General features: G+C 39.5%; 22 protein-coding genes and 1 long non-coding RNA gene across 35 annotated transcripts; 15 read left to right on the forward strand and 8 right to left on the reverse strand.

Annotated features, from left to right (window-relative positions):
- Positions 1-8401: 8401 nt before the first annotated feature.
- Positions 8402-9683, forward strand: LOC115754989 (peptidyl-prolyl cis-trans isomerase FKBP13, chloroplastic-like). Its single transcript, XM_030694206.2, has 5 exons — positions 8402-8835; positions 8933-9025; positions 9133-9193; positions 9265-9333; positions 9413-9683. Exons 1-5 carry the CDS (start codon positions 8488-8490, stop codon positions 9475-9477), a joined length of 636 nt encoding a protein of 211 aa, XP_030550066.2. The 5' UTR covers positions 8402-8487; the 3' UTR covers positions 9478-9683.
- Positions 9684-10398: 715 nt separating this feature from the next.
- LOC115754990 lies at positions 10399-11983 on the forward strand. The gene is made up of 2 exons (XM_030694207.2): positions 10399-10727; positions 11836-11983. Exons 1-2 carry the CDS (start codon positions 10520-10522, stop codon positions 11976-11978), a joined length of 351 nt encoding a protein of 116 aa, XP_030550067.1. The 5' UTR covers positions 10399-10519; the 3' UTR covers positions 11979-11983.
- A 12410-nt stretch (positions 11984-24393) lies between these two features.
- Positions 24394-28977, forward strand: LOC115754986 (vacuolar-sorting receptor 6). The gene is made up of 13 exons (XM_030694202.2): positions 24394-24885; positions 25136-25828; positions 25909-25997; positions 26137-26206; positions 26422-26505; positions 26611-26687; positions 26774-26855; positions 27277-27359; positions 27442-27505; positions 27602-27730; positions 28081-28184; positions 28277-28394; positions 28489-28977. The coding sequence occupies exons 1-12, from the start codon at positions 24594-24596 to the stop codon at positions 28391-28393; spliced, it is 1884 nt and encodes a 627-aa protein (XP_030550062.2). The 5' UTR covers positions 24394-24593; the 3' UTR covers position 28394; positions 28489-28977.
- Positions 28978-29393: 416 nt separating this feature from the next.
- Positions 29394-32855, reverse strand: LOC115754987 (C-type lectin receptor-like tyrosine-protein kinase At1g52310). The gene is made up of 5 exons (XM_030694203.2): positions 32432-32855; positions 32283-32343; positions 31245-31667; positions 30585-31155; positions 29394-30195 (listed from the first exon to the last, which is right to left on the reverse strand). Exons 1-5 carry the CDS (start codon positions 32519-32521, stop codon positions 29670-29672), a joined length of 1671 nt encoding a protein of 556 aa, XP_030550063.1. The 5' UTR covers positions 32522-32855; the 3' UTR covers positions 29394-29669.
- A 3833-nt stretch (positions 32856-36688) lies between these two features.
- LOC115754991 (uncharacterized protein At4g14342) lies at positions 36689-38973 on the forward strand. The gene is made up of 4 exons (XM_030694208.2): positions 36689-36834; positions 37005-37090; positions 37206-37329; positions 38633-38973. Exons 1-4 carry the CDS (start codon positions 36829-36831, stop codon positions 38678-38680), a joined length of 264 nt encoding a protein of 87 aa, XP_030550068.1. The 5' UTR covers positions 36689-36828; the 3' UTR covers positions 38681-38973.
- A 1138-nt stretch (positions 38974-40111) lies between these two features.
- LOC115754988 (mitochondrial amidoxime reducing component 2) lies at positions 40112-43613 on the forward strand. The gene is made up of 8 exons (XM_030694205.2): positions 40112-40275; positions 40704-40853; positions 41001-41177; positions 41330-41418; positions 41503-41567; positions 41712-41814; positions 43131-43241; positions 43324-43613. Exons 1-8 carry the CDS (start codon positions 40179-40181, stop codon positions 43447-43449), a joined length of 918 nt encoding a protein of 305 aa, XP_030550065.1. The 5' UTR covers positions 40112-40178; the 3' UTR covers positions 43450-43613.
- Positions 43614-47586: 3973 nt separating this feature from the next.
- On the forward strand, positions 47587-66659 carry LOC115754984. The gene is made up of 27 exons (XM_030694199.2): positions 47587-47869; positions 47984-48226; positions 51168-51227; positions 51321-51413; positions 51831-52059; positions 52725-52831; positions 54124-54186; positions 54402-54502; positions 56909-57003; positions 57137-57157; positions 57607-57702; positions 57789-57909; positions 58042-58227; positions 58391-58584; positions 58814-59085; positions 59678-59779; positions 60188-60364; positions 60480-60668; positions 61658-61899; positions 61979-62125; positions 63379-63595; positions 64431-64559; positions 64666-64806; positions 65184-65258; positions 65376-65555; positions 65880-65939; positions 66204-66659. Exons 1-27 carry the CDS (start codon positions 47864-47866, stop codon positions 66276-66278), a joined length of 3621 nt encoding a protein of 1206 aa, XP_030550059.1. The 5' UTR covers positions 47587-47863; the 3' UTR covers positions 66279-66659.
- A 287-nt stretch (positions 66660-66946) lies between these two features.
- Positions 66947-76776, reverse strand: LOC115755006 (UDP-glycosyltransferase 43-like). 2 transcript variants are annotated; one of them, XM_048275756.1, is made up of 2 exons: positions 75371-76776; positions 66947-67113 (listed from the first exon to the last, which is right to left on the reverse strand). In XM_048275756.1, exons 1-2 carry the CDS (start codon positions 76754-76756, stop codon positions 66973-66975), a joined length of 1527 nt encoding a protein of 508 aa, XP_048131713.1. In that variant the 5' UTR covers positions 76757-76776; the 3' UTR covers positions 66947-66972. The 2 variants fall into 2 exon arrangements, with proteins under 2 accessions (XP_048131713.1, XP_030550095.2); XM_030694235.2 differs by having other exon boundaries at positions 66947-67109; positions 75367-76775.
- An 8320-nt stretch (positions 76777-85096) lies between these two features.
- On the forward strand, positions 85097-86939 carry LOC115728897 (protein UNUSUAL FLORAL ORGANS). The gene has a single exon (XM_030659312.2). It carries the CDS (start codon positions 85444-85446, stop codon positions 86773-86775), a length of 1332 nt encoding a protein of 443 aa, XP_030515172.2. The 5' UTR covers positions 85097-85443; the 3' UTR covers positions 86776-86939.
- Positions 86940-91605: 4666 nt separating this feature from the next.
- On the reverse strand, positions 91606-98230 carry LOC115728896 (protein SUPPRESSOR OF FRI 4). 2 transcript variants are annotated; one of them, XR_007197792.1, is made up of 7 exons: positions 97861-98230; positions 96451-96551; positions 95113-95239; positions 94319-94698; positions 92906-93060; positions 92213-92809; positions 91606-92099 (listed from the first exon to the last, which is right to left on the reverse strand). XR_007197792.1 is itself a non-coding variant. In XM_030659310.2 (7 exons), exons 1-7 carry the CDS (start codon positions 98052-98054, stop codon positions 92028-92030), a joined length of 1083 nt encoding a protein of 360 aa, XP_030515170.1. In that variant the 5' UTR covers positions 98055-98230; the 3' UTR covers positions 91606-92027. The 2 variants fall into 2 exon arrangements, 1 of the variants encoding a protein (XP_030515170.1); XM_030659310.2 differs by having other exon boundaries at positions 92756-92809.
- On the forward strand, positions 93068-93520 carry LOC125314229. Its single transcript, XR_007197793.1, has 2 exons — positions 93068-93285; positions 93333-93520. It is a non-coding gene; the product is annotated as an uncharacterized LOC125314229 (long non-coding RNA).
- Positions 98231-123523: 25293 nt separating the features above from the next.
- Positions 123524-125493, forward strand: LOC115728898 (polygalacturonase QRT3). The gene is made up of 3 exons (XM_030659313.2): positions 123524-123860; positions 123951-124187; positions 124327-125493. The coding sequence occupies exons 1-3, from the start codon at positions 123633-123635 to the stop codon at positions 125344-125346; spliced, it is 1485 nt and encodes a 494-aa protein (XP_030515173.2). The 5' UTR covers positions 123524-123632; the 3' UTR covers positions 125347-125493.
- A 17155-nt stretch (positions 125494-142648) lies between these two features.
- On the reverse strand, positions 142649-145983 carry LOC115755007 (protein RGF1 INDUCIBLE TRANSCRIPTION FACTOR 1). The gene is made up of 4 exons (XM_030694237.2): positions 145609-145983; positions 143868-143942; positions 143338-143478; positions 142649-143235 (listed from the first exon to the last, which is right to left on the reverse strand). Exons 1-4 carry the CDS (start codon positions 145810-145812, stop codon positions 142918-142920), a joined length of 738 nt encoding a protein of 245 aa, XP_030550097.2. The 5' UTR covers positions 145813-145983; the 3' UTR covers positions 142649-142917.
- Positions 145984-153746: 7763 nt separating this feature from the next.
- Positions 153747-161024, forward strand: LOC115754972 (UDP-N-acetylglucosamine diphosphorylase 1). The gene is made up of 15 exons (XM_030694176.2): positions 153747-154057; positions 154283-154337; positions 154409-154560; positions 155778-155817; positions 156195-156287; positions 156358-156470; positions 156571-156645; positions 157258-157297; positions 157414-157496; positions 157599-157676; positions 158534-158677; positions 159023-159090; positions 159745-159859; positions 159943-160099; positions 160662-161024. The coding sequence occupies exons 1-15, from the start codon at positions 153920-153922 to the stop codon at positions 160757-160759; spliced, it is 1449 nt and encodes a 482-aa protein (XP_030550036.2). The 5' UTR covers positions 153747-153919; the 3' UTR covers positions 160760-161024.
- A 2752-nt stretch (positions 161025-163776) lies between these two features.
- On the forward strand, positions 163777-168526 carry LOC115754973 (ribonuclease H2 subunit B). Its single transcript, XM_030694178.2, has 11 exons — positions 163777-163812; positions 163919-164028; positions 164446-164495; positions 164675-164776; positions 164868-164944; positions 165269-165392; positions 166259-166323; positions 166396-166465; positions 167279-167354; positions 167717-167810; positions 168176-168526. The coding sequence occupies exons 1-11, from the start codon at positions 163777-163779 to the stop codon at positions 168296-168298; spliced, it is 927 nt and encodes a 308-aa protein (XP_030550038.2). The 3' UTR covers positions 168299-168526.
- A 1385-nt stretch (positions 168527-169911) lies between these two features.
- On the forward strand, positions 169912-171245 carry LOC115754974 (50S ribosomal protein L7/L12). The gene has a single exon (XM_030694179.2). It carries the CDS (start codon positions 170332-170334, stop codon positions 170980-170982), a length of 651 nt encoding a protein of 216 aa, XP_030550039.2. The 5' UTR covers positions 169912-170331; the 3' UTR covers positions 170983-171245.
- A 9599-nt stretch (positions 171246-180844) lies between these two features.
- Positions 180845-181603, forward strand: LOC115755001. Its single transcript, XM_030694226.2, has one exon. The coding sequence runs from the start codon at positions 181004-181006 to the stop codon at positions 181424-181426; it is 423 nt and encodes a 140-aa protein (XP_030550086.1). The 5' UTR covers positions 180845-181003; the 3' UTR covers positions 181427-181603.
- Positions 181604-181978: 375 nt separating this feature from the next.
- On the reverse strand, positions 181979-194475 carry LOC115754998 (protein CHROMATIN REMODELING 4). 3 transcript variants are annotated; one of them, XM_030694215.2, is made up of 12 exons: positions 193755-194475; positions 192299-192550; positions 191920-192021; positions 190979-191797; positions 190476-190583; positions 190353-190383; positions 187636-190274; positions 186893-187050; positions 185955-186069; positions 185134-185219; positions 184410-184980; positions 181979-184248 (listed from the first exon to the last, which is right to left on the reverse strand). In XM_030694215.2, the coding sequence occupies exons 2-12, from the start codon at positions 192509-192511 to the stop codon at positions 182212-182214; spliced, it is 6879 nt and encodes a 2292-aa protein (XP_030550075.2). In that variant the 5' UTR covers positions 192512-192550; positions 193755-194475; the 3' UTR covers positions 181979-182211. The 3 variants fall into 3 exon arrangements, with proteins under 3 accessions (XP_030550075.2, XP_030550077.2, XP_048131674.1); XM_030694217.2 differs by having other exon boundaries at positions 193803-194474; XM_048275717.1 differs by having other exon boundaries at positions 185134-185216; positions 193803-194473.
- Positions 194476-195890: 1415 nt separating this feature from the next.
- Positions 195891-201550, reverse strand: LOC115754999 (potassium transporter 10-like). Of its 6 annotated transcripts, none has more exons than XM_048275797.1 (9): positions 200831-201550; positions 200046-200246; positions 199883-199962; positions 199193-199438; positions 198603-198653; positions 198229-198489; positions 197931-198098; positions 197327-197581; positions 195891-197094 (listed from the first exon to the last, which is right to left on the reverse strand). In XM_048275797.1, exons 2-9 carry the CDS (start codon positions 200144-200146, stop codon positions 196031-196033), a joined length of 2226 nt encoding a protein of 741 aa, XP_048131754.1. In that variant the 5' UTR covers positions 200147-200246; positions 200831-201550; the 3' UTR covers positions 195891-196030. The 6 variants fall into 6 exon arrangements, with proteins under 6 accessions (XP_048131754.1, XP_048131755.1, XP_048131753.1 ...); XM_048275798.1 differs by having other exon boundaries at positions 200046-200252; XM_048275796.1 differs by having other exon boundaries at positions 200046-200176; positions 200208-201550.
- Positions 201551-203478: 1928 nt separating this feature from the next.
- On the reverse strand, positions 203479-208472 carry LOC115728038 (potassium transporter 10-like). The gene is made up of 8 exons (XM_030658356.2): positions 207514-208472; positions 206930-207155; positions 206560-206805; positions 206148-206198; positions 205802-206062; positions 205520-205687; positions 204708-204962; positions 203479-204621 (listed from the first exon to the last, which is right to left on the reverse strand). Exons 1-8 carry the CDS (start codon positions 207637-207639, stop codon positions 203588-203590), a joined length of 2367 nt encoding a protein of 788 aa, XP_030514216.2. The 5' UTR covers positions 207640-208472; the 3' UTR covers positions 203479-203587.
- A 21003-nt stretch (positions 208473-229475) lies between these two features.
- LOC115728039 (DExH-box ATP-dependent RNA helicase DExH18, mitochondrial) lies at positions 229476-234007 on the forward strand. Of its 4 annotated transcripts, XM_048276006.1 has the most exons (4): positions 229477-229653; positions 229771-232276; positions 233287-233351; positions 233567-234007. In XM_048276006.1, the coding sequence occupies exons 2-3, from the start codon at positions 229815-229817 to the stop codon at positions 233339-233341; spliced, it is 2517 nt and encodes an 838-aa protein (XP_048131963.1). In that variant the 5' UTR covers positions 229477-229653; positions 229771-229814; the 3' UTR covers positions 233342-233351; positions 233567-234007. The 4 variants fall into 4 exon arrangements, with proteins under 4 accessions (XP_030514219.1, XP_048131963.1, XP_030514217.1 ...); XM_030658359.2 differs by having other exon boundaries at positions 229476-232276; positions 233533-234007; XM_030658357.2 differs by having other exon boundaries at positions 229477-232276.
- Positions 234008-236504: 2497 nt separating this feature from the next.
- LOC115728041 lies at positions 236505-237978 on the reverse strand. Its single transcript, XM_030658363.2, has one exon. The coding sequence runs from the start codon at positions 237749-237751 to the stop codon at positions 236795-236797; it is 957 nt and encodes a 318-aa protein (XP_030514223.1). The 5' UTR covers positions 237752-237978; the 3' UTR covers positions 236505-236794.
- Positions 237979-246853: 8875 nt separating this feature from the next.
- On the forward strand, positions 246854-250312 carry LOC115728043 (MADS-box protein FBP24-like). The gene is made up of 8 exons (XM_030658364.2): positions 246854-246901; positions 247179-247431; positions 248447-248513; positions 248614-248778; positions 249182-249223; positions 249340-249381; positions 249750-249969; positions 250082-250312. The coding sequence occupies exons 2-8, from the start codon at positions 247244-247246 to the stop codon at positions 250084-250086; spliced, it is 729 nt and encodes a 242-aa protein (XP_030514224.1). The 5' UTR covers positions 246854-246901; positions 247179-247243; the 3' UTR covers positions 250087-250312.
- Positions 250313-251058: the final 746 nt, after the last annotated feature.

Below are 251058 nucleotides of genomic sequence, written 5' to 3' on the forward strand. Positions count from 1 at the left end.
AGATTATAATTTGGGGGAAGACCTAATCTTGATATGAAGAAAGGTCCCATCATTTTGCTGCCTGCCTCCAAATTTGACAGACAGAAAAGGAGCATCTATCCCAAGCCCCTCTCTGTCTCTGTCTCTGTCTCTGCACCTTACACAAGTATTTGCATTAAACAATAAGAATTAATGAGGAATTAGCAAACAGATCCATACTTAGTTTACTCAACCGTTGCTTCATGTGTCATTTTCTTGGTGTGGAAGAAGATTGAGATGATTGGGTTAATCCGCTTTCCAATGATCTTGCCCCCCCTTTCTCTTTTCCTTTCCTTCCTTCTTTGCTGTGGGAGAGGTACTTATCATATAGAATTCCACTCCGGAGGAAATCACGTAGAAAAGCAACCACCCTATTAATAAATCTCGATTTTGACTTCCCTTGTCAGATATCATTACTCTCATTTTTTTGACCCTTCTCCTCCCTCCCTGACGTGTTCTATTTGGTTCACACGTGTCAAATGTTGCTGACTTGTCTCTCTGCTGTCTTTTTTTATATCCCTCGTTGCATTATAAGGACAGGCTGAATTGAAATATGCATGGCCGAACATGCTTTCACCCAAACAAGGAAATCATGCATTGAAGCGTGATATGTCTCTTCAGGGGGCAATATTAATAGGTGAAAATAAATATTCGGGTCATTAAAATTGATTTGCCAAATGACGTGATAGATTCTTAGTGGAGGATGAATACGTGGATCATCGCCAAACAATTGTCGCCTTTGGACAGACTTAAAGGGAACAGAGAATATAACGATTTTGATTCTAAATTATGGATTTAAATTCAATTTTAAACCTTTTAATTGAATCAATGTTATCCTAAACCTTGAAGTGAAAGTGCAACCTAATCCTCCTCGCCAAGTGTCACATGAAATTGCTAATGTGGTAGTCTAATCATCGCCCACCATCCTACATGCCATGACCGGTGATCTAACGTGAACAACTTTACTCAAAACAATGCCATATTGCTTATTTTGGCTGCTAATGAGCCGAGGGGTTGATTGAGACACATTTCACTACTTCAGGGTGTCAATGAAGTATTTACCAAAATACTAGGCGAGCGAGTGAAGTATCTCATAAAAGTGTATCTAGAGATGAGCTTTGCAAGAATGAGCTAACATGTTGATTTAGAATATATCCAAACATAATATCTTCAATTCTTGTTGCTAATTCAAGGGTGAGTCCAATTATAGAATTTAACAACTTATGGGAAAAGTACCAAAAAAGTTATAAATCTATTGCATTTGTGTCAATTCAATATAAACCTTTCAATTATGCCATTTGAATTTTAAACCCTTTGACAATTTACCAATGTAGTTCGTCTAGCCAATTTTGATTGAAAATCACTAACATGAATACCATTCTTCCTACATGGTATGCCGGCTCTAACGTAGACATTTTTTTATTTTTATTTTTTGAATTTTTATTACTTTTGAATTTTTTTTTTCTTTTCTTTCCATTCTTTTTTTTTCCCAACTGTGGGTCGGCGAGGTGGCCGTCCAACCATATCCAACCATAGGCAAGGTAGCAGTTTTTGGCCAAAATTGGCCGGATAAATTATGTTAGCAAATCATCAAAATGTTTAGAAATCAATTGGTACAATTAAAATGTTCAGAATTTAATTGGCACAAGTATAGGTTTAGCACATTTATGGTACTTTTCTGAACAACATAATATTTATAGTGAAAAGGACCAATCGATATAATTAATTAGATGGCTTATAAGTGAGTTACTTGATGCTGTTTGGTCCACTTAGGTAAGTGAACCAGTTGGACTTTGGGCTCTTTCCTAGAAACTTCGCTATTCGACTTTTGGGGCACATCCCAACGAAACTAAAGGTCGAAAACGAATTGCGATGAGATCAATGCTTCATACCCTTGAAATGTCTGAGCCTCAATATAACGAGGACATATTCACTAGCAAACCCTCTACGGTATGTACCACAAGGTAAAGAAGCGAAAGATAGTTGATTGTAGGTCATCAATGGTTGCGCTTCACGATGAGTGAAGATTGACTAAGGTGATAAAATGGCGAGAACGATTCCCCAATATCTTATAGATTCGGATTGTTCTCTTTCTGCCTTGCCGACAGTGGCATGATCATACCTTCAAACCCTTTTTCATGGTTGAAAAGCGGAAAAACCACATCGATTGTGCATTCCCCACTTGAGAAGCTATGCACCGTGAATCACTCATTCATTCCCCTCTCCCATTTTGCTTCCTCTCTCCCTTGGGCTCAACCCTGAAAAGAAGATGTTAAGATTAGACGCACAAATATAACAAAATAGAAAATAAAGGCGAAAAAAAAATAAATCAAAGTATAAGTTTTATCTTGATTCCCTTAAATTAGGCCACATGCAGCAGTAAATTTCACTATAATTAGGACAACGTACTTTTCTATATAGACGACACAAGAAAATCCTAAGAGCCGAGAAAGCCCTAGATCACCCAATAGTTATTCACAGATGTAAACCCAAACTAGCAATAATAGACAGACTCAAACTATAAAACCATGTGATGGCCTGGGGGCGTTGCCCCCTACAATCCCCCGCAAGGTCGGCGTGATCCTGGTGTTGAAGTTTGTTTGTAGAACAAACAAAAAGTGTTCTTTTCCAATCTCACATAAGATGAAAAGAAGAGTGCAAGTCTCTTTATTAGTTAGAAGGCTACTATAATCTTTCCAAATGAATAAATGGGCAAGTGCGCTATATCTCATTATACCCACATGCGGTTGTACGAATAATTGCGCGGTTTTGGCACTAATCAACAATCGTTTGATTTTTTATTTTTTTAAATTAAACTAAAAATAAACTATTGATTCCTAATGAAACAGTGCAATTGTTCACGTAGGAGTTACAGTTATTTTTATTAATTTTTTTCAATTATAATTAATTATTTACGCCAAGACGAAGTTTTTGGACAATGAAGAGTTGTGTCTAAATAAAAAAAATTTCGGACAACGGAAAGTTGTATCCGAATTAATCGTTCTTTAGACACAAAGAGGTGTGTCCGAAATTAACTATTCTTTGGACACGAATAGTTGTGTTGGAATGACAATTTTTGGGACATGAAAAGTTGTCTTCTTTCAATTATTATATATTGAGTGACTCTGTTCATTTTTAGAATTTTTTTAACTTCTATTTTCGTTTTTTCAAAATGATACACAACTATTGTTTTCAATTGTTTCCCTTGAAAAATCCTGAAGAATTATCAAAATTAATATTTGCTATTCTCACTAAGACTTTGTTATATCCTAGAGGATATTTGCCTGAAATTATTAACAACTTTGTGGGGCAAATAAATTCTTAAAGAAAGTGTTATCACGGCTCAATATCCTATTCCATTTCATCTCATTCCTGACGTTATTATCCAACACCTTGTGCTTACCTATCAATAGGGAGTATGAACCACACCCCAATAGAAGAAAAGAAGCTTCTCCTCTCTACGGTTCGATCTTGATAGAAAAAGGGAAATTATTCTCTAGGGTTATCGAGTCTAGGGTTTTCATAAAATATAGAGATATGCTTTTCGTACGTGATGGCGTTACTTGTTTTACCACAAAGATAACTTTGTCGCCTTAGAGCGGGTTTGGGTTACTCACTCGGTGCAGCCAAAGGAAAATGGAGCAGCAAGAAAGACCTACAAAACTGTATTATATGAGCCTGTCTCTTTCGTTGATGACTAATGTATGATGATTTTTCGTGGCTATTGACATTTCCATGTTTCACGTTTCCATCCAAATAGACATCTGATTCACAAAGGTCATGCTTAATATTCTGGTGAACTAACTAATCTCGGTGCAATAAGATAATGATAATGATACAAAGGCATGCTCAGTAGGGTTCGTAGAAAGGGATTGGAAGGCTCTTGTTAATGACCGGTTTGATAAGTTAACTTCACAATTCCAATTTCGTATAAGAACGAAAAGTTTGGCCGGTATTCGAAGGTGAAAAGCATACCGAGTAGTCGTTTTTTTTTTTTAAACAAACGCCGGGTTTACTAAACATTGATCAACGGCATTAATTTGCCGAGGAAGTGTCAGATTGTTATCGACTGTTGAAGATGACCCACTTCAAGTCCGACCCACCACTTAATTAGTCGACTGTTTGCATAACAAGTCTTTAGTAAACGTACCATCGCTCTTTTTCTAATTTCGTAACAAGACTCGTCCACATAATCGGTTCGCTGTTCGACTAAAAAAAAACCGGATCGATCATTGATATTATTTATTATGTTATTAAAATAAATCAAGTGGACCTATTCTAGTACCCAACGAGTGTACATCACTTGGTAGATAAACCTTGTATACGGGTCTTCATAAATCTGGCATTATTTTTAACCATTTATGTGAAGAAAGATTTTCTCTTCTATGACGAGAAAGTCCGCCTTATGTAGCTAAGTACGGGAAAAGTATAAGAAAAGTGCTAAATCTATTGCTTTTGCGTTAATTTAATGCTCAATCTTTTAATGATATTAATTTAATCCTAAACCTTTTGACATATAGCCAATTTAGTCCTTCCGGCTAATTTTGACTAGATATTGCTAACGATGGGGTGAGCATGAGCCGGGTGGGTAGGTTATGGACCTAAACCCTAAATCGACCCCATTATAAGCGGTTCTAAATTTTTGGAACTTGGAACCTACATGTTTGTTCTAGAGCCTGTTTTGAATCTATCCCTTTTATCCGTCCTGTTCCAAGGTCTATCCAAGAATCTATTTTCCTTTTATTTATTTCATTTTTTCTAGCAAAATTATATGAGTAGCAATGAAACGATTCAAAATAAAATATGAATAATAAAACTCACTATTCACTAAAAGCAATAATCCCTATTATGAGCAATAAAAATTACAATCCACCAAAACAAAGGATGTGAGGCAAGCGAGATTAGGTTTTTTTTCAACAATTGTTAAAAATCGGTTCCAAAATCAGTCCGGCTCATAAGTACTTGAAATTGAGAATCGGCCCTGTTCCAACCGACTCCCAAAATTTAGAACCGGTTCCCGAACCTATTTTTCGGGTGGTCCGATCCAAGTTCCGGGTGAACTCGGTCCAGTTGCACACCCCTAAGCGACGTATACAATAGATGACCTACGTGGCACAATCGACACCGACGTGGAGCATTTTGATAAATATTTTAATCCTTTTGGATTATTTATTTATTTATTTATTTATTTTTTCAAGTTCCTCTGGTGCCCGGCGAGGCGTTGCCCAAAGTGACGGTGGCCCTCGTCGGCATGTGGCGAACGTTGGCCGGACCGGCTCTCACCCAAGCCAGGGCGGTCTCGCCCGGCGTCGATTGGGCCCGGCAAGGCAAACCCTCACCCAATCCAGGGTGGCCTCGTCCAGCATTGCACTAGCCCGGGCGACACCCTACGAGGTCACTTTGACTTTGGCAACACCGGCAAGGCCAACCTTCGCCGACCACCGGAGGAACCCGAAAAGAAAGAAATAATAAAAAGTAATAATAAAATAAAAATTATTAAAATATTATTGAAAAATGTCAATATATGTGTCGACCAGTGCCACGTAGACCTTCTAGCGTCCAAGTCAGCAATATCTAGCCAAAATTGATCGAAAGAACTAAATTGGCTTTAGGCAAAGGTTTAGAATTAAATTGACGCCAATACAATAGGTTTAGTACTCTCTAGCCTATTATTATAAACCCTTTTAGTTCTAACCACATAATCTAAGTTCAAAAAATGAACCAAAGCTTGGCCTAAAGATGATATTGTTTGAATTACAACCTGTTTGCTACCTATTATAGTGTTTGCTTGCAATAATAGCTATTGCACGCATCCCCCATCGTAGTACCCAACTATCTATCATAGTCTTCTTGTTATTGCTTTTTTTAAAAATGCCGATGTCATTGCCCGGTTGTAATAGCTATTCCCGAAATAACTAAAGTTTTATTATAATTATTTTGACTCAATCACCTATTCTAGGATTAATGAATAAACCATCAAATAATAGGTAAATAATTGACGTAATAATAACTATGTTACCTTCATAAATACATAGTTATTTATTTCACTAGACGTTACTCACAATGTAATAATTAGCATAGTATTATTTGCTCTCTATTAAGTACAATTATCAATAATTTAATAACTTGATATTATATTATTCATAATAAGATGATTGTCGTGATTAGTGATTATATTAATTTATGTCGAAGTGTGATTCAATTATTTTTTCAATCATACTGATAATTATGTGGTAAATAGTTTTTTTAAACATAACCATAAATTATGCGATTAACATGTAACCATAAAATTATTTAAAAGAATAATAGATAGAATACCAAGGATATTGCACTCATGATTGGCTATGAAATTGATGATTACTATAAATATAAAATTTGATGTGATCACATGTTATGTGCGAAATGTTATCTCCACTTGGACCAAGACATAGCTTTTACTTGTTCGAATAAAAATTAAGGTAAAGTCTTATTTACATACTTCATATAACAAATTGTAAAAAACCAATTTGCAAACGGCATTAAACTCATGGATCATGGTTAACTATTAGAATAATAATCATCATAGTCCCTTTTAATAATATTTGGGCTTTGCTTGCATGACAGTTTTTGGGTCACTATTAGATAAACAAGCGGTTGCAAGCCACAAATTCTTAAAGGAATGGATCTCATAATAATTTATAATTATTTCTTATTTATTTTTTTGGAGCCCAAAACAAACCCCGTTATTTTCACCATAGATTAAAGACAGTTGCTTAATCCTTTCTCTTAATAATTCATAAAATTCTGATGCTGGCTTCCCTGGTTTCTTCCTCTTGCGTGATCGTCGCCAAAGTCGTGCCACGACTGCCTATCGACGGAGACCCGAAGGGGACGAGAGAACAGAGAAAACCTCTAGAAGCAGAGAGCCCTCCAAGTTTCGTAACGCAGCCGCAGCCGCCACTCTAAGATTAGTAGGAAGACGACTTATCAACTGGGTTGAAACTTGAGGACCATCCATCCATCAATGGCGTACGATCAAAGGCGACGGGCCAGTGGAGACGACGCTCGGTCAAAGTATTATATAACAAAGGGAAAACCCTAGTCTGTATTCTTTGCATACTGAATGAAAAAGAAAACCGAAAATCCAGATAATCATGACTTCATGAGTCATGAGCCCGTCTCTCTGTATATATAAATCTTGAAGTGTGGATCTGCTTAATAACTTGTGCACTCCATCGTCGAATCTTTTCTATCAAATGGGTTCGAAGCGCAAGAAACAACCATCCATTCGTTTGGCATCCCCCCGTCGTCACCGAGAAGCTAACCGTCGCCGCAGAGGCGAGGTCGGGTTTCTGCACTTGCGGCAAGATTGGTTTCTGGGGAGAAAAATATTGCGGACGCGTGATAGAGACGAGCTACTCTTATCTTTGGCTTCGGGTTCACTCCTTCCGGGGATCATCATCCCATTCGATCCGGAAGCTTGTCGAAGCAGCCAGGAAAATGGATGATATCCGAAACGTTGTTGAATTTTCAATAAGAGGGCGAATGCAAGAAAGTCTCTTTGCATGCCTTCTACTTCAAAGAAGTCCCAGCTGGCCTGAACAGAGACAAATATATATTCTTTGATCACTTTGGCAGCGATGGCTTCTCAGTCACGCGATCAAAACCCTTGGAAAACTTGACCGCTAATGGACCATGTCCACATCCAGCTTTTGATGTCGAAATCTACACATTGAGGCTGCCCGTCTTTTTTTTTTTTTTCCCGTCCGGTTACAATGATACAAGGACGTAAACATTAAACTCGATAAACGCAATGGATATTCGCAAGCCGTCTCGGCCGTGTGCATCGAATAAGGCTTCACTCATAAGGGGCCCCCGCATGGCCTTCTTGAATGTTATTTTTGAATGGGAAGATGGGTTTACCATGGAACTTTGGTTTTGTGAATGGTTTGACCACTCAATCGATTCCTTAGGACTAACTCAATTTTTGTTTTAGAGAGATTCGATTTTCACCATAAGTTACAAGTAGGGATAATCATATAAATGATTCATGAACTTTGATTTAATGTACAATGTGGTCCCTGAACTTTAGCTCAATACACAATATGGTATCTCAACTTTTAATTTGAGCAATATAGTATTAAAGTTCAGGGATTATTAGTGTCATTTTCCCTTGACAAGTATTAATCAATCATGAGCTTGTCGATCTAGACTTGGCCCAACAGAAAAGCCCAATCCAAGAGCTGATCCATTGGGTTGAGCATGATTTGGTGATTGATGGGTGGGTGATAGATGGCCAAGGGATGGGCCTTGTAAATCTTGGGCTGAAGGAGGCGTATGATCCTGTGTGTTGGATCCAGTTACTAGTTTTGGTCGAATGAAGTGAAGGAAGATTGATTATTGTCCACAGAAACCAGAAAGAATTATCGAAGCCTATCCATACACTTCCAGTTCGAGCTCCGGTTCCGGTCCTTCTTGCTCGGCGGGTTAATGGCAATAAGCAGCTGTTCCTGTTCGCTGCCATTGTGGCCGGGGCATTTCGATCCTGGGAACGTCGCGAAGGCTAGAACTGATTTATCATTCGTCGTCAGAAACAATGCGGATAAACCCAGGAACTGCACGGTCGAGCCTAGGCCGGACTTGTTGAGCACCACGACCGGACGAAGAGGAGCTATCGGGATGGGGTTAGGCCTCGTAAAGCTCGTTGCCTGGCAATCCTGGGTTTCAGGAGCAGCGGAGACGGCGCCGTGCGAGCTGACAGTGGCGCCTTCGGGGCTCGCCTACTGCGACAAAGTGGTGGGCACCGGGCCTGAGGCTGTCAAAGGACAGCTCATTAAGGTTACGACTCTCAAGACTTAGATTTCACTCTTTCCTTTGGCTTTCTCATTTCCTTTGGAGTAAAGAACATGTGTAGAAACAAGGAAAGCATTTGCAGGCGCATTATGTCGGGAAATTGGAGAACGGGAAGGTGTTCGACAGCAGCTACAATCGCGGCAAGCCTCTCACTTTCAAAGTCGGGGTCGGCGAGGTACTCCCTTTATCCCTTTCCGGCCTCTCTCGAGTTCGGTGAGGGACCGATTCTCAATTCAGAATCACCTAAACTAGCTTGTACTATTGTGTGGGAACTTGGTGTAGGTGATCAAAGGGTGGGATGAAGGCATTTTAGGTGGGGATGGAGTGCCGCCAATGCTTGCTGGTATGAAACTCCATTTGATCTGATGATCAAACACGTTCCTCCACATCTGTCTAAACACCGCCTAATCACAGGGGGAAAACGGATTTTGAAGCTGCCTCCGGAGCTCGGCTACGGCATGAGAGGAGCCGGCTGCAAAGGAGGTAACCTCCATTGATCCATGACAAACCCCATCATCATCAGAAATGAGCTATGTGCTTAGCTAAATTCCTGGTGGCGCAGGATCATGTGTCATTCCGCCGCAGTCTGTGCTCTTGTTCGACGTCGAGTTCATCGGCAAGGCTTGATGAGGCGCATGCATCACCGGAAGTTATCACAAACACAGAGGGGTGTGGAGATTTTTTCTTGACATGTAAATTGGGATCTAGGAGTGATGCCATGCCAGTTTCTGTAAAGGCTCTTCTATGGTCTTGCTTCACTTCATGTTCATACACCCGAACTCTTCATGTCTTACATCTGCAGACTCGAGAACATAAGTAATTGTCATTGGCATTATTTGATGCTTGCACAATACAGTACACTTCACTGAACAACAAGATGGTGCAAATGAAAACCAGGACTGCCCAGATGCACTCATAGCGTGTAAAACGCCCCGAAAAGGCCGAAATACCCGAAGAACAAAAGCAAAACTATACCGCTCAGAGGGGGACGATCGAAACGAAATGGAGAAACCGGTCCACATTTGCAAGTCACTCCGTTAGTCCGGAGTTCAAGACCCGATAGTATCGAAATGGGAAATCTCAACGTACTGTCATTATGATGTTAAAGTCGTTGAATCTTTGCTTAATGTGCAATGACATTGGGGCAGGGTACAAACATCACATTTACCCTGCCACAGAAAAATCAGAATTAGAATTCAAATTACTTATTCCCAACGCGCTCGTTTGTACGTGCTTGAATGTTCGAAACTGTCCTAATAAGTTTGTACAAATGATAAGATAAAAAAGTGGCATAATGACAATGAAGCCCTTCTCATAAATTGTAAAAGACCAGATTGGAAAGAGAAAGGTTGGGTATCAAATAAACAACGGTCTTCCCACCTAAAATATGTGGTATAAATATGCGATTTTGGCGAATTCCTGAGGTAATTTGCAAAAAAAGGAAAAGTACATGGTGTCAAATAGAATTATATTGTAATTGTGGAGGCGAAAATGTAATTTTGTCAAAGTAGTCAGCTGCAAGATGAAAACTCATAAAGCCGCCTCGCTTCCTGTTCGGTGCCTCCTTCCTCGGACGCAGAACAAAACCCTAGCTCTCCAGTGCCTCTCGTCTTCGTGGAGGTTCTTGTCGCAGAGAGAGAGAGAGAGAGAGAGAGAGAGAGAGAGAGATATGGCGAAGTCTATGAGATCGAAGAAATTGAAGAGGTTGAGAGCTATCCGGAGGGAGATCGTCGAGCCCTTCTACGACAAGAAGGACGCCGCGAAGCTCGCCGCTCAGGAAGCTGCTCTCGCCGCTCCGAAGGTCCCCGTCCCCGCTCTCCCCAGCTCCAGTTCCAATTCCATGGAGGTCGCCGCCGCCGCCTTCAACGGTTCCATGGGTATATGCTCTCTGCTTCTCCTTTTGTTTCATCTTTTGTCATTGTTGGATTCTGAGCGCAGCTACGTTGTCGTTCGGTGGTAACTGTTACCTTGTCATGTGTCGTTATGTCCATGAGTTCAAGTGGTTAGTTTAAGATCTTTCAGATGTTTGGTTTGGTGGTTTTTGGAGGTTGTGACTTCAATACTTGTAGCTTGTATAGTGAATATTGGAGAAACAAGTTCGAAGTAGCTTCCAATTCGTCTGCTGAATCACACATTGTTATATGTTGTGATGGAATTTGATTGCAAAATGGGTGATTGAATTCGCGATGAAGACGTCAATGCTGAATCATACTGATGCAGCTGCGAGATCATCTCCTAGACTTGAATAACATGTGAATTGGGATGTGTCACTTGCCTAAGGGATTATGCAGAGATTTCAGTAATTCGGTCACAGCTTGCCACCCCTGCTTTACTCATATCAAGCTTTAGGAAAGTAGAATAGCCCGATGCTACTGTAGTGTGCAACCGTGAATACACATGATGATTGAGGAGGGGAGTTCGCTCGTGCTGAAAGAGCCTTGCAGTGTTTTCCATTTCTCACAGCACGCACTTCTGCTTTACTTCCTCCTCCTATGCATGCCAATGACCTGTTCTGACTGACTCTGTTACTAGGAAATGAAGGAAAGCTATCAGATTTTAGCTGGACAAATCTGTTCTTGTTTCTTATTAGAAAGTCGGTGACTAAAAGATCGGTGGAGCAAGTCAATCTTATTAAGCTACTTCCTGCGTTGTGAATTACTGTGTTCTGCTTTTCACAAATAATTTCTTTCGACTTCTAGCTAAATTGCTCCAGGTTTTGATTAGAACTTCTGCGTGCAACGTAACAATTTTTGTTTTTGCATGCAATTGGCCTGATTTGCCAGCTCAAACATACTTAGGAATTGACAAATGATAGGATCCTCAAAGAATGGAAATAAGTCTTAAGCTCTGAGACTGGAAGAATTAATTTTGTTTTCACCTGGTTGGAACGAGATAATAAGTTGCCTTTGCCGTTTTAGTATCAACTCTCTGCTGTAGCTTTTTCCGTGGTGGTTAGATTGTCTGAATGATTTGGTGCTTGAACAGATATAGAAATGGCTGATGGCAATCAAAGCAAGAGTTCCTTGAAGCCAGCTGGTGGTGTAGGGAAGAAATCCAAGAGGAAATTCAAGGTGGGTAAAAACAAGCGCCACGGTAAGGGAAAGTTCAGGAGAAAGCGCAACATTTGAGCACCCTTTGGAGTAATAAAATGTCCCTACTCAAAATCTTTCTTGGCTGACTGGACCTGGGATAAGCTTCTACATCCAAGGATGAGGTTTACTTAATGCTTAGTTCGTATGTTTTTAACAATCTAGTAATAGTGTGCAAGAAGTTTGGTGGGGCAAGTGTCACGGTTCATGTTATTCAACCAGAATGCGATTTTGTTCCTAGTACTTGCAGAGTTTTTAGTTGGAATGATGAATCCCGAAGGAGAAATTCCGTCTGTTGCAATTGCTGTGGGTTGGTATTCTTCTAAAGAAACTGGCATACGATCCCTTGTACATATAATTGCAGTGTCACCATCTAAGTAGCACGGACACCCGACATGACATTTCGATACGTCACTTCTCAAAATGTAAAGAATTTTGACACATTGGGGCACGTTGTATATTAAATGTAGATTTTTATATAAAAATGATAAATTATCATGTGTATAAAAAATATCAAGCATTGAGTTTTTTTTTCCTTCTATTAAGAATTCGCAATTAGGTTTTTTTGGGACTGATGGGTATATTAATTTTGTGATGGTTGGATATAGTAGATTTATTATTGATTGGGTATATTAATTTTGGGGTGGTTGGATATATAACTTAAGAATGAGTTAAGCGATGATATAATAAGTTTTGTCCTACTCTGTATTTGGCAGCTGTCTAGGATAGGATAAAAGGTGAATATAGAGGGATATAATTAGGATAAAAAAATTCCAGAGAAGTGGGTGGGATAGATCAGAATAGGATTTCTCAATAGAGTAAACACGAGAAGAATTGGTTTTTTCTCACATCACCGCCTCTCCTTCGCGTTGGGCCACTGTGTTCGGTGGGGGTGTCAAAGTCGAATCGAAATGCCGAACCAAATCGCTAATTGAATCGAATCGAAAATTTTGTACATTTCGGTTACGTTCGATTTTCGATTCGCGTAATGAAAAATAACCATTCTTTCTTTTTCAATTTGGATTATTTTGGTTTGGTTCGGTTAATCGAATCGCGATCAGAAACATCTTCTTTCTACTTAATATTAGCCATTTGGAAAAAAATAATAATTTTTTTTACTTTTCCTTCTTTTTTTTTTTTTTTTGCCCTATTTTGGTGCAAAGGGCTAGGGGCCGCCGACCACACTGAATGAGGTCCGGTGGCCGGCGACCCTCGCCAGCCATGGGTGAGGGGTCGCAGCCCCTCGCTAAAGTTGAGATGATTAGAGATAAGACTAAACCAGAAACAAGGAATGCTCGTGAGAGACAGAGAGCGAAGGAGTGGCCTTCTTCTTCTTTTGAGCAACAAGAGAGCTCGACAGGTCTTCTTTCACAGAGAACAGAGAGCCCACAAAAGGAGGGGGCTCATTCTTCAGTCCATCCTTCGTCCAGTCTAGAGAGAGCAAAAATAGTCGAGAGAAAAAGAGGGAGCAGCGTGAGCAGGGGATGTGGTCATGGGATCTGCTTCTTTTTAAAAGAACGTGGGTTTAAATGGACAAAAAAAGGAAAAGGAGTTGAGAAGAGAGAACCAAAAGAAGAAAAAACAATGAGAAGTAGAACTGAGATTTCACAGGGGGAGAGCTCGAGAGGGAATAAAGAAGGACGTCAAAATAGAACTGTGATTCGGACAAAATAGAGATGGCTCTGGCTCGTGGATGATTGATCAATCGGTGGGAGATTGAAGAAATCACGATCTTGCTTTGGGATGTGTGAAGATGAATTAAAATTGGAGGCGACAAAGGGCTTTTCAAAGTGCATTTAGCAGATGCAACAGTAACAACGCTTGAAACAAAAAAGAAAAAAATGGAAAGAAAAACCGAAAAATCGAATTGATCCGAACCAAACTGAATTTTCGGTTCGGTTCATATTCAAATTGGTTTGCAATTCGGTTCGGCTTAGCTAGTTATTCTAACGTTCGATTCGGTTCGATTTTTTTGAAAAATCGAACCGAACCGTTGACACCCCTAGTTTTCGGGCACCTCTCTAGAGGGGGAGGCCTCTCCTTCGGCGACGGCGGCGACGGTCAAGTGTGGCAACTTCTCTCGCGACGCTAAGCTGGGGTCTCTAGATGCAAAATTGGGTATCTCCATAGCCTTATTGTTTAATTGATTGTTTGGAATGATATATGATCACGGCCCTCGTTCTTTAACTGCTTGAATGTTTTCAATATTCGAAAGGAATTTCTACATATTATAAAGAATTCATGATTGATCATTGACTTTCAAAATGGGTCTCAACATTCGAGAGGGCTCTCTTGGACAACCTGCATGAGTGCATCTTCGACATGCGAAAATAGGCCGAATAATTAGATTGTTCAGCACTTATTTACTCAATCAATAAGATAATGAGCAAGGCCATTGGTTATTTTCAAAGGATTTGACTCCAAATCAAGATCACCAATTCTATGGAGCCCGCTCCGTAGAAATTTTGTCCGAATTCAAATGACACATACCTTTGCTTAACAATAACTCACTCGTAAGAACTCGTTATTGAATAATTTTTAAAGCATATTAATGTTTCAGCAAAATAGGGTCGCATCTTGTCTCTACTTATCCAAGGTATCTTAATAGCATGTTAAGATGCGGGACTCGCGTGTCGCTGGTCACGTGTTGGGCTTTTGACACTTGTTGACCGCGTGTCGGAAAGTATTACGTGTAGGATCTGTTAATAGGTATATCGCATGTCGTGTGTAGGGGACCTACAAATCTCTAGGGCTCATGGTGAATGTAATTTCTGACGAGAAGACTGCTGTCAAGATTTGACTGAGCATTGTTTGGGCCACTGTGATAAAGAACATCGAACGTCCCCCACTTTTCACTAGGACTAGGAGGGAGGCCCATCAGCATATAGAATTTGCCTCTAGTGGGGCTGTCTCCTGTGACTTCAGCAGACAGTGTTTCGTGGGCCTAAAATCCATGACGGGTACGAACTTGAAGTTTCGATTGGGGCATCCATTTGACCAATCCGGCCTCATCAATGGGATATCATTTTGGATTTTGAATCCCTCGCCGATGGCTTGTGGCAGCAAGCAAAGGCAAATATCAGCCCGCCATGGGAAGACCATTTACATTAGCAAGGAGCTTTTTATGTCTTCATGCTGTTTCAAAATCATATGAATCCGATCCAACGCGGCCTATGTAAAGATTCGGTGCACAATCACAATGAAAGAAATCGTGAAAGCGAGAAAAAGAAATCGAGAAACAAAGTTTTATCCTGATTCGCTATAATTGGCCTTCTCTGTAGCTATTTATGAACCCAAACCTAAACTACCAATGGAAAAAATATGAGCTCAAACTATAAAAGTCATTAATGTTCAAGAGTGATGCCCCATGAACCCACGTGCTTTCCTGTTGATGGGGAGTATGAACTATGCCCTAACAAGCTACGGATCATGCTTAGATTTAACCCATCTACACGTAATTCGAACCATCAAGAAGATTATGTCAAGATAATGAGTCCTTTGTTCCACATCGAAAGCTACGGATCATGCTTAGATTTAACTCATCTACACGTAATTCGAACTATCAAGAAGACTATGTCAAGACAATGAGTCCTTTGTTCCACATCGAACCGTGTCGTCCGTCTTACGCTCTTACTCTTCTCACAAATCTTCTAACTATCAAGAAGACTATGTCAAGACAATGAGTTCTTTGTTCCACATCGAACCGCGTCGTCCTTCTTACGCTCTTACTCTTCTCACAAATCTCCACGCACGAACGATCGCTAACTTTGATCGAGAAAGGTCATCCAAAAAGTCTTGATTGACCAAGTAAAACTTGGCAAAGACTGGTTGACGTCAACTTGTCATGAAGCACCGTGTGGTTCAGAACCCTTCCCACACGCCCTGAGTCTTTGCCGCCCCCAACACGCACGACGAAGACCGACTCCTTTGGAGTCTCGCCTTTGTACAGCATTTCCAAGTCAACTCAATAAATGACTTAAACCCTACCTTGAAAGAGAGGGTTGACTTGACTTCTAGCTGCCCTGCAATGGCCTGCCCAAATCAGATTCCAAGTGGGTGCGATCTGTTTGCTCTGAAAGTGCACTCTCAACCTGAAAATATCCCCTCCATATCATGCTGCTATTTTGGTTCACCCTTTCTCAATCTCACGTGTAATTTGGGTTAGAAAGTGTAAATTGATTAGGTTTGAAGAGGTGGACGGAGCGGGAAAAGTATAAAAAAAAAAAATCAATTAATAAAAGGCTTGATGAGGTGCATGATTTAGCATAGAATTCATATATCACATGCAAGAAAATCCAGTAATAGTGTGCAAGAAGTTTGGTGGGGCAAGTGTTCCTGTTATGTAACCAGAATGAAATTTTGTTCCTAGTACTTGCAGAGTTTTTGTTAGAATGATGAATCCTGAAGGAGAAATGAGAATTTCTACGTCTGTTCCAATTGCTGTTGGTTGGTATTCTTCTAAAGAAACTGGCATACGATCCCCTGTACATATAATTGCAGTTTCACCATCTGTTACTAGGGCCTCGTTTGGTTCAGCATTGCAAATGAGCAATGGGACTCTAAAGTCCCTTGGCCAAATGCAAATGATGTTTGGTTCATTTTTTGGCTCACTTTGGGGAGATGCAATTACATTTCAAATGCTCTCCAAAGTCATTTAGCCCAAAATACCTTTAGAGGTACTTTAGACTAAAGGATTTTTGCAAAATGCAACTAATTTTTTTTTAATTTTAATTTTGTCACCGCCGCCGCCCACCGCCATCGCCTATCGGCCGCCATCATCGGTGGCCGCCGCCGATCGCTGCCGTTGGTCGCCGCCGCGCCGCCCATTGCCGCCGGTCGCCGGCCACCACCACTAGTCGCCGATCGCCGGTTGTCACCGCCGCCACCGATTGCCGATCGCCGCCGGTGTCGGCCGCTTCGGGTTGCCGCCACCGCCGGCCAACAATCGCCACTGTCTTTTTTTCAAAAAGAAAAAATATTTTACAAAATTCATTTTTCACCAAACAACATTTACGTCAAAGTTGCTTTCCAAATATGTTTTTTAAATATATTTTACCAAACACTACTTGAATTTTGAAAAAGACTTTTAGCCCAAAGATATTTGCATTTTCTCAACGTCCATTGGCCAAATGCTGAATCAAACAGGGCCTGGGTATATAGCATTTCGTGTTTAGGGGACCCATAAATCTCTAGGGCTCTTGATGGAATACTGCTTATCAAAATTTGACTGAGCATTGTTTGGGCCACTGTGATAAAAGAACATCGTACGACTCCTGCTTTTCATTAGGGGTGTTAAAATCAAACTGAAAAACTGAACCGCGAACCGAACTAAGTTAAAAATTTGTGCATTTGAGTTCAGTTCAGTAAGTTAAAAAAATTAAAAGAAAGTTTTTATCCCTTCAGGTAATTAAACAATAATCATTCTTTTGTTTTTGTTCGGTTTGATTCGATTCGGTTGATCAAATGTAGGGGTGATCGGTTCCCGGTCCGGTCTAATTCTCCTCAAGAACCGAGAACCGGACCGATGGTCCCGGTTCTCAATTTTTTGGAATCGGGAATCGGACCACGGGTCCGGTTCGGTTCTCGGGCGGTTCCATTGGACCGGAGACATGCAAAAAAAAAAAAAAATGCACCATTCCCGCATGCAGCACACGAGCTTTGCCGGCTATTTGGACGAGTACACTTTGTATGAATGGTTTAGTTCCTGCTGGACTCTTTGTAAGTATTATTTGCAGGATAAGTTGATGTTCTCTATCCTTTACAGCAGCTTCATTAAGTGGGTCGTCTGAAGCTTTTGATTGACAAATGGAAGCATCCATCATGCTTTACCATGACTGATTGTGGAGAGATGAGTTACTTCATTGTTGGCGTACACAGAGATTTGTTTGAATTAGATTTTGTTCATGTGTGATACGAGAATCCCTTGCTACTCCATAGGATTATTCTTTCAGTTGTCTTAGTGCCTCAAACATAGCACAAGGTTGTGAAATCTGCTGCAGACCATCTTCATTATGTTTGCTTTGCGTTTTATTGGTTTGTTTATTTCCCAAACCTTCTTTGTCTGGGGTCCAAAGGTCAGCTTCAAGTTTTCCCTTGATGATATACACCGAACTTAAACTAAAAAAATTCAATCGGTCCGGTCCGGTCCTAGAGGATCCTAGAACCGGGAACTGGACCGCTCCCTCTAGAACCGGGAACCGGACCACCGGTCGCGGTCCGATTCGGGCGGTCCCGATCCGATTTGGGCAATCCTGGTCCGGGTGGTCCGATTTGCTCACCCCTAATCAAATGCATTAAAAATTCTCAAAATAACCATCTTTTTATTTTATTTATTTTTTCTTTTTTAGGGCAAACTGGCAAAGGGCCCAACCCTCAGCCAATGTCGGCTCCACCGGATTTGAACCAAAAAAGAAAAAAAAAAGAGAAAGAAAAAATCAAAATCAAATTGAACCGTGGTTCAATTTGAGTTTATCTCTTAATATTTTAGGTTGGTTTAATTTTAAAAAAATCAAATTGAACTGAACCATTAACACTCTTTCTTTTCACCATGACTAGGAGGCGGCCCATCAGCATATAGGATTTCACTCTATTGGGGCTGTCTTCTGTGACTTCAGCAGACAGTGTTTCGTGGGCCTAAAATCCATGAAGGGTACGAACTTGAAGCTTTGATTGGGGCAGCCATTTGACCAATCCAGCCTCGTCAATGGATATCATTTTGGGTGTTGAATCCTACACCGATGGCTTGTGATAGCAAGCAATGGCAAATATAAGCCCGCCATGGGAAGACCATTTACATTAGCAAGGAGCTTTATGTCTTCATGCTGTTTCAAAATCATATGAATCCAATCCAAACGCGGCCTATGCAAGGACTCGACGCACAATCACAACAAAAGAAATCGTGAAAGCGAGAAACAAAGTTTTATCCTGATTTGCCTTAAACTAAGGCTACCTCCAATGGAGGATTACATTATAATTAGACTTCTTTGTAGCTATTTATGAACCCAAACCCAAGCTACCAATGAAAAAAATATGGGCTCAAACTATAAAAGTCATTGATGTTCAAGGGCGCTGCCCGATGAACCCATGTGCTTTCCCGTCGATGGGGAGTATGAACTATGCCCTAACAAGCTACCAATCATGCTTAGATTTAACCCATCTACACGTAATTTGAATTATCAAGAAGACTATGTCAAGACAATGAGTCCTTTGTTCCACATCGAACCGTGTCATCCGTCTTACGCTCTATGTCAAGACAATGAGTCCTTTGTTCCACATCGAACCGCGTCGTCCGTCTTACGCTCTTACTCTTCTCACAAATCTCCACGCACGAACGATCGCTAACTTTGATCGAGAAAGGTCGTCCAAAAAGTCTTGATTGACCGAGTAAAACTTGGCAAAGACTGGTCGACGTCAACTTGTCATGAAGCACCGTGTGGTTCAGAACCCTTCCCACACGCCCTGAGTCTTTGCCGCCGCCAACACGCACGGCGAAGACCGACTCCTTTGGAGTCTCGCCTTTGTACAGCATTTCCAAGTCAACTCAATAAATGACTTAAACCCTACCTTGAAAGAGAGGGTTGACTTGACTTCTAGCTGCCCTGCAATGGCCTTCCCAAATCAGATTCCAAGTGGGTGCGATCTGTTTGCACTGAAAGTGCACTCTCAACCTGAAAATATCCCCTCCATATCATGCTGCTATTTTGGTTCACCCTTTCTCAATCTCACGTGTAATTTGGGTTAGGAAGTGTAAATTGATTAGGTTTGAAGAGGTGGGCGGAGCGGGAAAAGTATAAAAAAAAAAAATGAAGTCATAAATCTATTTCATTGGTGTCAATTCGGTCCTAAACCTTTCAACCGAACCGATTTAGTCTACCCAACAAATTTAGGCAGGAAATCGCTGACGAAAATGCCGGTTGTCTCTCGTGGCACGGCCGGCATTGACGTGTATAATTTTTAAAATATTTTTTTTTCTTTTCAATGAAATAAGTTTAGGATTTTTTTTTTTTTTTGTGGGTGGAGCAATGTGAGCGGTCCATGGGGGTTGGAGTTGTCATGAGCGCGCCCTTTCACTTTGCTTTCAACCAAGTGGGAGTCGTCTTCGAAACTTCCGTGACGCGATGTTGAACGATAAGGCGTGAATCCATCCCCCTGGTGCTACTGCTACGAACTTGCTTCGCTTGGACTAATCTTTCCCCCGGGCAGGATCGGAGAAAACTGGGGAAGAGGGAAGGACCAACGTCAGCCTTAGCCTTAGCCTTTGATTGATCAGCAATTCTAGATGGGGCTGGCGTGAATCTTATGAACCGGGGAAAAGGGAGGGCGGGATAAAGCAAGGCGAAAGCCAAGTGGGACGACTTCGTGACCGAAAATCCTAAAATTTATTACGGAATTGCAACCGAGTTTCGAAAATTTTCAATAAGTGCAATCAAAATCCTAAAATTCGTCAAGTTGATGTCTTGTTAGCATTTTCCGTTTGTTAAATTTGGATGAAGTTAATGGAATGACTTTGATTGTAATTTCATGATAATTTTTAGGACTTAATTGTGTTTTTCAAAAGTTTTAGGGCTCAATTATAATTTCGTGATAAGTTTTAGTATTTTCGGTTCAGTTACGGTTAGTTTTAATATGTAAAGATAAGCCAAAATGAAAAGGTAGTTTGGTCTTTCTTTTTACAAAGAATACAAGCCCAGCGATTTTTTTACCACGTAAACTCTAACTCTCTCTCTCTCTCTCTTCTTGAAGAATCTAGTGTTTTTTTTTTTTAAGTGTTGTCAACATTCTACCATGCATGGAATCCACCCCCCGTTTTCCTTCTTGGATGAAGTTTTTCCTATCGGAAATATTTTCAAAAAATCTTAAACTTATCGCATTTTTTGACAAAATAGTTTGGTAAATTTGTCTCTAAACATTTTATTTTTTGCAAAAATTAATTTATAGTAAATCTTTGGATACTTTGCTTTTCAATTGAATCCATTTAGAATCTAGATTTTTTTTCTTTTTTTCTACCATGCATGAATCCACAGCGTTTTCCTTCTTACAAATTTTCCTATGGAAATTTTTTCAAAAATTTAACCCTTGCTATGGACATTTTAATTTTGTCAATTGAACTTTAAATTTCTAGATACTTTGCCAATTGAATCCATTCGGATAATTTTTTTCGAAAATAGTCGACGTGAACGTGGATGTCGGATGTCCCACAACCGGCGGTAATGTAGACAATTTTTATAATTTTTTTTTTAAATTCAAGTTTTTCTTCTTCTTTTTACTTTTTTTTTTCTTTCGGGGTGATTGGCCGACCCTCGTTCAGTGGCCGAGATCTGCGAAGGGGGATCTTCGAAGTACCAAATTACGAAGAAAACTCAATAAAATGGAAGGGGGGATCTTCGAATTGCCGAGAGGGGTTTATCGTTCAATCCAAAAGCAGTAAATCCTATCGCGGATCCCACGCTAATTGCAAGATTGATTTCATTTTTTTTTTTAACGTTTTCCGTAATATGAAGGAACTCCATTTATGTTACGACACTTTATGCTACCGGCAGAATAACCCAAAGTAGCAGTCAGAGATAGGGAATAGGTTGATTTTTCTTTTTTATAAATAAAGCAGAGACTAATTTTTGTAGGATAAATTAATATTTCCACGCGTAAAATGGGCTAGCAATAAAGGGCACGATGACAACACCTTATATAATTTCTTTCTCGGAGCAGAAATCTGTTTGGTTACGCAACTTCATTTTTCTACTTCTAGGGCATTTCTTTATAGCCACTTGACCAGAAATAGCGACAACCCCCAAGATCTTAGTGAGGCAACCAATGGAAACGAGATTCATCGAGGTTTGGCTTGATTATGCCTGCTCCTCTCTTCCGGCTCTAGCCGCCCAGATCATGCATAGTTCCTCCAGTTAAGCAGCGAGAGCGAGTGCCGCCTTATCACCAGTGCCGAAATCTCTATAACTAATCACGCTCTATATTGAGTAGTTCTTACCTCCAAATGGCCATTTTCATGCCTTGTACACACACAAAGCACAATAGATCCTCCCTCCAAAACTAGAAGCCGCACCTCTAGGTGTTTACAAATAGCGCCCCTTAGCACACTTTGTCTCTTTACCTAAACAAATGCCTTTCCTTTCCAAGGACAACCACTTCTCTCTCGTGTGTTTACGAATTGGTATTACAAGCTTCCGAAATAGATAGACTCGAGAAGCTCCAGGAAAAAAAAAAAAAAATACTCGATTTCTCTTTCTTTTTTTCCGTCCGACTCTATTTCTTTTGGTCGACTTTTCTCCAATTTATAGAGCTCCGAATTCGTATGTTGCATTTGGATCATTTAGCGGCGAAGAACGGGCAGAAGTGTCAAAATTTGTGTATAATGCTCACTTTAATGTCCATTTTTTTATCACTTAAGTGCCCTTTTTTTTTTTTTTATAAAACAATTATTTAATTGCCAACTCCGGTGAGTTTTGCCGAAAATCTTACATGGCACATTTTTTTTATTAATAACCTAATCCTATGTCACTTGCCGAAGGTCAACAGTAAAAAAAAATAAAAAATTAAAAAAATATTTAAAAAATAAGCTGATATCACTAAAAAAAAGTTATAAAAGAAAAGAAAAGGCAAGGTTGCACAGCCCTTGCCGCTGCAAATCAACCCAAAGCTTCCAAAATTTGATTCAAATGCTTAGATATCAAATCTTAGCTTCTGCATGATTTAAGTGTGAGCCTACATCAGACTTAAATGAGGCTATTAAATACTTGAATTAAGTTCTGTTACAATCAAAATATTTCAAGGACAATTCCCCATACAATGTCTTGATTCAGGTTGCTTTTGGAAAAAAAAAAAAAATACCTTTGTCTCCTTCAATTTGGTCAATTTAGTCCTAAACATTTTAACAATTTGCCAATTGAGTTCTTCCTATCAATTTTGGCTGAATCGTGGGTGGTGTTCTCTGTAACCTGGACAATTTTATAAATTTTTAAAACTTTATTTTTTTTTTTATTTCCCCTTTTCCAGGCCCGTCACCAACCCTTGCGACCACCATTAAAAAAGAAAAGAAATGCTAAAATATTCAGCTTTTTTGGAAAGAAATTGTAAAAATGTCACGTTAGGCCGGCACGGCTAGCATCCATGTAGAATTTTCACAAAATTGGCGAACTCAATTGGTAAATTGTTTGATTTAGATTAAATTAACAAATTAAAGAATTTAGTTCACATTTTTTTAGTAATTTCTCCACCTTTGCGGGTAGCCCCACTAGGGTCCATGGTTACTGGTTAGTGTAATATTGTTCATTCTAGTCACCCTTCACGAGCACTTGCATGACTTATATGCTGTATGTATATTGCGAAATCATGCGTTAGTGAAATCATGCTCCATCACTAACACATCCCCACTTAAGTAGCATAGATACCGATACACGACACGATACTTTGCTACTGTCATTTTTTAAAAAATAGAGAATTTCGACAAGTCGGGACACGTTGTATATTAAAAATACACATAATAAATTGTCATATATATATATATATATATATATATATCGGCTAGGGATTCTCGATTAGTTTTTTTTTTTTTTTTTGCTGGTTGGGTATAATAATTTGAAAATTGCTGGGTATATGATTTAAGTATATATATTTTTATAAATTCATATTTTGATCCCTAATTTATTAAAAATGCTTAAAATTGACAATGTTCGTGTCGAAATGGCATGTCGAGATACTGGACTCGAGTGTCACCGGCATGTCTAGAGCGCTGGTCACATGTCGATCACTTATCGAATATGACACGAAGGCTTTAGAATAGTGTCGATGCTTCCTAGATCCCCATCCTTGACCCTCTTTGAGAAGGTGGAGAATCGAACTCACCAACTCTTCCTTCTCAAGTGGGAAGGATGGTCACCGGGGCAACAACCTTCCCACCGGTCATACAAGATAAAGAGATATTGTAATTAATTATAAAAGAGCTTTTACCTTGATAGTTTGACAATATCATTATTATTTTTTACCCTACGATTTTTTAATTAATTAGCATTTTATGCAAAATACATGGTGATGGAGGTGTGAATTTACGGTAAGGAATAACTGACGATATTTTTATACTGTCACGAAAGCATTTTTCTTGATAATATAAGTCGTATTGCGTGTATTGGGTGTTCATGGCCTTGGCAAGAACAGAATCAAGCCAACGAAAACGCAGGGGGAGCTTAATGAAATCACATCAAATCAAGCAAGTAGGAAAGGTAAAAAAAAAAAAAAACAAAAACAAACAAACAGGGGATGAAATGAAGTGAAGGCCAGGCGCAAAGAGACGGTAAGAGATTTGAAAGGGACAGGTGGCTGAGCTGCACCAAGCAGGGTCGTTGGGGTGGCTCCGTCCGCCACCCTCCCTCTCTCTCCTCCCTTTTTCTTTACGTCACAGCTACATTTTTTCCAATATATTTAACCCATAGTCGTATGTATTTCTTTAAAGCGAACTAACCCAGGTGAATCTCTCTCTCTCTCTCTCTCTCTCTCTCTCTCTGTCTCTCTCCTTAGTCTGTCCATTAGTCAACCAACTCCTTCCTTCTTCCTTAAACTTCCCTCTCTCACTGTTGGATACAAACACCATTTCAGTTTGCATCAGGAAAAGAGCCTTCCAATCCAGTTCCACGCATACCCACCGCCATGGCTCTGCTCAGAGCCCTGCTTCTGTTGTTTGCATTGGCCGCGTGCTCTGTTTGTCGGGGTCACTTCATAGTGGAGAAGAGCAGCATCAAGGTTGTCTCGCCGCCGGCTCTGAGGTCGAAGCGGGATGGAGCCATCGGCAACTTCGGAGTGCCCAAGTATGGAGGCACCCTGGTTGGCTCCGTGGCCTATCCTGGCAAGGGTGTTTCCGACGGTTGTGAGGCCTTTGATGGCGATAAGCCCTTTAAGTTCGAGCCCCTTCGACCCACCATCCTCCTCCTTGACCGTGGAGGTAGCTACTCTTTCTCTCGAATTCCTTAGATGGGTCCGTGTACTTCCTTTCTGTGTTGTTGTTGCTTAGACTGGTTGTGTGGGATCATAGTACTTTGCCGGCTTGAAAAGATTGATTCCATTTGGTTTGTTTCAACGTTGATAGACATCAGAAAGACAGATCCTGTTCTTGATTTCGGTGGACAGTTCTGTTTGGCACGGCTCGTGGCTTTGATGCTAAGACAAACTTCTTGAATTCAATCCTGCTTCAGGTTGCTATTTCGCGAAGAAAGTGTGGAACGGCCAGCAGGCTGGAGCTGCCGCAGTGCTGGTCGCTGATAACATAGATGAGCCTTTGATAACCATGGATTCACCCATGGAGAGCACCGATGCTGATGGATACATCGAGAAGATTGGAATCCCATCGGCTCTTATAGAGAGGTCGTTCGGGGAGAGCTTGAAGCAAGCGTTGAATAAAGATGAACATGTCATAATAGAACTGGACTGGAGAGAGTCGATGCCTCACCCTGACGAGAGAGTCGAGTATGAGTTCTGGACCAATAGCAATGACGAGTGCGGGATACGATGCGAAGAGCAGATGAACTTCGTGAAGAATTTCAAGGGCCATGCCCAGATCCTCGAGAAGGGCGGTTACACTTTGTTCACGCCGCACTATATCACTTGGTACTGTCCTCGAGCTTTTACCGAGAGTGGCCAATGCAAGTCTCAGTGCATAAACCGTGGGAGATACTGCGCGCCAGACCCGGAGCAGGACTTTGGGGAGGGATATGATGGAAAGGATGTGGTGCTTGAGAACTTGAGGCAACTCTGTGTTCATCGAGTTGCAAAGGAGAGCAACCGCTCCTGGGTTTGGTGGGATTATGTGACCGATTTCCACATCAGATGTTCCATGAAGGAAAAGAAATACAGCAAACATTGCGGGGAGGATGTGATCAAATCACTTGGTGAGTTCTGTTCTTGGCAATTATTCAGTTTTTTTCGCTTCTGTGACTCTAATTGCGAATGAGCTCGACTATTTGGCCAGGTTTGCCTATTGATAAGATTAAAAGATGCATGGGGGATCCTGAAGCTGATGTTGAAAATGAAGTCCTGAAAACTGAGCAGGAGGTCCAGGTACCGCTTAGTCTTTGCTCCTCTTTTCACAGTGCGTGAGAAATAAGTAGATCTTTCGAAATTATCTCTAGAGCTAATTTAAAGACCAAAATGCTAACCAGGTTTTCTAATTCTCTCCATTCGTGTAACTGATATTCAGGTTGGCCGAGGATCTCGAGGTGATGTCACCATATTGCCGACGCTAGTCATCAACAATGTTCAATATCGAGGTTTGTTTTGCAATTCTAGGTGTTACAGTGTGACAAAATATTGAATTTGTGTGTTCTTCCCAATTGCTTGTCTAATGATTCTGTTTGCATTGCTCTCCTGTATCAATAGCTACAGACTGAATCGATATCTATGCTTTCCCAGTGTCTAATCTTTATGTTTAAATGAAAAATAGATGTGTACTTGTTGAGGAAGTTATCTATTTGTTATTCTCTAGGAAAATTGGAGAGAACTGCTGTGCTGAAAGCCTTATGCGCCGGATTTAAGGAGGGGACGGATCCTCCAGTTTGTCTGAGTGCAGGTTAATCTTTGTACTTCATTTATGTCCTTTTCCCAACAGATGACTTGCAGTTCAATGTTTGCAATATTGTCTGACACTTCCCGATGGCTTGATACTGCTTCACAGATCTAGAGACCAACGAGTGCCTTTATAGCAGCGGTGGTTGTTGGTGGGATGTCCAGTCGAACGTTACAGCTTGCAGAGTACAGTCCGAAGGCCTTCCTCGAACATTTTGCATTTAGTCCACACGTTTCAGTTCTGCGATTAAACCGAGTCGCTATTTTTCCAGGACACATTCAGAGGAAGAGTATGTGAGTGCCCCAATGTCCAAGGTGTTCAGTACAAAGGAGATGGCTATATATCTTGCGAAGGTACAGCTCTATGCTTCGCCAATGACTGTTGTATCGTAGACGCATTGTTTTTCTCCCCTGAAGTGCAGAGCATTCACCACATCCATCAATTTGAGCAAGTGATTTAGAATTGGGGAAAGGGTAAAAGAGAAACAAGTTCTGGGTGCTAGTGACTGTTGATGAATTTGGTAGATGATGAGAATATCTAGACGGTGATGGAGAAAATACTTCTGGTTGGCATGTGCCGACTTTTGGACATGGAGCTGGGGACATAGTATTCAGCTATAAATTCACTTTTGCAACTAGTTTTTTTGTGAATTCATGCTTCCGCGCCTTCCTTGCTGGTGTTAAAGATACCGTTGCAACTGTTTAACGCAGTATACCGAGAGACCAAATAGTGAATGCATTAGCTTAGTACTCACTCTTGGTCCATGAATGGCAGCATTTGGACCTGGACGGTGTGCCATCAGCAATGGAGGCTGCTGGTCAGATTCCAATAAGGGGATAACCTTCTCAGCATGCTCAGTTCAGTATTGCTACTCGGTCTTTTGTTTGCATTACTTTCTTTACTACAATCGATGACAACGTTTCTTGTTCATATGAATAGGAGTCTCAATTGTCTGGATGCAGCTGCCCACCCGGGTTTCGTGGGGATGGTCACAAATGCGAAGGTGCGAAATTTTACCTAAGTGACTCAAAAAATCATCTTTGCATAGTTATCTGCAACTTCGACAGTCCGTCAACATTCTGCCATCATCGTTTCACAGATGTTGATGAATGCAAGGAACGTTCTGCTTGTCAATGCGACGGTTGCTCATGCAAGAACACATGGGGTGGATATGCCTGCAAGTGCAAGGGAAACCACATATACATCGCGCAGCACGATACGTGCATCGGTAAGGCAATCGTATTCTACTTGTGTAACCGTTTGCACACCAGCCCAAGATCTGCAGGAAGCAGTCTTGAAAATCTTCTCTTCATTGGAAATCAGCTTCTAAAATGGAAGCTTTGTACTGATTAGGAAACTGCAGCTGCTTCTTCATGTTTAAGCTACGTTTTCTCTTTGGTGAGACAGAACTATGCATGACAGATGATAGTCATACATATATCCTGAAGGGCCTCACAAAAGAATGGAGATGAACTAAGAAAGTAGCTGGCATGGCCAGATTTATGTTCTTACCAAAAAGAAAAACTGCATAGACCTCTAATTCACAAAGTAATAGTAACTTTGCTAACAATTCTGCAGAGAGGAATGGCTCTAGACTTGGATGGTTCGTCACGGTTTTGGTATTGGCAGCTGTAGCAGGTGTTGCAACTGCCGGATATATCTTCTACAAATACAGGCTCCGGGTATGTGGAACATACATGGTCGAGCAGATTCATATCCCTTTCTCTCACCTTGGCAACGAGCTGATATTTTGCTGAAAATTTGCACTTTGCAGTCTTACATGGACTCGGAGATCATGGCAATCATGTCTCAATACATGCCGCTCGACAACGACCACCCACCTGAAGTTCAAACAGACGTTCAGCCGCTACGAGGAAGAACGACGGTGTGAGGTAAGTGACTTGACAAGCACTTCGATTTTGACCTCCTATTCTCGAGGAAGCCGGGCTTTACATATTAATCCTTGAACTTGTTGTACTTTGGCAGGGAGAGACAATACACAGAGTGCCATGTGAAAGCAGTGACGAGAGGAAGTTGCTTCCTGCCGAGGGCGGACTATATTTTCTTTTCCTTGAGCCATGGTTTACATTCCGGGGTGGTTTCGTTCATCGCAACACAACTTAGGATTGTGCTAATTATATCACACAAGGATAAGTCTTGGCAGACCCCTCTTGCTTTCTGGACAGGAGTTGTTGAGTTGTATATATGGGCATTAGCTATAAGCCTCAGTCTGGGGGGTTCACGTAGAGATTTTACAGATGTGAAGAAATAAGGTGAAAGAACCATAATGTACTAGAGCACTTACAATAGATGTCAGTAGCAAAGCAGTTGCAATAGATCTATCCATATTCCTTATCTTACAGCGAGATGATGGTGACCACTGTTCATTGAGTTCTGTTTTCAATTGGCGTACCTGTTTCCGGCCTGAAATATGCAAGAGATGGATGGTTCTTTACATGCACCACAGATTTCGTCCAGCCGCTTGTAATCTTCTTTTCCAGTTCATTAATAACTAAAGATGATCTTTCAACCCCATGAACATGACCAGACAAGACAAATCAACCAAATGACGGCATACCGAGTTTAAGTACTTCATTGATTATATTTGGTGACATTTTTGCATAAGAAAAGAAGCATAATAGGCACAAGACAATGCCTACTTTACAATTGGCAACCTGCCTCACCCTGTGCAGGCTCATTTATGGGCACGACCGCCAAAAGAAAACTACACCAAAGCAGGCAAAGCAGGAAGCGAATAGATGTATAAAATGATGAGGAGTGTTGCTTAGCGAATGAAGCAAATTATTTGCCTCTTTTCACTACTTGCTTTGGTTGTGCTTCAGCAGTTTCACCAAAATGTTACTCAGAGAGAGAGAAGAGAGAGAGAGAGAGAGAGAGAGTACCAACTACTATGGAGTTCTTTTCAAAACCTAAAAACAAAAATCCAATTCTAACTGCATGCTACATCAATATCCACTGGAGTACAGTCTCCCTTCATACCTAGAATACTGCTTTCTTACTTGCAGAAATTAACTACCCAAATTACAAAGGGTTAGGGAAGATAAACCCTTCGTCCACGTCTAATTTCCTCAGAGTATCAGTAGCAGTTAGTTGCTAGACAAAAAGTACAACAAAATAAAAATCTCTGTTGATGCACTAGCTAGTTACTACATAACAGCAGGCAGTACCAACTGTTGCAGCTGGTGAACAACATGTGACATCCTCGGTCTCATGGAAGGAACATGCTGCGTGCAAGAGTAAACAAGGTCCACAACCTTTTGAATATCTCCAGCTTCCGGAATGTTAGCAGAAGAAGATGAAGATATGAGTGGATCTAATAGCTCGGGGTAGCGGTGAGCCTGCACTAGAGGCGTTGCCCATTCAAATATACTTTGCCAACCGACGGAGTCAACTGCCTGTGCAGGCCTACGCCCACTTAAGATTTCAAGCAGGAGCACTCCAAAACTATACACATCACTCTTTGTCGTTATCTCATTGCTATACACAAATTCTGGGGCAAGGTACCCATGTGTGCCACCAGCCATCATTGTCCTCTCATGCATCACTTCCCACGGCACAAATTTTGAAAGGCCTACCCCCATTAGATGGGCTCCAAATTCTTCATCGAGTAATACATTACTGGCGCGAATATCACGATGCACCACATGTGGCTTGACCTTGTCATGCAGGAATCTAGAGGCAAAACAAAACCAAGTAAGATTCTGTTTACCAAGTGAAAAAAAGAAAAAGAAAAGGAAAAGGAGGATTCTGTTCATCATACAAGAAATTTCTACTTCAAAGTAAGAATCTCGAAAAACATATGTTAAACTACAGTACAAAGTATCAAGAACTTCAATCCTGTTTATTTTCGTTGTTTAGATCAACGCCACACAGGAAATCATGTTCCCCTGTTTTCTAGTCCAACTATTAGCAACCGATGTATTGCTGTGCTTTCAATTTTCATAGAAATCCACACTTTAAAGACCAACCTGAAGGTAGCATTGGAAAAAGGAAAGAAAGACAATGAAGAGGGCAAGCATCCCAGAGACTGCATACGATCATCAACAAAGGGTTAGACTTACGCAATTCCTTGAGCAAGTGTTGTGGCAATTTTCATTCTCATGGCCCAATCCAAGCTCCGGCCACCTCTTGGAATGTGGTGTAACCATCTATCTAGAGGCCCATTAGCTACAAACTCATACACTATGTAGCGGTCACCGTGATCATAACAACATCCTTTGACTGCCACCAAATTTGGATGATGAAGTCTAGCAACTCTTCCAATTTCAGAATAAAACTCCTTCTTCCTCTGAAAAGTAGTCCTCTTCAATCGCTTGACTGCAACCTTAGAACCATCTGGCAGGAGTCCAGTATAAGTTCCCCCTGTCTTGGCATCTCCAAGTAGACGATTTCCCTCGCTGAAATTCTTTGTTATTGACCGCAATTCCTCCTTGGCGAAGACTTTCCATGAGGGTGGAACCAATGCAGAAGCAGCTGGATTGGATAATTTGCGTGACCTTCTGCGCCTCTTGCCTCGCTTGTAAAGGAGAAGCCAGAGGACAACAGCCAAGGTGGTGCCAAAAATTACTCCACTAACAACAAGAAGAATGATGAAATATTCCATGTGGCAGTGCATGTGGTAACATTTGCTTTCTGCATGTTAAGTAGTTAAAAAGGCTCTCAGAAAAATTGGCAATCACATGGGAAAGAGTGTACATTCCAAAAACGTACAATGACTTTACCCATTTCTAACACACACACAAAAGAGTGCAATTGCCGACAGTCTTCAACAGAGAGAAATGCAGATCCATTCACCAGTGTACATGAATCAACAGAACTATTGAGTTGGCAGGGCATATTAGAGCAATTGGATGTTGGCATCGAACTTTGGAAGATGGATCCATTCCAATGCGAAGAATTGTCAGACCACTTCCAGCCAAAACCATAAGAAGAACTAACTTTCCTTCCTCCAACCCAGCAGCCACCGCTGGTGCTATTGCATAGATATTGTGTGAGATTCACTTCCTTGGATGATACCAGAGCTGCTAAGTGTCCACCTTTATCCCTACAGGAGGCCTCCGAATCATTCCACGAAAGGGGTGATTCAAAGAAGCCAAAGCACTTACTTTTGCTTGGGCCAACTACCCAATCTTTAGGACATGTTCCTGTGAATAATGAAGATAGAACTTCAACATGGAAGCTCGAATGCAGTCTCAGCAAATTAAATATGAAAGTAAGAAAGGCCAGTCACATAGCCAATTTCTATTCTACGGGGAACTATGTTCTATAGAACCACCACTTTGATGTTTCTTCTAGCATTCCAATACGTACTTCCCCTCAAAAAGACATAGAGGAGGTCATGCGTTAGATGTCTCCTTGCTGACTTATTTGAGGTCATTTTACGATTACGCCTTGCAGTTCATTTCCTAGTTATTGACTCTTGTCTTGGTTATCTTGATAAACAAGAATGTCCAAGATAAGATTCACCCTATATCAGCATTTAACATACCATCTGCTGCTGACGATAACCTGGAAGAGGGCCAGACAGATTCGAACAGAAGAAAGAGAGCAGATACCGCAGGTCAAGCCTTTCTTGAAGCAGCATAACAGTCAAGAGTATAAGAAAATAAACATCAAGAAACCAATCCCCTCAGTCCATAAGAAGTTATGATCTTAAAGAAATCTTCTACCCAAAGAAAGAACCCCCCCTCAAATACATCTTTCTTGCCCCTTTGCAGCCCCCTCAGTACGTCAGAAAACGCGAGACGCAGCACACGTACCATTTCGCGGCTTCTCCTTCACGGAAGCGACGACCCGGCTGTCGAGCGTCTCGTTGAGCACCTGAAACAGAGCGCAGAGAGAATGAGCACCAAAAACACCACCGACCATCGAGCAGCAAAAAGAGCAACGCGGCCCAAGCAAATCTCACCGCAGTGGAAGCTCGAAGCGGAATCACCAAAGAAGCAGCGAGGACGGAGAAGGAAAGCACGGAGATGAGGTCCCCTCTCATCACGGCCATCTCGGGAGTGGGAGACCCAGAAGCGGAAGCTCACAGGGACGACCCAGAGACGCGACGGGAGCACAGAAGGCGGATCGCGGAGGCATGGGCGGGGAGCTCCATGGTCGCTCCGGCTTGAGAGGGTCGAGAGAGCAATGAATGAGGGGAGGTGGGTAGGTATCAAAATTCATACTTTGCTCGCATCCGCCATTAATTCCGAGGACGAGAGTTTCGGAGTTTCTTTTTATCTTTTTTGGTTTCTTGTCGGGGCTTCATCGATGTTCACGAGTCAACAGTCGCCGTGGACTGGGACCTGGAGAAGCCTGCCGGTGGAGCGGCCACCCTCCAATCTTCTTCCCCCATTGTTTTCATCATAGATTTTGGCGTTCTACTTTTTTACTTGGTCTAAATTTTGACTCCTTAATTCGAAACATCTTCAACGATGAGAAAGCAAGAAAATCGAAGCCTCTGAAATTTTCACATAAATATTCGCACATAGAACATATAGTCTTTCACAGTTGCTTAAAGATAGTATTCCGTAAGCTCTTATCTACCTCAGGTTGAAGGATCTCGAATGGCAATTTAGCAATTTTTTTTTATAGAAGTAATTTTAAAATTATATATTTTTGAAAAAATTTTAAATAAGGGCATGGAGCTAGACATGGCCGGTTCCTCGAAACCGCCGGTTTCGGTTCAAGAACCGGCCCTTGAAGGGGCCTGTTCCGGTTCCGGGCCCATTTCGGTTCCGTCTTTTAATTTTAATTTTTAAAATAATAAATAATAAAATAAACATAATAAATTATAAATTATAATCAAATTGTACATTGTAATAAAATATGGGGAAAAAAGAGAGAGAGGAGGAATGAGCTTGAACTTAATGAATTATTATTAAGCGCCTACATATTTTCTTGGGGATAGAAGAATCAAAGCCCATGTAGTTCTTTTACCTTTGATAACCCCAACTTACCTCATCGTCAATCGTCGCTACCCATTGTAGTACCCGTGGTGGTGGTATTTCCACAATTCTTACTAAAAAATTCGTGTTCTCGATCCGGCTCTTGGTGTCGAAATCTAGCATTCATCCAATCGTCGACACAAGTTTGAACTTCCACAGGCTCCGGACTTAATCTTGAACAGCGAGAGTCCAAAACTAATCCTCCAGCGCTAAATGCTTGTTCAATCGCAACGGTTGAAAAAAGGATTGCTAATATCTGGCGAGCAATGAGAGTAAGAACTGGGTAATCGATTGAGTGACTCTTCCACTACTTTAGGATTTGGAAATCCGTATTATGTTTCGCATTACGAAACTCAAATTGAGTGGTTAAATATTTTTTTAATTCGGAAATACTACTTGTTGCCCCTTTTTTTTTATCTACTCTTAAGCATATTGTACCCTCTACTAAGTAAACTACCGACTTCACTTCGTGATGCGATAGATTGTAAAGATTCATAATCACTTAAACCATATCTAGTACAAAACTCTTCATATAATACTACTATAGATTTTTTAACATCTCTTTGTATATTTGAAATATCTATTGAATCTTTCAAATGTAAACAATCATGATAATACACATTCAAATAATCTAGTAAACCGTCTAATTTAATACGTGGATAAAAAATAATATCAACTAAATAGACAATAGGAATTTTAAAATAATAATGCAATCATTTTTCTCGCATTACTAAAATAGTCCGATCTAATTCAATATCTTTTTCATATTCACTAAAAACACTACTTATATTAACACACTCTATTAAAAATAAATGCGTAGCAGGATAATAAATACCGGATAAAATATTAATAGTATCATTAAAAATTTGCAAAAACTCTGAATTTTTTTTTTCAAACGTCCCAATGTTGCGGAAGTAAAGTAATTTCGAGAAAATTTTGCAAAATAAACATACATAATAAATTTTTCTAATCAAAAGTTTAACGAAGCAACTCGTAGGTAGAATTCCAATGAGTTGGAATATCTTTTGGAAATTCTTTTGCCCTTCTCCCATGTTGTTTATAAAATTTTCCTCATGCTTTCATAAAACGGACATAACTCCATAAAAATTTAATTGCACCCTTTATTGGGGCGAGAGAAATGTCAAGAGTTCGTAAACCATCTTGCACACATAAATTTAAAACATGACAAACACATCTAATGTGAAAAAATTATCCACCAAAAGAAGATTTTGTAAATATTTTCTAATTCGAGAATGAAAGAGGTATTTGCGGCGGCATTATCAAAACCAATTGAAAATACTTTATTTATCAAATTATATTCTTCTAAAACTTGCCTAATAATTCCATAAATATTATGAGCCGAATGTTTTTCATCAAAAATTCGAAATGCAATAAGTCTTTTTTGAATGGTCCAATCGTCACCTATCCAATGACATGTGACACTCATATAAGAATGAATTTGCCAAGGCTCACTTCAAATATCGCTACTTAAATGCACACGTCCATTGAATTCCGCAAAAAATTTTGCTAAAGATTTTTTTTGTTTTTTATAAAGATGCAAAAGTTCGCGTTTAAGAGTACTTTTTGAAATAGTTGGTGCTTGCGAAACCAACGCATTATTTATCAAATATTTTAAATTAAAATTTTCACCAATAGTAAACGGAATATGATCAAGTGCAACATGTTCAGCTAATGTTTGTTTATAAAGTGCATCAGTGTAACGGAATAAAGGATGAGATTTAGAATTGGCGTACCCGAAAATTTGTTGTTGCGTAGTGTCGATCCTCGCTTGCGTTGGAAGTTTTTTTGTCGGATGCCGATGGAATGTTCCGTAGGTGTCTCCTTTTTGCGAACAATATTTACAATTTATATTATACTTACCTTCGTTTTCATCACGTACCTTGTTGAAGTGCAGCCACAAGCCGGATGTACTCTCTCGGCCCTTCCGTTCCGGCTCATTTGCCGTTGACGTTTTTTCGACACCCGTAGGAGGATGAAGATTTTCTTGTGTTGGGACGTGCTCGACGTTCGGAATGGGAACAACGTTGATATCATCGTCGTCATCTTCCCAACATGCATACTCACGAAAATTATATCCAGGAATAGAATACTCGGAATTTCCTATCGCCATCTTAGCATTTTCAGTATTTTTGCTTCTACTTGCCATTTTTGAGAGAATTTAGGCCGGATTGAGAAAATTTAGGCGAGATTAAGAGAATTGAGCGGATTGAGAGAATTTGGGAGAATTGAGAGAATTGTTAAGAGGATTTGTGAGAAAAATGAAAGGGGGATGATAGGTATTTATAGAGAAGAACTAAAAAAAAATCAATTTTTTTTTAAGTGTGTAACGACTCTTTTGGGGGGGATGGCCGGGGGGAGGGGGCAAAGAGCCGGGGGGCTCTTTCCCCACAGGGCCCACCCCCCACTTTTTTTAAAAAATAATAATAATAAACGAGTTGGAACCGTGGGCCCGGTCAACGGGCCGGTTTCGGGCCCCGGTTCCATTTTGGCCATGTCTACATGGAGTGCTCTTTTTTTCTTAAATAAAGGCCTCAAGTGTCATCATTATTTCAAAGAAGGACATGATGAACGAGATTTTCGTCATCTTACATTTTCTTTATTTTCATTTTTGCTATTCTTTTTACTCATTTTTTGGGCTAGCGAGGGCTTGTTAGCAGTTGGCGATCTCACCCAGGCCCTCGTCGAGTGAGGTCACTCTATCCCAAATTTGGTGAGGGGTGGCCCTCGCTTGGGTGAGGCTTGTGACGGTTAGGAGCGACCTTCGATTGGGCGAGTTGACCTTGCCCGCCAAAGGCCATCAAACCCAATTAGTCAGAGGCCGTCATAACCCTCGCCTAGGCCAAAACCGGCCACATTTGGGGAAGGCGAGTCCGCGCTAGTCACGGGCGAGGCCAACAAGGCCTTGGGCAAGGTCGCCTGCCGGCCCCAACAGATAAAAAAGAAGAAATAGCAAAAATAAAAGAAAAAAGAGAGAAAAGGAAAAGATAAGAAAATTTGAAATGACAAAAATATCATTGATCATATCCTTCTTTGAAAGAATAACGATACTTTAAGCCTTTTTTTTAAATAAGATCCACTTCAAATTGAAAATTTTTTTGACAAAAAAAAAAAAAAGCCAAAAATTCATATTCTTATTTGAAACTTTTCCCATAATTTTTTACGGAATAAACGGCCAAAATAGTAAAGGATTGGAAAAAGGTAGGCCCCATTGTAATTGGTGAAAAGGAGTCGTCAAAGACTGGACGAGGTATTTTATCAAGCGGAAGTCGGTCGAGTCGAGAAAGCTTTTCACCTCCCATTTCACGACAACGATCCAGTTTTTGCGAGTTTCTTCAAGCCTCCGCAGCCGAACATGCAGGTAGCGATCTCTCTCCGCCGCGAAGCCTCCGCCGTCTGGGTTTCTGCTCCTTGTAGCAGGAGGCCAAAACCCTAGCCCCTTTTCCTAATTCGCGGCACCGTCCTGAATCCCCGCCGCCAACCGGTCGCTGGGTTCGGATTTGCTTGACCGATCTTCGTGTTCTCGTGCAGGCCAGCGACAGGTTCAACATCAATTCCCAGCTTGAGCATCTCCAGGCGAAGTACGTCGGGACCGGGCATGCCGACTTGAATCGATTGTGAGCTTTTCCCCCTCGGATCTTTCTTTCGGTTTCGCGTGTTCTTGAGCTCGAAGTTCCTTTCTTGGCTGCTGACTTCGATGCCTCTCTGGTTTCTTGTCTTTTGTCGGGGTAGTGAGTGGGCGGTGAACATTCAGCGGGATAGCTATGCTTCCTACGTTGGCCATTACCCGATTCTGGCGTATTTTGCTATAGCTGAGAATGAGTCCATTGGCAGAGAGCGCTACAACTTCATGCAGGTCCTGCTTTTTCTTTTTCCCCCTTCAATTAGCTCTTGCTGCGTCTGTTATTTTGCTTATATCGGTGAATTGAACTGTTGTGATGCTGTTTCTTGCTTTTTCCTCCATACCCAAGTGAGTCCCAATACGTGGTAGAATTATTAAGTTTTAGTACGGAAGAAACGTGATTCTTTAAGGGATGTGGAGAGTGGCTGAGGTTTGGTTTCTGGGTCCATTTTAGTTGAAAGGTTTCATCTTTGCCGTCATAGGATCATATACTTAATCAGTGCAATCCAAATCTATTCTCGACTTGTCTTTGTTCCTCGCGTCCAATCCTGACAAATCGGAGTTGATAGTAGTGTAAGTCAAGGCTAGGCATCCTCTGTTGTGTGATGTGAAGACCAATTGTAAGTTTGGTTTTCAGCATGATTTGTTGCCTACATATTTGTAGTCAGTTCCGATTTTTAATGGGTTGTGATCTGTAGGGACCATATTGTATGTGGGCAATAGGATTACAGTTCATTTAATGCTAAGGAGATATATGGATCAATTCATAGGCATGTCGGAGCATCTTGTTTTACTTAGTTGATTCGATATGTCTTCTTGCCATTTATTGGGTTATAATTTTTAAGCTTCTTTTTCCATGTGAAGTATGTCATTGGTTGCGAATGATAAAGAATGTGAGGACGAGTGCAATTGGAGTTAGGTTTGAGAAACTAACTTAATTTCCAGTATATTTTTTTGTTGATCTGACCCTTGAAAATAGGTCCTATCAATATCTGAGTGGATATTGCAGGGTCAGTTGTATGGTGTGAGTTATACCATTATCCACCAACAGCATGATAGTATCGTAATATAGTGTTAACCCTTTTCAGTTGATCCATGGGTTAGGTGCAATTTCCTTTTTGTTTGAACAGATTCTGTTCAAGCTCTCTTTTGTTGGTGGAGTTTTAAACAATAAGCTTTGGTTATGCTTTGTGTCTGTTCCTCTTGCTGGGTTGGTGAAAAATTAGAATTGACATAGCCTCGTAGGGTAGTTTCATCATTTAGTTTTATAGATGTGCTGCATGGGCTTTCTGTTCACGTATGCATCATACTTCACAGATTTGAAAGGACTAATTAGATGCTTTACACTGGAGGTCAATAATCTTCATGAGCATATATTGGCATACTTTGTTCTGAAGTCTATATGATCCTCATAATTCTATTATGGTGATATTTTTACCGATATGATTTCCCTCAAAAGTCTGAACCATGTTGCTTCAGTTTGTTCCATCAAACTTGGTGTTGACCTCTTTCTCTTCTGTTATCCTTTCTTGTGTAGAAAATGCTCTTGCCATGTGGTCTACCACCAGAAAGAGAGGATGATTGAGTACATGACCAGGCTTTTGAGTCACTGCTGCTCTTACGAGGCCAGGGATTCTCCTCTTGCTGAATATCTGGATGTCTAAGGAAGGCAAGCAAGGAATCCAATCCAGGAAACTCATCAGCCCCACTGTCGTCATATTCATGTTTTAGCTTGTACTACTTTAGGCAAAAGAAAAGTGAGCGGATCCCTATAGTTTTTCTAATCGAACTTGTTTTTCTCTTGGATGGATGTATTATTAGCATGTGTGGTCGTAAACTCATCTGTAACTTCAAAATAACAAATTCGATTCTTGCACTGAGAATTTTCTGCTTTCATTGCCAATTGCACGAGACCTATGGAGGAACTGGAATTCTGAAGTAGTATACAGGGGCTGTCCCATATATCAATGTCTCCGGCTCGATGGTGATATGGTGATGGTACTGAAAACCCCAATTCTATAGACTGATATGCATTTAGCTATATAGAGCAGTGCATTGGAAGAAGGAGGAGGTAGTGTATAGCATATCTGGAGCCAAAACTTGGCACATCAATGGACAGATGAATCATTTACCACTTGAGAGATCCTTCTATGTGGGTGAATTCTCATTCGAAGTTGTGGTATCATATGAGCAGTTTATTATGGAGGTGAATTTCGGGTACTTTTCATTTTTCTGAAATACCTCATGAAATACCGGCTGCCTCCTGAAATATCTATAGGATGCACTCATTTAGGATTCTCTTCTTCCTTTTCATACAGCTTAGTAGTCAGTAGAAAAGGAGAACTCTCTTTCCCAGATTCCAGCTTATCCCTTGTCATCCTGGAGGATCCACTATAGTAAAGCGAGAAGGGAGGACCATCCTGCCTTCTGGTTTTGGATCGTCCACGCAGGGGTCCATACCGTAAGAGGTGCTCGTAATAGGATTCGCAAACCAATTTAAGTTTTGGTATGAGGAGCGAACGGCAGTACTTGTTTGTTCTGCTTTCTAGCGTTGAGAGATCTTCGCCCCGGCTAACCGACGCGCCATTTTCGAGTTTCACGTGCTGTCCTTGGTGCCCCTGGCCCCCCGTGTTTACCAATTCACTGGGACTGCATCCTTTTTGAGAATGGGATCACGTCCCGGACGAGAGTTTGGCACAAAACAGAACGGAGAATACGGAGAAAAACCCTCCTATCTCGAGGCAGCAGCGCCCGATTCGGTTCAGCGCGCCTTATCAGTTCTCGCTTTCTCTTGCTGATTCACAATCAGTCAAGTCTTTTGGATTCTAACTACCGGGAATGGAATTCGGAAGAGGCAGGGAATTTGGTGACTCTATGAGCGATGGACCAAAGCAACCACAAGGAAAGAGGACATCACAATCAGCCCGAAATAAAGAAGGAAATTGAAAAAAACGTGATTCCATGATTCCATCGTTCTGGTTGGTGGACTATGAACACTAGTAGTACTTCCCAAGCCGTATTTAACTTGGTCTTCTCCACTTCTGTTGCTGCAACCGAGAGACAGAGCGAGCGAGGGGAGAGAGATGGAGAAGACCAAAGCCAGAGTCGCATCAATCTTCGTATACCCAATAAAGTCCTGCCGCGGGATTTCCGTTCCTCAGGCACCGCTCACTCCCACCGGTTCGTTTTCTTCTCTTTCCCCGCTCTTCTTTCTCGTCACCCACATAGATTTCTCTTCCTTGAATTCTCTACTTGGTGTGTGAACTTGTTCTGCTGTCTCGCTCGTGCGTCGTCTCTGCCCACTTTCTGGGTGGGGAAGTTCAGTTTTTTTGTGGCAATAGTGCCTCAGCTTTCGACACTTTCATCTTTCTTGATTGAATTCATGGATGGTTGGCTGCAAGAGATGAGATTTCTACATCAGCCGAAGTCTGGATGATTGTTAGAATCGTCTCTGAGTTTTGGTGATGTTGCCTAGAAGGGAACTCTAGTTTTCCTGCCTAGTCCCTGACTTTTTGGTTGGTCGTGAGATATTGCTCTTTGACAACAAGACTGCTCCATCAATTGGGCTTTTAGTTCTAATATGGATGGGATGCTGCATATGTATGCAGGATTTCGGTGGGACCGGCAATGGGTAGTTGTGAACAGTAAAGGCAGGGCATACACTCAAAGAGTTGAACCCAAGCTTGCTCTGGTAACTGTCAAGCTTCCTGATGAGGCCTTTTCAGAGGGTTGGCTACCGACTGCCTATTCCTTTTTAGGTGACAAGATTAGGACTTTTCTTAATTTTTTCTTGTGGGTATTATCCAATTTCCGCTGTTTTAACTTGGGATTGGGAGAAATCAATTCGTCCCCATCAGTTTACATGATAATGATTCATGCTGCTTTATCACGCATCTTGTGTTCAGTACTGAAGGCTCCTGGTATGAATGAGCTGAAGATTTCTTTGAGCAAGCCCGGTGAGGTTACTGATGGCGTCTCGGTATGGGAATGGTCCGGCTCTGCATGGGACGAAGGGCATGAAGCGGCGAACTGGTTTTCGAACTATCTTGGAAAACCGAGCCGACTAGTTCGTTTCAATGCAGGTGGGGGGTGGTTGGAGCAATTTCAGAAAACAAAACTCTGCAGCATGTTTTTATTAGAACAAGCTTGCTGCAAATTTCCTCCTGTTAGCATCTGGATCTATGTCCTGTACTAAATTGAAGGTGATTTGCGTTCAATTTTGCTGTTTATACAGCGTCAGAAACTCGGCCTGTGGATCCTCAATATGCTAATGGACATAATATCATGTTCTCCGACGGATATCCGTTCTTGCTGCTATCTCAGGTCGGTCTTGGCGAATAATGATTCTAAGATGACCTTGATCTTTGATGAATTCTAGACGTAGATCTTACCGGCTATCATTTGCAGGGATCATTGGATGCGCTCAATAATCTTCTCAAGGAGCCAGTACCAATAAATCGTTTTAGACCAAAGTAATCTTTGGAAAGTGCTTTGTCATTGCTTACTATAGGCCAATTATCGAGACGATGTCGAATATTGTAGTGTCCCAAGTCTCTAGGCAATTGGTTGGATGTAGGAGAAGAGCATCTTGTTGACTTTTATGTCGTGTGCAACAGCATTTTCGTTGATGGCTGTGAACCGTTCTCCGAGGACCTATGGACAGAGGTCGAGATTAACAAGATCACTTTCCGGGGTGTCAAGCTCTGCTCTCGCTGTAAGGTACAAGTGCTATCCTATCCCTTGACCAGTATCTTCATTCATTAGTATTGCTAATGGCTGAGCTAGATCTTTGGTAGATCTCATCACGACCTATCGTCTTTGCTGAAGTGCGATGGAAACGATGTTTTAGATTCGGGATACAACACCAAGAGGCTTTAGAAGCTATTAGCTAACCCTGCTAGCTGGATCACCCTTCAATATCTGCTCATCACAAGAAACCTGACTCCAAAAGATATATAAAAATCTGCAAGTGCGGATATATCTCCAAACAATGTGCGAGGAACTCCAGATTGTATCTAGGCTTAGTATCGAGGGTGACAACTAGGGGTGAGCAAATCGGACCGCCCGACCCGGGACCGCCCGGACCGGACCGGGACCGGTGGTCCGGTTCCCGGTTCTAGAGGGAGCGGTCCAGTTCCCGGTTCTAGGGTCCGCCAGGACCGGACCGCCCGAACCGGACCGATTGATTTTTTTTTTATATTTTGATCAAGAAAACTCCATGCGCAGGGAGTTTTCTCGATCTTGCCTTTTTAGTCCCCAAACAAAATTCCCATCTCGATCTTGCCTCGGTCGGTTCCTCGCGCCGTTTTGACCCAAAGGGAGATCGTTTTTGCTTGAATCCCGTATGCATTTTGGAAACAATCTTACAAAAAGTTCTCAACTTTGCTTTGAAAAACCCGTTTTAGGAAATGAACTCGAAAATTTTTAATGTCTAGTCTCTATATTTTCTAGATCGGGACCTTCCAAGAATGGTACAATTTTTTTTTTGCATGTGTTTAATCCAATGGAACCGTCCGGGAACCGGACCGACTGGTGGTCCGGTTCCGGTTCAATTGAGAACCGGAACCACCGGTCCGGTTCTCGGTTCTTCAGGGGAACCGGAACCACCGGTCCGGTTCTCGGTTCTTAAGGGGAACCGGACCGGACCGGGAACCAATCACCCCTAGTAACAACGTAAGTGATATAGCAAAACAAGGGACCATCTTGGACTCTGCAAGTCTTTTATCTTTAAAACCATCACAAACAAGTCATCTATGTTTCGCAGCTCTTGATCATCTCTGGTCTTTCTTCTTTATACCAAAAAACTCTGCTACATGGTATGGCTAAATGTTTTGTCTGAAGCGTAGATCCCCAATTGTCCATTAATTATACCTGCTACCTATTACTTGGATGTCATGTATTGCAGCAACGTGTGCGCCTAAAGCTGGTTAAAAAAACGAGAGTGTTGTCTCGTATTTTCTAGATGCATACACTGACAAAATGGCGTGCATCACTTGCCATGTCATTTCTTGAAGATTCTACAAACTTGCGTTCAGGTACCGTCGATTGATCAAGAGACTGCTGTAGTAAAGCCAGAGATTAATGAAACTCTAAAGAAGTTTCGCTCGGATAAAGTGTTGCGCCCAACTGGAAAGCAGCAGGGAAAGGTTTGCTTCTGAACTTTCAAATTCCTTTATCCGAAGGCTTTTGCAGAAGATACAGGTCACCTTATTTCGCCCGGCTTTGCAGGTTTTCATGGGGCAGAACATGGTTCTAAAGGACTTCCTTAAGGACGGGAAGGGCAAGGTCATCAAAGTCGGAGATCCGGTCAATGTCGTCAAGATGGTATCATCTGCTGCCGAAGCAGCTGCTTAAAGTTTGAAGCTTTGTAACGCCGCCGCTGCATGTATTGCTAATGCATAATGCATTGCTCACGAGTTAGGACTTGGGAATTTGGAGCGACCGGCAGAATCTTATTGCTGCGCATGAATGAACCGATCCGTCTGTATATACTAAATAAAAGATCCGTCTGTGGCTATCACACGGCCATTTTCCGTCTCTTTTACATCTCTTCCTTCTCTTGTTTTGTATGTTCGGCAAGGATCTGCCCCTAGCAGCAATGCAGCATCATGTATCTAATTAGACTTAACGAGTCATGTCATCTATTCCGGCAAATGTCCGTCGCCAATTCCAATGCACTTAGACTGCACAAGCTGTTCAGCCGGTTGCGAGCGAAAGCTGATCGCTGCGCTTGAATTGTTGCCGTAATGTCGAGCATGCTGGAGTTGGAAGCCGTTCTGGCCACACCACGGGCTGCAGCCTACGCGGACATCGATCTTGTATGTTAGCGATGCATCACGCCGAGGTCTGCAAAAGTTCGGACACAACCTCCTCCATGCTTGGTCAGTCCATCCTAGACCTTTCGACACCATCTCGATCACCGTACCGGCATTTCCTATGTAGCCCGCCAGCTCTTCCCATCACATGTTCATTATGAACAAGATTCTAAACCAAACAAGGAGAAGAACCCTGTGCGATAATGCTTTCGTGAAGTAGATTACTAGCAGATTGACATGTATTCACCATTCTAAACGCGTGCAAGAGTTCGTTTGTTCAATGGAAAATCATTTTCGAACTTTCCAGAGTTTAGATGACAAGAAATCGCACGAGCGATAGACAGCTTTTTCCACGTACTACATAAAACAACAAGCAAGCTTAAGCTGTGAAGCTTAGTCTGGTCTTTTAACTAACTCTAGGCGTACACATATTTAATTAGAGGAGGTTAATGGGGTTTGGAAAGATTTGAACTCAAATACCTTTTCCTCTAATATAACGTGAAATTTGGTGGGATCACCGCCAATTATTTTAAAAGTTTGAACTATTAGATGAATGTGTGATTTAATATTTTAATAATTGTACCATTGGGAAAAGGATTTTCATTAGAAAAAAAGAAAGGAATCATTTCCTCTAAAACCAGTTTTTAAGCATACAATGTGCCTTAAGTGAACTTTTACGTATTGTTGAATACTGTAACAGTCCCGTAAGTAGCTCTAAATAAATAGAAATTGGACGAAGCGAATCGGCAAGCGGACTCATGCGATGGGAAGTATCGGATATCTGTCAGTAAACCCCAGCCCATTAGCTCATCAACCTCTCAAATTTTTGTTATCTGGTCGCTCGAAGGAACAGCCCAGCCAATGTGCCGCTGGACCACATGCACCCGAAGCTTTGCGAGCAGACGTGTTTATTGTGGGCATTAGAAGACAAAGCAAAGCTCAACGAGGCATGAGTTGAAATCCATATGAGACCGACTATAGCAAAACTTAAAGCCACCTTAGCTTCTTCGCATTTGACGGTCTTCGGCGGTATCAAATCCAGACATTTTACCTTTCTTTAGACGCGGTAACAGAGAAGAAGCAGAAGTGTCCCTCACCCTCACAGCGCCGCTCTAGCGACATTCTCGACTGTTTTCAACGACAACTCAACCCCGTGAACGCGAGCAACCAAATTCGAGGCAAGTCGGCACTCTAACTCTCTTTAGGTTGTTTAAACGAGTGTCGGGTGCGTGAGCGAAATGGGTTAGTTGGCTTTGAATGGGTCTCGATTTTGACAGGCTTTGTGCAAGGTAGGTAGCCATTAGAGATTCGTAGGGGTGCTGAGGATAGGGATTTTAATCTTTGGATTAGGAAAGCGATGTGGCATGCCGAGCCGGGAGAGTCGTTGTGGATGTTGGCAAGTTGGGTACATGTGCGTTCCTCCCCTATATTGGATCGGGTATGGCTGCGGGTATTGGAACAGATGAAGGCTCGTGAAGTTTGGCCTTGGTGGACGAGTATGTCTATATATATAATGCATACTGGCCTTGAAGTCCCAACGATAAGCCATCAACAATAATATAAGTGCCAGGATGTACAAGTCCAGCGCATTGGTAACATAAATAAGGAGCTTGTACGAGGGTCTTGCTCCCTCGAGTTTCGTAATTCGTGTCTAGTAACCTCTATGAAGGAATAGGAATAAAACCACCTTCAACTTGTTTCTCACGTGCTAATCATTTACTTGAAAATAGTACCAGAGAAGTGCCTACTAATATTAGAATAGTGTGGGCTCCATGTGTGTAGCACCATTAAATTACCTGCAGTTGATGACATTGTAGCCGAGTGTAGATTACCATTTATATTGAGTGCGAGAATTGGTTGTGTTGTATTAATATGTCTTTATTGACTAAACTTTGCACCACATGAGCATTCATGGCGTGGAGTTTTTAATGCAATAATGTACATGAAAAGGGCTATGTGCCCGGTGATCCCCCATGGAGTATACGAGAAAGCCCTATTGTGTGATCTGGATAGCCCCGTTGCTTGATCCGGGCGATCCGAGTGTGTAATCTGGACCGTCTTTGTGGTGGAATGAGATGTTAATACGAGTGCACATACACATAACATGCATGATGCATTATCATCCATTACATGCAAGCATATAAGCGATACTTATGATAAATGAGATGGTAACTTGCCGAGCAATTCGTTTTATTGTTCACTTTTTAGTTAGTTTAATTGATGAGTTGGAACTTTGACTTGTTGAGTCTTCTTACCTCGTTGTTGTTCACTCTTTTTTAGGTAACGATGGCTAGTTCATTGACCACATTCTACGGGATATCCACGCAAGTTTCTATAAGCGTGGAGCCCTACGTATGTCCTAGGCTACCCGACTTGTATATGGTTCGAGTTACCATCACTTTCGGGGTGAATGGCGCTTTAGATGTGGAAGACTTTTCTCATGTATATGTAGCAGTTTACGGAGTTTTGGAGGATGACCTAGGTCTTGTGGGCCCATTACCTTTCGACTACGTGGCGCCTTAAGTGCCAAACTGTTAGGGTAGTAAGTTGATCATGTATGGCACTAGTTAGAACTTAAGTTACCTGGAATGCCGAGTTTATATGGGATTTTTTGTGGGGTTATAGTTGTCTCTTTATTTTGTATCGGATAGAGCAATTGGCTTTTTTTTTTTTTTTGGAATACCACCCGATGTGTTGTCTCCCATGCTGAAAAGGAAAAAAAATGTTAAACCCGACTTTGGCAAACCTCCTTTATATATAAAAGAAAGTGTCGTGTTTTGTTTGCTTAACTGTTTATTCTTTTTATTACTGGTGAATTACTATAAATTGTTAGTGTACGTGGCGGGCTTGGGACGCTACGGGTTCGACCAATATGATAGGAAAAATAGCGCAAATGGTTCTTAAACTTTAGTCAAATGTGCAATATGATCTCCGAATTTTTAATTTGACCAATAAAGTCTAGATTTTTTTGGTTTCGGAACTTTTGGAACATGTTTAACTTAGTCCATGAACTATAAGAAAATGTCCAATGTTGTCCTTGAATTAGAATTATGGAAGGACTACATTGAACAGTTTCGTATAGTTTATGAACTAAATTGAATATATTCCAAAAGTTCATAAACCATATTAGTCAAATTAAGAATTGAAGGACCGCATTATATATTGTGGTAAAGTTTAAGGACTATATTGGTCAAATTAAAAGTTTAAAGATCACATTGCACATTGAATTAAAGTTCAATGACTATTTGTTCCATTATCTCAATACCAAAAAAATTTCTTTTTCAACTTGTTTTCAGCAAAAATAAACACTAGAAAGGGGCCCAATTTTTCTGAAATTGGATTTTCTAAAAATATTTTTTGAGTTATGGAAAGTTTTTAGTGGAACAAACGGATTCGGGGAAAATCCCATAATAAAAGAAAATATTTTTCGGGGTAATTATTTTTCAAGAAATTTTTTTATCCATTTTCAGTTAGGAAATTCATTTTATTAACTTTAAATATTCATATTTTTCTCTTACTATAAATGATTTTCTGTCGACTGTTTTTCAGTAAAATAAATACGGAAAAGGGCAGAAAATTACTTCGTGAAATTGTTTTCATTTAAACAAATTAATTTTCAATAGTACATCGTGAAATGATAGTTTAGAATGGCCCAAATTTCTCAAGCCCAAGCCCAACCGCGAAGACGAATTTGAAGCGGCGACCTCAACGGAGAACTCCTCCGCGCGGCAGCGATCTTCTTCGGTATCTCCCTCCGTCGCACCTGCGCTCTCCCGGTGAAACTCGAATCCACAGCCAGTCCATCCGCTCGCCATTCTCAACAGCTCGCGGCGTCGAGCCTCCCCTCCTTCTCGCGCCTGCGCGCTTCAACGAGCCGTCAGCGCCGAGCAGCGAGCCACTCAGCAGGAATCGTCTCTCGTCTCTCCTGATCACGCCGCCTGTCTCCCACCGAAATGGCGGTAATTCCTCTCTAGATCCCGCCGCTGAGCAGCTCGTGGGATCCGGAATTCTCGCGAGCATCGGAATTTCGATCTCAATTTCTTCCTCCCCCTTCCTCTTTCTCGTGGTTTCAGGACTCGGCGGGGACTACGCTCATGGATCTCATAACCGCGGATCCGTCGACCGCGTCGTCGACGGCGTCGTCTACTGCGACGTCGGCGTCTCCGGGGCGTCAGCCGACGGCGCTCGGGAAGCCGGTGGTTCCTGCCTCCGAGAGGAAGTCCAAGAAGGCCACTCTCATGCAGATCCAGAACGACACCATTTCTGCTGCTAAAGCTGTCCGCACCAACATCATGCCTCAGAGGCAAAAGAAAAAGGTCAGTCATTCCTTCCTGCTCCTCCACTCTTGTCTGATTCCGCGTGAAACTTGCAACTGGTTCGGCTCTGATCGATTTACTTCTCGGCCACTTCGACTAGGGCATGTCCCTTTTTCTTCCTAGTTGACTTTAAGCAGTGCTACTTTTACTGGACTTTACATTCTCCTCTTTTTCACGTCCCCTTCCTGTTTTGAGTGCATCAGTTGAGTGCTTGTTGATGATAAAGGGAGCAAACTGGGTTCTGTCTGAACAGTCTGATTTCGGTTAATATCGTACGCGGATATATGCTGTTATCGAAGTTTCCCCTTCTCGTTAGAGCTGTAATTAGGTCTGAGATCACTCTTCCGCCAAGGTGTATGAGTTTCTTCTGGGGAAAGTTCAATTGTAGGCGGTGCAAATTGCTAATTGTTCCCTTGGATCAAATTTAGAGGAAAGAGATGGTTGATTTGATTCCATGCAAATTTAGAGGAAAGTGATATTCATCTGTTATCAACATGGACAAGTTTGATTCGTTTGTGGATCCTACAAGTGTAATGCACTTGTTCGCATATTGACTCGGGATGCTGTTGATTTCCGAATTTGGAGAGATGAAAGGTTACATTTTCAGAAAGAGTTGAGTGTTCAATAGAGGAGGCTGTTGATTTGAAACCATGTAAAATGTGGCATGAAAAGTGAAATTCATCCGTTATCAAGATGGAGGTTTATTTGTCTAGGGATCCTACACTAATGCACTTGTTTGTATGTTGACTTGGGGTGTGCTGATTTCCAAATTTGAAGAGATGTAAAAGGCTTCATTTAGTAACTAAGAGTGAATGTTCAATAGAGGGGGTGATGTGAAATTTTTGTTTAGGTGCTACTATGGACTTCTATCTCTTAGCAATAAATTGTTTGGATCGAACAAACCAAATGATCCATAGTAGTGTTTCATGCATTAAAAAACAAGGCTGTGCATTTTTGGATAAGAATATTAGGTAATTGTAGTAGTTTGGTAAACATTTCATAGATGCTCCTACTTTATATATTCATACATATTGCATATGATGCAATCAATGGTGAAGTTATGTGAGAAAGTATAGAGCACTGGGAAACTTGTCATGTGGCACCAGATGTTGTTGCATGATCCGTGCATAAGACTCACAAGGCCCACTAAAGTCATCCTGTATGAAGTATGTGAGTAAAGCAGCCTTCCATGTCATATTGTATCTTGGTATAGTGTTAGATGTGCCCTTTTCTTTTTTGGAAGGTTTCAGATTGATAAGACCTTAAACCCTTTTAATATTGCTAAGGAACTGCTTGAGGTTTATTGTGGACATGTTTTGTAGCTGCCTAAGTTTTTAGAGGAGCAAGAACAGAAGTCTCTCTTTTTTTTTTTTTTGATAGAACAAGAATACAAGTCAAGAGTTCAAATTCGCATGCCCTTTTAGGGTGTGCATGACAACACTTCTGCTATAGAAATCAACCTCTGGAGAGAATTTATTTTTTTTAACTTATTCAAGTGGCTCCTAAACTACTTTTGGAGCAAAAAAAATGCTTCAGAAGTACAAAAATAAAGTTGTGTAACCAAATAGATTTCTGCTCTAGAAGTTGTGTTACCAAATGGTTTTTTGCTCTAGAAGCACTTTTGGGCAGAAATTCTACTCCAGAAGTGTTGTCATGCACGTCCTTAATGTTATTGTGTCTATTTTCCCATCATCTCGTTCTTTTTCAGTTAAGTATTATTTTGGACATGCTGCATTTCGTCCACAAGGTCTGGCTTACATCCAAGATGGAATGCCACGAAATATGCTTGATCAAGATTATGGACCTATTTCATGACAACTTCAGTTTTTGAGGAAAACATCTACATATATGCACTATGTACTATTAAAGAGAATGAAGTCAGTGCAGATAAAAGGCAGGATGGAGTTGAGCCTCAATTTGAGGAATTTTTTTTTTTGGTGGTGTCTCGCACTAGCTGGAAACTCGAGATGAGAGATTGGCTGCTTATGTTTGCTTCTGTATAAAATTATTTGCTAGCCTTGTGGCTTTTGCTCATGTGGAATCCCATGGTACATAGACTCATTTTCGATGATCGATAGAAAAGAGGGTTATATTGGCTATAAATTTCTTTGGCTGGGCACTTGTTAGGTTCATCATTTTATGTCCCTGAACAGTAGGGGTGCTCTTTGATTCCTTTCCTCCTTCAACCATTGCCTATATATGCAGTAAAACTATAGTATCTCTGTTTGGTTTCATCTAGAGAAGAGTTTTGCCCCTTTTTATCTCTTAAGGAAAATTGACGTTGCAAATTGTTGTCTTTTTAAGCAAATGGGTTTTTATTCCTCTTAAAAATCAGATATTCCTTCACTCTCTTGTCATTCACTGCAGAATGGTCGATTGTCCTCATGCCACAACATCATGTTATTTGCCCTTTTTAGCTATCAATCTATAATGATTTCTCGTTGCATCTCTTGGTGAGGGGAAGAAATGAGGAGAGAGAAGATTGTGGGGTTTTATAGGTGGGGTCTAGGGCATAGTCGGTTGGCTAGGGATTTTCGTGCTCAAACCGTGAATCAATTTCGCCACAGACCCTTTTTTTCTTGCGCCAATTTTTTGTCCACAATGGTCCATTTAATGTTACCACTTCCAACTATAATTCTCGTCCCACTTAAACCACCGCTCAAAGTTCATCAACCCCAATTCATTTTCGCCACTAATCCGAGCCCAATATTGTCTATTTCCGCTTATAATCTTAGTCTGGCGGAAATCGGGTCATTACACCGAGTCAGGTCAACGGTCAAACCGGGTAAGGTCAACGGTTAAAGCGGGTCGGGTCGATAGCAAGTAAAATGCATCTTTACTGGCCTAAGCATGCATGAGTGATGTGAAAGTCTTGCTTACATGGAGATATGTGCTTTGATGTTAGAATTGATTTCCCTTTTCTTTGCTCTAATATTTACAGCCCGTCTCCTATTCTCAACTTGCTAGGAGTATTCATGAACTAGCTGCAACATCTGATCAGGTAAGGCCTTCCCTAAGTCTAAATTTTGATTTTCCATTTCTTGTTGATCTGTTTGAAATTTCCTGAGTTGTGTCATTTGTCTTGTGTTGACAGAAAAGTTCTCAAAAGCAGCTAGTGCATCATGTGTTTCCGAAACTGGCTGTGTACAATTCAGTTGATCCGTCTTTGGCCCCATCTCTTCTCATGGTATGTTTCTGCTTGAACTTTGTGGTTTTTATTTATTTATTTATTTTTGGTTTTATTTTTTTAATTTTTTTTGGGGGGGGGAGGCGTGCTCTGTTTCTTCATTTTACCTTTAAGAAAAATTCTATTTTTTTTTTAACTGTTGCCTATTTGGTTTGGTATGATATATTTGCCTAATTATTTTAGCACAACAATTTTAAATTTTGTGCTTGGAAAAGGTTAAGTTTATTTCAGTTGAAATGTTACTCACTTGTCTGGAGCAGTGTACTTTTAGCTCTCGGTAAATCTAGAGATGGGTTGTTATGATAGTGTTACTTCAGAAGCACCTTTTGTTGGTTAAGTTTCACGTGGAACTGTTACTTGTGTATCCTCATTACGCGAGTTTCTCTTGCCAACTAATGTCTCTATTCTTGCTGGCAGCTCGGTCAGCAATGTGAAGATAGGAGTGTCCTTCGTTATGTATACTATTACTTGGCTAGGATTTTATCTGACACTGGTACTCAAGGTTCAAATCCTGGAGGTGGGATTCCAACTCCTAATTGGGATGCCCTTGCTGACATGGATGCTGTTGGAGGAGTGACTCGAGCTGACGTTGTACCACGAGTAGTAAAGCAGCTCACCACAGAGTCGACTATTGTAGATGTGGAATGTAAATAACTTTTTACCTTCATCTGTAATTCTGTATGGTTTCCTTTTCTGTCCCTGTTCTTTTAGGCTCTATCTAGAGTAATCTTTTTCAGTCATCCTGCTGTCTCTGCTTGCATTAGGTTCTTCTTCTGCTTCTAGTATGACATTCTTTTTTCTCGAGATCATCTTTGGAAAGCCCATGAAATTGAAACTTTTGTTGGTTGTGATACCATTTACCACAAATAGTGTATGCTAGAATATCCTACTCAATAGGTTAAGCTAATATGTGGAGGGAATGTTGGGATACTGGAACACCCCCTCTCACATGCAAACTGGACTGAGAGAGACCCCTATGGAATCAATGAACAGGGGCCACACACACGCAATCAATTGGGGTGAAACTTGGCCCCGACACTATGTTAAAAAGTTCATCCTAAAAACTTATAGTAAAAAGTTCTTATTTAACACAGATTGCTTTCCGATCTGTTGACAATTTATGTAGGAGGGAAGCTAATTATAATACGTGTGAAATGATTGTTTGGGAACCTGGGATAAGGATTTTCAGTTACATGAGGAATTTCTTTCCTGAAACCATATTATTTGCTGCATTGCTCGCTTCACTTGTCAGAGAGTAGATATGATTTGAATTCTGATGGTTGAGATAACTTTCTGCCATATCTTTTGAAGTCCATGCACGGAGGCTGCAAGCTTTGAAGGCCCTTACATATGCTCCTTCAAGCAGCACAGATATTTTGTCCAGCCTGTACGAAATTGTGTTTGAACTTCTCGACAAGGTCTGTCAGATGTCAATACATGATTTTTCATTCAAAAAATTATGCTTTACTTAGAAAAGTTTTATGTAATTCTTTTATGTTGATTATGTTTCCATGGTAAGGTTTGTCTACCTCCATTAAGTTCTTAATTTCTTGACATGGTTCACTTTTGACTAACTTACGGCCCCTTAAAAAACATCTGCCTGGTTCTGAATTAATTGTTGAATCCTTTCTTATGTTTCTATCTTTTGAAGTTGATTGAACATATTTGGATGATCATTATGGTTATCAAATCTGAGCATTTTTCCTACCATTTGTAAGTTGTGGCATCTCTGTTTTAAAAAGGTTGTACTTGTAAAATCTTACCTTTTTCACTGATGAGCTGGACCATCACGATACATCAAGACAATCATTTAGAATCAGTGTTTAATCTCTTGTGTAACTACATTTTATTTGTGGGAGGATAAAGAGTATCGTGTGACAGGGTTGATAGTATGCTCACTTGCAGACAAAAACAATTTTAAGTCTATGAATTCAAGGGATGTTTTGCCTGTTTTGACGCATGTTGTGAGTAAGTGGACTTAAATTGGCTTTTTGCTGAAGTTCGCTAGATTAGGTAGTGTATATATAGGTAGATTGCTACTAAGGCTTGATTTCTCTAATTAGGAAAAGAAAGAAAGTCTAGGTCTAGGTGCCACTGGTTAGCAACAGATGACGCATTCCTTTTGGTTGGGAGTTTTAGGTGACATCTCTGGCCTGGGGAATAGGGTGAAGAATACGTTCCGGAGCTTGTAAAGATAAGGGAGACGAGGAATTCTATACACCATTGGTATGTAAGGCTACGGCATCTGTCTGAATAGATTAGCTGGGAAAATGCCTAGAATAGTTAATTTGTGATGCTATTGTTTGAGCTTCCTTCTTTCATACTTTAGGGAGATATTCACAATGTTTCTCAGAGCTTGGATGGAGTTGGAGTTAGAAGCGCTTAAATAAGTACTCTTTTCCCACTTAACCCTAAGTTAGAAAAAGATTACCTTTTTATTCCCTTAGTATTAGATGGCAATTTGGATCATAAGCAGCAGCAGCTTTGTATTTTCAAGAACACTGTTTATTTTGGTTAGATGTGGCTTAAAGGTTGACTTCGGGGTTTTCAAGTCTTGCAATAATTCAACATTGTTGCATGCATTCTGCATTGGTACTGTCTAGATGTGTTTTCTAGATGTATTGGAATGGTTTTGGACTACCTTCTGCTTTGGTTCCTAGCTGACTTAAGTGATCAGCTTTTAATATTTTTCCACTTATATATGTTTCAGGTTGCAGATGCTAACCAAAAACGTAAGAAAGGTGTATTTGGAACAAAAGGTGGTGATAAGGAGGTAAAATATCAGCTTCAGTAGATTATTCATGACTTTCTTTGTTACTTTTGTGTGCCATGTCTTGCAGAAAGTGATCATCTTTCATTGACCCTTTTTTATTCCCTTTTCTTCCATGCCAATTTTAATGTCCCTGTAAATGCCCGTTGAACCTTGGTTTTTTACTTTTGATAAGTTATGTTGCTGATCTCTTGATTTTGTAATATTTGGACTATCAGTCTATCATCCGGAGTAATCTGCAATATGCTGCTATGAGTGCTTTGAGAAGACTCCCTCTTGATCCTGGGAATCCAGCATTTCTTCATCGTGCGGTTCAGGGGTAAGATTTTGTTTTTTGGGGTATTCTGATATTTTTGTGACAAATACCCTGCTGTGGAATGTATATTCGACAGTTTTTATTATCGGGCATTTTTCAATCTATACTGAACCATAGGAATGACAGTGAGGATTTGTACTATTCAGTTTAAACCTTGTGAGATTTTGTGCTGTTAGATGAAGGTGCAGTTTAATATTTAATTACTTTAACACTCCCCCTCACGCTTAGTCTAGTCTTTTACCTAGTACTAAGGGTGGAAACATTTCATTGGAGAGGCAAAAAATAGGGGCCTAGAAAGATTCAAACTCAGGACCTCCCTCTCTGATACCATGTGAGATTTTGTGGGACCATTGCCAACTGTTTTAAAAGCTTAAGCCGTTAGATGATAGGCGTGGTTTAATATTTAATTACTCTAACAAACCTATTTCTTGATGTTTTTGGAACAACTCATTGGAGACTCAAAACGTATTTTTTAGGTTGTATGAGTTTTGGTTTATCTAGAGTGACGGTTAAATTATAGCTATATTCGTCAGAAATCTATCTTGAATAAACATTAAGTCTTTCAAGACAAAAAAGGGAATTCTTTTGTGAATAAAGACAGAAAGCTGGTAGGGATGATAATTCTTGTCGTATCGTGTCATCAAATTCATGTGGGTTATTCATGTCATTTCATGTTAGTACCAATATATTTTAACATTATTACAAGTTTCTTTTTTAATTAAACATGGGTGAAAAACTAGTCAATTCTGTTAGTTTTGAATTGCCCTGTCAGTTTCCTGATTCTCTAAGTGAATTTGCATGTTCAAATCATGCTCTCATGTCATGTAAAGAATGGCCATCTTAAGGGGCAGGGCTCTTGAGGCTGATGTTGCAAATTATAGCAAATTTTGGTTTATTCTTGTGCAATTGTAATGAATTAGCGAAAGGGTCTTCAACATCCACAAGTGTACTGTATTTAATTCGGCTTAGCTTCTTTAATGTACATATGTACTCTCTTTCATGATCATGGTAATTTTGTATATTTTTTGGATGGTATACATGCGATCTTGATACTAAGGTAGGTTTATTGCTACTTTTATTCTTGTGAGAAGAAATGTTAAAATTGTATTATTTAGTAACAAAGGATTTATACATTGGTAATAATCAACAAAAATAAACCCTATGAGTCCTAAAGACCAATTTACCTTTATATACTTCTAACACTCCCCCTTAAGCTGGAGCATAGATATTAATCGTGCCCAACTTGTTACAAATATATTCTATCCTTCCATTACCTAGAGATTTAGTAAAAGTGTTTGCAAGTTGTTCACCGTTTCTAATGTGCTTGGGAAGAATCATTCACTCTGTAGCTTCTCGAATAAAATGACAGTCAACCTCAATATGTTTTTGTTCTCTCATGAATATGCATTGCAGCCTTATTATCACACCATAAAGGCATAGGAACTAAAGCTTTGAAACCTAACTCAATCAATAACTGCTGAATCCACACTAATTCACACGTCACTTGTGCCATGGCTCTATTTTCTGACTTGGTACTGAGCGGGCAACAACACTTCTTTTCTTACTCTTCCATGTCACCTGATTTCCTCAACCAAGGTACAATGACCAAGTAGTTGATCTCCTATCATCTTTGGTGAACTACGGATTTAAAGATAAAAAAAATCAAAAACCCATCCCCCCCCCCCCCCTTTTTTAAAAAAAAAAAAAAAAAAATTTTTTAAAATTTTAAAAATTTTTAAAAAAAAAAAAAAAAAAAAAAAAAAATAGAAACATGAAAGTTTTTTTATGACCTGCCCAATTAGCATCAGAAAATCCTTCAACTCTGCTATGACCATGGTTTTTGGTAAACAATTCCTTTCCCTAGAGTCTTCTTCAAGTACCTCAAAATCCGAATTAATGCATCATAGTGAGATGTACAAGGAGAAGACAGAAACTAGCTTACCACACTAACTGAAAAGGCAATGTCTGGCGAGTAACTGTGAGATAATTTAGTTTACCTACCAATCTTCTATATCTCTCATGATTAAAGAAAAGCTCTCCTCCCTCATTAACTTGTTTAACCCCTTGTTCCATGGGTGAATCGAGAGGCTACGATACCATGTGAGAGGAAATGTTAATCTTGTATTATTCAGTAACAAAGGATTTATATATTGGTGATCAGCAACAAAAATAAACCCTAAGAGTCCTAAAGACCAATTTACTCCTTTATACTTCTAACAATTCTGTTATGGAAGTGTACCTGCACTAGTTAGATTTTCCTCCATTAGTTTGCTCTTGGAATGTGTTAAATCAATTAGGATAGAAATGTTTCTTGGGATTTGGTGTTCAGAAAAGTGAAGATACATAGTTCTGCTAGATTGACTGCTACTTTACAGTGTACATAAACCTATTCTTCATCTTTTGTTGCAGTGTTTCCTTTGTTGATCCTGTTGCTGTGAGGCATTCTTTGGAAATCATCTGTGAGCTGGCTACAAGAGATCCTTATGGAGTTGCAATGGCATTAGGTGACTTGAGAATACGCATACAATTTTTTTGCTTAGTATTGTTTGAACTCATATTTGTCCTTGCTATTTAGAAGCTATATTGATGTCAGTGGTAATTCTTCTGTCTAATGCTTCTTACACAATCTTTCTGCAGGAAAGCTTGTAGCACCTGGAGGTACAATCTCTCTCTCTCTTTCTGACTCTGCTTTGAAGTCACTCTTCCCACCTTGAAAGTCATGTTTACCCCTTGAGAAGTTGGGAATTATTCACCTGTTATTCGACATTTGTATGAGGTTTAATCTTCTTCTTTCCAAGGTATTAGCTTCTTACTGTAAGAAAAGGAAAAAATAAACAATCTCTATGTTTGCTATGATGCAAGAGAAATTCTCTTCAATTCGTAAGAAGAGAGGGAGTTTTTTTGAATTTCTTTTTGTTTTGCACAAATAATTTTGAACAAGCTGTTGGGTATGAGAGGCAGATATATCTGCACTTATCCACGAGCTGTTGTTGCAATCTTGTCTTTGCTATTATCACATTACATGCTGATCTACTGATGGTTGGGGACTGCATTTTCACTTTTATGCTGCTAAGGTTTTTGCTTTTTTTTTTTTTTATTTGGATCAGGGGCCTTGCAGGATGTCTTGCATTTACATGATGTTCTTGCAAGAGTTTCACTAGCCAGATTATGTCACAGCATTTCCAGGGCTCGGGCACTGGATGGTGAGTTTGTTGATAAATCATATTATAGTTTATATATGCCCACGAGAATAACGATTGACTTGGTCATTGAAATTTTTTTGCTGCAGAACGGCCCGATATAAAATCTCAGTTCAACTCTGTGCTCTATCAGCTTCTACTAGACCCAAGTGAAAGAGTATGCTTTGAGGCAATCTTATGCATTTTAGGAAAATATGACAACACAGAGAGGTTTGTTTATATCCTTACAAACACTTGTTTCTCAATATCGCCTCACATTACACCTCAAAAGTTATACCTTCTTCTCCCTATGCTTATGTTATTTTTTTGACCAGGATATTTTTACTCTTCCTGTTTGTGCAGGGCTGAGGAAAGGGCTGCAGGTTGGTATCGTTTAACTAGAGAGATCCTCAAGTTACCGGAAGCACCGTCTGTGTCATCAAAGGACTCTGGTGCTGAATCAAAAGATGCTCTTCCACCAAAGCCAAGTAAAGACAAATCCCAAAAGACTAAGCGCCCACAACCCCTTATTAAATTAGTAATGAGAAGGTGAGAGACCTTGTTTTCCTTTATTTTCTGACTTGGGGGATCTTTAGTATAGCTAGTTCATGTTTTGTTCATCTGATGTCTAATCAAATTAATGACCTTTATCATGTCTTTGATAAAAATATTTGGCTCATCCAGTCTCTTTTTATCCTTGTGTTTCTCTCAGGTTGGAGAGTTCTTTTCGTAGCTTCTCTAGGCCAGTACTTCATGCTGCTGCCAGAGTGGTGCAGGAAATGGGGAAGAGTAGAGCTGCTGCGTTTGCTTTAGGCTTACAGGATATTGATGAAAGTGTTCAGGTCAACACGTTTGCTGAAAGTGTAGATTCAGTCGATCCAGATAATGAAAATCCATTTTCAGGAGGTTAAGTATATAGCCCATTTTTTTTTGTTCCTCATTGTTATTTTCGACATGACCCTTAGGGCTCTTTGTTCATCTGGATGCTATATAATACGTGTGGTTTACAGTGGCTTAGTTTGTTGACATGCCATTGCTAAGTTGGCAATATTGGCTTCTCTCTTGTTTCTGGATCAGCTTTCAGATGATTGGGATTGATTATTTCACTGAACATTATTGTCATTATTTGATACAGGTCATCGGAGAACCTCTTCTATAACTAATGGGCCAGGTAGCAAGGATACGATAGCTAGTCTCTTGGCTTCATTGATGGAAGTGGTGAGGACAACAGTGGCATGCGAGTGTGTTTATATTCGAGCAATGGTGATCAAAGCTTTGATCTGGATGCAAAGTCCATATGAATCTTTTGAAGAATTAGGATCTATTATTGCATCAGAACTTTCGGATCCATCTTGGCCTGCACCACTTCTGAATGACATCTTGCTCACTTTGCATGCTCGTTTTAAGGTATGTGACTCACTTAATTGTCGTAATGGTTTATGAAAGAGCATGGCTGTGACCAGTGGGTATAAGTCTTGATGTACTGCTGCATTTATACTCCTGATCCAGCTAAGTCAGATTTCTTATTGCCTTTTGAAGCATTTTCATTGGTTCTTGTTTGAAACTGACTTTTGCTTCCTTGTACTAATTCTAATATACTGCTTAATGTGAAAAGTGGTTCTTTAGTAACCCACAACCTCAAAAAAAAAAAAAAGAGGTCCATCGTCCATTGTAGGTGGTGTCTTCTACTTCCCACTCTTTTGTCTTTTGCTCCATTTATTTTGGAAAGCAACTGAAGATTCATTGATTAAGACGGGAAAAGCGTTTTTTCCTGGGGAAAAGTATCTATTGGTATATGAAAGGGCTAGTTGCTGAAGATCTATTATAACCTGTGTGAGATTTGTTTGAATTAGTTGTCAATCGAAGTCAATGTGCTTGCTTCCATTATATCTCCTATGTCCCCAAGCTTCCAATTTTTTCAGTGTGTTTTTTTCCCCTTATAGTAGCTTGCCCTTTCTATGATAATGTTGTCATCTATTTACGGGCTTTTGTTGTTCAGGCTACTCCAGATATGGCTGTCACTCTTCTTGAAATTGCAAGGATATTTGCAACGAAAGTTCCTGGGAAGATAGATGCTGATGTCTTACAATTACTGTGGAAAGTATGTTTTCTGACCAATAAATTATGCGTGCATCTACATGGGCAAATGCTTGCTTTTTTCGTTTAAGTTACCAATCTACTTGTTTTCATACATATATGCCACCTGTTACCATTTGTATCTGGCCAGTCAACTATGGCAAAGATGGTACCTATTTATGTCTGCTTTCTTTTCTCTGTTGGAGCTAAACTTTTGCTTGTTATCTCTCTCTATATCTCTTTTTTGTTACCTGTTGGTTGTGTCTTTCTTGTCTCGCTTTTCCAGTTTTATATATGTCTTGTCTCACATCTTAATCTACATTTTATTTAGAAGTATTTAGGTGCTGATGATCCGTTTTCACCTGTTTGTTTGTCGCTATTGATGATATCATCTGCATTAACACATATTAATGTATTTTTCGCCTCTTAACAGACATGTCTTGTTGGAGCTGGTCCTGATGGGAAGCACACTGCTTTGGAAGCAGTTACTGTTGTTCTTGATTTACCACCACCTCAACCCGGGTCTATGTTGGGTCTTACCTCAGTTGATACTGTGTCTGCGTCCGATCCAAAATCAGCTCTTGCACTACAGAGGCTTGTCCAAGCAGCAGTAAGATTTTCGTTCTCATGTTTAAATAATTTTGGAAACTCTGGTTCAGTTTTTGCTTGACCTGCATCTGGACATTGATGTATTTCTCCTGATAATTGAATATATATCTGGGCAGGTTTGGTTTCTTGGAGAAAATGCAAACTATGCTGCTTCTGAATATGCTTGGGAATCTGCAACTCCTCCTGGTACTGCCTTGATGATGTTGGATGCAGATAAAATGGTTGCAGCTGCTAGTTCTCGTAATCCTACTTTAGCTGGTGCCTTAACTCGACTGCAGAGGTGTGCTTTCAGTGGCAGCTGGGAGGTATAAGTTAATAGGTGCTCAGTTACTCCTCTGTCTGTATCATAACACAACCGAACTCTTAAAAATTTCCCACTTTAAAGAAAGCTAGGGTCAGTGAAGTAGTATTTATAATTCTTCTTCTGCATCAGAACATGTGAAATGTTGTCTGTAAACAGGAAATGTAAAATGTTCATCTTGGCTGCACTCAGCAGAAAACCTATTTATCCTGTCACACTCTCTAAGTCATGCAGAAGTTTGTTATAACTGATGGTGCACTGTCTCTTCTGCACCTATCCTAGATCACTTGACTACAGGTGCTCTACTTTACATGAGGAAATTTGTTACAATTAAGCACTAAAATCCATGTTTTCCAAGTTTCAAAGATGCTATCCATATGATAGATTAGATATGGTTTCAGAACAATGCTGTTCTTATCCAGAGATCGTGGTGGATTCCCATATTTTGTTTTCCTTGAACTTAGAAATGGTGTGGCTGGGATGCTGTGCAAGTTCTCAGTTCCTGTATCATTGGGTATATTCTTTTAATAAGAGTAGATCCTTTAGGCATTGACTCTCTAAGATATTCATTGTTATCCTGCTAATAGACATAGAAAGTACTCTATTATCATGCCTCAGGTTATTCTTCCTTCTTCTATTTCATTCTAAAGGGGGTTCATGTGAAACCAAGTTCTGGTCTATGTTACGTATGTGAAAGGAGACAATTTTCAAGAATTTTTCTTATTAGGTATATTACGGAGGTTTTTATGAGGAGAATGTTACTGCCCAGATTTTCCGGAAATTTGTGGAAATTTGGAAATTCATTTGCCCGCTTCTACAGGCACGTAGGAACATTACGTTGTCTCTTAGCCACTAGCTATCGAATATCAAGTCTTTGCATGTGATGTTATTTGGAAAACAACTAATGTACTCTCCTGAGTTTGGTAGCTGTAAAATCTGTTTGTTTTTGCCTTATTTCCTTTATAAAGCTAAGTCTCCCTCTTGAAACTCTAGGTTCGCATTATTGCTGCTCAAGCTCTCACTACCATGGCAATCAGGTCCGGCGAGCCATTTAGACTACAGATATATGAATTCTTGCATGCTTTAGCTCAGGGTGGTATGCAGTCTCAAATTTCAGAGATGCATGTCAGTAATGGTGAAGATCAAGGTGCTAGTGGTACTGGTCTCGGAGTTTTAATAAGTCCAATGTTAAAGGTTCTTGATGAAATGTATATGGCACAAGATGAGCTGATTAAGTAAGTTTCTTTGTCACTTTTTTGTGTCTACATTTCTCATTTCAGAAATCCTAAGAATGTTTCCTATTTGGATACTCAGGGACATTCGTCACCATGATAATGCGAAGAAGGAATGGACGGATGAAGAATTGAAGAAGCTTTATGAAACACATGAGAGGTTGTTAGATCAGGTTTCGCTGTTCTGTTATGTTCCAAGAGCAAAGTACCTACCTTTGGGCCCAATAAGGTACAATTGCATTAAACACCTGGTCGTTGTTTCTGTAGACTTTATTGCTAAAAAGAGTGGAATAATGTAGGTAGATTTCCCAAGGAAAAAAGGAAGGGGAGGAAACATTGTGTTCAATCATTTTCATTCCGAAATTGCTTTTCATCAAAAACAATGATTGCAGTGCCCTTGTTGTTTTTGATGTAATCCCTGGGAGTTCATAACCATATAAATTGATTTGTGTAATTGAAAGCTTGATGGCCCTAGGTTTTTAAATCTCATAGTCTTATGTACCTCAAAAAATAGTTCAAAGTATGGTGCCTGGTCTAAAAGAATTTATCTGATGAAGGTTAATATTGCGAGGTGTTTTCACGAAAATGCAGCTGGAACTTCCACAAAACTTAGTATGCAGTGACCGTTCCCTGTGATTAAATTTCTTGTTTGAATTGCATGGGGCAGTACACCTCATTGTTCTAGCCTTGGTTTTTATGCCATAGGATTTGTTAAATATTATGTTCTTCTTGGAGTGGGATCATTTGTGAGGCTCGTAATAGACGTACGTCAAGATAATGTTTTGTACCTTTATCAAGTTTCAGCACTTCAGAATCCATCTTTGTGCTTCTGTTCTGATTTGGAATTGATGTTCAACACAAGCTTAATCTTGGGAACTTATTTTGTTAATTTTGTACTTATCATGACATAAGCCAGAGCTAACAGCTAATCAGACTGCTGAAGTTTCTCCTCAAAGGATTGGCTTTACCAATAACAATTTAAGCAGTGATCTCTCATTACTTTTTTTTTTCTCGGTCGGATCTCTCATTACTTCAATTGCTCATATTAGTAGCAAAATTTCCGAGTTTCAAAACCTAAATTTAATTTACTACGCTGAAGTTTCCAGTTCTCTCATTCTTTCTTCCAAAATTTACTATAGTTTGGGGAATCATTCAGGGAAAAGAAGAATCCTTTAGTTTAATTATAATCCACTGATACTGGATATATGAGAATGCTTTTGGCTTGACAATCTTGAGTCCTACTATTTCACCAATACAGCAAAACTCCTAATCAATAGTGAGGTCGAACTAGGTTAGGCAATTGGATTGATGTTTAGTTACTAAGAAAAGCTTCATAGAATAAGTTGCTGCTGATGGGAGATTTATGAGTAATGTTTAACCAGAATGGTTTTGCTCTTATTTTTGTCAATGTAATTATTGAAGTTCACATCGCTGTTAGAACTCATTCTTCCTTGTGCTTTTCTGCCCTGAATCTTATGACAGTGCAAAACTTATTGACATGTACCGCACAAAGCATAATATAAGTGCATCGACTGGTTTGAGTGATCCAGCTGTTGCCACTGGAATATCGGATCTAATATATGATTCCAAACCAGCTCCTGCTGAGCCAGAGACACTAGACGATGACCTAGTAAATGCTTGGGCCACAAACCTTGGTGATGACGGCTTGTGGGGTAAAAATGCACCGGCTATGAACAGGGTATGTAATTTGGTTTTCTTAGGCTCGCAAATGTGTTTCTGTTTGTAAATTATTTTTTTCTTCAAAGAGAGAACTGCTGCTATATCTCTTTTGAAATCGTTCCTCTACTTCTGAGGAGGAAGCCTTGCTTCTATTTCAGCTTAAACTGAAAGCTAAAACTTGGGATCATTAATCTGCTGATCTCTCTTAGACTCTCTGCATGTGCGCCTGGAATGACTTTTGGGGGTTATATATTTTTTTAGGGCATTACTTTCCTTTTGGAACTCTTTAGAATATGTCATTTCCCAATGTCATTTTTCTTTTCCCCTCTTTTGCCCTGTTAAAGTCACTTATTCAGTCAATCATGGACGTGATTAGGAGGGTTTACTTTTACCGAGCAAGAGGTCTGGTTTGAGTCTCATTATTCCCCTCTCCGCTTCCATGTAACTAAAAGATATATCTGCATACATGTTCTGGAGTTTTAATTGTGACCTCAGGATAATTTGGTGGATTACCCTTTTCATGAAGAAGGAGATTGCCTGCATGTAGACACTTTTATTTCAGATAATTCTGCATCTCTCTTTTTTTAAATCTCATTTCCTGTAAAATTCAATTGCCTTTTTGACCTTGTAATGCACCATTGATTCATGGTGCTGGATATCTTGCAGATTTCTAAATCACGTCTCTCCTTGTGCTATTTGTGTTCTTCAATAAGTGTTCCCTCACTAGGTTGTTTATTTACTAGGCATTATATGGTCTGTTCAGACATCAACTTAAGTGTCATGCAGAATCTTATATGGTCAAGACATTGTGATCCTAGATCCCTTTATATAGTGAATCAGTATTCTTTTTGCAGGTTAACGAATTCCTCGCTGGTGCTGGAACTGATGCTCCTGATGTTGAGGAGGAGAACATCTTTTCTCGGCCTTCAGTGAGTTATGATGATATGTGGGCGAAGACACTCTTGGAAACTGCAGAAGTTGATGTGAGCTATGCTAAAGTGTTCAGTGATTGCAATAGCAGTAGTGAATGAGGGACGCTGCATGCATTCCTTAAGCTAATTTTCCATGTCTTTCATGAATTATATGCAGGAAGATGATGCAAGGTCATCTGGTGCATCTTCCCCAGAATCAACAGGATCGGTCGAAACTTCAATATCATCCCACTTTGGTGGAATGAACTATCCTTCGTTGTTCAGTTCCAAACCATCCTATGGTTCTTCACAGGGAACGGTGTGCATGTTATGCCATTTAGTTTGTTTATGATGACCCTAAATTTATTTGTGAGAATGCGTCTGCTTTCTTTTCAATCTCTTAATCATCTTTTTCTTGTTCCCCCTTCCATGAGAAAACAAGTGTACTTGTATAAATTATTTGTATCAAGATATTCAACTTTTTGTTACCCCACATAACCAAATAATAATAATAATAATAATAATAATAAAACAAAATAAAAAGAGAGCTGGCGTTTGTAATGACTATTACTGAGAAGCTTACTTGGAAACTTTGTAATGACTATTACATATTTGATGAAACCACCCCTATTGGGATAAGTCTTGGTTTATTGTTGTTATCAATAACTATAATTCCTCTGTACTGCTAATGAACAGGAGAGGTCTGGAACAAGCAGGTTTAGCAGCACGCCTGTTGGTGGTCCCTCAATATACGAGGGTGTAAGCTCTCCGGTCAGTTCACAAAATCCCGCAATCATATTCTTTCTATATGCCAGTTTCTGTTTGGCCAGTTCTTTTGATTGGCGCTCTAATCCAGCTGACCAAGTGACTTTGACCTTTTTCCCCCAGATTAGGGAAGAGCCTCCGTCATACGAATCATCTGTTATGCGAAGGTATGAATCCTTTGAGAATCCTTTGGCTGGGCATGGCTCCCAAAGTTTTGGTTCCCAGGACGATGACAGGACTTCATCTGGGAATTCACAATTTGGAACAGCTCTGTATGACTTCACCGCTGGGGGAGATGATGAGGTTATTCACTGAGCAGAAAAACAACCTACAATTGATCGCTGAATGTTTAACCTTCCAAATTACCAATTGTGCACAACTTTTATGCTTCTACTTTCATAGGGAATCTCGGAATCTGTTACGTTGGTAGAACGTAGTAACATATCCTAGGGGAGCAGTTGTCTAGCATTTTCTCAGTCTTCTGGTATCTCAAATTGGATTTAGACAATTGATTTATTCTTTTCTGTAGCCCCCCTTTTTATAAAACATTTACTTCAAGCGTGCTTGAGCTACAACTTTCAGCTTGTCTAGAGATGTGGTTGTGACTATTTTCGATATTTCTTGCAGTTAAATTTGACAGCAGGAGAAGAGGTAGAAATTGAATATGAAGTGGATGGCTGGTTTTATGTAAGTACACCCTGGGGCTTTTGCAAATTTTGTTACGTTCTTTTCAATTGGATCCCATATTTATTCTACAGGATCTAACTTTGTCGCTAATGGTAGCATGATCAATATGACTATGCTATATGATGCTTCGTTTATCTGACCTTTACTAAACTGAATAGCCGGGATGATTCGTCTCCTATTTCGAAACTAATCGTCTCTCCTGTTAATTGTAAGTTTCAGGATTTATCCCCTTCCATTCAAATTTTCGTTCCACTCTTCCTGCAGGTCAAGAAAAAGCGCCCAGGACGGGATGGGAAAATGGCTGGGCTCGTCCCTGTACTATATGTTAGTCAATCTTAAAGCGAGATGGTTTTGCAAGATCCTCTTCACTCTGCTGCGTGGTTTTTTGTGTGTTGACATGACGAGCCTATGCTTTCATACACGAGCAGCGAAGCACACCTTCCGTTCCATGGGCCCGGGAATTTCGATCTGATAGAGATTTTTTGACCAGTGGCCTTGCTCGTCGCTCTTGACCGAGTGACCCCACCCAGCTGTACGTTAGATACTTGTGATTTCTCATTTTTCTCTCTGGAGTCTGGGATTTCAAACGAGAAGTACCAGTGCGGGAATTCTGTTAGTCACAGCTGTATAATAGTGTGTTCAGAAAATACTTTTTTTTTTTTTCTGTATTCTAAATTTGTTTCATTGATTGAACAGCACTCTGATATATACGGAACTTTTGGCTCAATTCCATGCCCAAAACCCGGTTCGACGATATAGTTCTTGCATTCAGCATTCAATTGGATTTGTTCATCTCACGGGAAAGTGTTTTGCCCCAGCATTTCAAGAACAGTATGTTTCTGTAACAGAAGGTTTGATATGCGTTTACTGCGTTGTTTTATCTAATCATCGCTCTCTTGTGGCAACATAAGTGCGCCGGTGATATTCTGAGAACCGGCGGAAAAATGAAAATCACTAGCATCGACCCGAGTGTGTTTTGAATTGTCAATGACGGGCAGAGGTTCACATGATGTGGGGTAGCTTCGTTTCTTGATCATGCAAATTCCAATTCAACCACCAGTTGCTGAACCAAACGCCTCATTGAAGCGTGTGACGACCCATATTCCGTTGCAGCCGTCCGGCTCTTATCCCTCATCTCCTTCACCCTGCTCCTCACCTTACTGCTGCTGCCGTCCATCAATCTCCTCAGCCCCCTCTCTCCAACTCCTCGGACGACACCAATGCGCTCCCCTCCCTGTAATCCAACCTATTCTCCTCCGCCAGTCCCAGCTCTGCCACAATCTGAAACACTTTCATCTGCTGCTCTGCTTAGATGGGCCCCGTGGCCATCGGCACTCCATACCACGGGCTCTCTAACATGGAGTTCTACCCACAGTGTGAGATGAGCCCATCTATAGCTTTATGGGCGAGGATGGTTCCGCCCGGATGAGGCAGGGGGAGGAAGGTTGCCGGGGCGGGAGGAGGTGGCTCGTCAGTGGACGTAGGAGCTGATGAGAGGCCAGTGGGGATCGGTGATGACGTGACTGGCCAGGCGTTGGGCGAATTGATGGCTGGGACGAGGTTCCCGATCGCCGGCGTGGCCACAAACATCATCTCCACCTGTTCCCCCCTTCTCATGGCTTCTTTTGCCTTTTCGTCCTATACCTGCGCCGGTGCGACTCCTTCCAAGAAATTGCTTTATGAGCACAAAACGAGCAGTCGTTTTTTAACGACTCACACGATTGAATTTGTTATGAGTCCGTCGCAAAGGTTGGTCAACAGCACAATCTTCTTCTATGAGCAGGTTAGAAATAAAATCTCCAGGTGAGATTGTTTAATTTATCACATAATGGAAAGTCTCTGACTTATAAAAATACCCTTCTTTTTTTTTTTTAAGTCCGCGTAAAGTTCGTCTCATGGGTGGGGGCACTTCCGAAATAACGATAGTCACTTAGGTCATGTATTTTCTTTTACTGTATTACTCTCTTGTTATCTAGCTGGATACACATTTCACTGAAATAACGAAAATCTTACATGAGGATTAAACTTGATGACATGACATTTTAAGGAAAATTCTTATATCTAGCAACGGATTGACTCATTATTGTACCAATAGAGTCCAGCCAAATCGGTTACTGATACTTCATGGATTTTTCCCGTGGAACCGAGAATGGAATTGCATTTCCTTATCTCTGTCCAATTATAAACATAATTTGGTGGCACGTTAGTGTACCAAGTAAAGCGAGTTTTTGACAAAGACACGGAAAAAACCCTAAGTCTTAAATTTTTTTCTCCGGCACTTGCTTTTCTGGGAACTTAGCTTAGCCCTTTAACAAGAGCTTTTCTAGGGAAATTGCTTTTTAGCCGCTCATTTGTTCTTGTTTCACCACATTGGCTATGAATCAACCTCTATGTTCAACTGTCGATCGATCATCTTTGCCAGTCTTAGAGCCTCTAGGTCTAGTGATTCCTCCATCTAACCTTAATTGTTGTCAAATACATTTTTTGGCACCGTGGACTGGTTCAAAAATAAAAGAAAAACTGGAGGACGGTAAGCGATTTAGCTGCTCATCACGCCGCTCGCTAAAGGATTATGGTCTTGTCGTTCAAAATAAGAATATACGCCTGCACCATCGGACTTCCTCGAAATGGTGGTGGTTGATTGGATGATCATGGCATCGGTACTGAGATATTTAATTTTTTGCCTCATTCACGGCATTGATGACCATAAGCTTTGATCGTATCCGACATGTGCCTCACAATGTAGTCTAAGCAGCAGTGGCGCTCGTTTCGTTGGGGAAAAAAAAAAAAAAAAAATTCTTCCATGATAACAAAAAATCTTCTTCTAGAGCTGATCACCATATTAGGATTTGGTGCAACTCCTCTTAATTGCTCCTAAGTCAGATTTCTCGGAAGATTAGCATCTCACAATTGATTATTTTCTGCCTAATTCGGCATTGTTATGTTAACTTGTCAATATCTATGATTTTTAAAAAAATATTCTTATTCTCTAATCGTTGACAGCCCAAGAAATATATTTAAAAGGATTTAGATTTTTAAAATCTCGTTAATGAACATTATATATTTATTTTATAAATATAATATGATTTGCAAATAAATTCAAATCAACAGAAGTGGATTTGAACAAGTGAAAGGAAGAAATTAAATGATTATGATCGGCCAATGGGGAGATGTTTTGGGCTTTTTATTTGTTAAGGAATTATTTTGATGAGATCCACCCAAAAACTATGTGGCATAATTTTATTGATCTGCTATTATTAACGTGTTAACGCTCCCGGTGAATTCACGGAATGAAAGTTCAAATTGAGCAGGAAATGGACTAGTTAATGAAAATTAGAAATGGGAGAGATCCAACCGCATATCTCTAATGATTATGAAAGGCTCCATAACGACCGCTATTCGGGGAGCTATTCCTAACTCTAATAATGCTAAGGAGTACCTTGCTCATATTGAGGAGCAGTATGAGGGCACTTCTAAAGCACAAGCTACTGCTCTTATTTCCAAAATGATTACCCTCAAGTATAATGGAAACAATGGTGTTCGTGAGCACATTATGCGGATGAATGATATGGCTGCTCAACTTAAGTCCTTGGATATGGAAATCTCTGAAGGTTTCCTTATTCACTTAATTATGACATCTCTTCCTGCACGGTTTGGTCCTTTCAAGATCAACTATAATACTCAAAAAGAGAAATGGAAGATGAGCGAGCTGATTTCCATGTGTGTCCAAGAAGAAGAGAGGCTGAAATCCGAACAATCTGATGGTGCTCATGTAATTACTTTTGGTTCAAATAAAGGAAAAGGAAAAAGAAGGATACATGGCAAGGGCCATAATTATGGAAATAAGGGCACTCATGACTCTAAGATTAACAAGGCAGGTCTTTCTGGTTCAAAAGTATCAAGTGGTCCCAAGTGTCATTTCTGTAGACATAGAGGATATGTGAGGAAAGAATGCTTGAAATTTCGGCATTGGTTGAAGAAGAAAGGTAATACTTTATTATGTCATGTTTGTTATGAGTCCTATATTGTTGATGCTCCTTTAAATACATGGTGGATTATTACTGGTGCAACTCTACACATAACTAATTCATTGCGGGGCTTCCTTTCAAAGAAGAATCTAAATAAGGGAGACCATAATATTGTCATGCGAAATGGAGAAAAGGTTCCAGTTAAAGCAATTGACACTCTCCGTTTGATGTTGGAGAGTGGTTTCAATTTGAATTTAGTTGATACTGTTTATGTTCCCAGTATTACTAGAAACTTGATTTCCGTTTCAAAACTTGATGCTTATAGTTATTCGTTTAAGTTTGAGAATAAAGGTTGCTCCATTTCTCATTAAGGTGAGACTATTGGTTATGGTTTGTTAGAAGGAAACCTCTACAAATTGTCTTTAGATTCTTTGTTTGCTAAATCATTAATTTCAATGAATGTGAATGATGAAGTTACTAAAACTAGTAAGAAACGGAAATCGGAGATTGAAAATTCTTCAAAATTATGGCATGAATGTCTGGGCCATATATCACGAGGCGGAATGGAATGTCTCATTAAGGATGGAATTCTACATTCTCTAGACTTCTCTTATTTTGACACATGTATTAAATGCATTAAAGGAAAATTCCCAAAGGGCAATAAACATGGTGCTACAAAGAGTGATGGACTTTCTACGAATTATCCACACCGACATTTGTGGACCTTTTCCTACTCTTGGTATTGGTGGTCATAAGTATTTCCTTACTTTCATCGATGACTACTCATGTTACGCTCATGCCTATCTTATCCATGATAAATCTGAAGCATTAGACATGTTTAAGATTTACAAAGCCGAAGTTGAAAATCAACTTGACCTAAAGATTAAAGTTGTAAGATCTGATCGTGGAGGAGAATATTATGGAAGGTTTTCTAACACGGGTCATAATCCTGGTGCTTTTGCTTTATTTTTGGAGCAATGTGGCATAGTTGCTTAGTATACAATGTTGGGTACTCCCTAGCAAAATGGTGTTGCCGAGCGACGAAATCGTACTTTAATGGATATGGTACGAAGTATTATATGCCATAGCACTCTACTAGAGTGCCTTTGGGTTGAAGCTCTTAAAACAGCTGTGCATATCCTTAGTCGGGTTCCCAGTAAATCCGTGATTAAAACACCTTATAAACTGTGGACAAAAAGAAAATCGAGTTTGGGATATCTTCATGTATGGGGTTGTTTAGCTGAGGCAAAGATATATAACCCACAAATGAAGAAACTCGACCAAAGGACCATAGCTTATTATTTCGTTGGTTACCCTAAAAGATCAAAGGGTTTTAGATTTTCTTGTTCTTCACATACCACTAAATTTGTTGAAATTAGAAATGCGGTGTTTCTGGAAAATGTTGATTATAGTACCCCTAGAACAATAGACCTTGAGGAAACTCGAGATCACATTTCTACTCGGGATCATGTTTTAGTTCCTATTATTCAAGGGTCAAGTGTACCATTACCTTCACCGGAAGTTTCCGGTCCATCGGAAGAGGTACTTAATGAAGAACCTCATAATATAGAGCTTATTCCTCCTTATGAACAATCTCTTAGGAGATCGGGACGAGAGAGGAAATCAGCTATCTTTGATGATTACATCGTATATCTAAATGAGTCGGACTATGATGTTGGCATAGGAATTGATCCTATCTCCTATGATGAAGCCATTACAAGCAATCATTCAACTCAATGGCTTGAAGCCAAGAAAGATGAGTTGAACTCAATGAAAACTAATGATGTCTTGGATCTAGTAGACTTGGCTAAAGGGGCTAAGGCTGTAGGTCCGTAAATGGGTTTACAAAACTAAGCTAGACTCTAAAGGTAATGTTGAAAGGTATAAACCTAGACTAGTCGCGAAAGGTTTCACTCAAAGAGAAGGAGTGGATTATAATGACACATTTTCTCCCGTGTCAAAGAAGAACTCTTTAAGAATAGTCATGGCTTTAGTAGCTTATTATGATTTAGAGCTACATCAAATGGACGTGAAAACAACGTTTCTTAATGGAGACTTGCAAGAGGATGTCTATATGGCACAACCACAAGGTTTTGTGGTTGAGGGCAAAGAATATAAGAAATGCAAACTGAAAAAGTCCATCTATGGTTTGAAACAAGCCTCTAGATAGTGGTATCTTAAGTTTCATGGTGTGGTTGGTAATCTTGGCTTTAAAGAAAATGCAATGGATCAATGTATATATCTTAAGATTAGTGGGAGTAAATTTATCATTCTAGTATTATATGTAGATGATATATTACTTGCCAGCAATGATAAGGACATGTTGCATGGGACTAAGAGCTTTCTTTCTCATAACTTTGAGATGAAAGACTTGGGTGAAGCCTCTTATGTAATAGGCATTGATATTCATAGAAATAGATCTCAAGGGATCGTAGGACTATCTCGGAAAGCCTATATTGAAAAGATTCTCAAAAGATTCAACATGCACAGTTGTTCTCCCAATGTTGCCCCTATTGTTAAAGGTGACAAATTTAGCTTATTGCAATGCCCTAGAAATCAACTGGAGCTTGTACAAATGGAGCATGTTCCCTATGCATCTGTAGTAGGGAGTTTTATGTACGCTCAACTATGTACTCGCTCGGACATAGCATATGTTGTTGGAATGCTTGGCCATTACTAAATAAACCCAGGAATGGGTCATTGGAAAGCAACTAAGAAAATGATGCGCTACTTACAGGGTACAAAAGATTTTATGTTTACCTACAAGAGAACAGATAACCTTGAAGTTATTAGTTATTTTGATTCCGATTATGCTGGGTGCATCGACACTAAGAAATCCACATCGGGTTATATTTTTATGCTCTTTGGAGGACCCATCTCATGGAAGAGTGCAAAGCGATCTATAACTGCATCTTCCACTATGGAGGCAGAGTTCATAGCATGTTATGAAGCGAGTTCTCATGGTCTATGGTTAAAGAATTTCATTGAGGTAGTTGATACTATATCGAGACCATTGAAGATTCATTGTGACAATCGGGTTGCTATTTTCTTCTTGAAAAACAACAAATCAAGTGGTGCATCCAAACACATTGACATTAAATATCTTGTTGTTAGAGAAAGAGTTCAAAATCAAATTGTGTCCATTCAGTATATAAGTACGAAAGCCGTGTTAGCGGATCCCAAGACGAAAGGCTTGCCACCTAATCTCTTTCGAGAACATGTTGCTAGCATGGGTTTGGTTGATAGCCTTTAGTTTAGACTATGATTTTAGACACATGATGTTATATTTTGTGATCACCTTCATGTAATGGATTTTGAATTTATGGTTTGTTGCTTCTTGTTATATGTGCACATTTGAAGCCTTTTGAAACAAACAATTATGTGTGGACCACATGAACATTTTTATACTATGAAATGTTATTGTTCATGACTATTAAACCATTAGATGTTGTGTTTGATGTTTGTGCTGGAATAGTAACTGGAGAACGGTACTGTGTAAATGGAACATGGATACCGGCTTCAATTCTTTTCTATATAAATGTCGGACATGACCTTACTTAAGGGATGTTTTATATGCCCGATTATGTTGTGTTAAGTTGATAGATAATAGAACCTTTGGCCAAGTGGGAGAATGTTGGATTTGATGAGATCCACCCAAATATGTGGCCTATTAGGTTTATTATTTAAATATATTACGGGCATATACTTATTATATATTTGTTACATCCAATTGAGCTTCTAGAACCTTTATCTTAAACCTTGATGGACGGTTGAGATTTGGCAGCTCTAGGGTTGGTCCCATCACTCCCTCTATATAAGATCTCTTTTGCGAAGAACGGCTATCGCTTCCTTACGCTTCCCACATACTTACATTTCCGTTTTCTCCACAAAATTATCGAGAGAAAAATACACATCCATCTCAATTGTTATGGAGGAGAGTGGTGAAGATCTACACCCGTAGACGACATATTCTATTTCATCGGATCAACAATGACTTCTTTTGATTCGGGTATGTATCATCTATCACTTTAATCTTAGGTTCGTGTGATTGAAAGATCCCATAATCCTAACATTATATCCCACCATCGACATTTATTTACAAGCAATTATGGATTTTGAATCCATAGATAACTTCCTAGTACTATCCGCAGTTACTACTAGTGAGAAGTTCCAAATTGGAGAGATGATCCTCGATTTTCTATCGGCGTTTATCCACAAAAAGGTTGCAAATCTCGAGATTGTAGGCATAATCATGTAGCAATTATGTACTCGTGTCGATCCATTGTCTTCTTTCGATTGATGTGTTGGTAATTCTTTGTTTGTACAATAATGACGCAGCCTCAACACCTAGCCAAAATGTGAGACTATTTGTTGTCAACGATTTTGTCTATCAATAGATAATTTGCTGTCGATGGATTTATCGGTTGATTGCCTTCGAGCAGTTGATTGGTGGAGCTCTCCTTCAAGAGCCTCTACATTAATCTCACCATCTTAATTTACTGACATCTTGCACTGTCGATGAGTCTTAAATGCCTCTCGATAATTTTGTCATTGACGACTTCTGTTTTGACCAAACTTTGCTCTCATCGGCCGAGCCTGCTCTCATTGGTATCAAACTTTGTTCTCATCGGCTGAGCTTGCTGTCGTTGATATCAATCGAGAAGTAAAATGTGCTTTAGTCGAAGTTATATTGCTGTCAAAATTTATCAACCAAATGGCTTAGTAAATCCCTTCTCCTTGGTGGGATTTATTGGCTTGACGTCCGATATACCGAGGGATACTCCCCTACTCGAATGAAACACGGTTTGTTTCGAGCAATCTTGGATAGCTGAGCTTCTTGAGAAAAATGTCGTTCACAATTCCATTCAAAGTATCTACAAATTCTCTTTGAGTCACCGCGGTATACTATTCAACGCGGTTCTCTGTAATTTGATTGAAAAGCATTTTGATGTACATGCAAGTTTTTCATTCTTTGTGTTGCCATTGCCGACGGCATAACCGAGCATTTCAAGTTTGCCAATGTATCAATGGATATCCTGAAAAGGCTTTTCTATAGCATTTGAAGGACACTTGAAGGCCAATAGGCATGCGGCCCCGCTGGTAAAGGGATTGTGAATGTTAGTATCATATGTGTGGAATTTGACTCTCGTGCTCTTCAAAGAGGCAAAGCAAAAATAAGAGATAGGAAAGTTTAAGACGTAATGCAAAATATGCACATCTGGGTCGTTTTATTAATCAGGACTCACTGTGAAGACATAAGTACAAGTGTGATTGGATTGTGGGTATCAGGTAGAGGTTTCATATGATAAGTGGTAGCTTCGTTTCTTGATCATCCATATCCAAACCCGATCCGACCACCAGGTGCTGAACCAAACGCCTCATTGAAGCGTGCGATGACCCATGTTCCGTTACTGCCATCCGGCCCTTGTCTCTCATCTCCGTCACCTTGCTCCTCATCTCGCTGCTGCCCATCAAACACCTCAGCCCTCTCTCCAACTCCTCGGCCGACACCAACGTGCTCCCCTCCCTGTAATCCAGCCTAATCTCCACCGCCAGTCCCAGCTCCGCCACCATCTGGAACGCGTTCATCTGCTGCTCCGCATAGATGGGCCACGTGGCCATCGGCACGCCGGACCACAGGCTCTCTAATATGGAGTTCCAGCCACAGTGCGATACGAACCCCCCAATAGCCTTATGGGCCAGGACGGTTACTTGTGGAACCCACCCGCAAACCAAGCCGGTCTCGGCCGTCCGGTCCAGGAACGCTTCCGGTAAGGCTTGATCCATACTCTCGTAGTCACCTGGAATGTCCAATTTACTCCTAGGTGGCTCGCGTAACGACCATAAGAACCGGAACCCAGACCGCTCCAGCCCACTCGCTATCTCTCTCGCCTGAGGTGCGCCCAGGCTCCCCATGCTCCCGAAGCACAGGAACACCACTGATGAAGGTGGCTGCTTATCGAGCCACCGCACGATGGCTTCTTGCTTGGCCCTTTGCGGGTGCCACTTGACTGGTCCATCGAGGTCTATTACCGGTCCGACCGAATAAACTGGCGGCAATGCGCCCGCCCTGAGCGACTGGAGCGCATGCCCTTCAAGCTCGGCAAAAGTATTTATCACAATCCCCTTGGTCCCGCCGTACCTCCCCGCATGGGCTAAAAACCAGGTGAACGCATCCTTCCACCTGAGAACTAAAGAGGGCAAGACTCGCTTAGGGACTGAGTTGACGAAACTTGGAATGGGCAACTCAGTGCTCATGTCCTCAGACTCGATCGCCTTCCTAGCTCCAGGGTCTAACAGATAGAGCATGAACCCGAGAAAGCTCGCCGGGGATGCAAAGAAGAGATAGTGAGGGATGCCCAGCTCGCAAGCTACGTCGGCGACGGGCACAGTGAACATATCCAAGAACAGAGCGGCGACTCGGGTACCCGTTGACCTGAGGTTCACCAAGGCCTGCTTGACGAGAGGCGCGTGGTTGGCGATGTGCAGAGAGGCGTAGGCGAAGGCGGACTGGTACTCGCTCGGACGAGGCGGGTCCGCCTGAGGGAGGTGGACGAAGCGTAGGTTGCCAGCGCGGGAGGAGGAGGAGGAGGAGGCGGCAGCTCGCGAGTGGATGTAGGAGCTGACGAGGGGCCGGTGGGGATCGGTGATGACGAGGACGGTGGAGCAGAACCGAGGGTCGTGATTGGCCAGGCGCTGGGCGAACTCGACGGCGGGGACGAGGTTCCCGATCGCCGGCGTGGCCAAGAACACCACCTCCACCTCTGCTCCGCTCATGGCCCTTTTTTCGTTTCGTCCTAGATCGGAACGACTCTTTTCCAGCTGCACAGCACTTAGCCAACCAACCATTACAAGATGTTTGTCCGTGAGGACAAAACTCGGTCGCAACTCACTAATCTGTGTCGTCTACGACAGCCCATGTTAGGAAAATTTCCCATCCTGGAATATGCTCGCACCATTGAATTTGTCACGAGTCTATCTCTAAAGGTTTCCCCAGCACAATCTTCTTCTATGAACATGTCAAGAGGAAACTCTCCCATCTACTTATTTAATCTTTATCACTTTATTGGAAGTTATGAAGTACCCTTTTAGGTCCTCCAATGTATATCTCGTGGGTGACGGCACTTTTCGCATCAATCGCGCCATACTTTAGGATAACCCTATGGTGTGTAGCACGTGTCTATGAGAGTCTGCTCGCCGTGGAAACATTTAATAGGATCGAATGCGATAAGTAGCCTACCTCACGTCAACTCCAAAGGGGTGTGCAACTGGATTGGATAGAACTGGGAACCGGGTTGGATCGCTCGAAAAACCAATCCGATCCTGGGTTCTAATGCAAACAGGTACGGTTCCTCGTTTCAAGATTTTGGTACCGATTTAAATAGGTCCAATTTCCAGTTCCAAATGAAGACCCACCCGAGAACCAAACCGACTTTGGAACCGCTTCTTAGTTACAATAAAAATAACATAATTTCTCTAAGTTGAGTCTAACGTTGCCTCGCCTCATTTGTTTCTTCTCCATTCTTTGTCCCATCTCTCTCTATTCTTTGGAGCAATATTTTTATGGATGAATGGAAAATGAAGTTTTATAATTTATGTTAAGTAAAAGGGAGGGGAGTTTCAAAATTTTATAATTTATGTTTTATGTAACGTGTTTAAACTTTTTATTGTTTATAATTGTACGTGACTACGTGTTTGAACTTTTTATCGTTTATAATTGTACGAGACCATGTGTTTGACAGATAAGGGTTTATGTCGATCATTTTTTACTTTGAGCCATTTTGTTGCTCATATTATTTGTTCTAAAAAATGAAATAAAAAAAAAAAAAATAGGCTCTCATATAGACCCTAAAATTGGACCAGAACAACAAGGTAGGTTCTAAAATCAGTTCCAGAAAAATATGATAAGTTTCAGGTTCAAAAAACTGAGAACCGGTTATAACAAGGTGGGCTCTAGGTTTGGAACCTGCCCATCCTGAAACCGATCATCCCTATAACTCCATATAAAGATGTTCATTTGTGAGTTACAAACTAAATAACCTTAAGGTTAAAGGGTTGACTCCGCCCTCGGTTGTTAGCCTATTAACAGTTAAGAGAAAGACACAAAGGATAGAAAGAAAAAAAATTTGAAATAAAATATAAAAGACATATAATAAAAATCAGAGAATTAAAAAGAAATTACAAAAGATGTTCATATCAACGGGCCATGTCATGTAGAATAGACGACATCCATTTTCGGTCTAATTGGTTGGAAGGACTACATTGACAAATTATCAAAATGTTTAGGATTAAATTGACACAATTAAAAAGTTTAGAGCTGAATTGATTGTCAATAGAATAAATTTAAAATTTTTTGGACAATTTTACCATCAAATTTGTCTAGTGTAGAGAAGACTCGTACAAATCCCACTTGGCTTGGCAAACAGACTACTTGGGAAATCCATTTTCCTCAACGTGCGAAACTGGCAAAATGTCTGTTACGGTGAAGAATTCTCCCAACTCTGAACGAAACACAGCTGATTTTTTTAGTAATCTTGGATGGCTTCCGAAGAACAATGTCATTCGATATATCAATGCAAGCTAGTTTAGTTTATAAGAGTAATCGTAAGTTCATTCAAAGTATCTTGGCTACGACAAATAGGTCATTGTTGCTCATGTAAAAGTAGTTTTGCCTCTAGTTCGTTAAACCAAGAACGCGATGAAGTGTCTCTCTTGCTTGTTCGGAGCGTGCCTTAGGGGGCTGCAGCCAATGGATGACACAAAATTGACCATTTCAGTGGTACTAATGATTGTCCATCCTCTCTATCTTGTCGATTTTCTAGTCAACAATGTACAGAAGAAAAAGAAAACAAGAATGGTTTTCTCTTTGCCTCCAAGGCTCCCATTAGCAGCCCCAGCAAACCAAACTGAAATGTTTGGTCAATTCTCTCATCTCCAAAAGAACTTGCCATCCATTCACCATGAACGTATTCCACTTTTCTTATCACCATCCTTTGTCTTCCAAAATGTCTTCAAATTCAATTTCTCATCTCTTATGGTCAAAATTTTATTCGCAGGGACATATTTATACTTCTCTTTATCTCTTTTATGTATATTTGGCCAATGGCCAATTTGTTTCGCTCATGATTGACTTTCGGTTCGTCTGTGTATCTTGTTCACCAACATACATGTGGCTAACTAGGTCCACCTCCTTGGTCGAGTGTAAAGCAAGTCATCCTCGCAGAGCTAAAGATTCACAAAGATATTGTAGACATTAATTTTGTTGAGATACACGTGTGATTTGTATTAGAAAAGTCTCACATTGAGAAATTGGTGTAGTGTTGAGTAATTGATACATCTTATTCGACTCATAACTCGCTCATTTAAGCTTTTGAGTGAAGGCGACGGGCTGAGATTTGGGCTTTGATGCCAGGAGAGAGTGTAGAGAAGTAGGAGGTAATACAAGTGAACTTGAATGGATAGAACACTCGTTACCCATAGAAATCCACATAAAGGATAAGAGTAAAAACCAGAACAACTCCTTGTTCTCAAGCCAAAGGTAATAATTTATGAATGAATCAAGTCTGCCTTTTTCATTCATCTTAGTATGCTTATATAGACGAGCATGGAACAACTCTCTAAGCTCGAGTGGCTCTTCATAGGAAAGAGACTAAGAATTTAAAAGACATAGGAACTACAAAAGTAATAAAGTCCTAGGAACTGGAAAACGCATTAAACACTTAGAGACTAGAACTTGGACTCTTTGAGAACTTAAATGACATTTTAGACCTTGAAAAACATGAAAGATAATGATGGTTGAAGGTCTTCATACTTTGACAGTTCCTAGGTTGTTGAATTAATGACTTTAAGTGAATGTGAACATTCCCCCATCACAAAGTGATGAATTACCGACAGAAGCTCGTGAATCCGCAACAAGGAGATCGGTAACTAAGAAATTGGTAACTTCATAGCCGCATCGGTATTTTCATAGAATTCTCCGGCATCAAGCTCCCTCCTAGCGACTTTCCCGGGTGAAGCTATCGGATTTCGTTGTGCGCTCTCAATAAGTTTGACGTAGAAATGAATGTAGGGAAGCTAAGAGTGGAGCACAGTGAAAACAGTACTTCAAGTTAAGAGAGATCATGGTCATGGACCCCATCAGATGGAGGAACGCTTGTTTTTCCCTGTGCAAATGCCGCCTGTGTGTACGGTACTGTGGGGAGATGGAACTGGTTACTTGAAGAGAGACGCAATATCCAAAGATGGGTTTAGTCACTTTTTCCTTTAAAGGGAGGTTCCTTATAAGATGATAAATTTTCCCAAGAATCTGATGGGCTTCACTTTTGCCATTTTTGGACAAAAACAGACTCAGACAAACTAAAACATAAAGGGATTGACACGAGCAAGACGATCAACGTCTCACTTAGATTTTACTTCCCCTTAACAAAACCAAACAAAACCCGAGAGAGAGAGAGAGAGAGATTCTTTTGTCACTTTTGACTTTTTCTCAGATGTGAAAGCTTTTTCTCCCTGTAGTTCGCACCAGGCTGGGGGAAAAAATCCAACACTGAAATTGGGATTAGACGTGTGAGCTGACAACAACTGCGCTGCGCCCTTCACTCTGCATTAGGGTTTTCGGTTTCCTTGTCCCCGCTTTCCGATTTCTCTTTTCGTGCGTGATCAAACCAATCTAAAAGGAAAAGCTCCTTTAAAGTCCATAATCTTATCGACGACAGCTATAATTAATCTGCACGAAAGTTATCTAATCTTTCCCTTCTGTTTGAGAACACTCGAGAAAGGTATGGATAGTTTATGGGGGGCGCAATGTGATGGTTTTCGATGTATTTGGTACGCCTACAAATACTTATATGGAGTGTCGTGATTTGAGCTCGTGAGTCTCAAACTATACTCTATTAATTATTGAATTCCACAACCATCACCCTCGTCATGTTTATGACGAATAAATTGAAAGTGAAACTGAAACATCAATATTGAGTTAGAAGGTTAATATAAGGATTTATTTGTCATTCAATTGCTTTGTTTTTTAAGTAGTTTATGACAAAGAAGTCCATCTATATAAATCTTGGGTCCAAACACAATAAATCTCCTCATGGATGAAGTAACACATGAGCCAAAAAAATAGGATAAATGTATCCCGATGTGAACATTTTTATGCTTCATGGTGTGTTTAGAATCGAACTGAAGTTATCCACCTCATTCACGCATTAAATATCCATCCTTATGGACTAAACCAATTTGGTGGAAGTAACTTTTTGACCTTTACAGCATTTTTTCACTCTACCTATATACTCTTAATGTGGAATTCTATTATCTTAACCATATGTAGTTGCTAAATAGTACATCGATTATGAATTATCAAATGTAAGATTTACATATTGACGACTAAAGTAAACAAAGGGTTTGAGTTGACATTGCAAAAGATGCATATCGTTCATCGTCTTCAGTGTCCCAACTCGTGTCACTTACGTAGATCTTAGCCAACATCTAGCTTGGCTTTGATTTTTGAAAGAGGTTGATACTCATTGTCATAAATATCCTATAACAAGAGTCAAGCCAAAGTAAAGAGTCCATCCCAGTGTAAAAACCAAAAAATAGTTGTAGCTGCATTAGAATGGATGTACCAAGTTCTTATTGTTTATAAAAGTGGAACTCTCATGAATTTACGTTCTCCCACTAGAAGGGAGGTTATGCCCATGACGAGAAGCGACATTAATCATTATGTTAATGGTGATTTATAACCACTAGTGTCTCATTTGAACCCCAAACCCTAATTGCACCTGCCATTCTCTCACTGTTTTAGTCTCTTAGTTTCTCACTTAGCAACAACAAAAAGACTCGATCTCTTAGTTAGAGAAAGCAGTCACACAGTGTACGTTCTACAGAATGAAGAACAACTTGAAACGAACGAAAATCTTTCGAAAACCCTAGCTATTCCATGTGAAGTTATACATCCGATCCATGTTCGTAAGATCAAGCAAGCCATCCGAGTGGCCATCTTAGCTTCGCTAGAAACAAGGTTCATGACCGGCTACCCAATATAGCCGAGCATATCCGATTCTTGAGCAAAAACCTACCAGATGTCGCTTGGATATTCATGGGGAAACCACGATCCCAAACACTGTCCTCTTTCTTCATTCTGATTCATTTCTTGATCGAATTAGGCTCAAACTCCATACATTAAGGTGGACTTTCGCAAGGCCTACGATACGGTTGACTGGGATTTCATAGAAGTGGTATTGCAAGCCTTCGGTTTTCCTGAAACATTTGCCAGGCTAATCATGGTTTGTATTTGCACTCCCAAATTCTCTATGGCTATTAATGGGGAACTACATGGTTTCTTCGCTGCTGGGAGGGGCATTCGACAGGGGGACCTCATGTCGCCATATTTATTTACACTAATCATGGAAATCTTCTCGGGTATCATCAGACTGCAGACTTGGCAGCCGGGCTTTAAATACTTTTGGAGGTGCAAGCCTACCCAGCTCACACATCTGTTCTTTGCGGATGATGTACTACTTTTCGTGGAGGCAAACCTACCAACGGCTACATTGATGAAGGATGGCCTCGATAGATTCTCTACATGGGCTGGTCTTAGGCCAAATCTGTCCAAGAGTGAGATCTTCTTCTCCGGGGGTTCTATGGAGCTAAAAGAAGCAATCCTCAATGTCTTTGGCTTCCATAAATGTGCTATGCCATTCCGGTACCTAGGTGTCCCTGTTATTGCCTCAAGATTGTCAAGAGTGGACTGTGACTCCCTGGTGAACTTGATAACGGCTAGAGCTCAATCTTGGACTCAACGCTTTCTATCCTTTGCGGGTCGGCTTCAACTCATCAGGTAAGTTCTACATGCAATTCACGTTTACTGGGTTGCTGTGTTTATGCTACCCAAGGCCGTATTGTCTCGAATAGAACGAATCCTAAGGCAATTCCTGTGGAAGGGGCCGAGACTTGGTGTTGGGGGTGCAAAAGTCTCGTGGGATGATGTTTGCCTTCCCAAAGAAGAGGGGGGGCACGGGATAAGGAGACTTGTTGATTGCAATAGGGCAGCGATGCTTAAACATATATGGCTTTTGTTTACGGACAGAGAATCATTATGGTGCAAATGGATTCATTCCACGTTCCTAAAGAACAATAATTTTTGGGTAGTCACCAGGCCAACGTTCTGTTCTTGGGCGTGGAAAAAAATACTTGATTTGAGGATGGACTTTCTGCATCTCTTTACTTGGCGGTTGGGCAGTGGATGCAATGTGTCTTTTTGGTTTGATTCTTGGCATCCACGCGGACCGCTCAACAAAGTCTTTTCCAACATCGACATTTACCGTTCGGGCATCCCTCGGAAAGCCACGGTTGCTGATGTGTTTGCCGTCCCCGGTCACCAATCATAGATTGTGGCCACCATTCGAGCATGGCCCGAGCAGATCCCACCCCTTGACCCGAGCCGTTCTGATCGCTTTGCTTGGCTTGGCCACTCCTCCGGTGACTTCTCCATTGCCTCAGCCTGGAATATCATAAGGCCGAGAGGACAAGAAGTACAGTGGTATGCTTTCATTTGGAATCGTTCTCTGGCACCTAGGCACTCATTCCATCTATGGCTGGCCATGCGGAACCGACTACCCACCCAGGTGGTACCGATTAGTTACAACCGGATTTCGGATGCAACATGTGCCTTTTGTCGGTGTAGACCGGATAGTGTCGTTCATTTATATTTTGGATGCCACCACACGGCGTCTCTTGCTTCATATTGGGCGGCCAAGTGCAATCTTGCATGGTATAATAGGCCTTAGCGGGATAATCTGCGGTGGGCCATGCAACATATAGGTGGTCGCTGCTTCCACCAACAGATAGCCCGTTTCTCCTTTGGAGCACTTTGCCACATCATTTGGAAGATAAGAAATCAGATCTTGTTCCGTAATCAAACTCTCTATTTACCTGCCATTAAGACGCATCTGGAGAAGGTTGTGAAGGATAAAGCGCTGACTTTCAAGCATGTTGAAGACACGCCTCGCAATAGGAGAATACAAGCTGGTTGGGCCATCGATCCTACTATTTTTGGCTGATAGGAGGGTCGTCCCATTTTCCTTTTCTGGTTGTATTTTGGGCGAGCTGTTTTGGCCGTTCCTCCTTCTTTTTCCATAGGGACCCTTGTCCCTCTTTTGGACCCATGACACTCTTGCACTCCTAATGACACTGACTAGTGTCATCACGAGTGCAGGACCCCTTTTTTGTAGTGTCGGGCTCCCTCTGCTCTTCTATCTACTCTTGTATAGTTGCGCCTTGGTTAAAGTCAATATATATCTTACCTTTATCAAAAAAAAAAAAACTCCATACATTAACTACTCATCCATGGGTGGCTCGGTTGGTTAGGACGCATTTGAGATTGTGTGGTTAGACGCACTAGTCCCAAGTTCGATTCTCCAGCTGAGCACCCGTGATTTAAGTGAGGGCCATGGCAGTAGGTTGTTATGCTAGTCTCCTCCGAGAAATAGTCGAGGTGCGCGTAAACCGGCCCAAACACCTCGGTTATCCAAAAAAAATATAAAAAACTCCATACATTAACTCAACTAAAGTGAGACTGCAGCTTCTTCTTTGGGGTTGAATATGAGAAATTTGGCAAAAACATACACTTAACTTGCCATATATCGAATTCCTAGACCAGCCCTACGATCCCGGCACAACTGAATGGCAACACCAGCTTTCTCGGACACATTCATACATCGGTGTGTAGAGAACGAGATTGTCTTCAAGTGCTGTCGTGATGGTTTCCGTGCCAGTGGGATTAGCCCGCAGAGTTCAATTAGGAGAGATGAAGAGGGAAGAGTTTTCAAGTGGAGCTGAATAATCAAATTTCTATTCCAAACTTAGTACACAACAGACAGACAGAGAGACTCGTCTTGGCACTTTACCATCGCGTCATCCATCTTTCTGATCTGATCTGCAGCTCTCTCTGTCCTTTTCTTTCTGCTCCTGTTGTCCCTCTCCCTCTTCCTCGGCCTTTTGAAATGAAATCACTCACAAATCATCGCTGGAAAAACATCCCTTCAATAAATCATCACTCATCTCTGCCAAAAAGATAAAACATGAAAGCACACAGACAAGGAAACAGCAGGGAAAAAAAAAAAGACGAGATTCAGACATGCAAATGCATTTGGCTCTACTCCCTAATCCTTATATAAACCCTCCTCCTCCCTCTACACCACAACCCAAGATCAAGAACTTCCCTTATCGAAACCCTACTTCACAAAAGTTCATGTGGGTACTCCAAGTATCTTCCTCCGACTCTGCAATTCACAAATCCCATGACCTTTCTTTAACCACCAACCTCTCTCTTACTCTTACTCTTTACCTAGGGTTTTCTTCTTCTTGAAATGCTTGTGTTTGTGTTTCTTTCCCTTTTTTGTGTTTAGCTAGCTATAGCTTGAGAGGTCAGAGTTGGCAAAAAGAAAGAAACAATAGAAAATCCACTTCTTAGTTTGTTTGTCTGGTCCTATTCAAGAAACCTGATTTTCAATTTCTTGGGTGGTTTCCCTTTTTTCCTCATGGAAGCCTTCAATGCCTCAATGCCCTTGCCTTTCTCATACCTATTCACAAGTGGAGGCACAGCTGCTAGTACTTCGTCATTGTGTGGCGGTCCATGGATGGACCCTAGAATATGGAGCAGGCTTCCTCAAAGCCTGCTCGATCGAGTGATCGCGTTTCTTCCGCCACCCGCCTTCTTTCGGGCCCGTTCGGTTTGCAAGAGATGGTATGGGCTCTTGTTCTCTAACACCTTCCTTGAACTCTGCTTCCAAGTATCCCCGGACCGCCATTGTTTCATCTTCTTCAAGAACAAGATCCACAGCAGCTGCATCTACCAAAACAACAACTCCACCAACAACCCTAGATCATCATCATCAGCTAGTTATAACATGGAAGGCTATCTGTTTAACCCTTATGAAATAGCGTGGCACCGCCTTTCTTTTCCTTTGATCCCTTCTGGGTTCTCCCCATGTGCTTCTTCCGGTGGGTTGTTGTGTTGGGTTTCTGATGAGGCCGGCATGAAGAGCTTGATCTTATGTAACCCTCTTGTTGGTTCTTTTACTCCACTGCCCCCAACACTTAGACCAAGGCTCTTCCCTTCGGTCGGCCTCACCATCACTCCATCTTCAATCGACGTTACCGTCGCCGGAGATGATTTGATATCTCCGTATGCGGTGAAAAACCTCTCTTCCGAGAGCTTCCACATTGACGCCGGCGGGTTCTTCTCGCTGTGGGGCACCACTTCTTCTCTACCTAGGCTTTGCAGCCTCGAATCAGGCAAGATGGTGTCTGTGGAAGGGAAATTCTACTGCATGAACTGTAACCCATTTAGCGTTTTGGTCTATGATATAGGGAGCAACAACTGGTGCAAGATTCAAGCCCCCATGAGGAGGTTCTTGAGGTACCCCAGTTTGGTGGAAAGCAAGGGAAGGTTGCTTCTAGTGGCGGCTGTTGAGAAGAGCAAGCTCAATGTGCCAAAGAGCTTGAGGATTTGGGCTCTTCAAGATTGTGGAACAAATTGGGAGGAAATGGGGAGAATGCCGCTTGAACTCTACATTCAGTTTGCAGATATTGAAGGTGGAAGAGGGTTTGATTGCGTTGGGAATGGAGAGTTCGTCGTGATCGTGATAAGAGGGTGTTGGGACAAGGCCTTGCTTTTCGACATGTGGGGGAAGAGGTGGCAGTGGATACCGCCATGTCCGTTTGTTGGAGGTGGATGCCGCAGCAGTGATTGCGGTGCCGGCGGCAGCGGTGAGTTTGAGTTGCATGGCTTTGCATATGAGCCAAGACTGGCTACGCCGGTCACCGGGATGCTCGACCAGTTGGCTCACCCTCTGCAGTCTTTCAGTTAGAACAAATGCTAGGGCTTTTCCTATAAGCAAGAAGGTGTTCTTATTGTGGTTGCGCTTGTGAGCATTTTATGATTTACTTTCCATGCAGGATGTTTTAGCCGCTACTATCCCAAGCTATGTAATTCTGGTTCTCGCCTTCATCTGCATGTTTGATCATTCCCTTACTTGCCTCCCATTCCTTCCAGCAAATTATACATGGCACAATCTATCGTTCCTTCTCGCTCCCAATCACCCGGATGCTCAAGTTACGCTCATCATAGTGAGTTTGAACAAGTCGCCCACCCATCGGACTACACCGGAAAAAAATAGCTGTAATCTTAAGAGTGCAAGAGGAAATGATATTGCAATGAACTGCATAAGGTTGACAGTTTATTCTCACTGCCACAATGAACCAAAACCGCAACTGGAAGAAAGATATTATCCGAATAATAGTGCATCTTTTAACATTAGTCTGGATCATAGACTCGTCTCTTTCAGCCATGAAAGATTTCTCACCACATAGTTAGCAATTCATGTTGTCCCACCATTACATATCAAGTCATACAAGTATCATGCGAAAAGCTAAATGATCAGCCGCTTGTCTAATATAGCAACCAGACATCGATCATGCACAATGGGGAAAAAACATGACAGCGTTAAACTATGTCACTGAATCTTCTTTTCTGCCATTGAATCATGGATGAAATGAAGGGATATAAGGTAACAAGCTCGATCCAACGGATGATAAAGTGACCGGATGCTTTGGTCACTGAATAATAGAAGCTCCCCATGCGCAATAAGCATGATATTAGGTTCGTCGCACGATTGTACGGAAACATAAAAAGGTTATAATACCATGGTAATGCATAATCACACCCAAATTTCTCACTGTTGAAGGATGCAATTCATTGGACGAGGCATCATTCGTTCATCTTCAATCTTATGCAACTCATTAGGATAGGCTTTAGCCAAAGTTATATTGTGTCAAAAAGACTCATACAATCCGATGTGATTTGGCAACCAAACTAATTAGAAAATCTGTTTTCGTAGATGGGATATACTAGCGAGAAGCCCATTATAGTGAGGAATTCCTCCGACTTGGAATGAAACACGGTTGATCTTGAGTAATTTTGGATTGTTTCTCCATAAAAAATGCGATTCACTTCTATCGCTGTAAGCTCGTTTCTGAAGATCATCGTAAACTCATTCAATGTATCTTGGCTATAACAAATAGGTAATTTGTTGCTCTTGCAAAACTATTTTGGCCCCCTAATTTGAGAATGTGATGAAATTTCCCTCTTGCGCGTTCAAGCGTATCTTTGCAAGTTGTACTCAACAGATGACACAAATTAACTATTCTAGTGGTATTAATGAAATTATATCCTCTATCTTGTGAATGTTTCTAGTCAACAATGTAAAACCAACACAAAACAAGAATGGGGCATACGCTCCATGGCTCCATTGGCAGCCCAAGCAAGTGAACCGAAATGTTTTGTTAATTCTCTGTTCCCAAAAGTGCTTATCAGCCATTAACCATCGATGTTTGCCACTTTCCTCTCTGTTCCCAAATGTGCTTATCAGTCATTAACCACCGATGTATGCCACTTTCCTCATTAGTATTGCCTTTCGCTTTTGAAATGTCTTCCTATTCGAGTTCTGATCTTTGGAAAAATTGTCCTATTGCACTTTTACCAATTCACTCCTTAACGTCTAGTATGCAAAATCATCTCTCTCTCTCTCTCTCTCTCTTTCTCTCTCTCTCTCTCTCTCTCTCTCTCTCTCTCTCTCTCTCCCAGAGTAGGGTCTAAAACAAATCATCCATGAATCTAAAGGCATTGCATGACATTGGTTTCACGTAGAAAGGAATGTATGGTAGCTAAGGGCGCGCATGGCAACACTTACGCTTCAGAAATCAACTTCAGAGTAGAAGTTAATTTCTAATAAGAGAAAGACGTTTGATAACATGACAAAATTTCAGCTTATAGAACAAAAATTTATTTGATAATGGTTGAAAATTTTTACTTCTAGAACATTATTATTGCAAAATCTTTCTGCAAAAAATTATTGTTCCTAACCTCAAATGCATGTAATTCAAGTGAGCAGTATCATTTGTGGTTGTGGCTATTCCTGTTGTCGATCCCCTATCACCTTGTAGAAAAGTGAAATGCAAATATAGATGGATTTACACATAATTTGTCATTTAATTAATTATACAAATAGAGAAAAATTTTATGGAAAAATTATATTAATGAGTACGATGACCGAGCTGATATATCCACCCTAAAAGCACGGGTAGTTCCGGTGCTTCCTCACTTATGCCTAGAGGTGTCAAACAAGTGGGGTGGGTTGAATATGGTCTGACCCATGTTGACTTAAATACTTATATATTTAACCAAATAGAAGAATATTTATTTCTTATAATTTATTAGGCAAAATGATATTGTTAAAACACTTTCTTGCAATTGAAATTATTTTAATTATTTTAAAATTTTTAATTTTAAAAAATATTTTTTATTAAAATTTTTTTTTTTACTTCTTAAAAATAAAATAAAATTTTATAATTTTATTTTTTAACTACGATGGCCAAGACGGCAACTTGGCAGCAATTGGCGGGGGGCGGCGATGGTCGGCATGGCTAGAGGTAGGCGATGGTGGTTGGTGGCGGCGGGAGGTGGTTGCGGCGGCGATGGGAGGCGACGGGCGGCTGTATTCCGTGGTGGATGGCAATGGCAAAGGCTTGTTTAGGAGTCAGTATAGAGAGTGATTCGCGGGGCAAGAGAAGTAGAAAATTATCTCCGAGGAGAAGTAATTTTTTGTTTTTACTTCTAAAAGATGCTCAAAAACAACTTCTGAAACAAAAAATTGCTTTAAAAGTAGAATTATAATGTTGTGTAACCAAACGGATTTTTGCTTTATAAAAATTTCTCAAGCAGAAATCCTAGAGAACTGTTACTAGGCGTGCCCTAGGAGGGCAGGGGAAACAGTATTTCAAGGTAATGGGGGATCAATATCAGCCACCCCATGAGATGAAATCGATGTACGTACAATAGGAGAGGGGGAAGGGAAAAGGTTACCCGAGGAGAGACGCAAAATCCGAAAGTGGGATCACTTCCTTTTTCCCTTAAAAGGGAGGTTCCTTACAAGAAAGACTAAATTTTGCCAAATCGGATGGCCTTTCACTTTTACCCTTTTTGGAGAAAACAGGCTCGGAGACAATTGATAGTGAAAAAGGAGGGGACTGACACAAACAAGACAATCAACGTCTGACTTAGATTCTACTTCCCCTTAACAACACCAAACAAAAACCCAAAGCTCAGTCACTTAAACAGCACATCATGACTCAAGGAGACTCTCACCATATATATATATATATGAGAGAGAGAGAGAGAGAGAGAGAGAGAGAGCACTCGGTTTTTCATTTTAGGTTTTACCTTTAGCATTTGAAAATTTCATCTTTTCCCTTGATCTAATTCCCCAAAAAGTTCCCAATTTTAGGGCCAACCCAAACCCTACCCGAACATTCTTTTTGCCTAAGAAAAAAATCTCAATTTTTACTTCAATTCCAAATCGGCCCATGAGTCCAAATATTGACACTAATTTCTTCAAAATCATCAAACGAGAGAGAGGTTCATTATGAGAACATGTGTCTTCATCGGCACCCTCACATTCGTATGATATATATAATCATGAAGAAACCAAGAGTGAATTTTGGATGAGTGAACAGATTCAGGTGTAGAGTGAAAGTCAAATTTTTTATCAAGACAGAGAAATATTCAGAGCAGAATTGGCCTAAAGTCCGGTTTTTTTTTTTTTTTTTGGGAATTAGCCCCTATTTCTTTTCACATTGAGTACCTCAAGCAAAAACATCTTCAAATCATTTAAACTATTCCAGAGTCATCAAACATTAAAAGAACAATAATTTTTCTTATGTTGACAGGAAAAACAACATTCGAACAAGTCCTTATAGGAGTTTTTACGCTGGAACGACTATAGAAGTGAGCTCCTCTTATCATTTTAACTCAACACAGTTTCTTAAGCCTCTTTGTAGATCACGTCAGGCTGGGGCGCAATCCAAGGACACTGAGAAATGAGATTTAGACGTTCGAGCTTTGGACAAAAACTACTTGGCGCCCTTCGTTCTGCACATTAATCGAATAAAAATTTCCAGAGTGCATTCATTCATCTCGTAACATGTGTCTGGATCACACGCTTGTCCTTTCACGTCGTGGAAATCTTCTCTGCAGATCGAGTTTCTATAACACTGAACTGAATCATTTAATTCGCTTTTTGTACCATTCAGATCACCCGTGAAATGAAGAGATTTGATGTACAACGATCGATGAAGTGACAGAAGCATTAACAGAAGCTCCCCGTGCACCCGATGAGCAAGATAACAGCAGCTTTGGCGCATGATACTTACCAGGGTAATGCATAAACGCACCCAAATAACTGCTTTCTGAAGGATGCAATTCATGCGATAAGGCATCACACTGGGGATAAAAGTTAAATAGCAAGGCATGGACAAAGATGACATTACTCTAGACAAAGAACAAATCAAGAAAGTGGCTCACTAATTTCAACTTGCCTGTTTGCATAACTTTCAAGTAAAAGCACAAGCTAGTAGGGACAAAACATGCTTACACTCTTCGGAAGTTTTCAGCTGCCGCATACAAGAGATCTCTCTGCAAACAAAAGAGACGATGCTTGACACAGGTGTAAATTCTAATCAGCGAGCCTGTTAGAGGATCGACAACACAATTGCAACCACCCTGATTCAGTCATCTCACACAGGCCGAGTTGACTCGCATATAGCATGTTTCCACAAGCAATATTTATGGCAAAAGCGCAGTCAACATGAATTTTATATCCAAGAAACCAAAGTAGCTTTTATACTGTATAATTTTGATATCACAGGGAAGAATCGACAAAAAGGAATGATACATGTATCCCAGCCTACAACACCAAATAGTTATGCAGAAACAGTCACCTAAAATAATTGAAAATAAATGGGTTAAATTGCACTCTTACATCCCTCAGGAAAAAAGAAATAGAAGGAAATTTCCTTAACTCGTCAAGGGAAAACTCGACTAAGGAAGAATTATCCTTCCAACCAGGTTGCATATGATACAGTTCTGACTGTATTGCCCAGCGGTTAGAAAATGTTGAAGCCCGACAGAAACTGCCGATACTGCCGGCTTTAAATGAATAAACTTACTGTAACATGCAAAGCCCTCAGGTTTATCCAAGAATCTCTCGGAGAATGCCAGGATGAACTAAAATGTCATCCGACCAGCAAGCCTGCTTTCTGATATCCTTCTGTCTATGGCAGCATCAATTGAATTCATCTGCAAAATAATGCAACATATATATTAGAAGACAGCAGTCACACCATTCATGGACAACTCATACATCAAGCTTTTCATCCTCGAAGATACCAAATATTGCAAAAGAATCTGACCTGAGCCAAGCCTGAATGGGCTGATCGATCAATAAAGTAAATTGTAATGATGCTAACAATAAATTATATCCGTTGGTACATCCTCAGCCCAGCCGAAACCCACATTTAGGAATCGGGAATAAGACAAATGAGCAGAATCAGAAATGCGTTATTGTAAGAGTAAATAACCCTCCTCAGGAGAATTGATGCTAGATCTTCGTATCATTGTTCCTACCGCAACAAGCTTGGGATTGATACAAGGAAAAACGAATACCTACTTGATTTTGATGCCCACAAGTTGGTGAATTGCTTGCAGACTGGAAGAAGGCCATTAAAGAAAAATATTGCTCGACATTGACAATGGCATTCATGCAGTGAATTATTTGACTCTACATCTATTCTCAAGTACGTCAACTCTAAATATGAAACAAAGGAAACTTCCTTTGGAAGTACCTCTTATAGATGTCGTGTACAATCATATCCAAAATCAGGAAGCACTCAGCCTACTTACTTGGTCAGAAGTGCATAGCAACGTCGAATGTTAAAAAGGTACTGAAGACTTACCTGGCTGGTTTCGTCATGCACCTGATACTTTGGTAGGGACATTCTTCTTTCCTCCTGTGCATGTTTCCAGTAACAACCATAAAAACCATTGCCTAAAGAAAGGACAGAAGAAGGTAAACGAAGCAATCATACAAAATAGGAAGAAGTTACCATGGACATCGCCTCATCATCCCAAACTAGATAGACTTCATTAGTGGCAGGCTGGGTTGCTGGAGCTTTATTAGAAATCACTGGAGGAGGTCCGATTGAAGGACCACCAGTGTTTGGACCAGAGGCATACGAATGTGAATTCACGACGGACCCATCTATTATAGAAATAATGCCATAAAAAGTCGAATTAAAATCCATAATACATTAGAGATCGGTATTGAGTGCAAAATGACGTTTTTCTTAGTTCACATTTGGAGTAGAATCAACAATATACAGTCATGGGCATAATACACGTCTTAGATGCAAACCTTCTTAGAGTAAATCATTCGATGAATAGCAATTTTCTGGCAGAAGGGGAAAAAAAAAAGGCACAGAATATTGTTTTGGTCGCAGTTTTTTACTGAAAGATACAGGGCTGTCACTTAAGGGTTAATGCATCTCTAAGAGCCAGCTTAGCTCAAGTTTGAGTAGTTGCTCAGATGCCTCGTATGTAAGTTTATGTACAATGATTAAGCATGAAGCAACAGGAAGCTAACATCTACTGCACCTTACAGAGGTCAGGATACAGCAATACTTTTGACCATATGGGAGCTACATTTGAAAGATTTCCAAATAGCAAAAAATTGTTGAAGGCCAAACCACATTGCCAGTATAGCAAGACCACATGAAAAGCAACAGAATAAATGACTCTCTTGATGATCACCATTTTCACTCAACCAATTTGACTCACTTTTTGTACTGTCTTTTTTTACTTTTAATCTTTCTAATTTCAGAGAAGCCGCACTATAAACAAACCTGATAATGTCAAACCAACAAAAATGCTTGCAAAATAATAACTATGAAAACTTGCTTCTGATTCCGAGGTTTTAGATATTTTATCTTCCTATGGACACTGTTAACCCCGCAATGCAAAACAACATTGTATCATAATCAGATTGACAAGATAGGTTCTCAGACTTCAAGAGTCAGACACAATGTTCCTCACATTTCAATATTTGGATATCGATGAATCACTCGTTCAAAAATATATGTCCACATTAGTTTTTCATTGTTAAGTGCTTCACCTCAGTTTCAAATAGTGCTTTTACATGTATCGCCATCTTTTCTAATTCATTTCAACTACTTTTAGGAATCTCGCAATTTAATTCAATTCAACTGACATTTCACATAATTGTGGCCTAATAACAACATTTGGTCTTTTTATTTTGAATATACACTTGACAAAGACCAGGATTAACAAAAGTTGGCATACCAAAATCAAATGTCCTGACACACTACATCTCATGGCAATCATAGTGCAAGACCAAAATAAAGGAGACCTACAAGTTCCAACACAGCAAACTAATAGTGATAGCTGGGATCGAAGAGTACTGAAGAAAATTAAAACCTTTGATTAGTGAAGCAGAATACTACCTGCTATTGTTGGACCAATGCTAGCATGGGCAACCAAGCTCTTGAGATCTGCAGGGGAATTTTGAGAGATGCCTAGTTGGGCATATGGTGTACTTTGCATAGGTATACTGCTACTACCAACTGGAAACAAGGGCTGAGATACAGGAAGAGAAGTACTGGCAGAAGGCAGTCCAGGGGGAGTTATCTGCAACGAAGATGGAAATGTAGCAGATGATGTTGGTGGAACTGCAGTTTGCACAGGAAACAACGGTTGCTGCATCGGAGGTAAAGGCACAGGCATAGGAGGAGGAACTGAAACTGCTGGATATGGCGGAAACCAAGGTTGTGCACGTGGAGGGATTGACCAACCACCAGGAGGCATTGATAATGAAGCATTATAACTGCAAAACCAGTTGATCAATGAGAACATATAGTCAGCTCTGCCCGACTTCAAAACACAAAACAAGAATGGAAATAACTTTTTAAAAATCTGATGCGCTAAAAGCATCAGATCGCCAAAAATGCTCATCCTCAAGATATTACATTCACCAGCATACAACTCATTCATCATCCGTTCATGATTCCACATTTTATTGTGAACAAATTAAATTGTATAAGAACAAATTTGCTATCAAATGATGTCCTGATACCCATACTATACCAGCAAAGCCAAAGGACGGACTGCATTACCATCAGAGCATAAAGACAAGAAAAACAGAAGTTCCTTTCACAGCTAAATAACCACTGACAATAAATTACAAAATGAGGAGAAATTAAGCAGCTCAAAAATGGATAATAATCCTAAAAAAATTTACACTGGCGGCACTGTGCCTAAGGTCGGCTGAGGTGGATATCGAACCCCCAATGCTCCAGGAACCATGTTAGCAGCAAGCTGGGTAGATCGAGGCTCGACCTTGGATACTTTAGGAGGAGCTTCCTCATCTGCAAAAAGTTCTAAATATTAAGACAGCGAATAACCATCATTTGCCACCTGTTTCTTCTAATGAAGGTTTCCCATGCATAATAGAAGCAAAGTTAGTGCAACTTGTCAAAGAAACCATCAAAATTGACATAATTTAATCATAGTAGGTACCCAACCAGGTCCAAATATTTTCCCCAAATAATTGAATCGGCTTCCAGGTCAGAATGAAGACTGAATTGACATGTTAGAAACATCAGATACTTGTGTATGCAGATGTTGTTTTCCTTTAAAATAAAACTCAACTTAAATTCACAAATGTCTCTCTTAAATATACATGTCATTAGGAGGCTTACAAAAAATGCGAACTCCGACTATATCGCCCCTCATCAAAGCCCTTCAGTATTCCATGAGGACTGATACCTCTTACTTTTCTCGTATATAACCCGGTACCACATAGAATCAAGAAAATTGCTCAAAATTACTCCATAAGGAACATGAGGACTGATACCTCTTCTTTTTCTCCTATATAACCCAGCATCACATAGAGTCAAGCAAATTGCTCAAAACACAGACACACAATTCATACTTATTGAATCACTTCCTTTTTAAATGCAAAGTTCCATCGTATAATTCCACACGCTCTCTTGACAAAAACACACTACCTCTACCACAACTTAAAAACATAAAGATTTCTAGAGAAGTGCATCAATAAACAATCATAAGAGATTATTCACGGTCCACTGGTCAGCATGAAAAACAAAAAATAATCCACCCCCGTAAAGTGCATCTACTAGCACAAAGGTGTAACTGGATCCTTAGCCGATCAATAGACGCAACAAAACTGTATGGCTCCAACAATGATCCCAAATTGTACAGGGCTCCCAGCTATGCAAGGGCCAAGAAAGGTCATTTGCATGACTTGAACCCACGAACTTCTACTCACAAGGGGTTACCCTAATTGTTATCCCAAAGCTAGACCTCTAAGATTGCTCTATCAATGATACCATTACCCCAGAAGATCAAGCATCTTGAAAAGAGTCTAAAAGATGAAAAGTCATGGGCATATGATGAATAAAAACCAGGTATTATCTTAATTTACCTTAAAAAATTGAATAAGACAAAAATAAAACAGCTAGATAGAAGCACTCCAAGTGCCTAATTAATTTGAATACACTTATCAATCACCACATAAATACATCGCACAATCATATGCACATATGAGGATCCTCACCTTCCTCTCCATAATGAGCAGCCAAGACATCAGGCGGGATTCCTTGCATTCCGTATATTTCAATTTCAGTAGATTCTCTACCAGGCTTAGCATTAGGAACTCTGCATAACAAAAGCACCACAGAAGAAACTGTCAAAAAAACAAAGCTTTAGAGCAAGGAAACTAGAGTTGGAAAAGAAAACGAGGATGCTTGTATGGAAACTTTGTCTTGAGTCTTTTGTCAGCTTTTTTTATTTGTTATGTAACTCTAAGATCTACCTCACTATCGTGACACTTTGCCTTTGACTAGTGTTAGAGATGGACCTTGGAGAGCTATTTGGAAAGTGAGAGTACCAACTGGAGTTTCCATTTTAGTTGGGGAAGCATAGACAATTTGTTCAAAAGAGGGATTGTGCTGGTCAATAGATGATTTTGATTGCAAGAGAGAGGCAGAGACGGTGAGACACCTCCTCCTTCACTATCCATGGACAAGATGAAGTGGGTGGCCACTTATGCGTGCAATGGGCTATTTTGGGTTATAGGAGTATCTGTTGAAGACATATTATGGGCATGGCAAGGTCTTCTTTTGCCTCTCGCTAAGAAAAGGAGGATTTCTCCAATCCTTCTTGCTATTTTTTTGGCTGATTTGGAAAGACAGAAGAGACGGAGATGCTTATTTTCATAATTATTGAAAGGTGGCTGAAAATCTCACATTTTGGTATAGTGGACAGTTTTGTGTGGATGTAAATGATTTAATCGACACTGTAGATGATTTGTATTTTAAATGAGCTCTTTTATGCTAAGCTCTTTTTCTATATGGTTTGCACCCCCTTGGGTCCCCTTAGCAGTATTGGAAAATAAAAAACCAAGACACCGGCCAAATCTCATGGTAAACATTATCCAATCAGAAACTGTAATAAAGAAAGGAGGGACAAAAACCATCTAACCAAACCGAATATTCATAATTGGGAAAACATATGTAAAATACTTCCAAATTGGCACCAGTTTATGCCTAGAACCCAACAGCAGCATGTCAACTCTTCTACTTTAAGCATTTTAAGGTCGGTGTTTCACTTTCCGTGCTCAAACCAGGTGGATGGTCGTCTCTAAACCAAAATGCCTACTTCTCATACATAATGGAAAAAACAAAAGAAAAAGATACGAAACAATCATCATTCGGTGAGCTAAAGATCATCCCAGCAAAGATAATGCCCAATCAAGCCAAACCTAGCGAACATCCCAATCCCAAAATTGTCGCCCGGATCACAAAGTAGGAAAGGATCACTAAATTTCTTCGGCAACACGTGGAAAAACGGAATGACAAGCCCAAAGAGAAGACGAATTCCACCCGACAGCATCAATCCAAAGCACCCAACAATCAAGCAACGATGGAGGGAGAGGGAGAGGGAGAGGGAGAGGGAGAGGAGATACTTGATGATGGCCTCCTTGTGGACCTGGAGGACATGGATGGCCATGCCGGAAGCGGTGGAGAGCTTCTTGTGGCAGGCGTGGCACTTGAAGTGCTTGGCCTTCTGGTGCTGCACCAGGATCTTCTCGTCGTCGAACTCCCTGTCGCAGTAATAGCACCACACTTTGGAGGACGCTCTCTTCTTCTTCTTCCCCATGGAACGTCAGTCCGGCTCTGTATCGGGATCTCTCTCGATCTCCGTCAAGGCTCAACGGAGAGGGAGGAGGAGAGGAGGAGGAGGAGGAGGAGGAGCTAGGGTTTATGCGTCGCCCCTCTTTCGCGCTCTCCGTGAGAACTGGGCATGAGGTTGGAGGCGGCCGTCTCGCAATTGGGTCTTTCGAGAGGACATATTGGGCCTATGTTAACCGGTTCTCCGATTCTGTTCCCGCAATAAATAAATAAAAAATGATAATTTTATTTAGTAACGTAAATAATTTTGATTCTATTTTCGAAAACATTTTTAAAGAAAAATAAGAATAAAAAAAAATTAATTTTGGAAAAAAGAATCACTTTTGAAAATCACAAAACATAATAAATTCTCACATGTCTCACTTTTTTTTTTCAGTTCTCTCATCAATTTTCTATCAATCTAAAACAGAACGGGATCTCATTTTCAAAAAAAAATATATAAAAGATAATAAAATATAAAATATAAAAAAATTAAAAAATTTTGGAAAAATTTCAAAGAATCCCTAAAATAGAAGAAGCTTAGATTAGGTTAGTTTGACCTCATTTTTATAAATTTGAGTATAGATTCCTTAGATTTCATAGATTTTGTTCCTTTTTTAGAAAAATCATAAACTTATTTATAATTAAACTCGAATCACATTTTTCTAAGCCCTTAGGGCCTATTCTTTGATGTGCACTTGATTGCACTGAATGTGATTTGCCTAGGTTTATGTACTTTATATTTAGTCAAGTTTAGAAAATTTTGGAAAAAGCCGAAAATAACCATCGTAAACATTTAACAAGCTCTCGTTCTTAAGTTTTTGATGAATTAAGATTGAAATTTGATTTCATAAAACCAAAAATGCACACCAATGCGGGGAAGGGTAGTGCATTTTCCTGGCAAAAACGATAGTGTCGCTCATGTTGGTTGACCGCTCGCTCAAAAAAAGTTTGAGGAAACCCCACAATAAATGGCAAAAATGACTCGTGATGATTCTTGATATTTATTTTTATATTTCAATATGTAATATATTACATAAGAGAATCAATATGAATTAATCTTCGATTAATTTTGAAATGTATGATGAAATTTCATAAAGTAACTACGTAATTATTTGACTTAAACGACAAAAATTGAGAAGAGCAATTGTTCCAAAAACAGAAATTTTATGCCGCTATCAAAAGTGTTTCTGCTCCAAGAACAGAAATTTTGGGTAGTTACCAAATTCATTCCAATTCTCTAAAAACTCATTTAGAGAACGGAATAAAAAATTTATTTTAATCAGAACAACTTTTTGCGATTAGATTGATTACCGTACAGGCCTATAGATTCTAAGAATGACGTCAAGTGCTTTGTTTGAAGGAGCCAATAGGAGGTAGCCACGTGTGTGCGCTGGGCCCTACTAGATGATGTGGCAGACGACTGGGAGTCCGAGTCTCACTCGGATGCGTCAAATTATATTGCATCTCTCCCGCTAAATAAACCTTTTCAAATTTTTTTGTTATTACTAGCAGTAAAGTGCAAAGTATCGAAACTCAAATAATGAATGTGTTATGGCAATGCAGAAATTAAAATGAAATTAAAATTGAGAAGAAGAAAAAGAACCCAAAGATTTACGTGAAAATCCTTGCAGCAAAAATCACGGGAAGAGGAGAAGCGAAATCCACTATAGAACCAAGAATTATGAGAGGTCTGTACTTGGATCGATAGACCGGTGCATAAAACACAAATGAAGATTGAAGAGGAGAATGCTGAAAGTATGTAGAAGAAAACAAGATATGGAAAATATAAAGTCTGAAATGAGTGGTCGGAATATTAAGAACAAATCTCGCTGAAGTTAATCAAAGCGAGAGGAGGGCCTCGAGCGGACTCCGCACTCTATTTACTTTATATTCGGATCAGTCAAAATCAGAATTTTAGGCCACCAGCGGGAGGCACGGCACTACCAATTCCGGGGCTTACAAACGTCGTCGTTTATGGAATTCGTCTAAACGAAGGACTATATTCATTATAAATGTTTAAAAGTTCACAAAGATTATAGATTATGGTTATCAAAATGTCAACACTTGTCAATAATATTAAAGTGAGTTGGATAATCATAAAAGAAAACCATCAATTAGGAGGCTCGGCCTTCCGCTCCGGGGTATAAGAACAGTATAAAAATTGTAGAAATTTAAAGTGCAGGAAATGAAATGCAAAAAGTAGATTGCAGAAAATAAAAGGCAAAGCTTAAAACACCACAAATGGGAGGCAAAACCTACCGCAGTATGTGGGTATGAAGCGGGAAATGAGAAAACTTCACAATTTATTTCACAAAATCAAAAGATTACAAGAAAAGATCCGTAGATCCGTGCATAAAAACTCCAAAAATAGAAAGATCCGGAGTAGATCCGATAAGAAAGGAAGAAAATCAAAATAGATCGGGGATAGATTTGGGTACTTACTAGATGAACTCCGGGAAGTGCAAGAAGGTGATCGTCGGAAGAAAGAAAGGATAGAAGCGGTTCTCTCCTTTTGGGTTTTGCTCGTGAGGAGGGATCGAAATGGGAGAGAAGATCCGGAGAAGGTTCACCGAGAAGCAAGGGAAGTCGCTCTGTTGCTCTCTTTCGTGTTACGAACGTTCTGTCTTGTAACGTTCGGAATGGAAATATTTAAAGACAAAATTACTGTTGCTACGGTAAAAGTTACTACAGGGTATACGGTGAAAGTCTACAGTGCACGGTGTACGGTGAATCAAAATACATCAAAAATTAAAATACATAGAAATTTGTCTAGGAATCTGATGATAGGTCTTCATCTTCTTCTTCCTCATCGTTTGCAACATACGCCCAGTTGATGCCGGGTAGTATTCCATAGCAATCGTCTTCATTTGTGTTTCCATTATGGTGAGACTCTGCTTGGGAATTTCCGGAGCCTTCATAATCTTCAACGGCTTGTCTCATCATTTGCCGTAAGTCCGCCTCTGTGGAGGCTCCTGCTAATTTTGAGACAGCAATTGATCGATCATGCAAAAAAGTCGTATTTGGAGTTGGTGTCTTGAATTTAACCTGTCTTGATCGAACCCAATTTTGTACATTGGCTATTGAGCATTTGTCCCGGAAGTTAAAGCCGTCCCACCATTTTACTTTAAATCTTCCGGACAAAATCACAAAAGTAGATCCTGGTGCACCTACTTGATATTCAAAATCCCAGGCTAAAACCCGGGAGATACGGAACGTGATCGAGAAAAATAGAAAGGCCGGGTACGTCTTTTCAATGGGAGTCGGTGTGTAGGAAGATTTGAAAATATGGTAGGATTCAGAAATGGTATGGGGAAGTATGTTAATGAGTGGTCCAAAATGATCCCACCACCATATAAACTAGTAGGGTATGTTTGAAATGTCAAAACTTTCTTCAAAATAGAACAACCAGGTGTGTGTTCTATTGGGGTTTTGTCTGAAGAAGGTATTCCACCATGCATGTTGATAGTCAAAATATGTAAAAGCGAGGTTTGTGAGAAAGGATTTGAGTCAACTTGGTATTGAATTTGATGGGTGTTCGAAGGGAAATGTCCCAGTTAGAATGGTGAATGACCCTCATAATTTTTGCAGTAGAGTAATTTATAATGTTTGGTTTCCGATTATCTGCAAAATGTCTAAATTTTATTGATTCTGTTTGTGTCAAAATTCTTTCATAAAAATCAATTGTTTTCAAATTGTCATAAGGGGTATAAAATTGGTTTTCCCCGAACATGTTTTTTGCAAAAATGCAAGGATCTTTATGGAAAAAACCCTTTTCAACCGTCAAAATTTTTTCCAAGTATTTGGGGAACTACTTGGATTTAGTTTTAGCAGTCTTTTGAGGGGTTGGCGAAGCCGAAAGAACCACCTCACTCAGAATATTTTTTGGTTTCAAGGGTGAAAGAGACTGTACCTCTTCTGGGATTACTACTTCGTATCCCAATTGCTTCAAAAATTCTGGGGGAATCATAACAAGTTTGTCAAAAGGGATAAGGGATGAGGGTGAATCTCCTGAGCCTGTTGGTTTTAGAAATTTGGTCGAGGATGATTGTCCTGGTCCTGAAGGTATCTTTGGTTGTGGCTGGGTCACAAGCTTTTCCGAAGACTAGGTGGCTTCAAGCCGACTCCGGATGGGGGTCATTTTTGGGGGAATTATTTGGTTTTTCGGCGGGGCGGGAGCTTTGCTCTTGCCTTTATCTTTTCTGGGGGGCATGGTTGAGGATTCTTTCCTTGTAAAAATTCGCATGTGAGAAAATCGGGAAGAGAATTTGAATCCCCGTGTATGAATTCGATATCAAAGTAAAAAACGGAGAGGATGGCTTGCCATCATGCAAAAATCTGTTTAGAGGCAATATTTAAAATGTCTTTCTGCAAAATGTCTTTTGCATATTTACTGTCAATTCTTAAAAGAAACTTTTGGTTTAAAAGATCACCTTGAAATTTAGAGATGGAAAGAACAATAGCAAGAATTTCTTTTTTAATGGTGGAATAATTCTTTTGAGTAGCATTCCAATGTTTAGAAATAAATTGCACAATTTGTTCTTTACCAAGGTCATTCTTTTGTTTCAAAACACCTCCGTATCCTATATCGGAGGCATCGGTTTCCACAATTTTAAAGGCAGAGGGGTCAGCAAGATGTAAACAAGGTATTTCTTTGACCAAAGTTTTAATCTTGCGAACAGTGTCGGAATGCAAATTAGTCCAAGGGACTGGATTTTTCTTTAACCTTTAGATGTAAAGGTTTGCAAATAATATTAATATTTGGAATAAAGTCAATAACATAATTCAAAGATCCAAGAAATCTTTGCAATCGAGTCTTGTCTTTAATGTCGCCTGGGAATTTGTCGGAAAATTGAATAGAACGTTCAATGGGTATGATGGTACCATGTTCAATATAATGACCAAGAAATCTAATTTTTGTCTGAAATAATAAAATCTTTGTTGGAGACAAAGCTAATCCACTTTGTTTGGTAATTTTCAAAAATTGATTAACATGTTTAAAATGGGAATCAATGTCAGAAGAGAATATCAAAACATCATCAATGTAAACAATGATATAATCAGAATAAGGATTAAAGATGTCATTCATAATCTTTTGAAATTCGGAAGGAGCATTCTTTAAACCGAAGGGCATAACATTCCATTCAAATTGGTCAAAAGGAATGGTGAAGGCCGTTTTATAACGATCCTTTTCGGAAATTTGAATTTGCCAAAATCCAGATTTCATGTCAAATATAGAAAATATCTTAGAATGACGTAATCTGTTCAAAAGATCCTTTTTGTTGGGGATTGGATATCGAATCCATTTTAAAGCATAATTTAAAGGTTTGTAATTCACAACAAGTCTAGGGACTTCACGTTCTAATTCTGCATTTTTATTGACGTAAAAAGCGTAACAACTCCATGGAGACTTGCTTTTCCGGATTAAACCTTTTTGCAAAAGATCTTCAATTTCTTTTTTGCATAAAGTCAAAAGTTCAGAATTCATCTGTGAAGGTCTTGCCTTCGTTGGGATATTCTTTTAAGAAAAATCAAGTTTATAAGGTAAATCAACAATATGTTGCTTCCTATTCCAGAAAGCATTTGGAAGAGTGGAACAAACTTCTCTTTTCAACTTATTTTCTAAAAGAAGGATTTTTTGTTTCATATTAGGATGAATTATCCTTTGTTCAATCCTTTTATAATCCAGTTCTTCTTTTAAAAATAAAAGGTGAGATTCCTTATCTCTAATGAGATAATTAATCTCTTTGATAGACTGTTCTCGCAAAATATTTAAATTCCTCGTATGAGGTTTAGAAATAAAATGAAAAGTAATTTTATTTCCCAAAATGTCCCAATTCCTTCCCGAGTCACCATGAAAGGTTGAATTAGATTAATAAAAGGGGTTCCAAGAATAACATTTTGTTTTAAGTCTTTAGCCAATAAAAATGAAGTCTTTAAGGAAATATTGTCTTTGATAATCAAAACTTCTGGGAGTTTATAGCGAATGTTTAAATGTCCACCTAAAGCGGTTTTCAGAGCTTCAGTGGTTTTATTAAAATATTTAGTCGGAATTAGTCCTTCACGAATGCAATTTAAGTCTACACCGGTGTCAAAAAGGGCAGTAGTATGTAACTCAAAATCATGGATCTTAATGGAAATATTAATTATCCATTTTTTAGAGGTAACTTTTGAAAGTAAGTGAAGAAAAGATGAAGGATCTACTTCCTCGGTATCCTCGTTTCGAGTCTCTTTTCTTTTTAAAATCTGTCTTTTGAATTTCAAAAACTCTTGATGTTGCTCAATTTGATTTATTTTGAGAAAACGAATTTCCTTTTTTAATTCATTTATCTCATACTGCAGGTCATTAGCATTTGTTGGTCTAGAGAACTTTTTTTTCTTCTATTCAAAATATTAGTCAAATTGTAAGGATTCTCAAAAGGTTTTGAAGTAGAAATTCTTGTTTTTTTTAAAACGATTCATGGCTATCTTAGAATCAGAAAGGTTTTCAATTTTATCTAAAATTTCTTCTTCATCTTTAGTCAAAACGCAAATATCCTTTGAATCCTTCTCGGGGTCCTTAGGTTAATCAATCTCGGTATGAAAAAGATTTGCAAGTTCATCAAATTATAGACCATCGTCATTATCCTCGGGTTCGGAGAAATCAGAGGTCTCACTTTCTGAATCAATCATGAGTTGGCTTAATTGGTTAAGGGTTTCCTCATCTAATTCCAACTCATTAATCTTTTTGAAAACTTTGCAAAATTTGCGGGTATGTCCCTTTCTCCCGCAATTAAAGCAAGTAAAATTCGAGAAATCCTTTTTCACAACTTGTTTTTTGGAGTCAAAATTTTTATTTTTAGAAAACTTATTAGGTTTTCTAATAAAATTTTTCTTTTTCTTTTGTTCGGTTCCCTCGGGAGGGCAATTTCCTTTGCACTTTGAGGTCTTTCTTGAAGCAAAGTCATAAGAAGGGTCATACTATCCGCAAAAATCTCCTAGTCCTTTGTTACCGAGAGATTTCTCTTTTTTAAGTTGTTTTTGCAATTTGATATTGTTACACATTTCAAAACCGGTTTTGAAAACATAAGAAACAAGTTCGCCATAAGAAAGGATGTTAAAAGGTATTTCTTCGCCGAATTGCTCACGTATACGTTTTTGAACTTGGTTTCCGATAAGGATAGGGAGATCGGCAAGAAATTTCTCTTTCCATAATGGTTGATTGCAATCTGGTCGGAGCAAAACACGTTGGAAAAATTTGTCTTTGTATTGTCGGAATTCACCTAAGGATCTACATTTTAAATTTGAAAGAAGATCCTGGTAGTGATCACGAACGACGGAAGGGTCACCAATGAAATGTTGAGAAATAGAATAGATCAAAGTTGAAACGGCATCTTGGACCATTTGTCCTTGGTCATCAAAAATAGTTTGACCGTTTTCTTTAGTTTTGACTGCATTTAAAATTTGGTTTCGTTGGTCTTCAGTGAGATAATTATCCCACCATCCTTTTAAGGTACTTGAAAAACCGACTATAATCATAAAAGCAATTTCTTGGTCTGTTGTGTCTGGAATGGTTTTGTAAGTTGTTGCAAGCATAACCATTTGATTCAAAATTTGGATTATGTTTGCTTCAGAAACACCGTCAATGTTCCATTCATAAATTGCATCGGCAGAATATTTATTTTGGAATCTAGTCAGAGATTCTTCCTTGACGAGATCTAGAGGAGTGGCACAAGAATAGTAAAGTTTATGAGGTTCTTTCCAAGATATCCTGTTGATCTTAGGAGTATCTTTGGAGTCTAACGTAGAAATCTTTGGAGTATTAGAAATTTTAGAAACTTGATCATAATCTAAAACGACAACTTCTTTGGGAGTGGAAATTGTTAAAGGTTTTTCAACCTTTGGTGTGTTCAAAACTGGTTGAAGAACAGGAAAGTCTGCAGCCTTTTGCTTTCTTTCATGTTCTCTTAAGAAGAAATTTCTTTTTTCTTGAAGGGCTTCATAAAATTCTTTACTGAATTTCTTTGGCATTTCAAAATTCTTAAAAAGGGGTTGTTTTAAATTGAAAGAAGAAGATGAAGGAGTGGAAATAGTTTGGATAGGATTGGAAAATGAACGAGAAGGAGTCGCAGAATCGAGAGTCGTTTCAATCCTATTCAACTGTTCACCTATCGTGTATATGTGTTGGTTAGCAAAGTTATTTTGTTCAATAATTTTTTTGAATTCCTTTTCTTGTTTGAAATCTTTGTCATCATCACAAGGTTTTTTGAAAGGTGCTGCAGGAATTACTTGAGTCCTAAAATCAATATTAATTTTTCTCAAAGGAGGATGATTTGATTCAATTTCATGACCATCATCTAATCTCCACTTAAAAATTTTGTTAATGTTAAAAACCTCTCTTTGTTCAAGAAAATGATTTTCAAACCAATCAAAGAAAAACATATGCTCTCCTAATTGTCCTAGGAATTCATAGTATTGGTCTTTGATTTGTTTGGCTTGTTTCTTAAACTTGTCTAAAAACCAATTTCTGATTTTAGTATTATAATCGGAATTAAACTCTTTGTTTAAAAGAATTCGATTTGGTTCAAAATCTTTTTCTAAAATGAAAACTTCGGAGTCTCCGTCTTGCTCCATTTGAGAAGGAGTGGGTTCTGGAGATCTTGGATCCCGTTGTTGATAAACGGGTCTTGCAATACCCGCGCTTGTGTCAAGACCGCTAATGTTTAAATCAGAATTTAAAGGAGGAGCACTTGGAGTTGCATGTCCTTGTGCTTGAGAAATGGAATCACCTTGACCGCTAACTGGGATGGTGATAACGGGAGGTAGATTTGGTCTTAATTCAACAGATCTGCGAGAAGAAGAACTAGAAAAAGAAGGTCTTGAAGGGATATGAGATGAAAAGTCAAAAGACCGTCTTGGAAATTGGATAGTCACTTTTCCTTCAGGATGTTGAACAATGTTCGTAGGATTTTCGTTTCGGATAATGGGACGTGGTATAGGATTTTCAATTTCCCATTGTTCCGGCAAAACAACGTCATTCCAAGAAATGGATTTCGGAATTATACAATTTGATTTTTTTATATCGGTTGTCAAAAGAAGGGTTTCACCTTTAGGGGCTGAGTTTAAAGAGTGAACGCCAAAAGCAAAACTCATTGCTTTGTAATGAACCTTGTAGATGAGGGAAAGTGGAATCGAACCGTCATCTATCGCATAATTATGAGTCTTAATTTGTAAAACAAGTGATTTTAAAATGTTCTTATCTCTTAAAGAAACAAAAAGTTAGGAAAACAATCAAAATGAATTGGTCCGTTACACAAAGAAGTCTCAATTGTTGCCAAAATTGAATCTTCATAACGCAAAGTCCGGGATCACGTAAAACAAGCAAAATAGAAGTGTTTAAACCTTCTTTCAAAAGTGGCTTAATGCCAACCCGAACCATTCCAAAATGTAAGTAATTATATTTTTGGGCATGTTTTTTAACAGAGTCTTTATTCAAAAGGGGAATCAAAGAATAAGCGGAATTAAGAGGAATGTCGCGTTCCTTCGTTGTTATAACGTAGTCAGAAGATTTAAAAATCTTACGAAATGAAGACTGTTCATAAATCTGGTCATAACGGACTTTAGGTATTTTCCAATTTTTTATTGATTTGTTAAAGTTTTCAATAGTAATTTGTTCTCTATGCAAAGGTCCTTCAGTCTGAGAAACCTCGGATATCGAACCCGAAGAGGAAGAATTAGTACGTCTTAAAAGATTCATCTTATATAAATAATGCTTTCCAAACACTTGATTAGTTCCTCAAAGCCCTACTGACCAACGGTCTTACGCTCTTCCGCCGGGACCATAGTGGCACCAAAGGTATCCCTTTCAAGTGTTTTTTCCACAAAATTTATATAAAACTTCACTCAAAAACATACTAATTACTCCTCTCCCATGGCTCTATATAGAGCTGCCCGAAAACCCTAACTTTAGCTCAAGCCCATAAAAGAATTAAAGACATACTCAACGAATCTCCGCCTTGGTTTGAATTCCTCGGATAGACATAAATAATAAACAATCTTTCCTCACATTATAGTAAGACTTAGTTTCAGCAAACCAAGCAATGCTTGAATTTAGCAATAGGCAAAAACTTCATGAACATATTAGCTAGATTATTTTTCTTACCAATCTTCAAGACCTTAATATAGCCATTAGTAAGAATGTTTCATATATAGTGATATTGCACATCAATATATTTTGTCCTCTCATGATACATATTATCTTTAGTTAGATGTATAGCATTCCGACTATTGCAATGGACAATAGTCACACCATAATCCACACTAAGCTTTCTAAATAAGCTTATTAACCATATAGCCTCTTAAACCGCATCTGTAATAGCTGTAGTAGATAAAGCAAATGTATGCAATAAAGAAGCTTTCTAACTAACTGTACAACCTCCAATAATAAATTTGTACTCAGTCAAAGACATCCTTTTATCAAGGTCACCAGCATAATTAGAATCAACATATCCTATAAAAGTATCACCAGTTTTCTCAAACTCTAAATCATAATATGAAGTACCCTTCAAATATCTCAAAATCCACTTCACGGTTTGCCAATGAACTTTTCCCGGGCATGATAAATATGTACTTACCACGCTAACAACATGTGAAATATCGGGTTGAGTGCAAACCATTGAATACATAAGGCTACCAACTATACTAGAGTATGGAATATGTGACATATTTTATTTCCTCATCCGTGTGTGAATATAAACTAGCTAATAATCTAAAGTGAGCAGTAAGGGGATTACTTACGGGTTTGGCATCTTTCAAGCCAAAACGATCTAATACCTTCTCAAAGTAGCTTTTCTAGGAAATACACGATTTTTCCCTATTTCAATCTCGCCGAATTTCCGTGCCTAGGATTTTCTTCGCTATACCTAAATCCTTTATATCAATTTAAGGGCTCAATTGTGCCTTCAAATTATATCCATCAGATTTATCTTTTGTTGTAATCAACATATCATCAACGTATAACAACAGATAAATATAAAAGTCATTTGGAAGTTTTCTCGGATAAATACAGCTGTCATATTTGCTTCTATAATAGCCTAGTTGTAACATAAACAAATCAAACCTTTATACCATTCTCTAGGTGATTGTTTCAAGCCACAAATAGACTTTTTCAATAAACGAAAATGATCTTGCTTGCCGTCAAATTGAAAACCTTATGGTTGACCCATATGGATTTTCTCTTCAAGTTCACCATGATAGAAAGTTATTTTCACATCGAATTGTTCCAACTCTAAATCATGCATAACAATTAACAAAAAAAAAAAAAATCGAATAGAGCTGTGTTTAACAATGGGTGAAAACACATCATTAAAATTAACTCCTTCAATCTAACCATAGCTTTTAGCAACTAAACGCGCTTTAAATATAATACCTTCAACTCCATCAATACCTTCCTTTCTTTTGAAAATCCACTTGCAAATTATGAAAATAGTTGCTTTTATATATTCATAAAAGTTTTAAATACATCATCTTTAGAATCAAAATAAAGGGAATATGCTGGGAGGATTAAAAAGGTGACGTCTATTCCGAGTATTAAGCTAACACCATCTTCCCGCTCAAACTATGGCACGATCATCCGTGGTAGCCGAAACCTGGATATTTAAAAAGATGATAACAACTATGGAGTGAGCCGAAATTCAGCAAGTAAAACTTCTAACCAAACAACTAAACAATCTAATTATCATTCATTTAAGCAGAAACAAACAAACAACACGTCAATAGATACCAAGGAAAAATTATCACAAAATACATACACGAAAGGTCACAGATAGCTCATTGAATCTCTCCTCAAATCTTATGGCCGAATCATATAATCTCACTTCCAATCCACGTTAAATTGGCGACTTACTAAGCGGTTCAACTATATAGATTTCTGTCTACTCAATACCGTAAAGCAACGCTTTAGCTTACGGGGTCGATATGCAATTCATAAATCACGAGAATTCACCCCCAATATACATGGCCAAACTATCTTGTACGGCCAACTTCATTCATCAATGACCGACTCCAAATCAAGGCGATTAACTAGAGTATTCCACTTACCCAAGGCTCTGAGATGCCAATTTAAGCGACAAAGCACACACGCCACTTCACCCTCCATGATTCACCCCCAACTCGCCGATCCGAGACCCATTTCGATTTTCTCACCATTAATGACAAATCCGATGATCCACTCCCATATGCAGCTTACCCATGACTACGGGACGTTAGCTTGAGTAAGCGATTGTTCAACCAACAACAATTTCCTTTCCATGCATGTCAAACTCCCACTCGTCATTCCCGTTTTGAAAATAGCACAAATTGCCAAAATAAACGACCATTGGGCAGGCTACTGGTTAGGATAGAAGTAGTACTTGCTTGGGATTGATTCTCCGAGAAAAAAAAGCTTGAATCGCCAATGAAACAAGCTTGAATTCGTCCCTTCTTGCTTGGAGTCGCGTGGCCGTGGAAGGGAAGAGAGAGAGAGCAAACAAGCAAGTGGAGTGGCTGAGGTCTTCGGGGTCTTGACGACTCGAGGATCGCCGAGGGACACCGCTTGTGATCATCGGATGGACGTGGAGGGCACAGGCAAAGAGGAATTGAGAAAGAGAGTGACTCGAGAGAGAGAGAGAGAGAGAGAGAGAGAAGGAACTTGTAGGAAAAAGAGGGAGGGAGAAAAAGAAAGGAAAACAATAGGTGAGGAAGAGGTTTGAATGGAGAGAGAGGGGGGTCGTTTGAAGGGTTCACGCCCAAGCTATGTATAAAACTCGGTGTGAATAATTCATTTGTAATCCAAGTAACTAACGTCAATGTCCCATTGCGTATTAGTTAAATCCCAAGTTATAATTTGTAACACTTAAGTTTGAAATCACCAAATCTACTTATTAAATAATTCGATAATATTCAAGCCGTCACGTGATTTCTTGACAAGACGAAGCATAGCAAATTCATTAAAAGTAACATCTTTGCTAATTACAATCTTAGATGAATCAAAATACCAAAGTCTATACTCTTTTATACCAAAGCATACCAACAAAGATACATTTTTTTTGTTGTAAGCTCTAGTTTTCCTTAACTAAATACTCGAAGAGGTGAATAATCAACACGTTTACATGACCATACCTCCTCAAGTATCTTGCATTCAATAGATGTGCAAGGAGAATGATTTATCAACGAGCAAGCTGTGTTGACTACTACAGCCCAAAATTCCTTACCCAAACCTGCGTTAGACAACATACACTCAATTCTTTATAATAAGGTTCTATTCATGCATTATGCAATACCATTCTGTCGTGGTGTATTCATTGTAATATGGTGTTGTAGTAGCCCGACCTCAATCCAACTGCTCTAATACTAAGTATATAAGGAACAACCCTTGATTTTGTTGCTTTAATACCAATATGTAAGGGACCATTCATAATCCCATTATCTAGTCACGTTCTGATTTAATCTGATAATAAATATTATAGGGTGCATGGCGAAAGATTAAAACAAAATATAAATGCATGTAAAACAAAAGGGCAGGCACGACACCTAATGGTTTGGCCTAATTTGATAAAACACACGACTCATAAGCAATAGACTCGTAAAAGATTAAGATCATATACATATATATACATATATACATATCTTTTAAATAGGTTCTTTACAAAAGTTCAAAAATTTCTCCTACTATTAGCGTGCTCCATTGTCTTCACCTTCATCCATGGGTTATTTCTTGATTCGTGCTCAACTCATGCTAGCTATTCTAGGAAAGATTGGAAACAACAAGGGTGAACCAAGGCCCCACAAATAGAGTACTTATCTAAACAACTAATTCGTCTATTTCACACGATCAAAACGCAATTCGATCACAATATGGGATTAAACACACGGGACTAACAAGCCTTACCATTCAATCAGACAAAATAAAACTACAAGATCACAAATAGCTCCTAATACCTTACGGTTCAGTACATATATAGTACTAACCTCAAGCCATCTCGGCTTCCCCACCTTTCGAGTAACAGTCCACAATTCTAATCGTCCATGCCTCATAGACACACATTCTAGCGGGGAATTCAACAATCGGGGCATAAAACCCACTCCCTTATGCCCTTAAGGCTCTCGGCCGCCCACCCTTCAAAAGATGCTAGGCTTGATTTACCTCACTTAGATGATACCCACAACAATCAATTTTCGAATCCTAACACCCCATGATCACAAGGCTCCAATTCATCAAACAAACCGAACATGCAATGTTGTTCGCTCGCTTGGCCGCGCGAGAACAATTCCATTTCAGCATCAACTTCACTTGTACTATGCCATCCCATACAAATCGACAACAATAAGTAAACTAGTAGTAAAGGTTAATAATCTACTTGTCTCGAGTTGTCCTAACCAAAAGAAAACTTTTTGGTGGAATAATCACGTTATGTAGAATATCTTCACTCTCAATAGTACGAAGAAAATAGAGCTCAAATCGACCACGAGACGAGCTTGAACTCCTCATTCCCGTATTGGTGCCGCGGCCTCCGATTGAGGGAAAAAAGGTATTGAGAGAAAGCTAGGGAGCTGGTTGCCAAGGTTGCCATTGAAAGTGGAGTGGCTTCGGGTGGTTAGGGTTCGAGCGACAGAGAAGGAGGCGTAGGGCGTGGGCGAGGAAGAGGTAAGTCTATAGGGAGGGAGAGGATGGGCGAAACCAACGAGGAGAGGGGAAGGGATTCGCACAAGAGGGAGGGGAAAAATGAGAGAGAGAGAGAGAGAGAGAGAGAGAGAAGGGGGCCTTTTATATAGGGGCTAAATGGGTTGGTAAAAAATAAGAAGGGGGTGTCGTGGTCCAATTCGCGAACCCGTTCAGTATGAAACGTTGTCCTGCAGCTCTAAAGCGCTTATCCCTTCAAGCTCAACAACTCACTAGTTCACTTGTTAAGTCAAATCCGGTAAAAAATTCAGGTTGTCACAACTCTCCCTTCCTTAAGTAGTTTCGTCCTCGAAACCTCCATCCTTGTCCCCTCCTTATAAGAAGTTCATCTTCGAAATCTCAATCCTTATCCTTTCTCACCACATCTCACAATCTTAACCTTTTCTTAGGGTCGTCAACCTCACTATCTCTCCTTATCCTTTCTCACCACATCTCACAATCTTAACCTTTTCTTAGGGTCGTCAACCTCACTATCTCTCCTTATCCTTTCTAAACACATTTCACAATCTTAACCTTTTCTCAAGGTCGTCACTAACCTCACTATCTCACTATTCTCTTGTAATTCCATGATGCCATTAGCTCACGAACTCTACTACGAACAACTCAAGTTCGTTCCACAGCTCCTCGTTCCATACGTATGTCCGTGGTTTCATTGGTTACGGTCCTTAAACATTTCATACCCCACCATGACACTATTGGATCGCTGGCCAACTAGTCCGTGTGGGTTCTATTTCATTCAAGGCTACCCCGACTACACAATAGGGACCCTCTTCGACTCACTTTCAGAGGCACAAATATAACTGACCAACTCCCCACCAAGCATTCAAGGCATTACCATGTTCCTCGTACCATCCATTCGTCCTTTCATCCGCTCATCATTCGTGATGCAATGCTATGCACTTTCGAAAACACTTTCCACTATGAAGAGATGCGAGTTTTCAAAACATGTTAAGACTCAGCCCGATACCTAGACTCATCTTTTTCGATGTATGGCTTGGTTCCATTCCCGCCCCTATCGCCATCTTAGACGTTTACCATGAACCGCACCTTGTCCAAGTCTCTCTACCCCCGCATCTCTCCCCGCCCTCGTCGGACCGGGTCGTTACGGGCCCACCAACTTTCGTATGGTTCATCCCCAAGCCACACATCTACGAAATTAAGTGCCGCTTAGTACGTCCCATACCATGTCTCATGGTTGGTAGGTATCTCGTTTAACTCGTCCCATATCGAATCGACGATTTATCAAGTTCGATAAATTAATGACATGAGTAATGCATGCACATTTCAAAACTCAACAGTTTTAATGCAATAAGTCCGTGCAATGCATGAACGTCCTCACTACTCTTCATGTATTCCTCATTTCACATCAAGCCCTATCTTAGGTTTAACATTCAAAACCATCAAACAGCCAATTCATCAGTAAAGATCATAGCCTAGATCACTCTATAAATTGCAAGTCTAGTTGTTGTCCATCCAAAATCAAAATTATATAATCAAACAGGCCCTTCGTCCGTAAGTCAATCATTAAATCTCAAAACACGATCATGAATCCAAGCCTAAACTTCATATTCCTCGTTTACTTCCTTGCAAACATCACATCTCATATCATTCAAGGCCTTTCAATATGATATCTAAAACCATCAATATCGGACATACGGATTCGAACAGGTTGGTTTGGTTCGGTTCTCGGTTCTAAGGGGAATCAAGACCTACCAAATCAGCTCAAATAATAGTTTTTCAAAAGAAATCCTAAATGCAAACCTAAACCTAAGATGCTTAGGATGCTTAGTATGACTTTCAAGTTTAGCGATAACAAGAAAAATTTAATGATATTACAAAGAAAAAATTAAAGTTCAAGAGCTCATTACATGTTGGACCAAAATTGAGAAACTATTTATATCTTAGCCCTATTTATATGATGGACCCGTCACTTGTTGGACCCGTCACTTGTTCGGTTTGAGTACATTATGTTGAGTATGTCTTCGAATTTTTTTGGCCTTCCGCCAAAGTTAGGGTTTCAGGGAAGTAGTATATATATTGCTCTCTCTCTCTCTCTCTCTCTCTCTCTCAAGCTATTATCTTAATAAGCAACTTTAGTTTTTTGAGCTACCATTTGTAATTCTCGATTTTATAGTGGATTTCTCTTTTCCTCTCACATGGTTTTTTGCGCAAGGGTTTTCATGTAAATCTTTGTGTTCTTTTTCCTTTTCACGGTTTTAATTTCGTTTTAGTTTCCTCATTGCCATAATAATATGGTATCATAGCCTAAGTTACCAATAAGTCTAGACCCAATAGACATAGGGGAAAGATATGGGTTGCCACTGCCTCCGACCTAACACCCGATGTGTGAGAGAGAGATTATTGAAGTTATCCCATATCGATTGTGGAAGGAACTAGTGGTCGGTTTATAAGTATGATGAAAAGTCTCATCCTTTGAGTTAGCTTTTAGGATGAGAGAAACCTAAGATCATCAAAAATTGATATCAAAGCCTTAGGATTTTTCGATCTTTTGGTTATGGCTTCAAGTTCAACAACGAAATTTGATATTGAGAAGTTTGATGGGAGCGGCGGTTTCAACCTTTGGTAGATTCATGTGTTAGTTGTTCTTACGCAATAGGATTTGAAGAAAACTCTGTTTAGTAAATGGAAAAAACCAGCAACCATGTCAAATGAAATGTGGGAAGAATTGGATGAAAAAACATTGTCCAAGATTCAGTTGTGCCTTACGAATGAAGTTTTGCAAGAGGTACTAGATAAAAAAAAAAACAGCTTGTAGGTCTATGGATGAAACGGGAGAGTATTTTTCTAACAAAGTCTCTCACCAATCTATTAAGGCTCAAGCAACGACTCTTCACTTTTCTTATGGCTGAAGGTGTTTTTCTTAAATCTCAAATTTATAAGTCCAATGCTATTGTCTCTAAATTAAGAAATATTGATGTTAAGATTGAAGATGAGGATCAAACTCTTTTAATGTTAGTTTCACTACCTCCCTCTTATAAGAATTTTAGAAAGACCATGGTTGTTAGTAGAGAAACTATTGATATTGAAGATGTCAAGACTAGTATGCTAAATAAGCAAAAATTTGACACAGAATTGACTTTTGAAGGCAATAATAATCATGAGGCTGGTTTAGTTGCCCAAGAAAGGTCTGTTGAGAGAAGTAATAGTGACAAAAGCAGGTCAAAATCGAAGCATAGGGATATGACTTGCAACTACCGTAAGCTTAAAGGGCATATACAGATAAAATGTTTGAAACTAAAAGCAAAGCAATAAAGAGAAAATAATTTGAATCAATAAAATCAAAGGAATGCCAATCGTCACAATAATCACAACCACTAGAATAGACGGAATCTGGTCAACAAAAGTCTCACTCCCACTGGTGTTGCTAAAGAAAAAAACAAACTTTGGTTATTGATTGCAGATGATACATACAAATTTTGTAATAGTTGGATTCTTGATTAAGGTTATTTGTATCACATGTATCCTAATCGTGATTGGTTTTCTACGTATAAAGAATATAATGGTGGAGTTATTCTAATGGGCAATAATGCTGCATGCAAAGCAGATTGGATTGGAACTGTTAATATTAAGATGCATTGCAACATGATCAGAACCTTAGGTAATCTCGGACATGTTCTTGATTTGAAGACACTTGATGCTAATAGGTATAGATGCACTGCTGAAGGTGGAGTTATAAAAATTATAAGAGGTTTACTTTTGTTGATGAAAGGGCTAAAAATTATCACTTTGTATTAGCTACAAGACACTACGGTTATTGGTTCAGCTGCCATCTCATCGGCTTTAACAGAATCAGAAAATTGTGAACTTTTGTAAATTACCTATTTTAAAAGACATGTATATATGTATATCATCTTTATCTTTTCTGAGTTTATTGCTTGTGAGTCGTGTGTTTTATTAGACTAGGGAATCCTATGAGTAATGGCCAAAGTAGGAGTAAGATGTTCACTTCTTTGCTCAATTTCGCCTTGAAAGATATATGTCCAAGCACGATTATTTGTGCTTACTGGATGAGAGACTATAGTGTTCTAGGCTTCTTTGACGAGGTTTCGAGATTTGGGTTGGAATTGTTTATATTTGTATTAAGTGAATTGTGACTAAATCGAGGAAAGTTTTGAGACGTGGCACATACGATTTTCGCATTGGGGGCCAACATAATAGGCATTCAGATAAGTAGACTTCTTTGAATTAGTAAATAGACAAAGATAAGGTGAAAGGGAGCTCATTCTCTATCTAAAATGTTCTCACTTCTCTGGATTTTATTCGTTTTCCTTTGTTAATGCTTCATTTCTTGTCTTGTTTTGTATGGTCACTTTTCAATGCTCGTGGAGAGAATTTGATAGTTGGGTTCTTTGTTGATGCCATAATCCAATCGTTAGTCTTTGCACTTATATAAGATGCTGGGTCTCTAAATGTGCTGATTTTTCGGGTTAGTTTTTAGGTTGCTTGAGCCTTCTGGGAGTAACTAAATATATAAGCTTGATTGGTTTTTGCACTGCCAATGCTTGTTACTGTTTGCTGGATAATTTAATTAGAAGCAATTGTAAAAGTGCTCCAATCATTACCCGACAACAAAAAATTAAGAAAAAACATAGCGAAAACTCAGAAGATGATCCCATCCACGTGAACATTTTGCAATGAGTTAGAGCCAACACCGACCTCGATCTAGAAGAGATCAGACCACAATTTTTTACAAATCCCTTCGCCTAAGCTCCGCCTGTTTCGCAAAAAATTTGACATTTTCGTAAAATATATTTCAGAAAGTTATTTTTCTGAAAATGATGGTATTTTCCCTGCATTTGACCGAAATATTTTATTTTATCACATATTTTCCTCTCCTAAACGCCAAAAATTGAAAAAGAATATTTTTCAGAATTTTTTTTTTAACGTGAAAGAAATGCAGCCCTGTACCCATTTCCCCGGAGCCCATACCTAAGTCACTGAAGCCAGAATAATGCGCACTTCCATTTTGGAAAATAAAAATAAAATAAAAGACAAAATTTTCTTATCAAACACCGGAATATAGTCATTTTTCTGAAAAATGACTTTCTTAAAAAATAGTTTTTTACAACGTCATATATTTTTTTTTTTTTAGAAACAAATGGAGTCTTAATGTGAAGACAACGCACAATTTGATCATGCATTGTTTTTTTATTGCGCGAAGGGTAAAAAAAAAAATATTTAACTTTAATGGAGGAGCCAAACAAAAGCATACTAATAATCGCGGTCGTAGTCAAGTGAGGGTGCTAAAGCTAGGTCGAATCTTGCATAAATTTGGCAAGACGAAAGGGGAAAGTTCAATCACGAAGAGGGGTTCAACCTCGTGCACGAGGTTGCTTTGGTCTAAGCTTGGAGGAATTCAAGTCAAACATGCAAGCAGGCGACAGAAGTTATGAGAAGAGTCTTGCAAGTCAACGTGGAAGTTGCGGAATATCTCACGGCAAGTGAGGTTCCAATCTCATAGTATGATCCACATGTCCACATTAGGCATGGCCCGTTATCTTGCTGGGCTACATAATCTCATCTTGTTAACCAAGTTAAATCATCTTTTAATGATTATGCTAAACTTAACCAGTTGAGCGATTCGCCTTTGTGTTCTCCACTTAGTTTGTGACTCCCTACATAAAAAAAGTGACTAGCGAGTTCCTATATCAGAAACTAACTACTATGGAAATATTGCCAATTTGATCCTAAATCTTTTGCATGAACGCCAATTCAATTATGAACTTTTCAATATTACACGTATTGTCCTAAACATTTGCGAGAAATTCTAATGAAGTCCTTCCGGTACATAAACATCAAAAGTTGCCAACAAGGCATCCAGTCATTACCAACCGTCCTACGTGGCACACCGCCACTTCAACAATTTTCAGCAGTAATTGACCTTGGGGATTACATTGAAGTCTCGGGCAAAGACTTAGGGCTACATTGGCAAGATTGGAAAATTTAGGACTACATAGACAATCCGTACAATAGGTTTAGGGTTGATATCCCTAACTACTTTCGGAACATTCAAGCGGACTCACTCTATTTTCTACTATGCGGCCTAATTTGTACCGTATTGAACACTTACCAACTTCAATAGTTTCCATTTCTCTAATGATCTAACATGCAATTAACCCCATTTTCCTTATTATCAAATCCAAGTGAAGTCTATCGCAGGCTCCGCGCCCCGCTTTTAGTGCGTAGGGATAATAAAGAATTGAAAATAGCATAGGCATAATGAACCACCTAATGCACATAATGTTAAACAGAATTGGACCAGGCACAAGCAAATCTAGAAAAGGCTAAATCGATGGGGACCGACCCATGAAAATTATTAGCCAATAGGTTAGCAAAGGAGAAGCTCTTGCTCTTCACCCTTCAAATCCCTCGTTGAAATTCCCCTTGGCAAAAATTTTCATAGGACCGTCTATTTGGGAACGAGTAATTCCGCGTTATAAATGCGACGTTTAATGAACTCGGCATCCCCTTTTAACGCGTCAATCGGAAAGACGGTTGCTAAATGGAGTAGATTAGTAGAAAGCCAAAATTATGACATTTGACCTAATGGGATGTCAAAGCAAAATCAGATGCCTTTATTAGTAATTAAACTTGATGAAATTTCGAAAGGGGAGGTGGAGGTGTAGAACTAAAACCAAAGGTGGTGTCATCAGTAGAAATAAAATTGTAATGATGAGTTTTCCTCTCTAAAGTGGTATGTCGCCAAGTTAGCGATTTCCACTAAAAATTAGCCGGAATGACTATATTGAAAATTTGTGTAAAGATTTAGGACTGAATTGACAAAATTTGAAAAGCTTAAGACTAAATCGGCACATGTGCAACAAATATGAGACTGATTTGGTATTTTCCTTCGTTATTATGGATGTCTTTTGAAGTCATTTTGACTTTAAGCTATCTCTAAAATATATTAGAACATGTAGACTATATATGCTCTGTCTTTGTAATGTGGAACACCACTTAAGGAAAATTGTCCAAAAACTCATAAATCTATTGCACTTTTGTCAATTAAGTTCTAAACATTTTACTTGTATCAATTGAGTCATACACATTTTCATGTTTTGCCAATTGAGTTCACCCAACCAATTTTGGCCGAAAATAGCCGATGTGGATTCCGGCCATCCTATGTGGCATGATCGGTACTGACGTGGATAAATTTTAATAATATTTTTTGAACTTTTTTATTTTATTATTCCTTTTTTCTTTTCTTTTTTTTTTTTAACTTATTGGACGCCCTTACCAAAAGAAAAACGAAGGAAAAAAAAAGAAAAGAAGAAAAAATTAGAAAATAATAATAAATTAGAGAAAATATTTTTAAAAATTATTCACGTTAGCGTCGGCCTTGCTATGTTGGACGGTTGATGTCTATGTCAAGGATTTTTGACTAAAATGAGCCGCATCGACTCAATTGAAAAAACATGACAATATTTAAGACTCAATTGATACAAATTAAAAGGTCAATTGTTGAGAAAAAATCCCTAGACGGTTTTGAAATTGACAAAACAATCCTAGTACTCTTGTATTTTGAGATAATGTTGTGATTTACTTGTTTTGCAGATTATCCTTTGGTGCGGGGATGCACAGGATTGAATCTAACAAAAGGATTTGGCTCGGATGTTGTTTCTGAGAGTCTCAGATGCTGGTTCGAGCTCGGACGTTGAGTGGGGATAGCTCGGACGTTGGAATGACTCTCAAGCTCTGAGAGAAGTACTTCACTAGCGGTAATCCGAATTTCAAGAGGAATACAAATTGAGCTTAATTGATGCATATCAACGGACGTTATTGAGCTGGATCATCCTTGATAGATTCTCATTGATTGAGATCAATCAAGAATGCTGAACCAAGAAGACAATTCAAGACTTTCTAAATGGAAGAAACCATTTATGGAAACCCGAGATCATAATTGTATGGGCGATTTGATCCAAACGGGGAAGACTTTCCTTTGGCGATCCCCAACGACTAAAAGATCTTCTTTTTGCAAACATCTCGTCCAAAAGGGTAGATTTGGAGAAATCTCTTCTGGATGCCTTGCAACGGCTAGATTGGAGGCGGAAGAGTATAAAAGACATCTCGAAGACGAAGGGAAGAGAGATCGGCGTAAAAAGGGAAAAGTGTTCATAATTCCTAGATAGAGTGTACTCCATTTTAAACACACTTCTTGATTCATCCATTGTAATTGTGAGGAGGTGTACACAAGAGTGTTGAACGCTAGGTGTGAGTCTGCGTGTCAGGAGATCACGATTTGTAACCTCCAAGCACATTAATAGTGGAATCGCCATTGTCGCAAGAAGTGGCGTAGCTTAACCAATTTTCCTTTTCTTACTCGATCCTCTAAATATTTGGTGATATCTAAACTCACGGTCATACGCATCTATCCTATTACTTTCTGATCAATTGAATTGCTTGGCTTGGTTTTTTTACTTGGTGATTTGAATTCCGCAATAAAATCTTAAAATCCGTTTCCCTATTCCTCCTGGTGATCTCAACATCAATGACTGAATTAACAAAAATGCAATAGGTCTAATCCCTATTTGGGTGTTGTTTATACTCTCGATAAGAAAGCATGTGGGCCCCGCTTCACACCGAGCAGACGAGGGTCTAGTGGCCCCCCCCCTTTTTTTTTAAAAAAAAAAGCATGTGGGCCTCGCCGACGCAGTGGAGGCCCCATGGACACTAGAGGACTTTTACGATTTAAGTTCATATTTTTTCATTAGTAGTTTGGGTTTAGGCCCATCAATAGTTACTATTATATATTTTTCTTTTTCAATTGTAATTGAGTGATGTAACAAAAGGTGTAGTGTGCTAATTATAGTAGAATCCTTTACTGAATATAGCATTAATTTAAGGGTGAATCAAAATAAAATATCGTATCTCGATTTCTCTTTCTCATTATTTTACGTTTTACTTTGTTGTGATTGTGCAACGAATCCTAACGGTCTTGAATCTTTAATCTTTCATTTTCTTAGTAGGGGGGGTCATCTCTTTATGTTTTGATTATTGAATCAAAGGTTCGTACTTGCAATATGGTTCAGGGGCAGAAAGATTAGTGGGAATCTCTATCTTCAAAAGCAGGGGGACGACCCTCTGCTTCTTTGGTTACTCTTTCCAGGCCTGATCTTTCTCAAACCGCGAGTCCTCAGATGCGACTTTTCCTTAAGTCTGAACAGAGCAAAGAGGTTGGAATCGAATCGCCCCATACCCTTTTTCTTTTTAACCTCTGCAGTGTGGCCGACCACCTCGTCTTTCTCCTTTTTCCCTTTGCTATTTTCCTGCGAAAGAGCCTCTCTTTTACCTTTGTTTAACGTCGTGATTAACGCTGCAATACTTCGTCAAAGCTGACGTAAAACCACCAGTAACCATCGAGAAGCAGTACACTGTTGTGGTTGAGCAACTCTTTTCAACTTATCTGTCCTACTTTACTTTGCCAGCGTTTACTAATGGCCAGACCCATCAATACGGGGTAGTAAACAAATTTTTTAACCCTTATGTGATGAGCTAAGTTGTTAGGTAAGTTAATTATGTTCAATAAATGGGTTGCATAAACAGATTTAAACATAATATATAGATTAAATGAGTCATGAAAGGGTCATAAATGGAGTCTTGAATCGGTTTACCACTTACTTAGACCAAACTCGCCTTTATGGCTCTATTTTCATTCGATTTCGATCTCGCGCCCACTTGCTCCGCATTTTCATCTTAGTTTAGATATGAATTTTCCTAAATTGGATTAAATATGAAAATGCTCTAGGAATACAAGTCGGGGTCAGGCATGGATCGTCAGATGGGTCTGTTTTGATTGGACCATTTATGGCCCCGACCCACCCATTTGACGGATCTACAAAAGAGACGCGCAGTGTTCCTGCGCGTGATGAGTAAAAAGGAGGACCTAACCCAACCGTCTTCACAACAACCCCCTCTGCTTTAATTATGTTTTCTTGGGTAGTGACAACCGAATTCTTCGTTCCCAAGTTATACCACATCACGAGAGACAAGGCTAACCGACCCGGCCAATGGCTTGACGAGGTGATGATTTTCAGAAATTCTGGAGTTGGATTTCCTCTGACGCAACCCACCTTGGATGCCCTGCTCGCCCCCTAGAAGATGGCTCTCTGCTCACGTACTGTGAAGACTTCTTAATTGGGTTTGGGCAATTGCTCGCTTTCCGTTGAGTTAAGACCAAGGGAAACTTTCAATCGGCACGTATTCTCTTTGAGTTAATATCAAGGAAAATCCCAAATCGGTATGCATGCAATAAATATACGCTCCGTTAAATCGTCAAAGCTGCTAAGTTGGTTGACACGTGGCGGCTGATGGGTATACCAGCTTGGGATTTTTACCCTTAATTTGTCACGGGCGTCATCGGTTCGGGATTTTTCATGGCAATAACTCAATTTAACGGAAACGGAGGGTAAATTTATCAAAGGCACACCAGTTTGGGGGTTTTTCGTAATAAAAAAATTAGTTTGAGATAAATTTATTCTAAGCTTATTAATTTGGAGTTTTTGGTGATTAAAAACTTAATTTGAAGTAAAAATTATCAGTTTAGAGTTTTTTGTGACATCGACCCCTTTCTATTCTCTTCTCTGTAAGGACCAAACTGTCTTTGTAATGAGAGAAAACAGGCCAATGTTGAAAAGAAGAGAAACAACACCCATGGGTGGGTGACCATTTCTTGAATGAGAGAAGAAGGCTAGGATCTCAGTTAGGTCCCTTCTCTATAAATGCACCCCCTCTCTCTTTCTATTCTCTCTCTCTCTCTCTCTAGCATAAGTAAACATGATCTATGGTTTGATGCCTCTTTCAACAGCTAAACCCTCTCTAACGTAGGAGAAAGAAACACCAAGGATCGCGATGGCGGCGAACATGGCGAGGAGAAGAAGTGCATCCGCTTCCGGTTTCGTATGGCTGGTGTCTTGTTTGATGGTGTCGAGCGTGTGCGGAGATTATCCCCATTTGGGCCAGATTTTCAGAGGCCGCTACGGCGAGCAAATGCAGAAAATGCAAGACCTCAAGGGGTCGGTACTTTGGCGCGGTTCGGTTTCTCTTGCGGCGTCCTCAGTCGCTACATCGCCACAGCCGGTACTAAAATCTTTCTGTGCGTTCATTAACTTCATCACATGTTTGTAGTGCAACGTAATTCTGAGAATGATGAAGACGACAATGATGCAGGGGTCCCCAAGTCCAAGAGTATACTTGGTCACGTCCTATGGCGCGGATCCAACAGGCAATACAGATAGCATAGACGCCTTGACATCGGCAATTGCAGATGCGGTTCGGGCTCCAGGAGACGGTGTCTTGATGGAGGGGATTACTAATCTCGGAGGTGCTCGGATTAGCCTCGAAGGAGGTGATTACTTGATTAGCCGTCCCCTGCGCTTCCCAGCGGCCGGTGTCGGAAACATCATGGTATGGCTTCGCAAGAAAATTCCGAGATATTAGTATTTGACACCCCAAATGCAACTAGTTTCTCAATCAGGTTATTGAACTAGTGAGGCTAATATTTGGTTTCTTTGATTAACTCTGCTCTGCTCAATTTACTTCACAGATTCACGGAGGAACACTGCGAGCATCGGATGATTTTCCGATTGATGGGTATTTGATCGATCTATCGGCGCCTTCATCAAGCAAATCATCGTCATCGTATAACTTCGAGTACGTAACTTTCAGAGACCTCATGCTGGACTCTAACTACAGGGGAGGCGGCATTTTGGTTCCGAATTCTCTTAGAACGAGCATCGATAACTGCTATATCGCCCGCTTTACCAGCAACGGCATATTAGTTCAGGGCGGCCACGAGACCTACATCAGAAACTCCTTTTTAGGCCAGCACATAACTACGGGTGCGGACCCTGGAGAGCGTAACTTCTCCGGCACAGCCATTAACTTGATGGGCAACGATAATGCCGTGACCGACGTGGTTATTTTCTCAGCTGCCGTCGGCATAATGGTGTCTGGTCAGGCTAATGTGATAACAGGGGTACATTGCTATAATAAAGCGACGGGCTTTGGTGGAACCGGGATCTATTTGAAATTGCCCGGTAAGACGCAAACCCGGATACTGAATTGTTACATGGACTTCACTGGTATAGTCGCCGAAGACCCAGTACAGCTCGATATTTCCAACTGTTTCTTCCTCGGCGATGCCCACATAGCGTTGAAGTCGATCAACGGTGTTGCGAACGGAGTGAATATCAGGAACAACATGTTTAGCGGATCGGGTAAGGGGACTGACATTGTCCAGCTTGATCAATCGAATGGTCCTTTTAAGGAAATAGACCAAGTTGTGGTCGACGCGAACAATGTGGACGGGATGACCATGAGATCTACGGTCGCTAGGGGTTCTGCGAAAGGGAACGGGACCTCATGGATGGTCGATTTCAGCTCGGCTCTTTTGTTTCCGGATCTGATAAATCACGTCCAGTATTCGCTGAGCACGAGCGGCGGCTCTTTCCCGAACCATTCCCTGAGGAACGTGTCGAGGAATTGCGTGGTGGTCGAGTCCGATGTTGCTGTTGCTGCCAGTGTTTTTGTCATGGTGGAACAGGGCAAAAAGCTACCAAGCTGAGCCGATTGAAAATTCTTTGGTGTTGAATGGCCAAAATGGCAAAACTAGAAAATTTCTATGTTGTGACTCTTGTAGCGAGAGAACAAATTTGACCTGCCGACAGAAATGTCAATATATACAATCCAATTGATTTGGAACACTGTCAAATGCAGTTCAGATTAGTCATGAATGTAGTCTCTGTTCTCTAAAGTCCTGCAATGGAAAAGGAACTTTCAAGTCCATACCAAATTCGAGACTTAAGCTTACAGAGTTCGCTCGGTTAAAGTCGAAAAAATCGACCCCAGGAGCCCTTCCAAATCATCATGAATCTTGACGTTCGGGCAGTAAGCTAAGCTCGGCTTAAGCAAAGCTAGCTCCGAACTCGCCACGACGTAAACGTTGTCGAGCCCAGCATTAGGGCGACGGTCGAGTAAAGTGTCCTACCAAGCAAAAAACAAGCGAAGGTGAAGTCTGAATTGGGACTCACCTTGTTTAATGCCGATGATCATCGTAACGCAAGTGTTCTTAATATCGAAATAAACCCGGATAACCGAACACTCTGCACCGGCATCTACCTCGTTCCCCTGTCCAGTTCACGGGCCATCTGCGATTCAGCTGGTCGGATTCCGCACCGACCGGTTCCCGGTTCCGGGCCTGCATATGTCGGATCACATACAGCCTACATTCCCCAAACACAAGCGAATTCGGGGACGAACTGCCTCGAATTCCCTGAAATGTGGAGCAGAAAAACAGGGGACATGAAGAGGACAAACGGGAACCCAAGAACCTCGGTGGGAGGGGATCGACTGCGTGGTTGGAACGTTCGTTCACGCTCCCCACGTCTCTAGAAGAGTCGTCTTCTAGACATGACAGCGACCGCCATAACTGTTACCAGTCGTCTTCTTCGAAGCATGTTGGTTTCAGGTCAGCAAAACTTCTTGGCAGGGCTCGAGCGCTTCGAGTCGTCACTCCTGAGGTTAGAGTTGCCGTACGTAGAGATTGACCAAATTGATGTGATGGCGGTCCAATTGGAACTCCGCTAATTCCTACGCTGGACTAGGACAATGTAAACTTTTCTATCTTGGTTTTTTTTTTTAACCAGACGAAGTGTTTGTATACTTGCAAATCGCTTTATTAAAAATATTTGAAACAAGCCACCAATTTGAATTTAGGCTAAATTTTGGTACTTTCCATACCCCCAAAAGTATGGACTTTTTAGTGTGCTAGTAAACTTCAATAACTATTGGTTGGGGGTGGGCATCCGCTCTCGTCAAACTCGAAAACCGCACTGAAACCAGCCAATTTTGGATGGTTCCCGCGAGAATCGGTCCGGTTCTTGATTTCAACGGATTCGGTTCATGGTTATTGGGGTGGAACAAAATCGACCGCACCAAACCTGGGAACCACCCCAGAGTATAAATGTTTTTATTTTTATTTAGTAGAAATTATGAAAAAAAAAAGTTGAAGACAAAGTAGTTATAGCAAAAATTATTAGAGAAAAGAATAACGTCGTCGGTCCCAAGAAACTGCATGAGATCGGTCGATCCGCTTTCATAGTGGACGTGGTCGGTTCCCGATTCTCCGGACTGGAAACCAACCCCGTCCAATCCACTTTCCAATTCCAAAGTGAGAACCGACTCATCCTGAAACCGATCAAAATCCAACTATTGATAAATGTTGAAGAACCACCAGTAGAACGATAACAGGTGACTATTTTTAAGGTGAACTATTTTATGAAATCAGGTGTCCGAATCAGCCGATGTCGAAGGGTCGACAAATTGATTTCGGTTAGGGGTGAAGTGCCATTGGAACTAAGAGCTGGCTTGAGGCGCAACGATTGAAAGGACGTATAGGGGTAAAGCGCTATTTCAGGTGCAGGCAGGTCTCGAGAGCGGTACCAAATCTATACAAACTATGAATACTAAATACAACCTCCGAAAGATAGGGGTCAAGGTCGGCCATCCAAACGAAGCTTTTTATATCTTGCAGATCAGCCATTTTTTTTAACTAACTTATCGATTTATTTACTTTTCGAATTCACTAATTCGTACCAAATTACTGAAACCGAATTACGACGACTCATCAACTTTTAGCTCAGTAATCAAAATCTAATTTCAATATTCGTAAAGAGAAGCCTTTGAAAAGGTGAATGTCAATTCCGATGGCTAGCCAAATTTCGTGTCTCCGAAAAAGCCGTGTTCGGAATGGCGCGGATCTAAAATGCTGATGCGAAGCGATCGAACCGCAGAAATGTGATGACATGTCGCGATTCATCGACGGAGAAACGTGCGCAATGTCGTAGGAGGGGGTTGGTCGAGGAGTGGAATCCCAAGTCGATCCAAAAATAAGGTCACGCCCGATCGTGTCCTTTCGTTTGCAAATGTCGTTGAACGATAATTTGGGGTTAGAATATCTCTCCTCTTGCATCGTCGGATTGAATGGAAGGGAGAGCCATGCCTGCCCATGAAGGTAAAGCTTAATCATCTCATTTTCATTAGGTTTTCATATAGGTATCGTGCGAGGGGAGGGAAAATTCCCAAAAAAAAAATCAAAATCAAAATTTATTGCATTCGTGTCAATTTAGTCCTGAATTTTTTAAATTTCGCCAATTTAATCTTACACCTTTTGACAATTTACTAATATAGTCTATCCAGCCAATTTTGACTCGAAATCACTAAGGTGGACGTTGGCCGTCTTATGTGGCACCGGAGGCGTTGATGTGAATATTTTTTCAACTTGTTTAGGTGTTTTTTTTAATTTTAAATTGTTAATTTATTTTTTTCTTATTTTTCCTTTATTAAGGCCGGCGAGGTCCTAGCGAACCTCATCGGCAATCGGATAAGGGCCTACAAGCCCTCGCTTGTCGCTACAAGGGTTGCGACCCTCTCCCTAGGCCCTTGTCGGTCCCTCGCTAGATTTGGGCGAGAGCAACACTCGTCCAACACTCTCCAGCCACCTACCGAAAAGAAAGAATAAAAAGATGAAAGAAAGAAAATCTAAAAAAAAATATTGTTTATGCAAGCTTCAATCAAGCCACATAGAATGGCCGACATTGACTAGACTGCAATGTCAGCATTTTTCGGTCAAATTTGGCTAAAATTACTACATTTCCAAATAGTCAAAAGATTTAGTAGTGAACCAACATAAAAATTTCGAAAAAAAAATTGCATAATTTTTGACAAAAAAAATTGGCATTATTGAAAAGTTTATGATTAGTGCACGTGCAATAGGTTTATAATTTTTTTTTATAATTATTTCTGAAAATATGCTATGTATATGGATTTAGATGCACGGTTCATATGGTATACCAAAATCGCTTCGAACTTATGAGGCCCAAGATCCCCTCAGCTGCTTGGATACTATGCCAAGGGAAAAAAATAAGTTCCGCAAAAAGTATTCTCACGTGCAATTGAGATCCTCCAAATTTATGTTGAAAAGTTACTCTATGAAGAGACCGAAAAACTAAGTAGTACCGATATCGACACGTGATACGGCATGTCGACACGTTATTTCTCAAAAAATAAAAAATTTCGATACATTATATATTAAATATATATACATAATAAATTATCGGGTTTATATAAAAATATTAGCGGTGAGTTTTTTTTTTTCTTCTTCTTTTGTTAGGATTCACGATTAGATTTTTTTAGGATGGCTAGGTATAATAATTTTGGGATGGCTGGGTATATGACTTAATTTTTTATATTTTTTTATAGATTCACATTTTGACCCTTAATTTATTAAAAAAGCTTAAAAATGACTCCGTGAGTGATGGCGTGTCGGGATGTTGGATTCGCATATTGCTAATGTGTCTAGAGCACCGATGTAAGGAACTGTCCTTAATCCTATTGCTCTGATACCAACATTGTCAAGGCTCGACCTTAATCCGTCCTTTGAGACCAACTTTATCGGGGCCACGACCTTAATTCTTCCTCCGATCGCATTCTGTTTTAATATTTTATTACATATAATAGGGCGCATACAAAAAACTAAATAAAAACACAGCTACATGGGAAAACATATGGTAGGCACGACGCCTAATAAAGTATGGCTTTAATCATAGGTTTTCCTAACTTGGAGCACACATGTATCAAGATTATTCAACAATTTGTGAAAAATAAATAATATCATATATATATATATGTGTGTGTGTATTCATAAACCGATTCACTACATTATCCATTTCAAGTGAACAAGACAAACAATTGGGATCACATAAAAAGTGATTCCGCTCGGGCTATAATCCTCACCATTGTCCGTCCATAGCTTCCATTTTCCACGATTGCTTCACCTCATTGACTAGCTCATATAAAAAGAAAGTTTATCCAACAAGGGTGAGCCGAAGCTCAACAAGCAGTACATCTAACCGAACGACTAAACTTTCTATTTCTCATTTGATCAAACAAAATTTCACATATCAGTTTCTCTCTCTCTCTCTCTCTCTCTCTCTCTCTCTCTCTCTCTCTCTCTCTCTCTCTCTCTCTCTCTCTCTCTCTCTCTCTCTCTCTCTCTCTCTCTCTAAGAGAGAGGTCGGACTAGCTTGATTTTCAAAGTGCATTTGCATCAAATCACAAGGTATTCCAATTGAATGGGGTACTAAGTTACTTTATAAGAAATTATTAAGTGATTGTCGTTAATCAACTGTGAAAATAACAATTTATTTTAGACCACACAAAGTTAACTAACAAATAGTTATAAATTATTGTGGGCCCATTCCTTCAAGATTTCATGGCTCATAATATGTTGTTACTCTCACAGTAGCTAAAAAACTATTATGCTAGCAAAGCCCTTACTTTATAGGGACGCTTACCAAAAAAGTAAAAAATTTATTAAATTAATCTCAATTCAGTTCTAAACCCTTTAATTTGACTAATTTAGTCTTAAAATTTTTTGAATTTGTACCAATTAAGTCCACCGGCCAATTTTAATCGAAAATCGCTGACGTAGATACCAACCGTCTTATGTGATATAACCGGCACCGACGTTGAGTATCTTAATACTTTTTTATACCTTTATAGAGTTATTTTGGTTTTGTTTCTTTTTCTTTTTTTCTTTTCTTTTATGTTCTTTACTCTCCCTTTTTTCGCTAAGAGCCAACAGTGGTTGCCGGCCGACCCTCATCGGCCACTAGGCAAGGGTATCGCAAATTTGGGCTAGGCAAGGGCACTATGGCCCTTGCCGATCCCTAGCCGAGGCTACGACTTTCGGATCAAGCAAAGGCGTCCCAGCCCTCAGCCAAAAAAAAAGAAAAGAAAGATTGAATTGATACCAATCACAATAGGTTTATGACCTTTTTATACTTTTTCCTACTATATACCATTTCAATCTACACCTATATTCTCGAGGTCATAAGTAACAGGACGACAAAACCCGATGCATGTAAACTCGATCCAAAAACTTGCGTTTTCTATACCACCATCATAAACCATTCTCTTTGCCAATTATTTGATGTTCCGACAACTTGCGGAGAAAATTGACCTCTATGAAAATCCACGCCATTCTATATGATCATAGTCGGCATCAAACGAGAGATATACATTGAGAGAGAATATGCCCATGTCCATCTCCCTTTCAAGCACACCCAATGAAAAACCAAAGGGAGTTAAGTGGATGATCCGATAAGCATATCCCCATGCCAACTTTGGAAGATTACAACAATGCTCGATTGAACCTCATTTCCTCCTCCTTTATTTGCATGTACCATCTGTCCCCTCCCCACTCGTTTTTCCCCTTTTCTTCTCCCACCCTTTGGTTCAGTCTCCAAATTGTGCTCACCCCACATGGATGACTCTTCATCCCCCTCCCCTAGCCTTAGCCCTAGCCGGACCCCGTCCCCAAATGGCCGGTTCAACGAGGTGGCGATCGATTTCAACATCGTGATGATAGTTGCCGCCATGCTATGCGCCCTCGTGTGCGCCCTCGGCCTTAGCTCTATACTGCAATGCGCCATCCACTATAGCCAGCATTTGGTCCACGAGCCGGTCCGACAGGCGGAGGCATCCCACCAACCGGTCTCGGGTCTTAAGAAGAAAGATGCGGTGGCTCTATCGACCTCGACTTTCGCAAACTCGGGCTTGTCGCCGTTGTGCTCGCCACCCTTAGCCTGCGCCATTTGCCTAATGGATTTCTTGCCGGGAGAGGATACAAGGGTGCTCCCCAAATGCAGCCACAGATTCCATGTTTGTTGCATTGATAAGTGGCTGCTTTCTCAGTCTACTTGCCCTATATGTCGCCAACCACTCTAGATATAGCCTCGTGAGTTGTGGTTAGCTATTTAATTTGTTAAGATGTGTCTCTTAATTGGGATTAAGAAGCTGCTAGCTTAATAGTACTGTCGGTTATTCTTGATCACATGTTCTCCTAATCAATGAGTGTTTTATACAAAACATACGGTGATGGTGTATGGATCTACAATTGAAATTGTACGGTCTCCGATAATATTATCCGGGAATTATTTCTCTTTGTATTATTAAGTATGATCTCTCATATGTCAATCCATCCTATGATAAGTATTCAATAGAACTGTTTTGGGACAATTACATGGCAAGTCTTAAAATTTGTCGCCTTAATGCACTTGAATTTTTAAACTTTCACTTCGTGCATCCTAAACTTGTAGCTTCGATGCACTTTGAGTCCTTCAATTAATTACATCAGTTTCAAATGGGCCAATAGTGCCATGTGGGTTTGTCATTTATTTTTTTGAGCCCATGTGATTTTCAATGGGAAAATTACTATAAAAAAAAAAGCACTAAACATATCGCACTAGTATTAATTTAGTGCTAAACCTTTCAATTTGATCAAATTATTACTAAACCTTTTAACAATTTGTCAATATAATCCATCCATCCAATTTTGATCGAAACTTGATGATGTAAACGCCGACTATCTTACATGGCACAATAGACAAAAACGAGGAAAATATTTGAAAATTTTAGTTTTTTAAAAAAAAATTGAACTTTCTATTAATTTATTTTTTTTTCCTGTTTTTTTCTTTTTTCTATTGTTAAGGGCCAGCAAGGGACTGCCAGCCACCGGATGAGGCCTGGAGACCCCCGCCGGCCACTGGGCGAGCCTCGCCATCCAATGGGTGATGGGTCGGATCCTCGTTCACAAGCAGCCGAGGGCTGTTGCGAATAAGGAAAATTATCAACCGAAGAACTTCATAAGAAAGTCTGTGGCGAATATAGATCGAGACAAATCTGGGCCTGTACGATTGAAATGGGCCTTGGAATCGGGCCAGAAAGGACCAAGCCCAAACAAAAGTCCCACAAGTTTCAACCTGTCTTGTTGGGTTCTAACACCTAACTCCGGTTTACATAGTATACCGATGCATTTGCTTTTACCATATCAAACTAATTATTACTTCCATCTCAAATTATTCCTCCAAAACATTTTGAAAATACAAGAATGTTCTTTAATTTACCAACAAAATGTGTTTGATTTTTACAATTTGTAATTAAACACTCTTTAATGGTTTTCTTACTTACTCAACTTAGTAGGTATTTGCAAAAACCTGCTTTGTTCGCTTCTCTCTCTCTCTCTTGTTTGTGCTTTTTTTTTTTTTTATCGAGCAGACATGTGTGCCCATGCCTACTTCACTGAAACTAAAAGTGGAAATGCATAAGGTTTGAACATCTAACATTGTAAATTGGGATGGCATGGTCATTTACCTTAAAACTTCTAATTGAACCATCCAATATATACGGATCGATCTGAAAACTTTTTGCTCTTAACAATCACTCCAACCAATTATGCTCCTTCTTCATCCAAAACATCCATTTGTGCATTCTTCATTCGCGATACGCAAGCAAATTTGCGTACAACTCGAACAAACAAGAAATAATACACTTTTAAATACCCCACGACTTCCTAATCGCGCCATCTAAAAGCATTTTGCATGCCGATTCTCGACTACCTTTTTTTTTTTTTTTGGTTCGTCCAGCCATATTAATATTCTCAATTTGACTATAGGGACAGATCATCTATGTGCCCACAAGAAGTTAGGATGAAGGAGATATGGTATGGTCATTTTGGAAGATCATGTGGAGTAAGAATTGAGAAAATTATCTATTTTACTTCATTTTTATTTTTGTGGGTGGGGATCCAAAGGGCGTGGGTTGAACAGGGATATTCTTTTTCCAGGCAGGCAGTGGTTGAAATTAAAGAGGAGATGGTGGGGCAGAGACACTGAGGCAGGCCTAGGCTGAGTAGAGAGGGTGTCAGAGAATTTGTAGGGTCAAAGGTGGAGGACCAACAGTCAACCAACAGGTGGGTCTCTGTTTCTCTCTCTCTCTCTGCTCACCTTCATGTTACTCATTCAAAAATAAATAAATACAGATATAAATATATATATTCTTTTGTTTATTGACAAGTTCGAGCGCGCATACCAACAATTTTAGAGTAATTTCTATTTCAAAAGTGCTTTTAAAGTAGAAATCTGTTTGATTATACAAATTCATTTTCTACTTTTGAAACAAATGCTCCGGATGTAGTTGTGGAATCACTTGAAAAAGTAAAAAAAATTTACTTTTCTCTAAAAATTGATTTCGAGAGTAGAAATGTTGCCATGCGCGCTCGAAATCCATTCACCTTCTCTATATCTATATGTGTTATGTTATTTGGTGGACCAGCTATTCTGATCTAGCTCACAGCACAATTAGAATGGATGTGGTGATCTAACTCTCTGTCCCAAATATAAAAAAAAAAATCACACAAATTATTCCTCCCAACTTATAAAGAAGGTCACTACCACCACCCCCCACCCCCCGGCCCAAAAAAAAAAAAAAAAACAACTACAATCAATCCTCACAATTCTGAATCACCTTACTCACTTCACTGAATTTGGTTAATCGGAAAATGTTACATTGATTTTTTTTTTTTACTAAAATATGTGACATCGATGCGGGTTCAAAAAAAAAGAAAAACTTAAGCCGTTCGTCTTCTGCTTTCTTTTATTGACGCGCAAACTAGGCGAATTCACCATTGTGTGTGTATACTGATACAACAATGTCAGTTGAAGAAGCTATCAGTGTTGGCACAGCCGAACCCCAAGAGACTCCTATCAGTTTCATGATGGAACTAGAAGAAGCCATGCGCGGCACAACACGCTGAAATGGATCGTGCTCTCCACGGCTAATCTTCAGTGCGATGACTTCAAGTAGTTCCTTTGGAAGATTCGTCCAACCTTTCGCCATGATTTGAAACCTCATTTGTTGGAGCAGGCGCATTACAAATTCAAACCCACTTCGGATTGAAATTGGGACGTTCAAAGAAAAGAAACGTGAAATTTACTTACAGATATAGGATTTCCTCAAGATTTTTGAAACCCCTAATTAGAAACCACCGAAGATTATCAATAGGCACCTCCCCTTTTAAGCTCTATTTATTTCGCAAAAAAAAAAAAATTAAAAATATTTTTAAAAAATGGTCTCACAACAAGTTCTAGAACTTCAAAGTATTTTTTAAGAATTTTAACACTTAATTGAACTTTCACGAAAAGTTTTAAGAATTTCGAGTCCTTTGTATAAGATGAGTGTTGATTTTGAAAGTGAAAAGGTCAAGTCATTCTAAAGAGGCATGAACATGAAAGTAAGGAAGAAAGTTGTGGCCAACTCATGCATTACTTTATCCATGATTTGACTGCATTTCCCTTCGCATGTTCATGGCTTCACTCTTCAATACGTTCAAATGAAAGAGGCCAATCAGAATGCGATTTTTGCCAATGACAATTTGCTCGTGAGGAATTGCATTCATGATCCTAAATTTGGATGATTCTTTTAATTTAGCTTTCAACACACAAAAAAAAAAAAAAAACAAAAGATTGAATCTAGCATGTGTATTTGGTCCATGACCTTCAATTGCATTGTGCTTGCATCGCTTACTCTTTTTTTTTTCTCTTATGGCAATGTGACTGAAGTCGATGACGAGATGATTTCGTAACCTATTGTTGGTGGTGTAAAATTACCGCTCGTATGTTTATTAATTGGCCAAGGATGCAAGTATGAGCTGAAGAAGCAATCGGATTAAAGATAATAAAGCAGTACATTTGACCTCGACTTCAAGCTTATTTCAAACAAAGACTTTCACCTATTTGAAGGGCAAGTTCATTTTGCAGAAAATCAACTATTTGAAGAACATTTTTCTCGAAATTGATTGTGTCTATTATTTATAGGAATGATTTGACAAAATATATTTTCATCTGTCTTTTCATCAATATTTTTATCTTTGATTTTCCAGTGAAACAGACTCGCAAAAATAAGAACAGTTATGGTGTGAAAGCGGTTCGGGTTTGAGAGAGTGGTTCATGTGGAATGATGAACATTGGACATGAAGTTACTGAGATCATGGAAAGGAGGGAGATCATGGAAACATGGTACAATTAGAGGAGGGATTGCACATGAATTTCACTATTTTGTTGAAGAAGACCCAATTAAAATTGCAAATAGAAAGAACATATTGGAAGAAAACACGCTTAAATTGTGTCAAAATTTGCAAAATTTTCTGCCGAAGCTTTTCCTCTCGAAACAATGTCTTTCCATTTTGATTTTAATTTTGCTGTCAAATTTGTAATTTGTAAAGCAAATTCTGAAAGTCACTGTATTCAATTTCCATTTCGAGGGTCAATGTGTTTGTAACTTTTTTGTTTTGTAAAAAATGAATGATTTGAAAATATTTTTTTAAAAATGATAGTTTATATCTCTTGAAATAATTAATCAATAAAAAATATTTTCACTATCAATAACAATTTATATCTAAACATTTTCCTGGATGATGAAAATATTTTTTTCATTATTCGATTTTTAAGTGATATAAAAGATCATTTTTAGGAATTTTCTTTCAAATCATTTATTTTTTGCGAAACAAATGGAGTCTAAAACTCAAAAAGTGTTTAATTTCCAATATTTTTGTTTCAATTCTGGATTTGATTTTCTTTAACTTAGCATCCTTCATTTTAATTTCTATTTAAATCCAGAATTGTTATTTTAATTTCCATACCTTGCACTTTATCTTTCGACTAATTTAATCCATCTTTGAAAAACTTATTTTTAGACGAGTTTGATATCATTTTTTTTTTTTTGGCGAATTAGAATCAGAGAACAAGCTTTTGTTTGTTTTCTAAATTGCCTATTCGTCAAATTCACCTTAGGTCGATTTTTCCACCAATACACATTTTAAAGATACGAGATCCAAAATTACGAATAACTTAGGCGACAATTCCTGTGCGCAACTAAATTGCAGCATAGTGCGATTACATGATTGACCCAAATAATCAAAACATAACCCTTACATATCATTGGATATAGGTAATTTGCTGTTGAGGTATGGTTCATACCCCTCATAGACATAAAAGCACGGGGGTCTCACTTGAGGCTTCTATAATTTGAGCCCATACTTTTTTTCATTAATATATATACTTTTTTTCGTTTGTAATTGAGTGATATAACAAGATGTGTGAATGCTAATTATAGTGAAATTCTTTGCTGAATTTAGTCCTAGTTTAAGGGTGAACCAAGATAAAACTTTGTGTCTCGATTTCTTTTTCTTACTTTTATGCTCTATTTCGTTGTGATTGTGTGCCGAATCCCGACACTTGCAATAATATTATGCATGCACATAAAATGGACAAAAAAGCTATGGACAAAAAAGCCTCTTCTATTACTTATTTTCTTTTTTGTTTAAGCATTTGAAAAGTGGAGTGGGGAGTGTTGAGAAAATTATATTTGATTTAGAAGGAAACAAAAATATTATACTTTGTTGAAAAGACTTTGTGAAATATTTTAAGGATGTTATACAAATATATCTCTGCACCTCTTATGCTTAAAATGCTTAACGCATATATTCGAATAAAAGCAAGAATTCGTGGACAAAGGCAAACCCATATGAGATACTCATAGCATGATATATTTAAATTTTCATATAATCATCCTGTTGTTATAATCTTATTCTTATTTGATTACTAGGAAATTATCCCTCACTAACGGTCAATTATCTAGTTAGGATTTTGTTTCAAAGTTATATTGATTGTCCAACAATCACAAAGATATCCTTATAACTTTCTATATGAGAACTCTTGATTGATTGACAATCACTTTGTATATAATTTCCTTATTAGAATCTTGATTTAAGGATTATAGAATTTGATTGTATTCATGAATAGATCCTCCTAAATCCCTAATTCCTTTCTACTTCAACGGCTACTTGATCCTTTTACATCAATCAACCAACAACTAGTTTTGGAGATTGATCCTTGGATTGGTTCTGTCTAGGGGGAAGCTTGGAGACGAGGAGTTTATAAGGAGCACAAGTTCGAAGAGAAGCAAGGGAGAACAAGAGATCAACATCCTTATTTCAAGAGAGTTTCATCTGTTTCAATTATATACTTGAGCTTAAGTGAGATCTTGTGAGAGCTGTAATGTAGAGTATAGGTGTGTAGAGTAAGATAGTCTTGATAGAGACAACACTCGCTTCTGTGAAAGTGCTTGTGGCAATTACATTTTTATGTAATCCCACTGTTAGTGTGGGAGAGTGAACGTAGGCTTCACCAAAAGCCGAATCACTATAATCTGTTATGCATTGTCTTCTATTCTTTGCTCACCTCTATTTACTATCTAGTAGAAGTACTATATGGTTCTGTTAACTACATCCGCTTTTATCAAACTTGAATATTTTATTTCCGCATAACGTTATCAAGTTTGATCATAATCACATATTCATCCTCTCTAAATAATAGTGTTAGCAAACAACAGGGAGTGGGTCTTTAATATGTATTTTTTTGTTGTCGTGATTTTGACTCGTTTAGTTGGTTTAGGGTTAAATTTATTAGTCACAAGAATTTGGTGATATCAAAAGTAATAAAATGATTCATGTAGGCTCCACTCCATAATTAATAGGTATTAGTAAGGGTTTCCTTTTTTCGAAATTGAGTCAATTTCAATTGATCCCACTCATTCTTTCTTTCCTTTTCCACTCACTTCTCCCTCGAATGCAACGGTCCTATCAAAACCAGTTAACGTTGGCAGTAATCACGACTGAGGAACGAACCAAACTTCATGGCTTCGTCGAACCCAAGGAGAAGCTTTTCAAAGTCAAACCACCATCGAAGCACTTTGACACGAGAAGCCAAGAGAGAGAGAGAGAGAGAGAGAGAGAGAGAGAGAGAGATGCTTTCAGAGTCTGCAACTTGCAAAAGCTGACAATGGTGGAAAGGTGAAAGAGATGGGTGGTCTGTGTGTCATGAAAAGAGATGGGTGACAGTAATCTCTAGGGTTTTCATTTCTTTTTTGAAGAAGTTAAAACAACTGTTCTGATCTGTATTGGTGCTTCCCTTGGTGACTGAATTGACTTTCATATTTCTCTTCTTTAATTTAATTCAGCACACTCAGATATAGATATCTATTTATATATATTATCTTGTTCGGATATAATTTCCTTGATTTTCTAAGATTTGAATGATATTCTAAATTTTGATTGGAAAATAGACCAGTAAGGTTTCAATACGTTAGGACTTTAACTAGACATGTTTGAGCCTAAGGAGTACTTAATTGTGGATTTAGAAGTAGATACACAAAGGAGATTTTACTAGTTAAGGCCATTGCATTAATTAAACTGAACTGCAGTTGGGGCATTTTATCAAGTTGATTTAAGCTCAAAAAGGATGGTAAATTTGTTCGAAAGTTTCAACATTTAAGGCATTGCTAAATTATATTTGTGAAGAAAAATCTTCATCATTTGCATAATTAATTTAGTTTCTGCAAAATATAAGTGGATTAGCAAATAGGTGAAAGCCTTTTCTATTGAGATACGGCAACTTTCATATTCGAACTATAGCGTCTCTCACTCAGAATAACTTTGGAGGCCATGCTCGCCACGCTAGGAGTAAAAAAATTATCCCATGTGTTGAAATATTGTCTTGAATCGCTTGACAACGGGTCATATATGCTTTTTATATTCCCGTGATCTTCCTTCACCTAATAGTTTAAACTTATGAGTCTTTTAATCACGGTGAATGTGGGTGAAAATGGTATGCATAGATAAACAGAAAGATCGAATTCCCCATATTAGTTATCCAAGTTGTTACAATATACGGTCCGATATGGTTGCTTGATTGAATTTGTATTCAGCTTTAGACTTTTTTTTTTTTTTTTTTGCATTTTTTAGATGTTACGATGATTGAAGGGCTCAACAGATGTGCCGGTGTATGAGTTAAGAACTTTATTAGAGAAAGAAATAGTAGAGAGGAAAGATGTAAGCTAAGGAGTTGACCAGGGTCTTAACACATACAGAAGCACAATCAAGAATGTTCGTTGGCCCTCCTGCAACAGCAAATAAATGTTCACGTCCCTTCTCTAATGAAAGAATTGTTGCAAATCTTGATTATTTCCTGTACTATACCAATGAATTAATTAGTTCAACTGTAAGCTCACTCGGTTACTTATTAAAGTCGGGCTATCCATGTCTCAGTGTCGGAGATTTACCGGGATCAACTCCCGGTGTCACGCGTAAAATCAAACACTCAACCTTATATTTTTTGACCTAAAGAGTTTCTCGAAAATTAGTGTTTGAGAGCGGTAGTATGAAAACTAAGCATGCATTTGCTCCGTAGCCGGAAATAAATCTCGACACCTATCTGCTTCAGTATGAACATAGAATCATAGGAATCAAATTGTCATCGCCAAATTTCGTCCGTCCAGTCCATTCACATGCAAATAATCTCTTCTGCAAAGTTGGACTTCTGAGGTACCATCATGGAACCTTATTCTCTGGCCATGTCCTTTGACTTCATAGACACAGATGAGGTTCAGTCCCTTCACATGGAGAAAGCTAGTGAGCAAAGACAACAAGATTCACATCTCCCTTGCACCGATATACAAATCTGCCCTCCACACCGGACATGATTTCGGGTTTGATTTGCCTTTCGATTAGCAACCGTTGCTGATCGAATGCAACGAGATATGCAGCGTCCCGATCGCAAAGTTACTGCAACCTGATCCTACAATAATTAAGTGTGTTGTGCTTCCTTAGACTCAATAGAAGTCAAGAATCTGTAGGTCAAAATTAAAATCCAATTTACATCCTTACTCGATGATAAATCTAACCAAACCCATGTCCACCGCAGAAAGATCACGCATACACATGAACATATATGATCTGCATTTGTTTAGATGCTAAGTAGTTAGTTACATACAAAGAACCTAGTCAGAAAGATTCTTGACAACGAAATGGTAAGCAGTAAAACCCTAGCTAGCTTTGCTGCAATGGAGCAACAGATAAGAACAATGCAGTACCATCAAAGAGTTTAAAATAACCAGAAAAATCTTTTTCGAAAAAAAAAAAAACAGAAAGATGCATCATCTTCATCTCCACTTCATTTTGCCATCCAACCCCCCTCACCAATCCATTCACTCTAACCAAGAAATATGTATTTAGCAACCAAATGGGGGTTTCTCTTCTCGAGGCCAACCCCCTTGAAACTTGATCTGCTTTCCCTGTTATTCATGGGGTTTGCCTTGTAAACATCATCTGTACGGACACCATTTTCTATCCTCTTCTCTACTAATTTAGCTTTTGTTTTATGCAAAGCATGGAACACAGGAGAGAGAGAGAGAGAGAGAGAGAGAGAGAGAGGGTGAGGGAGAGGGTGAGGGTGACCGTACCAGAGCCACCGGGTCGAGGCGGTGAGCGGCCAGCTAATCTGCCTCCAAAGCGATGAATGATGATGGCAAGTTTGAAAAGAGACGAGCAGATTAGCTGTTCTTTGTACGTAACTAACTCTCCTGTTCAGGGCATTAGGGTTTTGGTTTTGCTTTATTAAAAAAAAAACTTAGCCCATCAGAATTTATTACTGTTCTTGTAGGGGATGAGTGCATTAGGAGTCCGTAAAACTTGTCACGAAAGTGTAATTTAGTCTTACAATTTTCAAAAGGAGCAATCAAGTCCTAAACTTGCCACGAAAGTGCAATCACATCCTAAAACTTTCAAAAGGTACAATCAAGTCTTAAAACTTGTCACGAAAGTGCAACTAAACCCTAAAACTTTTAAAAAATGCAATCAACGGAAGGTCTTGATTCCACAAATTTGACAAGTTTTAAGACTTGATTGTACTTTTTGAGAGTTTGAGGACTCAATCGCATTTTCTATCAAGTTTTAGGATATAATTACATTTGTTTGAAAGTTTCAAAATTCAATTGCACTTCTATTACAAGTTATAAGACTTTTAATGCACTTATCATGTTCTTATCGTATCGATTGAACATGAGTCGCGGTCGCGATGGTCGGCGATGGTGGCACTAGTCGGCGGTAGTGGTCGGCATCTGCGGTGGCGATGGCGGTCGGCGGTGATGGCGGTGGCGGCAGCGGTCGACGGCTGGTGGCAAGTGGCGGTGACAATTGGCGGTATGCGGTGACCGCGGCAACGGCAATGGTCGGCGACGACGATCTTCGACGGTGGTCACGGTGGTCGGCTGCATCGGCGGCGATCAACGACGGTGGCGGTGGTCGGCGACCATGGTCCTCGGCGGTCGGCGGGTGGCGGGGGCGATCGGTGGGTGGTGGCGGGCGGCGGTAGCAACGGTGGTGGTAAGTGGAGTGACAAAGTTAAAAGGAAAAAAAAATTAGTTGCATTCCGGAAATGCAACTTTCCAAAGTACCTTTAAAGATACTTTGGATTAAAGGCCTTTAGGGGCATTTGGAAATACAATTGCATTTTCTCAAAGTTGAGCAAAAAACGAACCAAACGCTATTTGTATTTGGCCAAAGAACTTTAAAGCCCCAAAATCCTTTGTAAATGTTAAACCAAATAGGCTCGTACTCTCACTCTCTCACTCACTCATTGCTTTTCTCTCCCCCGTGAACTCGTTTCATCAATGCACTGTTCCCTAGATTTGCAAGAGAATTTTGTTATCGCATGTGGTGCTGCCATTCTCAATCGCAAGCACCACCTTCCCCCTCAATCATGTTAATTCATGTTGATTAAATGGGTTTTCGGCCAAAACATTATCGGTTTGAACACATCTATCTTCGACGCATCGCAGCGGCGCTCATTCTCTTATAGCAAGAAAACGCCCTCTATGCCACAATCTTGATCAATGTCTGCACCAAAAGAAGTGTCTCGATCGAATTTGAAGCTTTCCACGAAATCTAAGATTTGTACCTCTTAAAGCGCATACATAATTGATAACCCTACGCATCCACCATCATCCGGACCGCGACACATTGTTTTAAAATGGGGTGGACGTTTTGCGAGATTCGTACTTTTACCATACCGATTCCCCTTAACTTCCCATGGAAACTATGGTAAATTTGAAAAGAAAATGCGCAGGAGCGTAGTTTATATCAGAATACATTGTTGAATGTTTGACAAATAATATTACATTTATCCGCGCGCAAACCCCATTACATGGTATACAAAATTGGCGGAATGATCAAATCGGCCGAAGTTCTTCCTCTGTTTTTCCCCCCACCTCGGTTCAGTAATTGGAATTGCAAGCGCGTTCTCCGCTCGAATACAATATAAAAGAAACCCCGGAAATCGCAAATTAAGCACCCCATCACACCTTATATTGAGTCACTCCTAGTTAAAAGCTTCAACGTTCTCTAGGAAAAGGGAGCTCTCTGTGGAGCACTCTTTCTTCTGTTGCTGAGGGAGAGAACCATCCCAGGGAGGAACCCGCTGCCCTTCTTCTTCTTCTTCCGGATCGAGTGTGGATCCTCCGACGACGAAGAACCTGCTTTGTACTGCAATGGGTTCTCCAGTATGGAGTTTGGAGTGATCTGGCCATCTTCATCAGCGATCTCCGACGAGGAGCTCTCCATCCTCAGCCCCTCGAACTGCGAGATGGCGAAATCAGACTCGTCGAACTTGTATAAGATGCTCGACACGTCCTCCCCGGCTTGGCACACCAAGTAATCAACCTGGATATCGTTCACAGGACAGAAATTTAAGGTTAAGGGCTAGGGATATTGAATGATCTTCGAACTTGTAAAATTTTTTGACTTTTTCTTGAGCACTTATACCTTGCAGGAAAGTGAACAGAAGCGGAAAGGCTCTTGGAGAATGCGGTCGCAATTGACGCAGAAGTTGGTGGATCCTTTGCAAGCTCTTGATTGTGCTCTTTGGCTTAGGAATATCACCTTGGCACCGTTGATTGTATAGGGCTACCATGATAATCACACATCATCAAAATGTCTCTTTTTTTTCTATGCAATCACTTTCAATTTTCAAAACATCCATGGCAAAATTCGCGTAAAAAAAGTTATTACGTTCGTAGTGTTGTATTTTTTTTTTTTTTTTGTAGTAATCAACAGGCGCCTCAAGGACACTCATGTATTCCAATAGACTGTTTTTATAGAGAACAAAATTAACTATGGAGACGACAGACAAAATTAACTAAACTTTGCACAGACAATATACTAAATGAGTTCGTGAATCTATATTTTATGCATTTTCTAAGAATTAGGATGTTAATTTAACACCTATCATCATAGCCATCCGACTCACTTTCATTTGCCGAGTCAAATCGGTTCACCAGTAATGGATTGCATACCTGAATGTAGGAGCAGTCGATCAGCTTTTCCAGATCTCCCAAGCGAATTACATCATGATAGACGTATCGCCTCACCTGTCACAAAAGTCTTATTTCAGTATAGTGAATGGCACTATCGTATGTCGAAACCGTCACTAACTTATTCAAATGGTATGTGATTTAGAAATTACAGATCTATTTTTGAGTATATGCATTGACCAGCGTTGAGTGACCTAATTACAAGAGGAGAGATTCTATGAAGTCTGAAGAGAAGCAACATGATTAGGTTTCTTTATAAGAGTTCGCTCGATTTCATATTGTTTACTCTTCTTCACTATCTTGAAAACACAAGCTCCTGTTCTTAGTAATAGCTAGTCAGTAACCTGGGGATCTTGTCGGCAAAGTGCCATTTGAAAACCTAGTTGAAAACCCATCGCTAATCCAATGGAAGGTAAATCGATCACTAGTCGAGAATTTTCGACACCCCAAATGAACATAAACGCGCCCGACTACTGCAATATTCGAAAAGTCAAAGAAATTATTGCCCCTATCGAAATCGCCTACAAAAATGAGAACGAGGATGAGAAAGGTCGGCTCATAAGAAATCACAAACTTCCTTAATTAATTTTGGAACTGGTGCTTTTAGGGCATCCGTTAACAAAATTCTCCTGAAAAAAAGAGGTTTATAGAGTATTCTACCTATCTGTAATCAATCTCAACCTTCTTCCTTGTGCAGTGATGGCATGGATCAAAACATCAACTAATGATAATTTTGGACTATGAGAATGATGCATCTCCACAATTTTTTTTTTTTTTTGCTAGGTTTGGTTGTCACAGTAGTCCTTTCTAGTATATGCAGGCAATGTGCACCAAGCAAAAAAGCAAGAAAAGGGCAAGAGAGAGAGAGAGAAAAAAAAAAGGTATGGAGGAAGTGAAAAGTGATGGGATGGCATCACTGCCAACTTCAATTATTGGTGAAACGAGGCAACAAACCTTCCATGCTAGGAAACAAATGTAGGCATCCTTCCACCACATAATGAGACCAAATTTCCTTAATTTAATGCTATAGTACTTTTGGAGGAACTGAATTTGGGAAAAATAAAAAATTTCCGGTCAAACTTGCACTTGCAGTAAGAAAGCTACAGCTCAGGAATGCTTTGCAGGGCAAAATACATGGATATGAATAAAGAGTGGCACAAAAACAAAAAAAAACAAAAAAAAGACCAATTTATGGATGGCCCCAACATATGATACCACGCATAATCTTCACGATTAATCTGGGACAAAACGATTACTAACCACTTTTTTTTTTTTTTTGGTCCAAAACGATTACTAACCACTTAAAAACTTAGATAGAAGTGAAGAATTCAAAACCATCATCATGTTCAGTCTGTTTCTTGAAAGGAGAACAAAAAAACAAACTAGCGGTTGATGAGACAATGCACGGGCAAAGTGGAAGATCCACTAGCCAAATGATGTGAAACTCAGCAAGTTTGGACCGACCATGCAAATTCATAATCATTTTGAATCCCTAGCAGCGCTAGCTAGGTCTAAGCTGACAATTATCCTACATTAACTTTGTGAGTAGCAGGCAAGGAAAATTTCATCAGCAAGAAGAAGAAGAAGAAGAAAGATAACCAAAGTGCTGCAGGAAACAGTATCTGTCAAAACCCGAAAAGCAAAATTTGGGAGAGAACTAGTGAAATCCCGCGCAGACAGCACAAGAGATTTCTCAAGTAAAGCGAAGGGCTTTCGTAGATACCTGAAGGAGGGGGTGAGAGGGGTGAGAAGGGAGGCAGTGAGGGCAGATGCTGAGGCAGCAGCGCAGGCAGAAGATGTTCTTCTCGCTCTTCCGCCGATCCTCGTGGAACCCGCACACCCCGAAGAACCTCTCCCCCATCAGCCCCTCCAGCCACCCTCTCCCGCCCGGTCCCGCCTCCTCCTCCTCCTCCTCCTCCTTCTTCATCTCTCTCTCTCTCTCTCTCTCTCTCTCTCTCTCGCTATGAGCAAAGGATGAAGTGGAACCAGAGAGGGTCAGATGAAGAAGACGCTGCTCAATGAATGCTGATGTGCTCCTCCTCCTCTCCTTCTCCTTCTGCTTTGACTACTTTTACTTGGGAGTGTACAGGAACGTGTGCGTGTGCGTCGTGCGTGCGTGCGTGCGTGAGTACAATATTATTGAGGAGGGATGCGGTATATGTATGGCTTTTGCTTGGCAACTTTTGCATCATATGCCCTTCTTTTTTTTGGAGAAACCCTAGCCTCATTTCTCCGTATTTCTAGCTGGCTTCCCCCCACACCCCCTTGGTCTTCTTGCGCATCATACCGTATCTGGCTACTGCATCCATGTGGAGAGAGTTTGTCAACCGAAAGTTTTACCTGGAAAGAATTCGGCGCGTAGCCACGACAAAATAGAGAGTAAAATCCAAAAAGAAAAATTCAAATTTATTCTGATCTACTAACAAATTAGGGGCTACACTAGTAGGTGGTTTTACTATAATTAGCACATCACATTTCTATGTTACATCACTCAATTACAAGTGAAAATGAATATATATAACTATAGTTATTCATTATTTAAGCCCAAACTACCAATAAAATATGGGTTCAAACTATAAAAGTGATATGGTGTTTAGATGGCGCTGTCCCCTTGAGATCTCTCTATCCGCTTGCCGGAGAGTGCGATTCCGGTGCTTTCCTGTCAATAAGAAGTGTAAACCGCACCCCAAAACATAGATAAGTGATATGGTGATGGACTGTCATTAGGGATATAACAATATGGTAAAGTCCATATGTATACTTTTTCAAAAAAGCATATATGATGCTAGCAATGTTTGAGCCAATCCTTGTTAAAGAGGTTTTGAAGCAATTTATGTAAGCCGTGAAAACGACACCCCAAGATGTCTATAGCTAAAATCTAGAACACAATAATAGAGGAAAGATGGATTTGCATAGCTGATTCGGAACCCCTCATTCTTGATACGGAATAGCTACGTGTTTCTCCTCTATTGTCATCTATATCATTGGCAAGTCTGCCTTTCGGGATTCACTTTTTATAACTACTCCTCATGTGAGTTATTTGTGCATAGGATTAGAGGATAAACTTTGGTACTATTTATAAAGTTTTCAGCCACAAACTCTCTTATCACGAGTCGAGCTTTACTCGGTCCACAAAAGCCAGCCTCATATTAAACTAATGAAAAATTTTTATATCTTACCTTAACCAACCTCGTAAAATGATAAATTTCAACCTCACTTAATATAGTCCACAAAAAAAAAAATTCTTATAATTTAGGCTAATCCTATATCGACATAATCGAATTCTCTCTTTTTGGGATCATTCCGCGTTGCTTTTCTGAAAGTAATTCAAAAGCTTTGTCCTTTTTTTCTTGTTATTGAGATTGTTCTTCCCACGGTCTTGATTAGATAACCTGTGTCCTAAATTAAGAGCTTTCTCTTTTCTTGCATGTATGGTTTACATCTATTTGCGGTTTGTAGAACCTATACATGCATTGGACAATTGTTTGTTTATGGCTATTGTACATTGACCGGTGGATAGGTTGTATTCTCTAAGATTTAAGGCTGCACAGGGGCAAAGGATGATGAAAAGATAGTGCTTTGATGAATTGCGACGGCAAGGTACGATTGACATAACGTTGAAGGTTGATGGGTTTTGGAATCTCTAACAAAAAATTTGTGATATATATTAGTGTGTCGCATTGAGGATATTAACCTTTGCGGTTTTCGCGATATCAACCTTTTCGAAATATCTCTTTATCTTCCGTTTGATGGCAATTGCAACTATCGCAATAATTGTTGCTAATTTGCTATTACTTCGGACTTTTAGCGGCGACTAGGGTCCTTTACCTGCAATTTGCTATAATTGCCGTTGTAACTCTTAGCGACTTGCCCTACAAGTACAATGGCGATCGTGCAACCATGCTACATCGTTTAATGGTGATTGATTTGAATCGACAAAGGTCGTAAAAGGGAGTTCTTTATTGGCGGTCCTCTCTACATATTACCTATACCTAGTACTAACAGTTCATAGCAATTACTAAGAAAATTACCCGACCTATACACGGCTTCCACGATTTTGTATATTTCATTGTGTTTCTCCCGAAAAAACGTGAGCGAAATATAGTTTGAAATATGAATCGATGAGTAACTCGACAAAGGTTGCGAATAGGCTCTTTGTTGATTGACGGTCCTCTCTATATGTTACTTATACCTACTATTAATAGTTTACAGCGGTTACGAAAAGAAAAACTACCCAAGCCATACACGGGGTTACGCGATTTATCGCTACTTATTTACTATTTCCAATCACGTCGACTCCACTACCCGATGGTCGTTGCTTCCACATTGTAAGCATCAATTGCACTATACATTTCGAGTGCAAGAACGCTCGAGTAGCATTATATTTGAAAACCCAATTCAATTTCTTCTTTTTCAAGAAGCATCGAGTATAGAATTCGTCGAGATTTTCATTTTCGCCGTATAAAAACCACGCTCTAAAAATTCGGAAAAAATAAATAAATAAAGAAAAGGGTGACCAAAATTAGTAATGTCATTACATATAACTTCAACCAAAATTGAACAAAGATTCCTAGAAGTGTGCAAAGGCTACGCCATACTTTTGCCTGTCGGGAGAATATGGTCTTACTAAATTCATCGAAATCTGAAAATTTGACATTATTCGCGTTGGGGAACTCGAAACCACCAAATTGTATGCTTTGTTGTCTACTCACTTGGGGAGGCGTGTCTTCTTTCTTTAATCACGATATTCATCCCCGATCAAACCCCAATTATGGCATGCATCGTGTAGAGATCTCCACCGTCGATTCGAACCGATTTTCACATCAAATCAAACCCATTTTTTTTTAAGGAAAAACAAAATGACAAAAGTACATTAGGAATGCCAATATTGATGTACGGCGCTCATTTCAGATTATGAAACTCGAGACGCTCGGACAATTTGGACAAATCTTAAATGTAATTGTCGTGCGAATGAGTGCAATTGCGCCGACTCTCTCTGCAAAAATTTAGTGCAAAATCCAATGGCTGGGCGACGAGGAGGAGAAACGTTAGGACTTTGCGCATGTGACATCCAACGTGTAAATCAGCTTCCCCAAATATTCTTCCCAAGGCTTAACCTGACAAAGTTTTAGTCTTCTAGCCAATATGTCGAGTCACGTTCGATATAGTCGTGGCTGAACTGTAACCATGCCATTATGTTAAGTGCGGTGGGGATAAGTACATTATTAGTGCCATAACTTTTGTACGGCGTTCACTTGAGTGTCATAACTTTCAAAACGTTCACTTAAATGTCATAACTTTAAAAAATCGTTTACTTGAGTACTATCGTTAACGTGGACGCCGAAAAACTAACGTGGACGCTGGAAAAGCTGACGTCAAGTCAAAAAGTTGGCGTGGCATGTCGAAAGCTAACATGGCACGCCGAAAAATCTGATGTGGATGTCGAAAAAGTTGACGTAACACTTAAGTAAATGATTTTTGAAAATTATGGCATTCAAGTGAACTCCGTACACAAGTTATGACACTCGGGATATACTTATTCCGGTGCAGTCAGTTACATGTTCGTTTATTTTCCGATTAGAATGGCGCGGCACGCCAAAATCGAGCGAGGCAACTTTTCGAAAGTCGGTGTGAGCTGTTGTTGACTATGAAAGTATTTGTAGTCGGTAAGGTGTTTGGCAAGTTGCGGCGCCATTTTTTCGGACTTGAAACCGCTGCTGGAAAACTAATCTGAGCATCCTCGGATGAGAGAACATACAAGCTCGTATGGCAATACGATCCGAAGGAAAAGGAAGTTCTAAGATTATGCGACTCCGCCATATGATCTCGTTTTTTTTATATTTCTCTTACGGGTAAATTCTAAGATTTCGAAAAAGTTATTTTTTTCGTTTCGTGGGTAGCGCTCGATTGGACACTAAGGGTGTCAAAAAAAAGCCCGACCGCCCGACCCGGCCCAAAAATTTGCCAAATTTTCGATCTTTTTGGGCCGGGCCGGCTCCGGCTTTTTTGACACCCATGTTTTCTTTTTAATTTATTTTCTTTTTGTTTTTCCTTTTTTATATTTGATGAGCTTGTCATGGGCTTTTGATTCTAAAAAACGAAAAAAAAAAGGTAAAAAAAATCCGACCTGGCCCGAAAAGTTGGGGCATATGTAATTCGGGCTTGGGCCGGGCCAAGCTAGGTATTGTTTAGTTTCGGACAGGCCGAGACCCGGCCCGTTGATGCCCCTATTGGACACGTGTCATGCACCTAACACGGTTCCTATGAAATAATCTTGCACGTGCATGATTTGTGTGCAAAGTAGAATTCCACCATCCCAAGTTCTCAGGCATCAGCAGGAGGTGAGGATTCAAAAGGGTCACGAATGTTTCCCTCTTGATCTTAATCCCAATCCTCGTCCTTACGTGCGAGTGTTGTTTTTTCTGCAGGGCCCTCTCAGTCCATCTGAGCTGGAGTTTCGGGCCGTAGACGGCTCAATTAATGAACCACAGGAGCCACACTTGCGGGCCGTAGTTGGCCCGATTGATCAAAAGTCATTGGAGGCTTTCCGATGCAAATTGGCTCGGAGCATGTACGCCACTAGATCATGTGGGTTTCACGTGAAGTCCACGTTCTCCGAGTTCTTACGACAATAGAGCGTAGGCGATAACTTTTACAATTACATTGCACCGCCTTTTACTCATGTCAGGCTCACAACTAAGCTCGGCATTTGCACGACGTGCCCTTGCACTTCGTATTCATCATGAAATGGATCTTCGCCCCTTCCGAGAAATTAATCACGCAAGGCTCCGCTCACTAAGATGGTGGGCATGGCTCTAAGATCACCTTGAGCAAGACACGCCGTGGATCACGGGCAAGATTTGGAGCACATGAGCATGACGAAGGCCTCAATCGAACCGTAAACCGAGCGCGTGTTCGAGACATTTAAGCTATCGGATTCAAAACACGGTTAAGTACCTAGATGTCGCGATCTTCACCCCGTGCCACAGAAGGCCCCCCAGAGAGGAACCGGCCCGCGCTCACTATACCGACATCGGACCGGTCGATCTCGTGACGTTCGGTTTGCTACTGGTTAGTGTGCTGTCTCTTTCCCTTAGGGGGCAAGCTGCTTTAGGAGCACGCACGGCATTTCCTTGATGTTGAATTCCGATCCTAACACTGTCTGTCCTTGTCAAAGCATCAGCATCGGCAAGCAGATGAAAGTGGAACCCAGGACGACGTGACAGTGTAATGTGCGAGCATATTCTGAGGACATGTAATAAGTGTGGAGTTGATTTTTGTTAGTTTGGTACTTGGTTGGTGTCCATGACAGGGAGGCTTTATTATTAGTTAGCGTGATGGAAAGTACGGTGTAGCTTCTATCCATCCTAGCTCGAGTTTGGTAGATTTCTGGATCTTATGATCGTCGAATCTCGATTTTACTCGCTCCAACACATATACGTCAGAAATTTACTTTTAGCTAACGTGACATCACGTGGCAAGCCCCGTGACTTGATTATTATTATTTTTTTTTCGAAAACCATGTTGTTGCCATACGGTCTGCAGCATTTCGCGCAACAATTAATTGGAGTCAGATTGAGTGCATCGACTGTCATAAAAGTTTGTTGGGTAATTGATGGGATTTCTTAGAAAGCTCGGACCTTCGACTCATCGATGTGAATATCTGAAATCCATACAAGATGGGCAAAAGGGGGATGAAAGGCATATCTTTAATGGAGTCTAGCATGCGCTGTACTTTATGGAGATCATACAGAATCCACCAAAGTCCAATCGTGCGACATAGTAGTGCAAATGACCAAATCTCGGTGTCGATCAAAATAAGAGACTTAAGGAAAATCCTGTAATGTTCTAATATCACATATATAGCACAAAAATATTGACCCATCATCAGGTCTTGTCCAAGGCTTTAGGAGACTAGTTTACACATGATATGTCATCATCAAACTTGTCCCCAGCGACTGGTTTAATATCTTGCGATCTGCTACGACCGGCGCCTTGACAGTGTTTCGATGTCACGGCCGGGGCCGATGGCCCGAGCTCGATGGTCGTGAGGCACGTATCGTCTTGGGCCGCAAGTAGTGCGCCGGCCAACTCAAGCGTGGAACCCCTAATACCAACCGCTAAGGAGGGCACACGGGATCTTTTGCAAGCAGGGTGGAAAACGAGTTCCAGGTAACATTCATTCTGATTGTATTAACCAACAATCGTACGAGTAATGTAAGATTGTAAGTGAGAAGGATGAAAATATCCGCGTGCTCAAACGGAGTGTCACTATGTCAATGTGGCATATGTACTTATAATACGAGAGCTCCGTACTTTGATGACATGTGGAGCTGGTGAATTAGATGACCTGTAGATCATGTCAAAATGGATTATAAGACTTATTTCTTAATTCATATTTGATGGGTTGAGTTGTTATATAGATTTAGGGAAAATGAATGGTATATGGATTTAGGAAAAATGACACGTATGGTCTCTAAATTTTGGCTCAATATACAAAATGATCTTTGAGCTTTTAATTTGTTCAATGTGAACCATGAACTCCCAATATGCAATGTGGTCCCCGAACTATCAATATGCAATGTGATCCCTGAATTTTATTTGTTTAATAAAATCCCTAAATTTTTGAAACATATTTAATTTAGTCTCCTAGATTACATGCCAACGACTTTCACTTCGACACGCCTTTGTTCGTGATCACTTAGAGCCCCTCTTCTATCAAAAGGGAGTCCCAGGTCTTAAATTAATTGAAGGACTAATATATATATAATTTTTTATGGCTTATCTATGGATGGAATCAATGATGCAGTATTTGCATACAAAAGCTTTGCTAGAAGTCGAATTCAGTATATGAACTGGTTTAGGGGCCCATATCAATAATTATGATTTTACATATGAACAATTCCTCAATATCTGGTTCATTCATTGGGTCATACTCCCCACCACTTGTGGCTCCACTCCACAATTTAAAAAATGCAAAGAAAGATCCAACCTGTCCTTAGAGAAAGAGGATGAATAATTCTTTGTGTGTTTTTTTTTTTTTTTCATGCATAAGGCCATAAGATTACCTAGTAGAAAAATTCTTCGGTAAATGGGTTGTGAAATGCTCGCTTTGGTTTCAAGGCATATGGAATATAAAGTTTGATAACGAACTCTCAATGTGCAATGTGGCCCATGAACTTTATTTATTTAACGAAGTCCCCGAACTTTTAGAATATGTTCAATTTAGCCTATAGACTATATAAAAATATTCAATATTGTCATCGATCTTAAATTAATGGAAGGATTACATTAAACAATTTCATATAGTTCAAGATCCATATTGAACATGTATTAAAAGTGCAATGACCACATTAAATAAATTAAAAATTCAAGGACGACATTATACATTCGGCCAAAGTTTAAAGGAATATTGGTGTCGGCATCCCATGCACTCACAACAGTAGAACAAAAACCTATATGGGTGTGAAATGGGTTCACAATTTATATAGATTCAACCTACCTCTATGCTCTCTTTTACCCTCACTCGATCTTATGCTCGCTCGGTCGCTTCGCGCTCTTATAGCGTAGTTTGTATACGAGTTGTCATAAATTAGATTAAACATGAAAGTGTTCCAAGAATATTAATCGACTCATATATGAGTTGGGTATGTCTCGAATATGGGTTAATAAATTTATATTATATAAAAATAAATCAAAACGAATTAAATAAATTAATTTGAGTCAAAGTCATTTTCGACCCGATCCAAACCACCCCTTTCACGGGTCTAGTATTCCAAACATTCTCAGCTGGGAGGTCAAATTCGTAATTTCGTATCCAAGCAAGGTGGTTAATCGCAGCTGATTCGATTCTTGTCTTCCTCGCCACTGTTCCCTCTCTCCTCTCTCTCTCTCTCTCTCTAGCCTCAACCAACAACAGACACCTCCCTCTATAATTTCTGTCACCGGATTGACAGTCCCACGCCCAGCTGCTGCGAAGACCCCCGGCTCGAGCGTCGTAGCTCCTCAGAGTGAATCGAGCTCGGCTCGCTCCGATGGTCGTCGAAGCCAACGCCGAGTCGCCGCCGCAGGCGTTGATGGAGCGGCTCAAGGACTACGGTCAGGAAGACGCCTTCGCCCTCTGGGACGAGCTCTCCCCTCGGGAACGCCAGCTCCTCGTCGACGACATCGAGGTCTCTTTTTTTTCCCAGTTCCCCGCTGCTCTTTTCATGCCGATGTCTGTGATCCTGGCGGCGAGTCCAGTGATCGAAGACTTCATGAGTGGGACGAAGTTGCTGTTTTCTGATGGAATTGATCGACGATTTGACTGTTCGCCCTCCGAATTTGCCGGGCGAGCTTTGCTTATCCGCGAGCGATTATTGATATTTGCATTGACCTACGCCTTTTCTTTTTTTCAGAGTTTAGATCTTCCGAGAGTGGATCGGATCATTCGATGTTCACTCAGATCTCAAGGTCATCTCTCTTTCTCTCGAGTCTAGAGTGATGTTACGCCTAGTTGCTGATGGATTTGATCGGACTTTCAGGTTTGCCGGTGGCGGCAGTGGAGCCTGTTCCCGAAAGTGACGTATCCGCTGCTGAAGGGAGGACCATGGAAGAAAGAGAGAGGTGGTGGAAGATGGGACTGAAGGCGATCTCGGATGGAAAATTGGCGGTGTTGCTTCTCTCCGGTGGTCAGGTACTGTACTCTACCATTGCTGTTGGTGTAGAACACTGCCATTTTGCGTTTGCACGTGCCTAGTGAATAGTGAATCGTGCTTTACTGGTTTAGCTCTGTTTGTTTTCCCTCTTGAGCTGAATTTAGATACATGTGGGCCATATGCTTTACATCATGAATAAAGTAACCGAAAGGGATCATTATTGTTTACTCAATGAGAGCTGAAAGGAAAAGATAATGATTGTTCTTACTTTTTAAACGAGCTGTTTGTTGGCAAAATAATTTAGATCTGGACTCTCATTGGCAAATCATTTCAGAGGCGGTATGATGCTTTTGGAAAATCATTTTAAGAAAATTTGATGATACGAGATTACGAGTGATATTCATTGTGATACGAAAAAGAAAAAGACAAAAGAGGATAGAAGCAGGTTAAAAGAATTCTGGGGATTTGACCATAGGTTCTATAATCAAGGGTCTGAGGATCTAAAATGCTTTTATCTCCTTCGGTATGGATTTCAAATCTGCAAAGGAATCATCAAATTGTAACTTATGTTTCTCTTTACTTGGTAATTTGAGAATTTACTGATTTTTTTTTTTTTTTTTGCACATAGGAGTATTGAGATACTTTTCCTGGAAAATAAGTTCGACAGCTATTAGCATGTTCTAGTCCCACTCAATTATACCTTAGGATTAACTGGAGTAAGAGAGGTTAAATGTTTTTTTCCCCTTTTGAAATATGTGGAGTTCCCTTAAAGTGGCTGGAATATTACAATAGGCTCCGCTAACGTTCAGTGTAGGATATCTTACAGAGTGAAAGACTTGAATGTTTGTCCTTCCCTCTCTTTCCGTACATGTTTTATGATAAATTCTCCAGATAAGCAAGTAGTTGAGAATAAACTCAACATTTATATACTCATGCTTCTATCAATGCAACGGGATAAATCAAATACATGAAAAAGCTTCTGTTATCTTATATGCTTGCATATGTATTGTATTTTTGTCCCTTAGTCTCCAGATCATCAATATCTTGGTTTGTAATTGTTGTTTATTGATTTTGCTTACTTGAGCATGCAAAATTTCAATAAAGGAGAGGCATTTTTTTCAAAAGCTGGTAATATGCCTTTGAATAATGTGTAGCTTTGTGATTTATACACAAGAATTGCGTGCCTTATTGTCCATCTTCTTAACGTGTGTGGTCCACTCATTTTCTCACACAATATCCTTTTTATGCCACGCAGGGAACAAGACTTGGAAGTTCAGATCCCAAAGGATGCTTCAGTAAGTATTTCCCATGTTGACTTGATTGTGAATTACCACGGTTTTAGGTTTCTCTCGGTGCATGACTTCTCTAAAGGTTTACCTCTTCAGAAAAGGATAAAATTCAACGTTTACAAAAGCTTAGGAAATGAAAATAGTTGCACAGCTTTTTACTCTTTCATTGACCAAAGCCTATGTCATTTCTAATACACCATGAGCATTTGGACACTGCTTTTGTTGGTGAATATTTTTTTTCGACCCACAGATTGTTGAACTAGTAAACTTATTTCTTTTTCTTTCAACCGCTGCCATTAGTATGTAATGCACCGCAATACTTTCTTCCTATCATACTTCTTCAGGATTTCCACTATGTAATTTGTTGAAGTATTTCATTGTAGACATTGGACTTCCATCTGGCAAGTCACTTTTCCAAATTCAAGCAGAACGAATCTTGTGTGTTCAGAAGTTGGCTGTTCAAGCTCTCAGAGAGGGTAAAATTCCTCTCTTGTTCATTTCTTTTTAACTACACATAAAATGTGCTCATTCTCTTGTTTTATGCAGGTTCTGTTGGTTCTCCACAGATACATTGGTACATAATGACCAGTCCATTTACTGATGAGCCCACACGCAAATATTTTGAGAGCCATAAATACTTTGGTCTTGAAGCTGAGCAAGTAAAACATGTGTAGCTTTTCCTAGTTATCTAATAGACAGTAAATTTGCCTAGCTGGTTGTAGTTAATATTGCCTCACTATTGATGGAAAATTTGTGTAGATCACTTTCTTTCAGCAAGGTACCATGCCATGTGTCTCGAAAGATGGAAGATTTATCATGGAGACTCCTTACAGAGTATGTTTGCTATTCTATTTGTTTGTTTGATTGATTTAATTGTAGAAGGAACAGAATTATGGTTTCCAAGATCTTGGTAACCAACTCTTTCAACCTTAGTCTTTAAACTTGTTCAACTTCACCTAGCCATTGTTGCAGTTGAATTTTGAGAATGGAACTCATAAAGAACAAACAGTTTAAGAAGTGTATTTTAAAGAATAATGGTAAGCTTTAAAACACCAAAGGTGAAGGGAGCTGAGATCTTGGGCGAAATAAATTATTATCTTCTAACTGTTGGGCTCTGTATAATTTTCCTATTTGTATGAGCATCTGAACATCGTATTGCAATGCTCTACTAATGTCTGGATGAGTGAGAGAACCAAGTAACTAAAAGCTTTTTTGCCCGAACCATCTTGAGTGAGTAAAATGGTACAATAAGATTTCTCACTCGTCACACAGTGGTGCACTTATTTCTCCCGCTAGACTACCGTATAATGATTCGAAAATGTGGATTGTTTTGGAAGGGGGAGATGAAACTGTCGATGTATGAAGTGCCATGGAATTATTTCTGATCTAAGTCACAATATCTGATCTACTGAATGAAACTTGTTTTAATATGATTTTCATATCCAGGTAGCTAAAGCTCCTGATGGTAATGGTGGCGTATATACAGGTGCTTTTATTTTTCTAAATCCTGTGCCAAATATTAGTTAGTATTTCGCTTCCGCAGTCTATCTCAACCTCATATAGCCTAAAAGCATTCAATAATATTTGGCTCTCGTTGATCAGCTCTGAAAACTTCAAAGCTTCTTGAAGATATGGCCTCGAGAGGGATTAAATATTTGGATTGTTATGGAGTTGACAATGCGTTGGTGAGTTTTGATTTTATTAAGCTATGGAATCCCCCATGGCATGTTTTCCCTTTTTGTGGGTTGAATTCCAATATTTATCAGACAGATTTGTCTCTAAAACAGGTACGTGTGGCTGATCCTACTTTCTTGGGTTATTTCATGGACAAAGGTGTAGATGCTGCAGCTAAAGTTGTCCGTAAGGTGATTATATGTCTTGGCGCATATCATACTTCATTTTTTTTATTTTGACTTGTTGTGGTTGTCCTTTTGAAAGAATGTCACATTGAAGATGATTTGCATGGTTTGCACCTATCCTTTGGTGATCTCTAGATAAAGCTCTTGCATTTTCTACACAAGTTAATCTGGCTTGAAATGGTTCATATTTATGGTATCAAAGCGTAAAGCCTGGCATATGAAGAGCTTGTGAATCTACATCAAGTGGCAAAGAACTTGTGGATGTCACCTCTCAAAGGGCACAAACTTGAGTACTCTTTTTGGGGGGGCTTGGCTATGTGGATTTGGCTCGTTATAAATGGTTTCAGAACATTGTACTGGTGTATGAGTGCCACACAAGACAAAGTGCTATATTACAAGAATTGCCTTTTTGGCTATTTGAGACAAACTGCTTCAGTTTGGGAGCTAACTCTTTAACCTGTGAGGGTCAAATCTAAGAATTTTACTTACCTGGTGTAGTTTTGAGCTACATGAGCCACATTGACAATTATGATAGTGATAAAGCAGAAGAGTTTATAAACACATCAAGTTTCATGGTGAGTGGGAGGTAACTTGTGGCTTGATATATAAGGGGAGACTCATCCAAAGGATGCCACCTTCAGTACTCCTTTTGAGGTGTTTTGCCCACTTGGATTATGAGTTGATACATATCATATGATTTGCATGAATTTTGTTTGCTGGTTTTTCTTCACATGAAAATCAAAATTTCTTCCTTCTGGCTGTTAGATTATTATTGCATTTGTAGCAGGTCCACATTATGGACCTTTTGCTAATGGATGTGATCTGAATATTCACTTCCTATATTCTTCAATGATTTTTTTTAGGCGTACCCACAAGAGAAGGTAGGTGTTTTTGTAAGGCGTGGTAAAGGTGGACCTCTTACAGTGGTTGAATATAATGAGCTAGATCCAACACTTGCTTCTGCAATCAATCAGGAAACTGGACGGCTTCGTTTTTGCTGGAGTAATGTACACCCTATTCCTTGTGCTTACTACTTACGTGATTTGTTTCCAACTTTTTGCACTATTATTGATTTATATTTTGCTTTATTACTCTAAAAGCTTGCTGATTGCCAATATCAATTGCATGGTAATTCCACTTCTCGCTGGCTTTAAAAGATACTACTTCAGGGCCTGATGTTGTAGCTTTAGTCTTTATGTGTTATTTCTCAGGATATTGTATCCTGTTAAACTGGACAACCTTGTGTGTTAGATTGCCCTGCGCTTAGGTGCATGATATATCGTCATTTGAATCTGTTGGCATTTGTTTTTGCCCCTAGTTTTCTTGACTACTTATTACTTTCTGGCTTTCAGGTTTGTTTACATATGTTCACCCTTGATTTTCTCAATCAAGTTGCAAATGGCCTTGAGAAAGACAGTATGTAAGTGGTCTTTGTTTTTCACTGCTCACGTGCTTTTTAGTTGGAAATGTTGGCAGGGAGAAAATTATTGTCACTTGAGCCATCTTCTGCTGTATCTTTTCCCCTTGAAAAGTACTGTGTCAGTTTTTATCACCTTAATTCCTTTCACCTTCTGAACCATAATTTTATATTAAGCAATTTGTGAACGAGGCATTTGCCCTTTATTTTGTATAGATACAGAATTGTCTTGGTAGTTCTACTATTTGAGTAATGAGCCAACTTGTTGTGTGAATTACTCATTCTAACTTTAATTATCCTCCTTGCGGGTTACGTTCCAGTTATTCCTCACACGTGCATCCCAATAGCTGCTACTACTGCACCATATTTAATTTAAATACATTTGCATGTTGCTTTATAAAAGCTTTCAAAAAAAGAGTTTCATAGTAGATCTTTGTCAAACTTGAAAGGTCATTCGATAGATAATTAATTTTGTGGTCAGCAAGTTTTTGATTGTTAGGGTACATAAGCATGAGACTCATTAAGTACTGGATTTGCCAAAAATATGGTCTCTCTACAAAGAGTAAACTTCAGTAATATCAAGAAGTATAGACTGTTTCTCGACAATTCATTGCATGAGAATGTGTTTGTAAATCAAACACATTATTTGCATTGCAGCTATCATCTTGCCGAGAAGAAAATTGCCTCAATCCATGGACAAACAGCAGGATTGAAGCTGGAGCAGTTCATATTTGATGCATTTCCATATGCTCCTTCAACTGCACTTTTTGAGGTCCTCTTTATCCTTCTAATACCAATTTTTTGAGTTCAGCTCTTTAAACAATGTGAATCTAAACAATTTGTTTGAAAGTTCAGGTATTGCGTGATGAAGAGTTTGCACCGGTGAAAAATGCTAATGGATCAAATTTCGACACGCCAGACAGTGCAAGGCTACTGGTTCTCCGGCTTCATACTCGATGGGTGGTAGCTGCTGGAGGCTTTGTAACGCATTCAGTGCCCCTATATGCTACTGGTAATTGGTGGCGGCTTACCACGCATTGTGTTGCAAATTTTTACATGCTGTACAGAGTTTGCTGTTCTCGTGGTTTTTGTGAATTTGAATTGTACGAAGAAATCTTCCATTTGCGCTTGCATGTTGTGGAGTTTTTTTCCGTCCGTGCACCTTGCACTGGGGAAAAACACACACACACACACACACACACACACACACAGAAATCTGTGTTAATTAAAAGGGAAGAAGAGGAAATCAACTCAAAAGCAGATAAAGAATATCGAATTTGCTGGGAGCCTCATACGTTTCTCGAGGATTGTTGCAGAATATCTAATCCGTTCTTTTGCTAGGTGCAAAGGAGTTAACCTATAACATATGTGTGATAGCATGTAAGGGGGAATTGCTTCTCTTATGTCCTTGGTCCCATAGGCTTATATCTTACTTGTGTCAGTTGGGAGCAGTCTGTCAGCAGTACATAATGTGTTCGAGAACAATCAGTCAGGTTTCAAGGAATCATGTAGGTCGTGATGATTTATTGGTCAGGAAGTAAATCTAATGCTTCTCTTTTTTGTGTTTGTCTCAGGTGTGGAGGTATCCCCGTTGTGTTCATACGCCGGAGAAAATCTCGAGGCTATATGTCGAGGAAGGACCTTCCACGCGCCTTGTGAGATTGCATTTTAGCTGTGCTCGTCCTTTCCCTATGGAAGAAAAAAGGGGTGAGATCTCAGTTTAGCAATGATAAGTTCTTGAGATGTTAACATGGGCGGCTTGCATTTTATTTGAGATTGTGATGGGCGAGGTTGTGTAATTTGACACCGGCAAGATAGATTAGTGTCTGTCGTAATTTTTTCGTGTTGGCAAAAGACTGTCCTAGTACATCACCAACAAGAAAATGCCAAAAAAAGAGAGAAGCTTTGTGAAAAATGAAACGAGAATAATTCGTGAATGTCGGCGTGTAAATTGATGGTGTTGTGAAATTGCTGCAATTTTAACAAATTCAGAGCCCTTATCTCACAGTCGCACCCCATCTGTTCATGCAGTATTTGGTGTTACTGTTCAAGTGTTTGCTTATGAAGATCAGTCTCCTAAACATGCTCTTTTTCCCTTTGTTCTTGTGCTGAGCAAGCAAAGCATCTTACTCAACATAAACAGAGGCAGTCCATCAAGACTACTACCGGAAAGTCCCACATTACAACAATCATCTCCACCTCCTGCGCATCTCCAAATGCCTTGGGGCAAGCAATCTCTCTAAAGTTCAAAGGAGGAAGCCTGTATGTAAACTTTTGACGAAAAGTAACACTACCGTAGCCAGCAAAGGCGTCACCAGGCAGCTTCCTGTTCCTGGAGATCCAAATGCGGAGCGCAATGGCGGCACGCCATGCAATCTTGAGAATGAGTATGGTGTCGGCCTTTGCCCTTCCAACTCCTGAATTCCCTTCGATTTCTGGGGATGTGTTTATCCAAGCATCTGTGCTCGTACCGCGATCAGTCGAAATCAAGACATCGGCAGCAAAACACATAGGTGGGCTAGCACGATCATGGAGCGCGATGGGGTGATATCTCAGTCTCCTCTGTTCCTACACCCATCAAACGGGTGAGTCAAATTGAATCATAAATAGTCCGACCTAAATAGACTCATTTAACCCCGTTTATGACTCATTCATTGCGATGAAAATCTAGTGACACGACTCGACTCTTATTCTCTAAAAAAAATTCCGTATTTAATCCAATTTAGAAAAACCCCATATTCAAATTTAGGTAAGAGTGCAGAGTGAGCGAATGCGAGATCAAGTGAGCGCGAGAGAGAATGAAGAGAGAGCCATAGAAGTGGGTTGCGTCTAAGTAAGCTGTAAACCTATTTATTACTCAATCACCATCATCTATGACTCACTTAGCACTCATATTATGTTTTAAACCAATTTGTGCCTCACTTATTAAATATAACTAACTCATATAACAACTCAGTCCATCATATATATGGATTAAGAAATGCGTTTATACATGGGTCTAAGTAAACAGTAAACTAATTTATTACCCAATTGCGATCATTCATCACAACTCAGCCCATTTTGGCAGGTCTACCTTTTGTTTTTTTTTTTTTTTGCCCGATTTAAACATTCGAGAGGACACTTCGATAGCCTCAACGAAGATACATGGTGAAATAGCATGTGGTGTGGTGACCCCAGCAATTGGCCCAATTATCGAAACAACAAAAGGAAGACCCAAGAGCCTCCATGGACAATAAAACGAAGACATCCGCCTTCATAGCACTTCTTGGAGTGCTGCTTTTTCCTATTACAGCGTTTGCATGAGCCAGCAAAACATAATCGAATGATCCTTCATCATGCCCACAATGAATCCAAATTGAATCAAACTTAATAAGATTAAGCAAGACAATCCTCATTTTTTTCCCTTTTTGGGTCAAATGACAATCCTCAATTTATTAGCAAGCATTTAAGTGACAGCAGTGGAATTTTGTAGCCTTGAGGAGCTTAGGGTTTTGGGGAAGAAAAAAATGGGATAAGTGCTTTGGAAGTCCTAAAGACTACACTTTTTAAAAAGTTTTTGGACTCAATTTCACTTTGACAATGAATTTTAGAACTTTATTGCACTTTTTGAAAATTTTTAAACTCAATTGCATCTTCGTGATAAATTTTAAAACTTTTGGTGCACTTACCGCAAGAAAGATTGAACAGCTGCAAAGTTAGCTCTCTCTCATGTTGGACTGAAAGAAAAATATATGCTAAGCAAGCTAGGTAGCAAGCTCTCTAGGGGTGGTCAATTGGTCATTGCAGCCTGTTTTCAGCATTCCAATTACCCCAATTACCTAGGACGCCAAGCTATTCCGGAAAAGCTATTAAAAATAGTTTAGCCCAATGTTGGACACTAATTAAGCGATTTAGACGCGTTTTTTTCATTTTTTTGATTGATGGGTCATAATTCTTTGGAGTCAAGCAATTTAAAGAAGGGTTAATACCACGAAAAATCCTAAACCGATATACTTATAACAAATTTATCCCAAACTAATTTTTTGACTATAAAAATCCCCTCAAACTAGTGCACATGTGATAAATTTATCACAAGCTAACATTTTTATTACCAAAAATTTCAATCTAGTTCATCTATGTCAAATTTACTTTTTTTTGTTGATTTTCGTTAAATTAGACTAATACCACGAAATATTTGAAATGACACATATGATAAATGGAGGGTAAAAACCCCAAAATGGTGCATCCGTAATAAATTTATCACAAATTAATTTTTTGACTATCAAAAATCCAAATTGGGTCACCTATATTAAATTTTTCTTCTGTTAATTTTCGTTAATTTGTGTTAATACCATGAAAAATCTCAAAATGGTACATCTATGACAAATGGAGGGTAAAAACCCCAAGCCGGTATACCCGTTAACCGTCACGTATCATCTAACTCAGTAATTTGACAATAAAAAATAAGAGAAACTAATGGAGAGTAGATATATAACTAATTTGTGATAAATTATCAAAGGTGTACTAATTTGAAGTTTTTCGTAATATTAACCGTCTAAACAACTTTGCTCTGGAAAGAGCAAATATGTTGCACGCAAACGCGCGAACCATAATACTGTTGTAGACCATCCTTTTAGCGCGGATTCATGTTTTTTTTTCTTTTTTAACATGGCGATGCATGTCAACAACTTAAAGAGTATTTCCGTAAGAATGAAGCAGCCAAAGACCGCGAAACAGCTCGATGATGTTTGATAAGTAGCCCGGGCTTCGAGCCAAATTTTGGCGCGTCGCAAGAGAGCCTGGCGCTCAACTCTGTAGTCTTCTTGATTCTTTTCCAGCAACCGAGCTGTAGTGGCTGCGGAAAGTTTCGATTTTTACGTCTTTTGCAGGAGAAGGGCAAAAGTCTTTTGAGAATGAATTGGTGGGAAGGAAGCAGCGAAACTCGCCTTCTAATTGCACCGGGTAAACCCCCCTCTTCTTCGATCTTTGTTTCTCCGCAAAACCCCCTTCCGCATTGCAGTTTGCATTGTCGCTGGAAACGCTATCCCCGTCGATCGATTGGTCTCTGTTCATACAGTGTTCCGTCCTTCCTGATCGATGAATTGTGTGGGATTCCATGCTGGTTCTGCACGAATTGGATGATTTGATATTTTTCTTTTTCGGATTTTTTAGTAAAAAGTCTGCTGGGTGGATAGTGTTTTTTTGTTTTGTTTTGAGAATTGTAGTGTGCATGTTCTATGTCGTCCTGACATTTGTGAATTGAAAGATGGAAATGTAGCAGTCAATTGACATTTTCCCACATTTTTGAAATTCCAATTTCTGTGAATTTTGGACCGGAAAATTCGAAGGCATTGAGGTTTTTTGGTCCCTGTACTGTAGATTCCGCGAAAGGGTTGGCCATTTCTTATCACTTCGGCATCCCAAATCAGGTAATCTGAAAGCTGTTTGCTTTCCCTTTATTCGCCATCCTTGTGACTGTCCTACTATTTCACGGTTCGATCCCATCATCGAGTGAATCTTGGATGCAACTGTTCGCTCGGCACGGAACCTCGTGCGTGAACATGTCCGAAAATCTTATCTTGCCGATGCTGCCTCTAACTACTTACAGGAAAAGCAACATGCTACCTTGTTGTCGATGAGAAGCTTTTAGAACTTCAATGGTTTAAGTTACCTTATGGATCTTGGTTTCTGGGAGATTACGTCCATAAAGGTGTGATCTTCAACATTCATTTTTACAGTTAAGACTCAAGTGTGTTCATCACAGTTAGGATCATAATTTTCTTTTCTGCTATTTGGTCAAGATGGTTGCCTGTATACTGCCACACCAGTTGATCCAGTTTTCATCATGTTGCCCCTTTTTGAGGAAGCTAAGATGAAGGTACCGTATATCTTATTCTAGTTTTTCATGTTTCACAAGAAATGAAATGTATCATATTTTCCTACTAATTTATTTGATCACGAGTTTGAATATTTGTTTTCTCTAAGAGATGAATTCTTTTCCATTGAAATTCCAGCATATGGTTTACCTTGATTATGCATCTGTGAATTTATCAAGTTAACACACTGCCATCTGCCTAAGCATGTAAACAAGATAACATTGTGGAATGCACAAAGTTTTTATCTCTCCTGAAGTTGGACCTGTCATCCTTTATGTATTACTCCAGTATATTTGATGTCATAATGCATTCCCCAACATATGCAGAAAGCAGATGATCCTGGGAAGTTTAGGCAATTGGATGAGATTTTGTTTATAAATGGTTACCCTGGATATCAGCATTTATTGGCCATTGCGGAGAAGTCCATGCAAGTGGTTTGCGAAGTTAAAGGTGACAAGTCATATACATCTGTATTATAGATGTTATTTACACTGAAGTAACTACATTCTTTGGCAAAAATAGCATCCAATCCAAGATCAATCTTCAATAAAACTTACGTGCTAAGTAATGTGGCCAATAAAGACTCTTACGTTCTAAGTAATGTGGCCAATAAAGACTCTTTCTCTTTATGTATTATTTTCTGTGCCACCTTTATTCAGTAATTGATACTAGGATTTGAGAAGAATACGAAGCATCACTATTTTGCTCATTGAAAAAAGGCTTTGATGCTTAAGGGGAGGAAAGAAACTAAAGGAAGCCATAGCCCTGGCATCTAAGTGGTAGCTTAAATTGGGGAAGAAATGAGTTAGAACTTTAAGAATCAGGGTCATTATTATTGCATAATGTTCTTGTCCTGTGATATGTCACACAAGATGCTGCAATTGAAGTTTCACACAACCAAAATGAACTTTTTTGAAAATTTGCATTGGAGCGGGCTTTATCTGGAGATACTTAATGTATGAAGCACATCTCAAATATGCCAATCTCAACTCTAAGTCCAGGCTCTATAATCTGCATTTTTTGTTGTTGTCTTTTAGATTATATGATTATCTTCATGTTTACGGTGTAATTTGGCGTAACAATATACTGATACTGTAAGTTGCATATAATTCAATCTATATGAAATGTTACTTAATAAGCGACTAGTGAACCTTACTCTAGTTGTTACCTATAGAAACTGTGAACAAGAGTTTCAGTGAATTATGATTGTATTTAAAGTTTATTGTTAAAGCAAGAGCATTAAGAATGTTATTGTCTGTCTTTTTCTTTGCAAGGACAAGAGTGACATATCTCTCTCTGTCTGCCTGTATCGACAGAAATTGGATCAACAAGGTTTTTTAGGCTTGATGACACTAAGGTTCTTGCTTGGTTGTCAAACAAGGTCTGTAATTTTCAAGAAATGCAATTTGTCAATGATGGTGCAAGTGTACCAAGGGATGTTTTCTAATTGCAGGTACACCGAGTGAAGCAGACTCTGAGTACTCTGGACAAAAACTATGCTGCCCGATCTGAGAAAGAGATGTGTATGTCTTAGCGGACAAACTTTTGACTATGTGATTTGATGAATTTGTGTTATGAGTTTACTGAAGGAGTCATGAGCAGGATCTTTTGGGTTAGAACATCTGAATGAGAGTGGTGGGTAGTTACATCTAACTCTTACTACAAAGGGGACAATCAAAAAGAAGAAACGGAACTCTTACCACAGAGAGTGTTAATAGATGTTGCGAAAGTAGGGCATTAACATTTATAATGGTACTCGTGATTGGATTCGATCTCTAAACTGAGTCATATGAATGCCTTTTTTGCTTTTTTTTTCCCAGGTTAATAGTGCACAATGCATTTCAGTCCATTTATGAACTAAAAATAACTCTTTGCTAAGCCAGATATTCAGGTTGATCAATCTTTATGTCTTCATATTTGACTGATTTGAGAAAGGAATGGATCTCAATATCTATGTAACCTACCTAGGTGCATCAAACTTGTCGTTTCTCTACTGATCACCATATAGTGGTATAAAAATCTGTTGAGGTTGGATGTTAGTACATGTTTTGGAATGTGTATAACATATTTACAGGAGCATTGCTGAATAACTTTCTGTCCCTAATTGCTTGAGAGATCGAGGGGGGAGGGCCCACATAACTGCTTTAGCTCAGACAATCTGCTCCTCTCAGGCCCTTTTCGAAAGAGTCACTCATGCTTGCTGGGTTAAGACAATTAATTTGAGAGATCACTCAGCATCATTATAAAGAAAGATGAGAAGGATTGGAATGTCCAGCTTGAGTTAAATAAAGATTAGCTTTTTGCTCTTTGTTAATTCTCCTTTATTGTTTGTGCAGTAGCTGATGCTGTCTCAATAATGGGGGAGTACTTGCTGGATGAACCTTGGTTGAAAAATCTCTGTGATAGTCTGAAGTAAAGCTCTTTACTCTTTCTTGCATATATACTATTGCTTGATTTTCCCTGAACAGTAATGGCTATACATTTGTTGCACAATAGTATACAGCATATGCTAAAGTATTAGGATGCAGGATGATTATCTCCCACTGACTGGTGAAAAATGTTATTTTAATTTAGAGTTTTAAGATATTTGAGGAAGATGCCCTTTAAATTTTCTACCACTAAAGTGTTTCTCACTTTTGCAAGTTGCCCTAATTACTGAGAAAACGTAAAAAAAAAAAAGTTTCACTATACGAAGAAAAATTCCAGTTTCATCCCGGCTTGGATTGATATGTAGCCAGTGGTGACTGAGCCCAGGATTCTTAATTTCCCTGCAGATTGAATTTAGGGGATGTTGGAGAGGCAGCTCATAAACAAAACCTTCAAGATGGAGCAGAGACAAATGACTTTGGATCTCCTGTAGCCTTACAGGTAACTGCAATATCACTTTCCTAGCCGGAGGAAGTTAATAACGCATTCCGCAAACAAATAGTATCAGGGTGGCTGTACTTTGGATATCTCCTGGATTTCTTTAACATGACCTATGTTAGTGTTTCAGATGAAGTTTGAAAAGGTATTTTGACTGCTTAGTCCAGACTATTAAGTCATGAACTCACAAATTTCAACAGAGATCTTAATTTGTCCTCCCGGTAAACTTGATCAGAGGAATGATCTTTTGCTTATTTGGGTAGTCTCTGTTTCTACTATCAGAACCTGTTGAGTAAACCTGGTCGCAGTCACTCTTTCGGCTCAGGGATATTAATTTGTTGCTGAAGGTTTCTTCTATGATCTATTAGGGAAAGAGTGGGACGGAAAAAAGGGCTTCAAAGGTTGGAAGGCAAGTTAAAAAAGCAAAAGTAGAGACGGATTCTCAAAATATCAAAGAAATGTTCACCAGGGCTTCGAGAAGGACCAGATAAATCTTGTCCGAGTGGAGTAGATGAAGAAACTCCCCGTAACAAGATGACCAGAGACATTCCTTCACTGCCTTTTCCAGTCTTTGGCTGATTTGTTCCTAGTATTGGAGCCAGATGATCCACACATTCGGCAATCATCCGGTCACGGCTGATTTATCTGTTGGAACTTTAACCACACTTTCTGCTAAGTATGGACTTCAATACCCGATGTTGTAAAAATTTTCAGCTTGTTAATAGCACATTCCTGCACCGTGTAAACAGTGTTGTCGTGTAGTACTTGCCCAAAACTTGTAATGTATGGCCCAGGGACGTATTTCTGCAAATTTGCTTGAAGCATCGCCCTTTTGGTCAAGGCTTCTCTGATTGTTAATTTTAGGTAACATGGAGAGCTTTATGTTTTCTGCATAGTTCTTGGGGAAAATTCTAAGAAAGGGTCCGAAGTGTCGTCATGTTATCAAATAAGGGCTTGAAGTAAATCTTGTTTCAAATAAGGATATGTAGTAGTCATATCAGTCTCTAAGAGCTTGAAGTGGCAATGATAGCTTCAAATGAGGGCCTGATGCCAAATGGCTAAATATTCCAACCGATCAAGGGCATTTTCGTCCATAGATAATTCTGATTCTAATTCTTTTTTCTCATTTCTTTTTTCTTATTTGCTTGCAAGCCCTTTTCGGCTAGTGGCGAGGGTAGGCATTGCTCCAAACGTCGCCAGCTGCGTGTGAGGCGACCCTCTCCGGTGCTCGCCTACGTTGGTGAGGGTAGCCGGCGAAAAGAAAAGACAAAAAAAGGAAATTTTTTTAAAAAGTAAAAGACAAAAATGCCCTTTACTAGCTTGAATGTCAAGCATTCTTTGAGATTAACAGTTATTTTAGGTTTTTATTTGAAATAATATTCTTATTTGAGAAAATGAAAATAATTCAGGCTCTTATTTGAAATAAGATTCACGTTAGGTCTTTATTTGAGAAAATAAGAGCATTTTAGGCTCTTATTTAGAATTTTTTCCCTAATTCTTATGAGCAACTCTAACATGTCGTACCCATTGAAGTATACTTAAGTCTGGGATCATTGTACACCATATACATGGTTTCAATTTTCAATGTATTGATTTTACACTAGATTTGAGACTTGAGAAGTGGCCAAAATCTACCACATGCCATCATTAATTAGTGCAAAAGAAAAAAAGTCGAAAAAAGAAGAAGGATTACATAGATTTTAACCTAGCATAATGATGATCTTATCTATACTACTTAAAAATCGAGTACCTCATTATATAGTGGAAAATCACTTCTATAAATTTTAGCTATTTATAATAAAATTCGTTATATAGCTGGCACATTCAAATTAAACTTGTTATATTTATATGCTTTGTGGTAATGCGATGTCCGGCATTACAATTGAGTTTTTGCTGCTTTTTATTTATTTATATGGAACATTTTACGTACAAAATTTTCATGCATGTAATCTTTTCTTACCATATTTTTATCACTAAAATGAAATTGAATGAGTAATTTAAATTTACCAATAAAGAGGAAATTTTCTTGATTTTCTTAGGAAAAAAATTAAAAAAAAGAGGCCCATCTTTTTCCAAAACAAATAAAATTTGCATTTAGAATCAAGCCCACAACAGGAAGCCCAAACACTTCAGGCGGTCTTCCTCTTCCTTCGGGCTAGGGTTTCAAGTCAGGTTCTTCCCTCTCTTCGACGCCAGCACCGGTGGAGGATAACGCCCGCTTCCAGCGATCCAGATCGCCGGCGACCGCGTGCCGACGAGCGATTCTGGGCGACCCTAAGCTCAATTCGGCGGCCGAGCTCTTTCATCGTGTGCTCTCGTCGCGCTTCTCCCGACATTTTGAGGTGGCTCTCTTCATCTGCTTCCGCAGCAATCCCACGCCCCTTGCTTCGACCCGCGTTTCCTTAAAAAGATTCGTCTTTCAAGCTGTCGTCTTTTTCTCTTTCGGTGGCTCTGAGGATGCATCGGTTGTAACTCGTTTGCTGCCGAGAAGAAGGTGAAGGTAGTGTTCCGGCTATCGTTAGCAATGAGCCTAATCTTGAGAGTAAGACACCTTTTATCAAATGGGTTCCGTGCGTTTCACAATTCGGCTCCTGGGGTCATGGCGACTTCACGATCGAATTGGGTGTCCCGGAATCTCTCTCAACCAGCGAGGAAAGAGGATGACGATGAAGAAGAGGAAGTGGAGATAGACCCGAGGAGGCTTCCGGCCGACTATGATCCAGCCACATTCGATCCCACGGAGCATCGGAGCCCTCCGACGGATAGGGTCTTTAGGCTCGTGGATGAAGTGTCTGGGCTCACATTGGTCGAGGTGGCGGAGCTTTCATCGATTCTGATGAAAAAATTGAGGATGATGGAGCAGCCGGGGATTGCGGTCATGAAAGGAGGAGCTGCCGCCGGGCTGGCCGGGATGGCTGCGAAGACGACAGCAGCGGCCAAGGAGGAGAAGAAGCCGGAGAAGACCGTATTCGAGCTGAAACTGGAATCCTACGAGGCATCCGCGAAGATCAAGATCATCAAGGAGGTGAGGAGCTTCACGGATTTGGGTCTGAAGGAAGCCAAGGATTTAGTGGAGAAGACGCCGGCGGTGTTGAAAGCAGGTGTTTCGAAAGAAGACGGCGAAAAGATAATCGAGAAGCTGAAAGCTTTAGGAGCCAAGGCTGTTTTGGAATGAAGAGTCAAAAGGAATCAGCAGGTAACTTGTTGCACTTCCAATTCAACTTGCATTATATAGGCCTAGAAGATTAGTTCATGAGTTTAGTGTTCTTGAACTAGAGAGGAGGTTCATGTGCTATATCGATGTTGGCGAGCTCTTCATTGGATCAGTTTCTTTCTTCTCTTTTCCCCTGATGCTATATACCTTGTGAACTTATTTGCTTCTGGGTTAGCTGGTTTTGCTTTTGGAAAGGAAAGAAGTCACACGTTGTTTGGTCTCTTAACATTTGGAAGTTCGAACTTGATCGGCCAAATTAGCTAGCCGCCGTTGCTTCCATTTGAGAAATTTCTCAACTTATTGACAGAAAGCCATGAATCCGTAGGAGTGAGCACAACTTGATAGAGAACTTGAATAGAAATCACAGCAAACGGTTACTCAAAACTAGTTAATGCCTCTGTGCGTCACTAACAAGGTTCCTAGGCATGAGCATCATACTTAAGAGAAGAATTGCATCAGATAATTCAAGCAAAGGGCCGCCACAACTGAAAGGATTTCATTCACTACTAGTTTAACGATTTCCATACACATTGATTATACTTATGCTGGGGAAGAAAGTCATTTCTCACTCAAGCACGGTGTGGAAGTCTTGGTCCTGGAGTTGACAGGGCAACCTGATGTGGGTCTTGTCCAGGAGTTTTGATGGAAAAATGGGTCTGCTAACTGCAAATCTTCCCTTCATTTCATGCATAGAGAGACTTTCTAATGTATGTGCAGTGAAATGGAAAGTGATGTGATGAATGTTTCAAGACCTGGATCGGACCGGTCGGTTCAACCGGTTGAACCGGAAATCGGAGCAAGGCCTGGTCCAGTTTTTGTGAAAGAACTGGAGGGAGTAGTCAAGAATTGGTCAAACCCGTGTTGACCCGGGTGCACATATATATTGTTTGGTTGCATTGACCTGCTCCACCGGCTCATATTCTACACTGAACCTTATCCAATATTGAGTGGCTTGTGGTGCACTGCGAGTAAGCAAACTCTTGTTTCTCTCTTGTTGGACTGCTTTCATCAAGATGAGAGATAAATCTTAGATTTTTTGCTCGGGATGTAATCCCATCCGTGCACTATTAACCATTTGTGCTTAGTCTAATTAAACTCAGTCTACCACTTCAAAGTCCCTTCCTATCACGTAGGTGTTGTACCTTATGCCTGACTATGAAATTAACGTCTTCTCAATTATGTAATTCCTCGTGCTTTTCTTGCCGCAATGTGATGCAATATGATCGAATCGCGAGTTAAATACTTAATTGGAAGATAAGGTAACGGGTACATTAGTACTGAGTAAGTGGATATTGTCATCATATGGATAAGGATTTGGATGTTTTTTTATCATAAAGGATTTGGATGTTGAACTTAATTGAAAACTAGCAAGAATGTTGAAAAGAACCTCTTGTTTCCCCACGAGATTAGCGTTAGTGGATTCGAAATCGAACAAAATCGTTTATTTTGATTTGGGTGCACTTATCAAATTAGTATTGAGTTACATTGGGTTGAGAAGTTGCACGGCGTTTATCACCCCAAATCGATAAAGTTTTGGTTGGTTTTGATCTAAAAGATGGACGATTTGTAAAGATTGTCCTCTCTCGGATTCGAACTCTACCGTGTATAAACCTGGAAGTACTATTGCGTACGTTCTGATTCCTAGGACGCGTACCATAACTCGGTCCTGATAAGACGCCGGTGCACTCTCTCTGGCCCTCTCTGGTCGCCTTTTATTTCCCCGTGTTCTTCGAAACAGAGTATAACGTGCCGTTGACCCGGCATCTTCTAGGGTTGGGCCGCTGACGGGAAGCACTTGGTGATGGAGGGTATCCCCGGAGACCATGGCCTGGAGAGGGTGCTGCTGGTGATGCAGATTGTCTCCGCGATCTGTATCTTCCTGATTCAACCGAAGAGCCTCGATTCGCATGAGTGGACCTTCAGGGCGGTAATCCTATCCAGCGTGCTGGCCATCGTATCCACGGCGAGTCACCTGTTGATCCCTGCCTCGTCGTTCTGCTTCCATAGCCACTTGCTCATCATGGCCTTCGCGCTGGTGACGGATCTCTATGCGATCGTCGTGATCTATGGTCCTTTGATCCAGCGCGCCTGATAAGCGACTGTTGAAGCTTCGCACAAACCTCTACGTTAGAGAACATTACCAGGTACTTTCCGCTTATGTTAGCCCACTTCACCAAAAATAAAGTTCTCCCCTTTCGGACAAGGTCGATTTTAATGATCTTATGACTTGTAAGTCGGATTGCGTATGGTTGTTGAAAAACTTTCGACGGGCCAATGCTCCTGAACTTTAAATTCTAACTTTTCTTTAGGCCGTTCTCGTGACCGACAAGCCATAAACCACCACCTGGTCGGAAATGCGATATGGCGGCGCCGCCTGTTGCTATATTGTTTCTAGTTGCTTGAACTTGACTTACCAAATAGCCGTAAGCATGAAATTGCCCGTAAATCTTGGTAAAAATCCTTGACCCGGGATGAACCTTGGAGAGACCATTAGATGGCCCCGAATTTCTAAATTATTCTGAAAATCGCCGACCCTTGCCGGGCATCTCGCGTGGTGGTGGCTGGCCACCATTGCATGTGGGTCAAGCACGACCTCCAGGTGAGGGTTGTCGGACCCTCGCGCCGTGGCCCACCACCGTGTGGGATCGGAGTTGGGCTCCAAGGCATGGCTTAATGTCGACGTCTCTTTGAACATAAACCAACTGAAGAAGTAAGAATTAGGGTATTAAGACTGTCTTCGAGATGGTTTGGCGAGAGAAGCACATCGAAATTAAGTTAGGGTTTCCAGTTAATCATTGATTGCCCACTGACATTTGGTGGGATTGTGGCAAGCCAACACTTCCGGGAAGCGAACTAATGTTTCTGCTGTTTACTAAGGCCAGGAATGGAGTAACACCGCAAGACGGGGAAAATATTCTAAAAAATCATAAATTTAGTGTAAAGCGGTCAATTCAGTTCTAAGCTTTTTGATTTGGTCAATTTATTCCTAAACCTTTTGACGTTTTTTCGATGTAGTCATTTCGGCCAATTTTGGGTGAAAAAATCGCTGCTACGTAACACGATCGACGTTGACATATACGATTTTTGAAAATTTTTAAAATATATTGATTTTCTTTTCTTTTCTTCTTATTTCCTTCTCCCGGTCACCATGGCCGACGGGGGTTGCTAACCACAAGAGAGGGCGTCACAGCCCTTGCCTAGCAGTAGTGGCCGGCGATGGCATCTCCGCAATTTCTTGTAGCTAGTGACCTCCACCGGCCATCGCCGAGGGTCCGACAACCGTAGAGGGAAAGAAAATAACGGAAAAAGAAAATGAAAGAAAAGAAAAATATATATATATGTCAGCACCAGTCATCGACATCTACATTTTACATCAAATTGGCCAGAAGAATTACATTGAAAATTTATCAAAAGGTTTAGGACTTTTTTGGACAATTATCTCACTAGAAACCCTTTTTGTCATCACTTCTATGGATCTCGCTAGCATGACAGTGTGACAAAATAACAATGGACTTTCAAATATAAGATGAGAGATGAGTCCCGTTATGATTACTATATATTTTTTATCATTTATAACACTTGCGATTGAAATTATACTATTATATTATTACACTATTAATTTCTCAAATTTCTAATTCGTTAGGCAATAGCGATCTATTCCTCGTACAGAGGGGACCTGAGTAACTTCGGTACACGCTGTTCCTTTCGTATCGGGTGCATTAGATAAGATTCGTTTCTCTCATGATCTCGTTGAAGTCCCTTCCAGAAGATGCTGTGGTTTGAACCCAACGTCTGTAATATTTCCAGGCGGACCGTCCGACCGCTCCCATCAATCACCGGGGAGATCCTGAAACCTCAGTTTCAAATGAACAGCGCCACACATGTTTGCCAAGAGCAAGAGGAAGATCAAAGATGACTTGAAAAGAATTTGTTCAGATAAATCCATCATAATAAAAGAACTGCCCACTTGATGGAAGGCATCTTCGCCCGAGTCGCGACGCACTGTGATCTGTGACCTGCATCGTGTTTGATGCTTGGTGCAAACTCGTGAAATAGGTTCACACGACTAAATTCTCGATCTTTTCGTTTCGCGAAAAATAATTTTCAGAAAAAAAAAATTCCGAACTTCTTAGCATTCGGTTTTGCGAAAAATAAACTGAGTCGAGAAAAATATTTTCTAGTAAATGGAAAAAGCACATTCGGTTGGAGACCAATCTCTCTCCTCTTTCTATCTACGTGTTTCGAATTTTAATATTTATTTCTATTATATTTTTTATTTTCTTCGTCTTCTTCTTTTCTTTCTTTTCCTTTTTTTTTTTTTCCCTTTATCCGCCGGTCGCCCGGCCTCGATGATTGCTAGCAGCCCATTGACCGCCACAGACGCAGCCCACGGAGCCTCGAGCTCGCTTGTGGCTGTTGCCGGCCGATGTCAGTGGAGGAAGGAGGGAAAAAAAAAGGAAAGAAAAAGAAACTAATTAAAAATTCAAAATTTTTAAAACTAGAAAAAGGAAAATTTATTAAAATTTGTTAAAATGAGTGCGACGGAGCAAAACCAAATTCGATTCTCCAAACCAAGTAACAACAAATATTTTTCAGCTTATTTTCAGATTTCAACCAAATATTAAAAAAAATATTGCGAAAATAAATTTTCGAAAAAATAAACAAAGGGAAGCTAAAGAAGCGCAGAAGAGTCGGATACATCATCGTACTCAAGCGTCGGGAGCTGCGTTACTACGTAGCTCTGTCCGTATCAGGAACGAAAGTCAAAACGGGATCTCGGGTTCGACTCCCAATCTAAACTGTAGTCTCATGTCGAGAGATTTGACTGGCTGATTGATCACGAGCGCCCTGCAATGAACCCTAGAAAGCTTGTTTTTATAGCAGAGATCAGTCAGATCAGATCCCAACTCCTCCTCCTCCTCCTCCTCCTCCTCCTCTTACTTTAAAACAAACATCTGAAGCTGAGCCCACATGCACATGCACATGCACATGTTCATGTTCATGTTCATGTTCATGTTCTTCTTCTTCGCGCAGTCGTAGACAAGAACATCGACCATGTGACGCGACTCCGGTCAAAGCGTGGGACCTCAATCTCTCGTGCAGAAGAACGACTGCTCCCCGTGAAACTCTTTTGTTTAATGATGCCTGCGACCTCATTTCTTGTCGGGAACGTGATTCATACTCTCAATCAACAGAATAGTACGGAGCCTTAATTGGATGATGTGACGTAGAGATGTGATGCGCTGCTGATTATAGTGAAATCACCTGTCAAATGTAATTCTAATTTAAAGGTGAATCGAAATAAATTTTGTGTCTCGATTTCTCTTTATTGCTTTTACCCTCTATTTTGACGTGGTCGGTGCGCCGAATCCTAATAGGTGCGACACTTCTTTTGCGTGTGGCTTTGATCGCCACCTGCGTTGTCCTGTGTGCGCATACGACAATACCGAGATTTGCACCTCTTCGGATGGGGGAGAGACTAGCCTAAACTCGGGTTCGAGTGAACCGAACCGATTCAATCTAACTTTGAAAACTATGTGGGTTCCACGTGAAATCCACGTTAGTCCCGTAAAAATTGATAAGCACGACTACCCGTGATAGTATGTATTAGTTTTCCCACTCCAAAAGCAAGAGAAGCTTAGTGACAAACGGAGGATGTGCAAGATTAACCATATTCAACTAAGGTGGTTTTTTTCGACCCAAAAAAAAAAATTTATAATAAGGTGGTTTTCATCTTTAAAAGAAAAAAAAAATCAGGTGGTTCCAAATAGGGGTGAGTAAAAAGAACCGAAAGGATCGGGAACCGCTTGGACCAGGCGCTTCGGTTTGGTTCTCAATTCTATAAAATTGAACCGGGAATTATAAGTTCGGTTCTCGATTCTAGGTGTATCGGATCGATTATTTTTTTTAAAAAAATTAAAATTTTATTCATTAATTTTTTTTTAAAAGAAATCACTTAAACTCTTAAATCATTTAAAATGTGCATATGTGCTTCAAGCACAGGCAATCGGTTCCACTGGATTACCCAAAAATCGGACCGGATCGGTCCAGTCCAATTCGGCTCCAGGCACCTCCGATCCAGTTTTCACTTTTGGGATGGGATGGGACTGGACCGGACGGGACGGATCCGATCGGCCCCTGGTTCCAAAATGCGAAAGAGGAGAAGACCCAATCTCGAAGAGACTGTGTGTGGGAGAGGAAAGAGGGAAGACAACAAAGCTAACGTCCATATTCAGGTCCCCATCTCCAAAGCGAATGTCTCTCTGCATTATTTTCATATGCAGGAGCTTCAGAAGTGACCCCGACTCATCACGAGCTCTCTCTCTCTCTCTCTCTCTCTCTCTCTCTCTCTCTCTCTCTCTCTTGTATGGCTGTGGGCATTACATATATAATCTTGCACCAGTCCCCACCTTTCGATTCCCAAATCTGACAACCCTTCATTTGACTTCGGCAGCGCTGGCCTTTTGACCTTCTGCAGAAAAACCAGAAACCCTAAGATAATCTCTTCAAAAAGATACGTCTGTTTCTGCTTGTTTTCTGTGAATTTTTGCTCAACTCGAGCCGCGGCCCTCTGGAGGTTGATGGGATCAGCATCTCGTACCCCGCTCATCTTTTGTCTTTGCTCATCCATCAGGAATCTTGCCCTGGCAAATCTGAGAGCGCATACCCTTTTTTTTTTCTTCTTCATTTTCTTATCTTATGATTCGGGTCAAAGCCTGTTTTATACAGAAAAAATTGACACAAATGATCCATGAATGGGTGGATCTGTCATGTAACATTTTTCTCCCATCAATTTTCATATCTTATGATCTAGGTCGGAGTCTATTTGACATAAATGGTACATGAATTTTGATCCAATGTGCAGTATGGTCCGTGAACTTTTAATTTTGTTCAGTGTAATACTTGAACTTTTGATGCATGTTCAATTTAGTCCCCGAGCCATATAAAAATGTTCAATATCATCCCCGATTTTAAATTAACGGAAGGGGTGTATTGAACGCAAGGATCACATTGGACACGTACTAAAAGTTTAGATATCACATTGAATATCAAGCTAAAATTCAGGAATTATATTGAGCAAATTAAAAATTGAGGGAGCATAATGCACGTTCAGTCAAAATTCAAAGACCATTTGTGTTATTATTCAATTTATGTTTGGCTGCAAAGATTGCCTGCCACTTATGTTGTCATCATGCGCGACGCCCGATGCCTACCATTTTGAGTTTCGCGTACGACTTTCAGTTCACTCACCTTGGATTCCTTTACAATGGGGGAATTAACTATACATTGCAGAACCGTGTGAAGATTTAGCAACCATGATTTTATATTACAAGCAAGCAGTTGAAACAGTCATTCGAATTATGTTTCTTTTATCTGCACCAACATTATAATTAAGAAACCGGGCGGATCAAAACACAAGCAATAAATCATACTAAGACACTTAGATATATAGGATAACACATTGTTCCGCACGCGTTTCCGAAACCTGATTAGACTTGCTCTGGTCTTGTCGAAGCTAAGGAAGAAAATTATCCTTCCATTGCCACCGTGTACTTGTCGTGGCCGGCCGACCGCGATATCCCTTGAACCTACTCGCAGACGTCTTCCAAGCCTTATCCTTCCTCGGGCCATTTCACACCACCAAGTCGAGCAAGATCTTGGTCAGTCGAGCTCAAACACGAGATATAATCTCACCAGCTTTAATGCAATGTCAACCATGTTTAGGAGTCTTACATTCCTAGTCATAGTTTGTGAATAACATATGGTGCACCTAATGCAAGATGCGTCAGGGACCAACCAAACTCTGTCAGATTTTGGTGCTTGTCAATACATTGTATGTCCAAATGTTGAGGTTGTCTTATCTACTGGAAACAATGTGTCCCTATCTAAATAGGTACAATCATACAAGAGATTGCGACGAACAAACATTGATTGGAGGAGGGTGTAGAGCATCTTCAATTGTTACCTAACAATCATGCATGACATCGGCATCTTCTGCCCACATAATTGGTAGTCAAGAATATTTCTTTACCTACAAATTGTCAAATGTTTGTGATTAGACAAAATGAAAATTATTCCGAATTTCGAAGTGGTATCGGGAGATTATGCCCTTCCATCGAGCGAGATAAGCCATACGCCGGACTCATTCTTCATGGTCAAGGTCATTTTTCTAAGACATCAACTTGAAGAAAAAACTAGCTAGTATCATTATTGTTAGGTGTGAGCACGGTTTCACAGTAGAATCGGAAATTAGAGAATCGGACCGATTTTGGGTTTCAGGGTATACAGAATAGGTTCTAGGTTTCAAAAATTAGAAAGCCTGCTTCGACAGATAGATTTCAAGTTCTAGGTAGGTGGAACCTAGAACGTGAAACTTGAAACCTATAATAAGTTTTTGGATTTCAAGTTCTAGGTAGGTGGAACCTATAATGTGAAACTTGAAACCTATAATAAGTTTTTGTATTTTTCTTGGTATATGTGTTTACGCAATCCCGTAGTATCTATGGTGTCATATGATGAGTGTGTAATCCGAAATCACTAGTCCGAACTTTTATTTCCGACGATATTTATAACGGGAACTTTTTACTTTGTTAATGTTTCATGTTATTAGCGTGTCTAAATATGGGTTATGGTCAATAGATTATAGCAATAAGTTGTATTTATTAAAATTGATGATTCACCGTAATCATTTAATTAATAATACAGGTGGAACATGGGTGTACTCTCGAACCCGTGATAGGGTTAGGTTTCAAGTTTCAGGATATGTAAGGTAGGTTTCAAGTTTCAAAAAATGAAAAAGATTTTCAAATTCTAAGTGGAACCCGTACGGAACCCGGAACCCACTTGGAACCCGAAACCGCTTACCCATAACTATTATAAATGCTACAACTATTGTCTTGCATTACAAGTGAAAATTGTTCAATGAATCATAAACATACTATACTAATACCAATTCAGTCTAATTTTTTTTAATTTTGCTAATTTAGTCCTAAAATTTTACGCGAAATACCAATATAGTTATTGCAGCCAATCTTAGCCAAAAAACATTGTTGTGGCATTGTGCCACATACAGCTGAAAATGACTAGACCACCGTGATGTATTTTTATTATTCGGAATACATACCCAGATTTCGATGGATGTTAATCCGTATGTAGAATTCACTGAGATATATTAAAACCTCCACTAATATATATGCCTAAAGTACACTCTCCGTAAAAAAAATAAAAAATAAAAGATATATTAATCTAACGCAACAAGTTAAGTGAAGTAAAAGGCTGGAAGCTACTAAGGAGACTGTTGTTGACTCCTACGTTTTGACTGAAAAATGGTTTACCACGGCCCTTAAAAGCATCACCACAGGACAACCTCCAAACAGATGCTAATCAGTGATTAATGTCATTAATCATCATTTGGCAAGCCAACCAATCTTTCTTGGACAAGGACCAATCAACCCAGTTCCTAAAGTATGACTCTGGTTTGACTAGGATTAACTTGCCCTCGTGGTCCAACCCTCTCTCATCTTTCTTTAATAGATTTCTTGGTCTTTGGCCTGTCCTGGGGTTAATCAGATAAATTACTCTTGATTAGATCAAGATCCGTACGTTGTTTAATGCCTAAATCACATGTCGATGTTGCAACCGATGTCCAAAACTTCATGCTTTAGGCTTTAGCTGCTGACTATATAGCTCCCTTCTGGCTGGCTTGTAAAAACAAAAGCAATGTTAAAACCCCAGAAAGAAAGAAGAAAAAAAATGCAGCAAGAACTGACCATGTTCAAATCCCGGATAGAAAAATGACGAAAATGATTTGAATATTTATCGAATGAATCGAAAGTTTCACCGACCCTTGACCATGTGGTTGGTATATATTGCACACATTCATTCAGAGACCTTGCTTCTCTCTCCCCATTCATACACACTCTCTCTCTTTCTCGCTTAAGCTTCATAGAAACTGTCAGCAGAGAGAGAGAGAAGGACCAAGATGAGGTTGAAGACAATGTCATCGGCCAAAAGCACCGGAGGTGAAGATAAGAGCGCCGCCACCACGACAACCACCGTGGGCGACGTTTCAGTTTCTAGGAGTACTGCCAATGCTGCGTCTTTATCACTGTCATCCTCACCTTGTGCTGCTAGTACTAGCCCTGTATCGTCGGCGCGGTCGAGCTGTTGTTGCCTCGCCAGGCTTGTGGTGAAGCTGAAGAAGTGGAACAGGATGTTGCTGCGTCACCACAGTAAGAACAGGCACAGCTCGTTCCAGTGCTTGTATGATCCGCTGAGCTATTCTCTCAACTTTGATGGGAGTGGCAAGGGGAGCATGTTGGATCAGGAGGACGAGGACTATTATCGGTTCTACGCTTTTTCATCGAGGTTCGTAATGGCCGGCTCGAGAAGCATCACTGCGTGACCCCGAGACCAGTTGCCACTTCTCGCTTAGTCTAGACTCTCAAAGATCCAAGTTTTGCTTTAATCCTTTCCCCATTTTCATTCCTTTGTTTTCCCGTTTGCGTTTTCTGGCTATGTTAAGTATTTTGACAGTACAATGGTCAATGACTAGTCAGAAAAGAGACTGTTCACCTTGATTTTCCTTTCTATACATGCTTCGGACGGTGAAATGTGCACTGACGGGTCATCGATCGGGATTGCTAATCAGAAGCCGTTTTATACGTTGTAAGATCACTATTGGATGTTCTAACTAAATGGGATACTTGGTTGAATCACCTACGAACAAACTAACTGGGGAAGTTTGACGATCTAGGAGTGATGTAGTGGACGGAGCCACTCAGCAACCACACTCTTGCTTAAACGCCTGCACTAATCCAGCTCTTCCGGTCTCGTTAGAACTACAAACTTACCAGTAACAGTCCGATGAAGAATTCGCCTCATCATTATGCTAATATAGCACCTGCAACATTTGAGTATCATCTTTATGCTAATATAGCACCTGCAACATTTGAGAAGGACGAATGTACGGCGACAAAAACTATATCTTCATTTTCTATAACAAAAGCTTTACACAGAGATGTCCTAATTTCGCTAATCATCCCTATCTTTGTGGTGATCATCACTCACCGTCACTGCTCGAAGTCTACAAGAAAAGAATTCATGCCACCATCTGCAAAAGCACCCTAACACTTCCTGTCCCATGAAAGAATTGTGATTTCCATAGTTTGTCACTCTCCTGCCTTGAACTTATGGATCGTTGTCACTCTCGGGATGATCCGAAACAGTCTCCTCAGACGAGACTTCCTCTGCATCAACATGATCAGGGCGAGGAGGATCCAACCGGGTCTTACCAGAAGAATTCCCATTTTCAGGCTGGTCTGACATCTGGGGATCTCCAAGCCCATCGACAGGATGTGATTGCTGCTCGCCTCCAGCATGATTTGGTTCAGAATGGCCTGCAGGGTCAAGACTGCATTTCATTGGGGACACATCACTTCCAAGGAGATCTGAGCTTTTCGCAGGCAGAAAAGGAGGAAGCTGTTCACCAGGACCAATGCTGGAAGCAACCAACTGAAGTACTTCAGACGATGGGGACAGTTCTGCACTCATTTTCTCTTGAGAAGGTTGATGCATCGCTGAAGATGAGGTGTTATGTGGAGCCTCCTTCCGAGCAAGACCAGGCATTGTGGCCACCGATGGTAGAAATGCATTAAGCTCAGGGACCTGAGGGATAGAACTCGAAGCAGCATCATCACCTAAGAAATTTCGCGGAGGGAGTTGCTTGCTCCCCTGGACTTCTGCCTGGAGTTGCCTGCTCCCTTGGACTTCTGCCTGGATGGGCCTCAATTGATCTGACTTCTTTTTCTTTTTAAGAATGAGTCTTGGATCCTTAGGTCGAGAAGGAGGTGGCCCCGGTATCACAAAAGGAGGAATAGTAGGCTTATCTTCCCCATATAACAGTCTAACTGATTGAGCTATTGCAGATACAGTGGACGGCAGCTCAGGATCTGGTGGTGGTGGAGGTGCAGTCACAGCTTCTCGGAGCCAATGGGGTAAATTTTTCTTCGAAGCACCATCATCTATTACTTCTTTCCCCTTAGAGCGGAAATGATGATTTATAAGCTTATCAGGGTCAGGCAACAACACTGTACTGCTTGATTCACCCCCATAATCATTTCGCAATTCAGGCAACATATTAAGAGGTCTACCCAAGAGACCAGGCAACTTGGAATACGCACTCTGCTCATCATCCCTTGGCTGGAATCTGCTTGAGCCAACCACACCCACACCCACAGAACCCATGTTGCCAGAGCCGAAGCAGTTTGGTACAAATGGCTTCTCAAAAGGCATGTTCAGTGAAGTCACAGGCAAATCAGGAAGCCCACCATAAAAACGGCGCATAAAAGTCTCCCGAAGTTTATCAGGGTTATTATAAGGTAGAAGAGGTGCAAAGTGTTCATTTTGAAGGCTCAATTGATCAGAAGCACCAAAGGGAGGCAAAGGAGGACCGACTTCACCAAAACCTAACTTCATGTCGGTCAAATGCGACTGAAACTTTGGAGGCATAGCAAGTTTACTTCCCTGTAAGGCCCTCGTCATCATCCCATCCGTGAATCCTGGAAATGATGAGGATTTTACAGGTTTCAATGGTCTAGTGGGCTTTGGCATGGGTAGAGATGATCCATCAAAAAGCTTGGCTTGCTCCTCTTCCCATCTCGCCGACAAATCTTCTGGAGTTTTGTTCTTTGAGAACCTCAGCCTATGATCTCTGAGCATGGAATCCCAATTCCCACGTCCATGTCTCCGGACACCAATCCAAAGGAAATCAAGTTCATCCTCGGACCAGCAATCAACTCTGGACCTCTTTCTATGCAGGTTACTAGACCCAGACCCAGTTCTCAACATTATATTTTCAAGCACCTTTCTGTGGTTCTCCGGAATCGATGAAAATGTAGGCATTTGATTCAACCCCAAAGAAGGTGCCATTTCTCTCTCTCGCTGATGACTATATCTAGCCGCATCCTCTGGAGGAAATTTGAAATTTGGCAGTGGGGGAATTGGGGGGAAATCTTGGATAGACTCACGCCCCGCTTCAACCCTACTTCCCAGTGATAAGGTTGGCAAGAAGTCATGTTGTGGAAGTACACCTTTAGCTGGAACTGGGAATCTGGGCATCAGCTTTTCCTCCACGTATTTAGGTGTCATCATCATATCTCGAAAATCAGACAAATTGACCCCAGTGTTTTCCAGCCGACTGGAGTCATGGAGGGGTGCTGGAGGATACTGCAAGCAAACAAGCACTAAAATCATATCCTATGGACAGAAATGGCAAGAAAGACACCAACTAATTTGCATGAATGAGAAGAGGATGCAGGAAGGACAGGAGAGGGGTGAGGGGAGGTTGTATAAGGTAAAAATAGTCCATTGCTCAAAATTTCACTCACAGGATGCAGTTGTGAAACTTCTCCAGGGCCATCTGGCACCTGTGGTTTGTCCAGTGTTGGTTCCATACCCTTCAGATGTGTACCCATTAAATTACCAGAGAATGGAGCTAGGCTGAACGGGAATTCCAGACCAACCGGTCTACTTTGTCTAGCATTTGGCCGCGAAGAATTCCTCCGTGATAACTCGACCCGATTAGCATTTGGTGCATAGAGTCCTAGAACTGGTAACAATTTGTCAGACTCAGAACTTGCATAGACCGTGCCTTCATGTTGGGGGAGCGGAAGTATGTCTGGAGGGCGGCTTAAAGGACTAACAGAAAGATCGGAATAAACATTTGTTTTTTGACTCAGGCACTCAGCTTTTGTACCATCTGATTTGTCATTGTCCAAGTCAATTGCCGAGAAAGTCCCCTTGCTGGTTTGAACAAAACCAGCTACTTCATTACCATTTTGAACATCAGGTGGACATTGAATTGTTGCCTCAGGTCCCGACAGCCGCCCACAGGGCAGAGATTCTTCAATTTGATTCCTTCTAGCAAGGCGTTCTTTTTGTCTAGCACGGAGCTTAGCACTGCATCAAAAGAAATTAGAAGTTTCAATTTTGCCATGCACAACCATCAATGACAAAGCCAAGTAGTAATCAGCATTGACATCCCTATTATCAACTGATTTAGCAGCAGAAAACTTACAGTGAGGAAAAAACATAGAGAATTGTGTCACTTACTATTTTTCCTTAAGAGCGCGTCCAGCAGGCGTATACTCCCGTTCTGGCTCTTGCTCAGGCACCCGTTCCTCTTCGTCACCACTCTGCTTTATGTTTCAAAGGTAAACCGACAAATAATGAAATTATGATGCTATATAAGTGCAAGTCTTTGACAAATAAAAAAAGTTGCAAGTCGATGCATGAAAATCTCAGCCCCATTGAGATCAGAACAAATTTGATTTTATTGCCCACAAATTGTCTAATGGATCGAATAGCTTATTATATACGCAGTCAAAGCCTCAAAAAGAAATTGATTTTATTGCCCACAAATATTTTAAGATGTCTACGCCCACAAAGTAGACATCTTAAAAAGAAATATTAATGGCAAAAAAGAACAATAAACTCTGGAGTTTATCTTCCAGTTAACTATCCGAAGGATGTGTACTGTGATAATAGTTCAAGATCGAGAGAGGAGAGAGAGAGAGAGAGAGAGAGAGAGAACAGATAAAAAGCATACATCTTTACGCAACTAACTTGGAATGCAAAGACTACATGGAGGTTCTATTTATATTCTCATTTCTCACACAATAACGCAAGCATGTCTCTATTTGAGCATAGGAATCGACTTAATATCCCTATGTATCTTATTTGAAATATCTAAACTTGTCTAATAACCATAGATATCTACCTATTACATACATTTAATATGCTAGACATTCCTCAACTTGTCGCATGTGGAAGAATCTTGGCATCATCCTACATTAACTACACATCCTCTTGGATTTAAGATTCTAAAGTTTCCAGCCCTAACGGCATAGGAGAAGGAAGTTCAGATAAAATACCTCGTTGGCGATTTCACTTGGATGTGCGGCAAACGCTTCTCTGTAGGAAACAGCTTTTCTGACACGCTTCCCCCGACCAAGAGCTGCTTCTTCCTCACTTTGATATTTCTCCCATCTACAAAACACAAGTGATCAAGCAATTGGAGCAAGAATCTTGAAAGATGGAGGCCCATATTTTTTGCTTATTTATAGTTACAGAACAGTCGTTTTGATGAGGGATTTATTTCTTCTACCAAAGAAAAGGATAAGCATTAATAATCTAGCATTCAAATAACTAGGGAGTTATTTTCTTCAGAGCAACGAAAAGGGTAACGGCTATCACCTTGGCAATCACCACCCGTTTCAAGCCATTCACATCACCATGACAAAGTTAGTGGCATCACAGAGATAATGCAGTTGCAGAGTGCAAAGATCAGGTTATAATTGACATAATGGGAGTGCAGGACATAATATAAGAAAAAGATTCAAAGTGCAGAAGGTCACAAGAGCATTATAGTTTTTACATCAACAACAATACTTAGTCAAATGCATGACATCCTGGCACTAAAGAATGATCACTTAATCACCGATTACAACTTCACATAGAGTGAGAATAATTAAGTATTCCCAGTAACTGAAGAAATTCAGAAGGATGAAGAAATAAACCATGAGACGAGCAATAGCTGATTAAATGGAGCTCAAAGAAAGTCAAAGACCTCTACAAGCCAAGGGGAAAGATGCCTCAATTTCATTTGTTGCTTTACCTGGTCCAAACGTTTTTGGCTCCCAGATATATACATTCCTTTCTAATCAAAAAGGAAAAAGATATTCTGTCCCAACGAGAAGAAAAAAAAAAAAACTCAATAATCATGCCACCATTCTGCGAAGAATTAGACAATAGAAGAGGCAAGAAAGAACGGGGCAGGAAGGAAAAAAATCGAAAATTAACCCTGTATTACCTCACTCGAAGAAGTCTATCCCATTCATTTTCTTCAGGAACATTAACAACACTATCCTCTTTCTTCACGGAGTTTGCAACACATACATCCTCGCTCAAAACAGGAGGTGATTCCCCTCCCTCGCGCTCTTCCATTAGCTCATCGTTCCATTCAAGGGACTGCTATGGAAACATGGAGAAAATTATCTCAGCATATTACCCAATAGTATTTGAGCGAAAACTCCATTGAATTTATTGAAGTGAAAATACAACAAAAGAGCATGCTGATCGAGACAAACTTCATCAATGCTGTGAACAACCTTCGAATTCAAGCCTGCTTTTTGGACAATCATAGATCTGACAAACTATGTGAGGAGTCATTGCAGATTCTTGATGGAATCATTAATCATCCCCACTTATGTTTTAAATCAAATCACAAACTATGCAATTATGCTCTAAATCAACTCCTTACCTACTAGAAAATTCTCATGACAAATCACTGAGAGATAACCTCTCTCCCCACACAACCCCTCCCCAACCAACCAAAGAAAATAAAAGCCACAAGACCCAAGTTCTGCCCAAAGAGAGAATTGTGCTATTCTCCAAAAAGGTGTCACAACATAAGCTCTCAAACAGGAGAATTTTAATTTACCAGTCATGACTTTCGAATGAAAAAGGTACATAATGAGTTCATAAAAAGTGGCAAACAGCAAGGACATCCACAGAAAAGTAATCAAAACTCAAGCAATTAGCAAAATACCCCACCTTCACTGAACCAAGCATATCATTCACTGCATCTCCTTCAGCGCACTCAGTGGATCCATCCTGAAGATTTGAACGGTCAAGCAATTTAAAAATTGCGTTATCATCCCATACAATCTTGCTGCTACCATCTGCACATTTGTCCTTGTAAACATCTCCTAAACTACCAGCTCTCTTCCTATGCTTATGTTCCGCATCTAACATTGGCTCAGTTTTGCTGTTATCATTGTCTGAAGACTCCTTGCCACCATTGGAAGAATCACCAAAAAGTTCTTCCGTACCCCACCGCAGTATATCTTCCACTTCCTTCTGAGATCCAGATTTGTTTACAAAAAGCTGATCGAGCATCAATTTCTTCTTGGCAAGCTGCAATATACGTTCTTCTACACTAGCTTGAACAACAAGCCTGTATACCAAGAGCCGATTTGACTGTCCAATCCGATGTGCGCGATTCATGGCTTGGATGTCAGCATGAGGATTAAAATCAGAATCATAGATAATTACTGTGTCAGCGGTGGCCAAATTGATTCCCAACCCACAAGAGCGTGTTGATAATAAAAACACAAACCGACTTTTATCTTGGTTAAAGCGAGCAATTGCTGCCTGACGATCTGTGACGGAAACAGAACCATCTACTCTCTCATATGTCTTGGGACCAAACTCAATAGTTAAATAATCCTCAAGGATATCCAGAAGCTTAGTCATCTGTGAGAAAATCAGGACTCGATGACCTTCTTTGAAAAAAGCCTTGAGCATCGAATGCAGAAGAGTCAGTTTGGCTGAAGCTTTAATCCTCATTTCATGGAGGAACTCTACAGAACCAGAATCAGGCTCTGTACCAGGTATTAGATAGGGATGATTACATACTTTTCTTAACTGCATCACAATGTTTAACATTGACTGCTGTGCTACCCCTTTCCCAATATTCCTCAATATCTGGTAGTTCTTTGTTAAAATTGCACGATAGTATTCGGCTTGAATTGATGATAACTCAACAGGGACCACCCGTTCAGTTTTGGGGGGAATGTTCTGCATGGCATCCTTCTTAAGCCTTCTCAACATGTGCGGAGCAACAAGTTTCTTAAGTTCCTCAACTTTTTCTGCAGTTGTGAGGTCATTAAATTTCTCCTCAAATAAGGAAACGGAAGGAAATGAAGTTGGCTGCAAGAAACTCAGCAGGTTGTACATTTCACCTAGATTATTTTGAAGTGGTGTACCAGTCAATAGTACACGATGTTGGAATGAAAATGTATTCAGCAAAGTAAACAGCTTACTACTTGAATTTTTCAGACGATGGCCCTCGTCAACCACAAGTACTTCCCATGGAACACCACGCAAATGAGAAGAATCGGCAATAACCATTTCATAAGTGGTCAACAGTACATTGAATTTGTGGGAAACCGTTTTCCTATTGCCATCAATTGGATCACTGGCATGCCATTCATGTTGACGAATAACTGTTCTTGCTTTTGCAGATCCATGATACTCCACAACATTCAAACCGGGAGCCCACAACGAAAACTCTGAAAGCCAATTGGGCATGGTCGATAGTGGGACCAAAACCAAACACGGCAGAGATGCTTTAAATTCACAATATAGCGATGAAATGAAAGCGCATGCTGATACTGTTTTTCCGAGACCCATCTCATCTGCAAGTATAACATTCTTAGACTTACACCAGCATTTCCGCAACCAATTAAGTGCTTCAAGCTGGTGGGGGAATAGTGAACCGCCCTTAAGTTCATTGGGTTGCTCTGTCAGAGTAATGATCTCACTTGGATGGCCAGTCCTCTCCTTAGTTGAGTCATGCCTAGAAGAATCTTTCTCCAATGCCTGCTGTTCCAGCTGATTGAATACATCAATAAGAATTGAAGATTCTTTCAGAATGGGTTCATCGAGCTTCTCCCATGTGCATTCATCATAAGAAAGCCCAGTCCACTTCACAAAAGCTTCACGAATACCATCTTTGGAAGAACGAAGAGCAATAATACGCTGAGGTTGTTTCCATCTCTCCTCGCAAATGTTAATCACTGACGTACCATATTTTGCCTTATAGTTTTCTAGCTTTCTCCTAGCCAGAATTTTCAGCTGGGATTCAGGTAACCAACTATTATGAATATTAGATTTCCCAACCCACTTAACCAAAAACTCATATGATGGAGCCTCTTGGTCGACAGATGCACATTCAGCCGGTTCAGGCTCCTGATTTATGCTCTCCGGACTGAATCCCGTCCCTGCTTCATCCTGCACCCCGTTGTTGTTTTCTTCAACAGAGACTCGTATTTCTCCTGTCGTAGTAACGTCATCTTTGTCATTACTGTTCAGCTTTATAAAATTAACCGAGTCTGCCAATACTCCATCGTTTGGTCCTTTCTGATCATTTGTTGCCTTGGAAGATTCATCACAATCTTCAAACACATTGGTTTCAGAAGCTAAATGCTTTGTATCACTCTTCGATGAATCCATGCAGGTGCAATTTTTACAGTCCTTGGTCAACGAACTCTCGTGTACATTCAGATTGTGCAGTTTGATATCACTGTCAATGCTAATATCAGCCTGTTTGTCATCAACAAGGTCAGCGCTGTCTCCTGCATCTAAGTGGATTTCGCCGGAAGTACTGTCTCGATGTCTGTCCTGCTTCTCTGGAACAAGCAAACTAACAGAATTAAGGATGTCTACAATACATACAGAAACACGAAACATTGAACTTGCACAATTACCTCTAACACGACAACCCAAAACCCGATCGACCTGAAAAGCAGATGGTGTTAAAATGCATTACAGATGGATTATAAGATCGATCACCACAATCAAACAACAAAATTGGTCAAAAGTAGATTTACCTGCTGAAATTCACCGATGGTGCCGCTTATGCACACCGGTGTATCATTCACATGACGGTCCCTTTTCTTTGGCTTAACTGGTGGGCTTTTCAATTCCCCAGAAAGCTTCTGCGACAAAAAATCAATTTGGAATAAATCATCAAGCCTCAATCTTCATATTCCCTCAACATGAAATCACATCAGAACAGTAGACGAAGACAGTAGAGCCACGATAAAAGCACTTTCCCAGCACCATTGCATGTGAAAACCATCAACATGAAACTAGCAACCAAAAGATATCCAGGGGCTTCCAGATGTCTTTAAGAAACAAACATGCCATGCAAAAGGACCAAACACCAAACTGCGTTCACTCAATATATGGTAAGGGTTCATATCTTAGGATGCAAAGCACCAAGATTGTAAGTCTTATTGATTTGCTAAATGTAATTGAATGCCAGGAAATATCTTATATAAGTTTGTTTGTAATATGTCAGCAATGACAAGGCCAATGTGAAAGGATCTACCTTCTGTTTGGTTGGACCATGTGAACCTTCTTTTCCTCCGTTCTCTTCTATAGCAGACCGAGAACCCCTGTTTACAATTGTTCTCTTTCTTGATTGTGAATTACCTATTCCAGGTTTTGCAGCATTCTTCTTCGATCCATGTCTCTTAAAAGTAGCAATAGTTTGCTTGCAATCATTATTCTTGCTCTTAGAAGTAGCAATAGTTTGCTTTCCATTGTCAGTCCTGCGTTTCTTGTGAATATCATTTTTCTGCACGTGCTTTCTTTTCTTAACTCTCTTTTTACTAGCACCAATTCCAATACCAACTTGACTATCTGGACTGTTGAATCCATCAGAACATTGAGAATTCTTCTCTGAAGCTTCATCATCTTGTTCTGAATTCACCAGCTGAGAATGAGATGAAGCGGGCGCAGAGGGAGAAGTTAACCTTCTGGTTGAATGTGCTTTTGCTGGAGGTACATCTACCTTCTGTTCATCATCATTTTTCTGAGAGGAAGAGATTCCTTCTGTAGAAACCAGGGATGGGCAACCAGGCTTGATGGTGCATGGGTCCTCTCCTGGGGACAGATCTGGTTTACCTTCCAACGGCTGAACTTCTGGGGTTACAACAGACTTCCCTCCACTCAGAGACCTCTTGCTTGGAAAATGGGAGCTACCAAGTATTCGAGATACTTTTTCCGTGCTAGACAATGTCTTGGATCTTGACCCACTAATTTTTGTCCGAGCTCGCCTCAAACTGGAATTGAGATGGCTTATTGGCTCAACTGAATCATTTTTTGAGCAGCACTTAGGACATTGCCATTTCCCCAGTGGAATCCGCTGGAAATGGAAACCACAAAATGAAGACAACTAAATTATCTCAATTCAAGCACGACAAGACAAATGACAGCAACTAACTCATCTAACTCAAGGCAAGACCCCTCAAATAGCTATTGAACTACCTTGAGAGGAGGATCAAGGCACTCGAGATGATAGGTCCGGGGACAGCTATCACAACATAACAAGTCGCCTCCAACATCACAAATAACGCATTCATAGTAATACTGCAAGACAAAATGTTACAAAAACCACCAGTTAGAGAACAGTAGATGGTCCTCAACAAGCCCTTAACATCGAAATGATATGATTCCTCAAAACATCTAGCTGACACAAAAGAGGATAAAATGTTATCCTGCAGACAAAATTTGGTCACTGTTATGATTGAACTAGGGTTCAGTCTAAATATAAAGAAAAAACTAGCAGGTGCATCACAACTAAAACAGCATAGTTACGAATAAACGGAAGTGGCATGTGATGCCAAAGCAATTAACAATACATTACCCCATCATTTCCTTTCTTCTTCGATGAAGACAAATCCGGAGAAATTTCAGATTTTAGCTTGTTCCTGGCAGAAGTCGTAGTCTCCTCCAAAGCTACAGAATTTTGTTCTTTACCATTAACCAAATCCAGTCCACATGGCAGCTTTCTTCGCTTGCGTTTCAAGACCCAGTTGCTGTTACTTATTTCATTCGTCAATGAACAGTCGTCCTTCATCTTCAAAATTCTCCCTCACATTTGCAGCTACCATGTGGCCTAAGCATGTCAGGAATCAGTTGAAAAGATATGTGATACTTCAATGTGGCCAAAATCTTGTAAATGCAGCTGAAGTACATCAGAAAGAAAAGCAAGGTATGCTGTAACAATGCAGGTAGTAATTAGAGATAATGGATCCTAAACCATGATCATGCATTACTCTAGTGTAAGAAACATCAAAAGACACAGCCAAACTGACAGCAATGTATTCGGGGAGGAGAAAAAGGATAAAGGAAATCAAGAGAATTCACAGATTGGATTGAAAGAATGGAGGCATTCAATTTAAAACCAGAAACATAGTGTTCAAAACGTTTTACAAAAACAGGAAAAAGAGTACTCTTTGAGATGAGATGAGATGAGAAGTAGCATCAAATTTACGAACAGGACTAAAACATAGAAATGCATGATAAAATTGCTTCACCAAGAGAACGAAAAGTTATAATCAATCTACTGATAACAAAAGGACGAGCAAAATAGAGTTCCCCGCACAAAAGATACAAATACTGTCATAAGATGGGTGTCCACCCAAGGACAAGTTATTCAGATGAAGACTACAAGAAGATCCATTCATTTCAAAACCAACCATTTCAACCCAAGTCTGCCCATAGAAGATTTTCGTCGTCCCACTTACTCTCAAATATCCATATACAAAAGTTAAAGTTAGATAATCACCAACAAAGCACTTCAGGGTGGGCAACAGCATCATATCTTTGACAGAATCATCAAAAAGTTAGATTGCATCAGGTCCAGTTTGGTAGCGATACAATGCAATCTGTTTCTAGTTAATTCCAAGTTATGACTAAAGGGAGTGGAAGAGTAACACGCTCTCGCAACACCGTGATCAATAAGATTACACAGCAAACCTACCCACAAGCTAGACCTAATCACAAGTACCAGCAGTCATTAAGAATAAACGAAGAATAAACATCACATGGAACGCACAAATCCACCCACCAGATTGAACGAGCACAAGCAACCAAGCCCATTCACACTCAAAACTAAATGCATCACTCCCCACCAACTTCTCACCAACAGACTCCAAAAACCCCAATCGCACAACCACCAGAAATGACACGAACTCCCAACAGAACAGCACACAGAAAACACAATCCACCAGCAATCAAACACAAGAACCCATAAAACAGCAGAAACAAACAAGCAATCTAGACAAAAACAAGGACTTTCACTAACAAAAGATCACAACCTCAAAATGGGCAGTGGCAAGACAGATATCTGAGCTCGAGAACCTCACCAGCGGATCAAAAGACACAGACAACAACAGCCCAGATTGAGAGATGCATGTCCAGATGGACACAGACAGAGAGGTGGTGGGATTGAGAAGATGGGGTGTGCGAGATTTAGGGCATGGAAGCAAAAGAGGGAGGCTGGGATACGAGAAAGAGAGAGAAATGACTTGTGTGGGCACAAACAACGAATAAATAGAGCGAGAGAGAGGGAGAGAGGGAGAGAGGGCGGTGCTTCTAGAGAGAGAAAATAAAGGCGCATACAAATACGGATTCGCCGGGGTCATAGGACGGGGTTACGCTCTGACAAGCATCGAACCCCGCACACGCGCGCGCACCCTCAACGCACCCCCAATTTGTAGTTCCTCGAGTCCTCTCGCTCGAAAGGGACCTCCTTTGCGCTCTCTCTCTCTACCCTCTCTCTCTCTCTTCGTCCAATGCACCTAACCAGTCGGAACGCGCCACGTGGCGGCGCGAGGACTCGCGCTCACCCCTCCACGGCCTCCGCTTCCCCTGCACACCCCTCCGTCTTTTCCCCTCTCCTCCATCCCCCTCCTCCCTCCTCTCTAGAGAGAGACAATGCGGAAGACATAGAGATAGAGAGAGAGAGAGAGAGAGAGAGAGAGAGAGAGATAGGGATAGAGAGAGAAGGTGGGGGGTGTTCATGATGTTCGTAGATGTCGAGTGCCCGCAGGTTCTTGTTGGCCCTTTGCGTGCTCTCCATTGCGCTTCTTGTCTCAGTCTTTTTGCATTCCACAGCCTTTTTTCTTTTTTCCTTTTTCTTTATCTCTCTCTCTCTCTCTCTCTCTCTCCTTTGAAGTAGAGTTTGATTTATATGGATCAAATCTCAAAGTGGTTCCATGGGAATGTTGAATCACCACTCATTAGATTCTTCTCGCTGATTATCATAATCTTCTATATTGTCTTTTCCCCGTATAAATTCCCGCGCACCCTCAACGATATTCTAAAAATACACGTCGGTACCTGTAATCTGAATCTTGACGTTCTATTAATGGAAATGAGCCGGTAAAAAACGTGAGGCGACATCCTACCGTTTATAACGTTTCTAAAGCACGCCAAGAACTCTTGAGACGCAAACATTTTATATACGGTAAATTATTGAAATTTCATTTCTTTAATTGACTATGGAAATTATCGACCGCCTTACTTGTCAACAACATTCTACAAAATGTAAAACTATTATACCGGTAATTTGAATTCGGACATCCTATTTGTGAAACGAGCACCTCACGTGTCAACAGTATTCTATAAATGAAATACTATTATACCGGTAATTTGAATTCGGACATTCTATTTGTGAAACGCACGGGAGAAAATAATCGGCACGCTATGGTACCGTTATAACTCGAAACGAATCTAGAGATTTCTTTCTCTTGTTGCACATCTTTTAAACTGACAAACATTTGGGGGGTATTGCGATGATGACAATATTCAGCAATTACTGCTCACCGGAGGATTTATACATATTTACTTCAAAATGAACTTTTTGATTACCGATCGGCATTAGATGCTAGTGAGTTTCGATGTAATTACTAACTTCGTCGAATATTTCAGTTAATTTCGTAACTATAAAATTGATAATTTCCAATAGCTCCGAGTAAAAATTCAAATGTCAACTCAACATATTGTCAACTCAACATGAGTATATTTTTTCTACATGTGGTGACCGATATCGAAATCTTGGAAATATTTAAAGGAGTTACAGAGTTAGATTCTTTGATTTTCAAAGGGGCTTTTTCCTATTTTTCTTTCAAATGCTTGAAACTCCTCAGATTAAAACCAGCGTGGCAGAGGAGTAAAATTTCTGCAAATGCTTGAATCTCATCATTTTGCTGGCTGCATAAGGCGTTGACTTCTGATACCCAGAATAAAAAGCTTGTATGAGCAGACGACCTGTAAGCAGAGGATTGCATTGGAAAGTTGGTAAAGACAGGTAGATAATGTTGGAATCACAGATGATTACCTCAAACTCATCTAATCTTTGGCAGCTAAAACAGATAGACTCTGTCAAAAAGGTATATCCGTTAGGACAGACGACGCCAAAGAAGAAGGAGAAGAGTCGGCGGGATCGAGAATAATCGAATCCTCGACATCTTGATTAGCGAGGAACTAACTGTCATTAAGAAGATCAGTAACAGTATCGCTAATCATGCAGACTTGACGCATTTCAACCGGGATGATTCACTCAGCACAAAGAAGAACGATAAGGAACAGATCATACATAGAAAACCTGGCCAACATTCAAAAGACTCTCATGAGGGACATTGAATATCACACTGTTCTCTCGGCACATCTTCCTAAGCAATTGGTACACGTAATCTATGATGATCACCTTCAAAAAGTTCGAACCCCGCCGAGCCTTGACTACCGTGTTCCCCAGGATGTGCACGATGCCGGCTGCCCTACAGCTTTTCAAAAATTCTACCTCGTTCAACTCATTCTGGCAATGATTCCCCCGACTAGAAGTTGCAGAGCCCCGCGCACTGATATGCACCGGAGATTCGACGGGCACGATTGACCCCACCGAAGAGATTGTTAGATCCACGATGGAGGAGAGTGTGAGGCTATTCTTGTTGTCGTCATCATTTGTGGGGCACTCATTGGAGTTTGACTGTTGAGTTTGCTGACCAGACAAGCTGATCTCAGATTCCGAACACTCTTCCATTAAATACTCAAGCCGGACAAACAGGTGGAGGCTTTCGAAGAGCTTCTCCTCAAAGTCGTCGTCCTTCTTGTGAAGGTCTTTATAGCCGTATCTCGCCACGCATCGAAACATGTGGAAGTTCTTCGGCCCGATTCGCCGTACAAGGAATCTTTCTTCTTCGGGGACTGTATATACAGGAAGGTACTTCACACAGACGAAAATGACGACTGAATGAATTGCTGGCAAATTGGTGATGAAATGAGAGAAGATAGGAGGCACCCCCCTAGCTAGCTCAGTGTACACAAGCCCTATGCCTGGGACACGGACGAGACCCAAACTGGGGCCTAATCCAAGAATATATGCCATCGAGACTTTACTGTGCATTTCAAACTCATAGCGCTTGACCGAACCGTAATGCCAGACGTACATGATGACAAAGAAGGCTGCCGCAATCGCAAGCGGGACCCACCCTCCTTGATTCACTTTGAACAGCACGGCAGAAAAGTATGTGCCTTCAACAATCAATGACGGCACGGTGAAGATGACCACCAGAGTCCAGTGGCACCGCCACACGAGTATCATGATTAGTATCATGAGGAATGTCGTCACAAGCATGACTACCGCCACAGCTGTACCTGTTGATGAAGAGAACGAAAGTGAGTCATCTTTGGGAAAACTTGAGAAAGCAGTTTCGGTGGAAGAATATGTTCTATCGTCCCCTGCTTCATGTTCGTCGTACTAGTGTTCACCTTTTTCGAAGTTATTGGACAGAGAATCCAGGTCAGACAATTTTAGTAGTAGATGCTTATACTTCAATTAGACCTGAAAAAACAGAAGTAACAAACGACAAAGAATGTCTCAAATTACCAGAAGCATTTCCAATTTGGGTTTGATTTTTAAATCCCGCCGTGACAGCCACGCAGAGAATCATTAGGACCCAATTGATTTCTGGGATATATATCTGCTGAAGGAACTTCCTGGATGTATGAACGACTTTGACTCTTGGGAAACAGCTGAGTGCGAGGGCCTGCTTGATTAATGAAAATGTGGCAGATATTGTTGCCTGACTTGCAACGATGGCGGCTGCTGTTGCAATGAGGAAGACCGGCCAGTATATGCTCTCTGCACAAACAGGCAACTATATAATAGGATGCTCAAATTTAAACAAGTGAAAATATTCATGTTGAATATTGTGTAGGTATTATTTCCACGAAAGCTCGATAAGCGTTGAAAAGTTTGTTGTAAGAATCTTGAAGATGTTCGAATGTATATATACTGATGGGTCAAGGGTGACAGTATTGAGGGTCAAATCAACTAGCCAAGAAAGGGAACTTTCCTTTTAATGCACCTGAATAGTCGACAGCATTTTATTCTCATCCATTCATTATGAATTGTGTTCTTTGTGTGACCAGTTAATTGCCAGCTCTCCTAGAGAATGCGCCATATTACTGAGCTAAAGAATAAAGTAAACCTGGAATTGAGCGGTAGAATACATCGAGCACGTGATCAGGGTTTTTAATGAGATAGGCCGCTTGTCCAGAATAAGCTAAAAGAAGGGAGGGAAACACGACCACAGTAAAAGCGATCTGTATGGCCGACACTGGAAAGTGAGACAGATCGGCAAAAACCGCCTCAGTTCCTGTAAAAGTTCTGCGGTGAGCAACTATTGGAGCCTGAAATCACCAGTTTTGCATGCATTAATGATGCATCTCAATGTCCATACGTTACAACATAACAATTGATATAAAATCAATGGAATAAGACATTACCTGTTATGCTGAGCATTATACCTCCAAGAGATGTCCAGCCATCGATCCCTCCTTTCTTGAAATAGCGAAAGATGTAAATAGGTGAGAAGGCTTTTAGAACATGGGTGTCGTACTTGCAAATGTTAATGATGCCGATGCCACCAATCAGAAGAAACCAAAGAAACACGATTGGAGCACAAAGCCACGAGATTCTGTCTGTACCATGGTGTTGTATGCTGAATAAACCTACCAAAATTATGACAGAAACAAGCACAACAACCTCTGCATAGAACAAACAAAGTGTTAGCAACTTGAGGCCAGAGGGGAAAACGTAAGCTGTGTAGACGGATAATCAACCGTCTGGAAGAGTTCACTTCCAAGAACTTGAATAATACCATCACTCATCTTGGGATGATCTAACTTAATCCCACCGGTAGCTGAGAGAACTGCCAAGTAAGGGAATTTAGAAACATAAGAAGGTTAGCCAGCTACAAAAAAAAAAAATGTAAAGACACAGGGAAAAGAGAAGTTCAACCTCAAACTAATGTAAGGTTAAATTAGTATACTGTTCAGACAGTTCCGAGGATGCGATCAATCACAGAGATTAACCAGAAATATGTTATCAGACAGAACTTGAAAAGGCAAACAATTCCAACTATTAATACTATCCCATGGAAATTGCAACTTTCGATCAACTCAAAACCAGGGTCTGAAGCCTTCAGGCACGTCCTAGTTCCTGACTAGCAGAAGTCCACTCTTTGGCTTTGCTATATGAAATTCAATGAACGATGCTTTTATATGGTCATATATACGACTTTAATAGTTGTTACTTATGGTTGCATTGCCTTGTAGAAACATAGCATTTAGTTGATATCCAGATGAGCTTTTCACATTAATGATAATTAAACACAGGCTAATGCCACATCCAGGAACAGATGCACATAAATAATTAGATCAAAAGGACTCAATTTGTATGGGAAGTTACCTGATATAGCTGGAGTGAGAATCCCATCTCCGATTACCATGCAAGAACCAACAATGACTAGAATGAGGAGGATGTTCTTTCGACACCGTCGCCCCTCTAACCATCTCTTTGTCTTTGCAGCAAATGAATGTTCATCGAATACAGAGCGACTGTAAGTGGTTAGCTCCTCGTCGGTCCGATCTTGGTTGGGAATAGTTTTGATATTCGCATGACGGCAAAGTAAGGAATAAAGAGCAAATGTTCCACCTGCAAATATGGCAAAGGTCTTGAAGGACTCGAGGCTGCTTTAATGATAGCCCTCACACAAAGACGGCGATGACACATAATATCAAAGTGATAGAGGAAATAAACGCAAAAGAGGTTCATAAACAATCATTTTCTAGCATGGTAATAAACTTAGGATTACTCATATCCTAATCTACATGCATCTGCTGAGAGGAACTAAGAAAAAATCACTGATCACTCTGCAACCCTCCTTTTCTCCAAGTAATTCAATTTATATCATGTGGTAATCACAAGAAGTTTATGGGTTTAGTGTATTTACCTTGGCCACAGTCATTGGCTCTTGAAACGATGAAAATGTACTTAATGAGCGGTATGAGTGTTAGGGAATATATTATCACTGATAAAGCTCCGATAACGTCCTCTGGATCGCTAACGCCACGAGGAAAGGTATTGTAGAAAACGTACAAGGGAGAAGTGCCCAAATCTCCGAAGACCACACCGAGGCTCTGGAAGGCAAGCCGTAGCAGCAGTAATGTGGAAATTTTCTGAGGAAGACAAAATCAAATTAGTAAAAAGAACTGATTCATTTACCTACATGCAGTAGTTCATAGGGATAAAACGATCCAACCTTCTCTCTCTCTGTGGTCCGCAGCTTCGCAGCCTCCAGATCCATTGGATTATCAATCTTTTGATCCAAAAACCATACACTATTTTTCTTGTCTGTGACATCGCTAATTTCTTCTCTTGAAACCATTTGCAAGAACCCCCTCTTCACTAAGTATCTTCTCTTGCGTCCCCTTCCGCTGTATAAGGAATCTCCTACCTCATTCTCCGTCGTAAAACAGACACCTCATAAGTGAATGTGAGCATCCATGTCCAAGATCTGGAAAGAGAACAAATGATTGGAGAGTAACAAGGGATGTTTGTAATCAAAACACATCGAGACGTCTTAGAGAAAATGGAGGTATAACAAGAAGATGTGACAGACAATTGTCTTGTCTTATTGGGCACAAGACAAATACTGAAAGACGCAAGGGCTAAGCAGACTTGGCCTTTTTTACTGAACGATATACCAAAAAGTACTATGCTACAATCTAGCACTTATCTGCTACAATCTAGCACTTATCTGCCATACCATTGTACTTCTAAGAACCTCATCTGCGGCAACTAAATCAAGTTTCGGCAAGCCATGCACGTTTTATATAATACGGTTCATGAACATGGTACAGCAGAAATTAAGCAGATTGTCAGTGCTTACTCGCAGAGCACCATTTCAAATTTTCAAAGTAGTGTGATCAACTTCCTGAAGAAGATTGACCTCATCTACCATGTTAGAACCACCCACTGGAAAGATGTTCACATCAGACAGCGACACTTTCAATACTCAAACGCAGGGTGCCAAGGATTTGATACCTGAGATTGCAGGCAGATCAAGGGAGATGCTCCTCCAGCTTCTAACAGGACGAGGACAAAGTTGATAAAGAGACGAGAGAAGAAGAGAATCTGCAATATGTCAAGGCAAAATGTATGCAAACATTGATTCGAAGATTACGTGAACATCAATTCCGATGCATCCGAATTTTGAAAAGGCTTTCAGGCAATTTGGGTTACGAGATTCAAGAAGGGAAAAACTCAACCGCCTCGAACCCGAAAACCCAAAATTTCAAAAAGAAAAAAGCAGGAAAAAAAAAAGGACAAATATCAGATTCTCGAATCAGCAACAGCTTACATCTCCATCTTTGCGCTGCTCAAAGAAAGAGAGAAGAGAGAGAGAGAATCACCGTCTTCTGTCCAGAGAACCAAAATGGGTGCCTGAGTCGCTTGCCAAATATAGCATTCGTCGAAACTCGGGTTCGAACAACTTGCTCGTGTTCAGACCAATGAACTCGTGTTTCCCGATCGCAACTGTCTCAACATGTCCCGGCTAAATATAACCAAGACCCCACCAAGGTAAAACGTCCAAACAGACCAAAGAACTAGAAAGAAGCAATGCAGCAAACCGAGCGTGCTTCAAAAATCGGAACTTGAACAGATTCAGCTCAAATGCAAGAACGAACCGAACGTGGGTGTGTGAGCAACAGTGATCAATCCAGAAGAGAAGAACATGACTGAAACACTCTCTCGCATCATTCGTTTCGTACCTTCCTTATCAGATTCGAGAGGAAAGCAGTGGCGCACGGTCGAGAGAAGGTCGCTGTCGGTGCTGGGAAGTAACCCCCAAGTGCAATGCAAATTGCCTTCGTTGTGCGGGGGGTGAAAAATGATGGGGGTGGCTCTTCCATAATATCATTCATCCCCTTGCCGCTCGGGGAGATGGACGGAGACCGTCCGATCTCAGCCTTCAGAGGCGATCGTGACCGTCCAACCTCCCTACGCCCAGAGACAGGACACGACGTATGAACGTGAACCCAATATTCCCCCCGTTCGCACGAGCTTTTCAAAGGAAGGACGCCAAAGTTCGGTCCATTTTAGTGCCTTTTTATTTTACGAATTTAGAAAAATAAACGATTATTTTGAAATAATTAGTCAATAAAATTTAATTTGATAACAATTTATATGTATATATTTTCGTGAGTGATAGAAATAATTTACGTTTATTGACTTTCGTAAGCGATACAAGTAATAAAGTTTAAAAAAATTGGAGCGAGTTTTCGAGTATTTATCCTGTGGCAATAAGTTCGAGTGCGGTCAAAGTTTCGAACTACCCATCACATCGATCCAACAACTTTTTGGGCTGATATTTGACTTGATTCTGCATTATTTTTCAAGAACAACAACATAGGAAATCTCGAACCTTCTCGAAAATAGAAGGAATGGTATCATTGGAGTGGGTTTCCGAAAATTTGTCCTATAGCAATGAGTTCGAGAAGGTAAAAGTTCCAAAGCACCTCCTATCACATCGATCCAGCAACTTTTTGGATCGATATTTGACTTGATTCTGCATAATTTTTTGCGAACAACAACGTAGGAAACCCCAAACCTTCTCGAAAATAGGAGGAATTGTACCATTAGAGCGAGTTTCCGAAAAATTCGTCGGTAAAAGTTCCAAAGTATCCCTTATCACATCGCTCCGACAGCCTTTTGGGTCGATACTTGACTTGATCCCGCATAAATTATTCATTTCAAATCATTTATTTTTTGCAAAACAAATAAAATCTTAATATATAATTGTTACGATTCGACACGATAAATTTTTAGGAAAATAGTCTCGCGTTTGGTGGGGGATGGAGTTTTTTTCTATCTGACCATTTTTCGAGCTTATAATTTGATGTGAACGAATTGAAAAGAGCAGGAACTGATCCAAGTTTGTTGCATCTGTTGCTGGTGGGGACACATTTGGTGTGTATCCACGAGCATCACATGCATACACTTCGTAATATAATCAAATCAATCACCACATAAAGTAAAGAATTCTTTAGGTTTGGATCGCCAAGTTGTTTAGAAAAAAAAAAAAAAAAAGGAAGAAGAAAAAAACGACCTCCTGCTATCAGATTGGATCTGATCTTTGGAGGCTAATGGCTAAGGATGAGTAAGAGAGAATGACCAAACCAAAAACCATCCGGACCAAACTGAACCGGCCGATTCAGTTCCTGGAGGCGCTAGTCCGGTTCCCAATTCCATAAAATTGAAACCCGATAATTTTCCGTCCGGTTCAAGGCTGATGCAGCCGATATAAACCTAATTTTAATTTATATATTGAAATTAAAGCCCGTTTTTCTCACCTTTGTTTATAATCACATTTTAATAGGCCCCAAAAAAATTCACTGCGTTTAAAAGTCAAGTGTAGGACCGATTGTGATCCCCGCGGGACTGGGCCTTTGGATTGTTGGAGACGGCTAAGCTTTTTTTTTTCTTCTTCAAAATATCGCGTAGAGAGAGTTGATCGAGAGGGGAACCGGGGGGAATACTTTCATTTCTTTAGTGGATAATCAAAATGAGTAATGGCCATTTCGGCTGCAAGTTTAACCACCAAGAGACAAGGCTGATGCAGCAAGAGACAATGCATGTCCATAAAAGGTTTTCAATATCATCATCAGTTTAAGCCCATCTGTCACATTGCGTTCAAGCAACGTTTTTGTGTCCCAAAACTTCATAAGAGATTCGGACAAGCTTTGCTCATTTGCTCTCTTCCCTTTATTTGGTCATAAAACAGAACAGAAAGGAAAGTTACTACACATAGAATATCTGTCCAACATTCAAAAGGCTCTCATGGGGAACATGGAAGATCACACTGTTCTCCCTGCATATCTTCCTAAGAAATGCGTATATATAGTCGACCGCTATCTTCTTGTAGAACCTCGAGTCCCGCCTCGCCCTCACCACCGTGTTGCCCATTATGTGCACCACGCCAGCATCTCTGCAGGTGTTCAGGAACTCCAACTCGTCCGTTTGGCTGCTCGCCTGACCTGAGGATGCCGTCATGTTGTTGGCATGCGCCGGGGACTTGACTGGCACGATCGAGTCACCCGATGAAACAGCGGTGTCAACAGAGTTGGAGGTGCCCAAGCTTTTCATCATAAGGCCTTCCCTTGATCTCTCAGTTTGCTGCCCGTACACACTATACTCATCAGAGTCTGAACACCCTTCCATCATCGACTCGAGCCGGACGAACAAGAAGAGGTTATCGAACAGCTTCTTCTCGAAATCGTCGTCCTTTTTGTGTAGGTCTTTATACCCATATCTTGCGACACACCGGAACATATGAAAACTCTTTGGGCCGATTCTTTTCACGAGGAACCTCTCTTCTTCAGGGACCGTGTACACGGGAAGATATTTCACGCAGACAAACACCACCACGGAATGGATAGCAGGGAGGTTGGTGATGAAATGGGAAAATATGTGTGGGACGCCGCTAGCGAGCTCGGTATACACGAGCCCAATCCCTGGCACTCGAACCAGTCCCAGGCTCGGCCCGAGCCCGAGGATCCATGCCATGGAGACCTTACTGTGCATCTCAAACTCGTATCGCTTCACTGTTCCGTAATGCCAAACGCACATAACGACAAGAAAAGCTGCCGCGATCACTAGAGGGACCCATCCGCCTTGATCAACCTTGAAAAGCACGGCGGAGAAGTACGTGCACTCCACCACCAGCGACAAACCAGTGAAGATCAGGACCAGAATCCAGTGGCAATGCCATACCAAAAGCATGATCAGAATCATAAGCAAGGTGGTCGCGAGCATGACTATTACCACAGCAGTTCCTGTTAATGTTGCACGAACAATCTATCAGGATTTGTTTATAGAATGAAAGATGCACGACAATTACAGGACATTCGGGTAAAGTTACCGTAGGCATTTCCAATTTGGCTTTGATTCTTAAACCCAGCAGTCACGGCAATGCAAAGAATCATCAAGATCCAGTTAATATCCGGAATATATATCTGCCCCAAGAACTTCTTTGATGTGTGAACTACTTTCACTCTGGGGAAACAGCCTAGCGCAAGTGCCTGCTTGATTATCGAAAAAGTGGCGGATATTGTGGCCTGACTTGCAACTATAGCCGCTAAAGTTGCAATGATGAATACTGGCCAATAGATGCTATCTGTAAAATGAACAGCAATTAACATTAATAGATACATACACATTTCCTGTTTTGGGAAGAACTACAAGCAAGTCCTAGAACTTGTCACGATAATACACTCGAGTCCTGAAACTGTCATTTCGTACATTCAAGTCTCAAAAACTTGCAGCTTTGATGCACTCGAATCATTTCGTTAACTCCAGTAGTTTTAAGTGAACGTAACCTACCATGTGGCTCTTTTATGGCATTTTGTCAATCTTTTGTAGCTGTTACACAAATATCACGTAGATTTCCCAGCCGCTAAAATTCCAGAGTTAACAGGAGGATTAAAGTGGACGATTGTGACAGTTTTAGTAGTTAAATGCACAAAAATATCAACTCAGTGAGTTTTGGGATTTGAACTACAATTGTCCCCCTTTTTCAACTTAAGTAAACACAGTGAGTCTTTTTGTCCATCTATAGTTGCACTGAACATTCTTCAACAGAATGACTCAGTCAAAGATTATACCGTGACAGTGTATTCACTTCTCAGGCACAATTTTCATTCGTAAAAGGGGGCCAGAGTGCTTGTGGCAAACCTGGAATTGAACGATAAAATACATCAATAACGTGGTCCTTGTTCTTCATCAAGTATGCTGCTTGTCCTGTGTACGCTAAAAGAAGGCAAGGAAAGACTACTACTGTAAAAGCAATCTGTACAGCTAACACTGGAAAATGGGCTAGATCCGCAAAGAGGGCCTCGGTTCCTATCATAGGATCAAACAGTATGAAGAAATATTTAGTCCAACTAGAGAATGTTAGGTGTTGCCAAAGAATAAAGTGACGGTATTTTAGGTAACTAGAGAATAATGTTAGCTTACCTGTCATGCAAAGCAAAATGCCTCCAAGTGAGGTCCAACGATCCTTTCCTCCCCTTTTAAAGTACCGGTATATGTGCACAGGGGAAAAAGCTCTCAGCACACTGCTATCGTATTTGAAGATGTTGATTATGCCAATCGCACCAATTAAAATGAACCAAAGCAGCACTATCGGGGCGAAGAGCCAACCAACTTTATCAGTACCATAGTGTTGCACGCTAAAGAGACCTACCAATATTATGACAGCCACGAGAACCACGACATCTGGGTCAAAAAACCACACAAATCCTTTAGAAAATTGCAAATCGACAAGCCAATTCAATAATAATGTCCAAGACGTGAGCTGTACCATTGCTCATGCCCGGATGATCTACCTTGATCCCACCAGCGGCCGAAAGAACTGCTTGAAAACGGTGGCATCAGAAGTGTCAAAGTAAAATTGCAGGCACTTCATTAACATAAAAGAAATCAGGCTTGGACGGCCAATGTAGTTGGACAAAGTTTAAAGAGGTAAAGGAAATAACCAGACAAGGAGTGACAAGATACAACCACCACCATATAGGACACTTTTAGACAAATGAAAACCAGTAGATTTTCTGATGCTTCAACGCTTACACAGCATAAGGAGATCATGTGTCCAGAAGCAACACTGTACTGGTGGAGTGGATCAACCTTCATTGTTGTCCTCAGAAAAGTGGACAAACAGTATGGCGCGGCACATGGTTTCTGGAATTATTAATCATGCAGAAAGAAAGATTTACCTGATATAGCTGGGGTGAGAATCCCATCACCAATCACCATGCAAGTGCCCACAAGGACGAGCATAAGAAGCGAATTCTTCCTGGATGCTTGTCTTTCCAACCACCCCTTGGTCTTCGCAGCAAAGGATTTCTCAGGGAATGTGGTACGGCTATATGTCGTTAGCTCCTCGTCAGTCCTATGCTGGTTTGGAATTGTTTTGATTTTCGCATGTCGACAGAGCAATGAGTAAAGAGCGAATGTTCCACCTACGCAATGAGGAGGATGGTCACAATTACTGCAACGAGCATCCTTAACATGTGTCTTGGTCCATCCCTTTGTCAGTGTCAAAAACAGTGAACTAATCGCTCCTAAAAAATGATATCAGCTTACCTTGTCCATTGTCATTCGCTCTGCACACCACAAAAACGTACTTGAGGAGCGGAATGAGAGTAAGAGAATATATGATCAGCGATAGAGCTCCGACCACATCTTCCGTATCGTCTATCCCCCTTGGAAATGTATTGTAAAAGACATACAGAGGGGACGTGCCAAGATCCCCATAAACCACCCCAAGACTTTGGAATGCAAGCCGAAGAAGCAACAATGCTGAAAATTTCTGAAGAGCACATCAAGTCAACTGCCAGAATTCATCGGAAAACCAGTGGATGATACATGTTTTGCATCATTTATTCACTTGCAGCCTCAATTTATAGATATTGACTGATGACAACACATCTTATATCCAAGACCAACAAAAGAAGAAATCATAAACTAAGCGGATGAAGATCAAATGGGAGCAGAAAAATGTTGTCTATACACACTGCAAATTAGTAAAAGCTAAATAGAACATCCCAAACTTTGCAATACAGAACATAAATTGAATCAATATGTTGCCCATTAAAGCAGTTAGTCCTCTTCTCTTAAGCAACAAAAGCATACGCTGTCTGGAAAAAAGTTGAGAGATCCCAAATTACCTTTTCTCTGTACATGTTTCTGAGCCTACCAGCCTCCTCATCCATGGGCTGATCAAGCTTTTGATCCAAAAACCACATGCCGCCTTTGTTTTCAGTTTCATCATCCATTTCGACCCTCGAATCCATCTAAAACTTACTTCAAAGGACTTTGCCCACTTCACCAGCTACTGATGCTATCTTCAAAGCAACCGTCTTAGATTTTACCGCTCCTGCAGCTACTATCACTAGGTTGACACCCGAAGAGACATGCGCTCACGAACCCAAGGACCAAAATCTTCCCTTCGAAGAAGAAAATTGGAATCGGTTGAATAGCTTGGGACTAAGCCTCATACGAAATCTAATGGTCCAGCTGAATCAAGAATTGAAACTTGGCCCAGGAAATCTAAAACAAGGCCGCAGATGGTGAATCAACCCCCATTCAGCACAAATGTTTCCACAAATTTTCATGAAGCAACCAAACCGAGCAAGAACCTTGAAGCTCAAAACTGATGCCGATAGCCTCAAACGAAACAAGTCGAGAAAGCATAAAGGCCGCAGCTTGAAGCTCCGATTCCAGCACAAACAAGCTTTTCCACCATATTCGAGCAAGAATCCCGACACCAACCCGGGCAGAGACACCGCCTCCAGAGAAAAGAATGAAACAGAGGAGATGGGTACTTGTCCTTCCTCGATACAATAAATTAGCAAGTGGGGTCAGCTCTACTCTTCCACATAACTCTTAACCGCATCCACATGATCAGGAAAAATTTCTGGAAAACCCAAGTCGGTTTTCAAGAGTGAGAGAGAAGCGGGGGCCGCGACAGAAACCGATGGAGATGGCAGTGAAAACAGAGCAACTCTGTGGCAGCAGAGTCCCGTTAAGAACTTAACTTTCACTTAAGAGAAGTCACAGCCGCCCTCCATTTGGAAGAAGCAAGCAGACAAAAATTGCTGCCGAGACCCACCAGGGAGAGAGAAGGTGGGTGCGTAAGCATCTTTGTCTCCTTGTTCTTCCGGTGAACACGTTTCCATTGGCGGGATCTGTGCAGCATAAACAGTCGAAAATGGAGAATATTGAATAACTCAAATTTAATCAATGATTATGATATCCGGGGAAATGTCCATCGAGCAATAATGACATTTTTTTTATTTTGGTCGAAAGCGATAATGGCATTTACTATTCCACTTTTCTCGATTCGCGGACAACACTTTTCGAGCTGAAATTTCTGCTCAAAAAGTATTCTTACGGTAGAAAATTCAAATTCATTCGATAACGTAACTTCCGAAAAATAAATTTGTTTGGTTACAACTTCATTTTTCAATTTTTATAGTATTTTTTTACTCCATAAGTGATTTTGGAGTCGTTTTTTTACTTGTCAAAAAAATTTCTCTTTTGGTCAAACTTTTGGAGACACTTGAAAAGGAAATAAAAAATTACTTCTCTCTAGAAGTTGAAAGATCAACTTCTAGCCAGAAGTTGATTTCTAGAGTATAAGTGTTGCCGTGCACACCTCGAACTTTTTATTTGAAGAGAAATATCTTAATTTTTCAAAAACATTTAAATCTAAACGTTAAAAATTCTTTTATTTATCCAAACTTAGAGTATTTTTTACTTTTCCAAACCAAAGGGAAATTTGACCAAAAAAAAACCTAGAGGGAAACGTAATTGTCGATAATTGTAATTTATACGCTTTATTACGAACTTTTCGATTCAACTAACATCCATAAATGCCGTGAATGGTCCTCCAGGGTATTGGGTAATGAAGACGTGATCTACCAAGGTGATGTGCAGGACCCTTATATAGAAAAATATGCCCAATTTAAATCGGGCTTTTGGCTAATTATTCAATTTTTCTATCTATGTTGCTTTCAAGTGGACAACTTTCTATCCCTTTTTGTAATACTAGGAATATAACACATTCACATTATATATGTATAAATTCGTCGCACATTAGATTAGGCTCGTCCTCTCGAAGGTAGGGCATATTGTGCTGCATATTGATGGAACAGATGCGGGGACAAGAAATCACACAGATGGAGATGAAGATGAGATCGTAATCGAGGCAACCACGAATTGGAATAAACTTATTAGGAGCCTAATCTTTAATGCACATATTTGCTCATCTTTGCTTTGATGTGGATGATAAATAGGGAAACTAGCGCAAAAATGATCCTATGAGCTTTGGCTCAATGTGTATTTTCATCCATGAACTTGGTCTATGGGCTTTAGTTTAATATGTAATATCGTCTCTAGACATTTATGAAATATACGAAAATATTCAATATTATCCTTGAACTTGAATTACTTGGAGAATAACATTAGATATTTTCATATAGTCTAGAGACTGCAATGATATTTACTAAACTCATGAATGAAATTGCACATTAGGCTAAAGTTCAAAGACCATATTTGATAAATTAAAAGTTTTGGAACAAAATCGCATACTTGGTCAAAGTTACATGGAATTTGTGCTTCTCGTGCCAAAAAAAAAAAAATGAATTGAAACGAATATTCGGTTGGCTGAAAATGAAAGAAGAGCAGTCCACACACCCATCATTGCACACGGAATACGAGCAGCACTGGGTACATGTCCTTTATAAAAATGGTCCCATCCCAACTCTCCAAAAAATCTTCTTAAAAGTTGGTAGATTTAATTGGTGACAAGTAAACGTTGGAAATTTTTTTTTATGAATGTTGACAAGTAAGAGTTGGCAAATAAATGTCGGTAATTTGATATAAATGCGGGTGAATTTAAAAAGAAAAACTCAATAATTGGTGATAAGCAACTTAAAGTGAAATTTGATAAATCTAAATTAGTTGGTAAGAGAATAGGAGAAAATTTCTAGTAAATTAGACAAATGAAAGCTCGACAAATTCAATGTGTTTGTAAGAGGGACAAATAAAAATTGGTAAATCATATAGCAAAAGTATAAATTAAAAAAATAGAAAAAAAAAAACGTTGGTAAGAGAGTGTCCCAAAATTAATCAGTAACTTAACCTTGAAAAAAAGTTCGCGAGTTACAAAAACAAAGATTTGTAAATGCAGCTAATAATTGATAAATTTAAGGTCTTGGTAAGAAAGACAAATAAAGTTACGAAATGAAAAGGCTAGTTGATAATCATAGACCGTAAAAATAGTTTGTATTTTCGTTAACTATATGTAATTTACTGATAAGTTATCAAGAAACATATGATTGGTACGTTTTTTTATCAACCATTTTTTTTTACTCTTACGAACTCCTTCAGAAATCCATTTTTTTTAAAACGGAACAACAGAATCGTCCAAACTTACTTTGGTGAGAAGATATGAAATTATATAAATAGACCGTTGGCATTAGATCGAAATATTTAATCAACACATACGTCTACTTCAGTGATTGGAATGATATAAGAGGACAAACACTCTTTTAACTTTATCAATCAATTAAAAAAATATAAATTTAGAATTAAATGGTTAATACCATGGAAAATATTAAACCGGTATAATTATGACAAATTTACCCCTCATCAATTTTTGGGCCATCAAAAACTCAAAACGATTTAGGATTTTTCATGATACATATATGATGAATTTACTCAAATTAATGTTTGATCACCAAAAATTTCAAACCAATACACCTAAGACATACCCAATTGATATATATTTTTCATGGAGACTTGTCATGACCACTGAGTTACTGTTATGTTTTTTTTTTACTTAGCAATTTCACAGCAATATTTGATGGAAGCCAACGTAGGCTAAATAAGTCGAGAGTGTAACAATTGAGGTTTCTTGTAGTCCAAAAGTTAGTTTTGAATAAATTTGTCACGTATATACTTGTTTGGGGTTCTTTATGATTTAATAATTAGTTTTGAATAAATTTATCACATGTGTACCGATTTAAGATTTTTCATGATATTAACTCATAATTACAATAGGCACATTATAGTCCAACTAAAAGTTGCGTGCACGTCAGTGCTAATCTTATGAGTTAGAACCCAATTTGACATGATGGTCAATCCCAAAATACTAAGGAATCAAGGTACTCTGATCATGATTAGCCTTGGAAAATTAACGTATTCTATTGACACGTGTGATGTAGTCAGATATTAACGCTTACACGTATGCGGAAGAAAAATTTTCGAAGGAGATGATAAAACAAAAAGACAAAAAAATGTCAATTGGCTTGATAATACATGCTTAAATAGAAAAAAAAAAAATTTGCGTAATCTCCATTACTTTCAGATTAGACGAAGTATAGCTTTTTCCTGTTGAGGTGCGGTTCATGCTTCCCAATAACAGAAAAGTATATGAGTCTCGCTTCATGTTGAGCGAGCGGGGGTCTCAAGGGAGCAACATTCCCTAGACACCAATCGGCTTTTACGATTTAAGTCATTATTTTTTCATTGATAATTTGGGTTTGGGTTCATGGATAACTACTTGAGTAATATAACAAGAAATGCAATGTGCTAATTACAGTAAAATTCTCTACTAGATGTAGCCCTAATTTATGCATGAATCGGGATAAAATCTCTTGTATCAATTTTCTCTTTTTCACTATGCTTTACTTCATTATGCTTGTGTGTCGACTTCTAACATTCCAAATGTCTCAAGAGTAATAGCGATGGTGCTTCTCCGTTATCCGTCGGTCCCACTATTGGGTATCACGAGCTGATCCGTTTAGCTGGGCCTTCAATGCTTGTCTGGTTAAGGTTGGAGATAATGCACTTAGGTCCCGTTTATTTCGCAAAAATTAAATAATTTTAAATATATTTTCCTAAAAATAATAACTTATATAGTTTTAAATAATTAATCAATAAAAAATATCTCAATTATTGACAACAACATATAATATTTTCATGAAAGTCGAAAGTATTTTCGTTAATTATTTTTTGTAAGCGATATAAGCGCTTATTTTTAACAAAATTTTTTCTAAAGCATATATATATTTCACAAAAAAAAAAAAAAAAAAAAAAAAAAAAAAAAAAAAACCTTTCCCTTAATGCTTGTTCTTTACGTAGGCTTATCGTTTTCATCATCATTTTCATCATGATCATTATCATTGCTAATATTACCACTGCTATAAAGCCACGTGGCCAACAAAAAAAGGGGCTACGTGACCAATTTCCCCACAAATGCATCTATATACCCCGCACCTTCGGATGAATGTAGCATAATCCTAAAATTCAATCATTGCGAGCCGTGACTGCGACTATAAGCCGCCGGTCCAAGTGCAATCGATCTCGAATAGTCATTCTATTTTCGATGAAGATTGCGCGCGATTAGAATCATCTCATAATCCGAAAATCGTGTGGCAAGATGCGGGCACGACATATATAGTTCACTATTGATATTCAAAGAATCGGGATTGATAGAGAGGGGGGCACATCCGTTTTCGCATGAACACGATCATCTTCCTTTCGAAAAAGAAGAATTGAATTTAGTAAATGATAAGTGCACCGAAAGTTTTAAAATTTATCACGAAAGTATAAAGAAATCCAAAAAATTTTAAAAAATACAATCAAATCCTAAAATTTATCACGAAATTACAATAGTGTCCTAAAACTTTAAAAAATTGTAATCGAGTTTTAAAATTTGTCACGAAAGTGCAGCCGACATCTAAAACTTTCAAAAGGTGCAATCAGCGAAATAACTTGATTTTAGCAATTTGACAAGTTTAAAGATTTGATTGTACTTTTTCAATATTTTAAGACTCCATTGCATTTTCTCACAAATTTCATGACTTAATTGTACTTTTTGAAATTTTTTTAATTCAATTGCACTTTCGTGATTACCGAAGCACTTATCTCATTTACTAATCAGACAAGAAATCACAAGGAAATACGATTAATTGTCAACAGGACAAGGTCGAGGTCACGATCTCTCGACGTCACAAGGCAGCGATACACCGTTGAATCTCGAACGATTTAAATTATTGTTTTGTTTAGTCACATCTAACAAAGGGACGCCTAAACTTATGGAAAGCATACTTCCGTGATTCGAAGATGTACGTTTAGGATTGGAACTAGACAGAAAGATAAGGCCAAAAACTTTCTGGACTGGGTCATGATGAGATTATTGTGATTTTTCTTTTGTTGTTAAAAGTAAAATTACATTTTAATAGAGCAGACAAAGTTGAATGTCGTTAGCGGCATTCGAGTCAATGCTCATAAAAAAGCAAGTGACATGAAATGCACAAGATAGAAGCACCTTGCCAATTTTTATAATGATGCAGGTTGTTATCCAAAAAATCATAAATCTATTGTTAGGCGGCCTATTCGGTCATGAATTTTTCAACGTGCCAGTTTAATCATCAACCTTCTGACAACTTGCAAATTTAATCCTAAATATTTTTTTTGGTCATAAGTTTTAAATATTTTAACGATTTGCTAATTTATTCATTTCGATCAATTTTAACTCGAAATCACTAACATGACGGTCTAGTCAACGCCGACTGTTCTATGTGGCACATATGGTGAAGATGTGAATAATTTTATTTAATTTTTTAAAATTATCTCCTATTTTCTTTTCTTGCTCTTTTCGCTTTCGTTTCTTTTTTTTTTTACTTCTTCTTTTTTTTTTCAATTCTTTTTTAAACTTGTCCAACGTTGTCATTCCATTAACTCGAATTTAGGAGCAATATTAAATATTTTCATACAGTCTAGGGATTAGATTGTACATTTATTAAATGTCCAAGGATCACATTATTAAAAGTTCAGAGCTGGCATTGCGTAATTAGTCAAAGCTTAAATACCATTTATATCATTATCGCCAAAGAAAACTATGCACTTAATATTTTAAATTTTCATTTGTACGTAGCAATAGGGACAGTCCGGCTTTTTAAATTAAAAAAAAAAAAAAAAACACTTTTGGAGAGCCGGGACCATTTTGACATAGCACATGTGCCCAAGCACCACTCGTATTCCTTGTACAGTGATAGGCCCCTTTGCAGATGCGTGGGACTCCTCTTCTTTCATTTTCAGCTGACCCACCATTCATTTCAGTTCAATTTTTTTCCCTTTTTTGGCAGGAGCAATATATTTTCTATTTTTTTAAAAATTAAGAGATACTATAATAATGTGGACAAGATTTCATGTCGGCTGTCCATGAATCTAGAAAGAAGATTGGGTTTTTGGGGGGGGATAAGATCGACTGCTGGAACATGTCTTCCTTTCGATTTGGGTTGCAAATTAATTAATTTGCCAATCAATAAATAAAGGAGTTGATTGCTCGAAAAGATTTGTCAGGCTCAAAAGAGTAAAGGTGCGAATGATAACCATTTATTTGTAGAATCAAATTCTGGCTAGAGACAGATTTTTCTATTTCTAGTTTCTAGACAAGTAAATAAATGCATTTGATAACGACACAAAATTTCTGTTTCGGGATCGGAAATTCATTTGGTAATGACATAAAATTTTTATGGCTGGCGACAGCACTGCGGACAACGGACAAGTGAACTTGGGGAAGGCGGGCTACCGGACCGCAATCGGCGAACGGTAGATCGGCAATTGAGACGCGAGAGAAAAGGTGGGAGCGACAATAATAATTCTTATTTCTCATTTTTGTTCTAAACCTATTTCTAGGATAAAAGTTTGTTCAAGAAATAGAAAAATGATATTGCGTTACCAAACAAATTTCAACTTCAATAGAAATAGAGAAACAGAATAGTTATTATTCTCGTTATAAACTTTCAAAGGTAGAAGAAATTGCACTTATGTATAACATTGAGTGAGGATTTCGTAATTAGATTAGCACAATTAAATACTAACTTCTGATTAATGTTGTCTCGAGAGATCATTTATTTTCCGATAGCGTAAGTATTAGGTTAAAAGTGCTTTAGCCCAACGACAAATTAGGAAATTCCATGGTCGATTATTGCCTACTTTTTTTTTCGATTATTGCTTACTTCACCTTCTTATTTTTATTTTGCTAATATTTTTTATTCGACTTTTTTATGTACGAAGAACTTGTTGTCCTATAAAAAATTGGACTAAGTAGTCATAACTCCTTTAAGAATTAAGTAACGTGAATAGTTTGTTTCTAATCTTTTCACCAGTCACATGACGAAGTCTAAATGATACACAACGTCGAAAACATTTGATAAACAGGTCTACATCAGCGGTTGAACAAGATGAAACCGCAAACAACATTATAATTTCACCAATTAATAAAGATAGATCGGATTTAGTAATCGAACTAAGTCAACGTTAGCATCCGACTTGGTATTATGTCCCAATAAACTACTAAGGAATCAAGGCCCCCCTGGATCAATTAAACAATCGCAATTAGCGTGGGATAATTACAGTATTATTGGCGTGCGTGGTACAGTCAGATATTAATGCTTCCACGTGTACGAAAGAGACAAATACTGTTAATTTGCTAACCGATAAGTGATAAAATACGATTGCAAAAAGAAAAAAGGATTAAATACAAATAGGTTGCAAAATCTCCGTTAATTTTAGATGGAGGAAATACGACGTTTTTCAAGCAACTCGAGACTTTCGACAGAAAAAAAAAAAAAAAACAACTCGAGAGTAACCACTGGGGGTTGCCCAATGGCCATCCTTTCCACTATAGAAAGAGAAGGTGGGGAGTTCGATTTCTCACCTTCTCAAGAAGGTGGGGATGGGAACAGGTGAATGATGGAGCAAGGTTTTGCAACCACTTGTAAAATAGAATACGTCTGCCTGTCTTTTATACATCCAGGGTGCAATGCTTGTCAGGTCAAGTTTGGAGATGATGCACTTAGGCTCAATTTGTTTCATGAAAAATGAGCAATTTGAAAAATATTTTCTTGAAAATAATTGTTTGTATCGTTTTTTTAATTTTACTGTCCATGACAATATTTAGACATAAATTGTTCTTGGTAAAAAAATTTTCATTAACTAATTATGAGCGACACAAGAGGTCATTTTTAGGAAAATATTTTTTAAATCATTTATTTTTGTCTAAACAAACAGAGCTTTAATGTTTACAGTTTGCATCGGCTTATCATTATTATCTTCATTTTCATCCCGATTATGATTATGGTCTCACATTTTCATTCATAAGAAATTTTTATTTACGACAGCTTATGAAAACATAATTAAGCGACTTTTTTTCTAAATAGTGTGAGTGAAACTATATTTCAAAGTCAAAAATTGAATTTAATTATTTAGCCGATATTGATAAAAAGTTGAAAAGAAAATTGATCAAAATATGAAAATGGTTAATTTGTTAAAAGTGTGATCAAATGTCAAACATATTTATATTCAGACCATATCTAAATATTAATTAATAAAGGAAAAATGCATAAAAGAAGAACATGAAATTTCTTGTCGTTTAACTCTGTTATGAAGGAAGTAGTTAACATCAATTGAATATTCAATCTCATAGCAAATTGATCAAAACTTTAAAATATGCTTCAAAATTTTCCCCTAGAAAAATCTTACGTGAGTTTGAAAGTGCAAAATGTATAAATAAACTTTCGTCATATTGTAATTCATGTTAAAATATGAAAGCTCAAAAGAAAACACAAATTAGCAATGTATAACTCTAGAAACCTAAAAATTTATTCCATAAAATTGCCCACAATGTCAAAAATCTGCTAGATAATTAGATTTAGTTATAACTTTCAACTTTAAAATAAATTTTTAACAAATAGGCAGTTAATTGTGTGTTCATAAGCCATTATAACTAGATATTCCTAGCCTTTTACATAACTTTTTTAACTGAAAAATGAGACGATAAATTAAAAGTAACAACCTTCTCTAGATAAAGTGATAACATGATGAATGATGAGATAATACATTTTTGGGTGTTATTTGACAGCTATAACATGAAATTGATAATTTAAGAGAGATAAAAGCAAAGGTAGTTACGTTGATTAAGATGATAAAAAAAAATAATACAAGGAAGAGAGAGAAAGGAGTATTCGCGTCTATTGATTAAAAAAGGAGTGTTTTAGCCAAAATGGAAGTGGCAATAATGCGGCCCTTTCAAAATAGACACATTATAACCGAACAAAGTTGACTGTTGGGCACATGTTTGTGCGAATCTTAGGAGTTGGGATTCAACTTGGCATGATGGTCGCGATAAACTACTAACCAAACAAGCCTCGGGCTTAATAATTGGCTTATTAATAGATACAAGATACAAGGGAGGCGGGGAGTTCGATTCCTCACCTTCTCGGGAAGGTGGGGATGGGGACACATGAATGACTGTCTATCTTTTATACATCCGGGGTGCAATGCTTGTCAGGTCAAGTTTGGAGAATATGTATTTAGGCTCAATTTGTTTCGTGAAAAATGAACAATTTGAAAAATATTTTCCTAAAAGTGATTGCTTGTATCATTTTTTGATTTTACTGTCCACGACAATATTTAGACATAAATTGTTCCTAGTAGAAAAAATTTCGTTGACTAATTATGAGCGATATAAGAGGTCATTTTTAGAAAAATATTTTTTAAATAATTTATTTTTATCGAAACAAATGGAGTCTTAATGTTTACAGTTTGCATCGGCTTATTGCTAATACAATAGCTAAAAAGCCCCGTGGCCAAAGAAGGGTACTTAACCAATTTAACCACCACTTTATCTACATGTGCCACATCTTCATATGAATGTAACACGAATCATAAAGTCAATTATGGTGAGTCGCGATCTTGACTATAAGCCACCGGTGCATTGTGCCGGTGCATTGTGATCGTTTTCGAATATTCATTTTACTTTCACCGAAGATAAGCTCACAATTAGAATTCATTTTGATTTAAAGGCGTTTTAGGAAAGTTGGCGAGGTTAAGGTGTTTGTAAGAGAGACGAATAAAAAATTGGGAGACTTTGTAACAAATGTTCATAAATTGAACTAAATCAAACAAACATCAATAAATAATTCAAATGAGAGTGCATATCCCAAATTAATTGGCATTTAAATAAAAAATTATGGTAAGTTACTGAAACAATGGAATGGTAAATTCTACAACAGTTGATAAATTTAAGAAGTCTATAAGAAAGACAAATAATAGTTATTAAAGAGAAAGAAAAGTTGACAATTCATAAACTTGTGAAAAATAGTTCGCAATTTCATCAAATTGTCTGTTTGTTAGAAAATCCGGAGGGCGGTACCATTTTTACCAACCATTTTTTTTACAATTATCAACTCTTTCAAAATTCGTCCGTGTAATTTTGGTGCGCCAAATGCGAAATTCATTTCAACTGACCGTCGGGATAATATATTAATGCAAGTATTAGTACTTCAATTGGCGAGACAAGTTTTGTTATTTATTACAAGATGGAAATATTAAACGAACATGTATACTTTTTTTTTTTTGGTCAGAAAAGAATATGTCTACTTCAATGGTTGAAATAATGCAAAACACAAACAATTTTATAAATCCATCAAAACAAAAAAGATTATTTGAATTTAAAAATAGGCACATTATCATTTGAATTTTAAAAAAGGCGGCACTATTTACACCCTTATTTTGGCCAAGACACTCCTATTTTTAGTCAACTTACCGAAATACCCTCCTCTCTCTCTCTCTCTCTCTCTCTCTCTCTCTCTCTCTCTCTCTTCAATTTACTGTTTCCTTTTTTATTAGGCTAATGCATAAAATTGCATTTATTTCTATCATGTCTCTAATTAGTTTCGCAATACAAATGATCGGGTGTCGAGATATCAATTTACCATATTTTATTATCATTTTGCCTAGAGAATATTGTCAATTCTAATTTATGGTCTCACATTTTCATTCATAAGAAATTTTTATTTATGACAGTTTATGAAAACACAATTAAGCGACTTTTTACTCAATAGTGTGAGTGAAACTATATTTCAAAGTCAAAAATTGAATTTAATTAGTTAGCCGATATTGATAAAAAATGAAAAAGAAAATTGATCAAAATATGAACATGGTTAATTTGTTAAAAGTGAGATCAAATGTCAAACATATTTATATTCAAACCATATCTAAATATTAATAAAGGAAAAATGCATAACGGAAAAATATGAAATTTTTTGTTGTTTAACTCTGTTACGAAGGAAGTAGTTAACATCAATTGTATATTCAATCACATAGCAAATTGATCAAAACTTTAAAATATGCTTAAAAGTTCTTATTTCTCATTTTTGTTCGAGAAATAGAGAAGCTGAAAATTTTAACTTATCATTTCTATTCCAAACCTATTTCTGGGATAATTTTTTTTTCCGACAATAGAAAAATGATATTGCATTACCAAACAAATTTCTGTTCTAACAGAAATAGAGAAACATAATAGTTATCATTCTCGTTAAAAACTTGCAAAGGTAGAAGAAATTGCACTTATGTATAACATAGAGTGAGGATTCCGTAATTAGATTAGCACAATTAAATACTAACTTCAGATTAATGTTGTCTCGAGAGATCAATTATTTTCCGATAGCATTAGGTTACAAATGCTTTAACCCGACAACAAATTAGGAAACTCCATGGTCGATTATTGCTTACTCTCTTTCTTTTTTTTTTCGATTATTGATTACTTCACCTTGTTATTTTCTTTTCGCTAATATTTTTTATTCGACTTTTTTTATGTACGAAGAACTCGTTATCCTATCAAAATTTGGACTAAGTAGTCATAACTCCCTTAAGAATTAAGTTAAGTAACGTGAATAGTTTGTTTCTAATCTTTTCACCAGTCACATAACGAAGTCTAAACGATACATGACGTCGAAAACATTTGATGAACTGGTCTACATCAGCGGTTGAACAAGATGGAAGCGCAAACAACATTATAATTTCACCAATTAATAAAGATATATCGTATTTAATAATCGAACTAAGTCAACGTTAGGTACATGTCCAGGCGAATGTTGGGACTTAGCATCCAACTGGGCATTATGTCCCAATAAACTACTAAGGAATCAAGGGCCCCCCGGATCAATTAAATAATCGCAATTAGCGTGGGATAATTACATTATTATTGGCGGACGTGGCATAGTCAGATAGTAATGCTTCCACGTGTACGAAAGAGACAAATACTGTTAATTTGCTAACTGGTAAGTGATAAAATACGATTACCAAAAAAAAAAAAGAGGATTAAATACAAATAGTTTGCATGATCTCTGTTAATTTTAGATGGAGGAAATACGACGCAGTTCAAGCGACTCGAGACTTTTGACCAAAAAAAGAAAAACGAAAAGAAAAGCAACTCGAGAGTAACTAATGTGGGTTGCCCCAATGGCCATCCTTTCCACTATAGAAAGGGGAGATGGGGAGTTCGATTCCTCACCTTCTCAGGAAGGTAGGGATGGGGACACGTGAATGATGGAGCAAGGTTTCGCAAGCTGCGCAGAGCACATAGAACACGTACATGTGATTTGAAAATGATTGCTTATATCGTATTTTACGACAATATTTAGACATAAATTGTTCTTAGTAAAAAAAAATTTATTAACTAATTATGAGTGATACAAGAGGTCATTTTTAGGAAAATATTTTTTGAATAATTTATTTTTGTCGAAACAAATGGAGCCTTAATGTTTACGGTTTGCATTGGCTTATCACTATTATCTTCATTTTCATCCTGATCATGATTATTGCTAATACAATAGCTAAAAAACCCCGTGGGCAAAGAAGGGTACTTAACCAATTTAACCACCACTTTATCCATATGTGCCACATCTTCATATGAATATAACGTGAATCCTAAAGTCAATTATGGGGAGTCGTGATCTTGACTATAAGCCACCGGTGCACTGTGATCGTTTTCGAATATCCATTTTACTTTCACCGCAGATAAGCTCACAATTAGAATTCATTTTGATTTAAAGGCGTTATAGGAAAGTTGGCGAGCTTAAGGCGCGTGTAAGAGGGACGAATAAAAAATTGGTAAACTAGACGAATAAAAAATTGGTAAACTATGTAACAAATGTTCATAAATTGAACTAAATCAAACAAACATCGGCAAACAATTCAAATGAGAGTGCGAATCCCAAATTAATTGGCATTTAATTAAAAAATGATGGTAAGTGACTGAAACAATGGATTGGTAAATTCTATAACAGTTGATCAATTTAAGAAGTCTGTAGCAAAGACAAATAATAGTTATTAAAGAGAAAGAAAAGTTGACAATTCATAAACCTGTAGAAAGTAGTTCGCAATTTCATCAAATTGTCTGTTTGTTGGAAAATCCGAAGGGCGGTACCTTTTTTACCAACCATTTTTTTGACACTTACTGCTCTTTCAAAATTCGTTTGGCTAATTTTGGTGCACCAAATGCGAAATTCATTTCAACTGACCGTCGGGATAATATATTAATGCAAGTATTAGTACTTCAATTGGCGAGACAAGTTTTGTTATTTATTAAAAGATGAAAATATTAAACGAACACGTCTACTTTTTTTTTTGTCGGGAAAGAATATGTCTACTTCAGTGGTTGAAATAATGCAAAATACAAACAATTTTATAAGTCCATCAAAACAAAAAAGACGATTTGAATTTAAAAATAGGCACATTATCATTTGAATTTTAAAAATGGCGGTGCTATTTACACTTTTATTTTGGCTAAGACACTCCTATTTTTAGTCAACTTACCGAAATACCCTCCTCTCTCTCTCTCTCTCTCTCTCTCTCTCTCTCTCTCTCTCTCTTCAATTACTGTTTCTGTTTTTATTAGGCTAATACATGAAATTGCCTTTATTTCTATCATGTCTCTCATTAGTTTCACAATACAAGTGCTCGTGTATCGAGATATCAATTTACCATATCTTATTATCATTTTGCCTAGAGAATATTGTCAATTCTAATTTATGGTCTCACATTTTCATTCATAAGAAAATTTTATTTATGACAACTTATGAAAACACAATTAAGTGACTTTTTTCTGAATAGTGTGGTGAAACTATATTTCAAAGTCAAAAATTGAATTTAATTATTTAGCTGATATTGATAAAAAGTGGAAAAGAAAATTGATCAAAATATGAACATGGTTAATTTGTTAAAAGTGTGATTGAATGTCAAACATATTTATATTCAGACCATATCTAAATATTAATAAAGGAAAAACGCATAAAGGAAAAACATGAAATTTCTTGTTGTTTAACTCTGTTACGAAGGAAGTAGTTACCATTAATTGTATATTCAATCTCATAGCAAATTGATCAAAACATTAAAATATGCTTAAAAATTTTCCCCTAGAAAAATCTTACGTGAGTTTGAAAGTGCAAAATGTATAAATAAACTTTCGCCATATTATAATTCATGTTAAATATGAAAGCTCAAAAGAAAGCACAAATTAGCGATGTATAACTCTAGAAAACTAAAAATTTATTCCATGAAATTGCCTACAATGTAAAAAATCTGCTAGATAATTAGATTTAGTTATAATTTTCAACTTTGAAATAAAGTTTTAACAAATAGACGATTAATTGTGTGTTCATAAGCCATTATAATTAGATATTTCTAACCTTTTATGTAACTTTTTTAACTGAAAAATGAGACGATAAATTAAAAGTAACGACCTTCTCTAGGTAATATGATAACATGATGAATGATGAGATAATACATTTTTGGGTGTTATTTGATGGTTATATTGTGATATTGATAATTTAAGAGCAATCACGTTGATTAAGATGATAAAAAAAAAAAGAAACAATACATTGAAGAGAGAAAAAAATGGTATTTAGGTCTATTAATTAAAAAAGCAATGTTTTAACCAAAATGAGAGTGGCAATAATGCGGCCCTTTAAAAATAGGTACATTATAATCGAACAAAGTTGACCTTTGGGCACATGTCCGTGCGAATCTTAGGAGTTGGGATTCAACTTGGCATAATGATCGCGATAAACTACTAACCAAACAGGCCCCGGGCTTAATAATTGGCTTATTAATAGACACTAGAGTATAATATAGTTTGATTATTGTGTCTAATAATCAAACTTAGATATGATAAGAATAGTAGAAGAGCCAATCAAACCCCGGCCTTAACTTTCATGTGGCGCTTACCTAAATGTCATAATAATTTTTTTCGCTCATTTAAGTGCAATAAATTTTTAAAAAATCAATCACTTAAGTGTCATCGGCGATTTGCTTCTTCAGAAATCTAATGTGCACGCCGGCAAATCTAATGTGGACAATTTCTTTAATTTTATTTTATTATTATATTATTTTTAATTTTTGTGTTTTTTTTTTTTTTTTTTTTCTGTGCTTGCGAGGATCACCAGACGACCCTCACCAGTCACAAAGGTCTTACGCAGATTGGGCAAGGGCCACAAATGCCTAGGCGAGGCCATTGCGGCCTCTCCTAAGGCCATCGTGGCCCCTCCTACAACGAGCGATGGCCCTAACCTGCAACTAGCAATGGCCTTACCCTGGGCATTGGCGACCCCAGTGGCCCTTGCCCAGATTGGATGAGTTCCATGGCCGGCGAGGCGACCCTTGTAAGCATTGGACTAAAAATCCAAATCGAAATGAACAATTAAATAATCCTGTAGGAAAATTTGTTGGGAACGAAAGTTAAATGATTGATTTTATTCCAATGGGTCACTTTGAGCAAAAACAAAAAATTATTATAGCACTTGATTAGTATTGTACGAAAGTTATCATATCCCTACTTTTTTGTCGAAATTTTTATCCCTATTTAGATCTACAATTATGATTATATCTCCAATCATTTGAATTCGGAGCCATTCATGGGTTAACACGTGTGTACCGTCGAGATTGTCTTAAATCATAATCCGTACCTTTTGGTACATAATTCAGGGTCAAAGGATGATGGCCTAACAGTAATCTCCACTCCATGGATTTCAGATAGCGTAAGTATTGACTTTTTCAAGGGACTCAACATATGACCAAAAAAAAAAAAGGGACTCAACAGTAATGGCCGGTCGGATCAACGTTTCCCCAGGCAAGTTCTCTCTTTTTTTTTGCTTTTTTTTGCCCAGGCAACTTTAGACAATGTATTTAGCCTCCATTTATTACGCAAATTTTTTTTTGTCACAAGGAATTTTTTACTTAACTTAAAAAAAGAAAGGTACATAATTTCAAGACAAAACAAATTACAAAGTATTACAATCTAGTGCAAATCTGAAAAATAAATCCATTCGGTATAACCTGCATCAATTCCCTCCTTTCATAAGGAGTTTGTCATAGCATCATAAAACAATAATAGACAACGGATCACCGATACTCACATCATCATCGGTGATGAGCATACGCCGAAATTTTTCTCTATTGTAACTATGATTTTGCCAAAAGGCAATGCATGCCCAGATTTGGTGTCCTAAGCACCATCACCGTACAGAGATAATAACAATACTAATAAGTTGAAAAAGCATAAATAATGTGTTGTAAATTTCATATCTACATTAGATCTTTCTAAACATGTTTGCTTGTATCGCTCGGCATAATTTAGCTAGTGACATATATTTTCACTGTTGAAGGCTCCGTTTATTTCGGGAAGAATATATGATTTGAAAAATATCATTCTGAAAAATGTTCGCTTGTATCACTAAAAATAATTAGTAAATGAGATGTATTTTCATTGCCAATGACAATATATATCTAAACAATTCTATAGACGATGAAAATATTTTTTTTATTCAGGTGGTACAAACAATCACTTTTAAAGACATATTTATCAAGTCGTTCATTTCTCGCGAAATAAATATACCCTTAAATTCTTATCATTTATATAGGGCTTAGCATTATTATCATTGCTTTCATCACAATCATAGCTATTGCTATGCAATGGCTATAAAGCCACGTGGCCAACAAGAAAGGTGCGTGGCCATCTTAAACACCATTACATCTATGGTGATATTTTCCACCTCCTTATAAATGGGGAGATAAACCCTAAAGTCCATTATGGTGACCTGTGATTGTGACTATAAGCCGCCAGTCCATCGGGGGGATCCTATCCAAGTATCCATTTTATTTTTACGGAAAATCGCAGCTGAAGGAAAGAAAAAAAAAACAATAAAAATATAAAAAAAAATAAGAAATAAAATATAACGAGTAATTAAAAATAAAATATTAAAATTTTGAGATAAGTGGTTCTGGAAAGTGTTTTTACCTCTTCGGATTGGGGAATTCACTTTCCTGATTTTATTCATGAATATTTTCGTTGACTAGAAGTGTTATCGGTTGATTTGTCATTTTCGGCGAACTAAACGGGTGAAAGTTCCAAAAATGATTTTCCGAAAGATACTTCCACTCAAACAAACACACCCTAAATTGATAAGACAAGGTTGGGATTATAATCCTTGTATACTATAAAGCAAACCATATTGTTTTGACATTAAATTTTCCAATCAAAGAATAAGTCTGGTGTAAAATAAGAAAATAACGACAATAGTAACTTATTAGCGGAATCTATATAACTCATATAACATTTGTTTTCATTTATTTATTGAAAAATGAATGATTTAAAAAATATTTTTTAGAAAATGATCAATTCTATCGCTTTAAAAAATGAATGATTGAACTATTTTTCATCATTCACGAAAATATTTATAGCAAAATGTTTTCTGAATTATTTTCTTCGCGAAATGAATAAAGCCATAAGACAAGTCTATTTTCAAACATTATGTGGTTAAATTAGTCCCATCTAATTAGGGGTGATAAAAAAAAATCATGATCCACCCAAACCAGATCGAACTGGACTCAACTGGTTGATTTTGGATGGTAACCGACGGGTACGGTCCGGTTCCCGATTCCAATTTCTTAGAACCGGCGGATACCGATTCGATTTTAGATTTCGAGTGAGAACCATCCAACTCGTCCAACAGAATCGTTCTTTTTATACAACACAAATGTATATTCTTTTGGAATGACTTTTGCAAATATTACAATACTTGTTATCTTGCATATTGAAATTTTTCCATTTGGCAATGGTACTAGATCATTTTCCCTATTGTTATCTTGTATTATTGAAATTTTTCCTCCTTCAACCGTTAGGGATTGGTTCATTTTCTTTTTTAATTGATGTTGGTGTTCGGTAACATCGTAATTGGGTTCCAACTAGGAACCGGATGGGACCGGTGAATAGGTTTTCGGGTGAATCTATGAAAGGAGCGGGTGGTTTACGGTTCGTATTTTGTGAAACAGATCTTTAACGAGCGGTTCTTGATTTTAGGGTGAGAACTATCTATCCTAGAATCGATTCCCCTTATATCTAACTGAGAGACGCCACAGCATACTTACGTAATTTATAGATGTACCTTTATGTTTGGAACGACGAAGACGGATAAGGCCCAAAAAATTCTGAACTCGGTCAAGATGATAATTATATATTTATTGCTATAAAAGTCAAAAACTCAGCCCGGTTGCTGGGTAATCATGATGTTGAACCTCTAACGTTGACCAGAGTCGATTTGATGCTTATGAAAACAAGTGACCTCAGCCCTAGATAATAAAATGCCGACGAAATGATATCTCCGAGTATCAATATTTGTATATGACGCTTATTTTAATGTTAATATTTTTTTGAATCATTTAAGTGTCAATTAAAAAAAAACAATTATTTAAATGCCAATTTCGATGAGCTCGCATGAATTTCTTATCCATTGATATTAAAGTGATCATTTTTTCTCCTATTTAATATTAAAATGATCATTTTTTGAATAACTTAAGTGCCAATTTTTTTTAAAAATGGTTATTTAAGTGCCAATTCAGGTGAAGTCTCCTAAATTTCTCGTTGTTGGCACTAAAGTGATTATTTTTTCTCCGATTTGACATTTAAGTGACTCCCAAAAATATATTGATATCAAAGTGAGCGCGGAACACAAATATTGACACTTGAGGTGTCCTTATGCCAAAAATGTATTATCCCTCTTTATCTTGATTGCTAGTATTAGTATACAAGGGTGTAAAAATAGCACCCCGACACCAAATCCCCCGATAAAAAAAAAAAAAATCAAGTCTTTTCGAGCCGGATAATAAGTGAAAACAAAAAGGGTTTACCACAATTCCTCAAACCGACATGCAACGCATCGAGATCAAAACAATAATTAGTGTTTATCGAACGCTAAAAACATTCAGGAACACCGAATAATAAACTTGGTAACTTGACTGATTCGTACTATCCACATGCATATCGGTTCGGGTTCTATGTGGGACGGATCTCGAGTAGGTACATAAAGTAAAGAAAGAAACACCTACCTTTCATGTCCGGTTTGGATTGGGTATATGTGGGGACCCAAACCGAACCAGCTCATTGACACCCTTACTAGTATGTAACCACATATTAATTGGATTAGATGCAACTGAATGGGAGCTTCTAGTTCAAATTAAATGTCTGAAGTTGAAGGGGTCGGAGCGCGAATCGATTGATAGAAGATGATGTATAGAACAAGAAGAGTACAAATTTTATAAGGTTGCATGCTATAATCCAAGGACAAGTACCTAGTCCTGATTTGTTTGTTTTTTGGCCTAGACAAGTACCTAATTTAGATGAAACGTGGTTTGACTTCCAAGATGAAATGGCTACTTTCAGAACTTAGGATAAGAAGACTCAGCAAAAAACAGAAATGACGTGAGAAAGTTTTTCTAAAATTACCGCATTTAGACTCCATTTGTTTCGCGAAAATAAATGAATTAAAAATATTTTCCTAAAAATGATCGCTCTTATCGTATCGGATAATTAGTTAATGAAAAATAATTTCATTACCGATAACAATTTATGTCCAAATATTTCCGTAAGCCGTGGATGTATTTTCCGTTCGTTCGTTTTTATGAGTGATACCGATCACAAAAATATTTTCCAAATCATTTACATTCCGCGAAACAAGCGATCTTGTTGTCCTACTTTTTTTTTCTTGCGTCATATCTTAGATTAATATTACCTTTAGTCAACACATTTTTAAACAAAATTCAAATTTTAATATTTTATTTTTCACTTTTTTTTTGGGGTGGAATATGACAATATGACGTCTTTCATGCGCTTTATCCATCACGAGACTTCGAAAACTTATCGTTCAACAAACCTTGACTCTCCTATCTTTATGATGATATTATGGGTGTTGGGTACAGCTTTGACTTTAGGGCTTTGCATTTGGATAAATGAATTTGATTCCAAAGATTTCATTAAATGCATATGTTTTTCGGTAGTCAACAATTAAAAAAACTTGAGAAAGTAATTTGTAAAAAAATTATGGAAATTAGAGAGCAAAGAGATGATCAACCATGGCTTTCTCTCTGCAAAGCTTCCCAGGCCATGATTCTCGCCGGATGCAAAATGTCGGGCGGCGCGACGTCGGGGCCGTGCGACCCTAGGCTAATGTGCCACCGTTGCGGGACGTGCCGGCATCCAATCAACGGCTGGATATCGCAGGCGTGAGACCACTTGGCCGAATCCGAAAAGCGCGATCCTCGCGGGCATCAAATCATTGGAATTTGATTGGCGCAACCATAGTTGGCCTCATTTGACCCTCGACGAAGCTTTGCCGGCGTTCCCCGACCACCCTCAGCGAAGTTGTGCCGACATCCTTCGATCTCCTCCGTGAAGCCTCCCTAGCCACGATCGATCACGGCTTTCTCTCGTCTTTGGTGCAGATTCGGTGCAAGAAAAGTTAAAAGAGGAAGGGGTGAAACATGAATACCAATACAATAGCGAGGGCAAGATTTAATGAAAAATACTTAATTAACCCCTTTAAGTTACATTCTGAAGATACTAGTCTCCATTTATTTCACAAAAAAATGAAGAATTTTTAAAATATTTTTCTAAAAATAATCGTTCGTATATATCAAAATAATTTGTCAATTTAAAATATTTTCATTGGCAACAACAGTTTATATCTAAATAATTTCTTGAACGATAAAAATATTTTTATTTATTTATTTTTATAAGTAATATAAATAATTATTTTTAAGAAAATGATTTTCAAATCCTTTCTTTTTTTTCGCGAAACAAACGGTGATGGAAATAGAAAGCAGGAGAAAAAGTCAAATTGTAATTATTTTTAAGCCCATGCCCACATAAGCCCATGGATCCTCATTCTGGGCTGTAAAGAACCCGCATTTAACCCGACCCGACTTTGATTTTCTTCCTTTCTTGCTTTCCCGGGAAACCCTTTCTTTCCTTCCGAAGCTTTCTCCGGAAAATTTTCTAGCTCCGACCGTGCAGCACAGCCATTAGCATGAATCTTCATGCTTGCACATGGTATTTTCAATTCGTTCTTTCTTAGCGTTTCCTTCTTTCTCTACCCTCCATTTCCGCTCTCTCTCTCTCTCTCTCTCTCTCTCTCTCTCTCAGTTACGCGCCAAATGTTCAATCTTTGAGTTCAAGTTTTGCGTTTCTCAGCTGAACTTTGATTTATCCGCTGCTTCGTGCAATTGTACGAGATAGTCGTAGCCTTTAATCGGGTACCGTGTTTGCGAGTATTCGATAATGGGGAGAGGTGCCGCCACTTCCCTCCTTCGCATTTGCCGTTCGCAGGACAGCCGTTCCAAGAACAGAGCTTTGTTGTCGTACAGATGTTTCGGTTCGGGTGCCGAATCCGGCCGGTCGGTGTCTCGAGATCACCAATTCAACCCAAATTTTGATTCTCGAAGTTGCTCGTCATCCGGGAGTTTGGTGCACTTGCTTCAGAAGAATCTACTTTGTAGGAGTCCGTATTTTAGGGTAGTAAGTGCTGTTGATGCGAGATTGTATTCGTCTTTGGTGGACAAAGGGAAGGATTTGGAGGATGCACATATTTTTGGCTCCAAAGTGATTGGTGGGGAAAATGGTGATGGTGTAGAAAGTTTAAAATTTGCCGAGTGCCTCAACCTGTTAGCTGTCGCAGAGGATGGAGATGATTTGGAGGGGAAAAACACACACAAGCCCATTAGTTTTGATGAGAATGGTGGTTCGGATGCGAGTGATGAATGGCATGTGGTAACAGGTGAAGAGGATGCAAGCAGTGGTAGTGTTAGTTCGACTATAGACGTTCCCTACAAGAATGTGGGATCGCATGATCCTGTGGATTTGTACAGGAAACTTCGTGATTCTGAAGAGCTCGTGAAGCTGACCCATGACAACTATAAGACCCTCCAGGAGATTTTTCGTTGTTTTATGGAGTCACCATGGGCATCTAATCAGGCTCTTGCCATCTACATAGGCAAGTCTTTTTTCCCAACTGCATCCCGCAAATTCCAAAATTTTTTCACCGAGAAACGCCCAGCCGATATTACCATGTACTTGGTTTCACTTGGCCCATGTAATGATGCTGTTAAGTTCTTGTTCCCTATATTTGTCGAGTTTTGCTTAGAAGAATTTCCTGATGAGATTAAGCGGTTTCGGAGCATGATTGAGTCAGCGGACTTGACAAAGCCCCACACTTGGTTTCCCTTTGCACGAGCTATGAAAAGAAAGATAATATATCATTGTGGTCCAACCAATAGTGGCAAGACATACAATGCTCTGCAGCGCTTCATGGAAGCAAAGAACGGTGTTTATTGTAGTCCGCTTAGGTTATTGGCTATGGAAGTGTTTGACAAGGTGAATGCTTCGGGAGTTTACTGTAGTCTTCACACTGGGCAGGAAAAGAAGAATGTCCCTTTCTCGAACCATGTTGCTTGTACTGTGGAGATGGTGTCGACTGATAACTTATATGATGTGGCAGTAATTGATGAGATCCAGATGATGGCAGACCCATATAGAGGCTATGCATGGACTAGAGCATTGCTAGGACTTAAGGCTGATGAGATACATGTTTGTGGGGATCCAAGTGTTCTGAATATGGTGAGAAAAATATGTTCTGAAACTGGGGATGAGTTGCATGAATGTCACTATGACAGATTCAAGCCACTGGTTGTTGAAGCCAAGACGCTGCTTGGGGATCTTCGCAATGTTCGATCCGGTGATTGTGTAGTTGCTTTTTCTCGGAGAGAAATATTTGAGGTTAAATTGGCAATTGAGAAGCACACTAATCACCGCTGCTGTGTCATATATGGTGCCTTGCCACCTGAGACTCGAAGACAGCAAGCTAACTTGTTTAATGATCAAGACAATGAGTATGATGTCTTGGTTGCAAGTGATGCAGTGGGGATGGGTCTGAATCTTAATATCAGAAGGGTTGTGTTTTACACTCTCTCGAAGTATAACGGCGACAAGATGGTGCCAGTTCCTGCATCACAGGTGAAGCAGATTGCCGGAAGAGCTGGTAGAAGAGGAAGCCGATATCCTGATGGGCTTACAACTACCTTTGAACTTAATGATTTAGAGTACCTCATTGAGTGTTTGAAGCAGCCATTTGAAGAAGTTAAGAAGGCGGGTCTCTTTCCTTTCTTTGAGCAGGTTGAGCTCTTTGCTTTCCAACTTCCCAATGTTAAGTTCTGCAAGCTTCTTGAGAAATTTGGTGAAAATTGCCGTCTTGATGGCTCATACTTCTTGTGTCGGCATGACCATATTAAGAAGGTTGCAAACATGCTGGAGAAGGTCCCGGGGCTATCTCTTGAAGATCGCTTCAACTTTTGTTTTGCACCAGTTAATGTCAGAGACCCAAAAGCGATGTATCATCTTCTGAGGTTTGCCACAGCTTATAGTCAAAATTTGCCTGTTAATATAGCAATGGGCATGCCCAAGGGCTCTGCTCGAAATGATACTGAGCTTTTGGATCTTGAGACCAAACATCAGGTGCTGTCCATGTATCTGTGGTTGTCTCACCACTTTGAGGAGGAAACTTTTCCATATGTTAAGAAGGCAGAAGCTATGGCAACAGGCATTGCTGAGTTATTGGGTCAGTCTCTGAGAGTCGCTAACTGGAAACCAGAATCGAGGCAAGCAGGAAAACAAAAGCCCAAAGAGAAGCCTGAACAAAAGGAAGATGGCTATGAGAGACCGCAGTCACTTGCCAAACTATTTTCTTTGTAAGTCACTCTGGATTAGTTCTCTGCAAATGCTTTTCATGGAGCAGGATGTCGTTTACTCTCTGCCAACCCTTTATTTTGTATTTGACTCTCTCTCTCTCTTTCTATGCGTGTGTGCGCGTGTCTCATCTTTGGGTTAGTAACAATCTTGTTGTTAGTAAAACCTGAGAATGATTCCCCTTGATGGACTCATTTCTGTACTTTCATGGATGTTTTGTTCCTTTTGTTGTACCTGAAGCCAAGTTACGATATCGGCAGAATGCCTCCATTACCACTTCAGTATTCCAGTCACGGATCTTATAAGGCAGATACTTTGGTAGGCTGGAACTACTTGATGGGAGGGAAGGAGTGATTGTGAGTGTATTGAGTATTGACTTTTTCTGTTTCTAGATGCCGTACTCAATTGTGGTTCCTTGACTAGATATTGCATATTGCTTTGGTGTGAGGGAAACTTTGTTGTTTAGTATAAGGCAAACTCATTAAGGCCATCAGATGCTCTAGTGAGAAGACGTGACTGTATGACGTAGCGCATGTTAGAATGGGTAAGAATATGTGCATGGAAACTTTAAGATAAGACTGGGGGGTTTGATGGGTTTTCGATCTAGAGGTGGGTGTTATTGGCTTTGTTATTGCCAAGTCTTACTTTCATTTGGCCTTAAATAGCTCTTGCCCTAGATGACTTTTCTTTGTGATGTATACCATTCCAGACCACGAACATTGTTCATTTAACTATATGTTTAGTTTGCTTGTCATGAAAATGAAAGACCGATATTAAAAGGAAGGTAAGCTTTTGATACAGTGTTTAATCTGTTTATAACATTTTAAGACTACAACCTCTTGCTGGTAAACCTTGAGAGTTGTAGCTTTGCAATCGTCCAAAGTTGTTGGTGAAGAGCAGCTCCACCACAAGGGCACAATCTTTTGCCTCAGTCAAAGTTGGTTTTCCAGTTTATGGACATTTTCTTTGTCATCCTTAACAAAAAAAAATGGTCGTTTTCTTTGTCATGCAGGAGAAGACAGAATAAGATCCCGAAAGTTCCATATGCCGAGAAGATGTCTACATAGTCATGTGCAGGTATTACAACTCAGCATCGTGGCCTATTTGTTGGTACCTCCAATATAGTTCCTGTTATGTTTGTTCTATTGCTTTATACAAGAATCACTACTCCATTTGCTATCAAAGTGCCAGATGTAGCTCAGTGGCAACGTATGCAATTTTCTTTATTAGTTTGATCTGCAAATTATGCCATAATTAGGTAAGAGAATGGTTGTTGCTTGCTGTTCATTCAGGTGATTGAGGAGAGAACCTCCGGGAGTCATGTGTGCCTAAGATGGCAGGATGGTCGTCGTAGTTGTGGCTCTGCATCTTTGTATTTTAAAATGGTCTGTCAGATAAGCTGGTGCAGCTTCTGCAGGAGATATCCGAAGATGAGGAGTTAGAGATTCACAACCTGAATATGAAATTTTGACTGTATAGCTCTAGCAGTTTCTGTAAGCAGGCTGGCGAAGGGTGCGTTGCTTCAATGAGTTCACTGCCAAGCAGTCGTCCCTAGTGTTGGCAGCACTAGTGGAGCATCCAGCTCTTTGCTGCACTGTTGAGGAACAAAGTTTATATGATGGAAAATTGACCCATGTAATGTACTTTTTAGGGAAAAGAATGAGAGAGAGCTAAAATTTTGATGAAAAATTTTGACTGTCACATTATCTCTTACCAATTTTCCTGAAAAGTTTCTAACATGAAGCCCATGACTTATGGGAGAGACTAATCCACCCAAAAAAGGGATGCTTCAGATTTGTTCCTTGCGAGGATAATATGCTAAATTGTTCTCATGCTTCTCTTGAGGCTATGCATATGCAAAGGATGAAAGAGGTGACTCTGATTTTCTTTTATTGCTCAGAATGAATAAAATCCATCTCTGTCACGTCTTAATTTTGTCCTTAGATACCATGCGGATGGTCATTGATGTAGCATGGTACTCCGGCAACAAATTAGGCAATGCTTAGCGGATGGATAGGCCATCTCAGTGCATGAAACCGGGCGCCTATCATGATCTACTTGTCCCGGACCATCCTTCTTTGTTGAGATTCATCCCATGTTTTGAGGCACTTCGCCATGTCCTTATATCCTGTCCAGTTGTTCTCATTAGCTCTCTACTGCACGTTTGAGTGTTGTGTATTCTCTTCAGGGTAACCGTGTTGATTTTGATCTTAATAAGGTAATTGTTTGGGATCTGTCTTGCTTGTCACTAGTATAATTTTTCTTTTTAGACTTCCTCCAGTTGAAGAGCAATCTCTATAGGAGGATGTCCCTTTGAGCTTCGACCGCGTTGAAATCAATGTTCTCATCTTGTATGGTCTCGCATGAAGTTGTTAAGCTCGATCATGCGCTGAGCGAAGCTCGATGAGATGTCTCCTCCCCGAAACTGGGTTCAGAAGCTTTGTCTGTTAGAGGACAAAGACAGGGAGATGACTCCTTGTCTGCCTTTCATGGAGGTAAGTACTTCATCCGGAATGATATGTACTCTGCAGATGATTTGCATACGGTCCAGCCGGAAGAAAAATTACTCATATCTAGACATGCTTGGGTTGATTAATCTCACAGATGGAGAGAAAATGGATCACCCCGCCGATCCAGCTTGCATCAAGCAAGTCATTAGAAGTTCAGGCAATACCTGCCGGTAGATATCGATTGCAAAAATTTCAGATGATTAGGAGGAAATACTTGATCTTTCCTTTGTTTCTGGACTTTCCTCAAAATCTGAGGGCATGGCTTATCTTTTGTGATACTTTAGAGGAGCCTGTTCTTAAGGGTAACGGCATGAAGTTAAAGAGGAGTCAGTTTTTCTCATCAGGCAGCTTAAATGACATATTGATGTCGATTCTTTCACAAAGCCAAAAGAACAGTCCAGGCACTTGCATTGTTCTGTTTTCGCAGACTATCGCGTTCTAAACTGCGATCCGAAAAATTAGCACCCTCCCTCTGTACTATAAATTGCAGTTGCCCGCCAGCCATAATAGAACGATGCTGATCAGAGAGATCTCGGCTGGTAGGAACGATGGATGTTAACCAAGATTTGGATCTTGAAACGCCAGTGCTTCACATTCGGTATTCACTAAGAGCTCCATATGCGGAAGGAAAATAAACCAAATGCAGAATAGGGTAAAGCCACTGAATCCCGAGATACAATGCCAAGTGCGCAAGCCCTCAATCCGCATGGCATATAAGTTCATTCACACGTATGACTGTACGAGAAGCATAATCCATCAGCGAAAAACTATCTCTGTATCCTAAAACTGAGTTCTGATCCATCAATTCTTACAACAGCAGTATAGCCGGCCGATAAGAATTGAAGTTTTGAACCATGCACTCTGCATAAACCATCTTAACTAAATTCTTCTACATCAAGGACCGTGCTACAACATGTCCTTTCTACATGAACCAAAAGAACCAACCTAGAAATTAAGAACTCACACATTCTCCTCCCATTACATCTACAAATCAAAGTTATTCGCATGCCCATCTGCATATGTTAAACAGCCAATCGAAACCCCATTGGTTCTGCATTTTAGAGAGGCAATGCAGATGTTAATGCAGGAAGGAGATCCTGAGCAGCTTTCCTTCCAACTCGTATTCGGAAAAGAAATTCTTAGCTATGCATAATCTGTTCTCTGCATGCACTAAATTCTCCGAGTGCTAGCCTGAGAGGTCTTCCTATGGCTCAACCCTTCCCGATCAGATACTCTTCCCAATGAATTTCGAGAGGAGTAGCAAAACATTCCCTTCTATGCAGGGAAAAGTCCATCATACGATGCCAGTAAAAACATTTTGCACCTAGACTCGTTACTCTTAGTTTAAAGGCCATCAAGTATCATATCGACCACCGAAGAGTTGACACCTGCGTATTGAACATCTATCTAAGGCAAAGACGACTTCTGACACCTACTAGTGTAGAACTAGAAAGCAGAGCAAACGTAAAGGGTAACCAGCATAAATGGAAGCTAATCCATATCTAAATCCCACAACATAGGGGAATGTACAGCTACCACAAGAATCTGTATTAAAAGCTACTCACATAAGCTCTCGAACACCAATTAATAATTGGAACCATTACTGATTCCACCAATTTTACAAGTTGCTTGGGCAGCACAAAGGCAGAATGTAACATAAAACATAACAGAGAACAACCTCTGAACACCATTTCCAATTAACAGACACCACAGGAAAGTACTCAAAACTGACATACACTATGCAATTTCCTTTTTAACTGCTAATGTCGTGGTATACATGTTATCATCATCAAGACAACTGACATTCTCCGATTGAACCTACCACTACCTACGTAAAACAAGAAAGAAACAAAGAACAAAGTGGCAGCTGGTATGAAAACCAGGACTTCCTAAGATTATTGTCATTATTGGATAACACAATACAAACCCCTTACAAACCACCAGAATAATCTTATATCCATTCCGAAAGCACTGACAAGAGGAACTTACAAATCCATCCGGCATCGCCAATCAGATATCCTCCATCTGAATGCTGCTCTTGAGTGGCACATACTCGCCGAGGTACCCGCCGAGATGATCATGAAGAGCCGTCTTATCGATCCCCTGGTGATGATAACTCTTGCAGACGTAGTAGAACACACTCTGCACCAACAAACCAACCAAGTTGACAATCACCAACACCCCGACCAAGAACCCGCCCACCACGATCCTCCCAAAAACACCGTGGCTGTCCCCGCCGTGCACCACCACCCCACCAAAGATCCCATTGATCACCCCGCAGATCAACAGATACCCGAAAACCAAAATGGCCGCCATCCGGGTCCGGCCCTTGAGCAACTCGTAGCTCTTCCTCATCGCCGCGAACCCGAGGAGCGGCTCGAGCACCGACACCACACTCGCCATGTGCCACAATGCGGTGATATAGACGTGAACCACCAGGAACAGCACGAAGATCACAACAAGCGAGAACAGCAGCAAGGGCGCATTTTGCGTGTCGATCGCGAAGAGGAGGAGCACGACGAACGCGACGAACACGACGTAGTAGCCGACCATGAGGAGGGTGACCCAGAGGAAGGTGACGAAGAGGCGCTTGAAGACCCTGGGGATGGCGGCGAGGGTGGAGGCGAAGGAGACGGGCTTGGAGGTGTAGAGGGAGGCGACGGCGAAGACGACGGCGGCGGTGGAGAGGAGGGAGAAGGCGAAGAGGAAGAGGAGGTAGCAGAACTGGAAGGCGAGGAGGAGGGCCCACTCGTGGCGGGTCTCGGCCCGGTCGGAGGACGGGTACTGGAGGCGGTTGACGAGGGGGTGGGTGAAGAGGGAGTGGGCCAGGATGGCGAAGGAGAGAGGGAAGATGAAGGTCAGGGTCACGAGGTAGAAGGTCTTCGGGGACCGCCTGGGGATGGCGACAGATTCGCGGAGGACGTCGGAGATGGTGAGGAACTGGAGCTCTTCAGGCGCAAGATCCATTTTTGGGGGGGTCACTCGGGTCAGAGAGATTGGAATCAAGATCCGAGCTTTTTAGATGGCGGCGATTCGCCTGAACTTACGATTCAGAGGGAGTGCAGTGACGGCGAAGAAGAGGAGATGATCGGAGAAATTTGCAGAGCAGCTTTGCTCTCTCCCACCGCCGGCGCCGATCAGCTCAAGCTCAAGCTGAGATTCTCTCTCTTCCAGAGAGACAGAGATAGAAGTTGGGATTAGATGGGATTTTGGTCAAACATGGGCTCGAAGCTTGTATGGGCTTGCTCGTACGTTTGGGCCGATCGAGAGAACCGGACCGACCGGATCGAATGGACCGGTTCAACCGGACGATGCCCATGTGATCCATAATTACTAATTAGTAATTAGACGTCGAATTGAGCACGCATTGTATTTTCCCAATTTATTTTGTTCGCGATTTATTTTATTTTTGCTGCTCTTGTTCCCTCAACGCCCCATTTAATCCCATATGATATCAGTTTTCCACAGGGCAAAAGTCACCAAAAACCTCCAAACTATGCCCTCTATGACACACTTATTATTAATTTTTTTCTCCGACACTAAAAATCCTAAACTTGTAAGGTTTCATTAAGATGGATGTCAGAAAACAAATGACGTTGACTTGGTGTTCATGTAGATGTGTCGTATAGTACAAATTTAACGATCCGTGTCCGACCCAACCTATTAACGATTTGACCATATTACTAGAACACTTCTATACTTAATCCAATTTAGCAAAAGCTATGAATTATTAAAAAAAATTATATTACTAAAACATTGTGAACAATTTTTATAATTACAAAATAAAAACAAAATAAAAAATTATTTTGTTATTTTTATTTTTATATTTTTATTTTCCTTTTTCCTTTTTATATTTCTTATTTTTGTTTTTCTTTTTCCAAAGTCTGGCAAGGGTTGTCAGATGACCCTTACCAACCCTCGCCCGGACCTAGTGAGGGTTTTGTGGCCCTTGTCGATTGTTGTCGAGGGTCGCGACCCTCAATCGGTGGTCAGCGAGGGTCTGCCGCAACCCTCACGGACTTGTAAAAAAAAACAAAAGAAAGAAAGTAAAAAAGAAAAAAGAAACAACAAAGAAAGAAATAAAAATAAAAATAAAATCAGAAAATATGTTTATGACTCACTTAAGATATTTATTTAACCAATTTATGGCTCGTTTAAAATTCATTTAAGACCCATTGAGTTATTAAGTGATCAATTTATGACCCACTTAAGATAGTTAAGCAAACCCATTTGTGACCTCCACTCTTAAATATGGGTTAGAATATGGGTTTTTAACCCATTTTGCCACTTCTACGCTCATGTGGATTAAGTAAAATAAAAAAGACATTGTTTTGAATAAAAAATCATTTGACGGAACCTTGACGGAGGAGGGTAAATGCGTCACTTAGGTATTAGTTTGGGTTTTTTTTTGTCACGAGATGCATAGTTGGTGTTTTGAATATAAAAAAAAGGATTAAATATATTATAGCGGGACATAATTTGGATTTTTTAGTGGCTTTTTTCCTTTCCCGTATATATAATCTTTTAGCATACGCTTTCGATAATCACAGATAATCGCTAATGAACGGTCAGACTCACCTTAAATGGTTATGATTTCCACTTACTCGGAACCTCGAGCCATCTCTATCGATTGATACATGGACATGAACATGAACGTAATATCAAGTTTTGGGACTCTAAATTATTAAGAAAAATTGAAAAACTCTACCATCCATCATACTTTAAGTGTTTTCAATAATTCAAGTACCCAATAATTGAATTTTGTCAATGAAAGCAGTGCTTCCACTCATTCCATGTTTACACAACACCTAACCACTTTCATCTCATGCTCAACTTCCAAAAACATATTCCCATCCAAAACCCTCTACTTACCCAGAAAAATTATCAAAAAAGTCATAGACCTAACGTAATTATGTCAATTCAATTCTAAATTTTCTTTTAATTGAGTCATAAGCCTTTTACAATTATGCCACTTCAGTCCATTTGGCCGATTGGAATTGACGTGATAATTTTGAAATAATATTTAATATTTTTGACTTTGGATTATTTTTTTTATTATTTTTGTCTTTTTTTTTTTAGGATTTGGCCCGACGACCTCGGTTGGCCCCTTGGAGAGGGCTCGTAGGCCCTTGCGAGGGGTCGGCAGAGGTTGCCAGTCAGCCCAAACCCTAAAAAAAGAGAAAGAAAAAAAAAAGAAGGGAAAAAATTATCGAGAACATAATAAATAATATAAAATGCAAAAATTTATTTAAAAATTGCCACGTCAGTATCGATTAGCCAAATGGACCGAATTGACATAATTACAAAATGTTTTATGACTTTTTTTTGTGAAAGAATTTAAGGGTCGTGCTGACCTAACTACCGAGGTTTCTTATAGATAATAAGATTGCGTTCCATTGTGCACATGAACTAGCCATTAACATTACATTCTCCAAGAAAAAGTAAAAGGTTGTGATTAGGTATAATTGATGAACCAAAGACTGCAATATGGTGGAGGGGAAGGTGTTTTGAAGTTGACGTGAAACTGCCTTCCGTTTATAGGCGAAAGCACAAATTTCTCTCTTGGTTTCTTGGCTTTGAATTTAAGTTCTGCATCCAGTAATGATTTGTTTCTGCAACTTCATACAGCTTCATGTGCACGCAGGCTCGAGAAAAAAAAACTGCTTTTTTGTTTGCGGCCCTGCACGAGATTAACTATGAATCAAGAAACACGGAGGACAGAATACGCTGTTTCGAACGAACTTTGGCGAAATTGATGATTGTTTTTTTTTTTCCTGAGAAATAGTTATTAATTTCATGAGCATATATTGAGTGGAGTCGTCTCAAGGTCTCTTTTGGAATGAAGCTGGATAAAAAAGATGCTACGAAATTGAAGGCAGAAATTAGCTAGGGTTTGTTTTCCAGCTTAGTGCCGTTTTGGAGAAAATTGTCAAAGAAGTTCTAAATCTTTTGCACTTTTGATTATTTAGTCCTAAATCTTAAAAATTTGCCGATTCAGTTCTAAACCTTTTCACCCATTACCAATTTAGTCCCATAAGTTGGAAATCGCTGACGTGGATGTCGACCGTCCTACATGGCATCGCAGGCCCCGACGTGGATAATTTTTAAAAATACTCTAATTTTTTTTAATACTTTTATTTATTTATTTATTTATTTTTCCTTTTCTTTTTTTTCCTTCGGTGCTCGTCCAGGCTAAGGTGATTCTCGCTAGGGGCAAGCAAGGGCGGATGGGAAGGGCTGCCCTCGCCTGATTCAATGAGAGCAGCTCTTGCCTAACACCGGAGGGAAAACAAAAAGGAAAAAAGGAAAAAGGAAAAAAGGATAGGGAAAAGGGAAAAGGAAAAGGAAAAATAGAAAAAATAAAAACTAAAATTATAGTATTCAAAAAATAGTAAAATTATTAAAAATTGTTCACGTCGGTGCTGGCGGTGCCATTACGGGATGACCGACGTCTACGTTAGCGATTTTCGGCTAATAAATTGAATTGACAAAATGTGAAAAGATTTAGGACTAAACTGTCATATTTATAAGGTTTAGGACTGCATTGACAAAAATATAAGAAATTTAATATTTTTTTGATAATTTTCCGGACATTCCACGTCTCGTAGTCATGTGGGATTGGTAATGGGAAAGCTTTCATTTCTTCTTACAGACTATGATTAAGTTTCCCATGTTTCGAAGGTTGCATTGTGCATACAAGTGCATCCTTGTCATCCATGGACACGAATGTGATGTCAAGTTTTTTGACTTCAAATACTATACAACATGATAAATGCCATTATTGGTCATACTTTTTCTAATTGTTTCATTAAATGATACCCAATAATCTATTTTGTCGATGAAAGTACTGCTTCCATTTTTGTATGGGATAATTGCCAAAAAAGTCCTAAATTTGTTGCAATTGTGTCAATTCAGTCTTGAACCTTTTTTTTTTTGTGGCTAATTTAATCCCAAATCTTTTTCACTTGTGCCCGAAACCAGCTGACGTGGCAATTTTTAATATTTATCTTTTTTTTTTCTTTCTCCTCTTTTTTTTTTAATTCTTCTTTTCTTCCTTAGTCGGTCGCCAATTGACGATCAGCCGGAGCCGTGGGCGAGCGAGGCTGCCTCACCGGCTACTAGCGACAATGAGGTCTAGCCTCACCTTCGCCGAAGGTGGCAGGGGCGAGCGTCACCCAAGCGATTGCGAGGCCGGACCTTACCACCCCTAGTGAGGTTGGCCTTGCCGTCTCTTGTGGTCGGCGAGGCAGCCTTGCCGTCTCTTGTGGCCGGCGAGGCAGCCTTGCCCGCCTATATCTTCGAACGGTCGCCGGTTGGCAATCGACCTATTCGGGAAGAGGAGAAGAAAAAAAAGGAGGAGAAAGAAAAGAAAAAATAATTTTTAAATTTCAAAAAATTATTAAAAATTACCACGTCGGCGCAAGCCAAGTCAAGTTAGCGAAAAGACTGAATTGACACAAATATAAAAGATTTAGGACTGACTTGATAAAAAAAAATCTAGGACTTTTTTATTTAATTGGCACAATTACAATAGATTCAAGATTTTTTTGGTAATTTTCCTACTTTGTCTCTTAGGCAACTTTTGAACACATTTCGATGCAAACTTCTTAATTGATAATGGATGCATCTTTGGTTGATCATTTATACCTAATCACCCTTTTTTTTGTGTGGAGAACATCCATAGCTAGTCTGCATCTAGGCTAGTAAGTATAAGTGTAGGGATTCACAAAATTTCATGATTTGGTAGATGAGAGGACAAGAAGACTCTATCGATTTGTGGCTGAAGAATGATAGCGATAATCTCCATTAATTTTAAAAATAATAACCCCGTTAACACAAGGTCAAAAACAAATTCAAATGTCATATCTCCCAAAATTGAGAAAATTATAAAAAAAAATTCTAAACATTTTTTTTGGTCAATTGAGTTTGAAATCTTTTGCATCTATACTAATTTAGTCCATCCGACCAACTTTGACCAGCCGACATTGACGTGACAATTTTTCATTATACTTCAATATATTTTTCGATTTTTTCTTCTCATTCTTATTCAGAAGGACAAGGGGAAAAAATAGAAAAAAATAAAAATAATAACAGATTATTATAAATGACACATTAGCGGTGGCAGGATGAACCGAATTACCAAAAAAGTAAATAAAAAACATTGGCAAAGAAGGGTTTAAAATTGAATTGGCACAATACAATAGCAAAAGATTCATGAAAGTAGCTCTATTTGCCTGCCAAGGCCATGGAAAGAGGATGATGTTGAAGTCGACGTGAAACTGCCTTCCATTTCCAGACGAAAGCACAAATTCTCTTGCTCCTTGCTTTTTCCTGGACGTGCCGATTCAGTCCTGGTGTTGGCGTTCTCTTCGCATTCATGCAGCTTTCATGTTCACACAGGCTTGAGAAAGCCTATGGTTTTGAAATTTTTGCAGTGGACTGGCCAAGGGGAGAGAAGCTAGCTGGGGTGAGAGTGATGATGGCAAAAGGAGCCGTGGTGGGGGACCAATCTAGATGACCAACCTTTGTTACTTCCAAATTTAGATGTTCCTAACAAGTGTTCTCTAACCAGGGTTTGTTTTTATTTTTTCCCCAGCTCAATGGCATTCCATATCTCATAATCTTGTGGAATTTGGTAATGGCAAAGCTTGGGAAAAGTGTCCAAAAAGTCCTCAACTTTAAACATCGGCACCAATTCTGCCATAAACTTTTTGATTGTGTCGATTTGATTTTGCATTTGTGTCACTTGAGTCAAATTGCTGACGTGGACATTGGTCGTCTTACGTGGCTCTCGCCAGCACCGACATGGAATCATAGGACAGTCGGCGTCTAAGTAAATGATTTTCGGTCATAATTGATCGGATAACTTAATTGGCACAAATGCAAAAAAGATTTTAGGACTAAGTTGGCATAATTAAAAGTTTTGGGATTAAATTGGCGCCAATACAAAATGTTTAGAACTTCCCAGAAAAACTTCAATATCTTATCAACTGCGGTTAACTTCTTTTAAACTTCTAGGTTGCGTTGTATGTACCAAAATGGGAAAAAGAGTGCTTCTTTGCCTTAAAACCGATGGACACCACCTTACTTCTGAATGAGGTAACAGCTTCGTCTCAAGATCACACCCACCTAAACCTCGAATTTGCGGGTAAAGGTCCACATCAAGAAACTACATAATTCGGTTCTACATGTTTAACATTTTTTTTACCCTTGCTCGGGCGCAATCGTGCACGTCTAGTACGTTTAATCTGTCGTCAAATGAGGTTAGGAAGCAACTGAATTTTGCGAGGAAAGTTGGAGGCCACCTAGAATGAAAATGGACACAATGAAACTACAGCTTTCGGTTCTAGGCAGACAAAGGGTTGATCATAATGATTCGTAATTTGTTTCCTAGGGTTAATAGTTGATCAGTACTTCATGAGATAGTACATACAACTAGCTCGAGCAAGGGTTTACTCGCCGACAAGCTATAGCTATTGTTATGGGCTTCTGTGCTCTTTTAACTGTATCGCTTGACAGCAGGAACTAATATAAACGTTCATAGAAAACACATCTACATAGTATGAAATGTAACATCCTTAGTCACGCTTACAGAAGGTGGCAAATATTGTTCGCATTGTCGCGAAAACCACACTTCGAATTCGATAAGCCGGATGTGATAATACATTGTGCAAAGTTGACTATATACCAAGCCCTTTCAGAGAAAACCAATCGTCTTTAACCTCTTGCTGTGAAATATCAAATTTTGAGGGTCTTTATGGACTTTGATCACATGCTTTGGTCTCTCTTTAATGCTTTGATCACCCTCCAAAGGGGGACTTTGATGTGGAAGATGGATTTCAAACAACATGCCGTTGTGCGATCCATTTAAGGTACAAGAGACAAAAAATACTGATAACCTAAGTGTTTTTGTTTCCATTTCAAGAGATTAATTGCAGACTTTCCTCGTCTTTCACTGCTCCAAAACCGTGTGTTGGTTGGCCATGAGGAGTCACACATGTGTAGTGTAGGCATCGACTATCCCGTTATGACCTTTTTAAGTGAGGTATTCTTTCGTATTTGTGTGAGAAGCTTTTCGGATGATACGCTACTTACTGGGTATCTTCTAAAATTGCGAAGTGATTGACTAGCTTCTTTTAGATGTAACTTGATAACTTTTCATTGAAATTAATGATCTCAAGGTAATTTGGATCAAAACGAGCTTTTTTTAATGCTTGTCTTGGAGAATCGTTTCTATAGTTGATTCTACCGTGCAATAGTTGGGATTGATCTTGGCTTAGCAGAAAACTGACATGGTTGAGCCTGTTATTAATCTTGGTTAGAATCTCCGGTTCCTACGTGAAAACCGAGGACCTAATCAGTATTGACTAATTCCAACTTTTCGAAGTCGAGAACCGAGCCGATTCTCATGTGAGCCGGGCCGGTTCTCGTCTGAACAGGCCTTAAACTGAACCGATGAGGCCGGTCTCCATCGATACCAGTGTCTACCCCGAAGCCTTGCTGACCCTAAAAACCTTGCCTTTACACAAGTCCTCTTCTAGCATCCAAATCTTCCCTCGGTTTGCTTCTAACATCCAAAATATTGACCACGGAAGTATATCCCAAAACTTGACAGCCCCCTATTTTCCTTTTCTGAACGAACTTAAGTGCTGGGAAACTTCTCAAGTCTTTCTGTTTGAACTTCCTTGGAAGTCTGTCCAGCACATACCAACGCGGAGAAAATCGGGTAGTCTCTCCTCGGTCGAATCTTACGTGCTTCTGAGGATGGCGTGTCAGCACCGCTTACTTTAATCCAAATGCGCGTTGCGCGCATCATCCTATTAACACTGCTTGTTTCCTTCATTACAAGCACAAACATTTTGATGGGGGCGTTAATGCAGCTGCTTTGAGATGCATGCCTTAATCAGTAAACTCGAACCAGAAGAACTGACTCTGAAAGCTTTCACAGGCACTCCCAACATCAGATTCACGCACTTTGCCGTTTCGAAAAATGGAAACTTTGGGCAGCTGGGGTTCCCATTCATGGAAACCTGGTCTTCTTTCCACGTTTCAAAGTTGCCCTAGAACTGGCAATGTTCATAAAAGCCCCACTTGGGTCGTGGACCAGAGCATGAGGGAGAGTGGTTACTAGTCGCAGTATGACGTCCACCCTTTTGTTCCTGCCTCCTCCACTAGGAGATAGCGAAAGATCACTTAATCACGCCCAGTATTAAACATTACCACATGGTGCCATCATCACCATGCAGTAATTATGCAAGGTAAAAGGAAAAAAAAAGAAGAAGAAGGAGATAACCACGATTACTTCCTCGGAGTTTTTTTCTTTTTGGGTTCAATCGATATTAACAACTTGATCCTAAGGATTACTAATCTCTTATGATTTGATACTGAAATATGTAGAATCGGTCGATGTCGGGTCCGACCTAAGTCCTTCCAATAACCTATATGCATGCAAGTTTTCTCCTTTGAAAGTTAAGTCATGCGGGAACGATACCTGTGTAAAACTAGGAGGGGTATGCCAATTCATGTGGTGCCGAAAGGAACGTGATTAAGGAACGAGACGCCTTATGTTTCCTCGTACCATATGTTTCTCTTTGAAGTTTTTTCTAGTCTAGGTAAGAGAAAAAAATATACCTAGCTAAACTATTTTTATTTGGCTGAAGCATGTTTGCTCCCTTGATCTTTTGTCATAACTAGCTAAACTAGTCTCCTAATCCCAATTATTTCAAGGCCATTAATCTAACAATGCTCTTCTTTGAAAGGGTATAATTACAAGAGCTTGTCTGTAATTAAAAGCCAGGATGATATGAGATGGAAACTATCTATTTTGTTCTTTTTTTTCTTAGCCACCAACCACATGCATTCTATGACATTCTTAAAATCATCATTACTTTGGGTAAAAAAGAAAAATGAAAATAAATTCATATCCTCGATCAGAATCTCACATGCGAAACCTCAGACCTTTTGCATGATTTGGGGTCAAGCCAGGGGGAGGCTCTTTGGTGAATGGAAACCTAAAGTTGGTCTAATAATAGAGAGTTGCTCAGCTCAATAACTCCATAAGACAAAGCTTTCAGGCTCGTCTTCTAGTCCCACAAGCAAGGGAAGGAGAAGAAGAAGGTAATACCATTCTCTCTCTCTCTCTCAAGCAAACTAGGGTTTTTTGGAAGCTTTGAGTTTCCACTTCTGATGACAGCCCTTAATTTGTCTCTTCAACTCCATCATTTAATCCTGTTTGCGTGTCGAAAAATGGAGATGCACTCCTAAATCTGAGCGGAAGCAGCAGTGCAATGTGTTCATGCTGAATTTGCTGAGTTTGTGGATTTCCTTCTTGCAACAACACATGACCCTAGGAACTTGGGGGAGCTAAAACGAGTAAAAATCTCTCTTTTTCCAGCTTCAACCAACCATCAAGGCAAAGCAATAACATCGAGAGCGGAATCCTCCCGCACGAAAAGAAAAATGGGCCGAGGGAAGATAGAAATCCGGAGGATCGAGAACAAGACCACGAGGCAAGTGACATTCGCGAAGCGCCGGGCGGGGCTGCTGAAGAAGACCCACGAGTTGGCCGTCCTCTGCGACGCGCAGATCGGGCTCATCGTCTTCTCCAGCTCGGGAAAGCTCTTCGATTACTGCAGTCAGTCCACGAGGTGGATCTGTTTTTTTTTTTTTTTTCACGGTCTAGCATAAACTTCCTGGTTTGGTCATTTTAATTTCCACAGTTTTCAGATCATTGTTGTTTAATAAGAACCCTCGATCTCCCGTTCTTCCAATCAAATATTCTGCTTTTTCCCGGATACTTGGGTCCAAAAAACTCGGCCTTTGCAGTAATTGATACTTGCAATATAGATGTATCTATTTATATATACAACTGGTTTTTGGTTTCATTTCCCAGGTTCTTTGTTTCGTTTTTTTTTTTTTTTTTCCTTTTTCCCAAGTTGCATCTGTGGCCTTTAGAAAAATCCCAGAATGTTTTTCATTTGGTAGTTTTTTTTTTTCCATCCGAATTTATTGCTGAGAGAATTGGGGTTTTTGGGTGAAGGGCCTGCATCAAGGATGTGATGATTACTTCCCAGTTCTTGAATCTCTCTTGGGGAGGCCGTGTCTAGGGTTCCTTCTTCGGACAACTCTTTTCAGTTTCATCCTTAATATTCACTATATGTCTCTATTTTAGCTTGAATTATGTATCTATGTGTTCGAGCTACTCAAATTTAAATGTACGGAATAATATTTTGAAAATTTGATTAGTTTTAACTGGAAGATCACCAAATTGGACATTTTTCCTGATTAAATTGGTTACTAGAAACATGAAAAAAACAAATATCTAGTAGGTATCGAAGTATCTTTATCTTGTTGTACATGACTTCTCACTGCTTTGAGATTTATAACTTGAGTTAGCACGCCCAGTTGTTTAGTAATTTATTGTGGGTTCATTAGTTGGCATTAGTCACACCATTCGATTGACGGCAATTGCTTTCGGTCTAATTTCTTTCTTATAATTGTTCGTTTGATTTAATTTCCATTTGGAGTTTATGTAAACAATTTATTTTACTTAGAGCAGGGATGGATGCTTCATCTCATCCAACAAACTTACTCAGAAATTAGGCATGTATAATGGTGAATGATGTATTTTTCTTACATCATTCGGCTTATCTTAATCTGCAGCATGCAGGAAATCATAAGGAAGTATCACGGCCAAAAGGGGTCTCAGATTGTGGAGCACAATGAGCAGGTAAATTTCCAATGGGAATATCTTTACTCTCTCCCAAAGAGAACTATGCAAAAGAAAGATGGTTAATCATCTTCATACATCGCCAAACACCGTTTCGCAGGAACAGCTTCAGAATGAGCTGAGGAGGATACGGAGAGAAACGCGTAGCCTTCAACTGAGCGTGCAGCGATACACTGCCGGCGATCTGACCAACATGCGGATCGAGGACTTCGATCATATGGAGCAGCAACTCGAGTGCGCCATCAACAAGGTCCGCGCAAGGAAGGTAATGGGGCTGAGCATATCATACAGCCTTTCACATTAATTATGCTGTTCAGAAGATTTTTCTAGACGTTGAACGAGAACATGTCAGGGATTAACATCTAGAGGAAAAACATCATGGTTAAAGTTATAAAGATGCCAGTATGGAATTGAAGCCAAAAGGGTAGCATAATAACTCACAACTACATGTAATTGTCTGCTTTTGCATTTAGATTTGGTCGCTACTCCAACGGCACAGTTTTTCAATTAGTACAGCTAATTATTTAACGGGTTATAATTACTTACTTATGAAGCGCCATTGACTTAACCAGTCCGTGCGATCCAATTACGATGTTGTACAAATTTTTGATCCACCTGTATATACATGCTAATCGAACTGCTGTCCCTGATTTCCGGGAATTATTCAGTCTGAGCTGATGCAGCAGCAAATAGACAATCTGCGGAGAAAGGTATGACTGTCCTCTCTCGTCCCAAGCAAATTTATGTTTACATGCATTTCTTTTCTGTTCTATATCAAGAAGGAATCAAAGTTTCGTACTTTTGTGACCATGGTTACAATGTCCAGGAAAAAATGCTGCAGGATGAAAACGATCAAATATATCATCTGGTGAGTTAAAATGCCACTAGCAAAATACTTGCACAGCTGCTATGCAATAGCACTAAAGTGACAGATGTTTGGTTCAGTTGATTAACTTCCAAAAACAGCATCGAAATATGAACTGAGCCGAACCCTAGCTAGTTTGCCTCTTCCCATTTCTAGTTAAAAGGAAAAAAAAGAGAGGCAAAAATGTCCTGAGAAATGTTTCAAACCAATTTTAGCTTGCATATTACTGTGTTCCAGATTTTGTTATGAGTTGTTTTTCCTTTCGGAGAGTAATCTTGTCATGGAAAAATGAGAACTTATCGAAACAAGTTTCTCATTCCAATTTAATAAGACTGACTATGTTCAATGTCGACACCGATGCCCGGTGATAGATTAGGCAGCAACAGATGGCGATGGAGCATCAACAGGAGGGAGGAGGAGTGCCGAAGCCGGAGGAAGCGCAGCACGTGCTGGAGCAATTCCCTTTCTATGGGGAAGAGCAGCCGAGCAGCGTCCTTCAGCTCGCGACCCTGCCTCCGCAGTTTCAGCCGTACCGCCTCCAACCGGCTCAGCCCAACCTCCAGGACTTTCTCCAGCCCTCGAACTACGGTGGTAATCAGCAAAACCGTTTTTCAGCTATGTTCATGTTGATTAAGCAAATTAATTTTCGCCGTTTTGTCTATACTCTGTGACCCTTTTGCTGGCTTTCTTGTGGCCATTTCAGAGTAGGAAGATGAAAGAAGAGAGCAGTGTTCTGGGGATGCCGTACTTTGAGGAAGGATACTACTATATGCTGCTGGGTGCCAGCTTTTGATTGTGTTTTCTTCTTGCCAGATAGTTAAAAACAAGCAACGTACTTATGATGAGTTTATGTTTATGTCTTTGGTTTGGTTACTGCAAATGGTTTACCACATTACATGTCTAGCTTAGTTATCTGCTTGTGGGTATATACACACATGGATTTCATGGAACAAATTGCACAGATGGTCAATTTTATGGTGTGCAATCATATGATGTGATTTGGTTTTTTCTTGGGGCTTTGCTAGTATAACTATCTTTTGGGCGATTATGAGGGTAATAACACGTTTTGAACCACAAATTCTCGAAAGAGTGAACCTCGCAACAATCTTAATTATTTGCTATTCATTTATTATGTCTATCATCTCTTCATAGTTTGCTCCACATTAATGTGAATATTTTCATGAGTAAATTCTGACGTTCATGTCACTTTCTACAAAAGAAAAGCACTCTTTTAGCATTATATGATAAGAAATTATACATTACGGGAATCGAAGATGGATTTATCGTCATTTACTTTAAAAGGGTGCAAAAAAAAGTTTGGCATTAGTTATTATAAAAAAAAAAAAAAAGCCTAAAAAGGATGTTGTCACGTGTTGTCTAGCAGTTGTACTTTAGTACGATATAATCATATGTTTGGTATTTGAATGTTAGTTGATGTCTTATATGGTCAACAGGCTCATGAAAAGTTGTAATTAACATAAGTTGATTCAAAAGTCGAAATATTCTTCCACTAGTATAATATGGCGTGTGTTTTATAAGGAAAATCGTTAAAAAAAAAAAAGAATAAAAGAAAAGAATAAAAAATAAAAAATTTTAAAAATATTATTAAAAATATTCACTTCAGCGTTTTCTAGCCAAAATTAGCCGGACTCAATTAGTAAAAATGAAAAATTTTTAAGA

The sequence above is a fragment of the Rhodamnia argentea genome, chromosome 3, assembly GCF_020921035.1.
Source record: "Rhodamnia argentea isolate NSW1041297 chromosome 3, ASM2092103v1, whole genome shotgun sequence".
Classification (NCBI taxonomy): domain Eukaryota; kingdom Viridiplantae; phylum Streptophyta; class Magnoliopsida; order Myrtales; family Myrtaceae; genus Rhodamnia; species Rhodamnia argentea.

Coding starts and splice junctions, on each gene's coding strand:
- LOC115755006 (XM_048275756.1), bottom strand. CDS start 76,756: ATGGTTGGTTGGCTAAGTGCTGTGCAGCTGGAAAAGAGTCGTTCCGAT. Junction 67,114..75,370: donor TGAGGTGTTTGATGGGCAGC/AGCGAGATGAGG, acceptor AGGAGATTGATG/GACGGCAGCAGCAGTAAGGT.
- LOC115754988 (XM_030694205.2), top strand. CDS start 40,179: ATGGAGAAGACCAAAGCCAGAGTCGCATCAATCTTCGTATACCCAATA. Junction 41,419..41,502: donor CGTTCTTGCTGCTATCTCAG/GTCGGTCTTGGC, acceptor TATCATTTGCAG/GGATCATTGGATGCGCTCAA. Junction 41,815..43,130: donor AGCTCTGCTCTCGCTGTAAG/GTACAAGTGCTA, acceptor ACTTGCGTTCAG/GTACCGTCGATTGATCAAGA.
- LOC115754973 (XM_030694178.2), top strand. CDS start 163,777: ATGAAGCAGCCAAAGACCGCGAAACAGCTCGATGAT. Junction 164,945..165,268: donor TTGAGGAAGCTAAGATGAAG/GTACCGTATATC, acceptor CAACATATGCAG/AAAGCAGATGATCCTGGGAA. Junction 167,811..168,175: donor GATCTCCTGTAGCCTTACAG/GTAACTGCAATA, acceptor ATGATCTATTAG/GGAAAGAGTGGGACGGAAAA.
- LOC115728039 (XM_030658359.2), top strand. CDS start 229,815: ATGGGGAGAGGTGCCGCCACTTCCCTCCTTCGCATTTGCCGTTCGCAG. Junction 232,277..233,286: donor CTTGCCAAACTATTTTCTTT/GTAAGTCACTCT, acceptor TTTGTCATGCAG/GAGAAGACAGAATAAGATCC.
- LOC115754991 (XM_030694208.2), top strand. Junction 37,091..37,205: donor CATGCCGACTTGAATCGATT/GTGAGCTTTTCC, acceptor TTGTCGGGGTAG/TGAGTGGGCGGTGAACATTC. Junction 37,330..38,632: donor AGCGCTACAACTTCATGCAG/GTCCTGCTTTTT, acceptor TTTCTTGTGTAG/AAAATGCTCTTGCCATGTGG.
- LOC115728038 (XM_030658356.2), bottom strand. CDS start 207,639: ATGGATTCGAGGGTCGAAATGGATGATGAAACTGAAAACAAAGGCGGC. Junction 206,806..206,929: donor AGCGAATGACAATGGACAAG/GTAAGCTGATAT, acceptor CTCATTGCGTAG/GTGGAACATTCGCTCTTTAC. Junction 204,622..204,707: donor CCAAATTGGAAATGCCTACG/GTAACTTTACCC, acceptor CAACATTAACAG/GAACTGCTGTGGTAATAGTC.
- LOC115754986 (XM_030694202.2), top strand. CDS start 24,594: ATGGCTCTGCTCAGAGCCCTGCTTCTGTTGTTTGCATTGGCCGCGTGC. Junction 25,829..25,908: donor GGATGTGATCAAATCACTTG/GTGAGTTCTGTT, acceptor CTATTTGGCCAG/GTTTGCCTATTGATAAGATT. Junction 28,185..28,276: donor TCTACAAATACAGGCTCCGG/GTATGTGGAACA, acceptor TGCACTTTGCAG/TCTTACATGGACTCGGAGAT.
- LOC115754972 (XM_030694176.2), top strand. CDS start 153,920: ATGGTCGTCGAAGCCAACGCCGAGTCGCCGCCGCAGGCGTTGATGGAG. Junction 154,058..154,282: donor TCCTCGTCGACGACATCGAG/GTCTCTTTTTTT, acceptor TCTTTTTTTCAG/AGTTTAGATCTTCCGAGAGT. Junction 156,646..157,257: donor TCATGGAGACTCCTTACAGA/GTATGTTTGCTA, acceptor TTTCATATCCAG/GTAGCTAAAGCTCCTGATGG.
- LOC115728896 (XM_030659310.2), bottom strand. CDS start 98,054: ATGGGGAAGAAGAAGAAGAGAGCGTCCTCCAAAGTGTGGTGCTATTAC. Junction 96,552..97,860: donor CACAAGGAGGCCATCATCAA/GTATCTCCTCTC, acceptor TTTGTTATGCAG/AGTTCCTAATGCTAAGCCTG. Junction 94,699..95,112: donor TTAGGCACAGTGCCGCCAGT/GTAAATTTTTTT, acceptor CTGGTTTTGCAG/TTATAATGCTTCATTATCAA.
- LOC115754999 (XM_048275799.1), bottom strand. CDS start 200,171: ATGGTTTCAAGAGAAGAAATTAGCGATGTCACAGACAAGAAAAATAGT. Junction 199,439..199,736: donor AGCCAATGACTGTGGCCAAG/GTAAATACACTA, acceptor CCATATTTGCAG/GTGGAACATTTGCTCTTTAT. Junction 198,099..198,228: donor TATAATGCTCAGCATAACAG/GTAATGTCTTAT, acceptor GAACTTTTACAG/GAACTGAGGCGGTTTTTGCC.
- LOC115754990 (XM_030694207.2), top strand. CDS start 10,520: ATGGCGAAGTCTATGAGATCGAAGAAATTGAAGAGGTTGAGAGCTATC. Junction 10,728..11,835: donor CGCCTTCAACGGTTCCATGG/GTATATGCTCTC, acceptor GTGCTTGAACAG/ATATAGAAATGGCTGATGGC.
- LOC115754974 (XM_030694179.2), top strand. CDS start 170,332: ATGAGCCTAATCTTGAGAGTAAGACACCTTTTATCAAATGGGTTCCGT.
- LOC115754998 (XM_030694215.2), bottom strand. CDS start 192,511: ATGAAGGACGACTGTTCATTGACGAATGAAATAAGTAACAGCAACTGG. Junction 190,275..190,352: donor TTTGGGTTGTCGTGTTAGAG/GTAATTGTGCAA, acceptor TGCTTGTTCCAG/AGAAGCAGGACAGACATCGA. Junction 186,070..186,892: donor GATAGACTTCTTCGAGTGAG/GTAATACAGGGT, acceptor TGTGTTTTGTAG/ATGGGAGAAATATCAAAGTG.
- LOC115728041 (XM_030658363.2), bottom strand. CDS start 237,751: ATGGATCTTGCGCCTGAAGAGCTCCAGTTCCTCACCATCTCCGACGTC.
- LOC115728897 (XM_030659312.2), top strand. CDS start 85,444: ATGGAAGCCTTCAATGCCTCAATGCCCTTGCCTTTCTCATACCTATTC.
- LOC115754984 (XM_030694199.2), top strand. Junction 57,910..58,041: donor AAATATGACAACACAGAGAG/GTTTGTTTATAT, acceptor CTGTTTGTGCAG/GGCTGAGGAAAGGGCTGCAG. Junction 60,365..60,479: donor AGAGGCTTGTCCAAGCAGCA/GTAAGATTTTCG, acceptor ATATCTGGGCAG/GTTTGGTTTCTTGGAGAAAA.
- LOC115755007 (XM_030694237.2), bottom strand. CDS start 145,812: ATGAAGAAGGAGGAGGAGGAGGAGGAGGAGGCGGGACCGGGCGGGAGA. Junction 143,943..145,608: donor CCTCTCACCCCCTCCTTCAG/GTATCTACGAAA, acceptor CTTTTGTGACAG/GTGAGGCGATACGTCTATCA. Junction 143,236..143,337: donor TCTGTTCACTTTCCTGCAAG/GTATAAGTGCTC, acceptor AACGATATCCAG/GTTGATTACTTGGTGTGCCA.
- LOC115754987 (XM_030694203.2), bottom strand. CDS start 32,521: ATGGCCGTGATGAGAGGGGACCTCATCTCCGTGCTTTCCTTCTCCGTC. Junction 32,344..32,431: donor CGCTTCGAGCTTCCACTGCG/GTGAGATTTGCT, acceptor GCTCTGTTTCAG/GTGCTCAACGAGACGCTCGA. Junction 30,196..30,584: donor ACACTTGCTCAAGGAATTGC/GTAAGTCTAACC, acceptor TTTTGCCTCTAG/ATTCCTGCATGACAAGGTCA.
- LOC115728043 (XM_030658364.2), top strand. CDS start 247,244: ATGGGCCGAGGGAAGATAGAAATCCGGAGGATCGAGAACAAGACCACG. Junction 248,514..248,613: donor TTGTGGAGCACAATGAGCAG/GTAAATTTCCAA, acceptor ACCGTTTCGCAG/GAACAGCTTCAGAATGAGCT. Junction 249,382..249,749: donor ACGATCAAATATATCATCTG/GTGAGTTAAAAT, acceptor GCCCGGTGATAG/ATTAGGCAGCAACAGATGGC.
- LOC115728898 (XM_030659313.2), top strand. CDS start 123,633: ATGGCGGCGAACATGGCGAGGAGAAGAAGTGCATCCGCTTCCGGTTTC. Junction 123,861..123,950: donor TCGCTACATCGCCACAGCCG/GTACTAAAATCT, acceptor ACAATGATGCAG/GGGTCCCCAAGTCCAAGAGT. Junction 124,188..124,326: donor CCGGTGTCGGAAACATCATG/GTATGGCTTCGC, acceptor TTTACTTCACAG/ATTCACGGAGGAACACTGCG.
- LOC115754989 (XM_030694206.2), top strand. CDS start 8,488: ATGGCAATAAGCAGCTGTTCCTGTTCGCTGCCATTGTGGCCGGGGCAT. Junction 8,836..8,932: donor TCAAAGGACAGCTCATTAAG/GTTACGACTCTC, acceptor AAGCATTTGCAG/GCGCATTATGTCGGGAAATT. Junction 9,026..9,132: donor TCAAAGTCGGGGTCGGCGAG/GTACTCCCTTTA, acceptor AACTTGGTGTAG/GTGATCAAAGGGTGGGATGA.
- LOC115755001 (XM_030694226.2), top strand. CDS start 181,004: ATGAGGTTGAAGACAATGTCATCGGCCAAAAGCACCGGAGGTGAAGAT.